Source organism: Falco rusticolus, chromosome 1 (genome assembly GCF_015220075.1).
Source record: "Falco rusticolus isolate bFalRus1 chromosome 1, bFalRus1.pri, whole genome shotgun sequence".
NCBI classification, from domain to species: Eukaryota; Metazoa; Chordata; class Aves; order Falconiformes; family Falconidae; genus Falco; species Falco rusticolus.
In genome coordinates, this window is record NC_051187.1 from 6,993,890 (window position 1) to 7,255,106 (window position 261,217).

General features: G+C 52.2%; 7 protein-coding genes and 2 long non-coding RNA genes across 39 annotated transcripts; 3 read left to right on the forward strand and 6 right to left on the reverse strand.

The window, feature by feature from the left end:
* Positions 1-5,974: 5,974 nt before the first annotated feature.
* CACNA1G (calcium voltage-gated channel subunit alpha1 G) lies at positions 5,975-159,453 on the reverse strand. Of its 18 annotated transcripts, XR_005107302.1 has the most exons (40): positions 158,760-159,453; positions 111,666-111,777; positions 111,037-111,170; positions 101,283-101,380; positions 99,059-99,218; positions 96,893-97,184; positions 96,300-96,392; positions 93,880-94,690; positions 93,747-93,791; positions 91,990-92,354; positions 77,451-77,602; positions 76,717-76,902; positions 75,457-75,571; positions 74,593-74,748; positions 67,417-67,510; positions 66,683-66,867; positions 66,088-66,534; positions 60,354-60,454; positions 59,060-59,183; positions 56,091-56,159; positions 55,038-55,222; positions 48,232-48,358; positions 44,831-44,956; positions 44,131-44,220; positions 43,324-43,537; positions 40,827-40,877; positions 34,846-34,997; positions 32,351-32,460; positions 31,162-31,295; positions 29,901-29,971; positions 29,544-29,622; positions 29,343-29,464; positions 28,057-28,401; positions 23,626-23,766; positions 20,329-20,463; positions 17,060-17,249; positions 14,287-14,456; positions 12,002-12,507; positions 10,550-10,600; positions 10,363-10,393 (listed from the first exon to the last, which is right to left on the reverse strand). XR_005107302.1 is itself a non-coding variant. In XM_037407216.1 (39 exons), exons 1-39 carry the CDS (start codon positions 158,999-159,001, stop codon positions 9,746-9,748), a joined length of 7,122 nt encoding a protein of 2,373 aa, XP_037263113.1. In that variant the 5' UTR covers positions 159,002-159,453; the 3' UTR covers positions 5,975-9,745. The 18 variants fall into 18 exon arrangements, 15 of the variants coding, with proteins under 15 accessions (XP_037263113.1, XP_037263105.1, XP_037263174.1 ...); XM_037407216.1 differs by lacking the exon at positions 12,002-12,507 and having other exon boundaries at positions 5,975-10,393; XM_037407208.1 differs by lacking the exon at positions 12,002-12,507 and having other exon boundaries at positions 5,975-10,396.
* Positions 159,454-176,305: 16,852 nt separating this feature from the next.
* On the reverse strand, positions 176,306-190,994 carry SPATA20 (spermatogenesis associated 20). Of its 2 annotated transcripts, none has more exons than XM_037407303.1 (16): positions 190,916-190,994; positions 189,208-189,345; positions 188,892-188,956; positions 188,376-188,530; positions 188,004-188,147; positions 187,532-187,733; positions 187,304-187,434; positions 187,119-187,223; positions 186,596-186,670; positions 186,212-186,424; positions 185,867-186,059; positions 184,937-185,105; positions 184,287-184,495; positions 183,936-184,130; positions 183,726-183,806; positions 176,306-179,687 (listed from the first exon to the last, which is right to left on the reverse strand). In XM_037407303.1, exons 1-16 carry the CDS (start codon positions 190,945-190,947, stop codon positions 179,188-179,190), a joined length of 2,607 nt encoding a protein of 868 aa, XP_037263200.1. In that variant the 5' UTR covers positions 190,948-190,994; the 3' UTR covers positions 176,306-179,187. The 2 variants fall into 2 exon arrangements, with proteins under 2 accessions (XP_037263200.1, XP_037263208.1); XM_037407311.1 differs by having other exon boundaries at positions 179,407-179,687; positions 183,936-184,135.
* A 60-nt stretch (positions 190,995-191,054) lies between these two features.
* Positions 191,055-200,720, reverse strand: EPN3 (epsin 3). Of its 7 annotated transcripts, none has more exons than XM_037407396.1 (10): positions 200,408-200,720; positions 197,078-197,668; positions 196,569-196,687; positions 194,839-194,922; positions 194,444-194,551; positions 194,250-194,334; positions 193,705-194,013; positions 192,742-192,852; positions 192,140-192,361; positions 191,055-192,001 (listed from the first exon to the last, which is right to left on the reverse strand). In XM_037407396.1, the coding sequence occupies exons 2-10, from the start codon at positions 197,646-197,648 to the stop codon at positions 191,682-191,684; spliced, it is 1,929 nt and encodes a 642-aa protein (XP_037263293.1). In that variant the 5' UTR covers positions 197,649-197,668; positions 200,408-200,720; the 3' UTR covers positions 191,055-191,681. The 7 variants fall into 7 exon arrangements, with proteins under 7 accessions (XP_037263293.1, XP_037263251.1, XP_037263279.1 ...); XM_037407354.1 differs by having other exon boundaries at positions 197,078-197,733; positions 200,408-200,719; XM_037407382.1 differs by lacking the exon at positions 200,408-200,720 and adding an exon at positions 199,127-199,233 and having other exon boundaries at positions 197,078-197,733.
* On the forward strand, positions 199,796-204,131 carry LOC119156952. 2 transcript variants are annotated; one of them, XR_005107325.1, is made up of 3 exons: positions 199,796-199,884; positions 202,496-202,722; positions 203,443-204,131. It is a non-coding gene; the product is annotated as an uncharacterized LOC119156952 (long non-coding RNA). The 2 variants fall into 2 exon arrangements; XR_005107324.1 differs by having other exon boundaries at positions 202,496-204,131.
* Positions 204,132-204,371: 240 nt separating this feature from the next.
* LOC119156904 (MYCBP associated protein) lies at positions 204,372-214,166 on the reverse strand. 3 transcript variants are annotated; one of them, XM_037407330.1, is made up of 16 exons: positions 214,064-214,166; positions 213,405-213,580; positions 212,984-213,099; positions 212,120-212,270; positions 211,752-211,867; positions 210,942-211,042; positions 210,182-210,290; positions 209,641-209,830; positions 208,938-209,125; positions 208,225-208,371; positions 207,759-208,043; positions 206,908-207,029; positions 206,043-206,158; positions 205,410-205,543; positions 205,025-205,210; positions 204,372-204,527 (listed from the first exon to the last, which is right to left on the reverse strand). In XM_037407330.1, exons 2-16 carry the CDS (start codon positions 213,487-213,489, stop codon positions 204,423-204,425), a joined length of 2,151 nt encoding a protein of 716 aa, XP_037263227.1. In that variant the 5' UTR covers positions 213,490-213,580; positions 214,064-214,166; the 3' UTR covers positions 204,372-204,422. The 3 variants fall into 3 exon arrangements, with proteins under 3 accessions (XP_037263227.1, XP_037263218.1, XP_037263237.1); XM_037407321.1 differs by having other exon boundaries at positions 210,182-210,293; XM_037407340.1 differs by lacking the exon at positions 213,405-213,580 and having other exon boundaries at positions 210,182-210,293; positions 214,064-214,157.
* A 1,174-nt stretch (positions 214,167-215,340) lies between these two features.
* Positions 215,341-218,736, reverse strand: RSAD1 (radical S-adenosyl methionine domain containing 1). The gene is given in 14 exon segments (XM_037407416.1): positions 215,341-215,580; positions 216,239-216,438; positions 216,511-216,614; positions 216,689-216,743; positions 216,818-216,965; positions 217,053-217,116; positions 217,209-217,328; positions 217,330-217,575; positions 217,650-217,736; positions 217,738-217,764; positions 217,766-217,789; positions 217,791-217,857; positions 217,933-218,066; positions 218,611-218,736. Coding segments are annotated over 13 exon segments (1,401 nt in total). The 3' UTR covers positions 215,341-215,580; position 216,239.
* Positions 218,737-219,184: 448 nt separating this feature from the next.
* LOC119153491 lies at positions 219,185-220,733 on the forward strand. 2 transcript variants are annotated; one of them, XR_005106157.1, is made up of 3 exons: positions 219,185-219,521; positions 219,765-219,833; positions 220,262-220,733. It is a non-coding gene; the product is annotated as an uncharacterized LOC119153491 (long non-coding RNA). The 2 variants fall into 2 exon arrangements; XR_005106158.1 differs by having other exon boundaries at positions 219,768-219,833.
* Positions 220,734-221,119: 386 nt separating this feature from the next.
* Positions 221,120-258,662, reverse strand: ACSF2 (acyl-CoA synthetase family member 2). 2 transcript variants are annotated; one of them, XM_037407436.1, is made up of 16 exons: positions 258,536-258,662; positions 252,709-252,904; positions 251,174-251,302; positions 250,000-250,053; positions 246,848-246,966; positions 246,472-246,634; positions 245,939-246,034; positions 244,848-244,996; positions 244,170-244,261; positions 242,971-243,047; positions 223,899-224,006; positions 223,615-223,766; positions 223,069-223,210; positions 221,670-221,780; positions 221,426-221,494; positions 221,120-221,330 (listed from the first exon to the last, which is right to left on the reverse strand). In XM_037407436.1, the coding sequence occupies exons 1-16, from the start codon at positions 258,622-258,624 to the stop codon at positions 221,280-221,282; spliced, it is 1,797 nt and encodes a 598-aa protein (XP_037263333.1). In that variant the 5' UTR covers positions 258,625-258,662; the 3' UTR covers positions 221,120-221,279. The 2 variants fall into 2 exon arrangements, with proteins under 2 accessions (XP_037263333.1, XP_037263343.1); XM_037407446.1 differs by lacking the exon at positions 251,174-251,302.
* CHAD (chondroadherin) lies at positions 232,145-241,680 on the forward strand. Of its 2 annotated transcripts, none has more exons than XM_037407462.1 (4): positions 232,145-234,497; positions 238,124-238,287; positions 238,495-238,640; positions 240,693-241,680. In XM_037407462.1, exons 1-3 carry the CDS (start codon positions 233,619-233,621, stop codon positions 238,634-238,636), a joined length of 1,185 nt encoding a protein of 394 aa, XP_037263359.1. In that variant the 5' UTR covers positions 232,145-233,618; the 3' UTR covers positions 238,637-238,640; positions 240,693-241,680. The 2 variants fall into 2 exon arrangements, with proteins under 2 accessions (XP_037263359.1, XP_037263354.1); XM_037407457.1 differs by having other exon boundaries at positions 232,146-234,497; positions 240,696-241,680.
* Positions 258,663-261,217: the final 2,555 nt, after the last annotated feature.

The window sequence follows — 261,217 nt, forward strand, 5'->3', positions numbered from 1 at the left end:
ACAATCACATTACAGCCCTCCCAGGGAAATACTAGAGAAGCCCTAGCCAACTGGGTGAACACCTTCTAAGGGCATCGTGGGTTGTCTTTGCAAGTCTTAGATTGAAACTTCTGTTCGGCAGAATTGCACCACAATAAAAGTTTAAAGAAAAGTCAGTAATAGCTGGGAGTTACTCCTTCATGGCTCTTTAAATCTCCTCTCCTGCAACAACCTGTAAGAGCAGTTGCTCCAAGAGAAGTGCTGAGTGTCTCTTGACACACGAACGTACCGCTCTGTCCTTCTTGCGCCAAGGAGCAGAACTTGGTGCAGTTTGAAAGCACGCCCAAAACTAACACCGGCTTTGACATTATAAGATGTCACACGTACAGAGGCACCTCACAAACAGCTATTGTAGGCTGTGCATATGGGAGGGGAGAGGTTAATTTTGCCAGCATACCGCAGAGTTCCACTGACACGTGCAATATGAATTAATCCCCGATTAAATTATTGACTTCAGTAGGCTTGTTCCACTGTATCTGTAGGGGAAGGTTCTGTATTAGGGTATTTCCCTGCATCTCACAGGACCCTGAAGCAGGGGGCCTTAAATGATTCTGCCTCTTGCTTCATGTTCCTAATTCATGGTGGGCAGCTTCTGCCTTCAGTAGCAGTTCATGCCATTATACTCATCATGCTGATGCAGCGGGTACCAACTGGGGTGCCAGCTCCCCCCATGTGCCCTCCCCCATGAGCTCAAGGAAAGCCACAGCCAGCCAGCCTGGACCTCAGCAGACCCTGCCGGCTTGCACTGACTTTGCAGTGTAATTACTGGCTAGCTGAGAGGGAAAAATCAAAGGCAGGAATTAAGGAAATATTAAAGTCTCAGACAGATGAGATGGGGAGAGAAGCTTAAAAGCTCCTGGGAAGGGCCATGGTAAAGGATTCTGCTGAACTTGGTGCAAAGCGGAGCCTGAAGCACTATCTCAGGCAGCTCACTTGTTTCCTTTTGATGATGGGAGGGAAGACAGAGGTACCTAGGACGTGTCATTACTCCTGTGATGTTCCCCCAAATGCAGGCTGGCTACGCAGGAAAACAAAACGGCACCTCTGGTGTGAACGCCAGCGAGTTCAGGAACTCACCTTTTCTCAATGAACATTTATTTCAGGGAGTGGCAACACCTGATCTGGGTTCATTCAGCAATGTATTTAAATGCTCTTTTCCACGCCAGCTGCACAGTAAAGGACTTTTCACCTGCTAACACATAGATGCAGGTCAAGTCAGTGCAGTCATGAAGCACCTCCAAGGCACACCCAGGGCCAGCAGCGGAAGGCAAGCTATCAGCCAGAGCAATTGGCTGGGGCAGGACGGGAGGCAACGCCAGAGAGAAGCTGTTTGTGTAAGCACCGTGCCAGGTGTGAGGCAGGCTGCTCTCCCTATCACACCTCACGCTGATTTGCAAAGCACTAAAAGCAAAATGAAGTGTGGCCGACTCCTGCAGCAATCCATATAAAGAAGGACATTTAGAGCTGAGGGTTGGGGAGCGTTTGAGCATGTGCAGCTCTGGAAGTCACAGTTTTATGGTTAGTTGACTATAAATATCACCTTCTTTCTCTGCTTGGAACAGCAGAGGCTCAGCTTTCTTTCCAAGACCCACAGAGGCGTCACATTTTACAGATGGTAAGAAAAAGAGACTGCCAAAGAAGCATTTACAGCAAGGCCCTATACATTTACTCTATAAGAAAGGGGACAACGCCTTGTTTTAACACATACAAGATGTGGACTTGTAACAAACTCTGCTTAAAGTCAACACCGCATGAGTAGCAGCAGACTTCAGGTTTCTTCTTCCCGAACGGTCAATGGTGTTGAATTTAGTGTGCATCCCTCCTCTTGCAGGAAAGGATTTGACTTTAATTTCCTCATTTCTGGAAAATGCAATAAGGAGTTTAGAACTCCCATGATAAAACAGATGAAGGAGTGGGCTGGGAATTTGCAGCCCTGGTTTTTACTCACAGGTCTGCTTTTGGGCATATATCGGCTACGTGACTTTGTAAGCAAGGAATGGAAGGCAAGATTCCCTTGGTTGGAAGAACAGAGGCAGCAGCTCCCTGGAAAGCTGGCACAGGGAGGTTGAGAGCACACTGCATCTGGCCTGAAGCTGCACAGTAAAGTCATTCTGTTTGCTGTGGGGCGAGGTGGGTTATACCTGCTGCATCAGGGCTCCCTAAAAGGAGAAAATGGTGTGTGTATGACTCCTCCAGGATGCTGTGTGTAATACCATCTTCCCCTGTTACATGAGTGCTCCTACATTTCAACGTGCTGAGAACTGCCTAGATCACCCCAAAGTGATCCTGGAGCTGCTCCAGCAGTGAGCAGCCAAACTCCAAATGCACTGGGCGTCTCTCTCACTTGCTAGATAATTCCACAAACATGCTCTCGTGTGCCTGCAGAGGTTGATGGAAGTCACGGCAGGTGTAACACACCCAGCTCATGGGTGGTTTAGCTGCAGAAGGAGCTTAGAGCGATGGACAAACAGCCACAGACAAGCAGCACATGGCACTTGGGCCTTCTGGAGCCAAGACCCAAACTATCCTACTTCAGCTCCTGACAATTGCCATAGTTTATCCTCTCCCTGTGCCAACTCAGCCACCCCACAAACCTTTCCTAGTTTTAATGGGCTGAAGCCGTTCAGGATTTCACTGCAGAATTCACGGTGGTTGCAGGAATCCAAACACCGGATCCTGCTTTGTTTGAATGAACATGGAGTTGTCACCAGCCCTTGGCCACGCTGAGCTGGTGACACCCATCAGAGCAGTTCTGCACTGCCTTCACAAGTGTCAGCACAGCACATGCTGTCCACCACAGTACGTTTTTTGTTGAATTACATCAATATTAACTTCTTGATTTCCCCTGGAACAGCTGGATTTTGCTTTCTGTTTCTGTAAAATAATTGTTAGCACAGTAAGTAATTAAGTGGTTTAACCATCCTCTTCATTTCCCAGCTGGAGCTGCAGGGGTCTTTTGTTGCATTATTTAGAGTATTAAATAGATATGGAAAGATAATCTACCCAGGACCTTTGAAATCTTGCCAATTATAGCATTCAGTGACTCAGGCATAGTAGAAAATGCCAGAGGATGTTGCAGGATTATATAGCATGTTGTAAACATATCCAAAGCATTGAATACAACATGTGAAAACCACCTTAAGTCCAATCACCCTCAAAAGCAAAAATGCCAGCAAGGCAATGCCTTTCACTGGTGATGCTGAAGACCACGCCAAACCAAACAGAAACAGGTTACTGGGGACCTCAGGTGCACCAGTGTACCAGCTAAACCACTTCATGGCATTGCCATCTAGTGACAAGTGCTCAGCCTTCACCCAAGCAAACAGACCTGGAGCACCTCACCCCAAGCCAGGTGAGATGGCACAAGGCCTGCTGGCTTCTCCTCCTCCCATGCTGGGCCAAGCAGAGCTCCAACACCCCGTCTGGGCTCACAGGTTGTGGCTGTATGGTGGGTCTGCGTGCCAGCGCAGCCGGGACAAGGCTGGCACGCACAGGGCATGCTGGGCGCTGTGCTCTACATGTGCTTCAAACAAGGGATAAGCATGTGCAGGGACAAAGCTGGGCTGCTGCCACAGCCTCCAAGATGCTGGGCACCCAAGGGCTGTCCCTGGACCAGCCATTGTACCCCAGGGCTTTGCACAAGCCAGAGCCACTTGTATGTGCAGCAGCCTGGCTTTGAGCATCTCCCCTCGCCCCAAGCAGTGGGGGGTTTCACCGGCTGCCACGGGGCTCCTCAACCTGGGAGCAACCCTTCCGGCTCCCACCCGCTTCCCACGAAGGGATTGTCATACATTCAGTGGTTGAACACCCCCTCCCCCGCCGCAGAAGCAGACACACACCCCCCCCCCCCACCCCCCCCCCGACCCCGCGCGGTACCACGCCGTTTCTGCAACGCGGAGCTGGCCCGGAACCTGCCTCCCGGGCGGCGGAGCGGCCCCGCGGCCCGCCCCCCGGCCCCTTTTCCCGGTAGCTGGAGCTTCCCGGCGCCGGGAAGGCGGAGAGCCCCGCTGCCCATCCCGCTCCCCGGCCCGCTAGATGGTAGCAAAACGCTGCGCGCCGGCCCCGCCGCTCCGCACGCCCCTCGCCCGCTCGGCTCGGCCTCTGCCCCCCGCAGCGTCCCTGGCCTGATCCCTCCCGTCTGCGGGATCCTCCCCCCCCCGGCAGCGGGTCACCGCTCGGCCTTCAGGAGGTGCTGGTGGCAATAAAGGCAGCCAGGCACGTTCCCTTACATGGCTTTTTCCTGCCTTATGTGGGGAGATTCCAGTGCAGGTCACCCCCGAGACGTGCCGGCACGTCTCAATTTGTAGCTCTGGAGCACCTGAAGCACAGAAGGCACAAATGGCCTTTCCCGTTTCTCACGAAGCATCTCGCAGGGTTTTGCAGAGCTCCAGCTGAGGGATGAGCCGTGCGCGCAGCTCTTCTGACCAGACACTGCTCTCCAGCAGCAGGACAGTTAACCAAGTTCACCTAACTGTCTCGACTAAGCCAGAAACAAATTAAATTTGAAGTGCTGCTTCCCTAGACGCAGCTACCACTACATAGAAAACGACCTAGTTTCACATGGCATCCAAATTACTCACCAAAGGGAATAACAAAGTGCCGGACCCAGGCTCTGGCAAGTTGGGAGCACATATCCACGAGCAGCCAGTCTGGGTGGGAGCCTTCTAAAAACCACAAGCAAAACTTGGCAAAAGAGCCTCGTATGGGAATACACGCAAAACAGAGCAGAAAACCAAACCCCTTCCCAAGCTCCTCTGAAAGCCGACGCTGGAAATGGAGGGATCTGACATCCCCTGCAAGGAACCACCCTGGGGCTCAATTCAGCTGTGTGCAGAGAGGTGCAAAGTGCTTGAACCCGTGAGCCCTGCTTACCTTGGTGCCATGTGGATCCTGCAGCCTTGGAGGGGTGGGAAGGCACTTCAATGGTTCCAGCCTGGTGGGGCTGGCCCCATGGCCCGGATAACGCAGACGCGTTACAGAACTCGCCTCTGGAGTCCTGCTCTGTGTGGATTTGCATGGGATTTTACACAGATCCACACTTTCCCTCTGTTTAAGGGCTAACCTCCTTCCTGCTGTTTTCTGCTCAGAGGTGACTGTGAGGGGGCCTTTATCAAAACGCTCTCTAGATAACATAAGCATTGTGGGTGTCAGTTTGGGGTCCCTCCTGCTGCAGAGCCATCGTAAGGCATGCAAGCCAAAGCGAAACAGCTCAGTGCTCAGGCCAGGTTCCCCTCTCTAGTGGCTGCTCCCCAGAGCAGAGGAGACTTCACATTAGAAGCTACATCACTCATCCACTAAAGACCCCTGAAGAGTTTCAGTTCGGATGTTTCTAGTGGTACCTGAGCAGCATCTGGGGTGCGAGCCCCCGCTGCTCCACAGCAGGCAGGCTGCAGCTCCAGCAGTGGTACCACCCCCGCCAGCTCCTGCTTTGCGAGGAGCTAAATGACTGCAGAAGTGATGGGCAAGAGGCTGCCGCGCTTCAGGCTGGAAATCCTGAACGCATGAAAAAGCCCGGTACCTTCCCTCTTCACAGCGACATGTTCCCACGGTCAGATCAAATCCTGACTCTGTTCCCTCTTTGGCTGCAGCTCTCCCTTGCAGTCCTGGCCGCCTGCGCATCGCTCAGCAGCTGGCCAAGCTGTCCTCTGCCACCGCAGCGCGATGTGCAGAAACAGCTGATGGTCTCACTGGTGAAACAGCACACCCTGGGCGATGCGCTGGGCCACGTTCACTTGCGGTGTCAAACCGAATTGCTTCACGAAGGGCTGATATTTCACAACATTTCTTCCCCATCCGCTCCTGCTATACAGTACCTATTCCAACTGTTCGCAATTAAAACATGACCAAAGATTTGACCTCTCTGAATGATACCAATTATCATCAGCAACAACAAAAAAAGGGAAGTGCACAGTTGTTTTCTTTTCAAAAGGCTTTAATAGGACACATTTGTTTTTGTCATTTGTAAAGATTTACACTCATTTTTTGTCTTTTTTCTTTTTTTTTTAAAAAGGAACATTTTAACCCAATTTTGCCCATGAATACCACCTTTTGTTGCCCTGACCAAAAGACCTTGTTTTGGCCTATATACCTGATACAGTATAACAATATATTAGCTATTAAATACAAAGTTCTATAATATATACTAGGTTGTTACGGACATTGCAATGGTACTGTGCCTACTCTAGTCACCTTGTGTAATAGTGTACAGGGGTTATTATAGTCAAAGGGGCAGAAAAGGGGAGACTGGGGCATAGCCTAATTTACAATGGTAATGCTTTTGTTTTCTTTTTTTTCTTCTTTTTTTCTCCTTGAATACACCTTGTGCTGAGCGAAATCCACAGAAGTCAAAAACAGCATTTTCTTTGCCCTTCTCCAAAATATCTACAGTATAAACGGCCTGTAACCAAGCTATGAAGAATCAGTTCTATGTGCGAGGGGCTGCAAGAATGGAATTTACATCTTTCCAGACACATCTGCAATCTCTTTTACCCCATGTGTCAGCCTGGCAAGAGCAGAATATCCTCCTCCCACCTGTATACAGTAAATCCACAGTAGTAAAGTGCTGGTGTGCTTGAATGAACCGGATAGTCACGCGACTACTTTACCTTCGCTAGGGGCTGAGTTTTGGGAGTAGATGTTTTCTACGGGTACGGTTCTTGAACAGTAATAGCACTGCAATATCGTAGAACTTGAGCTTAGCTGCTTACTTCTAAATGCGACCTGGATGCAGGCTCTGAAACTAGGCTATACATGTTGTAATACAGTAGGTCTGGCTCCAGGTTTATGAAAAAAACCTTGTAGGTAAAAGCTGCTTCTGTTCCCAAGATGCTACGCAGACTTTTAACAATTTCTCTATAGATTTCTACAAAAATATAAAAAATTCTATCAACATAACCATTCTACAGAATTCCTGTGGATTTTGTACATTTGGTTTAAAAAAAGTCAAATTCTATAAAACCCCCCCAAAGGTATTTAAAATTATGTTAAGATTATTGCACACGCTGCAGTACATTTTTATTTGTCTTTCAAAAGGGCATCTAGAAAAAACTTATCCGGTTTAGAAAACAAACTATTTTACATGGATTTCTTTTCCTGAATGCATCATCATATGGTATTTTTTATTGACTAGTCTTTACTGAATATTCACGTATGATGTAAACTTTTTCTTACTTCCACAAATCTTGTCAGTGGGCAAAACCCCAAGCCATGAAAATAGAGGAGCCTTTAGGCTTTCTGTTACAGCTGGAGTCGAGTGTTTGGATTAACATCACATCACCGTTTTGTGCCACGATTTCAAGCTAAAATGTTCCATGGTTCTTTTGTAAGGAAGGAGCTGTACCAGTAATATCATTCCAGCTATGCAAACACAATCCTAATCATTAAGGAACAAGGGTCGGCAATTGCAGTGGCCTAGCTATTTTCCCAAATTATTTAGTACATGTGAAAGGAAAAGCTAAGGCTCATTATAAGTGTAAAACCAAAAAGGGATTAAGAATATTTCTCAGGCTTAATACACTGTAATTTTATTATTTCCTTAACTGCGATCTGGGGGAAGAACTGATGAAAGGTTTGTTTGAAATCATTGCTTTAAACGGGCTTAACTCTGGATTTGGACTGGCATATCAAAGGGAGCGGTCTCCGTATGGGCCCGTGTGGAAGAGGGGGAAAAAGTCCCAGCCAAGAATTAATCTAACGGCAGTAAATAGTACAGAATGTTAATCCTCCTACTTCAAATACACTGATTGCCTGACTTCCTGCTGAAAGCCCTTACATTTCTCCAGGACGTGTAAATCAATAGGGATTGTTTATGGAGTGAACGTCCTCCAGTGAAAATAAAGGAGCTTAAGACCTCACGTAGGCTGTTAGGTACGAACAGCATCTTCTTCTTTGCATGTATACTTGAAGCTAATGCAGATACACGTAGTCGGAACAGCCTAATCTCTGAATGGATAAAAGGCTGTACATCAACATGTTGTAGTGATTTGAAAAGATCAGTAGTTCTCAAAAAGTTACAAACTCCCGACTGACAGAAATAGCACAAATCCTCCTCTTGCCTGTGCTGGTTTAAGGACACGATCCAGCAAAGCCTTATCCATGTACGCCATTTGAAACCTGTGACTATTCCCACACTTCAAAGCATGCCTGCAGTCTTATTTAGCCTACATCTTAATGTGATTTCATGGAAGTTGAGTGAAGTTGACATCTGGTTTCCATCAGCCTTGTGAGGAGCGGGAGGTGTCGAACCGGACCAGTCTTGCATGGTTTTCAGGCTGTGCTGCCCAGTTTTACAGATTGCTTTTTGCAGAGGGCATTAGCACAGAAGTAAACAGTGAATTTCGGAGATGACTGACATTAAGGATGTGTTCTAAAGTAAGGACATGAATTCTGGTTTTATCTACTTTGTACCACGATGTTGCTGCTTAAGGCTTTAGATAGGTTGGAAATAAAATTGCAGTCAGGGTCATGTAAATTAATTCTAGCAGTGCCAGCAAAAAACCTGACTTTTTTACTGAAAATCAACAGTCATTTCAGTACCTACAGACTTTCTTACATGTAATCTGTAAAATAACTTGCAGTAGACCTCGATTCCGTTGAACACATAAGCATATGATTTTCATTTTCAAGAACTTCTTCAATACAATCAACCTCAAGGCGGCTTAAGCAAGAGCTTAACTTTAAACATGCGCTTAAGCCCGCTGCAGTGACGTGTCTGCACCGAATTCACCCACTGCAAATCTGCACCACGGTCTTATTCTCCCTTCCACGGGGGTGTGGAAAAGAGGGGCTCCCCCACGAACAGGGGGCTCACAGAGGTGTAAAACTCCGCAGAAGAAACAGTCTGCCTTGGAGATACTGGAAAAACATCTCAGGAGCAACCACAGGCTTTTGCTGCCTCAGTTTCCTGGGCACGTATGAAAATAGCCATTGCCATGGTTTTGTGGGTCACCACGGATGATCTATACTGTCCTTTCGTAACTCAGCATTTGTACAGCTAAATGGCTCTGCATTCACCATCTCCAGACATCTATCAGCACATTGCACTTTCCTGCGTTCGTGCACTTGCTTTCACTCTGGATGTTGATTTTATGCAATATGGGGATATTATTTTGCGAAAAAATTGCCACTGCGTTTCTACACTACCCAAACAATCCTTTTCCCAGAATATCATTGAAGTCCAAAGGGAAAAATAAATTACATTAAATAATCCTTATTTACTGCTGAGTGTGGGGTACATTTCCTCTGTAATGCACTAATTGGCTACATTTTGTGCTTTGCAAAACAAAATGAAACCCGAACAAAACAAAACAAAAAAAGAGAAGGGATTAAATATATATTTTTTAGGTTAAAATATTCATAAAAACCAACTTTATCTCAGAAATATTCTGAGATACATAAAATAGAAGAAAATTAAATGAGTCTTTAGTCACAAAATGTACTACATCCCGCAATACTAGATTCAATTAATTTAATAAAATATAATATACATATAGATTCTGCACATTGTATTGCTTTTACCTAAGCAGAACATATGCTTAAGTAAGCGTGATATAGGTTAACCACTCTTTTAACCAGCTGGTTCTTTAATCTTTCTTTGGAAATTTTTTACCCAGTGCCGTTTTGGAATACAGTCTTTTAATTTTTTTTTTTTTTTTTTTTTTCTATTACATGAAAGGAAGAAAACATTTGGCACCAACAGAAAAGTAACTCAGGGGTCCATTTCCGTTTGATCAAAGGAAAAGCTAGGAAGTGTCAACAAGTCTTTCTTTGGGGTAGGAGATGTTGACATACTGTCTGGAAGCAACGCATCCCCTATATCCATGGAATCCTTGGACTCACAAGATGGAGCACGCCGCCTCAAGCAAATGTCTCCACCAGCAGGTGAGATGCTGTGAGGTCCTCTAGGTAGCAAACTCTGTCCATCGGGTGGATCTATAGATATACATGGAGGGCTTAGTTTTTTCTTCTGCCGTGTTCCTTGCAAGCCTTCCATTTCACTTACCACCTGACTTATGAAGCCAGAAGAGCTAGATGTGGAATGATGCTGAGGGCTGTTTTCCATTGAACAAATTTCTATTGAATGTCTCCTTTGATCATCTAACCAAGAGGGCGGTTTTTTTAGAAGACCCTGGGTGTCTACACTGTGGTATTTCTTCAGGTCCTTCAGGGTAACGTTGCCGGTATTGCCTATGTTCCTCTTAGGAGTGAGAGGCTGAACCTCTGAACAGGCACTCGAGGCTGTACAAGTTTCTGAAGTGAAAGGCTCTGAGGAGCTGTTTATTTCAGATACTTCTCGGTCCATTGAATCTCCAGGTGTCTCCTGATACGAGTCTGCACAAGCACACGATGCTGGTGCCTGCTTTGAAATATTATATTGATTGTGGGAATGCTGCTGCGTATGGACGCTGGCCCGGCTCCACGCAGCCAACTCATTTGCTTCTGAGGGTGTCAGAGCCACTGATGACTCCTCCTTGGGCACAGCGGGGACATTTGGGTCAGAGAGTTCACTCACCTCGGTGTGGAGATTCTCCTTGCTATCCGAAGAGTCGTTCCTTATGGCCATCTGTATCGGAGCGCAAAGGGATCGGGGAGGAGGGGAGTTGCCAGATGAGAGAGACAGACCAAACACAGGTTAGTATGAGAAAGGCACCGCGTTTACAGGGGGCTCAGCTCTGCTGAGGTACCTCAGCACAGACCCACAGACTCCTCCTGCGGGTTCTAGCAGTTCCCACACTTCAGAGATCTATGGGTTTGTCCCTGTGTAAGTGACACCAGAATCGGGCCCTTCATTTTTTATAAATGGTTGACCTTTAACTTTCTCTTCTAAGGATGGAGGGCTGCAAAACCAGAATGCCTTCGCCCAAACTTAGACATATTCTTGTTATGCAAAGGATAAGGATCTACAGCAAAGCCCTTCATAATTTTAGCAGCCCCGTCACGAGTGGGAGAGAGAGGATGTGCAAGTGTATTCCCTCCTCCAGCTCAGGTGATGCTGAGAGCATGGGGTGGGAACCCCAGAGCCAGTGACACCGGAGCAGCCACGCTCTGTGCCAGCATCAGGGCAACAGCCTGTCCCTGGCTTTGGTCCCATGCTGGAGCCATGACTCTGCACCACCTCAGGGCAAGGGAGCTGGAAAAGCTGGAGTCCAAAGCCGGACTAATAATAATAAACTGTAATTATTTCAGCTTGCTCAGATGCTTAAATTCAGGCTTCCTAAGGCACATTTTGCCTTGGCTGTCTTGAGCCATATGCAGCATCAGTGCCTGCTGGCAGAGAGAACCTATGGCGTGTTTTGAAGGCTTTGTCTTTTCACTGCACCACATCCCTTGTCAAAAGGGTTTATAAATCAGCCACATTAACTGGCCCTTAAAGGCAGAGTCTCAGTTTGAGAAGACTCCTAAATGATCCGAAAGATTAAAAACTTCACAGAGAAATTTGGAGGAAATGTGTACAGCTTGTCTCAGTCCTTTAGAAAAGTGCAAGGACATGAAATTCCTCATACTAAGGAATGCTTTTGTGACAAATCGCCCCAAAATGATCTTAGAATTTATATAAAAATTGTCCCACAAGGACCGTTTGAGCCAAATGATCTCTATTCAGGCAAAGTTCTCATCAGCTGCAGTACACACATGTGCACGCACAGAAACACAAGAGTCTATTGCTCCATCTGCACACTGGGCTCCCTTTGTCATCTGTGAGAGTTGAGAGAATATTTAATACAGAACAGAAAATGATCTTCTCCAATGCTGGTGAATTCTTTCTAGTTAAAATTTTACAGCATAATACTGGCAACTAACCACAGCCAAGAGCGGAGCTAATTCTGGTCTCCTCAGTGCCAATAGTTTTAGTGAGTGAGTGGGAGAAGAAATCATGTTCATATCCTGAGAAGAGATACAGACTACAAAAAAGTAGAATACAGAAGCAAAAAGTAATTATTGTCATTACTTTTGCTTGTACACCAACCTGTGTTGCATACAACGACAGTATTAGTCACCACCAGCTCTTTCTCTCCCTATGATACAGGCATCTTTGGTAGTTGTTAGTAGTAACTGTTTGTACAATGTTTTACTGCTTTGTTTCAAAATGAAAGGACCCTCTGCCATCCCATTGGGGTGTACACCTGTAGTAGCCACAGCTTGGTGTGGGCTACACCTTGGATACACAGTCCTGGAACCAGAAAATCAATAGAGTTTTAATTTCAGGTACAATTGCCCTGGACAAAAGCTTTTGTGCAATGCGCTGCCAAGGAGCGTATTCCTCAGCAGGGAACGTTCTCCCAAAGCATCCGATCCACTCATCTTCATCTGCGAGTGCATCGCTAATTGTCAAACTTTCCCGAGTCTAAACGGCACGTTACTGTGGGGGCTGTGTTCGCTCTCCAGCAGTCTGGAGGGAAAGGAAGGTTAAACACACAGGTTTTAATGATGGAGGAGAGTGCATGGACCAGGTATGTGGTGGACAAGATTTATCTATACATAAATTCAGGAAAGGAGCAGGGATGAGGGCAAAGGGAAAGGAAAGAAAGAAAAGAAAGAAAAGGAGAAATCAAATCAGAATTACATGCAATATACGTAACAATAAGGAAAAAATGGGTACTGCAACCCAAAATGCTTTGTTAGTTCGGGCTATTGTGGTGTGCTAGTACCAGATTAGTGGTGGCAATAAAAGGAGCCAAGCAGAGAGCACTTGAGCGAGCAGAAGTGCCTGGGGTGTAAAGGGAATTTTGCCTCTTTAAGGACCAAGTTTCCCAGCGGCTGGCCATCCAGATTGCAATTAACAGTAACAGCAATGATGCCCCGCTGCCAGGAACAGCCTCTCCGCTCCCCTCCCGCAGGCTCGGGAGCAGCACATCTCTCCAACCTTCCAAAGGATTTGGCCAGCCGTGGACCATATTTTCTCACTGTCCCAAAGCTTTTTTCTCCCTGAAATGTCACTCCAAAAGCATGATCATGTCACTGCATGAGCAGAGAGAAGAGGGAGGGGAATAAATTAAACTTAAATGTATGAAAAGGTTTAGAAAAAGAAGCCTTCAAAGATAGGAACAAAATTAGGTTGAGGAAGATGGCTAACGTGGTAATTTATTCTAGATAGATCAGTTCAAAAGGATGCGTCTGTTATTCATTAGAAAGCAAGAGAGAGTGGTTATGAACTGGAATCATGACATCAATTAGTTTCCCCATTAGCAGTGATTGAGGTAGCTGGCCAGCCCTGTGCAAACGAATACAGGCTAGGAATTTCTTATGTCAATTTAGTATTACAGACTAATGTAATTGTTAACCTTGGTACTTCACATTAATTTTTAGAGCTTAATGAATCAACTGTCTAATTTGTCAATGTTGATTAAAAGATGAAAGAAATGGGAATATTTTCATGCAGGAAAGAAATTGCTTTGGAAAAAATAGAACTGATCTATTTTATGTATATAAAATCAGGCATGAAACTACTGAAGAAAGCAGAATTTGGGAATCAGACATGCCTCTGGTCCTGGTCCAACTGCACAATGAAATACGCTTAAAAATGTGAGAGTGAAGCAAAAGTTTAAGTATTTTACCAAAAAAAGATGCATTTAAACTTATCCTTCCAATTATCCAGACTGATTAGATCTCTTAGATCTTGGGTTGAATCAGGATTTTAATCAATGCCAGGCAAAAACCAGACATAAAACCAGTTGCAAAATAAAACGTGTTCTGCTTTGCATGTACTCAAACCTTTCAAAAGCACACAGGAGATTGAAAAGGATCTTAATTTTCAATTCTCACTGTAAAAACAGTACGCTCCCCATGATGGTTTTGCATACGAGACATCCAGCTTCCTTTAAACAGTTTTCCCTTTTCGAGAAACCAGAGGAACCAGAGGAAGGGTGGCCTGGGATGGAGTCTGCAGCCCCTGTGTCCTTTCAAGCACTGAGAAAATCACAGCAGTTAAGAATTAGTTCCTTACCCCAACAAGCCCCTGGGGAGCATTTGGCTGCATTTATGAAGAGGTCTGAAAAAAATAAAGTGCTAACAATGTGGAGAAACATTTAGGCACATTGCCAAAGGAGATGATACTCGTCACGCACATTCTTTGGAGACTCCTGAATGGCCTTCAGATCAAAATCCATCAACCTTTTTGTTATTTCTGTAGGAGAATTACAGTTCTCCGGAGGCTTCTCTGTGAATCCCTCCTTGAACTTAAAGCACGGTTAACCTGGAAACACAACGATATAAAACTTCAGCAGGTTCATGATCACGCACAGGTCTGCCTACCTGTCTGCGGAGCAGCCTTTCAGCAGAAGGAGAGTGCACTTGCTGGGGAACCGGGGGTTTGCTCCTCCTCACCAAATGGTCGTGAGCTCTTACGTGGTGAAAATGGTCTTTTGGAATTTGCAGGAGAGAACTGGTGTCCGCTGGCTGTGACTGCACTGATGCCTTTGAACCTTGCAAGAGGGAGAAGAGACAGAGATGTGACATGTCCATCTGGGGGCCACATCCCAACCTCAACGGCCTTTCAAAGAAAACGGCTCTGTCACACCTTGGAGCAGACAGGCATGGCAAAACTACTGAATTCAGCAACTGCCTCTCCATGATGGGGAAAAATCTGCCACCTACTAATAAATTATTCCAAAAATCTCTGTTATTTCATTTTTCTTGGCATTTCCCCCCCAGTACAACTGGGACTAGCTCCTGTTAAGAACAGAAGATTATGAACTAGAAGTTCATCTGGGCTGGCAATTTCTAGATCCCTGCTTTAGGGACGATAACTTTGCAGGCAATGACACACCTCAGCACCGCAAGGATCTGACTTTGAAAGCCTAGGAAAGGATGTCTCCATACCTGAGGGTACGTGGAGACCAACTGCTGAAATCTCAAAACCAGCACGCACACTGGAAGCGAAGCGAAAGGGAATGGCACCAGGTGGCTTTCAAGGCTAGTCTTACAAAGCATCCCAGGAGAAGCAAACACATACTCCCCAGCCTTTTTCTGACCCTTTGTGGTTTCTGGCTACTTCTTGTAAAAGGTTTGAAACTCTGCATGCTCCACCCTCCCCCCCCCCCGGCTCGACATTTTTCAAAACAATTCATTTAACCTGGACCGCATCCCAGAGAATCTCATTTGTCCTGGAATCTTTCCCAGAACAACAGCCCCATTACGAAGGAATATTCAAACAAATCCCTCCTGCAAGTGCCAGTGTTTCTGACAACAAAACCTTTCTCAGCTTGAAATATTATGGCTTAGTTGTGGTGATTTATTAGATGCGCCTGGCACCTTTTGCTGTCTTCAGAGCACTTTATAATATTACAAACTGTAAACAGGTAGGGGTGACTTCCCCCACCCTGAAAAGCACTGACATTGTGGGTGGAACAGGACAACGAAGCACACGCCAAGGTTTGGGCACCTTACCCACCTCCGAGCACTTTGGCCCCCTTAATACGACTGGAATTTCACCAGCCGGAGAAAAACACAAAAGGTTTAATTGCTTAGTGTGGTTATGCAGAAGACATCAGTTCTACCTTTCCAAAACACTTCTCCTATATCTCAGTGGAACAGTTTTTCCTGTGGATTTACAAGGATGCAATGTGCGCCCCTGCCAAGCCAGGGCTGTCAGATGGGGCTGTTCAGTTCTCCAAGCTGGGAACTGGGAAATGATATCTCGAAGAAAGAAGGGACTCAGAAATTACCCACATTTTAGTCAAGCTGACGTAGTTTTTGTTTAAGACAGGACAAATGCATACAGATTAAGGATCAAAAACGAAGCTCTGGAAACTCCCTCCGTAGCAAGTGGGATTCTTTTCTATGGTCAGGTATTATAACTCCAAGGAATTTCTTGGCTATTACAGAAAATGATAAATTCTGACCCCACTGGAGGTAACAGGAGTTTTGCTGTTGACTTCAGTGGGATTTGACCAGGATTTTAGCTGTACATTTTGCATTATGTGCAAACAGGTTCTTCAAAGGACAGCTCTTGACCTTGAAATTTTTGCATTATGGCAGTGATTTCTCCCAACTCTAGATTCATCTTTCTCCGTTGTGTCTGCATTTTTTTCTGCTGTTCAACAGTTGCTATTCATCCAAATTCTTATTACTATGCAAATTTCGACATCTTATTTCTAATCTGTTCAAATCTCCTACCATTCTGAACAGTGCTGAAATTATGTTCTGCTTAGAGGCTTTCAAATGACAGTGCTTGTAAAAATTTCTCTGTCTTATCTGTGACAAATGTCTAAAATGATGGCATGTACAGCAGAATTAGAGACAGCTACATTCTCTTACCAGCAGAAGGTAACCCCTAGCAGACAGAGTAAATGAAAGCACTTTTTTTTTTTTTTTTTTTTTGATAAGCACCGGGAGGCAGCTGCGAGTACAGGTGCAGAGGTGCAGGTAGAGAGAGAGTCCTTGGTATCTGCAATACGCTGTATCTAAGAATATCTGAATTTAATTCCAAGGCGTATATCCCGACCACGCACACTGGGAAAGACAATTCTACACTCTCTCGTTTTTCCATTCATCTCACGCTGAGATCTCTCTCAATTCAGCACATTTATGTTCATTTTACAGGCGTTTAGGGACACCATTTTCCCATCTTTCACAGATGTTCCCACACAGAGCTTCCCAAACCTGCCAGAATAGGTACTGCTGCAAAAAAAACCCAACCCAGACGTGAGGAAATATCCTTCTGCTGGGATTTTTGCTTTGGGGCTGTAGCTAGCTCAGGTGAGATGTATGGAGCCCAGGCTGTATGGACTGTAACCTTCAGGGAGCCAGGCAGAGGGACAGTCAGTGGTGAGCCAGGCCAGCTGCTTGCTGTCACATTGCCAAAAAGCTCAGGGAAAGGAGTTATCCTTGACAACCTGGTCTTCTTAAGTTGTGGAGGGTCTTTGCAAGTCGTGGAGCATCTTTGCAAAGCCACGCCACAGGTCTGGACACAACCACCTCGCTGGAAACCAATGACAATTTGCTGCCTCCTACTGAACAGCTTGGAAAATCCCAGGTATTGCTACACTGGAAAATCCTGCTCTTGTCCCAGCTGACAGGTGTGTACCTGACTGGGACTTGTGATGTGCCGGATTCCTCTCACCCAGGGAGGCAGGGCAGGGGCTGGAGTACGGCGGCTGGAACATGTAGCTGTCATTCGGCAACGAGTGTGTGCGCCCCACCGAAGGCTTCCTCACGCTCAGCAAGTCTTTGCTGGGAGACAAGGTCAGTGTGTCGTCTTTGGAGCGGAGATCAGCCTATGGGGAAAAAAACAGTGAGGAAGGAAGACAGGATGGGGTGGGAAGAGGAGAAGTGCCCAGAAACGCTAGCGACAGCCATTGCAATCAGTATGGCACGATGGGCATGCACATCGTCAGTATGTACAAGTTGCACGAATGGATCTACCAGGAAGCTATACCCCTCCTTTTGTATTGTCAATAAATTGTCACACGGAATGAACCACAGAAACAGAGGAAGCAACACTGTAGTAATAAACCATGACTATTTCAGGGATATGCAAAGAAGGCATCATGCCTCAAGGCCAGCAAATGTCACATGCTTTGCATAACTTTGATCCTCTGCAATAACAGGAAAGCTCTCTCTATGTGCCCTCACCAGCAAGTCAGACTTTTGCAAAGGTGAGTAAAAGAAAAGAAAAAAAACCCAAACCCAAACCCCAAAACAAATACAAAAGCTAGTTTATGGAAAATATTCTCTATTCTGGCTCCCAGCACAATTTTACTGGTTTTTCTTCTCATATAATGAATAACTAAACTCATTTTATTGAAAGGAATATCTAAACCTACTGCTTCAGGGTTAAAGCCATTCTCTAATTAGAGGGGATGTGATGCAAGTGAGGGAGTTTTTACAGCCAAAGAGTCTCTTGGAATGGGCAGCACCAGAGGCAACATCCAACGAAGTGGATTCACGTATGATTTCATAAGGAAATATCTCCATCCCAGAAATGTTCTTGGGTGTTATTGTGCTGGACAATATTAACAAAAATGGAAGCAAAGTCAACTTTCCTGGATATTTCTAATGAAACAACTCTTTCATCTTTAAAAGGTCTCCACTGAAACCCACAGAAATAAGATGTGACACTGCAGTCTGGTACAGTATATTGCTGATCATTTTTGGAAAACTTTACATCTTATTTTCTGACAAATCTTCCCTTCACTCAGTGCATTACAGGTTTTCTGAAATCAACACTGAATTGGTTTTTTTTCCCAATTTTATCCTTCAGTCATAAACCCAAAATTTCACTATGGCATTTCGTTTGCATAAGAAACATGATGAGATTAAAAGGAATTTACAAAAAGAAAAAAAAAATGAGGAAAAAAGAAGAAAATGAAAAAAAAAAGAAGGAAGACCACTGTTGTAAATTTAATGAGGGAAACGGATCTGCACTGTCATGCAGCATTAGTTTCAGTCCTTGGGAACCTGCCGATTTGGATACAGCCTGGATACAGCCAAGATAAGAGACTGCAGGCTCCCGATATAGCTCAGGGAAGGAGAGAGAGACCTGTGCTGGTAAAGCTCAGACCTGGGTTTTGGGAACCTTTCTGTTCCTCCCTGCCTTCCCCTTCCGAGCAGTATGTTGATGCTATTTAGCTTTCACATTATTTCACTTAAATCAGTAAAGATGGCCTGAAATCTGAGATTTCAAATTCAAAACCAGTTGGATCCAAACATTTGGATTCGAGACTCTCTCCAAACCCAACCTTGAATGAACCTTTGGGTTCATTGACAGGATCCAACACCACAGCGGGCTCATTTCCACTCTCGGATTATCCCGGGGGAAATCTCGTGAGTGAACTTCATGAAACCCATGTGAAATGGCTGCAAAACCATCTTCCCAGTCCAGCTCACAAACAGAGCAGTGGGAGCACATGACGTTTCGGTTCACTGGTAGTTTTGAAAAACATGTTGTTTTGGCTTGACTGAAAATCAAATCTGCGTTTTCCATGAACCAATAATAATAATAATAATGATAATAATAATAATAATAATAAAATAATCCCAACCCAAATCTATTTTGAGTCAAACAAAACATTTCAAAGCTGTGCCTAAACAAAGTGTAAAAATATTGCATTTAGAAAAGATTTCAATGAATGCTTGCAGTTTTTCAAAAGTTTTGAAAACCTTTTTGACCAAAACACTCTGTTGGTGTTGACACAAATTCACAAACCACTTTGTTCAACCTGGCTTGTTTTTTGGGTTTGTTTTTTTTTGTTTTTTTTTTGTTTGTTTGGAGAAAAAAAACATCTCTCTTGGCTATACCCTTGAGACTTTGCTGCACTGTCAAATGGGTTTGTCTAATCTGATTCAAAACTGTAAGGGCTCTCTCCTCAGCCCAGCTCTTCAGACTAACTAATTTTGAAAAAAAAAGTCCCACAGAAAATGTTAAATGTAGTTTACAAAATCTTTTGCACGTGATGCCATGAAGCATGATGGGAAATATTGTCACGGTTTAAGAGATGTTTCCCAAATAAGTGCTAATTAGGATGGCAGTCGACTAGAATGGCAGAAAATTTATCAACAACACAAACATCCAAAGGCAGGTACATGAACAACAACAAAGAAAACAAGAATGATCCAAAAATGTTGGAAAAGGAGTTATGTCTGTTGTACAGCAGAAAAAAAGCACTTGACCGCTACACAGCTAAAAATGTCTAATGTTTCAAAGAGTAGATGGTTAAGGCAGGGTTCAAAATACTGGTTATTTAATTCAAAAAGACACAAAATAGTCCTTTTTTTTTTTTTTTTTTTTTCCCAGCAGCATGACTGCTAGTAAGAATTCACAAAACAAGCAGCATCTCGGAGTCATCCCCATCTGATATTTGTAAAATAAACAGTCTGGCACCAATCATGCAAAAAGCCTTGTGGTGCCTGTGTTCATCAAGACAAAAATCCATTACAAACCAAAGGGTTGTAGATGACCCCTCAGCAGAGGACACGAGTCATTAGCTCATGGGTGTCTCTTCCACGCAGCATCACTGATTTGTTTCAGATGGGGAGGAAATTTTGACCTTGACACTTTCCAAAGCATTTTTTTTTACTCTTTATTTCACTTGCAGCAAACACGATGTTTTTACATAAGGCACCAAAGGAAAAATAGAAATAACTACTTGTTCCTCGCAAGGAGCCAAGTTTGTGGACAACAGCGATAACAACCCAGGACCTAATGGCATTAAGGACAACGTCCTGTTCAGGGGAAAGGTTGGTGCTATTTGGAAATGGGCTTGAACTGAAAATGCCATTAGGCAGGTGTAGAGAGGTGGAAGCAGTATTTCGAACCCTGTAAACATCAGACTATACAGCGACCAGTGTATGTACATTGCTTTCCAGAGCATTAAGTAAGTGTGTGTTAGTATCATCAGGAAAAGAGTCATCCGTCAGAGCTAAGGACCAGGACTTTTCAGAGAGAATATCTGACGTCAGAGACAGAGCCTCCATCTCAGCTAGAGGGATCTAAAGGGAGAGATGATTAAACATAAGAAACCAGGACACAAATCTTTTGGAAAAGAGAAAAAAAAAAAAAAAGTATCATCATCTAAATACTTCTAGACACTAAAGCAATATCCCTGCAGTGGGAGACGCTACATCATGCACATTGTTACCAGGGACAGAACGTTACAAGAAATGAAATATAACAAAGAAATGAAAAAAAAGAGTGGGACATCCATACTTAAATGTTTACCAGTGACCTGGGAGGGAGTTTAAAACTATGCCCTAATGCTAGCCTTGCATTTTGCTGTTCTCCTGTCTAGATGAAGACGCAAAAGTAACATTACTTTCATACCAGAGATATTTATCCTCTTGGCTATGATCAAATACAAGAGGCTTCAAGACCTTCTGACTTGTCTGGAGTTGCTCCTACCCAACAGCCATGCTGGTCTCTTGGTCTATAAGCTAATCTGGTTGAGTCTGCAAAGATTCCCCAACACCAAAACCATTTTGCAGGTGGGGTATGGTGCGTGCCTTTCCCTGTGCTCTGGGGAGGGCACAGGGACGTGTGTGTCGTCATCGTCGTCGTCGTCCCCCTCTGAGAGCCAGCTGGGGCTATAGTTAGCTTCCTAATGGCTAACCGGGGACAGGGAGAAACTTAAGGCTTGATTTCCATCAGGAAATGCCTTCTTGGTGCCTTCAGTGCGTTTTGGACTGCTAAAGAGCCTCCAGTGCCTGGGTAAACACCAAAAATCGTCCTACTTAAAAGAACTGCCTATGTCCTTCAGCCCCCAAATGCCCCCCCAGCCCCAACAGCCGCCTCTGGCTCTGAGCAAAGTCAGCTGGGAGTAGGTGCTGCACTGCTGCACCGATGCCATACCCACGCGTCTTACACAAACACATCCCTGCTGAAGGCATTCAAGTAATTGATAAAAATCTTTATCAAAATATTGATGAAGCTCTCTCCCTAGACACAGAGGACTTTTTATCAGAAATGTGAAATGTTGCTTCAGGTTTTGGAGAAAAAGGCAGGAAAAGGGGACTGTAGCATCTCCCCCAGAGCAGCATCCCTGCTGCCAGCCGCTGCAGGGAGGGATGTTTGCCCTGAAGTACAGGCTCAGACGTCCCCAAATCCCCACCCTGGGTCTAAGGCTGCTGCCCACGGCACTGGGGACAGCATTTCAGCAGGTAACCTACAGACTGGGCTCAGGCTTGCAGGGGCTGCCTGGTCTGCATGAGTCCCAGGTGCTTCCTTTTTATTTCTCACCATGCAGTTTTTTTCCTATCCTCTATGCCTGAAAAGTCTTTCAACAGCAATATATCATCCAAGAGAAACCACAGAGGCCCAGATCTGCTGCATTTAAGATGTCAAAGGGCTGGATTTTCTCACTCTTAGAAATGGCATCAGTAGGTTGAAATAAACCCAGTGATGAGTGAACCATGAGAGGCTGAAAACTTCAGCTGAGATAAGTAAGAGGGTTGGGCTCTTCTCATCTAACCTTGGGTTTGATATCTCCTCTAACACAGCAATCTGTTGGCAATGGATGAAAGAGACGCTTTGGAGCCGCTCCTGATTTCATAGGAGGCTCCCTGAAAAGGATAGCTGCAAAGGCTGCCAGCACCGGACAGTGATCCCTAACCGGGATCCACGGACGGGAGCCCAAGGGAAAGGCTGTGCGGGAGCTGCTGGTGTCCAGCAGCCTGATGGAGCTGCTCCGCCGGGAGCTGCTGCTCATCAGGTTGCTTTCAGCAAGTCCCAGCGCTGCTCGAAATTCCTGACTCGCCTAAGAACATGACGAATAGTGTGAACAGAAAAGCCAAAATGTAAACAAAACAACACCCCCTGCCCCCTCCTTCGGCCTCCCCTCTCCCAAAATGGAGTTTGAAGCTGTCAAAATGTTTTGTTGGAAAGATTCAATGGATTTATATGGGTTTCAATTAGGGGGAGGAGAGGAACTTAAAAGAAAAAGCCATTGCAACTGGAATGCTATATTTTTTCATTACAAAAATGTCAAAACAACGGGGTTTTTTTCTGCCGCAGCAGCACTTTCTGGTGAAAAATGTAGTGACAAAAAATTTCCAACCAGCTCTCGCTGAGTTTCGCACTGACCCTCTGCCTTCCCCGCCAAAGCTACCGTCTCTATTCCACCGGCAATTCTTAGAGGCAACCGCTTCCTATAGCTTAATAGACCTCAATCTGGAAAGCGATACGCAGCAATCAGAGGGAGACATGTTATCCTGCTATATAAAGATCTGCAGTAGGATTTCATTTTACCTAAGCTTTTTCCTTTCCTCTAATGAACCACTGAGTTGGATAATTTAGAGTGTCAGTGAGCTCATAAATAAGCACACTGATTTAACAAGAAAACTTCTGCTATTTTTAGCCAGAAAAGGAAAAAGAGTAGATCAAGAAATATGGAATTTGCTCAATTCCAACTGCAGGAAAAAAGTAGGTAGGCTTGAGTTATTATTATGGTCACTGCTATGTTTTAGGGAAAATATTTGCTCTAAAGAATTGCACGCTTGAGAAAGTAGGTATTTCATTCTAAGAAGTAAATGAACTAATTTCAAACAAGTATTACAGCCCCTGTTCGAGAAAGCACTGGAGCACACAATTACTTAAGTACATCATTAAGAGCTGTCTTGCCTTCCAAATTCAGTTTGGATCAGAGATGAGGATCTAGTTTACAATGACCCACTTGCAAGAAGCCTCTTTACGAAAATAATTTGAAACTGGATTTTCATGCAGTGTAAGTAGGCACAAATATAGAGATCATTTTATGATCCCCACCGGCTCAGGCTCTGCTCTGGGAAAACCTCCAGGCTCTGCAGATGCATCCTGACATTGCCATGGAGCCCTGGTTAGGAGCAAGAAGCCAAACACTAGAACCCCACTGAAGGATGGAGACAGGATTTTGTACATTTTCCCTACAAGACTCATGAACAGTAAATCCCAATGAAAAAATTCTGTGTTGAAGAGGGAAACTCAGAGCCTGTGCTCTTCCTCTTGCATTGATATACAACATCATAAACCAAGATATTATCTCAGCGCCCACAGAAAAAGCCCAAATGACTTATGCTTCAAAATCCCTGTGATACATTACATAAAGAACTTTAACTCTCAATTAAAGGTCTCAGTCAAACTGAGTTTGGATGGAGACTGTGCAGGAAATTAGGAATATTAACCTGGTTCTCAGAGTTGTAATATTCGGGAGCTGGGAGGGCATAATGATGGCACACAGAGCCTGAAAGGTTGTCCATCAGCTTCAGCTCTCCTTCCAGAGATTCCTGGATCAGCAGTGATATGGTATCAAACAAGTGCCTTTCCTAGGAGGGGTGGTGTGTAGCATGCAGAAGGAGAGAGCAAGCCAAAAAGAGAGAGAAAAAGGCGAGGGACAGAGACAGAGAGAGAAGAAGGGACAAAAAAAAAAAAAAAAAAAGAGGATGGTGCATAAAACCCAAAGAACAAAAGGGGGAAAGAACAGATTGGGGGGGGGGGTGTCAGGGGGAGACAGAAACGTTAAGGGAGAATAGCAGTAACAGAAACAACGGGACAGGAGAGGTGAGGCAGGAGAGGAGAGAGAACAGTGCAGTAATATCACGGTGAGCAGTGACAGCTTTCTCAGACATTAATAATGTATGGGGCTGTCCCCGGCTGTCCCAGCACCGCGGCTGCCCCCACTCCGGGGACAATTCACCCTCAGCAAACATGGCCAGTCGCTCCTGGCACCTGAGGTGTATCACGGGGCCGCTATAGCAGCATCTTGGTACTTGGTGCTGTGAACTTCTGTAGGATGCTACTGCTGTCAGGTTTCTATACCCATTGTTCACATTTTTGAGCAAGTGGACCTAATACTTGACACCTAAATCCACATCCAGAGGGCACATCAATTACAAGAACCTGACTTGAAGAGAAGCTGAGCATCCTGTGCATGAAAGCTGCAGGTGACCAGGACGGACACACATCAGGTCACTAATTCATGTGCCAGACATGGGTTGAGGTGCCCCAGTTGTCCTGGCCAACTTCAAACCAGCTGGCCAGAGCACAGACAACTGGAAGTTATACAGAGCAGGGTCTGGCTTTTGCAGGCAGCGTGGGAGCAATTTAAGGCTTGCACCTTTCATGTAGGGAATGCCTGCTACGTACGATGAAATGAGGACCATCATTACAGTCAAACAGCACACAGTGCAAAAATCCTGGGGAACAGGCAAGCAGAAGAGCATGCTGACCACATGTCCTGGCGGGGTCATGTCCTGGGAATTGTATTCCTCTGCTATCCTGCTCAAATATCAGATTGGTCCTGAAGATTTTGGCTGGGAGAAAAAATAGAAGAAAATCTCCTGGAGGTTTTTGAGGCTTCTGTTTGAGTGAAAGAGCAAGAAACACGCTCTGGAGGTTGTGACTAGAATAAGCCCTTTCAAGGCCACCTTCGGAGAGGGCAGGTTTGACAGACTGAAGAGCTGAGGGTTTCCCTCCCTGATGTGCCTGGCAGTTTTGCAGTTTCTCTTTTTGCCAGTGTGAGTATTGATGCAGGGCGATAGCGCTGAGGACGGTTTGCCAGTGCTCTGTGTAACATGTACAACAGTTGGGACGTGGTGTTTCTTCTTAGAGGACGTAGTAGATCTGGATTTCCCCATATTGCCCTGAACTCCTTTTTCCTGTGCCAAGGAGCAGCTTTGGACTCCATCTGAGACATCAGTGATTCCTAATGGCACCAGAAATTTCCAGTAGCTTAGGAACTGAAACAAAGCTTGAGCAGGGATTTACTCTTTTTCACCCTTGGACTAAAGATCATAAATGAGTTTTTCATGCATTAGAATACTCATTAGTCCACCTCAGGCAGAGGCCAAGATATGCTGTTGTGAAATCATGATGTAATAAAAGCTAATGAGGTCTGTGTAGAGTTTAACCCAATTTGCAATCAGCTAAGACTAAAAAAAGACCGGACCATTTTTCTTGTATAATTCCAGTTCAGTTCCCTCCCAAAGGACCTGTCTGGATCTTGACCTTACCTCTCATTCCTCAAACTGAGTCTTCATCCAGAAACTGTGCTTTAGAGAGACTTACTGCAACCCATAGCAGCTACCACGTTGCAGCCCTGCTCCTGCTGGTGGGAGTTCTGCCACCAGTGCTGGTGGGCTCAGGTTTGAGCCCCCTCTGGATTATTCCACTGTTAAATTAATCTTTTCTCACAAGCTTGGCTGTGGGGATGGAGTTTAAATTGAGGTTACATAAACCGAATTTAATACTTAAGCAAAGATTAGCCAAGTTTTATTTCTCTTTTAATGTTGTGGTTCATGGTCTGCTTGCTATGCTGGTTTTGGCTGGGATAGAGTTAATTTTCTTCACACTAGCTGGTATGGGGCTACGTTTCGGATTTGTGCTGAAAACAGTTTTGATAACACAGGGATGTTTTCATCGCTGCTGAGCAGCGCTTACACAGAGCCAAGGCCCCTTCTGCTCCCCACACCACCCACCAGTGAGCAGGCTGGGGGGCACCAGGAGCTGGGAGGGGACATGGCTGGGACAGCTGACCCCAGCTGAGCCAAGGGATATCCCAGCCAACACGGCATCATGCTCAGCATATAAAGCTGGGGGAAGGAGAAGGAAAGGGGGGGACATTTGTCTTCCCAAGTCCCCGCTGGGCGTGATGGAGCCCTGCTGTCCTGGGGGTGGCTGAGCCCCTGCCTGCCCGTGGGATGTGGTGAAGGAATTCCTTGCTTTGCTTTGCTTTCCATGTGTGGCTTTTTCTTTACCTATTAAACTATCTTTATCTCAACCCATGAGTTTTCTCACTTTTACCCTTCTGATTCTCTACCCCGTCCCACTGGGGGGGGAGTGAGTGAGTGGCTGCGTGGGGCTGAGCTGCCAGCTGGGGTTAGACCACCACAGTCCCTTTTGGTGCCCAGCGTGGGGCTCGAAGGGTTCGAGATAACAGATTCAATTGGAATGTGCCAGATTGAATTTATAGCTGTTATTGCTGTTTAGCTTTTAATTGACAGGCTTCTGTGCTTGCCATGGGGCTCGCTTGCCTCACTGTATATTAGAGTCTAGTGCTCATTAGTGGCTGCTTTTTTGCTTTCGCTGCTTGCTGTACTGCTGCACTGCTTATCATCTCACTGCGCTCTGCCTGGGAACATTTTGATAACAGCAGCAGCGATGTGCCGGGGCTGGCAGCTGGCCAGGGCACGGCTGCTGCTTCTGTGCTGCTGTACAGGACAGGTTGGAACTCCAACATGAACTCCAGTCAAAGGGACCATGACCTGTGGCTGTGTCCACGTTGGGAGCAGGACACCCCAAAGCATCTCTGGCCATGGATAAGCCCACGGCAGAGCAGGTATCTATTGAAGCCTCTGTGGCCGTGGCTATGCTTGTGCCGCAGCAGGTATACCTCTGAAGGGATTGTGGCCCAAGGATAAGCCCCACGCTGGAGAAGGTACACCTCAAAGTATCTAAGGCTGTGGATAAGTCCACGCTGCAGCAGGTAGACCTTGAAGCATCAGTGGCTGTGCATGAGGCCATGCTGGAGCACTCAAAGCATGTGGCCATGGATGGGCCCAGGACAGCAAGTACAACCCTGGAGGTCCCTCGACTGCAGCCAGGGGTAAGGCCATGCTGGGACAGGTGCACCTCAAAGCAGCAGTGGCTGTGGATGAGTCTATGCCGCAGCAGGCATACCCCTGGAGAGACTGTAGCGCAGAGCTGAGGCTCCACTTGGAGCAGGTACAACCCTGAGGGACTGCAGCCTGGATAAATCCAAGCTGGAGCAGGGGCAAGGAGAGGAGTTCAGTGCAATGTTGCAATAAATTGCAAGGGGAGGAGTTCATTGCCAAAAAAACCCACAAAAAACGGGCTGGTCCAAAGGGACCAGGCGTGGAAATTGTAATGGAAATTCCTTTAAATTGTTGTAACCCATGATTTGGGATATATATGCTCAGCATATGAAGCTGGGGGAAGGAGAAGGAAGGGGAGGACACCCAGAGCGATGGCATTTGTCTTCCCAAGTCCCCGTTGGGCGTGATGGAGCCCTGCTGTGCTGGGGGGGGGCTGAGCCCCTGCCTGCCCGTGGGATGTGGTGAAGAAATTCCTTGCTTTGCTTTGCTTGCCTGTGTGGCTCTTGCTTTACCTATTAAACTGTCTGTATCTCAACCCACAAGTTTTCTCACTTTTACCCTTCCCATTCTCTACACCATCCCACTGGGGAAGAGCCAGCGAGCAGCTGTGTGGGGCTGAGCTGCCAACTGGGGTTAGACCACAACAATTAGAAAAGCAAACACATTACGCTCATGATTTTTCTATCACGAAGGACCTAGTGCAAACTCTGGATTAGAGCAAATTTAGAGCTAGGTCTGAACTTGGTGGCTTGGGCACATCTCCAGAACAAACTGCAAAGCTCTCTACGTCCAAACAGATGCATCAAGGTGGTCTGGAGACCTGCCCAGGGTCTCTTCCCTGGAGCACCGGCTCCCACACCATGCAACAGTCAGTCAGCAGACAGAGAGGAATACAAGCCCAGGACGTAAGGGACACCCACTCCTTCATTACCGACTCGTGCATGTCTTCCCCCAGCTAATATGCAGGTCAAGCCCTCTTCACCCTCCAACCCAGATTCTCACCATAGGGTAAACTAATGAGAGCTGAGAGTCCACCTTGATTTGCATGGGATTGGTACATCCTCGGGGGCTCTCAGGTCTCTCTCCACCGGTGCTGCCTGTCCACGCAAAGATGTCCGAGGGGCTGTGCTGGCCGGGCGTGATTGTCTTCATTTCCATCTCCAGTTCTGCCTCAAGCTCTGCCTCCTCCTTAGCCTCCTTGTTGCTCTCTTCCAAGTGCTTCATGAGCACGGCAATCACCACGTTCACCAGGACAAACTGGGCCGTCAGCACGAAGGAGACAAAGTAGATGGGTGAAATGACGGTGTTATAACAGGTGGACTCCTGGTCACAGTCTCGCAGCGTGTCCTAGAAACAGGAGGGAAATGATGGAGGAATGTGAAGAGGTTCCAGCATGGACCTTGGTCTGCCATCTGGGCATCTGGCTGCAATGGCTTCTCCTTTTGTGAAGAAAACTGAGAGGATTAGGCAAATTTATTGTCTAGAATAGCAAAATATTTGCCAGTGAAACCTCACGTTTCTGTGTTAGTCACCACAAGCAGGCTCAGAGGAAATTGTCCTTGGGGGTGTGCAACACCAGACATTGACACCCTGCTGCTCCTCAAGGAAAGGCTGTTTCACTAGGTTAGAGACCAAACATGCAGGAGTGTGGCAGACACATCCAGGGCAAAGCAGGATGCAGCTATAACCCATCAGCCATCCCAGAGCAGCTGAGCTTGCAAATGTTCTTTCCTCAAGTTCACACCCCGTCATTAAGAGTTTGGCCCCCTAACACTCACCAGGCTACAAATGGATGGAGAAGTGATTCCTTCAGACTAGCGAGCACACTGTGTATTCATAGACCAGATTTCTTCACAATAGCATGCCTTTATGGCTGTCCCCTGAGAGACACTCTTATCTCAGAAACTTGGGTTTTCCCAGAAAAAAAACCCCAACAAAGTAATGCCAAAAGACTTTTAAAGAAAAAAGTAAAACCAATGCACGTTACTGAGCTGAGCTTGTGCTATCTGAGAGATGAGTCCCTTTATTTTTCCCCTTCTTTTTAAGTTGCTCACTCAGAGTAAAAAAATGGAATATATGGAGTACGCCAGGAAGCTGCAGCCATAGACATCACAACGCCAGGAGGAGGCAACAAAAACGTTAGAGGCTTTGCCCCGTGCACAAATGAAGAGACCAGCTCACTGCAGGATGCGAGTGTCCTGGCTGGGCATCGTTACCAGCCTGGAGCAGAGCGAACAGCTTCTAATTAGGCAATTACAGGCAATACTCATTTTCCATGGCTCTCTTACCTTCATGATCCCATTCCAGTTGTCTCCAGTGGATACCCGGAAAAGAGTCAGAAAGGCCATCCCAAAGTTCCTGAACGTGGCGTGCCGTCCCAGCCCCTCGCAGGGGTGTGTGTCGTCGCACTCTGTGGGACCAAGCGCAGCCGTGAGACTCCGGCTCCCATCCCGCTCCCATCCCGCTCCCACCGGCACGGGAAGACTCACCAAGGTCTCCAAACAGCTCCACTCCAAGAGCTGCAAATATGAAAAACAACAACATGAAGAGAAGACCCAGATTCCCCACCTGGAAAGAGAAAAAGAAATGGGGGGAAAAAAACACAGAAAAAGAACATTCATTGATTTTTTTGTTCCAGACCTGTTTCTTGCTGTATTCTTTAATCCAAAACTTAAATTGCTTCAGGGGAAAAATGACCTCAATGTGAGGACTGTATCTCAGACTGCGCTTCGGAAGGGAAATTGTGATTCTCTAATGACAGTAAAGATAAAATGATTAGCATTCCTCTGCAATAGGAAATTAGCTTTGGGCCAGAGGAGATCTGGTTCGATATGGCAGTGGGTTACCTGTGGCAGCGCTTGCATCACGGTGTCCAACAGGGCTCTCATCCCTACAGCCATCTTCAGCAACTTCAACACTGCGGAAAACACGTTCATAATATGGTAACGGCAGCGCTAGCACACAGGCACAAACTCAGTCCCTCTCCCAGGAGCCACAGATTATGGGAAGAGAAATGTGAAATCATGTCAAGTGTTCTCCATTAGCTGCTATAGTCCCTGGCCTTTTTACATCGTGCCTGGTTGCTTGGATACTATCAAAATCCTGTGAATAGCAGCATCACCTACCCTGAGACTTGTAGAAAGCGTTATCGCTCTGCCTGGCTTTTCCTTTCCCCACTTTTATCTGTGTTGGACCCATCTCCTTCTTCCTCCGGTTATCTCGAGCAGTTACTTTCCCAACCCTGGGGCTACTCTCCCACTTCCATAGGCTACCCACTTTCATACATGATTCACCGAGGAACTGATTTACACATCTCTTCCAGAAGGTTGCATTTCCAATTGGAAACTGCATGTATTTTTAATTCTGAAAGGGATCCAATGCACAGGAAAAACACTTTTTTTTTCTCCCCCTGGAGACACAGCAGCATTTCATTTCTCCTCTGGCTCCTTGTTTGCTTAGATGAGGGCTGCAATCAGAGCAATTATGCCTCCGAGCACAACACTGCCCTTCAGGAGGGCCTGGGAGTACTTTCTTAAGCGCTCCCATTTTACGTCTTCATCACTTGGCCCTGAGACCTCCCTGTTCTGAAAAATCGGGCCCTGAAGAAGCTGGCTTCCCAGCTTGGGTATGTGTCGTTACAAGTCTGAGGGGACAGATGGATGCAGAGTGACGAGGCATGCTTTGTCACCGAGTGGTGAAATGTAAAGTCCCACGGGAAATTAAATTTATTAGATGCTTGTCTTTTTAAAGCAAACATACTCCAGCTTGTATTCTCTAATCCCCATCAGGGATGACTTTTGATTTGACTGGCATATTTTTTTCCAGGTATATCTCTGGAAGATACAGCCACAGCTCTTTCTCTTTCATTTCTAACCTCTCAGCCTTCAAGCCCTCTTAAGATAGAAACACATGGTCAGTTGGCTCAGCTTTTTGGCTCCTCGCAAGTATTTTCCCCCATTGTTATTTTATTTGTTTACAGCCTGTTGATGCCAGAGCTCTGCACATCGTGATGGGGATGTGCCCCGGAACCGTTCCCCGACACTTAACTCCCTCCTGGAGGAGACCCTGCACCTCAAACCCAAGTCAATTCTGCTTTCTTCATCTCACCTCGAGCAATCCTGAGAACCCTCATGATTCGGATAATAGTGGGGTTAATCGGTAGCGAAGCATTCACCTCGATCTCTTCCAAAGTGATGCCCATGATAGACAGCAGCACAATTGCCAGATCTAATTGGTTCCATCTGGAGACAACACAAAGTGAAGTTTAACATCTACTAAGAAGCTGGCAAGGGGCGGTAGCTTGTTTCACACGAATTCCAGTCATTTCAATGGTTCTAGCACTGAAATGAATCTACAGCATTTTTCTGAGGGTATTATACAAAAGCAGTTATGTTATAAAATCATTGTAACTAATGCATCTCATTAGAAAATCAGCCAATTCCAAAGATAATTCTTGACTGAAGGGAAACAGAAACAAAAGCTGGGCACTTTTCTACCCGGAGGCTGCAGACCTCAGGGGAGATGCTGTGGTATCTGTCCGGCTGCTTTGAGACATGGCACTCGTGGACCTCAGTGTGAGATCTACCCTAGGAAGAACCAGATCCTGTGTCCAGTCCTTGCAACAAAAATCAGGGTGGGTGAAGGAAAGACCCCAAGGATCCATGCCAGGTTGGAGAGAGGCGTGATCCTAGCACAGACACCTGGAACGTTGGGGGTGGAACCATCCTCCCGGCTGCTGAAGGGCTTGTGTTCAAGTCTTGCCCAGTGCCAGCGCTTTTGGTATTAACACTGAAGGAGGCAAAAATGGGAGGAGAAAGATTCACCGAGGACATAAAATCTGTATTTGTGAGGTAAGAGAGTGAAAAGCTACAAAAAAAGCAGCAATTTCATCTGCTGCTCCACATCTGCATAAAAAGAAGCCCCTTTCCTCTTTCATTTCCACTCACAACCAGGTTCTCTTGGCATAAATTTTGTCCCCTCACCAGATCATCTGGATGACATGGAGATGCAACTGGTGTGAGACAAGAACCAGCTGCTCAGTGTGAGACTCACTCCTATTTTGTCCTCTCCCAAGGGCCAAAGCGGTGCAATCACATCCCGGGGCACACACAAGCCTTACCCCAGCTCACATCCCCAAACCTCCACCTACCCAGGTTTCAATCAGTCACACCAGAAAGTGCTCCCACGTGTCCGACTGCCATCACTGGAAAGAGCATCGGGGTCCAGGACACCGCGTTTGGGCACTGTCTCCAGAAACCTGCTGCTGGCCCTGCCGTCACAGCGGGGCTTTTGTTACCTGTCTTGGAAGAAGCGACGAAACCCAAAGGCGATAAGCTTGAAAACAGACTCCAGGACAAAGATAACGGTGAAGATGTAATTGCAGATCTTCAGGGCTTCATCAAGAACCTGGGGTGTGGACACAGGACCATGGTTAGATGCCAGCTCTGCAGCCTGCAGATCTGCCCTCCTCTCCTTTCACCAGTCACTCACTTCCAAACTACAACAAAAGGCTCCAGTCGTGGGCTCTCTCTGATGACAAATGTCCCAGGGAAAAGTCCCAGTGCTTCAGGGAGAGCGCAAGCTGCATTTCCCTGGCCCCAACCCAGCAGACACAATTCAGCGGAGGGGCTGACACAAACCCAAGGCACAACTCAAACCCTGGGGCAGCCACACAGCCCAGCGCAATCCCTTGGGTGAGCGGTAAGAGCTGCTGCCTTCGCAGGTGTCGGCAGCGCGCAGACCCTCGTGCTTTCAGCCGAAAGCTGAATTTCCCCCCACTCGCTCATTTGTGCACTGCTGCAAGAGCCATGGGCTGGCCAGGTCTGTGCAAGCACCGGCCAAATGGCTTCTTTGTGATAGCCTGTCTTTTACTCCTCACCTTGAGCTTTTGGCAAGGAGCAGGAGAGAGGGATCGCATGCCAGCAGCAGCGAGTGCCTCGGGTTATCGTCTGCCCACCCTTCCCTCTGCAGAAGTCACAGCCTGGCCATTAACTTACAGGTGCCTCCTGGCTGGGACAACTCTTGCACAGTCACGTCAGAGGCAATTTCATCCCAAAAGTCCTGCTCGTGAAGGAGCACTGCGGTAGCAGCACCCTGCGTGGCCACTTCAGTAACGCGCACTGAATTTGTCACTGCTGGCAAATGGGATGACAATAACCATGTCCGGGGCACTCTTAGGGAATGGGGGAGATGGCAACATTGTGCTCTCAGACCAAAACCAAGACTTACTGGAGCAGCAGAAGTCATTACAGAAGGGGTTTCAGACACACACTCTGCCTTCATGCTGCAGTTTACCTTCAAGCATCCATGGATGAAAACACCTCAATTGCCCGAGAGGTACCAGCCCAGCTGCTAAAGGAAGCTGTGGCTCTGAACGAGGTTCCCTGTCATCCTGCAGGGGACCAGGGCCCTGCCACCAAATGACCACATTTATCCGGCAAAAGCCAGATTTTGCCCTGTAGCTCCTTCTCTGCACGCTGCAGTCCCTCCTCTCTACGTGCAGCCACAGCATCTCCAGCTGGGATCTTGTCCACAGGGCATCCTGGGGTATCCCACCAGCAGCCCCTTTCAGCACCAACACACCAAGGAACTGGGTTTGGATATAAAGCTTTCTGGTACATTCAGCCTTTTAAGCATCCGCGGGATCCCAGCCGTCAGTCACCCCGACCAGAGTGATATCGGGGTCCCGATTCAGCAAGACCCTCCAGCATGTGCACGGCTCTAACCATGCTGTCATCTCAGCACAGCCCAAGCTTGGAGTTATTACCCAGATGCTGCATACCAGAGGCTTAGAGACAAAACGTTATTTTCCTAAAGAAAATTAAAAACAAAAGCCTGCCCAACATTTTTATAATACAAGAGAAAATGTAGCTGCAAAACGACTGCAGTAAGACTGCACGCCCTAGAGCGATTCATTCCAGTACCGGTTCCTTAGCCAACAACCTTTTTCATCACCAAATGACTGAATCATGCAATGAGCCTTCCAGGGTATTTAAAGGTGACCTGAACAGAAAAAATAAATTGGGCTTCTGCCCTTTCACTTTTTGGCTTCTTTATGATAGGCTGGAGGATATTTTTCCCCTCGTTTGCATGTCTTAGTTGTTTGGGGGTTTTATATTAAGTATTCAAGTCCTGTCTAGTCTTAAAGAATATTTCCTCCTATTGTGTGCTATATTTATTCATTCTGAAAGTGTCTAATAAAAATAAGTACAAGTTATATGGCAGAGGCAGCTATTTCCATTTCATTCTTATGCACAAGAGACTTGACATCCCAGGACAGGCTGTTTTTATTTTCAGAGTATCACAAAGACCCAGGAATGTAGCATACTAATATATTAAAATGTATTTTAAAGACCAGCACGGAATCCAGTGCCTGTGAAAATTGGGCCCTATGGGACTCCAGGGATTTAGCAGAAACTTTGCAAAAAGAAACATCTCACAAATTCTTCTATTATTTTTCCTTTTTCTCCTTTTTTTTGTGGAAAACCTAAGTCAAATGGAAGATGATCTTACCTAGCAAACCAAACCAACCTGCTCCCACCCTCATTTCCAAAGCAGCTCGTTCACACGTGACTAGGAGGGAGAGGTGCAATGGGACCCAGGTGCCCAAAGCCATGGTTTGATGGGTACAGTCCATGGGGCAAAGGGACAAGTCAGGCATGGTGGACAAGGGCCTCAAACAAGGTCCCAGAAAGGGTCTAACAGCAAAACCAGCCTTAACTCTGCCCATAAGCCCATACCCCCACGGCTGAGCACCCTCCCCCCTGCTTTCCCCCCTCTCTTCCCTGGTACCTTTGGCTGCTGGTAGTGCTCCATGGCCATGGTGATCACGTTGAGGCCAATCACTCCAGTGATGAACAAATCCAGGTAGTGGCTGGTGCACATCTGGTGGATCAGGAGGCGGAAACGGGAGTAATCCGAATAGTAGGGCTTACACTGTGCTTCTGCAGCGGGGAGGAGGAGAGCGAAGAGGCACATCAAGTCATTTCTCTGCGTCTTTCTGAAGTCAATGCACCCTCATTTTCCAACTCCAAAGATGAAAAATTCTAGACCGATTACAGCAACATGCTGTCTTTTTTATTTCCTTTTTTCTTGCTGGCATGTCATCATTTTTAATACACAGCAGGGCTCCCCTCATCTTACAACCATTAAACATCTTCAGTGGGACATGCACCATACTCAGCCTTATGGCATCAGGGATGAGGTGAGCTGGGACTATTGTGCTGCTAAAGAATGTTTTCCCTGTAGGAATATTTGAATTAAATTTAAATTAAATCAACAATTTTTGTTTCTGCTGATCTTAAAAAGTCCCCAAAGTATCTGCAAACCCAATTAATGGTCAGATGTTTGGGACAGATTTTCATAACGATGTCTTAAAAATACAGGCCATTGAGTTAGCGGTGGTCTTTGAAAGAGAATTAATTCAGACGTATTATGTTCTTTGCAATAAACTGTAGAGAGAACAAAATTCAACACTTTGGCTGCCAGAGCCCTGAGAAATGGTCCATAAAAATACCAAGGAAAACTGATCAGTCAGCCTTAGCGATTAGAAAATAATGATCCTCCATTTAGACAAGATTATCAAAGTACAGATTTCACTGTTCAACTCATTCCCGTGTTCAGCTGCCTCAGGGATGACACATGCTCTTTAGACCCCAAATGTTCCTAGAGATAAACTCATTTACTCACCTAATCTCTAATGAGGAAATGCCAAGACTGAGTATATAATTCAGTACAATTTTCAAGGAGGCATTATAATGCAGATTGAAGTGGAAAGGACTGTCTTGAATATGTCAGAGTATAATATTACTCTCATAATTAGATGATCATCTGGTTATGAAAATTATTGAGCTGTAAGAATTACATGGCTTGATATTTAGTGCTGCTGAGAAAATGTACAGTTTGATACATTATTCTGAGCAAAAAGTTGGGCAGAACGAAGCCACAAAGCACAGGTTTGGGTTGCCCTCAGGGAAAACTAATTTTAGAAGATCAAATTTTGCCTGGAAATAGAATTCACTTTGTCAATAGCCAATGACATCGCAATCAAACCCAGAGATTCGACCGTTTTATGTGCTCGCCGCTGCATTACAGGATCCTGAAAAAACCAGAGAAGTTTTGTTTTTTCCATAGGGACAGACCTTTCCCTTAGAGCCCAGGGACCAGACAAATCACTCAGCAGTTTTATTCCGTAGGAGTTTGGAATGCCCAAAATTCTGCTTCGGTGTCATCACATGAAAGGCAGTATTAATATTCACTTTCTGATCTGCAGTGTGCTTTAGGTGCTCTGTACCTGAGTGCTAAAGCACGATATTGATGAAAAGGTCTATAAAATTAATTTTCATGCGAATCTATTGAGTGCTTACAAAAAAGCAGACTGGTAGCTGCTGATTCACTCGTAAGACTTTGTCAGATATCTCAGAATCTGCATAAATCTCCATAAAGTCAAGATATCTCGATCACATTATGCTAAATTATGAGTAGCAAATTAACTAAAATGTTTGAATACAATTAGGTTAGGAATAGGACCTATTTTTATGAACCAACTTATCATCTCCGAAAGAAACACCATCATAATTGGATCACTTCTTCTACATTTATGTATAATTCACATTCAAAAAGAAAAATGTCAATGTTTCTGCCTTTTTTCTTGCGATGGATTTACTTATGAATAATTACACTGGAATTCACATTTTTTCTTAGCTTTGATTGACGGGTAATTCCAAATCCTACAGAATAGCACCGATGCCGTTAGAACAGAAAGGATTTAGAGAGAGGTTGTAAAATGTCTCCTGTGCAGGGCTCCTGCACCTGGATTAGCCTGTGCATGACCTTATAAGCAGGGCTGCTAATTGTTCATATATCTGCAAAGGCTTCTCCCCTTTCGCACCCCCCCTTCTCCCAAACCCCAAAGCTCCTTTGCATCTTTCCCAGCAAACAGCTCCATGCTTCCACGTCTCTGGACGCTGCTCTCGCAGCTGCCCTTGCAGCCGTAGAAAATCGCCATTCATGAACATTTCATCCTTCCCCATTAACTTTGTTAAGAGGGGATTTGTCAGCCCTGCTTATGACTCATGCCACCGCTCGCTTCACCGGTCTCCGCATGCCGGCCGTGCATATTAGTGCCGTACGGATATTACCGCGAGGTGAACCAGGCACAAGCCAGCATGCTGTCCGAGGACGGCAGATAAATACCTACTGTGCCTAGGTGGGCAGGGAACTCACTGAACAGACAAACCATTTCCTTGCTATCGGATAAATACTATTTCTTTCAGCAGACCTGCGCAGTTCCGCAGCAAATTTGGGGATCGCTCACGCATCATTATCCAGCTGCAAAGCCCATGCCCCCTATCACACAGTATCATTTCTAATTATTGCAGTAAAGAGCTAAACAATACCAACATCTTGGGAAATACAGACATCTGTTAAACTCCAGGTGGTGAACTTCACAACTAACACAACACCACATTACTGTACTGTTACAATACACTGTGTCAAGAACAACAAGAGCTCTGGGTTAGTCTCGGTTATTACTGGAAAGGTTAACTTGGCTTCCCGGCACACATGGTGTTAAAGAAAAGAGGAAGAGAGCAAACAAAGAAAGAAGAATTGGCAGGATGAGAATGCAAGAAGATGACGAAATACAGCAAAAGCCCCACTACGAGACATATCAGGCTGGTACACAGGGTGTAAATCGAGCTGCTTCACCATGGCTGGAGGCCAGGAGAGAGGGAGAAAAGGCTCAGATTTAGATATTGTTACATTGGAGACAATCAGCTCGGACAGTGGATCCCCAGCGATCTCCTAACCCTGTTGGGAAGGAGACTGTGCAGCTGGCTGGGAGCTGGCTTGGGAGCATCCCACCTGCCCCTTGGTCCTGGGCAATGGTGGCCTGAGGGGATGGTGCCCGCTGGGGGAGCGGGTGCCGGGCAGGGGGGCACGTGGCTTTAGCTTATCGCCCTGATGGGCTCTGAGCTCACTTGTTTCCCAAGCAGACACTGCGTACTCCTCTTGGGACCATAACCAATCCCCTCGACCGGGTGGGAGGCAGAGCACAGCACCCCCAGCCCATGCCCTGGGGTACCCAAACTCATCACCGCCCCCTCCTGCCCATTTGAAAAGGCTGTGGCCACCGCTGTGGCAGGATAAACATCTCCCATTCCTAATCCCACTCTCAGTTCTCCCAGGCCAGGCACCCTTCGTGCTCAGCGGTCATAGTCTAGGATCGGGGCATTACGCTGCCGTGTGCCCGGCAGCCCTGGGACGTGACCCCCACATGGCACCAGCGACCAGGAGTCAGTGGCGGGGCAGCCCTGTCCCCTGCAGGCAGTGCCACTGCCAGCTCCCCGAGGGTCCCGGTGGGACCTGGGGCCAGGGCCGCTCTCCCCTCTTTAACCACATGTCCTTGGGGGGGATGGGGCTGGGAGAGATCCCCGAATAACGGCTGCCTCCGCATATCGCCCTGTCAAGAGAGAAATTGCCACTTTCCCCGAGGCAGCTTTCGAGCTGGAGGCGCGTGGGCACGGGAAATTGGAATTCACGAGAGTGGGACAATTCCATTACTGTCTCCTCTGGCTTCTTCCTTCTCCTATAATAAGGGAATTAACTACTTTGCAGGTCTAAGTATATCTGGAGGACAGCGGCAAACCAGTGAGCAATGAGCCCGTGACGCAGCTGGATTTACAAACTGTATCAAGGATATTATTAGGTTAAAAAGTAGTTTGCACTGAAGGAACATTTTTTTGTTTAAACACAGCATTTTACTTGGCTTTTATTGTACTGAATGGATTTTTTTTAAAAAAAAAAAAAGGCAAAATGGAAAATGATAAATTATTTCCACTGAGAAGATTCCAGTTGTGATAGAATGTAGACTCAAAAAAAAAAAAAAAAAAAAAAGGGGGAAAAATAAAATTATAATATCTCACCAGGCAGCCATGCACACACACACACACACACACACTCTATTCCATCTTATCTTCACAGAAAGAGAAGCGACGCCCTCTAAGTGCAGAGATGTGTGGAAGCTTTGGGGTCACAGCTCCAGATTTCTCATTGAACCACAGAAGGTTCATCTGCAGCACCAGGGAGCGATTCCCTAATATCCCCACCAGGCAGGTTCACAAATCAAACCTTTCTATTCCCTCGTGCCGGTGCCTGAAGAGCAGCGTGACACAATCACTGCCACTGGATCCAAAGAAAAGGCAACAAAAGGAAACACAAAGCACAGACCTGACAATTGCACACGTGTTAAAGACAAACTCTGAGAGCCCTTCTGAGCCTGCGCAGGGTAACAGAGGGGTTTGGAATGAGTTCAGTGCCTTTATAAAATAAAACAAGACGGCCTTGATGTAGCTCTGGAGGACCAGGAGAGGAGTTGCAATCAAATAAAAAGAAGAAAAAGTAAACAGCCCCCCCAAACCCAGTGACAACCCACCCCCCTCCATGCTGCCCCCATTTTGTAGGAGAAGACAGGAGGCTACCAAGAAGAGCAAGAATGAAGGCAAAGAAGTAAAAATATTGGGATGGCAACGGGAAGGAGATTCAGGGGTTATTAAAGCATGTTGTGATAACTTCCAACAAGGCCTGAGAAATGTAAGGTAGGAACCTCTGTCTCCCTGAGTTATCCTCTGCAGTGAAAGCTGATAGTCCCCACCTTGAAATTTTTATTTAATCAAAACTCCCCACAATACGTGAGAGACGGATGAAGCCCTGCTCCCATCTCAAGCAGTGGGAGCTCGTTCACAGGTGAGAATTTTAATGGCACAATTTTCCTAGCATATTATTTTTGTCGAAAATTACAGCTATATTTGTTTCTATGTTGGCACCTCTTTAATTATTCAGGCTAATATTCTTAAGTTATGAATTAAACAAAACGCTTGCCAGATCAAAGCTTCTCCTAAAAATAAAAAGAGCAAGGGACAGATCTGCAGCTCTGAGCATCATCCCAGTGAGATGAGGGGGTGCATGAGCAGTCGGGGGTGGGGTGGGGTGGCCAAGTCAAACCCCCAGCAGCGTTCAGCCCTGCTGGTCCATCCCCACCAGGACCTGCAAAGGCTTAGAGGTGGCATCTTTTTTTCATTTCATTCACTAGATGCAACTCTCAATCAATACGAAGAATTTACAAGCTGGGCAGTACAACAGCCAACCTCCCCGTCCACGCCGGGGGTTGCTGTGGGGCTGATGTCTCCACTGAAGCTCCAAGGCTCTGCACCACGCTGAATTTTACCCTGCTGAAAAACTACTGTGCCTCCCCGAAGCACAGCTTTTGCAGAGCCATGAGCAAGGGCTGGAGAAATAATGAAATAACTTCCCTAAGCGAAACTGCCTGCCTTCCAGAGACACTCCCGCAAATTGTTCAGATACTTCTAAGTTGGTGATTGGAAAGCTAGAGTAAGCAATAAAGGACCCATTTCACAGTCCAGACATTATTCTTGAATAATAAAAAAAAAAAAACCAAAAAAAAAAATTTAAAAAAAAGGAGAGGGAAAAAAAAAAGCCATGAAAAGTCTGACAGTGTCTTAATGAAAACCAGAAAAAAAATAATACTGAAGAACATAACATGATCAAGGGGTAAATTAAGGGCTTGCAAGTGTCAGTCCTGAGCTAGGTCTGCAGACCTGCAGCTCAGAATGATATGCGTGTGCCATGAAGTAAGCAAACGAGCTTTGCACCACACACACGGTTTAGTGGGATGCCTCACAGCAGCGGTGGCCAGCCGTTAGTGACACAGCACTGCCATTCAAGTGGGACGAGACGTGCCGACTTCCCAGTACCTTGCACTGCACTGGCTGAGCTCTCCATTAATACATCATCCAGCATTAGATCTAAAAGAACGAAATGGCATTAATCACCCGGCAGCACATGCGGCAAGACTTCCCTTCCCCTTCAGAGGTCCCTAAGGCTCTCAGGCTCTCCATTGCCTCTACAAGGAAGGTTTCCTTGTGGGATCCTCTCCTTGTGCCTCAGGGAGGGTGGGCTCAGGTACATGGGCTCATCGTGAAAAAGGAAGGGCTCTTGTGCTTCTCCCACATACACAGGTGGAAGCCCAAGAGATCCCTGAGGACCCCCTTGCTAGATGATGATGATGGAGAAGACACTTCTGAAGGACGGACTTTGTACGTACCCTGCTGGGCCAGCGCACCCTACAGCGGCCACTCCTGCACCTGCCTCCATCTCACCATGCTTTTCTGGGTTTCAGATGCCTGATTAGGTAAATGCATTTGAAGATCAAAAAGGACCGTGCAATCAGCCTACGGCTGCCTGGGTCTGACATCCCTAGGTTGGTGTGGGCACCTGGGGACCCTCCGGAAGGCCAGCTGAAAGGAACCCCCATGCAGTTGCTGGTATAATCAAATCCTTAACTCTTGGTATCATCTGCAAGTTCCCACCATGCAGAATGAAGCTAAGCACTGACATCTGTTGCCTCCGAGGGCAAAGCTGGACACGGTCAATTAAAACCAATGTTTCACTGTACGCAAATGGGGAAACTGTTCTAAAGTGATTTGGAGGGCTTCGTACTTTGCTCTTGAAAGGTTTTTATGGCAATTGAATACTCAGCAATATTTGATCCTCAGTAAAATAGCTGTTTATTGCCTCTTTAATTAGGCATTTCATAGGACCGAATGAATAACTACATCTCCGAGGATGGTTTGTGATTCCTTCCCGCTGGGAAATTGCCCAGACTTATGTCTTTTCCTTATCTAGTTCCTCTAGCATTCTAAATACGGTCATTAATAATAACTAAACATCTATTTTTCTTCTACAGGAACGTCTGCTTTCCAAAACTGCAACTTTAAATAGGGATCTTTCTATCCAGCCTTTAAAAGCATTATCTAACTCACCAGCCTGAAACTGTTTGGGAACTTGGACTGACCGAAAGAGCTTTCTAGGCATTTCCTTCATGTGAAAAACATAAACAAATTCTTTCCATCTGTATCCCACTTAACTGAGAACAGTCTAACGTGTCCTCCACCGCTCTTGAGGGCAGCCTCCATCTTTCCACTGACCATCGAGGAAGCCAGGCTCTCGGCATAAACCAAAGTTTGATGTCCAGAGGCTGGTGTGATACAACCTATTGGTTACAAAACCTGTGAAGCTCATGGGACTTAAAGATGTGACCAAAGGAAAGCGCTGGGTAAGTGCTAAACTGAGAGAGGCTGAGACACCATTGTGGTACGTGGTTGCATGATTAAGCCTGTCACAGCTATTAAACACCTCTTAGACTATTAAAAAAAAATAAAACGGACTTAATATTACCAGCTTTCGAAACAAGCGCCTGATCAGACAGCCTCTTAAACAGTACTGAAGTCTGTCAAAGATAGAGAAGAGACGTGAAAGGGGACACGGAGAGAGCAGCAGGCAGACTGAGACCAGGGAGGGAAAGCGTGAGGCCATGGACACGAAGGGCAATGGAGAAAGTTCAGTCAGAAGAGAGAGCATGCAAGAAGAAGAGCACCTCTGACCTGTGGCCTCTGGCTGACGTGTCTTACTCAACTAAATCAAAAGAAAAAAAGACTAAGAGACAGGACGGGAGACTTTGGGCAGAGCTGAGGTCCAGCCTCCCTTCACCCGTCAAGGCTTCTCTAGGCAGGGCTGCAAGCTTGCACATCCAGTTTGGAGTTTGGTTCGATTTCTATCAGCGCTATTTTGTCTAGTTAGTTACTCCCCTCAACTGCTTTTTTTTTTTTTTTTTTTCTCTCTAATCTGTATTTCTCAAGCAAATGCATTGATATGTTTCTCTAAGGAGTTTTTAAGCATTACTAGAATGAGATGGCTCCATTATTTTATTACACTCTTGAATAGCAGTGGTGCTACTGTGCCAATAAATAAACCCGCTTGATAAATGGGACAGGTAACATCACTGTGGCATTACAAGGCTGTAATAAACCAAATAGTGAATCCAGTTATCAGTAACAGTGCTCATGACTCAGAATATTTATGGTGCCATCCGGCACTGATGATCTTTGCAGTTGTCACTATTTGTGTAACACTGAGCTCTGCTATCCAAGAAGCTCCAGGTCTGACTATTATTATATTTTACTTTAAATAACCTCCAATGGAAAGGTCATTGCAAATCATGCAGCCATTAAAAAGGCTTCCATGGCTCCTTGCTCAGCCTAAAATGACACTATTTCCTTCATGCAAATTTTATAGCTGGACATGCTTTTGGGAGAAGAATGATCACCAGACAAGAGGCAGGGAGGGGAGGGAGGAGGGGGATTTGTGTGGAAGGTCAAGCAGGACTCAGAAAGATGTGGAAAGACTACCGACCAGCCATCTGTTTCTCCTTACTCCTTCTCTTTTTCTCCAGCCGGCGAAGCCTCTTCTCCTCCCGCCTCTTGGCTTCTTCCTCCTCCTGGTGCTGTCGACATTTGTGGAAATTCTCCACCACCACCCCCACGAACATGTTGAGGACAAAGAAGGCCACGATCAGAAGGAAGGAGATGAAGTAGAGGAGCATCCATGGGTTGTAATTCATGACTGGCTGCAAAGTGGAGGAAGGCAAATGTCAACTGAGCCTCAAAAAAAAAAAAAAGAAAAAGCCCGGGGGGAGCAAATTGATATGGCTGCCCCATACACAAAACCCATGGGTGCCCCTTTCAGGCAGCTCAGCATGCTCTGCCCTTCCTGAAAATCGGGGCCCTCTGAAACACCTTACCTGAATGCTCCCCAAACACAAAATACGTTAAGGACAGAACAACCACCTCTGTTCTGCCAACGGCAGGGTAGCAGAATCCTCTGCAGCTCTTGCAAGTCCCTCACAGAAAACCTGTACCTACACAAAGCACTCCTTTCCTCCTGAAATGTCTAAACTGCTTAAAAAGTCAAACCACTCTTCAATAGTTGCAGTTCTCCCTAGTGGTAGTTAGACCAGTTGTGTTGCCAGATCTGTAGGGAAAAGGCTAGGTCCAAATCCAGACTTTTCACCGGACTCCTTGTCACGCCCCAGGACTTGGGTTACACGCCTCCCTTGACCCTCCCCGGAACCCCACTTGGCTGTGGAAGCCAACAGTACTTTGGAAAATGTGCAAATGTGCTCTGACAACTCATTTCTTACAGCTCCGCTGGAGCACGTACCTGCTGGTCAACTCCCACAGCATCTAAGCCATCGTACATGATATCCACCCACCCGTCCTTGGAGGCCAGGACAAAGAGAGACATCAGGGCCTAGAAATACATGGAATAAAAGTTAGATGTGGTTGCACTAAAGCTCTTTTGCTTGTAACATCTCACTCCTCTCTGCCCTTTCCTGGCTAAGGATTATCATTACCTGTCTGCTAATGGGACACTGATGCCCAAGGTTTCTCCAGGCAGAAAAAAACTATCAATGCCAGTGCCTGGTCTTGCAATGAGCACTAATTCGAAATCCACAAAGCTGAAGACAAAAGCAACTTCATTTCCACCCTCCAGGTCTCTACTGCTCCCAACTAATTAGTCCTTACCATGCAGCTAAAATAAGGTTGTGTTGCAGAGACGGTTGAAAGTGTCCGGCTCTATTAGACAAGCCCTTCTGCAAGATATATTTGGTTTGTTATGTAGCAGCGAAGCAATTAAGTACTCCACGAAGCCACATGTGCTTGTTCTGTTCCAAAAAGAAGTGTATGCCTGCTTGGAAACACTACCTTTGGGATTTACAGAGACAGAATGCTGTGTATGTGAACTGAATATTTACTGCGACTGGTAGTGCCCTGTAAGAAAATCCCACGGGATAATAATGCACAGGTTTTAAGTCAAGGAGGTAAAGGAGCAAAGAAGCAGATTACCATTCTAGTAATACCTGGCCGAGATTATCAAAATTATACTTGTGCCGGACCCATTTGTAGCTTGCTTCGGTACAATCCGATTTATTTGTGATGTTTCTGGTGTCCTCTCCCTGGCAGACAAAAAACTTGCCTTTGAAAAGCTGCAAAACACGCAAAGAAGAGAGGAACTGTGAGGGTTCAGCCTGCAGGATATCTCTGCAGACAATGGGCATTCCTCCTGGGGCACTCTGCCCACACCGACCACAGAAGGGAAGGGAAATGACCTATTTGTGCAGGTTATTAAGTGCGAGCAGCCGGTATAATATGCACCTAATGAGAAAACGCATGATTTCCCATCGTTTAGGACACCCACCTCATGCATTAAGTTGTCTGGTTCAGTGAGCTGAGACTGGCCAAAAGGCCTTTGCTTCTGGGTCGCCGGCTCAAGCGTAGCCCCAGCTAATAACCCAGACGAGCTAATGGCTTCTTACCACCCGTGGAATGACTCTGGCGACTCTCAGCCCCGTTAACGATGCTGCTTTCAAGAGTCGCTGACAAATTAAGTGTAACGGGGCCCCTCTGTCAGCCGAGGAAAGGTGGCACTGAAGAGGACTAAGCTCTGCTCTTACGGGTCGCAAGGGGACATGTCAGAGAGGAGCCGAGCTGCTGCGTTGGGCTCTTGGTGAACCAAGCCTCCTGCCCGTTCTGCTCGCGTCTCTGAGCCTGAGTGCTCTCCGGCCACCGCTAGGCTCTGCGGTCCGGGCAGGGGGGTCTGAAAATGTTCCTTGTGCTTAAGAAGCCAAGCCCAGCTGGTGCTGGGTACCTGATCCCCAGCTTATTTTCTCCATAAGCCAGGAGAGGCACAGCTCCTGGTTTCTGCCCACACGAGGAACATGAGCCTCCGCACCTTTAGCTCTGGACCTGATGCTTCCCACGCACAGAACAGAGAAGGGCAGGGGATAATTACTGCTTCAGACAGGGTGAGGGATGCTAGCAGGATGGATGGTATCAAAGCCCAGGAGGCAGCCAACAAATCAGGTTTTATTTGCTGATAGAAGCTATTGACATTACCGTTTTGGGGGGGAAATGGCAGCCTGCTCTCCAGGCTCCTTAAAACACCACCTGGGTATATAAAGAAAAGATGCTGAAGGGTTTTGATCTGTTGTTCTAGACAAGTATCAGTAGAAATTACAGCGAACAAGATAAACCCACGCATTACTCCATGGGTTTCCTTCGGAAATCAACAGCAGAAGGATGTTCTCTAGGCGTGCAAAATTAACCACCACTCAACGCAGTCATAATACTTCTGGATACAAGAAGAGAAGCATTCCCTGATCTTTCCGTGGAGAAACACTATCCATGGGTAAGGCAGACTGGGGAGATATAGCCTTCTCAGAGAAAAGTTTTAATTAAGCAGGAAGGTAAACAACTGGTTTTAATATATAGTCTATAAATATAACTTCTCCAGGAGCTGGACTGTAATGCCACTCAGATGGGAGCAGTAACACAGCTACTAACGGGGCTTGGAAACACAAAGCCCAATTTGCAAAATTGCTGATCCCTCTCAGCGCTTCAGATTTTAGCATTTCTGAAAATGAAAGGCCCAGTGGTTCCTACTGTATTTGTTTTATCCAGCTATTTCTTGTGTCTTATTAATGGCTATTCACATGTGGGTGAGCTTTACAACAAAACCGGTCTGGCAAAGAGGAGGCACGCTTAGAAACATGGACATCCAGAATTTAATAGCATTAAAAACCTCTAGTTTGAACCCCAGTTTATATTTACATGGGAAAGCAAACTGTAACTTTGAGAGATCATCTTTTTATAGAAAATAGCTATGGCCCTCATCTTACACCTAATTAGACATAAATATTAACTGACAATTTTGCATCCTGAATACAGGATCAGTCTTGCTTGTATCTACCCCTTAAGCATCTCAATAGTCATTGACAATTTAACGTAAGACTGCAAGTTGCTAGGGAAAGCCATCACAATTAGAAGCGGGGAAATTTAAAGAGCATACTGCAAGTTTTGTTGTTTGGCATAAATTTTCCTGTGTCTATGTTTTATATTGTTTTACAGGATATGCTTAGTTTTAGGAATCTGTTAAGGATAATGGATGGATGTTGTACTGTAATGCTAAGCCAATCTAGCTGCCAAGGTGGTTATGGAAGGGATGATTTTCTTCTCTGTTTATTTTCAATGCTGTATTTATTACTCACAGAGTACATTACTATAAAATATTATATAAGACACCTTTTCAAAACAAAGCCAAACAGAGCTACTTTCCAAAGCAGGCTGTGACAGATCAGATAAACTTCAGAAGTAAAGAAATGTTATGTCAAAATATTTACATGAAACAATCTCTTCCTTCCCAGGTAATAAGAATCCAATTGCATTGAAAATTCTGCCACTTTTCCCGCAGGTTCCTGAACTCCTGGGACTGAAGATATTGCCAGCAGAGCTGGCAGGGAGCAGATGCAAAAATCTCTATTTCTGCAAGCTTTCAGTTACATAAACTGTCAGAATCAGAATGAATCTCCAGGTCAAGGTCTCTCTGGAGTTTACAAACCAACAATTTCAGCTTTGAGAGTTTCTGTCTCCCTGCTGGTTCATACCTAGAGGAAAGGTGGAGGGGAGATGTCCCCACGTTATCTCCCAGAGAGAACAGGAATGGGATTTAACAGCTTCCCTGAGCAGTTTTTCTGGTGGCACATGTCATGCCTCAGGCCTGACCCTTCTGTGGTGTGGCCAGGTGAAGAAAGCACAGAAATATTATGATTCATGTCCTGCCGCAGGCAGAGCAGAAGTCCTCGTGGTGGGGAAAGGATGAAGAAAGCCCACTCTGTGTCTTTGAGGGGATCATCATGTTGGCTCTTGTATCACTGTATGCAACAGGGGAGCTTCAAGAAAGTTCAACACATCAAGTGACAGAGCCAAGACTTGGAAATCAGGAAAAAACATGTCTTGAGAGGGCTAGAAAGGCCACACTGTGCTTCTGGGGTGGGGACCAAGAACCATGTAAGCTCTTGGGTCTGAGGCATTCCAGGCTGTTAACTATGGCAAAGTTACGGATTCAAAACCAACACACGTTTCTAGAGCTGGGCAGAGGACCTCCAAGGAACCAGAGGGAGGCAGAACCAGCCCCACTAACTGGTTTTAACCATTGCTTATTTGGCTACAGCTAGGGATGCGTGTTGCTGGGCCACTGTTGTTAGACTATAATGATTAATGAGGCTTTAATGGCTGACCAATAATGGGAAATGTGATTCCTCCTCCCTAGAAGCAAGGCGCGTTCCCCAAAAAGGCCAAACAGTCCATTGATTCAGTTTCAGAAAGACTTACAGTATGCCCACGGGTACAGGTACCCAGATGTGAGGCCATCTGGGGCTCGTGACGGTTTTGCGTGAGGTGCTGAGGCTTACAGGGGACTCACCTGAACTCCCAGGATCCCAAAGATTATGAAAAAGGCACAGCAGATGACCACGATGTTCCCAATGGGCTTCAGGGATGACATGAGAGTCTCCACCACCAGCTTCAGCCCCTGGGCTCGACTAATGACTCTGTGGGGCAAGTAAGCACAAAAGCTACGTTAGTCCTGTTCTTGCCCAGTTCTGCCTCCTATTAAGATAGAAGAAGTAGAGAACACAATATTAGGGAATTTTTTAGAATGGCAAATAACTCAAAAATCATGATGGAAGAAGTAGTTCTAGAAGATTGACCTGTGAGATTATAGAGGTGTTTGAGGGAAAAGGGTCTTTCCCTCAAAGTAGAGGAGAAGGAGACCACATATGAGGAAGCCAGGCCAGAAAAGTCACTGGAGAAGGACGTAGAAGAATATACAGGCTAGCCCCAATGCCTTCAAATTTGGAACGATGGTTTTAATCTAACCCACTGCCTAGGCTTGATCTGTTTGCTGATCAGCATCTTCTAGTTACCGTTCACTATAATATATTCAAACCTCTGTGTTTCCCTTTTCCTTTTCCTATCATTTGGCCCAAAGAGCTGTCTAATTTCCCAGCCTTGATCACACCTTCCCAGGGATCCAGTCTCTTAGCATGGGCCATCCACAAACACACACCTTTATGCCTGCAGCCTGTCCAGGGCTGCAAAAAGAGGGTTTCCCTGTGTCCATTCCTGCGCAGATTTTGGCAAAGTTCTTGACTCCCCTGTCTCAGTCCATGAAATGGAGCAGGCGCTCTTACACAGCTGCCTGCACATCTGCAGCGATTACAGTGTCATAGAATGGTTTGAGTTGGAAGGGACCTTTACAGGCCATCTAGTCCAACCCCCCTGCAATGAGCAAGGACATCTCCAACTAGATCAGGTTTCTCAGAGCCCCGGCCAGCCTTACCTTGAATATTTCCAGAGATGACGCATCTACCACGTCTTTGGGCAGCCTGCTCCAGTGTTTCACCACCCTCATCGTAAAAAAATATCTCTACGTGTCCTTACAGTGCTGCCGTGTACAGAGACCTGAGCTACCCCTCAGTACCGTCACAGCCTCTGCTTTACACCCACTGTACAACCTCAGCTCCTGAGCCAGTGGCATCCTCCAGGTGAAACTTCACCAGCAGGACCACGGGCATCTAAACTTGTTTCTGTAGTTCCTCTCTGTCTGGTACTGCACAGAATTTCATAATAGACGATAAGATCATATGGGCAGGTTGAGGAAGAATAATGTGGACATCACGAGTGAAGCAGGTTAAAAAAAAAAAAAAGGAGAAGCTGTACTGTACTCTCAAGGACAACACTACAACGGGAGGATAAGGCTTGTGTGATTTAGAGAAGCATCTCACCATGCTGGGCGAGACGAACGAGGCATTCAGGCTCAGAGACCTGAAGGTGGAGAGCTGAGGGACCAAAAAAGGCACCTGAAGAGGTTGCATGCCTCCCTCCTCTCGATGCCAAATGGCATTAAGCATTTCACTGGCGCTGTAAATCATTTTGTACTGATGCCATAGAAACTGTGCTTTCCCAAGGCAGAAATAGCTGCCTGCCGTGCAAGCCAGAGGGAGGGAAGTGCCTGTGTGCTTCTGGGTACTGGCTGGTGAGTCCTTTGAACACTTGGCACTCAAAAGCACCACAAACTTCCCCACCTCCTTGTTTCTGCCTGGTTCTCTCCTCTGCTATGGGAGTCTTCTCCCTGCCTCTCCTGTTTCGCCTCAAGTCTGGGCACACCACCTGGAGCACAGTTGGAGTTTCGCTGCCTGGAGAGGATCCAAGCTCTCCTCCTCTCTCCCCTCCCAGTGTGGTGCTCCCAGAAGAGGTCCCCATGGACACATCCACATGCCCGACAGGCATGGCCTTAGCTGGGACCACAGCCAAGCCTGTGCCAACCCTCTCCTGCCCCAGAGCCGGCGGGTTTAACCAACTGCAGTGCTCAGCGCACAGGCACCAGGTGTTACAAAACCTGTTGGCTTTAAACAGTACCCTGAAAAGCTAAAAATGATTTCCCTTTTTTCTGGTTAAATATTTATTCAAAGTGCCAAGGGTAACTCATCAATTATCATTTTTAAAAAGAAACAGATGGTGGTATTTTTATCCACTCCCTTACAGTGAAACACAAAATGCAGATGCTGCTACTCCTCGTGCTGGGTGTCTCTTCCCGGTAGCTGCTGTGGCTCCCTATTTCGGACACCTCGGCTTTCCTGATGCTCAAATCGGGGCTACTTTAGAGAACGAGCTGGGGGGTGGGATGTCAGGGAGCAGAAGGCTGCGATGCCCAGGGGACGGCATGGTCCCCGTGCAGCCTCGGCATCGCGGAGCCTGGTCAGTGTGAGCCAGCCCAGGCTGTGGTCCTCGTTGGGGCAGCTCCGCTCCTGCTGCCACATTGTACCTGCACAGAGGCCGAGAGCCGAGCCGAGGGCAGCTAGCAGAGGAGGCTGGGCAGCAGGTTAGCATGCCTGACTCAATAAACCCGTTAATCCAGCCTAACGGCCAGTGTCCGTAGAGCAAGGGCTCTTCCCACTCCAACTGAGCGCACAAAGCAGCGTTGGGCTGGACAACCTGAGGCTGAATCTCTCTTATGGATCCTCGGATAGTCTAAAGACCTCACCGTCCCTCACACATCACCCTCACACAGCCCTGGGTGAAACACTACAGCTGCCAAAATACAGATGGGAAACTGAGGCAAGGGAGGACCGCAAGCCTTGTCCTCAGGGGTATGCAGGCAACTCATTTCCAATGATTTCAATGGAAATCAGGTACTTTGGTGCCTTTATGTGTCCTGAGTTAGGTATTCTGTCCACTGTCACACAGGATGGAACCAAAGTCAGGTCTCCTCAATTGAAGGCCTGTGGTCTGAACTACTGGAGCATCCTTAAATTTTGGGGAACAAGGAAGAAATTTAGCCCCTAGAGTCTAAAGTTGATAATTTTCTCCAACACTTATTAAGAAAGCCTCTTCTAGAAATAATAAAGTGATTTCCCTTGTGAGATACTATTTGGTATCCAGCGGAGAGAGAAAATAGGAGGTTACTTGACTGACTTTGCAAAGTCATGTGCGTGGAGAAAAAAAGGGCTGAGAAACTGCAGCATTTGGCTGCTTTCTGTGTTTTGATCAACCAGGGAATTCCTCAAATGAGAATGCATGAGGGTAAAAGCTGCCACCAGTTTAGCTCCATGCCAGTGCTGTTTCCAGCTCTACAGGGAGAGAAGACTTTGAAAAGATTTTGAAAAATAATAGTTTGACTAATGAAAACCTGCAGACCTTGGAGCTGCCTCAGACTAAGGGCCTGATCCAATGTCGAGGCAAGTCTGTACAGACTCCTGCTGCTCTCCTGAGAGTCTGAGACCTCTCTAAGAAGTGCCAATGAAATCCTCAGCATTTCCAGATTATTAGTACCACCTCCAATATGTCATCCATGTCCAATACATCCCCGCACCTCATCACTATTGTCCAGGGTCCTGCTGATATCAGGCTTGTAAACGCCTATTATCCAACCCACCACTCCTGCAATTTATCACTGAAGGATGCAGCTGATTTGGAGCCCACCAGGCACGCCAGAGCCATAGACCTGCCGAGGTTGCCTTCAGGACAATTCCAGTTTGTATTAGGCCTGTGACAAATGGGGCAATGGAAATGAGACCATTTGGCTTTTTTTTTTTTTTTCTTAGTGGGGAGAAATGTTAATCCCTCGAGTTCCTCCTGGTTCTGCTGGTCTCAGCATTCCGAATGCTGTTAAACCCCTGGTGTGAGACACTCCAAACCCACTGCCAGCCTCAATCCAGCTGGATCACATTTACCAACATTAAGCCTGCTAGCCTGATCAGAGCTCTCAGAAGAAGTAGCACTTAGATGAAGTAGCAGATCAACGTTAATAAAGACCTTTCTCCACAGATTAAAAAAAAATAGCAAAGGTGATAACATGATAGATAGAAAAGAGTCTATCAAATTACTTTTTTATACTGCAATGGTATGAAAAGTGAATAATTTATCCATCTGCTTTGGAAGTCAAAGCCCAGGCTCTGCAGAGAGTAAAAGAGCACTGAAGTCCATCCACATTAAATCTGAATACATTTTCAATTTTGATTTCTCTTGTATCTTAAGCTACAACACTTGATCCCAACAACAGCAGGTTGAACGCATTAGGTAGGAATGTTATTGTATAAACAATCCCTCTACTGGCTGAAACATCAGAGGGTCATGGAAACATCTTTAAATGTCGCTCCTTTGTGAATATATTTTTGGAATTCGGGTCATAAAGCTGGGCTCATATCCTCATGGATTCAATTTGGAGGCTGATAATCAATCATGCAATCAAACCCCCATGATTGGTACACAGATCAGGTTTTTTTTAACGCCTGGGCAAAAGGCACAAGCATGTGTGGTTTTGTGTGCTGTGTAAAGCAACGGGGTTGTTTTCACAGGAGAAAATGAAAGACAGAACGAGGGAGGTCTTTTGCAAGAACCCCTTCAGACAATCCACCAGGAACACCAATGCAGAGGCGACAAGGGCTGTCCCTGCTTTCGAGCTGAGTGTGACATGCACAGCCTTGGCTTGGCTTCTCACTGAGGGCATCCTCCCTGCATCCCTGTCCCTGAGTGCCCATGGAAAGGGAGGACAGAAGGAGCCAGGTTAGCTCCTTTTTTGGGGGGATGGAGATTTTCCTTTGGTCTCTGCCCTACACCTCCCTGAAAAGGAAGGACTTTGACTCGGTCTCCACAGGGAACGTCACCGAGACAAGGGGACTGGAGCCACGGTGTGCGGAGACCTCAGGGCACCTGTCCCAGCTGTCATCCCATGTTGATCCAGCTGAACATCCCAGGCAGTGACGCTGTGATCCCCGAGCCAGGTGGTGCAGCCCACGGCAAAGGCAGCGCGGGCAGCTGCGGGCAGAGGCGTGCTCAGGGCAGCCCAGATGTGCATCGCGGAGGCAGATGGGTTTCCACATGCGGAGATTTATGACTTACTGAAAAGCCCCCAGTTTGATGGCTGCTTTTTCATTTCCTACAAATCTAATTACAGGGGAATAGAACTGATTGTGAACATATTTAGGGAATGGGCTTGTTGCTGCCTTTTTACATTTCCTTTGTAGTAGAAAGCAGCATGTTGGCTGAAAACATTCACACACTCTCCTGAGAAAACATCAAATGCCAACAGGAACGGAATAGCAATGGAAGAGCCTAATCCTGCACATGCTCCAGATTGCAGGTCTTCCTCCAGCCCGTAGTTACTCAGTGGATTATTCCCCATAACTGCAGATGATTCATGCACATAGGTGACTACAGAGAAAGTCTCTAGTAAAAAAAAGACTCAGGTCCTAGCCAGGAAGACCTATAGCTCTACAAAGAAGCACACGTGACTTTTACTAGGTCAGACAGGTGACTAGCAGGGCTCGGCACAACCCAAGCCTCTTCCTCTAGGTCCAATTTAACCACACGACCTCAAAGGAGAAACTTGCATTCCACAGTTTAGAGATGAGAAATCGATCCTTCTTTTACTCAGAGCTATCCAGATTATTTTGTAGGTTTTCTTAACATGAGTCAAAAATTAGCTAAAACAGAAGAGCAGAGCAGATCTACCAAACCAGCAGTTTTGCAAAAACTACCCCCAGAAACTGCAGCTGACATGGAGATGCCAGGGGACACATGAAGAAAGTCTGAATTGGAGTCACACAGGAAGGCAGTCTAGTCACATGGCCAGGGAGCTGAACCACACCAATGGCACTATCTATCCAGATGAAAATTATTAAAATCAGCTTACACCCTAAAACTCACCAGGTACCACATACACATCCCCCAACGTAACAGAATGTCTTTCATAGCTGTTGAGAATATTTGAAAGATAGATTTATAGGCACAGCCATTGTTATTTAGACTTATTATTCACACAGGGGTAGTAAAACAACATTTTCTGTCAGAGGCAGGGTCCTATTTTTCTGTCCTGAAAGAGAAAATCCTGACTCAAAGCAAACCTTTCATGAAGGAAGCAGCAGTAAGATATGACAGGCACACAAAGATGCTTTGAGCAGGAAGGTTTATTAGCTGCCGCATAACAAGAGCAGCAACAATAGTATTAAAGAGGGACTGCATTTAGCATGGAGAGAAACCTTCATGCCTTGGGGTACAGGACAAAACAGATGCCTGTTTGGAAAAGGCTGATGCTTGGGCAGGTTCTTGTCAGAGGGGTGCCTGCCCCTGGAGCATGGGATACTGCCTGCTGTCAGACATGGGGGACTGAGTTAGCAGGACAATGGCTTTCATCTTGTCTGGGCAATTTTCAAAATAAACGTATCTGTAAAATTAATGGGTAACTGAGGGAAAAAAAGCTTCTTTGCATTTTAGGTTAAGCAACAGTTGAGCCTCTGCTTCCTTAAAAATGATCTGCCACCTGCTACTAATTTCCTTCTTTGTTACGAAAGCCATTGACTGCCTGAAGGAAAGGGGGAGAAGAAGCTGTTAAGCTGCACTTTACACAGAGCAAATGAGAACACAAATAGCAGGGGAAGTGTGTTTTAACGAGCAAAAGAGGCATTGATCAGTTTACTACTGCACTTGGGGCTGGTCCCAAAAACACAGCGAGTGCCTAGGGCTCCTTGTGGCTCTGCAGGACCCTTGGGCACTCACTGTCTGCAGAGCAGCAGGAGGCTGGGCACAACACTGGTGATGGGTGCCATGCCCTTGCCTCACCTGCCCCTTGCCTTGGACAAATGCTGCTGCTGCTTGCAGGATGGGCTCAGCTCCCCCTTTGGCACACGCACCCTACACACTTTTAGGTCTTGCCCATCCTCTCCTTACCTTAAAGGCCGCAGCGTCCTCAGCAGTCTCAAAACCCGCAGCATCCCCAGGATTTTCGTGCCGCTGTCTGACACCATCGAGACCAGGATGTCAATGACGGAGATGAGAACCAGCACCCCATCTAGCACGTTCCAGCTGCTTTTCAAGTAGGCCTTCTCCCCAAAACACAAGCCTAGTGCCACCACCTGCCCGGACACCAAGTTGCAACAAATCATGACTATTGCATCCAATACATTTCTTCCAGTTAGCAACCTGCTGAGAATGCATCATTTACAGATACAAGTCTGAGAGTCCATTTTCTTTGCAGTACAGAAGCCTAATTAGACAAATCAGCAAAGTGTTATATTGCAAGAATTGTAAAAATACCTCTGCAGAAGCATCCCAGATTGTCCCTTACAGCTGATGTATTTTTAATGCAGCTAAACGTAGCCGCACAAAACTGTTACTAACATGTTTAGCATAAAACATTAGATCGTATTTTATTCCTATAGACTGCTAGCATAAAGGTTCAGAGTAGCTGACCCTAAGCAGTCATTTACAAGCTTTGCAAATAAAGAAACTAGAGAAACTTCCCGAAGAGAGAGCAATTGTTCTGTGAGATGATTATGAATTACACAAGAGAGATTTACAGCAATGGGTTCCTGAGTCTCCTGCCTCAAATCCAGCAAAGTGTTTTGACGTGCTTAAGTCTCTCCCTCCCCAGGAAAGCACATAGCTGCTTAGGTTGTTGAGGACAACTGGTTGTTGAAGACAATGAGGCTTGCATGCATGGCTGAAGTTAAGCTTGTGCTCAAGAGCTTTGGTGAATGAGGGAGGATTGCTGAATTGAAGCATCCCTTGCTCATATAATGGTGTAAATCAACAGCAACTTCAGTGAAACTGTTCTGCTGTAAAACGTGCTCAGAATAAGCATGTGGTGGGTATTTAAATATGATTCAGAAGAGGACAACATACACCTTGCTGGTAGCTGGTAGAACTAGGGGGTTTTGAAGTCCATCATAATAAAATATCTCTGATATAATACAGGCACACTCATCCTCCAGCTTCATTTACCTTAACTGTCATCTCAGTCAAGAAGATAACTGTAAAGATGTAGTTGGAGAGCGTTAGGAAAATCCGTTCCTATGAAAAAGAAAACGAGAGACAAGGTTTTATAGCCTGCTCTCCGCAGCTATACATCTCACTGCGCGCATTTGGGCGGTCGCTAACTGTTCTCCAGCTTCTGTGCTGAACCAAGTCTCGGCCCGTTTGTTTGCAAAGAGGGAAAATCCAAATATTCGGGCAATAACGCCCCGCCCGGCTCAGCACCGCCAGCGCCGGCGTCAGCACCATGGACAGGGGCAGAGGCCGGTCCCCAAACCCACCCCCTACCCCCCCCACCCCGCCCCAAACCCACCCACCCCCCAGGAGAATGCCTGGCAAATCTCCCCCTGCCCCTCACCTGCAGACATCTCTGCACAGTGCAAATATCACTGAGCTCCCAATTCTCCTAGAAATTAAGTCAATATTAGAGTGGCTGCGCCGTGGTGCGAGCAGGACCCGCGGGATGCGGAAGCACAGCTGGCAGGAGTTGTCACAGCTCCACCAAAGCCCAGAGAAGCTCGGGGGGCTTATGGCAGCTGAGACTTACCCCCAAAAGGTTGATTCGCTTGCCCAAAGCCACAGGCTAGACCTGGCATGAAGCCAAATAGTCTCATCTCCCAGTCCCCTGCGCTACCCACCAGACCATGCAGTCCTCACTGCCCCCACTCTGCAACAGCGGCTAGTGATTACAGATGAGACTATGGACTGGTTCCCTATCTGTAGTTAGCAGAAACCTTTCGGTTTAATGATGATCATTAAATAAATTACACTTTCCCCCCTAATCCCCGAGCAATCTCTGATTGCCTGTACTGAGAAATGGACAGCAGAAGGTGAAGGCTGGAGGAAAGATGATGTGTGTGCATGTATACATGTGCGCATACAATTGAACTGGCCCCAGTTCTGTTAATAACAATTTTGGATTTATTTCTGCTGCTCCCTACAGAGCAGTCCTGTAAGAGATGCAGATCTCTCGCTCAAAATGAGATGCAATTTAAACAAGACAAAACACCTTGGCAACTCTCTCACTTGCCAGATCATGATTTACTGAAAGTGACTCAGGAACCACAGAGTAGCTTGTTTCCATACTGGGTCCATAATTAATTAGGTCCTAGACCTGCACTGTGATTGCCTGAGCTGTGATAGGAAACATCTCTGGCCGTTAGCTGACGGCCACACAAAAGACTGCTGCAGAGGTGTAGGCAGCATGCAGGAGAAAGAGGGTAGGGACCTGCTTGTGGAGCTGGAGATAAAAAAGCAATAGTATGGAGGAAAGACTGAGGATATTACATTCCTCTCTGGCAAGCACATGGCTATTTTGAAGGATAATCTCTCTGGCCCATGTCGCACACTGCAACAGGGAGTGCATGTTGGCTAGCAACAACATCCCCTGTTCTGATAAGCCAGCCGAAACTGGGACAGGGAAAGACAACTCGCTTGAAGCAGCTAGAAAATCCACAGCTTGGGGAAGCAAAGTACAATTATTTTAAACAACTCAAGCTAAACTAACTCTCTCGGTTTCCAGATGAGAGCTCCATCAGTGCAAGCAGGGCCCACGCATGCCTCCTGGCTCCCCTCCTCCCCGCCCCACCACTCAGCATCCCCCTTCTCTGCTCTCTGCTGCTCCCAGATCACGGTCCAGCTCAGCACCAGCCCTGGATGACCCATTTCAGTTCCTTTGGTTATAGCCTGATGCTGATGAGCCTCACACCAGACCCTGACTCCTTCCTTCTCTGCACTCTTCTAACACCCAAACCACCACAGCTCAAGCTCCTCCTGTCCCGTATGAAGTACTGGTTCTACAGCTCTTTGCTGTGGACTCCTCTGACTTCTGCATGTAACCCCATTCCTTCCACCTCTGTAACTACAGTTCCTTTTGGAGCCAGCCTTGGTGAACGCTGATTCTCAGAGGACACAGCAAGGGGCTCCAAGGAAGCATTTGGGATTTCAAGGGACATGCTCAGGGTGCCCCATTTAAGGGAACAGCAGGGTGATTTCATCCAGTTAGACTGGCTGGCGGGGAGTCCTGCTCTCCTCTTGCAGCTGTGAGTTGGTACACCACAACGGCATGATAACCAAAAGAAAAAATAAAAGGATTTTGGGGAGGGACTGCTGGGCAAACTATTACGGTAAGGAGGACTACTAGAGAACGCTTAAAATAGGCACAGAGCAGCCAAGATTCCAGTTTTAAGGTCTTACATTGAAGATCCACAAAAATGAACAGCCTGACACGCCTACATCAACAAACCAGGATTCTATAGGATTGCGATATGAGCAGTCGTTTGCAACACATCAGCGAGAGCCCAGCGTATCTCTCAACCACAATCTATGCTAAAATGAAAGAGCTATAGGATGATTCTGCCCCTCTGATTGATGGCTGTTGGTGCCATGAGGGTCTGGTTTGAGAAATCCTTATGTAGTCTTTTAAAACAAAAAGGTTTTGGGAAATGGCACTACAGTGCATGTATCGATTCAGTTTTTTCTTGTGTCACAACAAATCTGATACACAAAGGGGAGAGAAAAGTATGAAATGAACAGTTTCCCCCATTGCCTTCGCACCACACATAAGTGCCCGTGGAGAACAGATGGAGGAAACGAACATTGTGTTGAGAGAGGAAAAGTGTTTGAAGGTTTCTCAGAGAAGGAAACCGAGACAGATGTCACGCTTATGTCATGTGTTAAAACCTTCATCGTACTTGCAGAAATGGGATATTCGATATATTGCAGGACATAAGCTCTGCTCTTGTACTTTAATAGGACTCTGGGTAAGGACCGGGAGAGTTGCTGTACCTAATTCAAAGGATACGCAGGGGGTGTTGTTGGCAGCTTCCAATTTCAAAAATAGAGAAAAAAAGTGAGACCAAACGCACAGCAGTGGGGTCCAAGCCATGGGTGTTGGGCTCCACAAAGAGCAGAAGAAAACGTTAACCTCAGAAACTCACAGCGCTGTGAGGCTCAATTTTGGGTCGTTCCATGGCAATGGTAATGCAGTTCAGGAAAATGATCACCAAGACGATATGATCAAACATCTTGTGTGTGATGATTTTATTGCACATCAGACGGAATCTGCCGAGAAAGAAGAAAAAAAAAAAAAAAAAAAAAAGAGGACACACAGACTAGCTATTAATGCTCGACTGACTGGGGAGAAATGCAGCAGCTCGAGGCATGGCAGGGGAATCGAGCCCTCTGCTCACAAAGCAGATGAGCTACAATCTCCCAATCCCCTCCCTGTCGGAGCTGCAGGCAGAGCAGGGTACGAATAGAAAAGGAGCTGAGCTACAGAATTGGTCCACAAATTTCAAGCCCATAGGGGCTTTGGGTCACTTGAAACAGCATCTGCTTCAACAACTCGGACATGCGGCCAGGTTTGGATCCGACCACCTACCTGGTCTGCAGTGCTCAGGTTTAGCTTAAATAAAGGAAGAAATACTCCCAGCAAGCCCATAAGGGTTGAGCGCACATGGAACAAAGGAACAGAAGCTATTTATTGTGACAGATGGCTGTATACTGACCCAGGATTTATAATACCGTATTACATTTCCCAAAGTCTGTTTCTGAAAATCTCTCTAATCTTTGTATGAATGAACTCGAATGCTGTCCAGGGCCCACCCCCTCAACCATGGAAAACCCTCGTCGCATGTGGGTGCATGGCCAGAGGAACGTGTAGGAAAGCGTGGAGCCCGGACGGCTCCAGCGTGGCTGGGCTGCGGGAAGGGCAGAGCCGGGGGTCTGCAGGCAAGGAGAGGTGTTCCCTGGGGGCTGTTGGGAGAGGGAAGAAGGGAAGGGGGAGGGCAAATAAGTCCAGGCTGAGGGTTAGGATGAGGAGGTCAATGAGTGTCCTTTGCTGTAAGTGTGCAGCAGGGGTAAACTCAGATCACTCTGCTTAATGCAGCACCTCTCCCCCTTGCTTCAAACTTCCCACGCTCCATCAAGTGAAAACCTTGCAGAGCGCTGGCATCACTGACAAAGCAAGTGATGAACTTGATAAAGCTGCAGCCATGCCCAGGACTACAGGTCTCTACTGGATGCTCCTACTCCAGGGCCATGCCCACCCCGCTCCCTGCCGCTGGTGGCCATTTGCTGTGTAACCCTGATGTAGCGCCAGAGCAGGGGAAGGGCTGGGAGTTTTGAGAACTGACGTACAGAGACCCAGCTGGGATAGATGGGCAGAGTGAGCCATTGTAACGAGGACATCCATGCCTGGCACGCCGCTGCTGCTCCAGCACGATGCCTTACCTTGAGTGAGGGGCGAAGATGTAGATGGACCAGGAGTCCCTCTCTTTGCAGCAGGCGGGGAGACGTGCCCGTATCCACGCCTTCATGCGGTCCCTTTTGCTCTAGGAGGAAAACGTACAGCAGATTGGGAAGAAAACAGAACTCTTAAAACAATAAACCCCCAAAACTTCCAAGCAAAGGACTCAGGGCAATTTTTCACTGAACATATATCTCCAAGCGCTCAGCAATGCTGAAATAAAATTATCTCCCCCAAAAAAGACCCTGCGGGGCAGGGGAAGGAGCTCTGGCAGCCAGGCAAGGGCTATGCCATCCCTGTAAGCTCATAGGGTTTGGTCTTGCTTCTTTCTCCACAAATAACTGCATCTGGCACACAGTTAGCCAAGAGAATAAACATGATAAAGAAAATGCTTGCCCAGAGGACTGATGACCATCTCTGACCAGCCTCAGGCCCTCCAGATACTCATCAGATGCTTGCCTGAATCTTCTAAGGGTTTGGGGGGCATTTTGTTGTTTTGCTTTTTTTTAAAGAATATAAAATGCTCATGTCAGAGGTTATAAGGGGAGTGGAGGGAGGGATCCCTGCTGCTGGCTGGGCCAAGCCCTATGCCCATGCACCACTGGAAAGCTGAAGAAATCATTTGGAACCTGGGTTTTGGTCCCAGCAGAACGCAATGGCAAGCATCTGCCTCTCATTCAGCATGAACAGATTAGATGGGAGATTACAAAGCCAGAAGGGAACATCATGGCCAGTCTGACCTTCTGCATGAACATGGGCCATCCAGCTCTGCAAATTAATTCCTACTTGAAACCACAGCGCATCCTCAGCCACACATACTTATGTTTCAGACTGTCTGCAAGGTCCTTTAAGGCCAGGAGGGCAGATTCTAAAAGCCTTAGCCAACAGGTCAACAGATGATATGAAAAACTGGATGCTGAGGGGAAGCCTCATCCCAGCTGCAGCAGCCTCGGGATTAGGTTTGTCGCATTCTCATCCACAGGTCTCCAAGGGGAGGCCACGATCTTTAATCCAATTGACACTGCAGCGCCAGGGCCTTGCGCACGGACAACCAGTGTGTGCCATGGCACCGTGGTGCTTTGCATTTACAGATACATAAAACAGAATCCTTGTTCTTACATGACCCTTATTTCTCTGCTTAGAGAATTTCTCTGCTTATTTCTCACCTGGGCTTAGGCAGGAGGGGAACGTGGCAGCACGGGCTCTTTGAAACTTTCTCCTGCAGATGCTCAGAGCTGCGAGCACACCGAGAGGTGTGAAGCGCAGTGCCAGAATCGCTGCTTGCACCCCAGGAGTACCCAGACCCCAGGGCTGAGGCACTTTTAAATTATTTTGTCCTGGAAACAGGGAGGGGGGGGATTTGTTCGGAGCCAAACTGCTAGCAGTTGGAGGTACTCCGGACTGTAAAAATGGGATTTGTTAGGGTAATTGAGTGGAATGGAGGAAGTGCTTTCTTTTCCTATACGCACTCAGCCAGGGGTCTCATTAGCGATGGGTAATAGCTAGTGTAGTGTCCATTTTAATGAAAGCATGCGGTGACAACCTCAGCTCTTCAGAAAATGAAAACCACCTTGTAAAACTAACAAGAAAAGTTTGAAGAACCAAAAAAAAAAAAAAAAAGGTCGATCTTACCACCCCTCTCCTTCAGCCGGCCGTCCTTTCCTCCCTTTTCTACACAAACACAGACCACGCCATGGCACACCAGTAGGTTTTCCCCATGTCCTGGCTGTTCTGGCTGTTTTTACATCCCTTTTCCAACTCCAGGCAAGGAGTCAGAACTGCTCCCTTTTCTCTAAAATGTATTTAATAGAGCATGCATCCTTGGGGTTGTGTTATCCCTTCAAGCAGCCTAGTTAGTTTAATGACCCCTAGATCTAACAAAGGTAAATAAATGGATAAAAATCAGGTGTCTGCTCAAAGCTGCGGTGAGAACGACGATTGCTGCCCCAGTCGCTGGACACGGAGTAACAGCTGTGACTCGGTCCAGTTCATTTTGCGAGCTGAAGGTTTCCAGAAGTATCTATTATTCAAAGCAGTTCTGGTATTTATCATGGGGATTTGTAGTGAATGGTAATGCGTCAGCAGCACAGAATGCTTCTTTATATTCCTTTTGTCCAATTTTAATGCCAAAGATATTTTGGGGTTTGGCTAATTGTTGCAGCTTGCAGTTCATGGGCTAAATCAGATAACAAAGGCGAACAGTGAACCTCCATCATGCCTCTCTATTCAGCGTTAGAGTCTGGACGAGGACCAGGGCTCAGCGGGGCCGCTCAGCCAGGGCTGCAGCCCGGCTGCTCTGTCCGGGGTCAAGTACATCCACAGAAATCTAAAGTTTAAGGAATTACTTCAGCTTTCCACCAGTGGAACAGTGCAGTTCAGTTAATTTGAGCCAAATGGAAGATATTTGTGAAATAAAACCCGAGCATTTCCAGCCTAAAGTCCCATCATATGCTTTCTCCGCGAGGTCCAGACACGCATCAAGTGCTTACAATCAGGCTGATTGCTTGATTGCTGCTTAGGGCTGCATTATCTTCAAAGCTATATGTCAATTATGTGGTTTAAATCATATCTATTTGTTTATAAACCACACCTGGACAGGATGAATAAAGATGGGGTGGGGAGAAGAAAACTCCTCTTTAATTCAGTTGCCAGTGACTTCAACAAAATGTCCCTGGCTGAGACCCCCGCAGCCTGCCCACTGGTGTGCAGGCAGGGGCCAGGACAGGGGGTGATGCTGAGCGCCAACAGGCAGTGGTGCTGCCTTCACCTGGCAGCGTGCTAACAGGGCCCTCCCAGCCCACTGCAAGGAAAGCTACTGATAAATAGCTAGGGGTTTTTTTTGGACTTTCAGATATTAATGTACTTCTGAGGGCAGGATGAAAGGCAGTTGGCATTAAAAGATGACTGACGCACTCCTTGGAGTAAGGGAGAGGCTTAGATTTATAAAAGATTTATTATAAGGATGGGGGAACTGCTGAAAAATGCTCTACGAGCAGCCACGGACCTCCAGGCAAGCTGGAAGCTGCACAGAGGCACTTGGGACCTGATTATTTAATTCTAACCGTGCAGCAGGGGCAGGCTGAGAGGGTTGGGGAGCAGCTGGCCTGCCCGTTGCAGAAAAAAAGTGCAACAGGCAAAGGGGAAAGGAGCTGCAATTGCCCGTTGCAGAAAAAAAGTGCAATAAGCAAAGGGGAAAGGAGCTGCAATTGCAACATGCAACGAGGTTTTTGGGAGGAGGGGACACGTTTGGTTGCAGATTCAATATTTCCCTCACTTTCTGCTCTAAGCACTCAGCAGTTTCGGTAGGGAAGAACCCAAGAGCAGCCAAAAGCCAGCAGATGTGAACAACAAAGACCTCGCAGCAGATCCCCCATCCCGGTCACAGCCACCCGAACCCAACCAGGCAGCAGATCGCTCTCTCCGCAAAGCTCCTCCTCGTCTGCATTCACGCAATGAAGAACAGACTTCTGTCCCCTGGTTTTATACTGCTGGGGAGAATAGCTATCAGGGGCCTGATTCTGGCCCCTCGGAGGGATATAAATTAAGAATAAACTCATTGAAGGCAGCAGAGCGGCACCAATATAATGGGAGCCTGGGAGATCCAAACGAAGCCTTTGCGCTTCCTTTTATTTCTGCGCAGAGGCAATCAAAACCAGCCAGCAAGGAGAGATGTGAAGCTTTGCTGCAGAAGGGCATATTTAGGATTACTTTGATCTGACTAGCAGTTGAGTTCTGTTCTTCTTTTGTTGGTGGGGGAGTTCTGAATTATTTTTTTTTTTCATTTTAAAAATAATTAATTTTTTTCCTGACTTTGTCAAGGCTAATTTAGGGGCAAAACATCCCCCCAGATGTCGGGGCGCGGGTGGGGGGGAGGGAATCACAAGCTCTGCAACCTGGGGGCTCATTTCGCTAATCTAAGCAATATTTTCCCATCCATCTGGTTTACTGATTTGAAGTGAAGACATATTTTGGAGCATGAGGAAAGGCACCAGCCAGCTGTGGCTATAATGGGCTGGGGCACAATTTATTTATCCTATTTTGCTTATTGTTTCCCTAGGCATTTGCTTTTGACCACTCCACGGGAAAGGATTGAAGGACCTTTGGTCTAACCCTATGTGGCCAGACCTCAGTACACAGAAGACTACATTTGGTTTACACTCAAAGCAGCTGCCATAATAAAAATTAAAAACATGCATTTTATTCAGCAACCTATCACCAGCACTGTCTGGGGCTGTGGGCCTGGATGGGACAGGAGAGGAGGGACATGTCCCATTACACAATGCCCAGTACAAGGGGTGCTACTGGCTTCTAATCTTGCAGAGGGAAAGGAAGGGATCTGCGGGATGTTTGGACCAGGTGAGCTGGAAAAAGCAGCAGATATTGGAGCATGAAAAAAAATCCCTAGCTAGCAATAAAGAGCATGGTCGCTTGATCACTTTTAATAGTGCTTTTCCCCAAAATAATTACTGCTTCTTTTCTTAAAAATTCAATTTATTTTATGGAGGTTAAAAAACAGGTTAAAACAATCAGTAAAAATCCCAGGCTGAGGATCCATGCTGGAGATGTAATGGGATAATGGCTTTTTTTAAAGGCAATTCACGGCTGAGTGACTCCATTCTTCCAGCACTAACTCCTTCTCCTCCTGTTCCTTCTCTGGAGTCACCACTGCCTTTCGCATCCCTTCACATGCTCCAAATTCCATTTTCATTCAACAAACTCAGTGAAATACAGTAAAATCATGTCCTGATCATCTCCTGTTCTCAGCACCACCCTGGTTAATGGCACATGGTTCTACCCAAAACCCATCCGCTTCACCAACAGAAACAGAGTCACCCCCTGGGGATGACATATCAGACCGTCACATTTTTAAGCCCGAGAACAAGTTAAAGTGGAAAAAAAAGAGGTAACCTGGGAAGAGCAGGAGACACCCCAGAACTGTCCTGGAGACATCCCAACGCACACATGACAGCCAGGGCTGTGCGCATCCTGCTGCCCAGCTCAAGCCCCTCTCTGCCAGCCAAGCAAAAAACCATGGAAAAGCAGCCAGATTCCTTTTATTCCCTTAGGATACAAACATCCAAGTCGAAACCTTGTGCTTGCAGCCCTTTTAGCTAATATTTCCTAAATGGCACTTTTAAGGCCCATGAAAGAGAGATGCTTATTGGTCTAATGCCTCTTCATATGGAAATTAATGCAAAGCCTTTGAATTGCCACCGTCCCTAGGGACTAAGGCTGCCGTGGGAATGAGGGGCCAGACCCTGCCCTTGTGATGCCTGTTGATGTCAACAGAAATTGTCTGTTGCTGTGCAAGGGGGCAGAAAGCTGAATAATGGTTGGACAGCGGGGAAAGTTACTTACGGTGTTTCTTTTTTTAAAGAAAAAAAAGAGAAAAAGAAAACAACTTATTTCCAAGAGATAGCCTTCGCTCTGCACCTTCTAGTGAAACCTGGGGAGTTTTGCCTTGCTGCCTCCATCACAAGCCATCTGCTGCTGCACTGAAATACTGAATATGACGCCAACCCCATTTCTGGTGGCATCCACAGCCCAGAGACCTCCTGGGGCCCTTCTGGATGACTCTCATTTGGGTCTGGTGGTGACGGCAAGACCCAGTTCCTGCAACAGGCCGTTGCTTTGCACCTGCTTGTGGGCTCCTGAGACAGTATAAGCATCACCTTGACAAGGAAAAAAGCCCAAAATGAGTGCTTGGCATTTCCTTACCATGTTGCCTTCATCATCGCAGTCATCACAGTCCTGTCGGGGTTCATCCAGGTGGAGCTGGTGCAGCAGCAGACCCGGAGAGGTCTTCCCGTTGCAGTCCTGGTGCTCGGAGGTGGAGGTTCGGCTGCTGTGTATGCTGCTGGTCCGGTACAGGGAAGGCACCTGCAGAGTATCCTGGAGGTCAAAGGAACCTTTTGTTTCCAGCGACTCCATGCGATGAGGCAAAGAGCCATTGAAGCTGCCAGCCCGACTGGAGCGCTCCTCATCTGAGCTCTCCCCTTCCTCTGAGCTCTCCTTCCCCTCCCCGGAGAGAAGGGACCTGCGCTCGCCGCTCTGCCCCCGCCGCTTGAGGCTGGGGGCCCGGCCAATGCTGTTCCAGCTGGAGCGGCGGCTGTTCCAGCTGCTGCTGGCACGCCAGGGGCTGTGCGGGGAGCTGCGGGCGCTGGGCTGCAGGAAGGACAAGGAGAGCATCAGCCCCGTGCCACCCACCCCGCGCTGGGCTGCTGCTGCACCAGCGGGGGCGGCTGGCTGGCTGTACAGCCCCGCAAGCCCAAGGGACGTGCTGAGCATCCGCAGGAGGAGGTGACGTGAGTACCGGGGACTTGAGCTCGTAGGCGGTGGGGTCCATGGAGATGCCGCTGGCCCGGCGGGACTCATAGCCCTGTGCCACGTCTCCAAACATGGCACTCTTGGGCATGGGCATCGGCGTGGCTGCGGTGTGTATGATGAGCGGCGGAGTCAGGCTCTTCTTCAGCTCCGGGTGGTCACTCAGGGCCATCACTGGAAGACACAAGTAGGTTTTAGGTGTCATACCTCTCGGGGCACATCTACAACCTGCTCTCGGGCAGGCAAAGCAGCTGTGCAGGGACAGCTCTCCTCCAAGCATCAGGAGGATGGGGGCAAATAGCCCTTCTGGAGAGCTGAGTGCCTGTCCTTCAGCCTGGCAGTGGAGCATGGGGATGTAAATCTGGAACGGGATCGGGTGCCAATGGGAGAGGAGAGAAGATGCAGACTGTCACCCACTTGCCCTCAACCAACACCTGCCAGCTCCAGCCCTGGCACCCTCTCTGCCCATGCCTGCTCCCCCCATCCTCCTTCCCCATGGCTCCTCTACTTGTGCCCCTGCAGAGATACCCTGAAAGCACAGCCTGGGCTTTCAGCCAGGTCTGCATCCCAGATCCCACCCCACAAGCCTGCTGCAATGTCAAGCATTCCACTGTTTGGACTACACCATTCTCCCAGGGAGGACTCTGCCCTTTGGGACACACTGTTGTCACAGCAAGGTGAGGTTTCTGCGGAAGGACCCCTACTCCTGGCTTTGTTACTCACAGGCTGGATTCGACAAGGTTTTCTTAAGTCCTCCTTCCTCTTCCAGGCAGCGGGGGAAGAGATCCCCCTCGGAATCAGACTTGGAAGCATCACCCTGGAGCAAAACAGAGGGCTTCAGCAAGGAGGGCGATGGGCCACGGTGCACGGATACCCCTCTGAAAAAACGGATTCCCGTCTCCAACACCACACCTATGGATCCACCGAATTTTGTACCACAATGCAACATCACCTTTCACAAAATGACGCATGCACATATTTATACCACAGACTAATTAACCTCCTACCAGGAAGACAGACTGCCTCTGGCTCCAAACATGGTCCCAGAAAAGGATCGGAAAAAAACCCCAAACCATTGCTTAATTTTTGCTGCTGGAATTGCATACTGGGCAGATATTAAGGAAGGACAGATGTCTGATGAGCAATTTTGGGACTACTCATCTCTCAATTTATACACCATGGCTTAAAACTCCCTGTGTGGCTCTCTCTAGCGATGCTTCGATGAAGCAATCCAGGGTTCAGAAGGGGCACAAGGGACCCTGAATTTCCAATGCAACTAATGGGCACGTGTCGATGGACACCCCACCAGCGCAGAGAGGATCCAGGTGGCAGAACCTGGCGACATCTGCCCTGGGTGGCCGTTCCCCTCCCAGCTGCAATGCAACAGAAGCAGAACCTTTGCAGATTTATGCTGTATCGTTTGGGGGGTTAAATTCCACCATATCATTTCGAAGGGCAGGGGTTAAGCAAGAGCTGCCCACTCTGACACGTGCCCATCCTTGGGAGGGGAGAGAAGAGGTTTACCATTGCTCGCAGCGTGGTGCCCAGGCTCTGGCTCGGTCTTGCGGCACGGACCCAGTTAGGGACATCCCTGGGCGCCCCACTGATTCTGTCCATTGGCACTGCAGAAAGGCGCTTAGGGTGTGGTATAGTCAGGGTACACCCGACAGGCAGTGGTGCTCGCCAGAACAATACCCATCCAAAAGAGGAGGATTCACGGCTGAAACCACTGCTCTGGCAAAGGGCACCAAGCCCAGTCACGATGAAGGAGAGAGGTGGGAAGGGAGGGAGGGTGCTGGGATGAGGGAAGCCAAGCAGACACTCACTTCAGCTGGGAGACACCAGGAGCCCCAGAAAACCCCACCGAGGCTAAGCTGCACCCCCAGGAGCCCTGGCCAGCCGTGCGGAGGTTTGGTGCTTGGGTACCTGTTGGTTGTAAAAGCCCAGAGGTGCCCCAGTGTGGGACAGGAAGAAAAGATGGCATCCAACACGAAGTCCTGTGCCCTGTGCCTCTCTATTAAGCAAAACCCCAGAGGGACAAGCCCCAATACTCCCCTGTGCGGTCACTAAATAGTTAAAGGGACTTTTTTCTAGGCAGACAGGACACTCTCAGACAAATGTTTTTAAGGCAAAAGAGAGTGTGATGTGAAGTGTTGGCTCAAAACTTCCCCTCCTGAGGATCCAGGACTTCTGTGCTATTCAGGGAAGCTCATCCTGCAAGACGCAGACTGGGAAGGTCAGGAATGCACCTTGCAAGGGGGAGCAGTAAAATCAGGCTGGCCTGAACTTTGCTGGAGTCAAAACTGTGTCTCTGTACAAAGAGGGGCTCCAGCTGGCTCCAGGTATGCTCCCCACAGAGGCTCCCGGCTCAGCCCATCCTGCCAGGAATTACTCATTCTCCCTAATGCGTTATTAAAAAGGAATAAGTAACAGGAAGAATTTTATGTGATTTGTATTCCTGGAGTGCTCTTTAACAGACCAAAGGAAAGTTTTAGGGTGCACGATGAGACGTGGGCCAAGATGGACAAGCAGAGCTACACGGGGACTTCCCACCCCCTTCCCCAGCACCAAACCCCACGTCTGGAGGGCAGAAAGCATCCCCTCCGAAACACCACGTGCCAGACTCAGTATGATGCAGACAAGCATCTCGCAGCCAGGGCTGCTGCCCATTACCTGTTCTTGCACTCCCAGTTTGCCTTTCTGGATGGAAAAGGGGTTATGAGAGAAGAGGGAGTTAAAATCCTTTCGGGAAATGAGGGTATGTCAAGATGGACCAGGTGGTACGACAGCTAAACCAGCCTGTACCAAAGGGGACTGACACACTGGGATACAATGGGAAAGGGCTTTTGTGCTGAGGGAAAAAACAGACTTCTTGGAAAGGAGAGAAAGGGAAGGGAGTGGTAAAGAGAAAGATGAGGTTGGCAGAAGAGTAAGGTTTGGGGTGTGCTGCACTTCGGAGATCCACGGCTTCCTCAGACCCGAACGGGACCATTTCACATCCTGTCCCACGCTGTAATGCAGCATCTCGCCAGCAATCCCAGCATCCCGGCCAGCCTTTCTGGGACACGCCACAGCGCAGCTGCCACTGTCCTACCCTGTCCTGCTGAGCACAGGGCTCCCACACACACGTGTCCACAAACAGGCTTGATTCCAGGTCCCTTCACTCGCGAGCACCCTCCTCTGCCTGCATGATGGAGGGAGTGCTTGACAGGCACATTCAGCACTCAGCATCACCGTCCACATCCCTAGGGATGTGTCTGGGATGTGACTGTGCTGTGGAGGAGCTGTGACAGCCCCACAGGAAGCCTTCCCTGGGGCAGGCATCCAGAAAGAGGTCAACAAGAGCTGGGGCTGAAGCCACATCAGCTGCCCTGAAGCACCCACCTTAATTTACCTGGCTCCCCCAGAGAAGGAAGGGACTTAAAATCAGGGCTGACTTGACAACGAGGACAACAAAAAGGAAAAAAAAAAAAAAACCATAAACTAAAACCACCCCCAGAACACCCAAACAACCCCCAAAAGAATGACAGTTACTACAATGAGAACAGCACCATGGCGTGTGACCAGGCACCACGAGAGAGACAACCACGGCGGGCGGTGGGATGTGCTGTGTACGTACCCCCGACGAGTCGACAGGCAGCTGAATACAGCTTAACTGCCCACTCGCATCTTCTCGCTTGGAGATCTCCTGAAGGAGAAACGGGGGGAGGGAGGGGGGAGGAAGGGGAAGGGGGGGTTCAATTGTCACAGTTTCAACAGCAGGTTGGAACGGGGAATCAAAAAACAACACGAGAAAAAGGCAGGGAAGGAAGGGGAAGGGGGAGAAGGGCAGCACACGGCCGCGATGGAGAGCTGGGCTGGGGCACCGTCCCCGCTCAGCACAGGGAAGGGCTGGAAGAGCTCAGATGGAGCAAAGCCCTGCGAAGGGACCAGCCTTACCTTTAAGTGTTTCGAACAGAGCTTGCTTCAGCTCCTAAGTGGTAATTGTGCTAATGAAACACCAGCTAATTATCGAAAACATGACTTTTTTTTTTTTTTTTTTGCAGCTGCATAATAGGATCTTTATTTATTATGCCTTCATTAAGCAGCAATGGAGGCTTTTAATGAATGTTTGATTAACACAATATCAGTCCTCTTACAGCCAGGTAAAATACCTAATTTAAGAAAAGCCACCAGAATGTGCCGTGAGTTCAGATCCCTCCTCATCCCTGTTAGCAGAGACACCCGTTTAAGTCAACGGGATGCCCAAACACAGCAGGGCTCTGGGCAAGGGGCACAGCACATGCCCCAGCATCTCTGCACAGCACGAGAAGCCAGTCTCCCCCTACCCACTTGGAAAGCACACATCATTTTTCACCTCCTTGTGCTTCCCCTTCCTCAAGGGTGGCTCTCCCAACACTCCTTTGCATGTTTTGGCAGCGCGGCTGAGCCGGGTCCCATCCCATGGGGCTGTGGGAAGTTACGTGCTGCGGCAGGAGGGCACACGTTATCCCACCAGCTCAATTTCTTGCCTACAGGGCAATGGCTCTTTCCACCAGTTGCCATGTGCGATGCAAAACTCATCCCACTCCAGGCTCAGATGAAGAGTTTAGGGAAGACCCATCAGCTTTAGGATGTCTGGACAACAGTACCTTGCTAGTGATGTGATGGACACAAAGTCTTCAGTTGTAACAAAGACTGACAAGGAAAAGCTCTCAAAAGAGAAAACATGGAAACCCTTTTCCTTCACAAGGAAAATCCCATTGAAACCAGGAATGCAAAAGCTAAGGGAGGCAAGAAAAACACCATCCAAGATCCCTGCTGTAGGAGAAGGGAGGGTTCCCTCTGGCTGAAGCCTTGAAGAAATCAAAGCTGTATTTCTCCAGAGATGCTACATCCAGAGAGCAGGTAATGTCCCACAGAGGAAAGGATGGAGGGGCTGAAGGGCCTGGCGTGCCAGGGAGGGAGGGACAGGGATACAAAGGAGGGGAAGGAACAAATCCATGAGCAAGGACAGCCAGGGACAAGGGTACATGAAACCAGGAGGATTACCAATGGAAGAATACACTTTGGAGATAATATTATTAGGAAGTGCCTCGGGAGAGGAGCTTTATGCCTGACAAAGAGGAGTCATTGCTTGCTTCAGAGAGAAGTCCCCAGGGCAGGGACCTCAGAGGTCAGGCAGCAATTTTAAATTAGCAGCTCGATCAAACGGAGTCCCCTGCTCACCTTCCCCGCACCAGCTCCAGGCTCGAGTTAAACCAGAGAACACGCGGTCAAAAATAACCATGTTGCATAAAGTCATGCATGCGCCTCTTGCAAGAGAAGCGGGTTACCAAATAAAAAGAAAGAAGAGAAAAGGAAAAAAAAAAAAAGCTCAACCCTGCAAAATATATTGCTCCATATTTAAAGTTTGGAACAGGTCCTTTTTGTTTCTCAACTGCTTATATACATCTGCTGCCTAGCAACTGGGGCTGCAAAGCCATGCACTAAAATTAACGAGGTGCTTGCAGATTGAGGAAAGGCACTCAAGGACCAGGGAGATAAAGGCTGCAGCCCCAGGATTGTGTTTCAGCCCAGAAATCTGAAGGAGAATGGAAAAAATAATAATAAGAATTAAAAAAAAAAACAAACTCAGAAGAGGGGTCAAGTGCAATCACAGGAGGGAGACTCTGGGGTTTGTTTACAGCGAGAGATGATCTCTCTATTAATTCTGCTTAGGAGAGGATCCTTCTCGTGCTGGCTAGCAAAAACCAGATCTGTTTGCAGAGCTATACACCAGCAAAGCTGAATAAACATTAACCAGCAACGCTAGACCTGGCTCCCAACCTCCAGCAGACATTTGCTCCCTGTCTGCTGCAAGAAACTTGGGTTGAGCTGCGGGATCTCTCGATCCTGTTGTAATCTACTGGAAGACCATGGACAACTCAGAGTAACAAGGACGTGGAAGGAAGATGCCATCATCAGAGCCTGAGATATAAAACAGCACTGTAATCAGAGTCACAAATTACAGAAATGTGATGCAAATTCAGTGGGATTGCCGTGGCTGGGCAGAACTGGCCCAGGAGGGTCGGATCTTTGGAGGCGGCGCTGGATCCTGGTCCCTGGCCTCACCTCTCAAAGCATCACTGGCTTCAGGCTATCTCAGTGCTTTCCTGAATCAGAAGTTACTCCCTGATTTACACCGCACTTAAAGCACGTTTGCAGCTTACACCGAAGTCCTGGAGCTGGCTTGGACCAGCCCGGCGCTGCCCCAGCAGAAGAGAAGCAAGGACAGGCAATGGGACAGCCCTGCTACAAAACCAACCAAAAGCAAACCTGGGGGGTGCTGCAGGGGCTTCCCCTGACTCCAGGGAAGATGCACCCTCAAGGACGTGATGATGGAATAAGATCGCAGCGCATTAAGCCAGGGCAGGAATTTACAGGGAGTTACACCAAGGTACCAGCTGGCCGCAAAGCGAGCGCAGATAAATCGCTGCCCAGGGAAAGAGGCGTGCAGCAGCTGGGTGTGCGGGAGCATGCCAGCAGGCATGCACGGGGATGCTCTAGCATGAAAATCCAGGCTGAGCCAAGGACCAGAGGTGTCAGCCTCCCTCAAGGACCAGGAGTTGGAGAAGGGGCTGCACGGAAAGGCTGCATCCTTTTCTCTAGGTAGTGGGTACAGCAGGTGAGCGCTCACTTCCATCAGCTTTCAGAGAACCGACTTGCTAAACTGGACAGAAAAAGGGTTGGGTTTGAAGCTGTCATCACAAGGAGCTTTTTGCCTCTTCTCGCTCAGGCAAAGGAACATTGTACTATTTGGGACAACCTGGCAGTGACCTTCCCTTCGGCTGAATGGGGCAGGAGGGGGGTAGGATTTACAGACAGAAACAGCTACAATAGCAATTAAAAAAGAAAAGCACCAACATGGAGAGAGACGATACATAAAAATAGAAAAAAAAAAATTCTTTTTGCTATCTCTTGGTACAACTCCACTAATTTAACTCTAAACTGTGCTTCAAAAAGAATAATAAAACCAGTTTTGTGCACAGCTGTTCATAGGGTGGTAGGATATTATGATACCCAAGCAACAAATTGTAACTAATACTTAGTCACCCCAGACTGCTTATAAAAATCAGAGACAGTGTGTAAAAGCACAGCCTATACAAGCAGATCCCAGCGAGCAGTTTCAGGTTATATTTACCTCTCCAAGCCCCTGGGCAGGGTGTAAAGGTCCCCTCCCCTTACTGATGTTCTTGGACAGTCAGACAATTTTTGCAGAGAGCGGGTGAGCATCGCGGGTCCCCCACTCTGGGGGCTGGGTGACACGTTCACTTGCTCCAAGTTGGACAGTTGGGAAGGCAGTAGGATGAAAATAAAGATTGAGTTCAAACCCAAGTGCCCCCCTGCCCTTCCATGAAAGCCTCCAGCAATCCAGGATGTCTCATGGAAGTTCCCAGGCCAAGGAAACAGATGGCAGACACCAGAAATCATGTACGTTAAAGAGTGCAGAACATTGCAGGGCTGGAACGGGAAGAGCTCCGTGAACACATACCATCAAAAAAGATAATCGTGTCACTAATCTTTTACCAGCCTGCCTAAGTTTCCTGGCTGACAAACGCAGTGAGAATTGTTTCAAAGACACTGTCATAACAGCGATCCCATCCGCAGTGCCTGACTCACTGCTGAATTCCCACTCCTGCATTAACACTAACAATGCTTTTTATTTAAGCCCTTCGTTTAGAGGGCTTACTGTGTTAAACCGCACTGTGGCTAAGGAGAAAAAAAAAAAAAAAAAAGACGACCTACTATTTTCCCCCACTTTTTTCATGTGCCACTCTTGTGAATGTATTGCTGTCTGTCTCAGAAATCACATTCCAGGATCTGGAAGCCCTGAAACTTTAGAAGAAAGCAAAGGCACGATGAGCGTGAGGACATTACCTCTGTCTGGAAACCCTCCACCAGGATGGCCACCAGCAGGTTGAAGAGAACGTAATTCCCAAACGTCATGAGAGCGATGAAGTACAGAGCAGCCCAGGAGGAGGTCGATGCCATGCCATTGTAAAGGACCTTATTCCAGTCTTCCTGGGTTAAAATCTGCAGAGAAAAGATATCAGGAAAATGGAGATACTGGAGGATAGTGTGCTGTTTTCCCTGAGCCTGGCTGGGTATCTGTGCTCCAGACGGGCCAGACAAGCACCCCACTTTTGCAGTATCCACCGTAGCCATAACCACAGGAATATAAATCTGGCCCAAGCCATCTTCTGAGCCAGAGAAGAGACAGGACCAAAGTGACAGTGACCCTCACGCGACCTATAAGGGCCCTGCCCAAACTGCCCTGACCCCCATCTGCACAAAGGGACACGTTCAGCTGCCAGTGTCAGCCAGACCTTGCCTCAGCCAGAACGGCTGAAAGTCCTCCTTAAATCCCACAGCTACAGAGCTCAGAGCTGCTAGAAGAAACAACTGCACACATCAATTATGGGCTTAAACCAAATTCTGTTCTTTGCCAAAATACCACTGCGAATGGTCCTGATGTCGTCCTCCTCTCCATCTCCACCCTCTGCATTTACTGTCACCCACCCAGCCCATACCCTGCAAACACAAGAGCCCCCTGCCTCGGCAGCCCCTCCTCATTAGCTTTCTGATTTATTCTGGAAAACAGTCTGAAACCCCCTGTGTTCCTGCACTTGTGGGTTTGGGTCCTCTCCCTTCCATGGCAAGGAGCTTTGCTACGCTTGGTCAGAAAACAACACTGAAACAATCCCAGCATGCACATGAGTTGTGGCATTTTCCATTTGGTACCTGGAAAACAGTGACGATGGCCCAGAGCAAGGAGTCGAAGTTCTTCCTGTCGGGCAGCGTGTCTCCATCGCGCTCTGAAGCAAACTTACAGCCAAAGAGGTGCATCCCCAGGATGCTGCACGGGAGGGAAAGCAGGGGCTCACAGGAGGACCACAGTACCAACCAGCAATCATACAGCAGGGCTGACTGCCTCCTCATTTCACCTGGGCAGGCTTTTTTTAATTTATTTTTTTAAATCTTTAATTTTTTTAATTTTAAATTTTTTATTTTTAAAAAGAGGAATCATTTGTTCACTGAAAACACACCTTGAGATCGTGCAGGCCAGTTGTGAATTTGGGTCAAACCTGTCAAAGAGTTTCAACCAAAAAGTATGCCCGCTCCTTCTTTTTCTTCTGCTTTGGTTTTTTAAGTCAAAGCATTGTCTTTCAACATTTTCTAAACAAAATGTTTTGACTTTCTGTTTTGCAATGACACATTTTCAGCAAAATATGCTGAAATCAAATTAGGAAGACAAAAAGGGTTTCTGTGACATGCCTGAATGAGACATATCAGGGGACCTGAAACAGCTTTTTCAATTTTGGCAAGGAAACAGAATACCTTTCATTTCAGATTGATACTAAAAGAATAATCTGTTTACCCCTGCTCTCTGCCAGTAACCTGAATAATTGAATTATTTGCAGCTCTATTGAGCACCGCAGCTACAAATGGTGGTCTTGGAGTGAAACATCTCACTGGGAGAAGGGACATTATTCCATGGAGGAAACTAGCTTTCTTCAGCTTTCCCAGTGCCTGCATTGCTGGAACACCAGAGTCAGCTGTTACAAGGAGACACCTCAAAAATTAGAATGAAATCCAACAATCTGGGGCTACATGAAGCCAATTTCTAACATTTCCACTTCTTGAAAGAAAAGGCCATGCAAGAGCACGAGCACCACCACAGATTACTTTATTTTAGGAACATCACCCTCTCCTTGGCAACATTTTTAGCACCAGGCTTTCTGCTAGTCAGTAATGGGACCGCTGTCTTGGGGTGATGTCAAGGAATCATCCAGCTGAAAGATTTTCCTTGCAAATCATCTTGCAAAGACAGATGTTTCATTTGGCCAGAGCTAAGAGAATTTAGTCAGGGCAGCAAGCCACCGCCAGCACTGGCCAGTGATGCCATTCCTGGGACCATGTCCTGGTAAGAGTCATACCCCACCATGGGATCCCACCTAAAAACCCAGAGCAATGTCTGGATGGGGAATCTGAAGCACTCACCTAAAGATGAAGATGAAGAGCATCAGCAACATGCAGAAGGTGGCCACGTTGTCCATGGTCTTCATGAGGACTACGAGCTGGCGCTGGAGGGCTGGCATGAAGCGGACCAGCTTCAAAACTCGCATGAGCCGAAAGGTTCGCAAGACCGAGAGCCCCCCACCTTGCTGGCCCACTATCTCCCACACGCTGAGGAAGAAAAAAAGGTCATTGCAGGATGAGACAACCAAGTCTAACACAAAAGCACAGAGAGGATACAAAGAGAGGCTGAAATTCAGAGAGAAGAGGGATGGAAAGTGGGCAGAGACACACCGCCAATGCCCCCAGCGAGCTGGACTCCATCCAGGCTTGCAAAGAGCAGAGCCAGAGCCCCTAGACTAGACACCAGAGTGTCAAAAACATGCCTGCAAATCAGTGCCTGCAGCTGCAGGGGCAATTATAGCCTTTGCACATGCCAAAAAAACCCAGAGCTACTTAATCAGGCACTGGTCGTACCATTTGGATCCTAGACTTTCCCAGGACATTGGGACTGATCGCTTTCTGCTTGGGCCTCTCTCTGAAATGATTGTAAAATAACCCCCAGATATGTATTAGCAATCATGCCTAAGTGCATTAATTTACAGCAGAGAAGTATAAAGTGTCACAGGAAGGTATTTATGCCCAATCTCCATTACTTTCTGTTTAATTAAACAGCCCAATGAGGAGAAACACACATAAAGAAAGCTCTAGGTTTGTACCTAATCACCACGATGATCCCATCAAAGATGTTGTATGGATTCTTAATGTAGCCAAAAGGACCATAAACGAGGACTTTCAACAGCATCTCCAGGGCAAAGAGGCTTGTGAAGACTATGTTGCTGATCTCCAGGGCGTTGGTAAGCTCCTCCGGCTGGGGAAAGAGGAGGAAAGGGAGGCAGTAAGCAGCACAGCTCCGTATCCGAGATCACACCTGGAAATACAAGCCCCAGTACTGCAAGCATAGGAATTCCAATGCTGATGGTGTAGCAAGAAAATGGCAATAGCTCATTCAAAGCCCAGGAGAGAGAAGAAAAATACTATCAGAGTATTTAAGGTTTATACACCCGTTGTAAATTGAGCAGGTAAATCCAGACATGGACTTCACGTTAATCGCAGCTTTAGTACCACCTCAGGAGGTTTATGGAGAAGTGGCATGTACTGAGCCTTAACGCTTTCACATCCTCCAAACCAATTTGCCTTGAGCAGAAAGGAAAGCTGGACCGTTTTGTCACATAAATATTCTTTTAGGGCCTGTCTTTTTATTTAGCATCTCATCAAAAGGTTTAAGCTAAGGTTTTTCAAAAGCAGAGACTTGAGGTGATATAAGTGGAATGGCTCAAAAACCTCATTATCAGGAGGCCCCAAATACTGCTAATGGGGAAGGGACCAATCCTGGCACTCCAGACCGGCAATCTAAAAATAGAGGTATGAAAAAACCGTAACAAACAGACTTCCACTAATCTTAGACATAAATTAATACCTTTCATGTTTTTTTAGCATATTTCACAGAGGGTTCCCAACAATGCCTGCAGACACCCAGTGCTGTGCTTTCCCCGACGGGTGGGCGGGCATTATTGGAAAACATATGGCAGAAGACAAAAACCGGTGGTGTAGTCTGTTTAGGATCAGTCAGTGGCAAAGGCAGGAGCAGAATCTGCAGTACCAGATCCCCTCTCCCCATTTAACCCCAACACAGAGCCACAACTGCGTGTTTCTACTTAAAGGCTTTGTTAAAATCAGAAGCTGATGTCCTGCTGGCAGACGGCCACGGGGTCGTGTCGGCAACGCTGAGGTGCCCCGCAGGGCAGTGGGCTGGCACAGTTGGTAAAACACCTTACACACAGCGGGTGCTGGTCTCCTCTTAGGGGTAGTTTGGCGCTTAACTCGCTCAGATACTTGTCTAAATCCCCTTAGCTTCAGATGCCTCAACACCGCGGTGGGTCATGGCCAGATGTACAAGCCCACAGCAGCTATGCCATGAGCAGAAGCCAACGCACAACGTGTGCTCTTGACTGCTCCCACAGCTGACATGAAACACCTTCATGGCTGGCCAAAAACTTCCTACAACCGACCAGGAGCTGCAACGCCATGGCACACGCTGCTTCACAAGCTGTAGGGTTTGACATGAGATGACCCAGCCCCAACGCAACACCATGGGAGCCAGGACAGGGGGTGGCTCAGGGTCAACACTTGCTCAACTGTGTTTCAAAGTCCCAAGAAACTACAGTGACCAAAAGCTCACAGATAAACTTGGCAAAAAAAACAGATAAATCCATGTGGGTGTTCACAGAATCATCCAACTCTTTCTCAGGGTTGAAGGCTCCAGGCACAGCTGGGCAAGCCCTTGGAGAACAGGTTCCTCCAACCCAGTGCAAGGGTAGATGGTGACCTAAATTGGCCTGATGCTGTCTCAGCATGGTTGTATAATCCCTGGGGACTTACACTGATGCTGGTGGGAGCTTGTGATGACACAGCAATGGTCATTGGATAGCAAAGGGGGACACAGCAGCATTAAAAAGTAATAAAAAAATTAAATAAGGGGGTGTTGAACGCTTCCTATACATCAAACATCCTCACCCAGGAATGGATGCTTCGGCTAGAGTTTGCCAAACACACTGGACCTACAGCCTAAATCGCCTCCTCACTGATCTGGAGCTGAAATACAAATGCTCCAGCTCCTGATATTAAATGCAGCCCTGGTTTAAAATCATATACCTATGGGAACACTCAGACACAAAGTAATAAATAGGCCAAGAACTTATATGTCAAGCTGCACCTCAGGACAATTTCAAATAGCTGAAAGTCTACATTAGTCACAAAAAAAATGCCAACTCATTCACGAGCGCCCCAGCACCGAAGCAGGCTGTGCCGTTATCATTACCGCAGCGATACTGCTGGAAAGGAAACATGTTCCTGGAAGCTTTCCTTCTCATCCATCAGCACCACTAACCTGGGCCCCGAAGGCTGACTTCCACCCTCTGCTCCCCCTCTGCAGCCGCGCTGCCACATCCAACCGTCCCTGCAGGCGCGACCTGGTTAAGTCCCTCGGTGAGTGAGCAGCGCCCAGCAGCAACCACAGCGGCCGCATCCCTTCCCCGCGGGGGCTGACACGGAAAACCCAATCAGCCCTGGCAGGGATGTTGTGTTAATAGCATGGATTAATGAAACTTTGCACCTTGTGAGCACCTTCTGGCTGTAGATGTTGTTGGGATTGTAAATCTGGCTGGGAGGACACAGCTTCATGATGTGGGGAGCAGAGCTTAGACTGCAACTCTCCCAGGACCCCCAGCACCCACTGGGTGGGCCATGAGACCCCAGCCCACGGAGCACCCCTCCCAGCTCACCTGGCTCACAAGAGCCCCAAATATCCCTGGCAATGGCCCAGAAAGGCCCGTGCAGCGTGGTGATGCTCAGCACCCGCAGCAGCGCTGGATCCATCCATCTCCCATTGCTTCCCTCCAAAAAAGCCACCTGGCCCTGGGCTGCTCCTCCTCCCTACACTCTTCCACTTCCTTCACAGGGAACAGTTTTAATATCTGAGACTTTGGGCGTCTATAATACAAAATGAAGAGCGGGACCTCCTGAACCAGAGGTGAGAAGTAATATCAAAAAAATCCCAGATTAATGGCCAAAATAGGTCAAAAGAGGAAGGGAAAGCTTCCCTTTCACTCTGCTGGGAGAAGAGGAGGGTCTCCAGGGCAGCCTGGGGCTCTGCCAGGGGAGGGGGAGAGAAGCATCTGCTGGAAGCACAGGACAACCAGACCCAGCTGAAATCAAGGAGTTATTTTGCTTCAGGAAACAACACATCCCTAAACAGATGAGAAGGGGCAATGCAAAGTACTCGGAGGATTTTTGAAGGACTCTCTCCCCAAGCCCCTCACTTCCACTCAGGGGGTCCCCAGGGGGGCTCAGGAGTGCCCTGAAAGGCATACGTTGCTGCAGCCAGCCCATAGGGCACCTGCCCAGACCCCTGCCACAAGCACCACCGGGAATTATTTGTAAATATTTATAAAACAGACATTGGCTAAGATCATGACCCTGCCCAAGGGGAACATAGCCAGGCAGCAGGGAGTCAAACACTTCTGAGAATGCCAGGATTTCCATGCAGCCAGAGATGCGCACGGATAACGGGACTGTTTATGAAATGCTTCTGCTCTACAGAAATCGTAACTATGTCTGAGACATCTCTCTTAGACATCATTACAACACAGCAGAAAAGGGGCTTTTCTCTCCTGTGGGAACTGAAATTGTCATCCCATCCCAAACAGGAATACAGAGGTTCAGAACAGGCAAACTGAAACACTTTGTACCCAAAATTTTGAAAGCTTTCCCCTCCATTTCAGTCCCTATTCCCTTAACCATTTACTCTGTACTGTAAATCAAGTGAAATTAAAACACATAAATAAAAGTCAGCTTGAAGAAGAACACGGAACTTTTTGTTCCCCAACTGTTCAAATGAACATTTCAGATCTCTCAGACAATGTGTTTCAATAAATTATTTTTGTAAAACTAGTTCACTGAAACCACTCCCCTCCCATAAGCAGCTTCAAGTTTGATAAACTGCTATTTTCTGACAACAGCCATCTAATCAAAACGATATTGATCAGCTCTAGACTTAATGTACCTCGAAGAGTCACCAACTCATGACATACAACCAGCTCCACAGGTCCTCACCAGGCGCGGAGGAAAAGACCCAGTAAAATCAAGCAGCTTTACCCTCCAAGGGCCACAACACGGTAGGCAGGGGAGGTAGCATCCTGCAACTAAATGATATATCTGGAAAACAAACCCCTCCAGGAAAGGGCATTTTGCAGGGAAGTAGAGCCTGAAGTGCACATCCTGGGGGTTCTTTACAGCAGAAAGCCTCCTGCCCACCACCCCAATTACAGCACACCTGCCACAGCATCAGCTTCTCCATTAAAAGTGGAGTCTGCTAATTCTCTCATCAGTAGCAGCAGTGACTAATTAAAAGGAAAGCATCCTATGATTAAATGAGCAACACCCAGAAAGATTGAGATACAAGCATGATTTAGCTGTGGCACGAAACACCGGCTCTTTTGATGAGTCTCTGGCAAATACTGAATTTTGTTTCCAGGACACCTCGCCTTGCTGGACACACAGAAATGGTGTCCTGGATAAATCATTCCTTGTTAGCTCTCTGTTTGTGTAGTGTCGATTTGTTGATGTACCAAACAGCACATTGACGAGCTCTGGCAGCACATAAAATAGGAGCAGACAGCACAGCATCTCTCATAAACACCACACAGCAAACGAAGGCGGCGGGGAGGAGGCGAGCCACGGGCGCCTGCCCAGCTGTAACCCTGCCTGGCAGGGTGCAGAGCCTGGCGGCGGGCAGGGGATGCTCCCTGCACCCTGCCTGGCACTCAGCAGGAGGAGGCAAGAGAAGATGTCCCCAGGTACTAAAAGTCACCTGGAGGGGTGTCTCAGAGCTGGACCAGCACCTTGCCCTTTTTCAGCATTCAGGAATAGGCTGTAATGCATTTCTTATTTTTTCATTTATTTATATTTTTTTAAACTGAATAGAAGCTCGCAAGCCGGGTTTCCGATGACAGAAAGGTACGTGCTCCATTTCCATCTGGGCACGAGACAGTGGCACACACACCTCCTTCCTGTGCACGGGGCTCCAAGGGGTCTGCTGAGCCAGCAAGGCTAAAGGCAACGTGGGGAAAAAGGTGAGGACAGGGCCTGGGGTCATTAAAAGCACAAGCCCCGGGGGGGCTGCGTTCTCCGATTCCTGAAAGACAAGCCCTGCTGTGTGATGAAGTGCAACCAAGTGCCCTGGCAGATGGTGCACGGAGCTTACAAGGCTTCTACTCCCGTCTTCCTCCAGCCGTGACCCATATAAGGCACAGGCATGGCACAGGTCTTCATCATCGTCAGACCTGCACCCGGCACGGATCCGTCCATCCCCGTTTCCCCTCTGCCCAGGCTGCGGCCAAGCCTGGTCTTGCCCAGCCCCTGCCCCTGGGGATGTCAGCTCAAAAGAGCAGAAGCATCCCAGGGTCTTTCCTCTCTATCTTGCTAATAATACAATAAAATAGGAAAAATACTCTGTCTTGCCACAGCACAGATGGGGTGACTGGCCAGGAAGCAGATCCCTCCTGATCCCGAGGGCTCTGCTTCTGCGAGCGGATCCAGAAAACCATGAAAACTTCTAACCCATTCAAACGGCTGCAGAATAAAACCCTTCTGAAATCATTACCATGGCAACTAAGGAAAAATAACACAGAAAGAAAATACCGACCTCAGCTATTTCACAGGAAACACCAACAACATTTTACTGACTCATCACTTGCAGATTTTTAATATATATACATAAGAAAAAAATCAACTGGGTCACACAAAGACGTGATGTTCAACCTGACACCACTCCATTACGATCCTTTCCACCCTCCGCCTGGGAGCAGACACGCACTGGGTTTGCCTCAAAACAGGAGCCAGACCACAAGTCCTGGGGCAAAACGCAAGAAATCCTGATGAACAGAAGCAGTTATTAATTAACAAAACGAGGTGCCCTTTTTGTGCCCTCTCCCACACCCAATTCCCCATCATTTATAGCTCATGGCTGTGTCCTCAGTCAACCGATGACCCTTTTCTGTGCCCTGCTCTCATCGCACCCACGTTATTCCCCCTCCATCGATGCACCTGCTAAGCCATGGCCATCCGAAAAAACACTTTGGTTCCCTTTGGGAAATACAGCTCCTCTTAACTCCAGAGCCACTTGCTAGTTTATAAATAGAAACTCAATCCACGCATATTTTCAGTGATGACATCAATTGTCTTTGGGGCTCCATAAAAGGCATCAGGCTTTAGCTATTGTCCTGAGTCCAGCAGCGGGAACCTGAGCCGCGCTTAAATCAGAGCCCGATAGACCAAGAGGCTTTCTCTGATCATCCTTTGCCAAACTGGTTAAAGAAAACAATTCCGAAGGGAGCAGATTTGGTTTTGCTCTGCTCCTCCTGGGGCTGCAGACACAGAGAAGGCAGCGTGCTTGGTGGGCTGGAGGAGGACTGCTGGGAAGTTCGGATTTATAGGCATTTATTAAAAGGAAAATACTTTGACAGACAGGAGAACAAGTCCAGTTTCATCCCATCACCACATGGGAAAGGAGGATTTTGTTATGGGCTGAATATTTCATGCCACGGCAAGTAACGCTCTTAAGAAAGGGAAGAAAGCAGCTTTCATTTTGCAGGAATCAGAGCTGTCTGCACTGGAGGGACTCCTTGTCCACCACTGCTGCTAATCTCCTCACCCCCACCCGTTCTTCCCCGTGCCAGGTAACAATGTCCCTTCTCATCCCACACCTGCAGAAGGAAGGAGCTGAGGCCCATGGACACAGCACCTTCTGGTGCAAAACCTTCCTCTCCACCACATCCTTGTTGACCATCCATGGCCAACAACAGAATTCCCTGGCCCCGACTGCCCATACAGGGCTGTGTCCCCATGCACCTCCGCCTCCCAAACACCCTGAACCTGGGGCACAAATGAGGGGATGAGCCCCGAGCACGATGGAGAACCTCATCAATCAGCCGTGAAGGGACCTGCCATGAACTATCCCTGCCCAGGACCCCAAACAGGACATACAGACCATGCTCTCCTACCCCAAGCCCTGGGAGTGGGATCTTTCAATTGCTCTCAGGAGGCAACAGCAGATATACTTGCCTGAACTCCTTATCTATTTTAGCTTGAGATTTCTGGATGAATATTATCCCAGAAAATGCAAGAAAAACATGCACTGGCTCATCCCTCTGCCCAGGTTTCCAAGGAGCTTAAGCTGAACAAAAGCTGCATTTCCACTTGGTCACACCTTGTAAGTACTTGAGATTTAAAGCCCTCTATTTCTAGTTAATCTAAACCAATTTTGAAATTTATCTCCCCATTAGTACTTGAGAAGGTACCAGGGGGAGGGAGGAAATAAAAAAAAAAAAAGGAGAAAGAAAAAGGCTAACTCAGTACGGCTCCTGCACAGTTCTGCTGAACCTGGGTTTCTGATGCTGGTAACACTATCTCTAATGCTGACAGACATCCATGGGGGAAAAGCTGGTCGTTTCCTAACATCAGCAAAAAAACAATTATAACAAACAGCTTAAATCCAGCAGAGATGAGGGAAAAAGTGCACAGCTCTTGTCCCTGTTCCTGCTGGGGGCTGAGCGCGGTGGGAAGGGGCTCCGCGAGGACACGGATAGCAGCAGGGCAGAATTGTGGGCACCAACAGCATTGGGACCAACCCCAACCAGGAGAATCAGGGAAAAAATGGACTGATCCCTGGGAAATCACCAATAATCAGCAATCAGGAGTGTTTAAAGACAATAGGATTTGCCAGTGCAAGCTGAGGATGCTCCAGAAGCTCTAGCTGAGTTTGTTGGCTCTTACCCAAGGGGAACAACCACAATAATCAAAGAAGGAGCAGAGAGAAATGCCCAGCTATCTGCAGAGAGCAGCGATTTTTCATCTGCACAGGGATGAAGAGAGTTTCAAAAGCACACATCATTTTCCCATTTCACTGAGCCGGAGTCTCTTCTCAACACTGCCTGAGCAGAGATAACACGAGGGTAGGGATGGCAGCTGAAACAACAGCTGTAACGATAGGATCTAAGGCAGCCCAAGTATTTCCAGCCTCTGAACTAAATTAACAGGAAAGGATTGACACTTACAGCTCCCCATCCAGGGAGCTGAAGAAAACTTTTAGTACATGTCAAAGAATCCACACAGACTCATCTCTAAAGTAGAGAACTGAATTATCTGATAAAAACCCCATACACTTTGCAGCTGCATGAAATATCATTTAATTTTCAAATCGTTCAGTCTCCGGAACCAGGATAAAGTCTGCTTTATAGGCACAGCCCATTTTTTTAATGACTGTGAGGTCCATGGTACCCCTGTATTGTGCATGGCAGCCTGGAAGAGCTACGTGAGCAAGTCAATTAAAACATGTGAGTTCCTACAAGACCTCAAAAACCCTTCAAATCACTGAGGAGTGGAAGAACCCCGGAGGTCCATAAAAAGAATTACCCCCAACAGCAAACAGAGAGCTGGTTTTGAAGTCAGTGATCCTAGCGATTAACAGCTCTGATGACTTCCATTAGCGTTGACTTGACTCCTCCAGTCTCCAACAACAAATCATTAATAAGAGTAATTTCTGCTTAAGCAGGAGCTAATTGAATACGGCACAGGTAAATCTATAAGGCACCTCATTTTCCTACCATGGGAGCGTCCTGTGCAGCTGTAGTACTGAGAAATGAAGTTGATGCTAGCAACAAGCCCCGTGTTGGGCAGAGCCAGCAGACGCCGAGGGAGGGAAAGCCTTGCCACGCTGCCAAAGGTTTGATCGCTTGGCTAAGAGTAGCTGGCACAGGGCTGGAGAGATGTGTAATGGAGTTAAATAGAGACATGGGATATGCACTGAAGTGGAAGTGGAGATACCTCTAGGAAGAGAAGATGGTGTGTGAATGCGGGACCTTGTGAGCTCCCAGGAAAGCTCCCGGGGCAATGGGAGGTTGGTCAGGGAAAGGCTATTGCATTGACTTAAGGGATGCACACACATGTGTAAGTGGCTTCCCGAATCGAAGCCTAATCAGAAACATACAGGGAAGCACCACATTAGAAATTTCACCACAGAGAAAAGTTGGGCTATGCTTTTAAAGGCCACAGTTGGAGTAAAGCAGCCAAGAAATAGCGTTAAGGGGGTACGATACCGGTTTGCATCAGTGTGGGATGCAGAGAGCCCCTGGTGCAGCACCAGCTGCTGCCTGGATGTAGGATGGATCTTTGAGTCCCTGCACTTGCAGGAAACAATTCAGATGAGCTGCAAGTGACACCAAAAATATTTTACAGAAATAGGATTCCCTTCCTTCCTGACCTGGAGGCTTGACAACAAATCCACATGCATGAAAGAAGCCAAAATTCAGATGTCCTGGATCGACCTGACATGGAGCTGTAGAGATTGGAGGGGACACAGTGTTGCCCCTGACTGTCCTAAGCTGCCAGACAAGGGCAAGCTGGGCAGCACACACCCTGCGAGCTGCAGCTCATCCCTGGATCCTACACAGCCGCCTCAGGAGGTGAATGAGCACTTGCCAAGATCTCGTTTTGGCACGTAGGGATGTCAAAGAAGCAGCCTCCATATGCCTGACAAATCCACAGCTGCCCTCCACCACTCCTGCGGCCAGCAGCAACATGTTCAACTTGGCTTAAACTGATGGAGATTAGGATGCTCTTGACTACTGAGTCCTGGGAGCAAAGCGCTTTTGATCACGCAGATGCCCTTATTGCTTGAGGCAGTGCTCACAAATGGATTCAGACCTGCTGCCCTCCAGCCTGCCCAGGACTTTAGACACTAGCACAGACTTCCCAAGACCTGGGGCACCAGCCTGCCAAATCCCACTGCCCAGCTCCATTACACCACTTCTCCATGGAGCAATGAAAATTTCCTCCCACATGGAGAAATCAATCAGTGGGCATCACGACAGCTAATAATTTTCAGTTACCTTCTTCCCTGCACATTGAATTCAGGCAGTACATAAATACTGTTTGGGTGACTATCATTAATGCTTGAACCTGGAGCCTAATGGTTCCTCCATGCTGGCAGGTTTTCTAACCCTTCACCTCTCCTCTCGATCATCCTGGATACCTGAAAATTTCACGTCCTCTGACACTGATTAAGATGACTCCCACGTTCTCCAGCCTCAACTGTTTACATAAATAGACATTTTAATGCATTTTGCCAGCAAGCTTTCCTTTGACACTTTGGCACAGATGGTTGATATTTCCATGCCGCAGCAGCTATTAGATCTTAATGTTACCAGTGACAACTTTACATCATCTGTGCCGCGTACACTCCAGGCTCCTGCAGTGAGATGCACTAGGAAATCAGCTTGAGATACTACCACAGGCTTTGGCTGCTCCTTCCATCTGCAGATGGAGGTTGCACACCTTGGTTCAGGGCACTGCTGCTTTGTGGATTCCTACAGCACCTTGCTGTAGCTGGAGGGGGGCTCCACCGGTTATCCTCCTGACAGGGTGATGTCAGGCATCGCCTCTTCCCACTTCCTTGAAGAACTGTCTCCCACAGCTGATGAGCTTTTCTCCTTGGGTGCTGTCCTAGAGAGTCATTCACCCCTGTCATCTCTCCAATTTGCTTTTAAAAATTAACAAAAAGTTCTCTACAGGTCTGCACCAATTTCCTCTTCCTTCCTTCAGAGACACCAGAGGTTTGGATCTATCTAGATCCAAGTCCCCACAAGCTCCAGCCATGGATTTGAACCAACTGCAGCTTTGGGGAGGCCAGTGCAGGACCCTCCAGTCTCTTTCTTGTTATGTTAACAATGGCAAAACACCGCAGAGACGGCGGCTGAAATTCAAGCACTATTTAAACAAATGAATATGTAGGGTATAGTTCATACAATGCGAGTTCAGACAAGGAAAATCGGAACAGCCAGGCAGCTCAATGCAAACCAGATTTTAAAAACAAAAACAAAACCCCAAAGCCCTTCCTCAAGGAAGCCCTTGCCGAATTCTTTCCCCTGCTGAGGAGTCCAACATCACGCCTTGTACTAAAGCCTTTGCATTTCACTCCAAAGAAGGACTTTGGGGGGGGTGGGGTGGTAAAGAAGAAGAAAAAAAAAAGGCAGCACATTATGGAACACAGTCTGGCTTAAAGCCAGGGCTGGGGGGAAAAGCAGCACAGAAACCCTCTGGTTTAGCAGCGCATTTTACTCCTGCTCTATGGCAGAACAAGCTTTTGCAAAGCCCTAGCCGTTTGAACCCGCAGCGCTGCAGACTCTCAGCTTCCCTAAGGCGAATCAGTCAATTGGTTCAACAGTGTATTTAAAATCCCCCAGAGTCTACCTCTAAATCACCTTTATACTCCTCTACCCAAAGCTAATAGTTTCTACCTGCATTTTGCTTCATCTCCATAGAAAAACAAGCTATTTAGCAGTCACATTAATAATCTGCGGCAATCTGGTTGTCATTTCCCTGATGGAAAATTTCACACTGCTGCCCAGCAGCCGCGACGTGGTGAGTGCTATGTGCACCTCAAACCACTCTGCTTTCCTCCCACGGAACCCAGCAGTCATGAGAAAGGCAAGAGTCAGAGCTGGGAGGGTGGAGAGGATGGGCAGAAACAGAGTTAAGCCCGGTCAGGTGCAGCTACGGCTCCCGCACGTGGAAGGACCATGTGGAAGCAACCTGATGCTGAGTGAGAAAGTCAGCAAGTTCGTGTCTGAAGGAGCTTAAAGGAAACCCAGCTCCTGAACCCCCAGTCATACGATGGTAAAACATTTGTTGACAATGACTTTACCGGGGAAGGTGGTCTGTGGAGAGGAGCTTTGGGCAGGAAATGAGCTGCTGGGGACCCAAACTGCTGTTGGTATGTGCATCCAGCACCCCTGGCCATGGCTGCCCAGTCTGGCCAGCTTGATCGATGGGTGAGTGCAAATAGCGAGAGGTGAGGGCCACTGTTCTCAACACACTCCCAATTTCTACTCATTGTGACACGCCTCCAAAGAACCACTTTTATCCTAAATATCCCAGCCTGGCCTTCTCTGGCTGATGACTCTACTAAACAAGTGACTGAAAGACTGTTTCAGTCTTCCAGGCATCCTCCATGGAGAAAAGCAGGTCCCTACAGGATGCTTGTCCCGAGGTGAAATGCAGAGCCTCCAGAGGAGCACACTTTTCTTCCCTGGCTATAATGAGGACCTCAGCAGACCAGCTCCTGCCTTGAAGTCCCTGATGCTCTGGTGGTCCCGGCGCTGCTGAATCCCACCCAACATTGCTGGGGACAGGTGGGAAGGCAGAAGCCTTCTCCCTCATTGAGGAACCACCAGCCTATCCTTCCTCTCACAGAGTAGCTGCTAGTGCATCCTCTCCCCTCTGGTAAGATGCTAGTAAACAACACAAGGCTTTTTGCATGGCACCTTAAAGCATGTCCTGAAAGTATTTATCCTAATATAGCCCAGGGTGCCCAGGGTGGCCTTGAAAAACCCAAGAGGTAAATATTCATTAAATAAGCAGAAAGCTTAATATAGAAAGTCATGGAGTCAAGTACTCTTCAAGCCCCCTCATGTCTTTGCAAACATCAGCCAACAAAGATAAATTTGGCGTGGTTGGTCACTTGCACTTTTAGGAGAGGCTCTTTGAAACAAAAAAATCATATTTCAATGTTTATAATATCTGCAGAAAGGCCCAGTCCAGCATTTCTCCCCTCTAACTCCTGCTTTTATAACTGCCAGATTATGAAACTGCAGACTAAAAGCTTCCCGGGTTTACAGAAAAACACCTCTCTGCTCTCTGCCGCCGCTTCGAGCAGATGAACTAATAAAACCAAACTCCACTATTCACTCCAAATGCCTGGGAGAAAGGAATCTGGAACAGTAGTAGCTGCAAAACACCATCAAAGAAAGCAACCACCCACAGCGTCTGGAGTCCCCCTACGCTTATCAGCTCCCTTCACCCTGTTACCCAAAAACCACAAAAATCTGCTTCTTCCCATCCAGCTGCCTGCTGGGACTCACCGCTGGCCAGGGCAGAGGCCAGCACCCCGCTGCCCTATTTCCCCTGAGCCCAAGAATGAAGGAGCTGTGTTGCCTTTACGGTGTTTGAGGATGGGAGTTTGCTCAGCCACCACCCCCCCCACCTCCCCATGGGATGGTCCCCCTGGTACACACACGGTGGCAGCCTACGCCAGCCTCTCCCAAAGGTGCTCCTGAAAAAGGGCAACAACCTTGGACAACCTGCCCCTTGGGCAGTCACAGCACAGACAGATCTGCTTTCACCTTGCAGCCAAAGGAGGACTATAACTGTTGTTTGGTTTCTGTGAGCCACCTCCTCCCAGGTTCTTAGGAGATGATCTTCCCGCTATTATTCAATAAAGGTGGAATTGCTCGAGCTTCCCCGCAGAGCTCCCACCAAGGGCAGCACAGGAAGGTGAAACCTGCAGGACTTCAGAGCGCATCGCTGGTTAATGTGTACTGAAAACAACGGTCAGCCAGCCAGCCTGTATTAGGACATCAGGGAGAAGGTGCTGGCTGGAAGGGACACATTTAGCACAGCCACGTCTCCCCGGCGTTTGGTCGTTGAGGCATTAATGCCAGGGGAGGACACAGGACTGGGGAGCTGATCTGCAGCCACCACCACTGCCACTGGGAGCTGTGGGAGAAACGCCTCTGCGTGCAACTGGAGCGACTCTGCAAACGTGAAACGTGCCAGGAAGGGGAAAAAGTGAACAGCCACGACTCGAGATGCAATGGAGCTCCCAGCAAAGGCTGGCACTGGGACAGGGGTGCCTGTGTCTGTTGGGGAGGGGAGAGGTCTGGCAGCCCAGGAGAAGCTGGCCATTGGGGGTCCTCAAGCATTGGCGGCGTATTTAACAAGGTTTTGCAGCATCTCAGCATCCCTGCTACTAAACTCTTCACCCCAAACCCAAACGAAGCGTGCACCTGCAGCACCAAGCCATCCCATGCCTGCGGCAGGACCAAGGGCACCGTGCCAGGTGTGCCACCAGCAGCAGCCACAAAACCTACGTGAGACCAGCCCATGCAAACACTTCTCCAAAACAGAGCTCTCGCCATCCTGATGGAGACATTTCAAGAGAAACGTGGCAGCTCCTTGTCTTAATGACTGTATCTAGGGAAAAGCTCCTGGGGAACAAGCGTGTGAGAGGCTGGAGCAGAGGCAGCCTCTTGCCTGCAAGGACTCAGATAATCAAGTGGAGGAATAGCCAGCGATGAGTCTATTTTGGACTCAGCATACTGTTGCTGGAGCGTTCACCGGGGAGGCAAAGCCATTTGTTACCTCCTCTCCAGGGATTGCAAATTCAGTAGACTTCCCTGCCTGCAGCTGCACCGGGTGCGGAGCCCGCAGCCACCGGCAGCACCGCCAGCACTGCCAGGCTGGCACTAATCCAGCGGCAAACGGCTGCTTCCTCCCCTTGACCCCACACCGCAGAATCCAGCAACCCGTGGTGCTGCCCACATGACGGTGGCCTCGGCACGGTGCTGAGCATCCCCAGCCGGGCCGGGATGTGCGAGCTCACGCAGCTGGGTACCAGCCAGAGTGACTGTTGCCTGCAAGCTCCAAGCAGACTAGAGACAAAGGCAGCCCTGCTTTGTCCTGGGACCCTTCCCACAGCACCCCAATGCCTCTTGCCCCAAACCATCCTGCCAGCAGTCCGATTTGGACCCATAACGCCGCCTGCCTCCCCGCTGCACTGGGAGCCACCGAGACAGCACTCACCTGCTCGTGGTACTCGATCCCCATGCTGAGCGTGTTGATGAGAATGGCCACCATGATCCCGCGGCCAAAATATTTGCTGTCCACAATCTTCCGGAAGGTCTCGCACACCACGTGCCAGAAGGCCAGCACCCGGCTTGCTCTCCGAGCACGGGCTCTGCCCCGCTGCGGGTCCCGCTGGTCGCTGTAGTGGGCATCCTGCGTGAACTCGTAGACCCCCTCGCTGTCCGAGTCGGCCGTCTCATTGTCCGTCAGCTCAGCCTCGCTCGCCAGCGCCTTGAGGCAGTAAGGGCAGCTCTCGGGGTGGCAGGAGCCGCTGTCCAGCTTGGTGCAGGGGCTGGAGATCGTGCAGGAGCTTTGGCAGGGCCCTGAAATGCCAGCGGGGCAGGGGCAGGGCAGCCCGTCAGCCAGGATGGAGGGGGCTGTGGGCAGCCATGGGAGCAACCCCCAGCCCCCGTTAGCACCAAGCTGTCGCCCTTGACACGATATTTCCTAAGGGGAGAAGGGCTCCTGCTGGGTTGAAGAGCCCTAGGTGAAACCTAGGCTCCCTGAGCACCCTCTCCCCAGTCACAAGGCCCCCTTAGCTGCCCGCAGGCAGAGCTCCTGCCAGCCCAGGACCCCTAGCCCACCTCATTATACCTCTGGCCATGGCAGCTAGGAGAAAGCAATGAGCTCCTGGCCCTGGCAGGCTCTGGGCTGTAATTATAAGGAGTGCCACCACCAGCAGCCACCTTTCCTGCTCCCGCTGGTTGATGATGCTCCAAAATCACCAGCTTCCCCCTCCACACACTGCCCTCAACGGCAGCTGCCAGGTGGCTCCCGGGTGAAAATACCAGCAGGATATTCCCCCAAAATCCCGCCAGCTGGCTGCAAGGGGAGAGGCTATCTGCAACACACACTCCTGACTCATGCACAGCAGCATGTATAAAAACCCAGTGCTAAACCAGCTCGGAGCCCAGCTCTGTGTATTTAGTCTCTGGGCAGCTCCGGGCTGGGGGCAGGATTTGGTCTCTTCCCTGCACAGCTCCTGGCTGGAAAGGTCAATGCCACTGCAGTGGGGTGGAAAAGGCATTGACCACCTGGGAAAGCCTGGCCAGAACCCTTCTTGGAGGTTGAGAGGGTTTGGACTAGACTGGCCCGAGCTCCCAAACCTCAGGAGCATCTTGCAGTGAAGGTATGAAACCCCTGATCCAAGAAAGCTGCCCTGGGTGCCCGGCTCTGTTACGGGCTTCCTGAGCAAATTACAGATTTTTAATATTTGGCATCTGTGATTGCCATTGAGCACTCGTGCACAGCAGACACTCAATCTCCCTGAGCCTCGTTTCCCACAGGGAGCAGAGCTACACAGCACTCAGGGATGTGCTGGGACTCAGATCTGGAAGATGTCCATCCCCAAGTTCTGCAGCACGTGGTGGGCAACACAGCCACCTCCCATGCCACACAGCCACCTCCAACATCTGGGTTTCAGCAAGGAAGGGATGTGGCCATTTGGAAGTGGCCAGGCTGGGCTCCAGCTCTGCTCAGTGCCACTGAGCCCCGTTCTAGCTGATTTGGGGAGCACAGGGACTTGGGGAGAGTCCCTGTAATTGCAGAATAAGCTGGTTTCACAGGAAGATGGGGATGGGCAAGAAAATGGGTTCATTGACAGCATTAATTTCCCTTGGATTCTTGCAAGTATGAAGTGTGGGAGGTTGAAACCTCTCCCCTGCTTTTGGCTATAAAACGCATCAGGTCGATCAGAAGATTCATGTTGGCCTCACCTGGAAAACCATCGCCTTTCTCTGTAACGTGGACTGAAAAGAATCCTGAAAAGATTCAGAAAAAGAAAGAAATTAGGTCATAGCTTTTATTTCTGCAAAGCAACCTCAGACTGACGTCCAACCCCGGGCTCACCCGTGCTCTGCGTCTCCAGCAGCTTGTGCATGGTGCTGTACGGCCCGGGCGGGATGTTGAGGCTTGTCAAGGTGCTGCTCCCAGCACCGACCGCCGCCTCCCCCAGGTTCTTCTCTTTCGGCATCTCGTGGGAGGTACTGGGGTGCACTGTGGGGTACACCTTGCTGCCCACGATGTTCTTGGGGATCCCCTCTGGGCTCGGCAAGCCGAGGCCTGGCTGCGGGAAGGATGACCGGCAGCGCACCGGCTCGAAGTGGCAGTCAGCATGGTAGATGCTGTGGACGGACTCGGTGTTGCTGGGAGCGGCGCTGGGGGTCCCGTGGGGGTTTGGTGCTGAGGGGGGGAGCATCAGCCGGTTGGTCCCGTTGTGGAGTGAGCTGGTCTCCACATCGCTGATCTCCGGGCTGGCGCGGGGTGCCCGCAGGTTCCCATTGCCTAAGTGATAGTGGTGGTGATGGTGGTGATGGTGGTGGATGAGGTGGTGCACGGAGGACCTCTTCCTGCTCCGGCGCTTCCTGGCATGCTGGTCGGTCCCTGCCTTGCTTGTGGGGCTGGTGAGGAAGCCCATCCTCACACCCGCCACCCGGTAGACCTCCACAAGCTGCTTGCTGCCTTTACGGGCAATATAAACCAGGTACTTGAGGAGTTCATCATAGCAGCTGCCCGGCTCCGAAAAGCTGGCGAGGGTGCTGGCGTTGGACAGGTAGCGTACCCGCTGCTCCTTCATCAGCTGGCTCTCACGCTGCTTTGTCTCAGAGAACTGTGTTGCTATCACCACCAGGCAGAGGTTGATCATGAAGAAGGAGCCCACCTAAGGGGACAGGAGCCATCAGCCACCTTGGCGTGGCCATGCCCACCCCATAGCCCTGCTTTACCCCACCGCCTGGCACAAGGACCGAGGGGCAAACCCCAAGCCAGCCCCTGCATCACCCAGCGGGGACCACCAGCCAGAAGCACAGAGGGGCTGACTCACCCCCCCAGCCCCCACCCCAGGGGCTCCCACGCCAGCACTCTGTGGAGGACGTCAGAGATCAAAGACAAGAGAAGATTATTTTGACAAAAAGCTTTTGCTCTTTTAAGATGGTGTTTTTCTCTCTCCACAGACAGCGGTTGTAATTATCACAATTAGTGGCATTACGATGAATGCACTGAGCCTTCCTGATAGCAGCATTTTTTCTGGCAGTGTGTGGGCAGCTTGTGAGCAGATCCCTTTCCCCTGCTAACGGGATTTACGGGTGATTGTTACGCAAGGGCATCAGCAGTCTGTACCCACAGCTTGGAGATTTTATTTCCAACGAGGGTTTCATGAGGTTCTGCCTTCTGTGGAGTCCAGCCTGGATCACAGAGAATTACTGACGTGCTAACGGGCTATCACACACTGCTAACGTTACTCGCACGGCATCTGGAAAAATACTGCCTGCCCTTCCTCTTCGTCATTTTGGGGATGATGAGAGCAAGGGATTGCTTCTTTTGGGGGGAAGCTAATAGATGAATTAGAAAGAGCATCATGGATTAAACAACCTCCTACCTTCTCATCAGGGTTTGAGTCCTGGTTTGATGAGGAGCAGAAATCCCCACAATGGCCTAACAGACAACGTGCAGCTAATTTGCTGGATATAGTCCAATTAGACAGCAAGAAAGAGACTCATCTCACTTATCTCAGCTACATCTGAGTGAGGCACCTAATGATCCTTTAGAGTCAAGAGAGAAATAGGCACATCAAGTCTGCAAAGCATCTAATTTATTTTGGATGTCTACCTTTGCAGGAGATGAATCACCCCCTTAAAGCACCTATTTTTCACCCTTGACGATAAAGGGAGTCTAGACAACGAGCTCAGCCAGTCATGGTAGACAATTCTGCTTACATAGATGGAGCCCACCTCACAGAAACTCTGTTGGCTCCTTTGTGGGTGGTCTCAGATGATGCTGTGAAGCATGGGTGGGCTGTGGACAGTAATCTCTTCCCTCGTTAATATGCTCTCTGAAGTTCGGGCTGTTTTCCTTGAAATGTCCCCACTGCACCAAGGATCCAGCCACCTGGGTTCTTCGGTACGGGGGAATTTCTGGGCAGCCTCTTCCCCTCCAGAGCTCAAAACCTGAGTGGGGGAAATTTGCCTACTTTTAAACTTAATTTCAAGGTGGCAACTAGGAGAGACAGCCTTGGAGCACAAGAAGTAGTAGAAGCAGCAACAACAGCAGTGTATCTACTATAGCTTAAGTGCATCTTTCCTTCCTTCCTTCATGTTTGCAGCTAAATGCAGCTGTGGTACAACACCGTATTGAAGCTGCATGTCTTCCAGCAGGCTGGTTGCTACCTCAACTTTTATATTGACTGTTTTATCTGCCCTGTTCCTCTGGGTCATTCCGCTCTGCTCTCTCCAAATGTCAGGATCACCCCATGATCCCCTAAGGCCACTCACAATGATCAGGAGGATGAAGTAGATGAAGTTGTAGAAGGAGTGTGCATCCATGACAAAGTACATGATGTCCACCCAGCCTTCCAGTGTAATGACCTGGTGGAGACAGGAAGGGAAAATGAACCCATCGAGGCTCGGTTAGAACTCTAAGTCCACAAGCAACGTTTCTCCCGGCTGGGTCATTTCTGACACCCCATAGCTGGTCTTGGTGCAGCTGAGCAGCCAAATCCTGCTCCTACCAATGCCAATAGCCAGCCCAGGCTGAATCCAGCCCTTCTTTTCCAGCTGGAGCCAAGGCCCACTACTGCATTTTGCAGAGGGAAAAGGCGTCCCTAGGCTTTGCTCCACATCAGGATGGTCTCACTGTGCACATACATGATTTGGAAACTGGGATTTTGTCCACACATGTGAGATGGAGGCAGCCTCAAAGCAGGCATCAAATTGTATCCCAAACAACCTGAGCACCCATGCACTACTATCTAAGTGCTTCCTAGTGCAAAATAGCCCTCGGGAGTGCGATTACACAGCCCCTGGGAACATACTCGGGGGGCACAACCAGTTCCCCCACCTTGTGACAGTTTGCAGACAGGACTCACCTGAAATATTGCGATCCAGGCGTAGCCAATGTTATCAAAGTTGATGGCTCCCTTGAAGGGGTTGTGCTCCCCAGCAGAGCAGTTGGTGTAATACTGGTTCCAATTGACGCAGGATGTGTTGGTGGTGTCATTGTAGGAATAATAATCCAGCGTGCACTCGAGACCCTCTTCTCTCCGTGTTGGGATACTCCGGCAGTAGCGCATCCCGTTCTCCCGGGGCTGGGAGCAAATGAAAGGGTTCTCATCTTCGTTCTCTGTCTGGTAGTATCGCTCCAAGTCCACCGTGTAGGGGCTGAAAGAGTCCAGACAGGGCTGAGGTTTGCACACCGATTGCAGGCAATCTGGCAAGGTAACAACTGTAACAGCAAAGTCTGATGTCTGTTATTCTGGACCTCAAAGCTTTTTTTTTTTTTTTTTTTTTTTTTTTAAGGGATCCCCTTGGACCTTCTGCAGCCCCACGGGGTGAGATGATGTCCCTAACTGGGTTTTGGGAAACTGAGGGAGTGCACTCGGCCACTCAGCAACCCCTCTGATGACATTATTAAGAGTCACTCCATCTGGAAGTGCTCTGGCTCTGACCTCAGGGGACTAAGAGGAGGATTCAGCCCAGCGGGGCTTCTCTGCAATGTCTTTGCTGCAGTAAGATGGAAATCAGTCCGTTTAAGCTCCTGTACCTCCTGTCCTCGTGGAGATGCTGCGTGGGGAGACTATGTACAAGGACCTCCCAAGCTTCCTAAAAACCAGAGACAGGGCCTTCATCTGCATTTCACAGTGCCTGTTCACCCCCTAGATAAGCTCTAAATTCCCTCTGAGGGTGGTCTTACCACAGAAAACCAGGCAAAAACACTCTTCAGGGAGATGAAACAACCCATGGCCAGCCAGCAACTGGCTTCTTGCTCTGCACACAGCTATCTCCTTAATGCTGCCAGCACTCCCACTAAAGCTTGCAAAGATATTTTTAAGCCTAGTTCAGCCCGGTTAATTCCTGCAGAATTGCCTTTAATACCCTTCAAAGCTTATCTAAACCCCTGGAACTCCAGCTCAATTAAACAGCACCCAAACCTGGGGCTCTATTGGATTTACTCAGTGGCAAAGCAGCTCCCCTGCTCTGCTGCCATTTACTTAACAACAACGTGCCCTGGTAATGACTCTTCCAAGCGTCCTTTGAGGGCACAACCTACAAGAGGGGTGGTACTTGATCGGAAGATGCGTGGGAGAGGATAAAGATGCGTTGTGCCAGCTCCAGACCCGACAGCCAGCCTAGCCACAGCAGCATTGTCGTGGTCCTGCTGTGCGCAAGCAAGAGGCTTTGGGCTTGCAGGGCTTTGCTGTCCAGGTGTGGATCTAGCTAGAACAACTCTGGAGGTCATCATCTGAAAGCGATCCAGTGAAAGGTGACGGGGTGCAAGAGCTCGACAGAGCAGCCATCAAGGGCTTGCAGTCACCTGCCCTTCTCCCAGCATTTGAAGGGAGGGAGGTGGTGGAAAAGCAGGTAGGTAGGACAACAGGTATAGAAATGCTGGTCTGGAAAAGGCTGACAGCTACCCCATCTTTCAACCGCTGTTCAAACATTCCTACATCTGGCAAACTGGCTGGCCAGGAAAACTGGGAGCTACAAAACCCTATTTGATCACAATAATCCTCTTGGCCTTCAAATCCAGGGATCTCTGAAAATTAACACTTTGGGACAGAGACTATGTCTTGCTCTGAGGCTGAAAAGGATCTAGCATCACCAAATGTGAGGTAGCTCCATCGGCTTTCCCTGGGGTTTAGGTGGGAATGCAAACCCACACCAATAAACGCTACCAGCTGCCGAACGGGATTCAGACCTCAGTGTCTTGACAAATGCAGAAAAGGTCACACATTAATGATATGCTAAATTCAAACAGCCTGAACGCTTCTTCTCAGGGTTTTTTTGGAGGCTCTTATCAATCAGAGAGGTTCCCAAGTGCTGGCTGAGGGTTAAGGACAGCTCTGCAGGACCCGAATGGCAAATTGTCACAGCTCACTCTGTTCCCTGTGTGCCTGAGCTCGAGCTGGGGTGGCACTTAGGAGCAGGGAGCATTTACAGAACTCCAGGGCTTTTTAATGGAGGATATCCTTGTCTCCTGCAGGGATAGACTTGTCCAAACTGGACAGACACTTCTGCTGCCCGGGCAGACTCACATGCTGAAGTTCTCAGGGAGGAAGCAGCGGTTCCTGAGCAAACCTGCCCACAGCTGGACTCCCACGATGCCAAAGATGAAGAAGACGAAGAAGCAGAGAAGGAGGACGTTCCCCAGCATGGGCAGCGTGTCCAAAAGCAGTGTCACCAGGATGCGCATACCTGAGGCAGAGAGGAAAAGTCCATGCTGAATTTCTTTATTCCAGCTATGTCCTCCTGACCTTTTCCTTTCTATCCATACTTTTCCTTCCACTGACAGCCACTGCCTTCCCAGCCACCATCCTTCCCAGCCACACATGGCTTGCAAGGACCCACAGCTCCTCATTCCCCTCTGGTTTCCCCCCAAAGCCTCAGGCAGATACCCCCCCTCAGCCATGCCCTGCTCCTGGGGCACACGGCCTGCCTTCCCTGCGATGCTCCCTTCACTCCCCATCTCAAGTCCTCTTCTCCACCTGAAGTTTTCTAACAGTGGTATGTCCCCTTTCTTCCCTGAGACCAAACTCGGATGTTCTCCCTTGCTCAGCTGTATTTCTTTCCACCCTCAGTATATATTAAAATTCCCTTCCCTGTCTAATTCCCCTCATCTACCCTAAATCCCCTCTCTTCCTTAAAATACAGGACTCTCTCTGGCAGTTAATTCTCACAAGTTCAGGAACAGACAGTTCTGTAACAAAGACAAATTGATGGTGACTTCAACTTGACATTTACACACACAAAAAATTGATTTCATCTGACGTCTCTGTAATATTCCGCTCGTCTTTTGCTCTCCTTCTTTCCCTATCTTTTGCATTCTCTCTCTTGCTGATACTGATTTTCATTTGAAGAAAGCTTTACTGTTGCACCCTTTACTTTGATACTTCAAGAAGACTTTTTCCTCTCTTCCTGATGCTGTCACTTCGATCAAGGTTTTTCTTCTACTCCTCTGCTGGGGAACAACCACCTTGTGTCAACTCCTAATTGACTGAAATGCCTTTCTGTAGTTACTGCATTCATCATCACACAAAACTCTTTTTTTCTTTTCCCACCTCACATTTCTATCCCATTGTAACTACATTGCAGAGACGCCAAGATAAATTACCCGGGATTTCAAAATACATTAAGTGAATTACATCCCCAGTTAGACAGTGGTGGATAAATTCAGCCATCCATCAGTTCAGCAGTCGGGAAAAAAAAAGATTGCAAACAGGATTCTGAAGCTACCGTAATGACTGAAACACCAGCAGCAGCAAAGCCAGATTAAGTTCAGGAATCAGGACCAGAACGATAAATAAAGCCGAGGCACCTCCAGCACGGGCAGACAGAACTGAAGCTGATTAGCTCTCATCAAGGCATTGGGCTAGTTCAGACAGGGGAGTTCAGGCTTGGATTTAATTCGGTTAAAACAATGCTGGATCCAATACTCGGGATTGTAGAACCAGGAAAGTGATGTTTCGGATGCAGTTGTACTTACACTTACCACACCCGATCTGTACAGCATCCCAGAAGGATGGAGCTCAGTGCCTCTCGCAGCGCCCCAGGCACAGACCCCTGGGCAGTTTGGTTGGATTTGTGATGGGCAGAGCCTCTCCAAGCACAGGGCTGGGTTGCCACCACCTGCTGCCATGCAGGAGCTGGTGATGCTGTTCAAGGAGGGGCTGAAATCCTCATGCATGACCTGATAAACCAGGACTGAAGAGCCACCCCCCATCCCACCCAGGCTTGCTTTGTTGGTTTTGGCTGTACAGACCAGCTCCGGGGAGCAGAGCAAGAGATGCTCCAAGAGGAGGGTCCTCAGCACCCCCCAAGGGGCTGTCTCCAGGCACAACAAGATTTCCTCACCCCAGTTTCTCCAGGGTGAGGAAGCACAGGTCGGGTGGGAACAGCATGGTTCAGACCCTTTGCCCACGCTGCCTGGCAAAGGCTGTTGGCTCCATCAGCCCTACCACCTGCATTCCATCACCTTAGCAGCCTCCTAAGACCCTCTTCCGATGAGAAAGAAAGGTGTCTGAAGAAATCCTGGATATCTTATTGACTACAGGCTCACCTCTGACGCCACAGGGGTCAAAAGGAATATTATTTAAAGTCAAAGGGTGACAGGCAGTAGTAACCAGAGAGTGGTGGTAGGACCTAGCACCACCAGGCTTGGGTGAACGTTTAAGATAGGCAGCATCTGTGTTTAGTTTTCCATCTTTGGGGCACAGATCCAGAGAACTTGCATCAACTGGGAGGAATAAGGATCTGACTTACTGGGGACCCTGTTAATGGCCCTGAGTGGCCGCAGGACACGGACAGTGCGGACCGCTGAGAAGCTGACGTTCTGCAGGTCCAGGGAATACTCCAGCATCCTGTGAAAGACACAAATGTGGAGAAGCGTCAAGGATCTTCTGGAGAAATGTTAGATTATCAAACATTATAAATCAAACATTATATGCCAACCGCTCACAGAGGGACTTGTTACTGCATCTCTCCCATCAGGAAAGTTTGCCAGAGGAATTAATTAAGGGCTGTTTGCATGTCAGAATAAAGTCAATGAGTGATAAATGTGATACACCAGCTCACACAGCCACGGATCTTCTCTCTCTCTCTGTCTCATCTGCTTTGGTTACTGGTTTTGCATAGATGCAGGGCAGAAGCCCCTGAAAGTCCATGCACATTCCAAGGGAGCAATTCCCAGGCACAGCTCTGTTTTTAGGAATTGTACGGATACTCTAACAAATCTGGGTTTGCTGTGCTGAGCACCACCACAACCCTCAGAAGAAGAGAGAAGCATCCCCTGGTGCAGACCCTGGGGCACCAGAGATGTGCAGCACGGGACACTGAGCTATGCCAGCTCTACCCAGAAGGGATCATTGGCAGGTGGGACTCGGGTGGATGGGCAAGCACACAAATCAAACCTGCTGTTGGTTTTGGGGTGGGGTTTTTTTGTATTTGTAGATAACAAATGGGGCAAATGTGGACCAAGGAACCTCCTGGTGCCCATACGCTGTGCCTGATGGGGTTATTTTGCAGCTCAGGACACTGAGATGCAACATCCACATGACCTGGTGTGAGGATGCACCTGGACTGCTGCAGGTCCCTGAGGTCTCACTCTGCTCATGGCACCTTTGCTCAAGCACAGTGGGGCTGTCAGGCACATCACCACCACGACTTTGCTCCCCAGCCATAGGAGAACACCAGAGATCTGCCCAAAAGCATTCTTGAAGAGGCAGAGCTGGGCAAAGGCAAGGAAGAGGACCAAGAGGCTCCCCACACCGCTGTGTCCCACTGCCACAGGCAACCACAGGATATTAACATCTTCCAAAAATTAGCAAGTTCCATCTCAGAGCTAATTGCGTTTGATGGTTAGAAGGCTAACTTCCAGCCTGAATTTATTCAGGACAAGCTTATATTCATTTGTTCTTATGACAGCACTGCCTTTTAAGTAGCTTCTATAGCTGTTCTTTGTCCCTGGTGTTTACCTGCCCGATTTATTTACAGAGGACAAATCACATCTCCTCTCAGCCTTGATTTTGCAAAGCCAAACAAAGCAGGTTCTTCCAGCCCCATCTCGCAGGCAGGCTCTCTGCTTTAGTCACAACCTTTCTCTACACCTGCTCTGGCCTGAATTAATCTTACCTGATTAGACATCAAGCTTCTGGAGGAGGCTTTGCTGGCACCTTGCACAAAGGCATCAGTACTGTCCCCGCCCTCCCTGCTGGAAATCCCGCAGGATTCATCAGTGCCATGCTAGCTTGGCCACGGCTGCACTTGCTGCGATCAGCCAAACCCACCCTCCTCCCTCCCGGCCATCGGTAGGTAAGGAGCACCTGGGGTGGAGAAGGCTTTCTCTTTCTAGCCCCCAAATACATGACTCCACATTTGATGCAGTGACACTTCATCTGATTTCTCTTGATAGGCTTTAATGAGGATGATGATGATCAAACCATATCTAAGATGAAAATAATCTCAACATACTCCTCTGTATTTAGCTGGCACCCACAGCTGTCGGACAGCCCCAGAAGATGAACGTTGGGCAGACACACGTGGATACCAGGGGTTTGTTCTCATCCTCTGACCAGAAAGGAAGGAAGCGTGTCCATGAAAGCCCACCTGGCCCCAGTGACAAAACCAGCCCCTCCTTGGTGTGCAGGACTCACCACATTGTGTGAGCTTTGGCTGCCGTAAGGAGAGGGGCAATAATTTCCCTGGGCTTTAACAGTTCTCTAATTTTGCTCGCTGTTTGAAAAGATTTTTGTATGGTTTGCAGGATTCAGTTAAAAAGCCCATGTCAAACATAGAGCTTTTCTTTCATCCATTATTAAAACAGAAGCTACCAGCAAAATTCAGAGCAGCATATGGTTATGTGCACCAAGACAAATCATTTTCTGATTAATGACAGCTCTAGACTCACGTCCAGAGATGTACGTTTGGAAGCTGCAAAGGGCATGTTTGTAAAATTCATTTTGATTTAACGTATTAAACAACAATGACAACGCCAAATTAAAAAAAAAAACAAACCAAAACAACAACCAAAACAAACACAACCAAACATCCACCCAGTAGCTTGAGCAAACACATGAACATCAAGCCTGAGTAGGTGCTCTTCTACCTCTGCTGCCGGACACTGCTGGTGTTACAGCGCCACAGCCTCAGCCCCAGCCCCGACTACACATGCTGATAACTAACAGCTCAAAAGCCTTGAGAGAGCCCAGTATTGGAGAAAAAAATGTGGGTAAGAGTCAGTCAATAACAAGCCAGTCCAACGAGAATCCCACCACTTCCCAGCTCTAAGGTCACTTCCCAGGACAAGAGGATGCACAGGAGGAAGCGGTTCATATCCCTGACAAGGAAAGAGACCCAGGGAGAGCGAATGTCAGGATGTCACCAACGGGCGAGGTGACAGGTGCATATAGCAGCGTATATAACATTTACGCATTGAAAATCTGCAGTGTAAAAAGCCCTTGATGAAGCTTCAACTCAAATGTCATTTCTGTTCAAACAGGAAAGCATGACGCCTGTCAGCGCCTCTGCCGCAGACCCAGGTGCCCAGCCAAGTTAAAAGGCTGAGAAAAATACTCAGCATTAAATCAGGTGGATTCCTAGCAAACGCTGAGGCTCATCAGAGTGATCAGCAACCTCTGATAGCTGGAGTTATTCAGAAGGAAAGCGGAAATATTTAGGACTTTCTAAGAATAAAAGCGGAGCATCTGCAAAGCCAGACGTACAATGGGCTGGCGGTGGGATGCAGCGGGAGAGCTGATGTAAACCTTTGGCAAACACTCCTCTGAGAAGGAAAACTCCCGGGACTCAGCAGACAGACACAAGGGATGGCTCAGGATGGAATGGGCAGCTGAAATTCATTCCTTCTGCCTGGAGACAGCGAGGCATGGAGCTCGCTGGGGTTTCTTTTATATAAAACCCAAAGCATCGGGAAGAATCTCCTACGTGCAGTGCCAGGCAGCACCCCTGCCTGTGGTGAAGGGCTCGCAGAAGCGATGCTCAAGAGCATCACAGGAGGGGCTGAAGGAGCTCTTCTCACCCAGCGAGTCTCTAACAGAGCACAGAAATGCCAGCAAAGCCCTTCCCACACCTACCCAGCACCACCTCTCCAACCCACCTTGCTCTCAGTCCTGGCTCCTCTCCCATTCTGCCCAGGAAGCAGAAGATGGTGTGAAGACCCATCAGAGTCACAGCGTTGTCTGAGGGTGCTTTCCCAGGCAAACCTGAACTCTCCCCTTTCACAGCTGGGTGCCGGGGAAGCTGTACAGCCAGGGGACGTGACCAAGGCCACACAGGGAACCCGTAGCAAAGCAGCAATGCCTGCAGGCAGAGCAGCCTGCAGAGACACCGAGCCGCTGCTCACTGCCGGCAAGAGATAGGCTCAAATCTATTCAGCATTAAAAGGTTTCCCAAACTGGGCATATAGGCACCCTTTATCTACAAAGCACAGTAATCAGTAGGTGATATTAAGCCGTCAGTGTTGGAAAAGGCAGGGGGAAATTATTTAGGCACTGTTGTATCTTCAGAAAGCTGGAATGAAATTCCCTCCCAGCCCTCGCCGCCTTTGCTGCGCTTTTGCTCAGGAGCTGCCTGCTAAGCCTCGCAAGACTTACCACATTCGTGGGTGTTGCTTAATTTTAAAAATACTAATTTCCATCAAGCTGAAGAGAATACAAAGAGTAGCACTGGAGGGAGCATGAACCCTGCAGCCTGCTGGAGCTGGCTCGTCATGTGTCCCAGCCAGGACAGCTGGCTAAGGAGGCTTCTGAGGCGGCAGCAAGTTCAGCTGAAGAACTGAAACAAGAAATCTCTGTAAAAAAGTCCTAAAATTTAAAAACCTCAATGCTTTCCACAGGTGGGTTTGAGTCAGCTTGGCTGTGAGGGAGGCTGCTGAGGGTTTTCTTTTAGCCAGCAGGTTTCTGTGAGTCAGGGATGTGGCTTGCTCGGGATGCTCTGCTTCGAAGGCTGCAGCAAGATGGCACAGGGCAGAGAACATCACACTGGGCAGGCTTCACCAGTCCCTGGGACCTGGTTGCTCTTCATCTTCCCAAAAGGCACTTAAACATCAGATTGCAAAGCTCAACCCCAGAGTTTGCACCCCCAGAGGTTTGTGATCATGAGTACCAGCTTGATGCTCTGAGCCACTTCTGCTCTGAGCAAAGAGCACCTAATTCAGGATTAGCCAGGATGCAGCAGGACCTGGGGTGGAGGCTCCCGGACACTCGCATCCATCCCAGGAAGCCCAGGAGAGGCGCAGGCTCCTGGGAGAGGGTTTGGTGCAGCTTTCACTGCAGCTCAAAGGGGCTGCAGCTGTGATTGCACATTGGGTAATTGCGTGTGCAAATCGGCCACTTACACGGGCAATTACCCCCCGGCGCTCACAGTGCCCAGGCAGCGCAGAGGGCACTGAGCATCCACGTCCCTAAGGTGCTGCTCCTCAGCGCAAGGGGGATCGATACGGGCAGACAGAGGGGATGAAAAAGCAACATTCATCCCTGCCTCTCTGTTATTTGATTTTGGTATTTTTAAGAGATAAAAGGACTAATACATGGGGAAAGAAGAGCTTTTGCCCACAGTCACAGCAGGGACCACATAGGCAGCCCCATGTCAGTGCTTTCTTCCCCATGTCTGAACCGGGGAGTTGAAACAGCCCCTTGATCAGCCTCGTACAGCTGGAGCACCCTTTAGAAGAGCCCTGCCTGCTCATGAAGCAAACGGGTGCTGTGAGGTGAAAGCCACGTGCTGGAAGCTTCACCCCGAGCACACAGCAGGATCCTCGCTCTGGCTGCTGCAGCCACAGCATCCCCGCTCCCCGCGGGGACCAGTCTGGCAGCATCGCACTTATCCCTGCTCCTGAGCTACAGAGCTTTTCAGAAACCATCCAGGTTTAGATGGAGCAGGGATGGAGTGGGGGACTGCGGCATCCCTTTCTCTCCTGTTACCTATGAACACAGCAAGGCTTCCTGCAGCGTATTTCATCCCTGAAATTCAGCACTCAGAACCAGGAGGGAGCAAGACATCTTTAAGGGTTGTTTATGAAGACTTCAGTGGAGCTAACTCTTTCATAAAGCCTTCAACAGAGGGAGAAAAAGTGATAACAAACATTAGAAGAAGTGTTCAGGAAGCAAAGAGGAAAAGAAACGGTGTCTCTGTTTCTGAAGAAAGCAGCCTGCCAACCACCTCCAGCCCAGCTCATCTCAAATTGTAAGCAAAATATTCCAGAAGTGTTTAACTTTCCTACAAAGTCTTTTAAGAGGCCCATTACCGTTCCAGTGAGCAAAGAACAAACAGGACACCGCAGAGTCGGCCAGATAACTGACTGAGCCCAGAGTAACAACAGAGCCACGCAACTCAGGCACGGGGTGATGCACAGCCCTGCTCGGGGAGAGCAGAAACACGGCCACAGATCCAGAGCCCTGCTCCACCCCGTGTCTAGAGAAGGAACCCTGCAAGCTCTTACAGCACCAACCTACCCCGTGATTTAAAGCCCCTCTCCTGGGAAAACAACCAACCATTAAGGTTTGCTGTTGTTTTGGGGATTTTTTTGGATGAGGATGTTTTAAAGCACGGTTCAGTCCACAGGGATGCAGAGGTTCAGGGAAGCCCTTATCTGACCATAGTCAAAACAAGCTGATATCCTGCAAGCTGGTGGGACTGCAGCAAAGTGTCAGGGGATGGCTCCAGCTGAAGAGCAGGCAGATCTCAGTTTATTTTTTGAGGCTACTCTCTTCCTACAAACTGGTCAGAGATGAGGTCCCTGCACCCTGCCCGGAGGAGGGGGAGGCAGAGCAGGTGCTGGGTCCTGGAGTGGCCAGGGAGACGGTAAGCCAGGGCACGTCTCCATCCCACAGCTCCGGTTACCAGCCCAAGCCTCGGTCAGCACAAAACTGTAAACACTTCTGCATATTTTTGGATATAAACAAGCATTCATCCTCAATACATCTGCGTCTTACACTGGGAGAGGTCGAAATTGTATTGAATTGTCATTAGAGGGCAAGAGCTGGCACGCAATGCCTGTTAACCTTCAAGTGTTCTCTTAAAAGCGAACTCCCCAAATCCTCTCCTTTAAAACAACGCCACATAATTATGCCATTCATCACTTTTTCTCTTCTCTTTTCCCCATGCAACTCCGTAACCTACAGCCAAAGCCATGTCTCACCAAGCTGAGTTTTGATAATACAGCGCTACTCTCATCTCCAGCAAGTTTTACTGTAATTACAGAGATGTGTTGCAGACATTACACACTCTACAATTAGCGCTAATTGCATTACATTGTCACAAAGAAGTCATTTACTCTCCATGAGCTCATGAGATTGGTCTGGACAGTTTAACAGAGCTGAGAAGTACTTAATGGCATGCCACAGCAGTGGCCAGCAGCGCGGCTGGAGCGAGCACGGCACCCAAGCGGCTCTCCCAGCCCTCTGCAAGTGGCAGATTTTGGGGCAAACACCCACAAAATGTTAACATGCTCTGCAACGTTACCCTCTGTTGTGTTCAGAAACTTCTCAGGGAATGGGGAGGATGAAATACTACAAGTTCAGGGTGTTTTTTTGGAAGCCTTTCCTAGACTGGTGGTGGTTGGGAAGGGTTTCTATGGATGGTGTGCCCATGGGAGCATGCAGCACATCCCACGTGCCCCCCGGCATGACATGCCTTCCCCACCCGATGCCCCACAGATGCTGTTTGCTGCTTCTCCTCTCTCCCTGCCATCACTTTCTGCAGTCCATGGGAAGGGGAGCAGCAGGGAAAGCAGCAGAGCAGAAGCCCAGGGACCTGTCGGGCAACGAGGCGCCCATGCTGCCCTACTGCTTCCCTCCTCCCACATTTTGCACAAAAAGGGGAGGAAAAAAATGGGAAGGCAGAAGCAGAGCTGCTTCTTCCAGTGCTGACAGTGGGAAAATGTCAGTTTGGGAGTCTCTGCCCCTGTCATTTCACTGGGGAACCTAACTGAAGCCCTTACATGAGACCTACATAAAAATGCGACACACACTGTCGGGTATCTAGCAAGTACAGCAGGGATTTACAGATCGCCCTGGCACACGCTCTCCTCCAGGACCACAGAGCAGCTCTGGCCCCATTCCCAACATCACGCACCTGCTCAGATGTAAGATACCTTCATGTTGAGCTCAGCTCACCCCTTGCTCCCACGCTCTGCTGCCAGCACCATGGTCTGGATGTTCATCGAGGTAATTTGCCCCATGTGGGAACACAGAGCTGCACTCAGGGAATACCGGAGGAGTTGCCCTCTGCTGAGACTGGACACTGCAGTGCTTTTTTCGCTAATCATTACAGTGCTTTATATTACACCTTGAGTCTAGTAAAAGGCTTGGATACCTGATTTTTTTCCTCTGCTACAGCAGTGGCTGGCTCCTGCAGCCCCTTCAGCTTTCCCTGGCAGTCGGTGCTGCTGGGGATGGCTGAGGGACCCTCCAGGATGGCAGCGATGCTGTCAGCAGGATGCAGCGCTCCGGGATGGGTGGGTGAGGGCTGGAGGAGAGTGCAAGGGCATAAAAGGCAGCAGGAAAAGTGGGCGCTGGGGGAGAAGAGGCTCCGCTTTGTATTTAAATTCAGTTCGATCCTTTGTCAGCTGAATTGGTTTTGATGGGGCCCAGATGGGAACACTTGATGCAGATGAAGGAAAGACTCATCATTTAACGAGAGGCAAAGGCGACCTGGCAGGAGTCATGGGAGCAGTCAGGCTGCAAGGCTGCGGAACCCCTGCCACGAACTAATGCCTCGGTGCATCGGGGGTGTGGGAAGGCAGCTGATCCCGAGGGGAGGTCGGTGCTGCTGCCTGCGCTCTGCTGGATCCAAGGAGGCAGCTCTCACACACCCAAACGCCCACCCAGGTGCAGTAGGGGGCAGGAGATTGGACACTTGCTTAAGCAAAGTGCCGCTATACTTTGGCATAGGAATTAGGACAGCCTCTGCTGATGTCCCTCTACACGGGGGTCCCATCATGGTGGGGTCTCCATAGAGGCACATCAAGGATAACTCCAGCTCCAAAGACCTTGCAAGCTCAACAGGGAAGGTCAGGACTGGTCTGGGAGGAGAATGCAGCAGCACCCCGGGGTGGCAGAGCTGGAAGCAGCCCAGCACCCAACACAACATCCCCCCAAGCCTCCCCAGGTGGCATGTCTTGCCTCGCTTGGGTCTGGTTCTTCACCACACTTAATTCCAGCATAAGAAATAAAGAAGAAGCAGAAATAAAGAATACACAGGGTGGCTTTAGCAGGCTCCAGTCCTTGGCTGTACTGCTGATGTTTGCAACCCTACCAGAGCCGATCGTGCCCACAGTCCCACCTTGTCCAATATCCCATCACTGCAGCCCCTAATGTTGCTCAGACACTTCAGAAGGAAACTTTGAGCCCTCTCCTAACCCAAGGAGCCAGAGCCTGGTGCAGCTGGGAAGCAAGAGGTTGTAACCTCCTGCAAAAGATGGATTTATGGGGACAGTTACAGCTCTTGGCCTTTCTGCCCTCCATCTCTGCCTCCAGTCTGGGTCTTGAGCCTCACTACATCTTTTGGCCTCTGCAGCACGCTGTGGCAATGAGTTTCCTAGACCAAATATGCACTAGGAGACCTGGAATCTCGTTACTGGTTTTACTGGCCACTGTTTTGGCTCTCCCAGCTGCCTGGCAGAGGTGTGTGCCATGAATGACCCCATGGGGCCAGTGACAGACCATAAGCAAAGCCCACCAAGGTGTTGCCCCTTCTTGGGGCACACCAAACCCATGCCAGGTACAGCCCAGCCAAGCTGGGAGGGTCCCCTGCTCCTTTCCAGGAAAAACCAGAAAATTTGATCTCTAGCTCTGTCAAAAGAAGAAAAAAACAGTTTTCTCAAACGTCTTTGGGCTCTTGGAGCGGGGAGGGGAGGCGAGGGCCGGTGAGCGATTTGTGTGTCAAAGAAATTCAGCTCACTGGCCAGGGGCCAGGGACTTTTCATGTGGATTTCCAGCCTCCGCCAGGAGACTCTCGGGTGCTGGAAGAGCCTTTAATTCAAACCAGGTGCCTCTGAAACGAAAACACTCAAAAAAGCGAACTTGGTCGCTTTCCCTCAAAAGAAAAAAAAAAGTAAAATAATGAGGGCAATCATGCACATTTCAGTGAACTATCGTGCCTGGCACGCCACTCCATGCTCTCAGCCGCCCGCTCCACCGCCACCTTGCCCGATGGAAACCGAAACCGCCAGCAGGGCTGGAGGGAGAAGAGCCGAGCCCAGTGCTCAGTGAGGTTCCCCCAGAGCACAGGCTGGCCAAAATCCACTGCAAACAGCTTTTGTCGCCCTGCCCTGCTCTCTCCATGAGTTGACTGTCAGCTTTCCCACAAGCTTTAGGGAGGACTGGAAGGACTGCTGCAGTCCGGGTGGTGATCGCCACTGCGGAGCCACGATGGATAATGCCGACCGCAGCGATGCCCAGCAAGCCCCCAGCTGCTCCCCTGAATCCACTGCTTGCCAGGTGGTGCCACAAATAACAACAGACAGACACGGGAAGAGGGGGACCCGCCATGCCAGGCTTACCCTGCGATGACGATGAAGAAGTCCAGGCGGTTCCACGTGTCTCCCAGATAGCATTTCTTCCCAAAAATCCCCAGTGCAATCATCTTGATGATCATTTCCACAGCAAAGAAGGCAAAGATGAAATCGTCAAAGCTCTGCAAAAGAAAGGAAGGGAGGAGGGATGCTCCTGCATCTCTGCACGCTCACACCGGCGGAGGGAATTAGAGACCGGGGTCCAGCAAGGTCTCCTCTTGTGCCAGTTATAACACCTGGGCAGAAGCAGTGTTGTGTCTTCCCCCAACCCAGACTGGCCAGGAGCACCCACTGTGCTAGGATAAAGGGACCAGGACATTCTGGGCTCTGCCTTCGCTATAGACTAGATGGCTAGCTCTCCCTGAGCGCCCAAAGCCAGCCTTGGCTATGCTGGGGTGGCACAGCCTGGCAGCAGCTTTGCCTGATGACACTGTGTGTTCACATCCGAGCACCAAACCCAGCACCCGTTACGTGCCGGTGGGACAGCAGGACCTAGCCATCCCTGGGCATGAAGCCACCCCTGCCACAGCTGGAGCCAGCTGTGCCACAGCTTGGTCCTTCCCACCCCACCTCATCCCGGGGCCACCATAAGGCTAAAAGCAGTGGCCAGGCCATACCTGGAGGATCCTGCAGCGCGGCGAGTCACAGGCGATGTCCTCACAGGGGTGGAACATGCCCAGCGTCACGCAGTTGAGCAGGATGACCAGCATGCTCACCCTCTCGAACCACCTGCACAGCACCCTGTCAAGGAAGCAATGGACCCCGGCAAGCATCCGCGAGCAGCCACCACTGAATCAGAGAGGTTGTGCGGGTCTTCGAGGAAAGACGCGCGCACGCCAGCTTCTCTAGGTTAGGCTTTATCTGGTTTTGCACGGAAAGCCTGCCCGCTGTTTAGATACCTGCACGGCACACCGACAGCGTGTTCTCCCCACGCTGACATCAGTGGCTATAGCTAATGGGAAAACCGCTATAAAATGGAAGTTGCATGGCAAGAGTGCTGAGTGCTGGTGTGATGGATTAAAAAATTAGATTAAGAGAACGATATCAGGTTTTAGGATGGGGGGGGGCGGAATCACACCGTTAATTTCCTCTCCTGGCATTTTACGGAAAAGCACTTTAACAACATTACAATTTTCTATTAACCATGTCACAGCTTATCCCAGGGGCGTTTCCCTTAAGTCATTGCTTGAATTTTTCATTCCCAGTCCAAATTAAGACTGTCAAAGCCATTAACCAACTGCCTAAAAACCTTTAAGAGTGTGAAGGCCAGCAGAGCCCATACCCTACCCTGACTGCTGCCTCTTGGAGTGATTTTAAAGACCTGAGTTGCCGGGACAGATAGGATGTTGTTACTTTTGGGGCAGAATAAAGCGTGCTACTGCAGCAAATCCTCGTAGGGATGGTTCAAACCTGGTACCCAATTCCTGCATCCTTCTAGGAGGCATTTCTAGCCAGCTCCTGACTGCCTGGGGCACAGAGATGTGAAACAGAGAAGCCAGTGCAATGTGGCACCGGGGTTATCCTCCAGCCTAGCACAGAAAACACCCCATCGACTGCCACAACCAGCAGGCAGCCGGGGCCACGCTCCTGCCTGGGCGCAGGCAGCAGCTTCCAGGCTCTAGGAAAATAAGCGTGGCCCTTGCCAGACAAGAGCTTTCGCTGCAACGCGGTAGCGGGTGGTGTTTGGGAGCCCGTGCTGTAGCGTTATCTGGCTGGGGAAGAAGAAGGTGAGGATGAATCAGCAGGTGCCTCCCCGCCGGGCACGCGGGGCTGGAGCTGGCAGCTCCTGCCACCCATCCTGGGTGAATTCCTGGGAAATCACATGGGGCTGAGTCACGGTTTGGTCGTCAGCAATCTGGATCTTTTAATCGGAAGAAATGTTTACAAGGTATCGGGATAGACATTCCAACTGTCAGGTTGGGGCTGTGGACTAGAATATTTATCCCAAATATAGTCCTGTGGGGGCAGGCGTGGAGGGCAGCTGGAGGAGGGGGCAGCCACTGCGGGGGATCTGCCAGCATTCCCTGCCTTGGGGGGCTGGGAAGCATCCCTCTGCAGAGTCAGCCATGCCCACAGCTCTGCCAGCAAGGAACTGCAAAGCCCTTGAGAACATAAAGAATTACAAAAAAAAAAAAAACCTGTAAGATCCCAAATGAGTAACAGAAGAAGCGTGTGCTTGCGAGGGCTGTGTGAGATACCCAGCAGTGAAGCAAGGAGGCTCGGGAATAGCCTGCTTGGTTGGGTCAAAAACTGCAGAGACAGATGGATGCTTCCCCAGATAGGCAAAGCCTTATGCAGATACTTTTGTGGTGGTGGAGAAAACCCTGCACTGGGCCTGGCTCTCCTCCCTGGGCTCCGTCTCAGCCGGGCAAGGGACCTGGGTGATGCTGTTGCCACAGCGGGCAGCTGCTTGGTGCTGGCTGGAGACCGCAAGCTCCTGAGCAAGCTGAGACGGGCATGCAACAATGATGTTCATCTGCTTGGAACCACCCTGATCTCTGCTCCTCCCTCTCCAAGACCCCAAGCAGCCCTAACGCCCACCCAGGGCAGCTGAGCAAGATCCAAGCTCACCACAACCCCGTGTCCAGCGCATGTGGCTGAGGGGTGGCTGAAAGGGGAGGAACAGCACAGGATGGCACCAAGGGCCCCCTCCCCATCCTCCTCCAGCATGCCACAGACAGCAAAGCCGTGAGTGCCCCTCCATGCTCATTAGCGTGCGGACACTGGCATCAGTGACTAATTGCAAGCAGAGGGCAGCCAGGTGAGCGCAGCCCCCTGAGACGCCACGTGCTGCACATGGGGTGCGAGGTGCAGCGGGAGGGAGATGTGGGGACCAGTGCCAGATCCGCATCCACCGGTGAGTCCCCCCACTGCAGGCGGGCAGCAGCCCCAGCTTGCCCAAACCCCCTGCTGCAAAAAGCCCCAGTACCCCCCAGCCTGGCACAGGTGCTGGCACAGGCACGGCCCCCCCGCTGCCCTCCCCAGCGAGGTGATGCCGAACACCCCCCACCCCATCCCCCTCAGCTCTGTCCATGCCCCTGGCCCAGGTCTGGTCCCTGCCATCCCCACACCCCAACTCCCCTTGCAGGAGCAAACATCTTGCAGGCAGGAGAACAGCCTGGCAAAGAGGGGAACCTGGAGAGCTGGAGGGGATTTTATTTGCTGATGGCAGTTTCTTTTCCCCAGCTTTAACAGCAGACCCACTTATCAGCATATCACTCCCTCCAGCAAATACATTTCAGTCCAATATAACACATCACCCTGATTAAATATTCCCAGGACAGGGACCCCCACAGTGCTGAGGGCCATATGTTAATGTGCAGCTGATAGATCAGAAGGTTGGGGGGTGGCATTTTATTTTTTTGCCTACTTTTTTTTTCCAGCTGAATGAAACTTCAAGCTCTTTCTTCTGCTAATGGGATTTTCAGAGGCACACAAAGTGCTGATGGCTATGGCTTTGTACCAACCCTCCTTTGAGCTGAGAGGCTGACAAAGGGAAACTCTTCAATTAGCAAAAGCAGAAGGTGCTTTATTGAATGCCGCTCGCTACTGCTGCGTGGGCAGTGAAGGGGCAAAGGGGCTTTGGGAAGCACCAGAGACAACAGTGCTGGTCCTCAGCCAGCAGCTGAAGCAAGGGCGAGGAGCCAAACGCTCAGGGCTAGAGGCAGTGGCAGTGCCACCTCCCCACTCCACATTGCACGAGATAAATATTTGCTGCCAGCAGAGCCGGTCCTGGGGGTCCTGCCCTCTCCTCGTGCCAAGCAGGTGGGATGCATAGGGCTGATGTTTAAAAGAAATTATCAATGGGGCTCGTCCTCACACAGCAGGTAATCACCCCATCTGTTCCACCCACAGGTGTCAGAGTCCCCACTTTTCAGGGTCACCTGCTTGCCCCAGCTCATTCTTAAAAATCCACATTTTTACCATCATCTTGCTCAAGACAGCCAGCCAAATGCTCACAGATTCTTTTCAATTAAAAAAAAATCTCTTTCTGACACACAGAAATAGCCAGCAACGCTTTTGTTGTAACCTGACCCTTAAAATTCGTAGGATGAAGAGCACAAAAAATAAAGGACGATATCCAGAAGCCACTCACTTGTTATGAACAGGAGCCTTTGCATAGAGCGAGAGCCCTCAGCCCCTTCCCACGAGTGATCCCCGTGTTACCTGCCTGTGCCCAGCAGAGCCTGACCTTTCCTAATTAAGAGGCAAGAGCCCCAGATTCAATTAGCCAGCACTACCCCGCTTAATATAATTAAAAGAGAAAGATATTGCATTATGCTTGCTATGATTTGGTTGCAGAAGTTTGGATCAAATACACCAGCAAGTGAATTAAATGGGAAGATGCTTCTCGAAGGCAGCAGCAACCAAGAGGGTGGCAGGTGTGATGCTCAGTCCATCAGCAGCCCGGGCTCTCTCTGCTGAGCCAGAGCACACACCCCGCTCCTAGTGCGCTCTGCAGCTTGGAACTGGGGAGGCTGGGCACCACTGTGCCGCAGCATCGCCTGTCCCCAGAGATGGTGGACCAGTCCCTGGGAGTTTGGGCACCCACGCTGACAGCCAAGCCAGGTGTGGAAGAGGGACACGCACTCTTCCATGGGATTACAATTTATTTCTTCCCTTGGTGCTCTGCTACTCCCACGCGGCTTCTGCTGTTCCCCCTCTCCTTCCCTGCATCCCCCCCTCTCCTCTGCTCCTTCCCTGACCCCCTCCAGCTCTCCCTAAGCAGCAGCGGTGCTCCAGCAAAGCAGCAGCTCCAAGGCATCATGCTGCCATCCTGCCATCGCTGGGAGATGGGGCAGGACCCCCTGAAAGCACAGCCAGCATGATGGGGAGTAGGGCTCTGCAAGCAATGTGGGGACCAGGGTGCAGCCCTGCAGCACTGGGGGCTGCAAGCTTGTATCCTGCAACAAAACCCAGCCACAGAAATGCATCAAGCTGCCTGGATCCAGCCCGGTGACACCTCAGCTCTGCTCTCCTGCCTGTTTTCTAGGGCAAGGAGAGGTCATTCGGACCCACAGGCCATGGCCACGGCCACGATCGGGTCCCCCATCACCACCCGCAGCCAGTTCTTTCGCACCGGGCAAAGCTTTTGCTCGCCGGGACAGCGGCTGGTATTTGACAAATGTGCCGAAAGCGCTGGCGAGGCCTGGAAATTTTTGTGCAAATGTGATGTGAAAATTGGGTTGAAATGACAGCCTTCCCCTGCAGTGTCACTGAGTCCCACCAGCTTAGGAGTGACACTGGGATAAGCTGCAGACGTTAATGAGAGCAGAGTTTTAGGCTTCATTCATATCATCAATTCCAGAAATAGCCCCTTTGACAGGAGCATAATGGGACTTCCAGGGTCTGGCCTTTGAGGGGGTGGGAGGAGGCAGGGACTAAAATCCTAAAACATTAATTCAGGCTGTTTGCAAGTGAAGTTAAAAGTCTTCAGAATTAATCTGCCTCATGGATGGAAATAATAACCCCTTCCCGGCTTTACCTCTGACTGCACCAGGCCAACAGGAAAAGGTTCTTCATGTCATGCCCAGTTGAAAGGTTATAGGATTCCCACCACAATCCTAGACACTCAACTGGACTTTTTCCTACCACATTCCTTTGAAAGCAAAGCCAGCACCCATGTTCTGCTTTTAGCATTTGCAGGAAACAGTTGCATCCCCTTGGATGCCGCATGCCAGAGGTGCTCTCAGAGCATCTTTACCCAGTGAATCCACTTCCCCAGCTTGCAGCCAAGTGCTGGCAGAGATCTGCCCCCAGTGTGATCCTGACACAGTCTCTACCCCACGGGTTTGCCCTCCCAGGTGATTTTCCAGGTGTGGTACCTCCCCTCCCTCTGGAGAACACAAGAGCGGGATGAAGCAGGGGAGACGCCGCAGGTTTACAGCCCTTCCCGCAGCACCGCACCGGCAGCAAAACTGCTTTTTCCTGGCAGGGTGGATAACCCACTGCGGGCACGGCAGCCCCCGGCACGCTCACGTGTGATGGAGCGTGTGCCTCCTGCCCTGCCGTCCGCAGGGATTCATGCCAGGCGAGTCCAATCGCCAGGGCATTCCTGGAAAGCAAAACCAAGAGACGTTCCTCCAGTGGGGCTGCAGAAAAGGGGTTTAAAAATCCAAACACTGCTCCGAGAGCATTTCCATGGCATGCCCAGTGCCTGCCCCGTCCCAGGTCACCACACCTGGCAGCCCGAGGACACGCTGCTGGGAGCCAGTGTGACCCCACTGAGCCTGGTATATCCCTGGCTGCAGACTCTGAGCCGGGAAAAAGCCAGGCAGGGAGCATCCCTGCCTCGTCACTGCTCTGCAGCTCTTTGCAACTGCTTCTCACAGTGCAGACAGACCCAGGAGGTAATTTTAATTCATGCAGCTTCACAATTAAACCTGGGAAACCAAAACAGGGCAATTATTCATGCCAGTGTTTTTTGGAAGTTTCACCTCTAATTCATTCTCTCTCACAGATGTTCAGGGGGATGCACCAGCAGCTGCTTCCCTCTGCCGTGAAACACCACACTCTGCTCCCATCCCCATGGGATCACGGGGCCACGGCCGCACAACAGTCCCCAAAGGACCCGTACCACACAACGGCGACTGTAAAGCCCCAAAGTAGAGGAAAATGGGGATTTTGGGGAGTAATCACTTTAATCATCGTTTTTCTCCCAAAGATGTAAAAACCGCACTGTTGGCTGCAGGCAATAGATGCTCTCCTCTGCCTCACAACACAGCCACCTCTTAAGGGGGATGGAGGATTTGCTCAGCAGTGCGGAGGAACCCTGCTCAGCCGCACAGGTGATGAAGCAAAGAACGATGCTGTATTTAGAGGAGATGAAGCTTCATGAAAAAAAATGTTTTGTGAAAAAAAAAAATCCTGATGAGGTTCTTATTTGTCTTACTGTTTTGGAATTGTTTCCCCATAACCTTTTAGATTTGTACTTTACGGGTTTTTTTCCACAACCAAAAGGGTTTAAAAACTTATTACTTAAAGAGAGGAAAAAAAAGAAGCTAAAAAAAAAAATCCTGCAAGCTGAGTGAGTGTCTTGCATAATCTCCAAACTTCAGGAGCTGGAGCTTTTAAGAAAAGCCCCGCATATCACTTGCAATTAACTCCTGAGCTGGGAGGGCTCAGCTGCTGGCAGCCTGGCCTTGGGACCAGCATCTGTGAGGATGGGTGCTTTAATAAAACAAAACACACACACAAAAAAAACCCCAAGCAAGAACACTTTAGGCTGATTTTAGTTTGGCTTCTCATCCCAGTCCTTCCTTCTTCCTCATGCCTGTCTTGACATCATAGAGCAGAGACCAAAAAAACCAGCCCAAAAATGGACCTGTGCGAAGGGCAGGGCCAGTGTGTGGCCCCCAGCCCCTGGGCGAGTAGGATGGGTCGGGATGAAAGCCCCACAGGGCTGGAGCTCGCCAGCTACTTCACCAGCTGATGCTAGAACAGAGGGACCCCCCCCAACTTCCCTCTCCTACTGGTTTAGCACCTTCTGCTGCCATTTGGGCAGCTCAGGGACAGGCTCTCCTCCCAGTCGCCCCATCGAGGTGGGCTGCAGAGGTGGGAGCGTGCCCTGGCACACACGTGCCTGTCCCATCCTCCTCCTGGACCCATCACTCGCAGCTTCCAGCTCAGCCTCCGCACCAGCCATCGCCTCCCATGGCAGGACCTGCTCCCTCCCAGCAGCTCACACGTGGCATTAACAAAAATGTTGTTGTGAGCACTAAAATCCTTCCTAATGGACTCCTCCTCTGCAGGAGGGACCCGAGGTTACCAGTTAAAATGCACTGAATATACCAAAGCCATTGCTGGTGCTCAATAATGTATTTAAGACATTTTCTCCCATCACACCTTATGAAGCGCATAGTGGATAGACACTTAGCCCCCAAATATATATATATTTAAACTCATTCACTGTAAACTGTCCCTTAATAGGACCTGACCATAAAGCTCAGCGGAGCAAAAGAGTGGCGGTGCTGGCTGCTCACCAGGATGGCTCCACATCACCCAGTGGTGCAACCCCCTCATGATGCTCAGCCCCAGCCGTAGTCCAGGATGGAGGAAAACCCACAGAAACCCAGGTAAATGCTGCAGCATGGGCAGATACATCTTCCCTTCATGCTCACACAGAGCGGCACCTCGTGCAGAGCTGCCAGAGACTCCTCTCTCTCACTAAGGCACTCAAGGTATTTGGGATACTATTAAGTTTCTACCATCCCTGTCTCAGCTTCCTGCATTACTCAAGACCAAAACCGTTATGCAAGGCTTCCTAAACAAGTTGCAGTTAAATCTTTGTAACACCCTACACCGACACATTGTTGGGATATGTCATGTATTTGTCTTATTTTGTTCCTTCTTTGTCCTTTTTTTAGTCTCCTTCTACTTTTTCCCCCTTGGAAGTACGCTGGTTCCCATGGAAACAGTGATGTTACGGGTATGGACAGAGCTTCAGTGACGTCCACAAGTTCAGTATAAAAGCGGATTTATGTAACAGTTGGTGAAATGAAGGAATGGAAGAGATGGCTCTGCATGGCCACACATGTGGCAGCGGTGCTGCTGTGCCAGGGATGCTGCGCTGCTCAGGCAGGTTCACACCAAACTGGGAAAGAATGACAGGGCAGGGCAGAGAGGAGGAGATCCCAGATACATGGGAAGGTGGACCAGGATAAAACTTGCCCTAAACTTATATATATACATATATAAATGAAAATTTTGCATCTATGTTTATTTATTTGTATTTTTATATTCAACTGTTTCCTTGGAGGGCATCTCTCATACTTTACTGCTGAAGCCGAGGGCAGGTGAGGGACCAGGCTACCCACGCCGGGCACAGAAACCTCCTCCCTGCGCTCACCTGGGAGCTGCAGGAGGGCAGCCGGGTCCTCACAGCCACCCAAGCCCCAGAAGCCACCCAGGACGGAGGCCACAGAGCAGCGAGCCCGCTCCAGCGCTGGCAGACAGCACTTGCCCCCATGGCCAGGGCAGGAGATCTCCGAGCCATACCTCCCTGAACGGGGAAAGGGTGCATCTCCGGGAGGCTCCTGCAGGCTTCAAAGCCTGAGCAAAACAGGCACATTTCCTCTTTTTCACGAGCCTGTGATTTAAATCCCTTCCTAGGGCAGCGCACAGATGGAGGGGATGTCTCTCCTCCTCCTCCTCCATCGGTCCCCAAGGAAGAAGCCCAAACAGCTTCCAAAATGAGACATTGCCATGCCCAGAGACACACCACCTCGAACCCCCTCTCTCTCTGCAGAGGCTTGGCTGGCAGGCACCGTACCGCGCGGAGCCAAAACCCCCAAAAAATCAATGTATTAATAAAGCTGGGGAAGCGGCAGGCTGATTATAGCCTGCTGCAACCCAGGGACGGGCTGGTGAGAACAAGCCTGTGCTAATTGTCTTGGCAGCTCCTCCACTTTGCCTTACGATCCCTGACATGCTCCAGGAAGCCTCAACGGGCTCTCTGCTCCCACCACTGCTGAGTTAATCCCCCTTGGCCAGGAATATCCTGCTCCCATCCCTGCCGAGTCAAAATATTCACTGCAAACATCAGCACCCTGCCCGGCACAGGTGATCTGGGCTCCCTGCTTCCCTCCGCGCCCCTCTCTCCTGGGGATCACTCCCTCCCCCCCAGCCCCATCCCACTTGGGGATGCAGCCCCCTCATCCCCCCGAGCCCCCAGCACAAGCTCGAACCCAATCCCAGCCTACTAATTATACACAAGGTGAGTGCATGAAAGATTCATCTGGGGCAGGGGCTGTCAGCAGCTGCAGTGGGGAGCACGAGAGATGGGACAGCTCTGCAGGGTCAACAGCAGCCACTGATTAATTCAGTGCTTTCCTAATTGTCCGAACAAGCAGGTGGCAGGATGGCACTGAGACATGGTAACCAAGCGAGGACCACAAAACCCAGCGAGCCCCCGGACAGGCGGCAATTACAGCCCATCCTGGCGTTTGCCGCAGCGATCCCAGCTGCAGCTGGAGCTTGGGCAGAGGAGAGGGAATTCCCTCTGCTGACAGAGGGCCAGGGGAAACCTCGGAGGGAAGAGCTGCTAGTGAGGAGCTGGGATGCGAGCGAGCTAAACAAATCAGCTCCATCTCCATCCGAGATGCACGACCGGTTTCTACCCCCGCGCCTCTCCCACAGCCCATTCCCGTCCATCTGCAGACACCCGGGCGAGGGATGCTCACGGGCGGGAGTTGAGAGACAGGGAAAGTGGGGCAGGAGGGATGTGCCGGAGTGAACCCTCCCGCAGCGGCGCAGCATCCCACCCTGCGGCACGGCACAGTCCTCGCCCAGCAGACCCCGCAGCTGCCAGACCCACAAAGTCATTACCAAGGTCTCCAAGAAAGCGCACAGGCATGGGGACACCTCAAACCAGCCCCAGTCTGCCCTCTCCCACCAAGCAGGGGAGCATGTCCACTGTGCCGAGGCAAACACATTCCAAGGCTTTAGAGAAGCTCAGACTCAGTGTTTTGTCCGTTTGCACTCTACAAATGGGCAGCTTGGGGCTCAGCAGAGGAAAAGGGGAGAGAAGGGGCAGACACAGCGTGATTCCTGGCTGCACCAGCTCCAGGATGAGCCGAAAGCACCCAGTTCCCAGCCACATCTGCTGCAGCTGGGCCCTTCTTGTCCCCAGCCCCGGATTTGAATTGCAGAAGGGTACGAGCTCAAAGCCCCTGAGGAAACCTGGCCAAGCCTCACAAAAAGCTCAGAGGACAAATCCAAGGACAAACCCAGCATCACTTTAACCCTACAGACTAAGACAGGGCAGAAGGGCCAGTACCGCTGCTTCTGAAGGCTGCAAGCAGCTTAACACCAGTTAAAGCAGTTGGGGGGGCACAGACCCTATGCCCCCACACCTCCTCCCTTCCCCTCCACTGGCACCAGTCTCCTGCCCTGACCTGGGGACACCAGCCAGAGGTTTCCCAGGAGCTTCTCAGGGCAATGCCCGAGTTGCTGTGATAAAAAGGATGACCACCAAGACGACAGCCTCTTCTGGGCAAGCCCTTCCCCGGGTGCCAGCAGGAGCTGTGCCCTACCACCACAGAACCAGGCCCCTTCCACTTGATGGTTTGCATTCCCCAACGCTGGGTGTAACTTTCCATGCAAAGCTTTGTTAAAGACATACAGCTTTGGGGTGACTCAAACTACCCATAAATTTTTGTGTATGTTTACTTACCTGGCTTCAAGTTGAGGGGAAAAAATATTAAAGAAATCATGTTTACAAAATCTGAATATAATAATGATTTTCCAACTGGCCTGATTCAGTGTTTCACTCAGAAACAGAGCCAACATTTCCTTTCTAAAAAAAACCCACCAATGTAAAGCACAATATTTTGGTGCAGGTTAAGTACTTAATTAGACAGGCACCATCTTACATGCTTCAGATTTTGAGGTCTATGATTGAAAAAAAAAAAAGTTTTTTTCTGTGTAAGTAACACAGAGCTTTCACAAGAGGGATGAGTGTTAAGAAAGTCATTTTGCAGGTGGGGAAGTGGAGGTCAAGGCCACTGTCACCCCCAACCCACTGCCTCTTCCCCTGCATGGAAGATGTTGCTCCTGCCCATGGCACGCAGGGAGAGAGCAGCCAGCTCACGACTGCGCCGGGAGATGCTCGACACGAGCTGCACCCGTGCTGGTGTGCCTGACTCAGCTCGCGAGGTGCCTACAAGTAACGTTCGTCCGCCTGAACTGAAACATCTTGACACCACGTCCAAATCCCGCGGCGACTAAAAGCTGCCACGGGCGCAGGGTTTCTGTGGAACAACTGGGCGCAGCAAGCTGCTCTCTCCAGGGATGAGCCATTGTGGGGAGAGGGAGCTGGAGCAGGCGGGGGGCTCCGGCAAGGCTTGCTCCCTGGTGCCTGCCCATGCGCTTGGGCTAATTGCTCCCTGCGTGCAAACCCATGGCTAGGAACTCATGAATTAGCATTTTGCTGGCAGAGGAGGAAGAGGAGGGAGGCAGCGGAGGGAAGAAGAGGCAGGAAGACAGGGTCGGGACAGTGCTCAGCACACGCTGCTGTGGCGCTTGCATTGACACAGTAGGAGAGGCCACCCCAAAATGCCTCCCAGCCTCGCATGTCCACCCAGCTGCAGCCCAGCTCAAAACAGGGCAAGACCAGCTTATAAGCAGGACCCACTTCACACACACCAGCCCGAATCTTGGGCTGAGCTCAGATGTGATGTCCTGCACATGCTACATCCCACTGCCTGCTGCTACCACCCAAAAAAACACAGGTAGACATGGAGGGAAGATGTACAACCCCAAGAAGCAGGCAGGGGCTCCACAGTGGGGCTTGCATGATGGAAATTAGAAATAAGTCCTAGGAAAGACCACACAAAAAAACCCCAAAAATAGCTTTTTCATAAGAGTTAAATGCATCCTGTGGAATCTGCTCACAGGGACGGCACAGGGATGGTTGCTGCTGGAGGTAGCCCAGGTCTGTGCTCTTCACAATCCCAACATTCACGGGGGAAACAGGCCAGGTCAGCCTCCCCTCCAGGAGAGGAAAACCAAGGAGGAGAGGGAGGCATGCCTGGCAGCAAGGCGAGCTGCCCACCTTCCCAACAGGCAGAGCACAGGCAGCGCTCCTGAGCTTTCTGGGCATTTGGAGCATCGCACATCACACCAGTTTGGTGCTTTCAGCTTCAGTGACAGCATGTTGACATCTACTTGCAGAGAAGGAAGGGAGAGCAGAGCTGGGGGGGGGGGGGGGGTGTGCGGTGGCAGGGAAGGGGACAGGAGAGGGCACAGCACTGCTGCACCCAGCAGACATTGGCTGAGGATTCTCACCCTGCTCCCAGCATTTGCAGATCCCTCCAGGGATCCCAAAGCGCAGCTAACCCAGCGAGGGAGTTTTTCTTCCTGAGGATCTGGTAGACAAACTCACCAGGGTGCAGAGGTCTGCAAGCACACGGTTAGCACCCACGGGGCTGGGGGGTGCAGAAGACCCATGGGTGGAACCACCCCACAGTACCACCAGCAGGGATCTGACCAGTGCCCTCCACCTGGCAGGACTCAAGTGGGAGCCTATTAAACACAAAACACCCCATTCAATTAGTGTCAGGCTTCATTAGCAGCTGACAAAAGCCAGAAAGCTCAGAGAGGGATGGCACGTCATCCGTGATGCTCAGGCACAGCAGCAAGGGCCTGACCGACCTGTGCAGCTTCCCCTGTGCTGGCAGCACTGACAGCCCGATGCCATCAGAGCCAAACCTCAACAAAGGGAGAGTGAGGACCAAGCCACTGCTGCCTTCCAGTACCAGTCACTGGTGTCATAACCTGGCATTTAAAATAGATTTATTCCATTCATTTATTCCTGCAGAATAAGCCCCGGAGGGCACTGGGCCCCTGCTGCCCTGGGAGCTGCTCAGTGTCGGAGAGAAACAGGGGAGAGGGACTCCAGCAGCTGCAGCAGCTCCATTGTCCCATCCCTTCCAAATCTCAGCTTTGCTGAGACAGCTGGGAACGAGCTTGGTTTGAACCCATTTGGGTAAAAATTGTCACTTTGAGGGTCTGTGTCCTGCTGCAAGCCCTGCCAAAGGACTGAGCACTTTTGGTGCTGGTGACCATCAGTGACTGTGGGACTGGGACAGAGGCAGGAGATGCTCTGGTGCTCAGACCCCAACAAGCAGTTCTCCATCCTTTCCTCTCCAAAACTTTTATTAGACCAAATCTGGACCTGGCAGCAAGGTGAGCCCTGCTCCTGCGGCCGGATCTGGCTGCACACACGGCTGTGTCCTGGCACAGCCCCAGGCTGCTCTGGAAAAGCCCCAGCCAGAGCATTTGGCCACTTCAAGAGCCTTAAACCAAATGATTTTTAACACTTCTTATCTCCCCAAAAGCTTCATGAAAAATGCACCAAAACCCCCAAGTTCCCCATCTCCTGCACATCACTCAAGCCTTGCTCACTTTGGAAAAGAAACAAGGACAACCTTTGGCAACACAAATGCCCTCGGAGTTGGTCGGTCCCGGCCCATTCGATCAGTCCTCACTGGGAACCCATGGCAAGCACCGCTTGCTGCAGAGCTTCCAGTGGGGACCAAGCCACAACCAGTTTAAAAGTCACAGAGTCTCCCGATATTCAGCCACCCCCCATCACAGCATGCAACCAGCATGGGTTCAAAGTGCAAAATTCAGCTCCAACCACTTGCAAGGCTTACCAGGCAGGAGAGAGGACACGGTACAAAGCTAGCCTTTTGGTTTGGCACACCAGAAACACGATGGTCATTCCTAAGACCCAGGTCTGGCCTCAAATCTCAGATTTTTTAAATATTTTTTTTTCCTCTTTCCCCCGTCTTTGGATGTGACTCATCCTTAGGCGGCATCTCCAGCCAGCGCGCTGCTCCTGATGAACTGCTATTGATTTACTCCATGTGCGGACAAGCTTATTGGGGAATAAGGGTGCCTTGTTCCTGTTCCAGGATCCGCATGTCTCCACACATGGAGTTAATTAAGAAAGTGCTCCATGTGTAGGCAAGCGCTCATCAAGCCCCAGCACCTAACGAAGGCACACAGCCCACTGCAGCCCAGCCCCAGCACCTTCCATGTCCCCCACTCCAGGGCCTGGGTGATGCTCAGCATATGCAACAGGAGCGCTGGGGTTGGGATGCCAGCCCCGGGGAAGCACCTTGGAGCCCTGCACTGCTCCCCCAGCCCGGACACAAACATGCCCCCCCCCCCAAAGCCTTTCAAAGGGCAGCTCCTCCCAGCCAGCACCGTGCTCCGGCAGGAGGCTGTAATGGGAGCAAAGCGCGCTTTAAAAATTAATGTGGAACAAAAGAATTTCCACAAAATAAAAATTGCAGTTTCTTTTCCATTAATAACATATTACAAGCCTCGCTAAAGAGGCTGCAGGCTCCAGCTCTTGCCCTTCGCTGTCCTGTCTCCCTCTCCATCACAGCCTCACCGTCCCCTGCTCCCCCTGCACTTTTCACTTCTGTTATCCGCGGCAAAAGCTCTCTGAAATGGTCGAGAAAGCTCCAACTTCCCCATCTCAACCCATCGCTGGTAACTCTCTCTGATCCCGTGTGATTTCATCATCTGCCCTCTAATGCAAAATGGATGTTGTAATTCTAACTAATAAAGTGAAAAGCAAGAAAGAAGCCGAAAATAAAGCCATCAGGCACAGGACTGATCTGTGTTTGTCTTCTTCTTAATTCCATTATTGCTTTAAAACGAGCTCTAGATATTACTGCTCCCTTATTAACAGCTGCTCCAGTTTCCCTCCGAACCCCGGAGACTGGACCCTAATAAATCTTGCAGCTAGAAGAAGGGGATTTTAACCACAATAGCAGCAACACAGACAGAAACTCAGATTAGAGCATCTCACGGTGCTAATATTTATCTTTTCTCTCAGCCTGCAAGGAGACAAGATACTTTGGTTGAGGAGAGGAGGTGCAGAAGCACGCGCGTGCACAGAGCTGAGCGGGACATGGATGCTTTCAGGCACTCACAATCCATTTACACCTCATAAAATTCTCATTGCTTTTGCCTAGAACAAGTGCAGTGACCGCACCAACCCTTATTAAAAATACCAGAATGTTCTGCAGCAGCCGGCGGGAGTGCCGCTGCCCCAGTGCAGCACGGGCAGCGCAGGTCCAGCACGCTATGGGAGTGTTTGATGCTCAGGAGGGAAGCGCTTGCTTGCAACCAGGGGTGTCAACTGCTTCGGTTTATGGCGTAGGAGATTTGGGGGTGATTTTGGTCTCCTCTGCAACACTGCAAAGCGCAACCAAATCGAGTTCCTCTCCTTCCTTGGGTCCCTGTACAGGACAGTGCTCTCAGATAGCCCCACTCTTCTGAGTGCTGAGCTAAAGAAAAAGAGCCCAGGGGCCTCTCTGTGAATATTTCTAAGCAGGACAGCCCAGGGGAACCCCAGGCACTGAGCCCCTTCCCTGAGCCCGGTCCTATGGGCAGAAACACCTGTGGGTGCTGCCCACAGCACGGAACCCGGGGCATCGCTGCGGGCAGCGGCTGCGAGGTTTCCCCCCGCCGGCAGCTCTGCCAGCCAAGGAGGGGACGGGGAAGAGCTCAGCACTTCATTTCCCCATGTGCAGTTGGTGCTGAGGGGCTGGGGGCTCCCGTTGCCCCCCCCAGCCATTCCCAGCCCTGTGCCTGCTCCAACACTCCTGCCTTTGGCTGTGAACAGTTGCTCCGACCGCGCTCAAATGCTCCGGGGACAGCGAGCACTGCCAGCAAATACATTAGCGAGAGCAAAGCAGCTGGGGGGAAGGAGATCGGCTTTGTGCATCTTGCCAGGCTGCTTTTCTCCTGCCTTCCCTCTCGGCAACTGTAAATAAGGAGAACTGAGCCGGATTAGAGGTTACTGTCCCGATCAAGGGTACTTCTGCATGTCCTAATTCATTTTCCCCTGATCTGGCCTTTCCCATCCCATCTGTGCCACAGCCATGATTCCCCCTGCCCTGAGTGCCAGCAGGCCAGAAGGTGCATGGTGGACACCCTGGGAAGGCAACATCCCTACGTGACAAGACAGCAAAAGCAGGTGGGTCTCCCACAAAAGCAGCCACCTGCGAGGGGAACTGCTCCCCACCCAGCACCGGGACGGCCAGGCAGCCCAGCCGCACACCTCCGCAGGGATGGCCCCTGCTTCCCAGCAATGCCCATGGTACCGTGGCACAGGGATCGCGCCACAGACCGACTCAAATGGGGAGGGAGCGAAAAAAAAAAAAGCACGAGGCCACCAGGCAGCAAGTGGAAAGCAAAATGCAAAAGCCTGGGGTGCCTTTCCCTGCCAGCACTGCCGGGTGCTCAGCACCCTGCTCCCACTGAGGGCAAATAGTGACCCAGCGCACTGCCTGCACCGCGGGTCCCCAGGGCTCTGCTGGCACTGGGCGGTCAGGCAAGGCAAGGTGTGTTGCCCGCACCGGCAGCGATTACAGGAGCTGGATTTGTGCTTCACCCCATGAGCTCCATCCCAAAGCAACGTGGATTTGGGATGGAGGAGTCTTGGGGGGCATCTTCCAGCCCTGGACATGCTCAGCCCAGCTATCCCTTTTCAGAGGGAGGGGGGTTTGTAGGAGGACAAGCCAGGCACAAAACCGAAATTCTGCAAGCTCTGGTACGCAAAGGAGAAGACGAAGGTGCTGGAGCTAGGACCAGCCCTTGGTCCCAGGAAACATTTATTGCAATTCTTGCTCATCTCAATTCACAGACAAACCCTGATCACAAAGGAGGGGTTGGTGTCATATCCACATAATTAAAATTATAATTTATTCTTGCCCAGAGAGAGGAGCATGGGTGAGTTCAGGCCTGTTCAAGGAGGCTAAAGATGAAAACAGGTATTTTGCTCAGTCCTCACGTCGCCACCCTGCCACAGGTCTGCTGGCACCTCCCTGGGGCCAGGCTGTCACAGCATCGCCCCAGGTGTCCCCGCTGCCCCTGCGCTGCTGGCTGCAGGGTTTGGGGAAGCAGCTTCCCAGCCTGGGCAGGCATTTGGGAAGCAGCTCCTGGGGTGACCCCCCAGCCCCTGTCTGTCCCCATGTCCAACTCGTTCAGCTTGAGGATCCCAGCTAAGCCCATCTAATTCAAAGCTTGACTTCAGCAAGGGTTTCACCACTTATTCCTAGCGAGCTCGACCCTGGAGACCTGGCAGACTGCTCAGCTGGGCGAGCGAGATAGCATTTTCCTTTCAAGGGATTTTGTGTTACAATTTGGGCAGCAGGAGCAGGCTGGGGCAGCAGCAGGACGGGGAGCAGAGAGCAGCGCTTCAGCCTTGCCGCCTGCTGCGGAGGAAGATGGCCCATGCACTGCCGAAAGCCAACTCTCCATCTGAGGAGATGCATGCAGATATCTTTTCCTTCACCATCTGCACTATTTATTACTAAATAAATTTCAGAGGTCAGGCTGCGATAACGCAGCTGGAAAGTCTGGATCTGCTTTTGCTTTCCAGACCCGGAGGGATCCAGCCCCATCTCCCAGCGCTTCCGAGGGCGCTGAACTCACCTGGCTAACACAAGGCTGCCCCAAACAGAAACTCTTGATTTTTTTTTTTCTTAAGTTCAAAGAAATTCAGATAAATTCCCTCTCATTAGCTTCATCATCTGCTCCCAGACCTTAGCAAGGCTCACAGCAGCAGTGTCGAATTAAGGGAGGGAGGCTCCTTCCCCAGACCCAGGCCACCTTTGCAGATCTACAGAACCAGACTTGTTCCAGGTTTTACCCCGGAGACTTGACCAGCAGTCTATTAAAATCAGGTCATTTATTTAGGTGCTTAGATCTGGACTTCAAATGGCTAAAATTAGCCAGGAAAGTTGCACTTTTCTGGCTTTCTCATCCCATGCCTCAGTTTCTAAAACCAGGGAAGAGAAGAACAATTATTTCTCTCCAACCCTTTCGAAAGCACTTGGAGATCTTCAGATGACAGCGCGATTTGGTACAGACTTATTCATTATTCTTCCCCTCCATAGAGCAGTGTTAAATCTTTCTCCATATAAAGTAATTTTCTAAATTAGGTAAAGACGGTGAGTTTTGCACTGAGCACATGTGGATATTTTTATAAAATGTTTAAAACTTCTTGTCTGACTTTTCCTTCCCTTGAAGGACAACGTACTGAATTAAACCCTTCTGTGACCCTGTTTCATTTCACCCTCGAGGACTTCTCAGAAAGACTTTGCCAAAAAGTAACATTACTGAGTTTGCTTCATCACAGATAATAAATGGCAAAGTTTGGGTTTGCATGCTACTTGAGCTTAGTCAGAAAAGAGGGGCTGGGGATGCTCTGGGACAGCCCCCACAGGGTTTAACGCATCACTTTTGCTACCCAGAACCAGACAGGCGAGTCCACACAAATCCCGCCGGATCTGCTGCCACAGACGGAGCCTCCAGCTCATCTCCAGTTTCCATCCCTGCCTCGCTGCGCTCAGTTAGAAATGCTGCCAAAGCAGCCATGCAGCCACCGGCTTCACTCCCCAAAATGTGTACCAGGGTGGAACAACCAGCAGTGGGTCCCAGGCTGCCCCCAGGCAGGTGGGAGGATGCTTTACCCAGGGGGACAGCACCGGATACCCCACACCCCCCCAGGTCCAGTGCTGGGGCCAGGCACCCTCCGGCACAGGATGCAACCATGAGGTTAACCCTTGAAGATCCCTCCTAAGAAAGGGATTTTTTTCCTGGGAGAAGAGGGTTATATTGCCAGTAGCTATGTGGAGATGGGATAGATCAGCCCTTTCCCTCCAGCTCTCCCCCAGGAAAGGTACCCCCTGCGGGGAGCCTGGGCTGCGGCCACACTCCCCTCCTGCCCCAGAGCCCAGGGGCAGACAAAGGGAGAGCCCAGCCCCCAGCACAGCTCTGCACCAAGGAAACAAGGTGCAGTCAGGTCTGAGGAGAGGGGCCAAAAGCCAGGAGGGCAGAAATGAGAAGGGGGAGGTGGTACCAGACCCCCCGGCTGCCAGCTGTGAGCGGGGAAGTATTTCTGCCAGGTGCTCGCCATCGCCTGCCGGCTTCACTGGGGCTGCGGAGCCGCAGCCTGAGGCACGGATGGATCCTGAGGCCAGACAGCAAACACGGGAAAGGTCACCCCTGCTCAGGCCCGGCAAGCTCAAGCAAAGCCGCCGCTGTGTCAACAGGGAAAAGGTTTGAGCCAAACCAAAATAAGACATCGACGCCGAGAAACGTGCCTGCGCGGGGGTTTGTGAAGGTTTGGTGTCAGCTGTAGCAGGCTGGGAGGTCACTGGGGATGCTGTGTCACCGAACAGCTTTGCGCTTCTGGATAGCAAAGCAGCCCCCTTGGCTCTCCACGCACAAAGCTGCTGTGCCAGGAACACACTCAGCAGAGCCCAGCCCAGCTCCCAAGAGCTACTCCCTCCCTACTCCCACCCTACAACCCGCCTGCCCCATGGAACGAGGGGAGCCGGGTGCACTGCAGAAGTGCCTGGGAGGCTTTGAAGCGGCTCTGGGTGCCGGGAGCAGCGCAGCCATCAGCTCCAGATGTGCCCGCTGGTGGCAGAGATGCCGGGAGCAGGGGTGGGAACCCCTGTGACCCCTGGCAGGGGAACAAACAGCTGCAGCGACTATAAAAGCAACTGGGTGGGATGCACAGGAGCCATGACTGCACGCTCCTCCCTGCCTGCAGCTGCTGAGACCCCAGAGCAGAGCCCTGCTCTGCCTCCCTCTGCTCACCCACCCGGCACCACACAGTTTTTGGGGCTTCCCATGGTGCCCCCACTCCCTCCAGGAACAGGGACAATCCCCACGACCACAAAACGGGACCCAGCACACCGGGAGGAAGGGACCTGTGGGGCCCCAAGGGACACAGCACAGGGACATCAGGGATGGAGGATGGCCAGCACTAGCCCTGGCTTCTGAACGCCAAAGTAAAAGTTTCTTACCCTCCGAAACAACTTCCTGAGCTTAAATTTCTGTTATTTTTAACCTCGCTGCTGCATTATAAATATCCATCGGGTCTGGCACTCGCCTTCCAAGCCAGCCACTGCGAGTTCGTGCTCCAGCTAGGGCAAACTTTATGGCTTTACTTTTCCAAGAGCTGGTCTGAAACCTTGGAGGGGAGCCAGAGAAAGGCCTGACCCGCAGGGAGAGGCCAAGGGAACCAGAGCTGCCCCGTGGGGCTGTGGGCTCGGGAGGCACTGGGACCATTCCCAGCCAGAGGGAAAGGGGTCACTGGGAATGGGCCACGCGTGGGTGGGAGAGTGGGTCCAATGGGTGGATATTTCCCAGGAAAGCCAGGCTTCTCCCATGGAGAGCATCCTGAAAACATCCCAGTGTGCACATCTTGGTCTTCCTCACCCAAGTTTACCACCATTTCAGGCTGCCAGCACCCATCCAGCACTCTGGGGGTGGAGCCAACACACAGCAGCTTGGGTGCAGACGGGGCAGATGGGCTCCAAGTGTTTGTGGGGCTCTGTGCTACTGTCACAGCCCCCAGATTGCTCCTTGGGGTCAGCATGCCATGGGGAAAAACCCAGGGGCCAGGCACCAGACCGGCGAGCAGGGATGATGGGGTAAGCGCGAGAGATGCTCACACCTTAGACAGGCACACCCATGCTAGGGACACGCAAAGGGGTCAGCATCTTCCCCAGCACCTACAGCACATGCGTGGCAGCTCCTGCCAGCCTGCAGGGAGGGATGGGCAAGGGCTGCTCAGCCCTTTGCCACAGCCTCTTCCCCCCTCCATCACCCATCACTGAGGGTGAGCGGAGCCCCCCGGGGCAGGATGCAGCAGGGTGCTGGCTCCCACTGCCATTTTCCTATCCCCTATCAGTGCAGCAAAGGTCGCTCCAGCATCCTGGGCAATTGTTCTTACAGTCTGCAAGAAAGAGATTAAAACCTCACTGTTTGGCGGACGTGAGCAGCAGAGGAATTAAAAAAAAAAAAAAAAAAAAAAAAACCACACACACACCACCACCAAAAAAAAAAAAAAACCAAAAAAAAAAACAACCCCCGAAAAGAGGTTTTATTCCAGCTGCTCCAAGGCGTCAAGCCAGCCTGGCTCCGCAGGGCTCCCAGCACGGTCCCCCGGTCCCCACAGCACTGTGGCCACATCACTCCCAGTCCAGGGGGTCCCCACACAGGCAGGCTAGGGGAGAAGTAGACTTTTCATTACCAGCTTGGAAACTTTTCCTAGTGGAAGGTTCCCCAAAGTGCCGGGAATTTCGGCCCCGAGCTGTTTACTTTCCGTATTTCTGCAGATTTCACTTGTGGTTCAGAGGAATTCAGGCACAATTAGAGCCACTGCCACTCACCCGCCGTAGCCCAGCACGGCAGCACTGGGACCTGCTGCATGGCCAGCCGGAGAAACCACCTGCCCTAAAACCTGCACCCCCTCCTCGCACAGGAGTGATGGCCAAGGCCAAGAGCTGCCTGAGAAATGCTTGAGGGAGACAGGCTGTCACCGCCAAGCCAGGAGAGACGTGTCTCCCACAACCATCCTGGCAGAGGGAACAATCTCCACTCCCTCTGGACCCTTCCTTGCAGTGGGAAGGTTTGGCTCAGGAAAGATGCTGTTGAACAACTGCCCCATGCCATCCCTCCACCAGCACAGGCCCCCACAGCTCCGAACACCTCTGTCCAATTAATTGGCTATAAAGGATAAGTGAGAACAAACTGGGAGGAGGATGTGGCCAAACCTTGACAGTTAATTAGCTGGTCCTGGGACGAGGCTGCATGCATGGTGAGAGTTTCCCACACCAGGGCTTGGCTGCTTTGCTCCCAGCTTGTGGGGGGGTTTCCCTTCCTCTAGCAGCTTCTACTTCTACACTCCCTGGCCCAGGGATCCCTCTGGAGGGGACAGGACAGCTCGTGCTTCCTGCAGGATGACGGAGGCCGCTCTTCTTAAGAGACACCTGAGTTTTCAGCGCATGAGTTTAAGGATGGACCCCAGCCTGAGGATTATGATGCAGCATCCTCCTGGGATATGGCTTCTGCTGGAGCCCTGTCAGTCTGCAGCACACCACACCTAGACCTGCAATGGAGACTCTGCCCTGCAATACAGCCCAAAATACCTTAGGGGATGGGTCAAGAGCCCCCGCACTGCCCAGACTTTGCACCCAAGCAGGGCTGAGCAGAATGGGGCTGCAGCTGGCCTTGGTCTTGCTCTGGGAAGGGTCAAATCAATTCCCCAGGCACTAGAAAGGATGGACCCGAACCCAAGTCCTGGAAAAGGCATCGAGCATGGGGACCCAGGGTCAGTTTGCACCCCAATACAGCAGAGCTGGACCGAGCAGTGGGTTTACAGAGCACTCGCTCCAGAGGAGAGCAGCTCTGGTCATGCCACCACCTGCCCCATTCCACAGCTCTGGGAACAGGACAGCAGCAACGGCCACCAAAACCAGCCAGGGAGAGACAAACAGCCCAGCATGCACCACCCAGTTCATCCCATCCTCACCGCCTGCTCCCCCCTCGCTTCCCACGGGATCCTCTCGACTGCGGGAATGGCAGCGGTGAGAAAAATCAGGGATCGGTTGCAGAAAACAAATTCTAAATTAAAAAAAAAAAAAAAAACAACAACAAAAAACCCACAACAACCTGCAGCTGCTCACAGCAAAGCCCTGGTTCTCAGAGCCACATCTCACCCCGTTGGGGGTCAGCAACCCCCAGAGCGAGCTACGTGCCCAAATCAAAGGCAGGCGCAATCAGAGTGATCCAAATAACGCACGCAAACGGGCTATTTGCAAATAAACAGAGCGAGCCAGAGCTCATCAGCGGAAACGGAGGGGGAAGGAATGCTCTCCGGTTTAGGAAGGTTGGGATCTGTTGGTGGGCAGTCCGAGAAAGGAATTCAGTGACGTTCATCCAGCTAATAAATTAGTGAGATGAATTATTCAGGATGAATTATTCGCCCGGCTCTCCATCCCCGTGAGGAGCTGAGTGTGCAGCCCGGCACGGCAGGGACCCCGGCGCGAGCCAGAAACCCCGGTGAAGCATTTGCTGCCGACGGGCTCAGCTCAGTGCAGCAGCAATGGGTTGGGACAGTCTCACCCCAGCGATGTGGCGAGTGGAGGAACAATGGAGGCTGGGGATGTCGTGCCGGGAGATGTGCTGAGTGCCGGGGGCCACACACGTGTTCCTATGATGGGTGACAGCTAAGGGCATGGCTCGTTTGGGTCACCAGTGATGCAGCATCAGAGTGGGGAATGGTCAGGGTGGGCAGGCCACCTTACCTCTGTGCTGCCACCTCGGTGTGTCCCCCAGGGCCATACCTGCTGTCCCACTGCCTGGCTCTGCTCCCCCAAAAGTGCAGTCATCCCTGCCAGGAGCACCCAGGCACCTCCATAGGCACCGTGTGCCCTCCAAGGCACCCTGTGGACCCTAAACCCCAGCCTCACTTGCCTGTTTTGGGGGAGAGGGGGAATCAGGGTCTCACATACCCCATCACCCCACAGACTGTCCTCTCCCACCCACTCCTCCCCCTGGAATCCCCAGGATTTCGGCCTGTCCAGCCTTGCCTGCCCCGTACCAACCAGCCAGCAGCCCCCTCGTGGGGCTGCCATCGCCCCCCCACACACACACCTCAGCCTAATGACTCCTTTATTAGCAAGGGCACAAGCTGTGAAATTATGGACCAGCATGATGCGTCTGGGACACGATCAGGCACTGCTCAAACACAGTTAAATACAAATAGCAAATGAGTGGCTGCACCCGCTCACCCCCCAGCTCATCGCTTTTCAGGCTCCATCAAACCAGATTCCCCCACACACACGTGGGAGCAAACAACAAAGCCCAAGACTCTGCAGCCACACGAGTGGGATCGCTGTGCTCGACGTGCAACAGCATCCCCCCCCCCCCCCGGCCCAAAACACCCCGGTCCCATGTCTGAATTGTGTAAGGGAAACCTCGAGCGTGTGCTGAGCGATGCCGGGAGCACGCGGGAGCGCGCCCGCTGCCAGCACGCCTTCTCACGCCCCCGCTCCCAGCCCAGCCCCGTCGGTTTCTTTCCCTTTTTAACTAGCTGTCGCTCCCAGGGTGCGGTTTCCTGGGCAGTGATGTGACCCTGCTCCCCCCGAGAGGGCTGGCGCTGGGATTCATTCTCAGGGTTATAAAACCCGGCAGCCGTCCCCAAGCTGGGTTTTCTCTCCACGGGACCACACTGGGAACCTGGTGGCAGGTGGCAAAGGGCAGGAGCTGCCCCTGCTGGGGTCCAGGGTCCCCATGAGCCTTTCACCCCAGAGGTGATGGAGAGGAAGAGGAGGGAGATGGCAATGCCCCATGCCTCCACCACAGCAGCAAAGGCGACCAGCACAGAGGCTGCCCCAGCATCGTGGGTGCTGGCAGGAGGAGAAGGAGGGTCCCAAAGCCACGACAGAAGGCAGAGCAGGGATGGTGTGGGGACAAGCTGCAAAGCCCCCAGCGAGTGTGCAAAGCCCACACAACATCTCTGCCCCACCATCACCTAAAAGTGACAGCAGGGGAGCCCGGCTGGCTGCGGCACGGCCGGCTGGGGAGGGGGGCGAGAGTGGGGGGCAGGCGGGCATGCTGCCACGCCGTGCCGTACACAACACCCGGGTTTACGAGGCCCCAGGGACTGGGAGGCTGTTACATTACCAAACCCCCCTGCACCAGGGGAAATAGCAGGTGCTGAGGAACAGCGGCTGCCAAGATACAGTATTTATATACGCATACACGTATTTTAAGAAGTAAAACACAAAAATCGTCTGCGCGAGCAAGAGAAAGGTCACGAGTGGTACGAAAGAAGCCAGAGAGCTGCAAGTTCCCAATATTCATTTCACATCATCGATCGGGGATGACGCTCTCCCCTGCAATTCCCACAGTCCTGATGGGGAAACTGAGGCAGGACAGACTTTGGGATTTCCTGAGCCCCCTGTGACCCCAAACCCCCAGGAGCTGTCAGTCATGGATCCCTTGAGATGCCCACCCCAAACGTTGCTCACATGCAGGGAGGCATTCCAGTGGGACTGCCTGAGGGACACGAGACAGAGCAACACACCAGCAGAGCCAGCCCCCCCCCAGATCTCCTATCATGGGGCTCCCCCAGCTCAGCTGTGGGGTCTTCGGGGAGGCCACAGCAGCAGGGTGGGGGATACAGGAGTGTGATCACAGAGCTGATTCAGCCCCAGAAGAGCCACCCCAGGGATGATCCCCCCCCTCCCTGCCACCACCCCCAGGCAGGAGCGAGCACCCCATGGGGCCCAGCACTACCCCTTGGTGCCCCCCCGGAGACCCACACAGAGGCAAAGCAGCACCACCAGCCCCCCGGTCAGGGGTTTCCATTGCACATCTTCCCCTCCCCGGGTGGGAAAGGGACTCGTGGGGCACGTCCTCCCCAGGGCCAGCATGCAGGACCGGCTTCCAGTGCCGGCTGCTCCCCCAGGGAGGAAGAGGGGAGCTGGGGCCAGGGAAGAAGGGCGTGCATGGAGGGAACAGCATGAGAAAGCCAACCCGCCGCCAGTTGTGCAATGTTCAAAATGTCACCACGGGCTCCTCTTTTGTTCCCCCAGCCCCGAGCAGGGAAGTGGGGCTGGACCCCCTCTGCCAAGAGGGCCTCCCACCCTCTTCTCATTTCTTTTCTAGCAAAGCCAAAGCCTCTCGGGTTTCCCTGCAGCATGCCCAGCTCAGCCGGCCGGTGCCAACGATGCATGTTAGTGAGAGAGCTCAGGCCAAAGGGAACATGCCCTGCCTTCGGGGTCACCACAGAAAGGAGCCATCACCTCCAGCTGCCGCCAAGCACTGGCACGCTGCAGTCTCTCCCTGCCCTCCCTTCCTAGCTCCCCCCTCTCCAAGATAAATATTTCAGTTTTTTCATCCTTCCAGGCAGCAGCGCTCAGCGACTCCGTGTGTTTTCAGCAGGTGAGCAGCAGCCTGGGCACCCACAGCCAGCAACGCCAGAGCAGCACTAGCCTCATCCCGCACCCACCCCAGGCAGTGACGATGCTCCTGATGCCCCAGCGCATCCCCAACCGCACAGGCATTGCCCTGTCCCCATCCCAACCCTACCACTGACCCAGAATTTAAAAAACCCTCAAAACTGGGGCAGGCGAGGCAGTGCGCAGCAGCCTCAGCCCCACTACCTGCACAGCAGCCCTCCTTGGAAAGCAAACCCAGGGGAACTGCGCACCAGCTTAATTAGAGGGGAGAGAGGCAAGTGGCTGTAAACCAGAGAGGAGCCTCGTTACAGGTTACACAACAATTTCTTAATCAACTGATGCTGCTCCACAGAGCGCAGCCGCCGCAGCCACTTAGGGTTTGGCCAGCACCTGCTCTTGGCGGCAGGGGCTCAGGTTGCAGGCAGGATGGGTGCAGGCAGCAGTTGCCAGCGCCCATCCGACGGCAAGTGGGGACATAACTGAAATGACAGCGTTTGCTCTCCACTCTCCGCAAACATGCACGCTTCGGGTCCCCCCAGCCCACCCAGTGCCAGTCGCCCCGACCCATCGCCGGTGCCCCTCCATCCGTGGAGGGTTCTGAGCCAAAAGCCATGGAGATGTCGGGGAAGCAGGGCGCACAGCACCCAGCTCGGCTGTGGCATTGCAGAAGCGATTCCCCAGGCAGTGAACCAGCCTCGGTAATTTTAGAAAATGCCAGTTTGCTAAACCACCCGCCACACCTCCAGCACCAGCCTGCAAGCTCCGTGTTCTCCCCAGCTTTTATTTGGGCAGGCGTGGGCCAACCAGGAGGAGCGAGGAGCGCCCGGCGCTGCCAGCTCGCCCAGCCAGCTGCTCCCCCGGCTGTCCCGGCAGCTGGAGTCGTGGGAACACACCAGAAATCGCTAGAAAAGCATGAAAACATAAATCATGCTCCCCATCCACAGCTCGGGATGGGCTGGAGGCAAGGGGAAGCTGCCGTTTGGTGCTGTTTCTAAACTTGCTGGGTCGGTGCTGGGTTCGCAGAGTCTCTCTACCAGCTCAAAGGGAAACAACAGCCAAGGACAGGCTGAAACACCGAGACCATGGGCACCTCCAAGGGCTGTGCTTGGCTCCCAGGGAGGCAGCTGGAGCACAGCTAAACCAGCACTCAAGCCTTGACATCCCTCCAGCACCAGCTGCCTGCCTGTGCTGCTGCATCCGCAGTCATACAGGGGGACACATCCTGCACCCAGTCCACCACCCTGATACCCAACAGCCTCTCCACCTGCAGCATCCTCACCCTCGTGCTGGTCGCAGGGCACTGCTGGTGGTGAGGGAGAAGGAAGCTCCTACTGACACTCCTGGCCAGCAAACAGGCTTCTTTTCTACTTTTTTTTTTTTATAAACAAAATAAAATCCACATATTTAACAGTGATGAGGTATTTCAAGCCACACTCGTTAGCACCTGCTGCGAGCATCTCCAGAAGCACCACTCATTCATCCTGTCTGCCCACGCACCCTCAGCAGCAACAGCGGGAGGGGCAGGGGGTCCCCAGGATCTGTGTCACCCCGCAGGGAGCTGGCACAGGGACACTGACACCAACCTCCTGTCCCCTGCACTGCTCCGGCCAGGCAAGGTGAGATGCAATGGGAAGGGCACCTGCCCTGCTGGGCAGCGTAGGTCTCTGCAGAGACCTGACACGCTCCTCTCCCCCCACAGCCTGAGCAGGGCAGGATCAGGCCCCTCAAGAGCTGCCAACGGCTTTTTCCCCTTCCCCCTCCTCCAGCCCAGCTGCAGCACAGGGCCGTGGGAGGTGGGAACGAGGCAGCGAAAGGTATCAAACGTGTCACCAAACCCGGCCATAAATAACCTCCTGAGCACAGCCAGGTTTTATCAGCCTTTCCCCCACCTTCCTCCAGCAAACCTGGGAGCGTCCTGGATTCCTAACCTGGAAACGGAGCGAGATGGTGGAAATAGCAGCGACTTTCTCCCCTTTTCTAAAGGGATGGGGATGAAAAGCAGCAATAGTGGGGCAGGCTGCAGCCTCATCCAGCTCCACAAGCAGCACCAGCCACAGTGCAGGGACAGTGTGACCCACACAAACCACGGCCCCTCCATCCCTTTCCCACCCCAGGAAAATTTCATCTCACGATTAAGACACAGCATTGCCAAAAAGATCTTGCCTCGCATCGCTTTTCCTGTATGCCTGCAGGCAAATCATCTCATCTGCCATATGCATCAGTTCAGCGTATAAAATTCGTGGAACAACAACGAGTTGTTGTTTTTTTCCTCCTGCCCACCGTGCTCTCTCATGTCTTTTGGGAGTGCAGACTCCCCAGGATGGCATCGGCTGCTGCACGCTGTGGTGCCCGGTGCAGCTGCACCCATGGGTGCCACATTACACAAGCACACGCCGCTGCTCGCACCGGCTGTCCAGGGAAGATAGATCAGGCAAAAATAACATAACTGGCCCTCCCCACCTTCCCCCGGGGTATTTAACACTAACGCGATAATCTCCTCTCCCCACACACGCACGCATTTTCTTGGAAAAGACATAAAGGAGAAGAAAAATGTGAGTCTGGGAACGCTGGACATTTGCTAAGCCACCTCCCCGGCAAGGCTTGGACAGCCAAAAGGCAAGCAGAGGGATGCCCACGGCTCCGGATCCTGGCAGGTGAAGCACAGCTGCTCAGCACCTCAGCTGCACCCCATGCCGGCACTGCCAGCACACTCCAGCTGGGAAGCCCACCGCAATTTAATCCACTTTGGCTTGAAAAATCGGATGGTGGAAACGTAGCGAGTAGGGACCACAGTCTGGGGGGATAAGTGGATTTTCAGAGGTTCCTGCAAGGCTGGAGACAGAAGGAGCTGCCCACCAGTCCCCAACTGACCCCCAGCTTCAGCCCACAGCATCCCTGAGGGCTGCAAGCACCAAAATCTCTGCCAACACTGAAACCTCCGCCGCGGCAGCGGCTCACCCCAGGCAGGCTCCCAGCGACAGCATCCTGGGTGCTGCGTGCACACAAATCCTCGGTGGGGATGTGTTAGTTCAGTCACACAGACCTATTGATTCAGGAGCATTAATTGGTCTTCACTGTTCAAATACTGACCTCAATTAGAGCCACTTTTCCTTTTTTCGCACACACACACACCCCACCCTTTGCTGGATCCTTCCCTTTGACTCTCCTAGTTTAAATACCAAAATACCTACACTGGCCTTGGGGAGACTCAGTGTTAACTGTACATTTGTATCTCATTTATAGTCTATACATATATATATATATTTTAAGGCTTTTTGCAGCCTTAATCAGCAGGCCTCTAAAGAAAAGAGGGGGGGACTTGGGAGGGGGGGAAGACACCTACTGCAGGGGATGCTTGCTGTCAGGCTCGGAGCCGCTCAGTCATTAAGGGGGATTTGGAGATGGCACTGCCAGCTCCAAGCTCTGGGTTTGAACAAATCCCAGATTCAGATGATGCTCAGCCGTAGTGATGGCACAGCCTGTCCCCAGGAGTTATCCCGTCTATGCCGTGCACATCCCAAAGGAGGAGCGCAGCTCTTCCCCCACGTAGCCCGCCCGGTCCTCAGTCCCCCGCTAGCCCAGAACGCAACGGCCCTTGAAGTTGCTCTAATTCTCATTATTTCCTTGCAGTGATTTCCTACCCGTGGCATCCCAAGCCAAAGCCCAGGAGAAAACAGCCGGGATTTCAGATTTAATTAAACCTCGCTGAGCTGGCTGCAGCCCTCCGAGGCCGGCACTGATGCTGCTGTGCTGAACCTCCCGTGCCGACACCGGGGAGATGGAGGGGGCAACTCCTGCCCGATCCTGCCACGGGAGTCCCTGCCACAGTCCATGGCCTGGGGCTAATTCCCACCACAGAAGCACCACACACTTGTCAGGGTAAGAAGCCAAATAGCTGGAGATTTTTCCCCAATTCCCTCTATTTTTTTACCACCCTGCTGCTAGCTGAATGAGCCCTGGGATCTTCAGCCAGTGCCAAAACCGTGTTGGAAACCAAAAGCTGACTTCATTAGGTCAGAGAAGGAGAGGCAGGCTGCACTCCCCAGTTCTGCCTGAGGATTAAAACTCAAAGAAAGTTTTTTGCAGGTCTCTGATGCTAAAGGAGGACAGCAGGGTGCTGCGGGCACCCATGGGGACCCCCAGCTCCGGCAGCGGCTTCATGCAGGGGAAACAAGCTCCCTGGCAGAGGCAGGAGCACCCAGGGAAGCCACCCAAAATCGCAGGTTAATTCTCTGCCTAGGGACAACTGGTGCTGGGGGTGGACAGGGGGGAGGTGGCTATTACAAGGACCTCCCCAGGTCAGGCTTTCCTCTTTGCCTGGGGTGCAGCAGGTTGTCTACAGAAGGTTTCCAGGGTGTAAAGCCAGTGGGGAAGCAGGGACACACAAACCTGGGTGTTTTGCCCTCCCTTGTGCCAGTCACCCTGACCAGCTCCAGCAAAATCTGAAAAAAAAAGAGTACAAGACACCTCACAGATAAACTCACTCCCCCGATTTGCACCCAAAAACTGCCCGCCAGGTAGAGGAGGAGTGGGGAAAGCATCCCCCATCCCCAGGGAGAGGCAGAGCACTGGCATGCCCCAGGCTCGGTGCCCAGCCTCTTGGCACGCTGGTGAACCAGCTGGCACAGCCTCCCTTTCTCCATGAAAGTCCTTCTTTAGTTTCCAGTCCTGCTTTAAAAGACGAGCTGGAAATTGCTGTCTTGAGAGCCACCACCAGCAGTCCTGCTGGCCACAGCACGTGTGTTACCAGGACACCAAATCGCTCCTTCTTTTTGCCATTTATTGTGGGGATCATTATTTTTTTCCCCCTGAACTCTAAACCAACACAAGCAGCAGAGGAGAGGCAGCACAGCACTCTGGACTGATGGCACTGCAAACCACCTTTCACAGGGCACAGGGCGAGATGTGCAGTGAGATTTTGGGGCAAAGGGAGGGATTTCCCATCAGGATGGAGTCGGGAAGGCAGCAGAGCTCCAGTACCTCAAAGGGCAGGCAAAAATAGGTCTATCGCAACCACCACAGAGATGGCTCTTTGCTGCCAGCCCCAACAGACAGAATAGCTTTGGCACGGATATTTTCCATGGTTTTAATGGCCATCCACCACTCTACTGACCTCTTGCCTGGCCAGGACAGACCTACAACCCCAAGGTGTCCAGCAGGAACACCTCTCCCGCAGCACCAGCTCTGCTCATGGCCAGCATTTCCCTTCCCACAACAGATAAACCACGGGTAAAACTCCAGAAAGCCTTGACTGTTTCAAAGTCCCCCAGTCCCACCTGACAAAGCACTTGAGCAAAGTCAGAGCTCAAGTCCTCCAGAAAGCCAGCAGGACCTGGGCACTGCTGAACATGTTATCTAACCGCATCTCCCAGCTCCCTGCAGACCGAGTGCCAGCCAGGAGGAGAAAAAGAAATAAGAAAGAAAAGGTTGGCCTGACAGTTCACCAAAAAAAATATTAACAAGCTGCATTCACATCCTTTAAAAAAAACAAAACAAAAAAACCCAATCATGGACCTTCCCAAAGCAATCACATTTGCAGCAGTGTTTACAGAAACCAGAGATACTCCTCAGTGTCTGTGCAATGTGTTTTTAATGGTAGGTCTGCAACAATGGGGGAAGAAGGGCTGAAATACATTTGCAAGAAATGCTCCCCATAAACGAATTCCTAGATTTTTCAGCCTGTTAGTGGATAAATTTAGGAAATAGCTGCGTACACTGAAGCAACTCAGCGCAAATGCTGCACCCAGCCTGTGCGTGCAACTTGACATCCACAGTGTTTCACAAGAGCCCAGGCTGCTCTGAGCCCGCACAGCCCCACCACAGCTCAACCCTGGCAGATCCCTTGCACCCAACAGCTACAAATGCTAATTAACCTGTAACAGCTAGGGCTCTTTAATGAGGTGCTGAGCAAGCCTTGGCAGAGGGCTGCGTGGAGAGCCGGTGCACATCCTGCTGCCTCCCCCTTGCTGGACACTGCCCATCGAGAAGCGACATTCCCAGCCTCTACACCCCATCCTGGCAGCTTGAAAAACCCCAGCGTGTGAGACAGGATGACGTGACCCCAGGCGCAGCAAGGAAACCCAGCGCCAGCAGATACCCTACTGTGAAACCATCTTGCCTGCAGCGAGGTAGTTTCCAGCCCTCCAGCCCTAAGCACCTCTTATTTTCCTCCCCCTTCAGCATCCCAAAGCCCGTCAGATATTTGACTATTAATTCAAATATTTTTTCCTCCTTAGACTTGCTGTTCTCATAAGAAAAAAAACCCACAACCTGGGCAGCGTGTGCTTTCCCCACCTTCATCAGCCTGAGAACACCCCACCAGGCTGCACTCCACACGTTACAAACCTGATTCCCGCAAAGCCCCAGGGGTCCAGCAGCCCCCGAGCCCCCCCTCCCCACAGCAGTGGGTTCACCTCAGGACAAACCCCACCGCCACCCCCCAGAACAGAGATTTAACGCAAGGATGCTAAAAAACTACCCGGCCCGTTTCCATGGGTACGTGAGGCACATGTTGCTATGTGATGTTCGGTCCGTTACCATGGAGACGGCAGGGATGTCACCACACAGGGTTTATTAGTTGCCATGGCTATTAAAAGGCACTTGTCCTCTGGGGACCTCCAAGGACCAGGGCCACCAGCTTCCCCTGCACCTCTGGGATGGCACCAGCTCCCTGGGAGCCCAGTGGGGACCTGGCCATGCAGGTGTCCAGCACCACCCAGGTCCCTGAGGCCACAGTGATGAGCACCTCCAAGCTAAGACAAAGAGGGAGCCCAGCCCCACGTTTTCCCATGGAAAGCATCACCACCCCACAGGCTACCGTGTGCCCCAGCCCGTGGGGTGCCTTATCCATACACCAGCAGAGCGTTCCAGCAATGGGGATTTCTTGGTGGGGTCACAGCTGACAGACCCTAACCCTGGCACGCAAGGCGAGCACACGGGAGGGCCCAGCTGCCATCTGCCCACTGAACGTTGTCATCCCTCCCATTAGTGCAGCACAGAGGGTGCATCTTTGCCCCACTTTGGAGATGACTGTGATCAAAAGCACGTTATTACCAAGCAAAAACACAACGGGACTCAGCCCTTACAGACAAGGTAGTACTGCAAAATAAATAGAAGAGCTTCATCCACTCCAGGGTCCTGCGGATAGCCCTAACTTGGACTTCCACGTGGGGAACTGAAGCTAAAGAAAGATAATATAAAAAATAATTTAAAAAAATCCTGATTTTTGCTGGGCTTTATCTAGGATTAGACACCCCACTTCGCTGCGGGCAACAGCTTTCTGGTTCACCCCTGTACATGCTTTGCATGGCTGCAGCCGTCAGGGCACCGCGAGAGAGTCCGACCCTGAACAAGGTGCAGAGCAAAGCTCCCGTGGGACCATCGGAGACCACAGAGCTGCTCTCTCAGCTCTCACAGACCAGCACAGCACCAGCCTGTAGATTCATTCAACACCTCCGTGGCCAGATTTTCAGCCCTTCCCTCCCTCCTCCTGCCTTCCTCAGCCTGCTGCGAACAGCCACACAGCGCGGCACACCCCCTGCCTGCTATTTCCGAAGCCCATTTCTGCAAGCATAAAGAGATCCTTACTCCCTTCCCCAGCCCCTGCAGACACCTGGGCTACCAGCCCCCAGAGCAGGATCTGGCCCCCAGCAGCTCCCAGGTATTTGTTTCACACCTCAGCTCAGATAACAACCCCGTCTTCTCACCAACTGCATTCCAGGAAGGGAAAGACAGATGCAAGAAAGCCCTGGTGTGTGTTTATTTTTTCCCCGCTTTAGACAGGCCCAGGCCCCTGCTGCAGAGCCCCTGCACTGCCTGTCCAGGACCACATCTGAATCCATCCCTATCGGATCGCAAACTGCTTCCCCAACAAGCTCAAAGCGGGTCTTTATGTGGCCATATAAACCTCCATGGAAAATACAAGCTTTATTAAATAAATTAAAGGTATTATTTTCTCATCATTTTGTTGGATTTTCTAGGAAGGATATAATTTTTCATTTAACTCCATTGGACAAAAAAAACCCACAACTGAAAACCTATAGAAAGGTATATTACCCTGTAGCAGAAAGTTAGATTCCTCCTACATAATACTATAGGATGATTTAAATAGAGCATATAGGAATATAACATGTTATTAAATTGTATAGTATCTTTCTAGAAAGACCTACAGTATAGGATTCTAAAAATTACTCCCCAAACCTATTATGTTTCAATCTAGCCCAGCTGGTTTCCTTTCTATTACATGCTGCAAGACTTTTCCTGAAAGGTTAGGATTTTAATTGCGTCGTGAAATGCTGCCGTAATCATGCCCCAAGAACAGCTCCAAACTCCTCCGGACATGACAAGCATGACCAGGAAATGCCTGACCTCAGGGCGGGATGGATGCAGGGATGGATGCAGGGATGGATGCAGGGATGGATGCAGGGATGGATGCAGGGATGGATGCGACCCCACCCTCCCCCACAGTCAAAAAATACCCTTATTGACAAAGGGGAGAGGGGCCCAGCTGGGGCAGAGCTTGTCCCAGCCCCTTGTTTCATAGGTACAAAGCAATTCTGTATTTCAGTTTAACAGTTCCCAGCCCTCTCCCAGCACTCACTACCCCAAACATTCAGGGGGTTCAAACAGGTGCCCCAGTATCATGCATCCATCCTCTTCCCCCTCTGCAAGAAAAAGAGTTAGGGATAGAAGTTGCCTTTAGCTGTTGCCATAGAGACTCTCCAGCTCCACAAAGAAACCCCAAATCTTGTCAAAAACGGAAGAATTTAAGATTTTAATCAGTGAGAACGCACGGGAGGCCAGGAGCATCAATGCACATCCTTGCCTTAACAGTCTCTGGCTTCAGATGTGTTTGCCCCTCGTTTAGTAGCATCCTCAGAGTCAGCCAGCAGTGGAGACGGAATGAGAAGAACGAAAGCAATGAAAACCTTGTCCGCTTTCGAGTTTTTTCTCTCTCCACCAAAGCAGCCACTCGCTGGCCAAGCTGATTTCTGGACCAATAACCCACTGGCCAAGCTGTTTGTGTTCCCGTTTCCTTCATCCACCGCCAGAAAAAGAAAATAAAATTCAACAATACAAGCTAGGCAAAATACTTCCCGGAACTATGGCTATTTCTCCCATAAACTTCACCTCACAGTCGGCGTGGCCAGCAGCGGGGGGAGGAAGAATAAAAATAAAATCCCAACTCCTAGCACCACGAGATGTTTTTGTGACTGTCTTGAAATTGCTCTTTTCTGCCACATCCTCCACATCTACTCCTGACCCGACTTCCACCGTGACCACAAATCAAACACCGTGGGATAAACTCACTGCTCTGGCATTTTCGCTGCTTGGCAGAGCCCCGGCTCCGGCCGTGGCCCCTGGCTAAGACAAACACTGCTGGGAGCACGCTTCGGTGGCTGCCTTTCGCCTGCCAGCCCCGGTGGCATGCTGCGGCATGCCGAGGCGGCCAGAGGTTCCTATTTTACCACCGTTTAAGACTTGCGGTGAGTTTGGGAGAGTATGGCATCTGTCAGCGGCTTGGGGATGGGGCAGTGGTATCACCAGGCAGTGGGATGCTGGGGATAACCAAAGCCGCAGCATTGGGGAAAAGCCTCCAGTGCCAAGGGGTGTTGTGTTTCATGCCTGAGGATATGAAGTTTGAGGAATACCAAAACAAGGAACTTCAAAAAGGAGCAGTATTGGCCGGGGGAATATTGTTGTATGAGCTCAGCCTCTTCGGAGTGATGGAAAAAATCACGCGCTGGCCCCGAAGGGATGGCGGTAGGACTCAGTGTGCGGGGGCAGAGCCGAGAGACATGCCACCAGCATCCACCCAAGGGGCCCAGAGGGGAGCTGGGGGGGATGCAGGCACCCATGCCAGCAATCTGCAGGTGGGGGTGCTCCCACACACACCCCAGCATCCCGAGCTGCTCCACAGCCCCAAAGCTGGGGAAGGACCCAGACCTGGGGGCTCAGGCAGGTGGCCCCACAAGGCCCCTGGCATGCTGCCATAGAGGCAAGCTTGCTGTTGGCTTGTAGCCCGGGCAGGCTGAGGTGTCTCTCCAAAACCTTCCACCACCACTACCGAGTCCCCATCTGCTCAGCTTCTCAGCCAGCTCCTTGCATTTACCTGCGGCTGCACGCCCAGATGCCCACCAGGATGAAGGTTTGTTTGCTTTCTGCTAACCCCATCCCTCCCAGCGCTGGGGGATGCAGGATGCATCCACACCACCATCAGCTCCTCCAGAAACCAAGAGATGGGTCAGGACCTGGCTGGCAAGGAAGGTGCTGGAGGGATATGGTGCAGATGGGGAGTCACATGCTAAAAGAGCCACTCCAGCACCAGCTCATCTTTGGAAACAAGATTACTTTGGCTTGAAGGTCACTGGGAGAGGAATTCTGTGACTCCTTGCTGTGCCTTTCCTCTTCTTCCATCACAAAAGCAGGTTTCGCCACCACGCTGCCATACCCCAGGCTCTGCTCAGCCCACAGCAGCTATGTGTGTACATACACACCCACAGTGTGCCACCCTACCCTAAAACTGTCCCCAAGTCCCCCAGCTGCCCTCAAGGCTGCTGCCAAGCTCAGGGCAAGGGCTCAGGGACCCTTGCTCCTCCCAGCTGCTCCCATTTTGCTCTGGGCTACAGCAGCCAGGCACCCACAGGTGCAGCCAAGCACCTGCATGGCCTTGAGATCCAGGGTTGAGGCAGAGGGTACCATCTCCTGTCCTCAGATAAAGGCTACGGGTCACTCCGGCTCAGATTCACCAAACGTAGGGAAAGGCTCCCAAGCACCCGGCGCTGCCCGGCCCCCAGCCCTCTCCTGCGCCGCCCCATCCCCCTTGAGCAGCTCCCTCGCCTGCTTTCTCTCTTGCTGTGCCTGTGTGTGGGTGTATTTGGAAACGAGATCTTTCCAGCTGAACTGCAAAATGAAATGCAGAGATCACAACTCCTCGAATAGCTCCATCGCGCGCACGCGCACACACACACACCCCCCAACCTCCATTCTGCCCCCAATCCAAAACCCTGGCAATAGTAAAAAAAAAAAAAAAAAAAAAAAAAGTGGAAAATCAAGGTATTCAGCAGCTGAAAGGAGGGGATTTGGGGGAAAGGAGGAGGAGGCACAGCAAAGTGCTTTTGGTGCATCCCTTTTTCCCCCCAGTTCACCACCAGCTCTGCAGCTTGACCATCACTTGCCCACCCCTGCGCGCTCCTGGAGCCAAGACAACCCAGTTCCATGGGGCTATGAGAAGAGAGGAAACAAAACCCAGCAACAAGCCAAGCCCAAAACCCAGCTGCGATACTTGAACATCTGCTGCTGGAAAAGCCAGAGTCCATTTACCGAGATGAAGGCAAAAGCGTTTCCACGCTCACTGTGGATACCCTGCGCTGGCCTTGGGCTCCTCCGCTGTTTTCCAGCCAGGTAAAAGGCAGGATTTCCTTGTGCTGCTGCCTCGGGTGGTTTCTGAAGAAGAAGGGGTTTCGATTTGCCCACATCGAGGGCAATTGCTGCCGCAGGAGTTGTGTGTCAGTGGCTGGAGGGGAGAGGAAGGGGCTGCAGGAGGGAACAGGATGTGCTTCATCCCAAGGGATGGACTGGCAGGGTGAAATAGCAGCATCCTAAGAAATACCCTCACCACAGCAATGCCTAATGCAGGCAAAGAGGTGCACCAGAACCTGGAGCAATAGGCAAGGGGGTGGGAGCACTGCTCACCTGCCCTAGGGACTTCTCTGCTAACACGGGCTGTGACAGCAAACAGGATCAACGTGCGCTGCCATAAGGAGAGTCACACAGGCAGCGAGTTATCCCCCGTGTGAAACAGAGCCCAAGAGGTGGGAAGGAAACACCCGCCTTAGCTGGAGGAAGGACAGACCGCCACAGCGCAGCCACCCAGGGATGCTCCAGCACCAGCTCCAGCCTCACGAGGGAACCATGACAGGTCAGCCCGGCCCATGCCATCACCAAACCATGAGTTTCCCAGGCTGAGACCCCACGTGCACCCAGAACACATGTGGGTACAACAGGCCCAGGACACCAAGAAGCCCACCTGCCCGGGCACGGGGCATGCTGAGCTGCAAAATGCCCCATCCCAGCCCACAGCCAGCACTGCTGGGGTGCCTGGGGTCAGCATCACATCCAGACTGGAGCACCTGCATGGCATCAAGGGCTGAAAGAGAAGGTCTCAATCCCTGCCCCAGGCTCATGGATACCCAAACCCCTTGGCCATGGCTATTGAGGGGCACACTGAGACCCCCCAGCTCATCTCACCGAGCCATTCTCAACCCCCAAACAACTGCCTAGGGGAGAAAAAATCCCTGGCATAGAGAAAACGGGAGCAGATGAGAGTAAGAGGCTTCATCTGCGATCCATCTCAACTCCAGAGCTGAGGAGCATCACCTGCGCCTCTTCTCCAGGTCAAATCGGGCTCCGCACCCTCCAGCACCCAGCCAGCCGGGGGATTACAAACAATAAAAGGATTTATGCAAGGCAGAGGCCCTCAAGATTTATGCCATATGCTCACAGTAAAGTGCAAACACATTCCCCTCCACACGTTGCCGAGTCCTTTGTCAGAGGAATTTGGATTTTTTGACCCCAGAAGTCAGGATGAGTCTCCAAAGGAGCATCAGAGACAGACGTGCACTGTGACCCCCAAGCAAATTATGGTCTCAGGGGTATATCCTGAGACGTATTTATAGTCCTCCAAAGCAAGATAAGTCAATAACCACATACAGTAGCCGTTACAAGTCAGATACTAATTTAATTCCTCTCCTCCCTGTCTGCCCAAATAAGCATTAATTCAATGGAGCATCAGGGCCCCGTTATTTATCACTCTTACTGGGGTTTCTCTTTTCTCCCAGTTCTACAATTGCTACAGCCAGGCTACCTAGACACAGTGCTTCCCAAATTAAAGATACTCTGCATCCAACACAGGCAGAGGACCACCAGCCTGGACCTGGGTCTCATGCTATTAGCAGCTAACGCAGATGCGGAGGAGGCTGGTTAAAGTGCAGCCCATCAAATGCACTTGAAAGCCTTATTCAATCCACAGCAGAAGGAACATTTTATTCCTACGGACCCGGGGGCTGAGCAGGAGCAAAGACATTTGCTCCCTCCTGCAGGATCCGGCCAACCCAGCCCCGGGGGGCTGCGCCCCCACCAAGACAGCGCTCCCCATCATCCCCCCTGCTCTGCCCCCCCCCGAAGCTGAGTTCCTCCCTAGTCTAGTCTCAACCCAGAGCTAAAAATGAACCTTATTCATGATTAACATCTATATTTGCATAGCGTGGCTGGCAGCTTAACACCAAATAAATGTTTTGGCAGAGGGAGTCACAGGCATGGGGGCGAGCTCTGCCCTCCAGAAGGGAGCTTCAGCCTTGCCATGGGCTAACGAGCACTTTCTAATTGAATTAACAAATCATTAACAAGTCCTGTTGGCCATGTGGGCAGGGGAGGGCCCTGCCTTGGGCTTCTCTGGCCACCAGCATCTCTGGAGTGCGGAGGCAGTCAATAACACCGTAGGAGGAGTGAGTGCTAAGCCTGGCCTGATTAAGTTATGAATCACAGGAAATCCTGAAGGCATAAACCCCCCAGGGCGGTCGGGCTGCCAAGGTGGGTGAATCCCTGTGAATCCCCTCAGCCAGATCCACCGCCACCAGCTGTGGGTTTGCCTTCAGCCCTGGGGTTAGAGAACATCTCGAGGCTGGTTCGGTGGATGCACTGGGGGAAATCTCTTGGAAAAGATCCAAATTAGAGATAAATATCAGGATGCTTTGCATCAGGAACCCTATAAATGTGGGGCTAGCATCTGGATTACAGTGAATAAATCCCCTTTTCTTTATAAGCTTGCCTGTGCCAAGCTCCCGGCTCTCACCCATCACCTGCCTTAGCATTTTGTTCCCATTTTCAGCCCTCTCCTGCTCTCACCCCTGGGTTTTTTATCCCAGCAGAGCGAGCGAGAAAGCCAGGAGGACATGAATGACTAAAAAAATAACCAAACACCCACCAAAACACAAAAAAAAAAAAACCAAAACAAACAAAAAAAAAAAAAACCACACCAAACAACAGCCAGTCCAGTCTGCCTAGGAAGCACATTAAATATCCCGACCAAAACCACGTTTCAGGCACAGGAGCCAAACCAATAGACAATTTCCATCCACTTGTGACTAACCGGTGAACTTCTGAGGGTTGAGTCACGGGCACGTCCCAATCCCACACACGTGTGTGTGGCCCCAGCCTGGGGCTCACACTGGGACCTGCCCGGCCGTGCTGCACCTCGGGCACGTGATGCTGTTCCTGGCACCCCGACAGCCCCCTTCCCGTAAGGCAGTAACCAGCGCCATGGCAGTCATCACTGAGATCAAGCCTGAAAATATCTCACAGCAAATATTGAGGCTGAAAAATGTGCTTTTTTTCCATCTGCTCGAAGCCTCTTTGCTGGGGCTTTGGTAGGAAGCAGATGTGAGAGCATCCCAAAGCACGATCGGTCGTTACTCACCATTATATAAAACCATGAGAATTTCCTCCTTTGTTTTCTTCCCCCCCACCCCCCCTCCCTCCATTTCTTAGCACCAGGCCAGATTCCTGGGTGAGAGGCCAAGGCTGGCAAAGGCCAAAGCCAAACGAACCCAGGTTGGGGGAAACCTCCACACGCATCACCAACCAAAGGGAATATTTCACATCTAGGTCGTTCAGCAGAGAGCCAAGGTTGCCGGGGAAGGGAAAGCCATGATCTGGCCTCATAACAAACCCAGAAACACTCAGGCCTCCTAATTAACTAGGAAATTAAACTCCCTCCAAACCACAGCGAAGCTTCAAAGCCCTCCCAACCTGACTCCGGATGCTCCTTCCCCGGTTCCCTGTGGACGGCCCCGCTCCCCCTGACCCTCCTCCCCATCCACAGCAGCCAGCAAAGCCGCCAGGGGCAAAGGCTCCCCGGGGCTCCTCTTCCAAGGGAAAATGATTTCATGATCCAAATGAAAAAGCCATCAGGGAGGTTCATTTTGGCCAAAGGTTTTGCTCCCTCCCAGTGAAACGGTAGAATGAAAAGGAGAGCCGAGCAAGACCTGGGCAGGGAACTTGGGGCAATCAAAAACCTGGTCTTTTCTGTACGGAAAAAGAAGTGAAACAGAGTTTAAAGTAAAAATAGGAAAGAATCATTTTTCAGCACGACGCCAAAATATCTGCAGGGGGTGTGGGGGGAGAAGAAAGCAGAAAATTTTCTATGCATCATAAAATCTTGGGTATTTCCAGACTGGCTCCAACACCCAGTGCTACTGAATGGGGGAGAGAGCACAAAAGCCGATCAAGTTGAGAGCAGCGAGCCTGCATGGATCAGCCAGGAGACATGTCGGCCCCATGGATGAGCAGCAGCTGGGGTGGTCCAGCCCCATCCTGAATTGCCGCCCGCCTGCCTAAGCCCCCCAGCCCCAAGCACAAGGGGCTGGGAAGAGGCTGCGATCCCCTCCCAGCCACCCTGCCTCGGCTCCTGGCCCCAAATGAAAAGCAGGTCGCCGGAGATGGCCCCCCACCCCGCATGGGAGCCCTTGTTCCGGATTTCCTACAAGGAGCCAAAGCAGAGCTGTCCCTGAGGAGAGCAGGGTCCCCAGGCAGGATGGGGCCACCCCTCCCGGCCGGGGCTCCCCGCGCCGGGATGACATAACCATGAACTGCATGAGGCCGAGCCTTTTGTCTGCGCGCCGGGAGAGAGGGAGGGAAAGCAAGAAAGGAAGAAAGAAAGAAAACTTCTGGAAGTCATTACGATTCCTCTGCTCCAGTCTCCTTTTTGGCAGACAGCTTCCCTCTCCCCTTCCCTCCCCCCCAGCCCGCTTCAAAATGCCAGCCTATGATTTTTAAATGAGAAAAAGCTGTGCTATACTCCAGCACTTGGATAAACTCCTACACAAACTTCCAGATGTGACACAACAGCCTGGAAGAGGGAATTCACAGAAGAATCTCCTTAAAAAACACACACACACGCAGGGAGCAAAGGAAGTGCCTGGCTGCCGGCAGAGCCAGGGGATGGATGGGTCCAGAGATCCCGGGTGAGATGCGGTGCATTACACAGATGAGGACCAAGCAGCTCCTGGCTCTACTGGGGAGGCAGCAGTGAGAGGGATGCTGACCACTGCGCCCAGCTCTGGGAGGTGAATACTGCCCACCACTCCTGCCGAGCTCCCAAAGGGTTTGCGAACAGCAGGGAAGAGCTTCTGCAGATATTTGCCCCCCTGGGAGGAGGGAAAAAACCACCACACGCTTGTGTAGCCCTTGCTAAAAGGTGATGGGTCCTGTTTCTCTCTGAGACCCTCACTCAGGAGCTGACAGCAGCCCAGGGACGCACCAGCACCTGCCCTGAGGAGCAGCAGGATGCTCCATCCCAGCCAGGGGTCCAAGGGGCTGCAGGAGCCCCCCAGATGGTATCAGCTGGGCAAGTTGTGTTTCTTATTTACCCCCTAGGAGCCAGCAGAGGCTCAGTCGCTGCAGGAGCATTTCCATCTGCCTAGGGAGGGGTGGGAGGCACCGGCCCGTGAACCAGGTCATGGGAGAGAAACAAGTTCAGGTGCCCTGGGATGGATCAGACACAGGTGAAGCAAACAGATTCCAGGGGCTTTAAATCAAAACAAGATCCATTTTAGGTGCAACCTCTCAAATCAAAGCTTTTTGCTTTGTTAAACTCAAAAAGTGAGGTTGGAACAAATGTACCAAAGTTGAAAGGACACGACGTGCACTCTCTCCTCAAAACACATTCTTTTGTTATCAAAAGAATTATATTTTTAACCCTGTGCTACAGTCAAACCCTTTAAGCAGCAGCATGCGCAGTGGCTGGCTCTCCCCATGTGCTGGCACAGCTGAGGAGGGGGTGAGGACCCCAAGCACCCACCGAGGTGATGAGGGCTCTGCTCGCCCACTGCCCGCACTGCAGCATCCCCATGGGATGCAGTGCTTTGGGAGGCACCGCCGGGCTGGGGAGCCCAAACGGCAGCACAGCTCGGTGGGTTCAGCCCTCGTCCCCACCATGCAGGAGGCTCCTTGCTCCGGTGCAGTCGGACACACGGACATGCCCCTGCAGGACAGCTGGATCCGGCTAAGCTGATGTGGAGTGGCACCAGCACACAGACCCCCAGGGCTCAGTGCGAGCTCAGCGGGTGAGGGCTGACCACCCCCCTTGCCATGGTCAGCGCTGCCCTCCACAGTGCACGGAGCCCCAGCTCGGCAGCTCCAGCAATCCCGTGAGCCAGCCTGGCGCATGCCTCAGCTATGCCTTGGCACGAGGCCCCCAGGGCTCCAGGCCCGCTCCTGGAGGCTGCTGGCCATCTGCAGCTCTGCCGGCTTCCAGGGAGAGCTGGGGGCACTCAGCAGCTCCCCGGGACGGAGCCTTTGATCATCCACCTCTTGCTAATGGAAAGTGAGCGGAGCCATGCGAGGCGACTGCTGAAAAGCCCTCTGGGTTCTATTGCAGACCAAAGGCAGAAGGCAGGGCTGCTTGCTGTGACCGGATCGAGATGCGTTTCTTTCCTAAAGCCATTTTCAAAACCCAAATCCCAGCAACCCTGCAGTGGAGCAGGCAGCCGAGACAGGCGTGCTGCTCCCAGCATCGCCCAGACCTCTCCTCCCCAGCCAGGGTATTCGTGGAGTTGCCCTTTGCCCTTTGAACCAGGAGGAAAAGACGGGATTTCAACCAGCTTGGGGGCACCTTCCAGCAGCTTTTCGCAGCCCCCATGGCCAGCATGCTGCTCTCCAGGCAGCAGCGCTCTGCAGGCAGACACCACGTGGGGGAAGAGGCAGATTTCAGTACTACAATAGAGATCACAGGCCCTTTCAGTTACACTGTTATTTTCCTATTCAGAGCTCTTAATACCAAGCAGTAGCATCCTCCCCACTTTCTCCATCCCCGCTCTTCAATCACTCGGCAACCCGCAAGAAATAGCCTCGTTTCTTGCCTCTGATCAGAGGAGCAGCCTGGCACAGACCCTGCTACAGCCTTTCATCCTCCCAGCCTTCGCAGTGCTTTTATTTTACAAGTGAAAGTCAAGTAACCAGCTTGCCTCCTCTTTACTCCGCGTCCCCCCCCCCCGCAGAGATGCCTGCTCCTCCTCGCACTGCCTTGCCAGCACGCACACCGGGACACCCTGCCTGTCACCGCAGCCCTTCCCAGCCCCGAGCCTGTAGGTCCAGTACTGTGACCATTATATACATCCCACCCGTGTCCCTGCTCCTTCCCTTTTGACCCAGGTTGTCCTCACCCAGGGCAGAGCCTTTCATTCCAGAGCCACTGGGAACATGTGGGTGGGAAACCAGGCTCGTCCACCCCAGGTCCCCGCAGCACTCAGAGAGGTTTTTGCTCAAAGACCATGATGGAGTGGAAGGGCAGGACACCTTGGCAGGGCTGATACAGTTTTAGAGTTCAAACCCCAAGATTTCAGGCTCTGGAGTATTTCTGGATCAGGACAAACTTTATGACCTCTTTCTTCTAGCCCTGAGGGAGATGAGGAGCAGGAGAGCAGCACAGGTCCTCCCATCTGTGTTCCAGACAGCAAGGGAGAAACCTCCCTGGCCCAGGCAGAGGATGCTCTGAACGGAAACACAGTACAAAAGCCTGACAAACCACCTCAACAGGACTTTGCACCCGTGCTGGACGCTCAGCGCATCAGCCATCACACTCCCTCTAACGCCGCATCCCAGCCTCAGCTACCAGTGTCACACAAGCTGCCTGCACAGGGATGGAGAGCAGCATCCCAGGAGCTCCAGCTGCACCCTGGGGGCACGAGCTGCCCTTCCCAGGGCAAGCGAGGCAGCTGCGGGTACAGGAGCAGCTCCAGCATCTCCTCCCAACACCCCATTGACCGCAAAGTTTATCAGCCAGATCAGAGCACAGCAAAGACCCCTTGCCAAGCCAGCAAGCTGTACATCTCCAGAGGCACAGCTCAAACCGGGCAGCCAGCCTCACCCAGGGAAAGGTAAAAGCCACCTGAGATATTGGCAGAAGCCAGCAAGAGCCTCAAACCCCCCAGGGCCTGATTCACCAGCCACGTGAGCCCAAGCGCTGTCACTCCTCTCCAGGGCAGCTGGTGGCAACAAAGACTTTCCAGCAACATGATTATATGGTTTTAGCACCGGGACACAATTCCTAGAAGATTACAGCCTGAGAAGGGCCACTTTACTGGCCCAGCACACTAAAGGAAAAAAAAATAAAAATAATACATATAAATAAGCAATGGGCTTAGCTCCAGCACTCAGGCTGCAGAGAGCCGAAGGGACAAACGAGATGCTGCTGTGCTGAGCAGCCCAGCGAGTGATGGGACACAGTGTGGGTGCCAAGCTGGCTACTGCCTTCCTCTCATCTGTAGGCTGGATCACCCTTTTTTGTGTTGTTTTTAAACGACCTCCCCCCAATTCTGGGTCAGTGACCCTGAAAACAAACAGCTGCACACAGACACATGCCTCAGAGACCCGCAGCATCGTCCCCCGTGGCGCCGGCAAGCGCCTTTCTCTGTCAGTAAGGAGTGAAAAATTAGCAGCAAGGAAAATCCCTGCTTGTGGAGCTGCACCTAATGCTCATCCCCTGCTCACAGTGGTGCTTGCAGGTGCCCACAATACATCTAATTTTCCAAGGACAAAAGTTAATCTGCTTGTATTTGCAGCCACAGAGAAGACGCTTTTCAAGCCATTATTGAGGTGGAGGATTTTACTGAAAACAGCTAAAAACATGCAGGTGTTAACACCTGCTTCAAAACAACATCATTACAATTGGGGGGGGGGGGGGAAAGGAGAGACTTGAGAACATTTAAATCAGCAATCATAACTAATATTAGTCATAGTAGGCAGTAAGAACACACTGACTTTCAGCCTGTCGTTAACAGTTCTTCCCAAAACAGAAGGCTTCACAAAGTTGCAAGATTTCCTAAGATGCTTAAATAAATGCAGCTTTGAACCACTTAACTAGTATGAAAAAGATTTGGGGGGAAACTGCTGGGAGTATTCATGACTGGGAAGAGAAATCTTGTTTTTCCCCTCCTGGGGGACATTTTAAAAAAGAAGGCAGCCTGTTTATCAGATAAATCATTACTGAAGCTCCAGTAAAACAATATTCAAAACTCCAGCAGACCCTCACCACTATTCCCGGGCACACCAGCCGCAGCCAAGATGTAATTCCTAACAATTCCCACACACCAGGAACAGAGGACTCGCAGAGGATATTCTGGCCCTCTATACCATGTAACATGTCCTCCCTGCTACCGCACAGCTCTCCCACTCCAGATGTGGGTTTGCTGCCCATATGCGCTCGCCTGCGTTTTGCACAGGCAGAGCAGCACAGACCCGTAACTTCCCATCCAGCCGGGCAGCAACTGCCTCTCCCGCACCAGCCCCTGCTGGAAGCCACATAGCTTCACTTTATTTCATTTTGGTTTTTTTTTTGTTTCTGCAAATAATAAATGGAACTGGAGTTTGGGGATGGTAAAACACTTGCGATGCTACAAACCATGTGCTGGTTGCAACTCAACTTCAAGGGAGGCTTTAAAGGCACCAAGACCGTGGCAAGAAGCATTTTTTCTATTGTCTTTGCAATTTCTCTCTTTTTTTTTTTTTTAATCCCCCTTCTTTTAAGAGCTCAAACTTGACTGAAGCGGCTCGGACGCACAGCCTGTGCCAAAGCAGACAGGGAGTTTGGATGGAGACCAGACACCTTTGCAGGGTCACAGCTCACCCCAGGACCCGGTGAGCAGCAGCCCTTGGCCAATGTGCACCCAGGGGACCATGGTCCCCACCTTGCCCAGACCCCTCCAAGCAAGGAGCATCCCCCAGGGGACCGCAGAGAGCAGGCCCTTCGGCTAGCCTTGCACACTGTGAATTATTTAGGGACCCGGCAGCAAAGCAGCCCCCTCAGCACCACCACCTCCCTCCAGCTTGCACCCCCCTTAAAACCCTCGGGGAAGGAACTGGGGAGCCTAAAACGGGCGAGAAACAGCGTCAGATAGGAAGAACGGTTCTGCAAACCGGGGAGGCTGGGTTTAGGGTCCCCCGGTGTGGCAGGGGGCGCAGGGACACCGCAGGCCGGCCGATCCCGGGGGAGGAAGGGCCACCCAGGGCTCTAGCCCCGAGTCCCGGTGGAGCGGTGGTGGAGCCCGAGGGAGTCAGGGCATCAGCGCGGCGGGGCGGCCGGGGTAGGGGAGCCCCCGCAACCCACCCCCCCTCAGCCCCTCACCCCGGCGGGGAGCGCTGAGCCCCTTGCAACGGCCCAGAAAACTTCCCGGCCGAACACGGGGGAGGGGGCGAGCCCTCCCCAGCCGCGGGGACGGACGGACGGGTCCCCCCAGACCCCGGCTTCTTCCTCGTCACCCGGCGGGCTCCAGCCGGGAGGTGCCCACCGCCCCGCCCGCCGCTGCGGGGGTCGGGGGGGGCCCCGCGGGGCTTACCTCGCCGCCGAGCACCTGCAAAGGATACGGGTTACAGACCAGCCGCAGGCACCAGCTCCGCGGCCGGCTCTCCTGGCTCAGGTAGAAGAAGACGACGGGGGCCAGCGCCGGGTAGGGCAGCGCCTCCGCCTCCGAGTCGCCGCTGCCCGTCTCCCTATCCCCCGGCCCCGGGCGGCCCCCGGCCCCGGACAGGTCATTAAGGCGGATGAAAGTCTTGGCTCTGCCCGGCTCCGGCTCTTCCTCGGCCGGTCGCGGTCCATCCTCGTCCATCCTCCGGCCGGCGGCCCCGGGGGAGCCGGGGCGACGCGGGGCGAGCCGGTGGGGCGCCTAGAGGGGCGCAGCCATGGCGGGGCCGGGGGGCTGGGGGCTGCGGCGGGGCGGCTTCAGCGCCGGGGTGGCATGGCCGGGCGAGCCGCTGCCTTGCCCCCCGCCGGGGCCGGGCCGCCCCCCTCGCCCTGCCCTGCCGTCTGCGGGCTCCGTAGCTCCTCCTCGCCGTGCCTCCGGGGGCCCGAGCCGGGCGAGCCGCGGGCAGGGAGGCGGCGGCGGGGCGGCCCCCGCTGCCGGTGCTGGCCCCCACCCGCGGGGCGGGCCGCCTTAGCGGCTCTGCCTGCCCCCTCCGCGCCCCAACATCTGCCCGGGGCGGGGGGTGCTGCCCGGCGCCCCGGGGACGGGCGGCGGAGGATGCTCCCGCGGGCGGCCGCGCCGAGCCGAGCGCTCCGCACAGCTGGATCCCTCACTCCAACTTCAAGTCCCGGCTCCTCCTCCCCCCGCCGCCAATGGGGACTCGCCCCCGGCCCCTGCGCGCCTCCCCATTGGCTGCCGCGGGTGTCCGTCCGGGCGGCACAGCTGGACGGGCAGGCACGCTCCCCCGGCGCGGCGGCGGGGCTGGACGGGGCGCACCCGCCCGGTGCGGGGTCGGGCCCGGTCACCGGGGCTGCGGGGCGGGGAGGGGCTGCAGCGCCGAGCTCTGGAGGCGGGGGGGGGGGGGGGGGGGGGGGGGAGGGAAAGCCCTGCGCTGCGTTAGACGGAGGCAGACCCCGGTGGGACACGCTGCAGCAGCGGGAGGGGGAAGCCGGTGAGAGGCAAGGGCGCAGGGGGATGAAGGGCGGGACCCCCAGGCGAGGGAAGCCCGCCGGGGCCAAGGTGTCGAGGGCAGGAGAAGCCGGTACCGGGAGCGAGGCGTATGGCCGGTAGCCCGGGGTCCAGCGCCCTCCCGAGTGCCGCGGTTCCGCTCCTCGCTGCTGCACCGGCGAGCCCTGCCCGCGATGGTCGCCCTGCTGCCGGGCGCCAGGAGGCTTCCACCCGCCACGGCCCCCACCGCTTCCGAGCGGGGGCAGCGCTGCCGGGCTCGGCGCATGTGGGTCACCGCCCGATACCGCCCCCGCCCCCCCCCAGCCCCCCGCTCCTCACGAGGGGCCACCCCGTCCAGAGCAGGTCGCCCCTGGGCTAGGCGGGGCCAGGGTCGCGGCCAGCAGCTCCTAGAGGGGTCGGGCCTCGATTCTGGGGGGGGGACGACACCCGCAACCCCCCCATCGGCGAGAGCAGCGGGTACCCCCGGTCCCCCCTGCGCGGAGGACGCGGCCGGAGCTCCCTCTGCCGGTGCGAGTCCCGGCCGCGACCAGCACCGGCCCCGACGGCGGGGACCGCGCTGCCAGCATCGCCCGTTGGGGGGGCGGTGGGCACGGCCCCGAGGGGCGCACCACGCCGAGCGCTCCTGGTCAGGGGCCACCATTCAGCAAGTCCAGGTAAAGGGTTTTCTGCAGGCACCGCTCATTGGGAGGGCAGACACCCCCTCAGGCCTAGCCATGGCCCCGTTTCAAAACGCTTATGATTTCTTGCCACTTTAGGAATAGCTTTATCACCTTTCCCCAGTAGCCTCCCACATCATATATACACATCTATAAGCACCTCCTTCCCAAGAGCTCCAGCTAGCCCAAACCACCTGCAAGAGTGATAAGATGCTCTTTTCCAACCCAAAACGCCTTCTCTGGGCTGCATTCTGCTGGCCTGGGAGCACACTTGATCTTGGATTCACAGCCTGTGCTGTCCAACCCGAGACAAATCACATGGCTGCTGGCAAAACTTCAAGGCAGCCGGGCTGTGCTGCAGAACCGCGAGAGACAGTGTCCGGGTGAAGGAGGAGACGCAAACCCCACAGCCCCACCATGCGTGGCCAGGAGACACCCCTGCAAGCCCAGGGCAACGCCAGCGTGACAGCACATGGCACGTGTGACACCGGGCGAGTGGAAAGCCCGTGACATGGGCGCTAAGGACAAGGACTCGCATTCCTTTCTTGGGTTTCTGAGCGATTCCCTTCTCTAGATGCAGCATGTGCACCCATGGAGAGGGCAAAGCTCAGCTGGTCTCCAGCCTCTCTCCACACCTGCTGAAGGAAGCGGAGATACCGACACACCAGGAGCTCCCTCACTGCCCCAGCACAGGCTCCCACAGCGGGGGGGGGGTGGGGGTGGGTGGAACACCAGCCTTTGCCCCCCCTCTCCCCCCCAGCACAGCACAGTCCATCCAGTAGCCCGACAGCTCAGCTGTTGTACAAATGCAATTCACGGCAAGGTCCACAAACGCATTTGCATGTGCAAGGTGCAGTCTTAGATCAAGCAATTTCCTCGCTACATATGTACAGCCTGGCCACAGCTGCTTTTGATCCGATTCTCTTTGTATCCTGATAATGTACAGAGAGCCTTTGTGTGTCGGTCTGTTTATTTAAATGGATTTGGAGCAAACATTTTTTCAAAAGCTGAAGCTTTGAGCCTCTAAGTGGGTTACCAGATTATATGCTGTCTCCATTTTAATTACATTTGGCTCGTTTTGTTTATTGCATACATTTTCGAGAATTATGCTTGTCGTGAGAATTGAAAACATTTTGGTTTAGAAGATACCTGCCCTATAAAGGGATCCAACATCACACAGGAGAAATGATGCAAACCTTCCCATCTCAAAGAGCGCTCTCCCTCCAACAAGGACAGGAAAAGAAGAAAGGCTCCACAGGACCATATCTCCTCTAAATTTAAAATAAAGCATCCAAACGTCAGGAGGATCAAGCCAGCACCACCAATCTAGCAGTATTTTGGCATCAGCAAACATGGATAAGAGGATGCTCCTGCTAAGGAAAAGCACTTGGTTGTGGATCTCAGAGGGATGAGAGCATGGAGCACAGAGCCTGGCCGGGGTGTTTGTCACCCAGTCTCAGCCAGCAGCAGAGCAGAGGGAGCACCCAGGGCTTTGCTGTCTCACCTCAGGTGGGCAGCGGAGTTAAACCAGAAGCCCCCCAGGCACTGCCCAAGCCTAGCGCCTGTCCATGGGGAGCCCTTCTCACCCACCCAGGGTAAACCAGGGATCTGTCTTACCCAAAGGCACAGGGGGGTTCAGCCTTGGGACAGAAGTGAAGTGATCAACTCAAGGAGAGGGAGCAGCTCCAGCCCGAGCCTGGTGAGAGGGAGCGAAAGCAGCAGAAAGTGACCATGGAGACCAGAGCTACACATTTAGGGACTGGGGATGTAAATGAGAAGAAAATTCAAAACAGCATAAGAAACTAACGAGGTCACATTAACTTCACGCACCCAGTCCTGGACTCCTAATTATACCAAAGATAACACAGGAGAAAGGGATGGGGGTGAGGCAGGGACAGCTTAGGTGACGGCAGGAATACGAGGGCTGTGGTGGTTTAGGAGGGGCAGGAGGAAAGGGGCTCGCCCACTGCAGCATCAGTTCTGCCCCCAACAGCAGATGCGATGCACCCCAAATTACTCAGCAGACCACCAGCAGGGCCAGGAGCTGTGCCACCTGAGGAAGATGAGAAGGAAGAAGAGGCAGCAGCCCTGCTGTCACCCCAGCACAGCTCTCTTGCTTCCCCCCTCTCCCCTTCCAGCAGAGCTGCCCCCACCATTTCAGGGCTTTTCTGGGGGAGCGCAGCCCTGCGCTCTCTCTCTTAGCAGGACTTCTAGGAAAAGCATCATGAGTAACGTCTCACGTCAGCGGAGGAGCTTTAGCCGAGCCGATGCTCACCAAAGGCGGCTCCGGCGTGGTAATGGGATTTGGAGTTGGCTGTACAGGAGCTGCAATGGGAAAAGCCTACATCTGTAACCATTTTAGCGGGAGGCGGATTGAAGACAGCCTCAACGGAGAGGCTCCAATCCGATGGGAACGAGTCACTATTTGTTTTGCTGTTGACATACAGCTGCAGTAGCTGTGGGTGATTTTAATAAGACGGGATAATATTTCTATCAGTTCTGGGAGCTATAGATTGAACCCATATAGGCATCTGGCTCGGGGCTGAGTGATAAATCGCAACAAGATCCAAAGCTCTTCTCATGCCTTGGAACCAGAGAAAAAACACACATTTCATTTCGGATGTCACAGTTTGGGGGTAGAGGCAGGCCTCCCACAACCAATTTACAGGCTCGAGTGTTGTTGAAGAGCACACTGACAGCAGCGAGCCCACTCTGTCCCTGCCCCCGCCCCACCAGTGACAGTGAGTGCTGTGGGATCGGAGCCCTTGCTGTGCGTGGGGGCTCCTGGCTGCCCCCATTAGCGAATCAACCCCCTGAGAAACGCCGTTCACCGTATTTCAGCTGACACAGCTAAAGCAGAGAGACACCCACCAAGCCCAGCCCCACACAGCCCTCGCTCCCTCCCCAGTGTCCCCCCCTGCTCCTCCCAGCCTTGCCCCAGTGCTCCCATCCCTCAGTGCCCACAGCTGGAAGAGCACATTCCCTTCACAGGACAGCAGCTAAGGACCTGGGAGGAGGAGGACACCAGCCCCACATGCAACACAGCACAAGGTAATGGCTTAACCCTGCCTAACCCCATCCAAACAGCTGCTTTTCCCCAAGAGCTCATTTTGCTAATTCCCTTTTTCATCACCCAGACAGTTTCTTGGCCTCCTTGGTTATCCCATTGGTGCCACGGCTTTCAACCCAAGCATCCTGGGGCTTCCCAGTCGGGTACTGCATACCCAGACCCTGGGGCTGGGTACCAGCACCGGGAGCCACCATGGAGGGTCTGGGAAAAGCAATTGCTTAATGAAGCCAATTGCTAGAGGCTACAAGCAGGGCTTCATATTTTTTTTTCCTCCTCTTTAATGAATGTTTTTATTGTCTCTCTCAATCTTTATTAAGTGAAGAGCCAGACAAGTAGTTGGAGGAAGAATATACTACGGCATGAAGCACAACCACTGTGCAGAGGGGACGCACGCAACCAGTGCAATCCATTTGGTGCGCATAAAAGAATTAATAATTTAGTCTGGGGAATGCTTATTTTTGGCTGATGACCAGCACTTCCCCACATGATCAATGTTTGCACCTTAACTTTTTGGTGCACAATCAATCCGTGCCTGAATATGGCCCGAGTTTTGGGAACTGCTACGTCTGCAAGGGCTGAGTCGCTTGGGGCTGTAGCACCAGCGCAGCCGATCCTCCTGACTTGGCAAGAGTTGAGCCCAGTTTCCAGCTCTGGGGCTCAGAATATAATTTATAGCAGAAGTCCAATTTATAACAAAAACCTGTCTGCCCTCACCCCCCTGAAAAAAATAGCATTTTCCCTAACAACTCCCATTACATCCAGAAAACATTGAGAAGGGAGAGAAACATCCTTTCAAGACTACCCTGACTGGGCAGGTTGGGTGTTTCAGTGGCCAGATCCTGGCTCTGACCCTCAGAAGGCACAAAGGTCTGTCATCCCCACAAAGACAGCTCCCCTGGACAGGCCATAAGGACCCAGCACTGCACTGGATGTTGACCTTTATTCAATACCCTCTTGCATTTACCACGGCTCCAACCGGAGCCTGTCCTTGTGCCCAGACCCGCGCCCAGCCCAGCAGCATTTCGACAAACAGCTCAGATGGTCTCTACATCTCTCTGAAGCATCAGTGCAAAACGAAGCACAGCTTTCACGGGAGAGGCACCCATCAGAAAGGGGAAAAGAAAATCCCAACTGAAATCTAGCTTTCTGCCACTTGGTCAAGGCAGCTCCCCATCCACCGTGCTCAAGAGGCTTTGCCTTGCTCTGCCCTTGGGTGCCGAGACCCAGCCCTGCTCCTGGCTTACTCTTGCTGCCGTTCTGGAGACCCAGCTCTGCAGGACAAGGGAGCCCTGCTCCAACACCCAGCCTCACCCCGCCAAGCACACACAGGGGGGTTCAGAGCAGGTCTCCCCCACCCCAGCCCAGTGCTGCCCTGGGATCCCTCTCCCAAGCAGGCACCACTCTGCAGCTCCAGGGACTGGAGCACATCCCTGAGCCTCCAACCATCCCTCAGCTCCCCCCATATCTGCATTTCTTGCCTTTTTCTCCCAGGCTCTTTGCCAGCAGAAGAGCTTCCCTTTCCAATACCCTCCTCTCCCCACCCCCCTTGCATCGCTTTCCGCTTTCATCTGGTTCCCATGCAGCACGAGCACAGGGCACAAGCAGCACGCCAGCACCGCTGCTATCAGCGGCTCCCACTCTAATTGAATCTTCAAATCTTGTCTGACAGGAAGAGACAAGAGGGAAATGAGACGCTTGTTGCTGGGCCCCAGATCCCCAAGCACTGCTGCCGTGAGCTCTGCCGAGGATCGGGATGCTGGTGAGCATTGCTAGGTGCTCCTGAGCATGCCCACCTTGGCCTCCAGCACTGCTAGAAGCACTTCCAGCATCCCAGGGAGAGAGCTCAGGATGACCCCATGAAGGAAGGGTACAAGGTGCCAAAAAGCCAACAGAGCTGAGGGATCAGGCCAAGGGAAGGGCAGAGCACATGGATGCCCAGCTCACACCGTGGCAGGGATCAGGACACCGAGGTGTTACTGAACTCATGCAGGTTTGCAAGGAAAGAGAAACCTTCCAAACAACAGCAATACACCCACAAGTCACCCCACCACCCTCCCAAGCATCTCCAGGCTCAAAAAAAGCAACCCCCTTGTCTCCATCCTGCAACCAGTAGCACTCAAGGGCATCACCAGCTCCACCGCCCTGGCACAAGGCGCACAACACCGACAAGAGGTCTCACCACAACAATTCTGGCCAGACTCTTACCTGAGCACTCAGGAACTCCAGCCGGTGAACACCATCACCTCAGAGCTGCAACAGCAACCCCAGACAAGCTCCTGCCCCAGGTGCTGGCAGGGAGGGGAAGGCAGGACCTGGAGCAATGATTAGCACCTGCTGAGCAAGGACTGATTAAGAAAAGGTGGACATGGGAGGAGGAGAAGGCATGGAGACAATGGCAGCTCCAGGTGCTGCTGGTGGCCAAGAATGAGCAAACCAGGTCCTGGCCCATATAAAAACAGATTAACCAAAATTTGCCCTAATAAAGGTTTTTCCAGTTAATTGTCCCAGCACCCAGGCTGCGACAGCCCCAGCTGAGCCCCATGTCGTGGAGGTCAAACTCATTAAACCCCCTCACAAGGGCTGTGCTGCCATGGGGAAGGGGGTCACCAACCCACTCCAAAAGGGGCCAATACTGTCCCCCAGTGCCAGGGAGCAGGTCAGGGAGGGCACTGCACCCTCTGCACCCCTTCCCCTGTCCCTAAACAGCAGCTGCTCCTCCAGCTAGGGAGAAAATTACCCAAGTGTTTTTAAAATAAATGAGTATTAAACAAACACGCGACACTGATGGCAAGGACCAACTGATGTGGCGTGACTGTCTCCTGCTCTCTGAGGAGCAGTGAACAGCAACGAGGGTAGGGGGATGGAGAAATGCATCCCTCAGGGGAACTGGGAGGAGAGGGGTCAGGACAGGAGCGAGAGCAGGGCTTTAACCTGGGGTCTGCAGGGGGAGGGGAGATGCTGCCAAGCCAGTGGGGTGCTGGGTCGCAAGCCAGAGCTCGTGCCCCCCATCCCACTGAGTGCGGCAGGACTCGGGCAGGAGCTCAGTGGTGAGCACTGCCCTGAGCTGGTGGCTGGGACGGCTGGATGGCTGCCCTTCCTCTGCGGAGGGGGTTATGCACCCATAGGCAAGCTTGGCCATGAGCTGGGGGCATCCCTGGTTGCCACTGGGCCTTCTGCACCCCAAACTTTGATCCTTCACTGCTTAACCCCTCTCAATCATCATTCATCTTCCAGCTCACCCATAACAACCCTTGATGTGGAAACAACATTTTTTTCTACCCCTTTCCTTCCTCGGTTTTTTTTTTTTTTTGGTAAGGTCTCTGCTGGGAAATCTTTGCAATTAATGGCCTTTTAAAGTAAAATATAATTAAAGTAACATGGAGGACGCTGAAGCCTGCTGGCAGCTTGCAATGTGGGTGGTTGATGGGGAGCAGGGCAGCTGGGCGGCTGCGGGTGCTGCAGATCTGCCACGGCACTGCCCGAGCTAGGGTGTGCGGGTACCCACTGTGAGATGCTAGGGTGGGCTCATCCTGGCCTCGTTTAGCCCTAAAGCAATTTCTAAACCACCAAGAGCACCCGGCTTCTCTGTCACACCAGTGGGGACGCTGGGATGTGATTCATCCTCTCAGTCCCGTGGGAGATGAGGTGCAGGTGGCTCTGCTGGAAGGAGATGCTGAGCACGAAGTACTGGGACAGGGGGAGACTCGGTCCCACCCGACTGTGGCTGGTCAGTTAGCACCCAGGAGAATCTTCTGGGATAGAAAAGTCTGATTTCCACATTTTTAGAAAGCCAGGGAGGGAGAAATGGCTTGCTGAGCCCTCGCCGAAGCCTGTGCTCCCCAGTCACCCTCTTGCAGGAGCCGGAGCACTGCAGAAGCGTGCAAATGAGGACTGGCTCATTTAAATTTAATGCTGATGAGGAGATCTTCCTCCTCTTTCCAGCAGAGAGCAGATGTTCTCGTCTCACATAGGCAAGGCATCTCTAAATCACTTCCCCAGCAGCGAGATGGACGGTGATGTCATTGTTTATAGGTTATTAGTTATTAGTTCATAGACAAACCTGTCATTTTTCCCTTCTAAAGATACAATGGGATGGAATCTGGGTTTCTGCCACTGAAAATATCCTGGCAGCCCCATCGTTAGCCTCCTTCCAAGATTCAGGCTGCTTTGCCTCATAGCACATAATTAAAACAGCACTTTGAATTTTCAGCAGCTTGCAACATCTTCATGATATACGGGAACGCAGGCAACTGCTCGCTGGCAAGCCCAGCCCCGTGCCAGTGAGCCCGCGCGCATGGGTGTGCAAGATACGAGCGAGGGACGTGGCTCGAGAGGTGGCAGAGCAGCGTGGCCACCCAGGCTGTGAGCCACGTGCCAGCCACCTGGCATGGTCCCTTCCTCTTCTCTGGCCACAGCCACCCCTCACTGTGCCGGCAGGGAGGTGCCGTTGGCACCCAAGGGTGCTCTTGGGCAATTCCACACCTTTTAGCTGAATCCCGCAGCCTGAGCATGGCCTTTCTCCAGCATGAACCATAATTACCCTAACGAATCCCTGAGCAACACGAGCAGCTTGCCACTGGGGTTTTAACCTGGATGGTGGCACAGCAGGCTGTGAGGGGCACTGCTAGAACAGGGTGAAGAGCAGGTGTCTGGGGCTGCCCAACCCTCTTGAGCCACACAGGGCTGGAATGAAGTTCACAGGTGCCAGAGGTGCTGGATCCAGCAGGTCAGGCCTGCCGCTACGGGAGAAGGGCAGAGCCACAGGGATCTGGCTGCCCTGTGGGGTTCAGGGAGCCCAGGGGATGCGTGTGGGGCTGGAGAGGGGAGCACAATGCTGCGAAGCCCTGTGACACCAGGTGAGCCCGGTGCCAGCCCCATGCCACCGCTCATGCTCTGCACACTGGTACCACCCCGGTGTCCCCCCCATCCTCCTTTTTCTCAGGGTACTGAGTGCGCTTGTTGGTTGCACAGCAGCTTTTGAGCATCTCACAGCTCCTGCTGTTCCCATGGGAGCTCTCCAAGGAGCAACCCAAGTCCCCAGACCACATGAGGATGGGGGCAAGGGGCTGGCAGCTGCCCCACACCGACATCCTGGCAGCCCCACGGCAAAGTGCAGGGCACCGGCAGGTGCCAAGCCTGTTCCCTGCCTCTGCTTTGCCACTGCTCCCACCACACCAGAGCTGATGTGCTCAAGAAGCCTTGCTCTGCCTCAAAACATTCATAAAGGTACAAAAGGCGGTTTTGGGAGTTGTTCAGGTGGGAAACCCAGAACAAGCTGTGGCCCAAATGGCTTAGTCTCCCCTGGCACAGGCCTGGGCAAGCCCTAGCACACTAAACCTGGCCATGGCACTCAGTCACCCCCAGTGTGACAAGTCCTGAGACCTGCCCCAAGAGTCACTCTCCCACAGCGTCCAGGTCCTGCTAGCTCAGGGCAGATCCAGCTCATCCTCATGCGTAGCAGCCACCACCCAGAAATCACCCAGGGCTTCCTCCCACCACAGCCCTGGCCTGTTTCAGCATTCAAGTGCCCGGCTGTGACAGCGCTGACCCAGCCCCAGCACGGACCAGGGATGCTTCAGTTCGTGTCCAAACTCACGTGCATCCCTACTGGAGCAGCAGCACAGCAGGGACACGATCCCAGCTTTATTTCAGCCCAAACTGGGCTCCTTGCCCTTCTCCTGCCCCACTTCTCACCTTCACTGGTGTAACTGGGGCAGCTCCTACCCACAGCACTGCCGAAGCAGGCGCACGGCACTTACATGCACAGAGGAGCCAGCAATGAAAGGGAACATATTAGTGCTCCCCTAACCAAAGGAGGGGAGTTAATGACATCAAACTGGTTTGTTGTAGTTGGTTTTGATTATTTTTTTAAGATCTGGCTTCTATCTGTCATTACCACTATATTGCATAACTGGGGAGAAATCTGAATGAAGTTAATACCCGCAGAGTGTGGTGCGGAATATTCATGTACTGGGAACCAGAACGAGGCAAATGTGAATCTTTATTACCAATGGAGGTTGTTAAATATTTATATTTTCTGTTTGAGACACGCTGTGACACGTGAAACTCAATTAGAATATAACTAAAAACCATGCTAAATTATAGATAAACAGCAACAACCGAAGGGGAGCAGCCTGAGCTCCCCTGTGCACAGCCTGGGGTGACAAGGGTGACAACTCCAGGAGAAGAGGGCAGCCCCACCAAAGGCACCGCTGTCCCACAGCCACCAGCCAGCGAGCACCAGCACAGCGCTGCGGTTCCTCTGCAGGGCTGATTTTTGCCCTGAGACATGCCAAAGGCGACCCAGGGGATCCGTCCTGCTTCCCTGCAAAATCACCCCACACCTGCATGTGAAGCAGCCCCAGACATCTCACCTCCTCACTGGTCCCGATGCCTCATGAGGACCCCCCCCAGAGCCCCCCGCTCCTGGGCTGTGTTTATTTAATACAGATCACCTAGTAATAAAAACCACAGTGAAAAGGAAAGACAGATGTTAAAGAGAAATATACATTCAGGGCCAAACTCTGCGCTGGTGCCGTGCTGTGGAAACGGCTGGAGATTTCTATTCCTCGGCTTACAGAAGCCAAGCTAAGGACACAATCAGGGCTGGAAAATTAGGGGCTGAAAGGACTGTGGGGTTAATTGTGTAATTGTTTGCTCTGGGAGAAGCTCATCATTGCCAGGGAGGCTAGGAGCGGGGGAGGCCGCAGACATGGGCCTTAAGTGGCTGCTGCCGGAGCAGAGATCAGGCAGCGCCTCTGCACAATATCCCAATATCCGCAGGGATATTGCCGTGGGCGGACAGACAGACGGACAGGCAGACAGCTGTGCTTCCAGCGCAGACAGGCATTTTCTCCCTGACCCTGTGAGGTGCTGAAGCCCCCAGGCTGCTGGGATTCCCCTCGGGTGGCCTTGCAAGAGCATCCCACAGGAGCATCTTTCAGCGTTGCCATGGAGATGTGGCTTAGGAGAAGCCCAGATGCTGTACCCCTCCAGGGGGGCTACAGGATCCCCCACCCCACCACAGCCCTTCCCCTTGGCTGTCCTGTGAGATAAAAGTGATTTGGGGACTTCAATAGTGCCACAAGGACCTCGGCCAGAGGAGAGCGCAGGATCTGTCCTGACAATCAGAGCTGGGGCCCTTGGTTAGCGGCAACAGCCAGGGCTATCATGAGTGTGTGACGGGGAGACCAGAGCAGAAGAGTGGACAGACAGACGGGGAGGTGGCATGGAGAGAGAACAGCACCTCCTCGGGGGGGGGGGGGGGTTCTTTTCTCTTGCACCTCTCAGCCTTGCAAGCCTCAGAGAACCTCAAGCCGCCGCAGCCCCCTCCATCCTGCTCCTTTCTGGAGGAGCTGGGCTCTGCCACAGCAGGGTGGGGGTGGGGACACAGACCCTCTGCCCCACCAGCCTGGGCTACCCCCACCACGCCACATCCATGCACAGAGCTTTTCCCTCTCCAGAGCACGTTTCCAGCCCGATTACATCCTAATTTTGTCCCCTACCTCTTTTTGCTCTGCCCTTACCTGCCTGCCCCCGGTGCAGGGTAACCGCCCCCACACACACACCGTGTGTGTCCCCCAGCTGTCCCCTCACAGAGCACTCCACCAGTGCTGATCAGCCCAGACACTGCGTACAGAAAGATTCTCATTTTGCCAACAGATGAAAAACATGCCATTTAGTGAGGAAAACAGCAATACAGAAGGGAAAAAAATAGGAATTTAAATTAAATTTAAATGATGGCTTTGCCAAGGCTCACGAGCAGAATCCCTTCCTCCAGCTTTCGACTCCTCCTGCGGAGTGATCAGCCACATCCAGCCCCATGGGGCAGGCATCCTCAGTGCTGGCAGGGATCCCGGATCTCCAGGAATCCCACACATGCAGGGAGAAGATCCATGGGACCCTCAGACCTGCAGGGATGCCCACCTATGGGAAAATCACATTTTCCATGGATAGAGGACAGAAACATTCCCCCAGCCTGTCCCATCCCTACAAACCTGCCAACAGGAAGCCCCCAACCCAACAAAACCTCCCATGGGACTGAGCCCCTTCATGCTGGGGGTGTCTGGGGTGGGCAGCCAGCACCCCGCAGCCCACAGACCCTACTGGTGCAGGCTCTGACCCCCAGCATCTGACCATCCCTGCCAGGGTTCAACCTCAGCAACTGAGGTTTTAATTCCTTGGAGCGAGGATGGCTGCTGGCAGAGCGTGCTTGGAGCAGGACTGATCTCTCAGCCACACCACCAGCACCCCCACTATAAGCAGGTTTATTATTATTAATAATATCAGCATTTCCCAGCACGGTGTCTGCTACTGGAGGCTGATTACCTGGCTCTGGCAATCCGCTCCAGGCAAAAGAAGTCTCTGATGGGAGCACACGGATCCCTGGCCAGGGCTGGGATGGAGAGAGGTCAGAGAAATGGGGAAAGCAAAGCCAGAAACCTTCCCCTGCCAGAGCTTAGCCCCCCGGTCCAGCATCCCCATGAGCTGAAGGGTCCCCAAACATGGTGGGGAGACCCATTCTTGCCCCTGCCTTGGGACAAGCTGCCGGGACACATCCAACCGCAGTGGGCTTGCAGTGCAACCCTCCAGCGATGCTCAGGCTGAGGCTTCATGCTGCAACCAGGACTTCCTCCAGCACTTTTGGGTTTGTGTACTCTTTCTAAATTAGATTTTGCTCTTTTCTCTGTTATTCCTGCCAGCCCCTTAGGAGCTGGGAAATAGCTTTGTCCCTTTTTGTCCCCCTTGAATTTCCAGTTGTTCATCAGAACACTGATTCCCTTTCTTGCCTGCTTTTCTGGGATGTAATCTGTGCTGGTCACGCTTTGGACACCCCAGGAGCAGCCAGCATCCCTGGCACACGGTGGGGGTAGCAGCCCACACACCCCTCAGCAACCGATGGGGAAATTGGTCCCAGCCACAGAAGCCCAAGATTTAAAACACGAGATGGTGAAGAAGAGGTGCAGAAAGCCTGGTGCTGCCAGCATCCTGAGTAGGCGCAAGGGAGTCACAACTGGGAGCAGGGTCTGGCCCAAAGGCAGGACCTCGGAGTTGCGCATGCAGACCCAAAGGGACAGGGACCCCCCCGCTCCATCACACCCTGGCTGCAGGGCCACACAACCACCATCTGTCCGCAGAACGGGGGGTGACATCAGTACCACCGTACCCAGCACCCTGGCTCTATCCAGGGCCCTATGACTAATTTGGGATGCAGTGGACGTTTTTAATATGCTGCTATAAATATTCATGGGCTGTCAGCTATGAAAAAGGGCCCTGCCTCCCGCCACACTGCCCTGCCAGAAGGCAGCACAAGGGAGACAGACTAAGCCCTTGCTGGTGGCCACAGGGGCTCAGAAACCCTGGGGGCCACTGGGACATCCCCAGTTTGCACCAGTGAGCATCCTGTTGTGAGGATGCCCGGCTGATGCACACCTTGCAGATGCCCAAACCAGCTTCTGCCCCAATACTGGTTGAACCTCAAACCAGTTTCCTCACGGCTGTGACATCCCCGGGAAGCGCTGGGGCGAGCACACTGGCACAGGTCGGGGCCGGCTGTCAAACCCGTGCCTCGAATCCCACAGAGGCAAAGCTCATGCCTGTCACGGCAGCCTCCAGTCTGCTGAGCTGCAAAAACCCAATGAAAGCCTTGTGCTGAGTTGCAGTTCTGCTGGCATGCATCGCCCGGGGGATCACCTGCCACTAGTTCCCCTGTCTGCACCTCTCCCTCCCAGCCCCACACCACTCAGGCATCACCACTGCCCCAGCCCCAAAAGCATCACCCCATAGTGCTATATGGCCCGTTTGCTGCATTTCTGAATACCTATCGATTCCCCTTGTATGTGCTTCACCCCAACGTATCGATCCAATTAGCCTCCCTAACTCAAACTAAATTAGCTGCCTTTAATCCGTGGATAATTGCAACGAGCCCAGCTCTGCCTGTCCCAGATTCATGAGTGTCGGGGATGAGGAGGAGAGTGCTGGGTCAGGCAGGGACATTCAGGTTCTTGTCTGTGGGTAAAGCCCCCAAACAAGCCAGCAGGCATCAGCCCCAAGGCACTGGGGGAAGCACCCTCAGGACACCCATGCTGTGGCCAGAAACTTGGCTCCTATGGCTGGGGACCCTTCCTGCTATTCCAGAAGGAGATTTGGCCCCAAAGCCTGGGAATCACCACCCAGCCCCTGCTTTCCCCAAGCCCCGGGGTCCCTGATGTGGGTTTCAGCCTTAGCTGATACCATGAAGCGTTGCTACGTGCTCCTGCCAGGCTGCAGCACACAAGGGGTTAACCCCAAAATCCAGCCGGCCATGGGGAAGGAGCAGCCTCAGCCCTCCTGGAGCCTTAGATAAAGGCCCAGATGAAAAGTCAAGCCTGTTCCCCTCTGATTAGCAGCCCTGGCTCCCTGGGGGGGCCTCAGCATCTCTGCTTCTAATTTAGCAACTTAAAAAGCCCCAAAGGCACCGGAGATGCCACCAGCACCTCACTGGACTGCCAGCCTGGCACAGCACCTGGGGGACATCCCCACACTGGTGATGAGGCCATCTGGGACCCACTGCAGTCCCAGTCCCTCAGTGCACCCCCAAAACCTCCCTCCCACCCAGGCACCCGCAAATCTGCCCCCTCCTCCCCGGTCATCCTCCTCTGCCCTTCTGTAAAGCCTCCAAAATACACATTTAATTTTGATTTAATGCAATAGTTACCGTGGTCAGTAGATACAGAAACCACATTAAAGGAGGATTAATAGCCGTGTAATGGCCAAGCATCTATTGCATAACCCTTAGTAAGTGCGGATGGCCTCCCGCTGCGCCGTGGGTGCCGCAGGACCTCCAGCCATCCCTTCCCATCCTTCCCGCTGCTGGCCGAGGCTGACATTCCCGTTCCCATGAGGAATGGATGAGATCGCTGCAGCACTGCCAGGCAGGAGGGGGAGATACCCAAATGTTAAAACTGGTTAAAAGCATCAACCTGCGGCTGCAGCGCCCGTTTGGAACAGCTGAGCATCACATGGGGATGATGGTCCCCAGAACACTTTAGCACATGCACCTGATGGCAGCCAGCCTGGGGACAGATCTGAATTCCCCTGCATGGCCCCTGGAGCGCATCTGCCCCTCTCTGCCCAGTAAAAACTGGGCATTAAGTGGCTTGGCTGCACCCTGTTTGTGTTTTCTCCCCCTGCAGGCGAGGCAGGCAGCACCCCCAGCCCATCTCCCTGTCGCACTGACTGCTCGCTGCACCCAGCAGCGGTCCCACACCAACCCACTTGCAAGGGCAAAGCCATTCGCCCATCTTTGGGGTTCCCCCACTTTGGGGAATTGCCTTGAAAAGCAGCATTTTGGGTCCCCAGTTTGTCGTGGCAAATGAGAGGCTGGAGTACATGGTGGCTCTGGGAGAGGCCAAGCAGGGTGCACGCAGGATGGTTTGGGGAGGAACAGCCAGGACACACTTTCGTGCAAGGGGAAACTGAGGCAGCACTGAGCCAAGCAGGGCCCCTCCACAGAGCCCCCACACCATGGTCTGGCACTGCTCCCTCAGCCCCTGGCACCAATCTGCATGGAAATTCAGTTTAAAGAGAAGGGGGGGGGGGGGGGGGGGAAGAAAAAAAAAAAAAGCACATTTTGAGCAAGCGTTGGCTGGCTTCAGCTGCAAATTCACTTGTCAGGAATATTGGAATTACTGGAGCTGGATGGCGTGAACACCTGTGCAACACCAGTGCCAGGGCAGGCGGGGGGAGCCGAGCCACCTTGCCTGCCAGCCCCCGCCTGCGAACACTGGTGGGATGCTGGAGGAGGGGGGCTGTGACACAACGTGTGCCACCCACCCGCCTCCCAGCACAAGGGGACCCCAGCAATCCCCCCAAAACACCCCAGAGAGGAGGCTGTGACTCAGGGCACTCGCCACACCAGCTTGCCAGCTGCACGTTCCCTTTGGGGGAACATTGGGGTGACTGGTCTCATTGGCACAGGATGGGCATGGAGGGACCCCTTGCACCAGCCCCCCCCCCCCCTCCCCCACACACCCTGCCCTTCCCTGTACCTACCTGCCACAGGCTGCCCTAACATTTTGGGGTGCAATAGGGCTTTTCCATCACTTTCAGAGCAGCCACAACCAGCACCTCCTGACCTCCTCTCACATCAGCCCCCCTGCAGCCCCCAGCTACCCAAACCTGCCTGTTTACACCCAAAATAAGCCTCAGGCAGGAGCTAATCGGCCACTCAGGCATGAGCAGATTGGGTGCTCAGGTGTGGAGTAATTGGCCACCCAAGCATGGAGCAATGAGGTGCTCACACGTGAATTAGTTACATGCTCAGGTGTGAACCGTGCATCCATGCCCAGGCACCCATGCAGGAAGCAGCTGGGTGCAGAAACCTCATTATTTTGCCCAGCGCACCTTCTCGGAGGGGCTGGAAACAAGGATGCCCAAATTGCACCCCCAGTGTGTCTTGTGGGGGGAGAGGCAGCAGAGCAGGGTTGGACCAGAGCTTGGGGACGCCCCTTTCCATCCTCCCTCTCCCGCAGATGCGACATCACAAATAACAAACAGCTTTCAAAGCCCCGTCTCCCATTGATGTCACATCAATGCCAATGGAGATAAAAGCCGAGACACTCAGAACGAGCGTTGGCTTTGCCAGGGAATATTAATTAGAGGGAAAGCCTCATTAGAGCAGCAAGGGTGGCCGCCGGCACTGCCTCCCCCTCCCTGTGTGCCCTGGACCCCCTGAAGGGCACGATGAGCATCAACCCTGCCTTGGTGGGTTGAGCGATGGGGTGCACTGCAGATACCCCAATGTAAGCAATAAAAATTAAAACATTGAAAGGAGGGGGGTTTATTATTAAAAAGAAGAAAGGGGAAAACCTGCTTCTCCCTATCTGCGGCTGCTGGGGCTTCCAGGCAAGCCCAGAGCCTGGTGTCCAGGCTGGCCCAGAAACCAAAACCCAAGTGTTAGTGGGGAAAAAGCAGCACATCCGTTATTTGATGCATTTTTATTTTTTTTTTACAAATCTGCAGCTGGAGAGGAGCAGGGGAGCGCGGGCTGCTGCCTCCTGCCACCCTGAGCCTCCCCACCAGTGGGACATGGGGACTCGGTGCTGCCCCGGGGGGAGTCCCCGGCAGTCCTCACATCTGCCACCACAGGGAATGTGGGAAGGGGTCAGGGAAATGGATATTGTGAGGTGGCATGGGATCTCCAAGCACCAAGACCCTGCACCAGCACCCTCCTGAGAGCCGGGGCCAGCTGAGCAGCACCCTGCCAGCCCCATCTCCTGTTAATCACCCCAGAAAACATCACTTGCAGCAAATCAACAGCATTTGCAGTGAAATCCATGGGTGAGTGACAGGAAAATAATAAGGAAGGAAGCATTGCCAGGAGGCTTAAATCACCGTGGCTGTGCTGGCTCCTGCAGCCAGGCCCTCCTTTGGCACCACTGGCCAACAAGGAGCAGCACCCATGGGTGCCCCAGCACCCAGCCTGGCCGGGAGACACAGAGGGGACCAGCGAGGGGCAAGCTGCAGCTGAACTCGAGCAAAATGCCCCTTGTCAAGGCCATAAAGCTGAAGGGCTGAAGCAGCCGGGTGGCTCCGGGGATGGGGCAGAGAGCATGGGGCTTCACAGGATGGGGCCACCAGCTCCCGGGCAGCAGCGAGGCGGAGGCGCCCGGAGGACCAAGGTGCCACAGCATCCATTAGTTATTACAGAAAACTTTTCTTCCTTTTTTGTTTTGGTTTAATTTTTTTTTTCTGAGAGGTGAGCTCAATTCATCCTGACAGAGGTTCACAGCGCATTTTTGCCTAGCGGCTGCTTACAGAGACATGCCAACAAGCAAGACAGCACGGGAGAAAGGCACCCTGTGCCTGTGCCACGGGCGGCTGGTGGGCACTGAAACAGGCTTGGCACGTCGTCCCCAGCCCCATGGCGTCTCGGGGACAGCTGTTGCAATGGACCTGGCTGGCCACAGGTCCTGAGATGTCTGGGCTTCCCCACAGGTGCTCAGCACTGGCCCTGCTCTCTGAGGATGCTCTCCCAGCATGGACACAGCACCAACTAACTCGCTCCGAGCAGTCATGAGGATGGGTGTCAAATCAATTCCCACAGTAGAGATGCCAAGTTAAAAAAACAACAAAAAAAACCCCCAAACAAACAACAACAACAAAAACCCAAACAGAAACCCCAAAACCACTAGGGGAAAGCAGCCAGTCATCTGCCAAAACAGCAATTTTCAGCTGAATTTCCAGAAACACTTCAGCTTTTAAAACCAAGAGAGGAGAGAAAATAAAAATCCCTCCTCTTCCACAAGCATAGAAAGCATTCATGAGATGAGGTGCAAAATTCCTCTTTGACTTCAAAGGCATTTCTCCTGGCTGGTTACCCCCAAATTCTGGCACAACCTACTGGAAAGCCGGTGGGCAGTGCGGCTCAGCATCGCTTTGCTGCCAGATGACGGCACGCTGCCAGCCGGGGTGTGGGCTGCTGTGGGGGGAGCCCCAGGGTGTCAGAGGGATGCTGAAAACGTGGTACTTGAGAAGGAGGAGGAGGAGGGATGATGGGAAAGAAAGGGAGAATAAAGTTCATGCAGCAGCAAAGGGAACTTGTGTGGTTGGCAAGTGTTCCACTTCTGCTGGGTGGGTTATGTCCCTCTGCTTGGCATTTAGAGATGCCAAGGCCTGGCAGCACCGTCCCCGTGGCTGGCATCAGCAGGATGCGGCCGAGCCCCCAGTGAGGCTGGGTGAGCCCCTCAGCCCAGCCTAGGCTTTGTTGGGAAAGTTCAGAGCAAACACCTCTCTCCTCAAACACTGGCCCCAAAAGATGATTTTAGGGGTTATTTCTTGTGTTGTTACTGGAACATTCTGCAAGCAAAGGCAGGGGCCAGGCTGGCACAGCCGCAGCCCTGAGCACCCCATCCGGCAGCCCCAGCCAAGCTGCCTTGCCAGCTGTGCCCCCAGCATGGAGCAGCTGCCAGCCACTCTCCTGCCAGCCCTGCTGCCTGCGGGCTCGGGGGTCCCCAGCCCCTCGGCTCCTGCCCAGCAGGGTGGGCTGATGGCCCCAGACGAGGCGCAGGTTGAACACCTCTCCCTGCTTGCCATCCCTGCTGAGGACCCCCAGCCGGGTGGTGCTGGGCAGGGGCACAGTGATGGGACCCTGGGGCGGCTGTGGGGGAATGCTAGCCCCCCCATCTCCCCCATCTCCCGGTGTCCTCAGCCCTGCCATCCTCAGCCCCGGTGTCCCCAGCCACAGCAAGCCTGGCCCCTCCAGCAACCCCCTCCCCAGGGAAGCTCCCCACCTGGCTGCAGGTCCCAGGGGAACCAGCACAGCCCCATCCTAGCACGGACACAGATACCAGCCTTTTTACAAAGAAAACAAGACTTTGAAAAGTGTTTTCTGGAACTGTAACAGGTCTCTGCGCCCTTGGCAAAGCCAGAACTAGCTGTTTGGAAGTGCTTAGGCTGGGTCTTGCGGCATGTTTTCATCAGCTGTGGTAATCAGCAGCTTTTTTGCATGCACTATATATTAACTTAATGTATGTTACAACCTACCCTGTAATGGAAAAATAGTGTGCCTGCCGTAACCAGTCACACTTTCAAAAGCACTTGACTCCCAAGTCATCCAGGTGCTTTTGACGATGTTACCCTGGGTTGCTATAGGAACCCTAACAGTTTTCCCATCTGACTTCTCCATTAACACTGGGATTTATATTTAATTTGTTTTCCTTTTCCTCAGCGAGAAGAGGTGAGGAACAACGCGTGCGCAGGGGGAGGAGATGCTCTTTGGTGAGTGTTCCCTGGCCATGCTGAAAGCAGCACCAGTCTGAGATGCCGCCCGAGCAGCGGCAGGGCACGGCCCCGCCACGCTGCCAGGAGCCACCCAGGAGGCAGCTGATGCCCAGGGTGGCTTTATCACACGTCTCTCCCGTGTTCCCAGGCTGGCCTGACAGTCTGTCTCCCCCACACCTTCCTGCAGGCAGAGGGGCCGCGGGGCTCACGGGCCGAGCATCCCACGCAGCTCCTGGAGGGAGGTGACGGGCAGGGAGCAGGCGAAGTTGCTGCAGAGATAGGCGGTGGCTTTCCCGTCCTTCCTCTCCAGAGATGCAAGGAAAGGCAACTGGCGGTAGAGGAACCCAGTGCTGTCTCCATCTGCTAGCATCAGCACCTGCCGGAGAAGGAGCCGTGAGAGCTGGAGAGCACAGCCAGATGCTCCTTGCCCCCCACCCCAGACACGCCAAGTGCTGGCAGCATCCGCCCACACGCTCGCCCAAAGCAGGGAGGGCACAGGGAGCTGAGGGGACCCATGCCAGCCCTCTGCCAGGGTCCCAGCCTGTGCCGGAGGGGGCACATGGTCCCCAGCAGCTTTGCTTCCCTTTTCCATTCCGGACCCCTGGCAGCCAGGGATGAAGCTCAGGGACTGGCACACAGCAGCCCAGAGGGGGGCTGCCCAAGCCAGCTGGCTCCCTGGGGACACCCCCCTCAGCCCAGGGGCAGCACCAGCATCAGCATCACCCCATCACAGGCCGCAGCCCAGCTCCTCCTGACCACCAGGCGCTTCCCAAAAAACTCAAGACCCGCTCTCACAGCTGATACGGCAGTACCAGCTAGGGGTGATGACAGGGCTGCTGTGATAATTAGCTTTTCTGAAAGGGAAAATGTTTGTTAAAGCCTCAGGGCTTCCGGGCTAATCAGGGGAAAGGCCAAGAGCTGGCAGGGAGCCTGGTGCTGACACAGATGCAAGGGGTGAGCAAAACGCAGGCCCTTCCCAAGGCATGGCACCAGCATCCTGCTGCTGGAGCAGGTGGCTTTCCCTTGCCCACCCTGGCCCCAGCCCTGCATGTGCACCCACCGAGGTGACCACTGAGCACTGACACACTCATCACATGTTCATGCCGCTCACCACACTGCTGCCAAGGGATACCACCACCAAATGCTGCTGCCTACAGCACACACATCTCCCACCGTGGTACCACTTGCCCAGTGTGCAGCACCCTCTGCCACCAGCCCGGGGGCCAGGAGCAAACTCAGCGTGACACCTGGCACGGATGCCCGTGCAGCCTGGCCCGCTCTGTCCCCAGGTGGTCACTGTGTCCCCATGCCCTTGCTCAGGATAACAGCTGCTGCAGTCCCCTCCTGTCCCCCATCAGCCCACATCTCCCGCTCAGCCCCTGCCTTGACCCAGCTCTGGCTCAGCCTGTTTCCCTGCCTGCCTCCTGCTCCCCCCCTTCAACCTCCTCCCCCCTTGCCTTTGTCTGGAATTAATTCCAGGAGTGATTAATTACCAATTCATGTCCAATCTGAAATTCATTATTCATTTTTCTCACAAGCTCCCCAAGGTCCTCTCGCAGGGCCAGGATGAAGGCGAGCAGCAGGCTAGCGCTCTGCAGCCAAGGAGATAATGGGATCCTTCATAATTACCCTAAAGACCATTAACAGGGCAGGGATCTATACCAGCAGCCAGGATCCAGCCCCAGAGCAGGGATCCAACCCTCTCCACTCCCCGCACCGGGACACCCAGGGGAGCAGCTGCCGGCACCACCCCCGGAGCACCTGCATCCCTGTGACAGTTGCCTGTGGCAGAGGCTCTTCCAGGCACAGGGTCCATTTAAACCTGCGGCCTTGATGCCATTTTATCATCGGCATCTTGTTACAGCAAGGAATTCAATGTGAGGTTTGTAAGGAATTAATTACTGGAACGACCTAATTAATTGTGTTCCTGCAGACGAGCCTAGCCCCCAGTGCCCTGCTGGCATTGAGGGACCAGGGGCGGCAGGGGACATGGCAGTGACATTGCCCCAACTCCTTGGCAAAGCTGATTCCCAAAGCTGCTGCATCCCTGGAGAGGGCAACCCAGCGCTGCTCTGCCTTGGGCAGCTTCTGGGGCTGGGGAAGGAGAGCTGGGGAGCAGCTGGAGGGGGTGAAGGCGGGTGGGAAAGGAGCATCCACATCTCCATGCGATGCAGCACGGAAAGAGGGATGGCTGTTGTGAGGTGGCAGGCTGCTCCCCAGGGCAGTGCTACCCTCTGAGCAGTGGGATTTCCTCCCTTCTCTCCATCACCTCTGCAAAGTGAGGAGCCATCACTACTGCCAGAGATCAGCCTGTCCATGAGGAATCAGCGATGCACCGGGGAAGCCTGGGCAGGACGGCTCAGGGGAAGCTCTGCCCCCTCTGTCACCCTCCCTTCCACCCAGATGATGCTGAAGAGACCCAACCGCCCACCCCTGGCCTTGGTGACAGCAAGGAGAAGCAGCTGTTGCCACGACGGGACACACTGTCTGCTGGAGCCAGGCTCAGCAGCGCAGGCAGGAACAAGCAGGAGGGAAATGGGCTGCTGAAGCTCAAGGAGGAGCTCAGCTCCTACCACTCCTGCTTGGGAAAGCGGAGACACATGCCTGGGGGGCTGTGCTCCTCTGGGGAGGCAGCTTTCCCCTCCTGCCATGTTCCTTCTTCCAAGGAAACAAACCCAGGCTGCCAAACAGGACAGCCTCTGATCCATCCCACCACCACAACAGAGGGAACACACAACAGCCCCCCCTCACCTGCTGCCAGCATCCAGCTGCAGCCCCCCTGCATGGCTCTCCGAGTGCAGCCCCCCTACACCCAGCCTGGGCAGGCATCACTGTCCTTGGGCAGCTCCCGAGCACCTCACAGCTTCACTCTCCCATGGAAATATCCATCCAGAGCACCCAGCCCTCCTCTTCCTCCCTACCCTGAGGAAGGCAACAGCCTGGGGGTGATGGACCTGCCCCTGGTGAGTGAGCATCCCCACCAGCCAGGTTTGTTACCAGCTTAGCAGAAGGGAACCAAACCACATGGGAGGAGAGGCGATGGCTGCACTATTTGCTGTGCTCAGGACCCCGAAGCTGCCGGCTGCATCCCCCACCACCCGTGCGGCCGCAGGGCGCTGACAGTTGAGCCAGCGCAGGGAGAGGGAGCGGGTTCCTAGCAGCGGTGCTGGGCTCCCCTGCTGCCACCACGGCGCTTCCCATCCCTGCAAACTGGGTCACCCGCTGTAATCCTTCCAAGGGAGAGGGGGAAGTGTGGGAGCAGAGGCCTCACATGCAGCACAGGGACCGGCATGGCTGGGTGCTGCTGGAGAGGAGATAGCGGAGGAAGGATGGAGAGCTGCATCCCCCACCCGTGCTGCTGGGCAGAAGTCGTGACCATCCTCCAACACTGGCATTAAAACACCGCTGGGCACGCAGGCAGAGGGTCAGGGATGAAAGCCTCTGGGCTGAGCTAACGTGAGGACAGAGCAGGGGATCCCATGCTGATGGCTCAGCCCTCCCCACTTCACCCCAGCTGGGGTTACGGAGGGAAACTGGTGCTTTGGCCTCAGTGCCAGCTCCCCACGTGCTGCAGCTCAGCGTGCCAGTCCCTGGCACCAGGACCCCACCAGGCAGGGATGAATCCGGCCCAGAGGCTGAAATGCTGAGCCGCCACGCCACAGCCCAGCCCTGCTTCCCTCCGCTGGGCAGCCTTGCCAAGGTGCCAGCCATCCGTCCCCAGGGCAGAGACGCTGCCCACCAAATGTGACAGGCGCCAGCTGCCACACTGTCCTTCCCTGCCAGCTCCACGGGCAGCAAACAGCTCCGTCCCCAAGGCAGCACGGCCCCTCCGTGGGATGCACGGAGTGACGCATCTCTGAGCCGGGATGCAGACAAGCAGAGCAAGGCAGTAACCCCAGTGCACAGCGACAGCACAGCTAGGGGCAAAGCTTTCGGAAAAAGCCAGCCCCTCCCAGGTGGGGGTACCCCCAGCCGGAGACTTCCCAAGGATGCAAGGGTGGCTCCAGGCACAAGGTGACCCAGACACTGGCTGGATCTGCACTGGGCATGACATATCCACACCGGGCACGACACGTCCGCACCAGAATGAAAGGCTTCCCCTTGGGAAAGCAGCGCTGGGGATGCTGCGCTTAGGCTGAGAGCAGTGTAAACAGCCAGCAGCAACATCAGCCATCACTGCAGCCGCTCTCTGGGCTGGGCTGCCAGTGCACTGTGCCAGGGGGAGGCGTGCAGGGGCTCAGCCGTGGCCCTGCTGGCTGCGCTTATGGATATGAAAAGGATAGGACGCTTCCCAGAAGGGAGGCAGGACAGAGGAGGAAGAGGATGGACGCTATAGCTGCACTGGTAGAAAGGATGAGGGCAGGTGGCAGCAGGGAGTGTGACAGCAGCGGTGCTGGCAGGGCTGGCACCTCACCTGGTTTGGGCTGAAGACAGAGCGGACGCAGCACAGCATCTCTTTCGTGTCTTCTCCTTGGGGGTCCCCACAGATAATGACCTGCCCGGGGAGAGCGAGGGTAGCAGGAGGGAGGGAGGTAACAGAAAGCTGTGACTGTACCCACACCACCATCGGACACCCCTCCCACAACCAGCAGGTCCCGTAGGCCACACAAGCCCCAGCCCGTACCTGTTTGAGGGTGTGATGGAAGACAGCAGTGGCCCGGGCCATCTCCGGCAGGGTTATCGGGATCTTCTGCAGCCTCTCGGAGAAGGCAGCCAAGATCTGACCGGCTTTTTCCACCCAGTCTGTACGGCCAGAGTAAGAAGCTGCTCGCAGCAGGTTTGTGACAGTGACAGAGTTGGCGGTGGGCTCTGCTCCGTCCTGGTCTGCAGGGGACAATAGCCCCTCCATCAGCCCAATGCCTCACCACCCCAATGCCTCACCACCCCACTGCTTGGTCCTCCAGCTGGGCATCACCTCCCCTGCTCTAAGCCACCCCACACCATAACCCATGCGTGGCCATCTCCCCAAGCTCACCATCCTTTAGGCGCAGGAGCAGAGAGGGATCGCCAGCCTCACTGGAGAAATACGCAAAGCCTTTGGGGTCCCAAAAGAGCTTGTCTTGCATGTGCTGGAGATGCAGGGCCCACTCCAGCCAGCCCTGCTCCAGCGAGGCTTCATACAGGTCAAAGAGAGCCTGGATGACGAAGACGTAATCCTCCAGGAAGCCCTGGATGGGCACGGTGCTGCAGTGGCAGACAGGGAAGGAGCATCAGGGTCTCTACACTGGCCCGGTGGGAAATGTTCTCCCAGCCAGCACAGCCCTACTGGTCGCTGCTACCCAAGGAGATGCCACCTCAGAGCTCAGCACAAGAGAAGCAGGGGCTGTGCCAAGCCACCACATGGCTCAGCCCTGGGTTTCTGTACGGCAGGGACGGGCAGGGGCAGGCTCCTGCCAACTTGGAAGATTAGGAATGGGAAAGGATGTGACCTCAAGTCCTCCTCACTGGGTGGGGGGCACTAATCGATCCAAAACCGCACCAGAGGCAGTTCTGCGAAAGGCGAACAGCCTCCCTCACTCCAAGTTCAGTCCTGCCTGGAAGAGAGGAGGATGGGGACCATCGGGGGCCTGGGCAGCACTTGCAGCATGTCCAGTCGGTCTGTAGCCACTCTGGACCACTGCTCACCTCTGCTCCACCGTGCCGTCTTTGCCTCCGTAGCAGCTCCGCAGCAACCTCCCGCTGGCGGGGTCGAAGAGGTGTCTCTTCAGGAAGGCAGCTGCCTGCGCAGCCCAGCTCACATACTCCTGCTTGGCCAGGGCTGCCCCAGCCTGGGCAAAGCCCGAGATCATCAGCCCTGCATAGCACAGACACGGGGACAGGCTCGGGGGGGCACAAGGAATGGGCAGGGTACCAGCCTTTCCTTTGAAGAATGCTCAGCCCGAAGCTCATCCTCCCTGATGGTTAAGGCAGGTCAGGGCTCAGCCATCAGCTCTTCCACTCAGTTCAAACCACTGAGAACATCACTTGCTGTCACCCAAGGGAAGGGCAGAGCGCTGCAAGGCCAGCAGGAGCTAAGCCTTCACTTGCAGGCAGAAATAGGGCTTAAAAGAATCTTCTCGTCTGCAGGACATGGCATAGCTGCAGTGCACACCAGCTCCAGACCCAGATATACAGGCGTTTACTGCTGGGAACAGTGCCTGGGGTGCTGCATTTATCACGTGCCGCAGGACACCCAGACAGACGGCCACAGAGCTGGGGTCCCCTTGCTACCGCAGCACTGGAGATGGGCTCTGCCTGGGTCCTGAACCCCCAGCTCAGCCCCCTTCCCCAGAGCCCAAGCAGGCTGAGCGAGGGGAAGGGTTTTGCTGCTCTCTGCTGGTAACCGGGGAGGAAAATAAAGCCAGAGCAACGTCCTGATGCTCAGCAGCCCCGCGGCTTGCAGGTGGGGGGGCTGTGCCCCGCATCCCAGCCCACCCACCGCCTCCATTGCAGACTGCCCAGTCCCAGCAGGACTCATTGCCACAAGCCCCCCAAAACCATAAACCATGCTGGCCCCGGGCAGCGGCGGAGGGGTGCAGCCAAGGCACCCATCCCCGGAGCTGAACCCCTCCTCACCGTTCCATGCCGCCAGCATCTTGGTGTCCAAGTGTGGCCGCGGCCGCTGCGCCCGGGCTGCTGACAGCCTCCGCCGGCCCTCCTGCAGCAGGACAGCCAGCCGCCCCGGCTCCAGCCCAAACCGGGCCGCCGTCAGCTCCGGGGAGCACTGGACAATAAGAACATTCTTGCCTTTCAGCTCCTGATGGGGGTCCTGAAAGGAGAGCCCTGCTCTGTGAACACCACTGGGCTGAGGAGGGGTTAGATCCCAGGTGCTTTGGGACTGCTCTGCCACCCCCCCATGCCCAGGGGTGCAGGTCCCCCACCAATGCTCCTGGTACCAGGCAGGTCTTTGCTCTCCCTCACCTTCAAGGGGTTCACATTGCCAGCCTCCTTCACTCCGTAGTGGTGCATGAAGATATCTCCCAGGGTCGTCCCCTCCATAGCCCCCTCGACAGGGTCAGGAAGGAGAGCCCGGATTTCCTCGGCTGCCCACACACAGAAAGCTCCTTCTCGCTTCTCTCCAGATGCTGTGGTGGGGTAGGAATCTGCATCTTCTGCGCTGTAGAAACCTCCTGCCTGGGAAAAGAGCAACAGAGAGACCCTCCAGCTGCTGGGACAGCACCTTCAGCCAGCTCACCATCACTGGGCTGAGCTCTGCTGGGAAGGGAGGGAGGGAAAAGCGTCCCAGTGCCACATCCCAGGGCAGGGTAAGCGGCTCCTTTTGGCCCAGCTCAGGGAACAACCTACCTGGTCTCTTAGGTCCCGTGAGACATAGAGTAGAATGTCCTGGGCAACATCAGCAAAGAATTCATCGCCAGAGATCTGCGGAAGGCAAGGGGTGGACGTCAGCATTACAAGGGTGAGGTAAGAAACACAGCAAGATATAATAACAGATCCAGATTTAAAGAGCTGGCAAAGGAGGGGAAACACGTTTGAAAGTCCAGGGATTTTAAATGCCAGATGGATTCAGAGTAAAATCTTTGATAGAAATCTGTGGGCACTGGAGGGTCACCCTGGAGTTACACCAACATCAGAGGCAGCAGCAGGTGTTCGCTGATGTGCACAGACCAGCCAGAAGGCTCTTTCCTCCCCTGTTATGCTCAAAACCCTGTGGCTACACTGTCACGCATTTGTGCGGTGTTTCTGGATGAACACCAGTAGATGAAGGGGAGTATGGGACCACTCGATGCCCACGGAATGGGCAACATCTTGGGGAACAGGCTCTGAAGCTGCTCCCCAAGCCCTGCCAGCCCTCCCCAGCTCCCTGTACCTGAAACGCTTTGCTATACGCAGCTGCCAGCTGCCCCTGGTCGTACAGCATCTTCTCAAAGTGCGGGACGTGCCAGTGCTGGTCGGTGGAGTAGCGGTGAAACCCCTGCAAAGACCAAGCGGACACGTCTCCACCCCACACCTCATGGGCATGCCCGGGGTTTACCCCCGAGGCTTTCCTCCTACCTGCCCAATGTGGTCATGGATGCCCCCATGGGCCATCATCTTGAGGGTGTGCAGAGCCATCTGCAGTGCCTGGGCACCCTCTGGAGTTGTTCGGTGGAAGGCCCAGTACGTGAAGAGGAAATTCAAATTCACTGGAAACAAGGAGAAAGTGAGAGGCTGTGGGGCAGCCTCTGCCCCCCCGGTGCTGCCTGCCCCCCGGCAGGGCTCAGCAGCAGAGGCCAGACTGACCTGGGGTGGGGAACTTGGGGGATTTGGAAAAGCCGCCATAGTCCTCATCATAGGACCTGGAGAGCTGCTGGAAACAGGTGGCCATCACCTCTTTGGACGGTGGGGGTGATGCCTGGCCCTGCACACGGATCTCAGATCTGTATAGCAATGCTTCCAGGATCTTCTGGCTGCTCTCTAACAGGACATCTTTGTTCTCCTTCCACTGAGATGCAGAGTGAGAAAGTCAGTTCTTCTGGGTTTTGTCCCTCTTTCTGCTTCCAGCACTGCACCAGTGCAAACTGCACCTTCAGTTCTCGGTTGTCCTCCCCAGATCAGTTCAATTCTACCCCTAACCCAGTCAAGCTCTGACATGCTCCCTGGGCTATTGTTTCTCAGGGCTGTATCTCCCAACTCAGCCACCCCCAAGCCCAGACCAATTTCCTTATGGCCCCTTCGGCGGAGCACTGCCTGCTCCACCACTCCTGCTCCATACCTGCTCTGCGATCCGGAGCAGCACGGTCCGAAAGCCAATGCGATGAACTCCATCTTCAGGAGGGAAGTACGTTCCCCCTGCAAAGGGCTTGAGGTCTGGAGTCAGCCAGACGCTCATTGGCCAGCCACCTCCACCGCTGGTTGCCTGAAAGCCAAATCACGAGTGCAGCACGGTCACACCAGGGGCACCCTCGGCTCTGTACCCCCCCGGCACATCCAACTGAGGACAGACGCGTGCCTCCCTCCATCCTCATGATCATACATGGCCCCATGCAGACCACCCCACGCACTGGTTCTTCTTGCCTGAGGAACACAACCATGAAGCTCACCTTGAGAGAGCCAGCCAAAGCCCCCCAAGCCCTGCCTCCCTCACCTGCACGAAGGTCATGTACACTTTGTCCACATCTGGCCGCTCCTCACGATCCACTTTGATGCACACAAAGTTCTTGTTCAGAATCTCCCCGATCTCCTTGTTCTTGAAGGACTCCTCCTCCATCACATGGCACCAGTGGCAGGTGGAGTAGCCAACTGAAAACAAGCTCAGGCGAGTGAGGAACAGCCCTTTGCAGGGAGCAGGACACGCGTTATGGGGAGATGGCTCAGAGGTGGGGAGCCCCGCTACGGCCAGCAGCTAGAGAGGCAACGGAGGAGAAAGGCAGGGCCTTCTGGGCTCTCCAGCTCTTGCTCCTAACATCTAGCCAAGGACTCTGGTCCTTCATGCAGCCCATCTTCTGAGGCACCTGTGAAAGCACTGGTCCTCCCCTTGCAGCAGAGAACTAGAGCTTGGTGTGTGCCCTTACCTACGTGGCTGCCCACACACCAGCCCCACTTATCTGGTCATCTACCGACCACCAGGTGGGAAAATGAACTATGCCTTCTTTCTGGTTACCTGATAGGAATATCAGCTTGTTTTCTTTCTTTGCTTTATCAAAGGCTTCCTGCCCCCAAGGGTACCTGTGGAGGGAAGACAAGAAAGGAGCTTCAGGGGTCACCACTGCCAGGACTGGGGCTCCTCTAAAGCTGCCCAAGAAGCTGCGGCCTGGTGGGGAGCACTCAGGACAGCTGGGGAGTCCAGCTAGCTCAGGAGTGTGGACCCCGAGCCTGTGGGGAGCTGCACAGGAGCCAGGCTGCTTCACCTGCAGTGAGTTCCTCAGCCCCACGGATGCCAGGAGAGCAGTGGGGAGGAAGATACCCATCACTCTTACCAGTCCACAGGGTTGTGGGCGTGCTGCAGGAGGTAGGGGGACTTCTCGTTGATCAGGCGGTTGGTGTGATGAGGGGTGCTGGGGGGCCTGGTTGTCCCCCCTGTGGCCATGGTCACACTTTTCGTCAGAAACACGCACCTGTGATGCCAAACAGGCTCGTCACTTCCTCACTTGCCACAGCAAAGCCCAGCAGTCCCAGACCAGCACCACCTTCACCCGGCTCCTGCAGGCACCCAGCACAGCCCCGGGATGGGGTGGTGCTCCCCGAGCCAGGGGAACTGCTCTCTGACCCAAGGCCAGTGGCTCTGCTGGGGCTCAGTCCACCTCGGTGCCCCCAGGACCCTACAAAGCCCTCCCCACTTGCTGGAGGCTCAGGAGAGGTTGTTCTCCTCCAGCTCGGCGCAGGCATGGCTGGGGGACTGCCATGGCCAGGGCTGCCTGCCCCCCAGCCCCCAGCCCCCCACCAGCACCCTTCGGGGGCACAGCCGGCAGCCATGAGGAAGGGGGCAGCATCTGAGGGGTTCAACCCGTGTGGTCTCTGAGAGGAAAATCCCTCTGGTGGGTGCAGGGGTAGGTGGGGGGTCAGGGTGTGGGGTCAGGGTGCGGGCAGGGCGGCCAGGGGAGCGAGGGACAGGAGGGGACAGGAGACATCATCCTGCTGCCGGGCAGGGCAGAGGGGTGCAGGGCTGGGGGGCTGGGGCGCAGGGCTGGGGTGCAGGGCTGAGGTGCAGGGATGCCAGGGTGCAGAGATGGGGTACAGGGATGCAGGGGTGCAGGGGCGCAGGGACGCAGGGATGCAGGGGTGCAGGGGTGCAGGGGTGCAGGGGTGCAGGGGCCTAGGGCACAGTGCTGGGGTGCAGGGATGCCAGGGTGCAGGGATGGGGCGCAGGGATGCAGGGGTGCAGAGATGCAGGGCTGGAAGGCTGGGGCACAGGGCTAGGGTGCATGGGCGCAGGGATGCAGGGATGCAGGGCTGTGGCACAAGGATGCAGAGGCGCAGGGATGCAGGGGCGCAGGACAGGGATACAGGGGCACAGGGATGCAGGGGAGCAGGGGCGCAGGGATGCAGGGATGCAGGGATGCAGGGGCGCAGGGATGCAGGGGCGCAGGGATGCAGGGGAGCAGGGATGCAGGGGAGCAGGGATGCAGGGATACAGGGGAGCAGGGATGCAGGGGCGCAGGGATGCAGGGCTGGGGAGCAGAGATGCGGGGATGCAGGGCTGGGGCACAGTGCTGGGAGGCAGAGGTACAGCGCTGGGGCCCAGGGGTGCAGGAGGGGGGTGCAGGGGGCGTGTGAAGCCAGGCAGGGGGTGCAGGGACGCAGGGAGGATTTAGGGGAATGCGGGAGATGCAGGGAGGACTTCGGGAGGATCCGGGGGGATGCAGGGAGTGCTGGGGCACACAGGAGGGGTGTAAGGGTGCAGGAAGGCTCCAGGAAGGAGTCAGGGGTGTCACGGGGAGGGGCAGGAGGGGCGCGGGGCGGTGAAGCACAACTGGGGGGCGTGCGGGAGGTGCAGGGCGGGCGCGGGGGGTTCGGGCAGGGTCTGGGGGGCAGGGGGGGAAGCAGCGAGGATACAGCGGGGCTGCGCGTGCCGCGGCGATCGCTGCCCCCCGCCCGCAGGGGCCCAGCCGGGACCCGCAGCCCGCCCCGCCCCCCGCGCCCCCAGCCCGCCCCGCCCCCCGCGCCCCCCGCCCGCCCCGCCTGTACCTGCAGGCCCGGCGCAGCGGCGCCGTGAACATGGCGGCGGGGGGCGGGGCTGACACTGACCCCACCCCCGGGGCGGTGCTGCCAGCCCGGACCGCCCCCCCCGCCCGCACGCCCGGCCCCCCCGGAGCCGCACACCGGGTCCGTCAGAGCATTTTATTGTCTCACAGGCAGCCCGGAGCCGCCGCTCGCCAGCAGCCCCGAAGACATCCCCCCCGCCGCCCCCCCCGGCCCGGAGCGGGGCCCCGCAGCGGCTGCCCCGGGCCGCCCTGCCCGCAGCTCCTGCGGGGGGGGGCAGCGAGCGGGAAGGGGGCGAGGGGCGGCGGGAGCGGGGCGGGGGGGTAACAGCCAGGGGATCCCGGCGAGGGGGGGCGCGGGGGGAGCCCAGCTTGGCCGGCCCCAGCGCCCCGCAGGCGCCGGGGCAAAGCCCCCTACCCCGGGGGGGCGTCCGGCAGCGAGAGCCCATGCACCAACCAGTCCAGCCCGCTGCGCAGCCCCCAGCCCTTACGGTGGGTCCCGCCACGGCTCCCTCCCGCCCCCCCCCCCCCCCCGGGCAGGGGGTCCCCTCCCGCCTGCCAAGCACAGGGGCTCATGCTGGCTCCCCCCAGCCTGTGGGCACGGGGAGGGGTCTGGCCTGGGGGGCACCTTCCCTTGCAGCTAGTGAAACGCGGCCCCCCCCCCCCCCCCATTCTTGGCAGGAGGAAAGGCTGACGGGGGGATGTGTAACAGCCAGGGATGGGGTCAGAGTCTGTCTACACGTCCAGAGGGCTCAGAGGAAGGGGTTGAGCCCCCCCGGAGCGGCTGGGGGGGCCGGGGGGCCGCTCAGCGGCAGTAAAGGCTGCGGCAGGTTGCTGGGGAGTTCGGGGAAGGTGCCAGCCTGGGGGAAGGCACTGGCCGAGGCAGGCAGGGCGGCAGCGGCGGCGGGGACGCTGCTGAGGGGCAGCGGCAGGGATGCGCTGTAGGTCATGGAGTTGGCGGGGAGGCCGGCGGGCAGGCCGGGCACCGGCGAGCTGGTCCGCATCTGGTTCAGCGTCGGCTTGGGCTGCTCGGCGAGGCTGAAGGGGTTGGTGGGGGACGGCGTGCTCAGACCTAGCGAGGAAAGGATGGCAGATGTTAGGGCAGCCACACCATCCCCAGCCCTCTTCATCCTCCTCCTCTTCAACCCCCAAACTCCACCATGCCCAGCCCGGGGAAGCCCCCAGCAGCAGCCCACACCATGGCACCTACTCGAGAGAAAGGGGTTCCGTGTCTTGGAGGCTGGAGCAGGTGCAACCAGGGAGTCCAGGTTGACCAGGGAGGAGGCGGCAGGGCCGAGGAAGGCCTCGGGGGTTTTACAGTCCTTCCGCTCCTTGCCGGATTCGGGCAGGGAGTCGGCCAGGTTGGTGAGGTCGAAGCTCTTTGCTGCATCCTGCCTGCTGCTGGGGAACAGGTCACCAAAGGGGTCTAGCTCTGGAGCAGGGGGGGGAGAAAAGCCACATGAGCCAGCTGGAAGACACCAAGGGTGACGGCATCCCTGTCACCGCGCAGCGTGGCTGATGGCACATCTGGCCCCAGGTCACAGCTCGATGCGGTGGAGCTCAGGCTCCAGCTACCCCGAGCCACTGCAGGGTTGGGGACATGGGCATGCAGGGGGACTGGAGCCACCCCCTCAGCTACGGGGCATCCCAAGCCCACGGCACACACGGTTGCAGGTGGGAACAAGCTTTGGCCACACCAGCAAACAGCCACACACAGCCTGGCCAGCCCTGGAGCTGCCTCCCTGCGATGGGCAGGGACAGGTCACTGTCTCCACCTACCCAGTGGCCCCTGCCCGCTCCCCTGGCTCTTACCGACGGGGCTGGTGGACTTGGCAGAGGAAGGCAGCTGTGGGGGCTCCTGCTCCGGCGGCTCGGCTGACTCGGCTGGCTTTGCAAACAGGTCGAAAGCATCCCCCCCTGGAGCTGGGGGGAAGAGGTGAGACTCAAGGAGGGGAGCAAGCGGGGAGGTGAGAGGCGGGAGATGTACGGGCAGGAGAGAGGCAGGGGCGGCTGCCTGCAAGGAGACAGAGAAGAGGGCGTGCGGTGGGGGGGCGCGGGGCTGGGGGTTGAGAACGTGCACTGGCCTGAGCAGGGGAGGGTAAGGTGGGCCAGACCACTGGGGCTCATTGCAGACCAAGACAGCCCCCACACTGCTCGCAGCCATCCCCCACAGCAGGCAGGTCCCTCTCCCAGCCCCAGAGGGAACAGGAACGCTGTAACACCCAGCCCTGGCCCCCAGACCGGGTTCTGCTCTCCTCCCCAGGGACCAAAAATGAGGGCAGCTCACGCGGGACCTCGGAAGCACCAAGGAGGAACCGAGAGCAGCTTTGAGCTCTGAAACACTGGCTGCTCCTACAACCGCTTCCTCATCTGCAAGGCGGCACCTGCGAGCAGCAACGTCCCATCCCGGCAGGGCACGTAGGGCTGGTTTGGGGTGAGCAAACACACAGGTGCCACCGGGGAGGACACCCTGTCACAGCGAGCGGTGTGGCAGCTGCTACCCGCTCCCATGGGAGGGTTCCGTTAATTATGCCGTGTTAATTAAAGCAGCCTATTCTGTGCAGAGAGAAACCCTAAAAGTTCTTTGAAGTCTTCAAGTGGGGGAAGCAGAGGTCCCGCTGTGGGGCAGGAGAGTGGGTGGGGGGTGTTTGCCGAGCTGGCTGTGGGAGGAAGGGGGAGCAGCACCCTGGGATGCCCACTCACAGGAGGGCAGCGACGGCCAGCGCTGCCCGCAGTCCTCAGCACAGCCAAAATGCCCATCAAGGAGCCTCTTACCAGGGTTAGGAGGTTGCTCGGCCACGGCAGCCCAAGGGTCAGCAGCTGGTGTGGAACCAGAGACCTGGGCCGGGGGGGACGCTGTCACCCAGGGGTCCGCCGGAGGGAAGCCAGAAGACATGGGCGCCTTCCCCCAGGGGTCGGAGGCTGCAGTGGTGCCGGGTGGGAAATCCCAGGGCCCGGCAGAGCTTTGCTGGGATGAGGTGCTTGCCTGGGAGAGGGGCTCCCCGCCAGCAGCCGGGACCGGCACCCAGGGGTCAGCCGCACCAGCCCAGGCGGAGGCTGCCGGCTCCGCTTTGGGTTTCACATCTGAAAGAAGAAGGGAAGCTGTAGAAGACGGGAACGGTGCAGGGCACGGAGGGATGCTGAGTGGCAGGGATGTGCCTGGGGACCATGGCTTCCAGCAGCACCGCCCGGGGCGTGCAGCAGAGGGAGGAGAAGCAAGAGGTCCCTCCTGTGGAGCTCCTGGGACCGGGGAGGGACAGAGGCAAGGGAGAGGTTTGTGCCACTGTCCCGAGCTTTGCCAGCCTGTGAGTTGCCCCCACCTGGCATATCCCACGGGTCAGCAGACGTGTGGCTGGAGGGGGCTGGCGCCGGCCCAAATATATCTGCCAGCTCCAGGATAGAGGACTGCAAACAGAAAGGGAATAAAGAGGTGAGGGAAGCCCAGGGCAGACCTGCAGGATCACCCTGGAGCTCAAGGCTGGTTTTGTGGCTGTCCAGGCCCCCAGTGCTGTACCTGGCTTTTCTTCATCTTATCTTCTTCCTCCTCTTCCTCCCTGCCCTGGGCAGTCTCCTCCGTGGCTCTCTGCAGCAGGGAGTTCTCCCCTTGCCAGGCTCTCACCTCCTGCAGGGACAAGGGATGGGGCCCATGAGCTCAGCGACCCTGCAGCCAGCACCTTCTCTGGGAGACTGACCCAGCACAGGAGCTGCCACCACATCCCCGAAAAGTCCCAGCATCCGAACAGACGGCTCCTCTGGGGCTGAGCCCAGGGGGAGAGCACTCAGCAGACAGCCCGGAGCAGCGAAAGCAAAGTGGGCACTGGAGCGAGGCAGCGTTTCAGGCTCTGGCACCCCAGAGAGAAGCCCAAGTGCAAGGAGAGAGGAGCGCCCAGGGCTATGGGGCACAGGTACCTTCTCGTGCTCCTCTTTGCTCAGCGCGAGCGCTAGCTGCAATTGCCTTTCTTCGTCTGTACTGGAAATTGGAGGAAGTGGCTTCTGCCAACAGAGGAAATTGGGTGACATTTCAGCTTGCCCACAGCTCGCGGGACTGCTCGGAGGTCCCTGTCCTCACCACTGCTTCTCCTGCAGCCCCTCACCTGCCTGCACAGCACCTCTGTGCCTATCCAGTCAGCTTTGCCTGCAGACCCCCAGCCTGATGTCCCTTAAACCAGCTCCTGTTCAGGCTTCCCTGTGGCCACCACCCTACCTCCTTCCCCTACCCCACCACCTGCCTCTGCATCTAGGCTGGGATGACCCTAAATCAGGCAGCCAGATCCCCCCTGGGAGGTTTTCAGGGACTCCAACGCAATCGGCAGAGGAGAGGGGACAGGTTAGGCACCCCATCACCCCCGCAGCCTGCTGGGGAGGAAGGTTTGCGAAGCTATCTGACATCGGTTTGGGGATCCTGCCCAGCCCTGCTCTGCTGGGGTAAAAGCACCCAGACCTGAGACAGATTTTGGGGAGTAGCTGTCCCTGTACCACCATGTCAACCCTGTCACCACCCCATGATGCTTGTCCAGCAGCGTGGGACCGGCTGAGAATGGGCACCCCAGTGGGGGTGTGCGTGTGTGCACGCCTGTACAAGCATGCACACATGTGCACAGCCCAGACGGATTCCAACAGGCGACGCTTGCAAGAGCATATTCCTACAGTGCTCATCGCAGCAGCATGTGGAAGCTATAAATACTCCAATTCCAGGACAAAAATAGGGATATATGCTCTGCTCTGTCTCCAAAAGAGTCTCCATTGGGCAGGGAAGATGGGCTGCAGCAAATGCCGTCTCTGAAGTGTGTCCCCTGCCCCAGCAGGACTGAGCTCGTGGGGCTTGGTGCCAGCCCTGGGGGGCCACCCACCAGCCCGGGCACACAGCCCCTTGGTCACCATGTCCCTCTGACTTTGTGTGCCCAGCCGTCCCCACAAACTCCACACGGGCCGTGCCAGCCGGCGGCAATCTCAGCTGTGCACAAATAAGCCGTCCCCAGTGGAAAAAGGGCTGTGGCCAGCAGATAGGAGAGGGGACAGCCCTAGGAAAGGTTTCACAGTTGGGGACAGCAGCTTGCTTGCTGCCTCCATCCCAGCTCAGCTCCTCCTGGTGCTGTTTTCCACTGCTCCTTCCAGCCTGGTTTGAAAGGACCAGCCAGTGGGAGGGAGCGCCCGGCCCCCAGCCTGGTGACAGCCCTGAGGATGCTGCTGGTCCCCCACCCACCACGCAAACCGCAGCGCTGGGCAAGGCGCTCCTCCTAAAACCTCCACAGGAAGGCAAGAGAAATGGGGGAGCTTAGATCAGAAGCCCTTGGCAGAAGAGGGCAGCCAGGTTTGGGGGGGTGCGTGGTGAAACCAGAAGACACCCCTCCGAGTTCACCCTGGGGTCTGGAAGGCTGGACTGGTCTCAGACTGGTGCAGGCACTGCCAATATGAGGATGGGGAGCAGGGACAGCCCATGCCTCCATCTGTCTGCTGGTGATTTTGGACGCTGGGCACAGTGCAAGCAGCCTGGGGCGGTTGTAGGTGCGTGCACTGGCCTCAGGCAGCCCCCAGAATCCTCCCTCCTCCCAGGGAAAGGCCCCCCGTGCCCACAGACAAGGCAAGGTGTAGGGAGATGCCCAGCCTCGCACAGCCCAGGGCAGGTAGAGCCACCCTACCTTCTCCGCCTCCTCCCGACTCATGGCCAGCGCAAGCTGCAGCTGCAGCTCCTCCTCACCCGTCGTCTGGGGCCTCGCTTGCTCCAGGTCGGAGGCGAACCGTGGGGATGAGGATGATGCTGGGACATAAAAGAGGAAAAGGGGAAGGAGTGGCATCAGGACTGGGGTGTTTTGGGGAGCACATCAGTAGCATTCTCCAGACCCCCATCCAACGCCTGCAGCTCCACCACATGGCTTCCCCAGGGGACGTAGCCCCACATCAGAACTCCCTACCACGAACAAGCCATGGCTTTAAGGCTCAGGTCACCGCCAGCTGCCACCACTGTTGGGGCTTCACCACAGGCCCAGCCAAACCTCTGCCCATGGCTCAGGATGGAGACAGGCTTCACCACCACTCCAAAACATGGAAGGGAGCAATGGGCACCAGGCAGGCACAAACCAAACGCAACGCCTGCCTGCACCCCGCAGCGAGCCCCAGGGAGCCCAAGCAAGCCGCTAGCAACACTCACAGTTGAAGGAGGAGGGTGAGCCCCGTGCCCGGCCGTAGTCATCACCGTAGGGTGACGCACGGCGGCCATAGGTGACCTGATGGCTGCCGCTGCCCATGCCCTCAAGGGCCATGCGCTCCTTGGTCTGCAGCGCGTGCGCACGCTCCTGCTTCAGCCGCTCCTCATCCTTCAGCAGCGCCATCACCTGCTTCACCTTCTCTCGGATGTTGATGCCCTGGTCCTTGCCATCACGGTCCACGTACTGGAAGTCCTTCAGCGTCTGGATGGTGTAGAGGTTCTCCCGGCACTGGTGGGTCACCTTCTCGGAGCCAGTTTTGATGAGGTAGTCCAGGAGGGTGAGGGCTTTGTAGACGTGACGCCAGTTCTTGCCGCTGTCATTCAGCCGCCGCCAGATCATGCCCATGACCTCAGCGAAGGCCACCGTGTTGAAGGTGAGGTCAGCAATCTCTGACATCAGAGAGCTGGGGGGTCCCCAGGGATCATTGGAGGTGGCCTCTCGCACCTTGATCTCTGCCTCTGAGTAGTTGTGCACGATGTTTTTCACCTGCCGGCGCAGCGCCGAGGTTGTCATGGCTGTGCGGTGCCGGAGACCTGCGGGCGGTGGGCAGGAACGGTGGAGAAGGGATGAGTGCTCACAGCCGCAGCTTCACCGGCGCCTGCAGCGGGGAATGGGGACACAGAGACCTCAGCATCGCCTCAGCCACCAAGACCCATCCCCAGAGCCCTCAGCTGGCACCTGGAACACTTCTCAAGGTGGAAGCACCCATCGTCAGGGCATCAGGTGCACCCTGCCAGGCTGTCACTGCTCACTAACCCAAAGACACGCAGGATGCAGGATGCTCGAGGGGAAAAAAAAAAATCTCTTAGCAAGCTGATACCCAGCACCGCAGAGCCGCCAAGAGATTTGGCTCCAGATTCAGGAACATTTGGACTTCTGCTTCTAAAAGTAACCACCTGAAAATGGCAGCTCCCTCCCCCAGATCCCGGCTGCCTCAGCACCACCATCCTGGCAAAGCTGGTTTCAGGCCCTCAGCCCTCGTGCCAGCCAGGGGGCTTCCCTGTATCCCCAGATGTGCTATGTGCAGCTGCACGTGGCCCTGCTCACCCCAGCCGTCACCCCAAGCCTCTCGGTGCCGCCAAGGATGGGGCATGCAAAACCAAAACCCTGCTGTGAACCAGAGCCTGCCACGACTTACCAGCGCCGGCAGCCACTCGGGTGGGCTTTCCCGGCAAACTTGATAATTTTGGTTCTGCAAAAGGCTGTGGGTACAGAAGTGCGCGCTGCTGTTGGGTGGCAAATTTGGGGTGCTGATCTCCAGCACCAGGTCGGCGAGCAGGATGGATAACTCGAGCCCCCTCTCCTAAAACCCTGCGCTGCCTGAGCCTTCTCTGCATCCAGACCCAGGGCCAGGGGCAGCAGGAGCTGGCATGGGCGGGAGCTGCGCTGGTACCTCCCCAGCAGGCAATGCCCGTCCTTGGAATGCACTGATGTACCCGGCACGGAGGCAAAATGACGTGGGTCAGTCTGGACCCATCTTCACGTGAGCCCATCACAACTCTGCCCGCTGCTCTGTGCTAGTCCTAATCCTCACCTTCTCCCTCCACAGTCAGAAGACACCATTTACCCTCATTTCGTCAGAGGGCCAAGCAAAGCCGGGAGGCAGAGGCTGCCCGGAGCTGCCTTGCCCTCAGCAGAGCTGCATCGCAGGGCTAGGGAGCCAGGCTGCTCCCAGAGCTCCCGCTGCAGCTGCAACAAAACTCACCAGCAATTTTTTCCCTCTCGGAGATAACACTTGCGGGCAGAGGACTATCTCACCCGCGCAGCAGTGCCTGCAGACAGAGATTACCGGTGTCCATCCCACCCCCCACCTCGGGTGCCGGTACCTCCCTGGACCACCACTGCTGCACCATGTCGAGCTCCAGCCCTCTCCCGGCTCAGGACACTTTTCCCTCCCACTGGAGCTGGGCCGGGGATGTGCCGACTGTACCCATGAGCCACGCATGGCCCCCACCACGCTCCCCGCACAACCCGTGCGACCGGTCCAGCACCTTCTGCTCCCCTGGGCCCTCGGCCAGGCGCCCCACGGCTCCGCCAGCAACGTCCCCGTGAGTCAGAGGAGCCTGGCACCGCCACACTCACGGGCGGCCGAAGTTTCTCTTGAGTGGCTTCCCTGTATTGATTCCCTTTCGCAATGCAGCCTGTCGGCACGGCCTTTGGATCCCACCGGGTGAGCCCCTGGTGCGGATGGCCACGCCGTTGCCTGCCTGATGCAGAAACGCCTTCGGGACAAGGGCAGCGACTCAGCAAAGTCCGACAGGACTTGGCCCCACGCTCTGCTTTCCACCAACACCCAGGCGGGAGATAAAGTCGTGTTTTCCAAAGGTGCCACTGGCCCGGCAAACACCCGCAAATGCCGGGACTCTTCCTCCGGGGCAGGACAGTCCCTCCTGCCTCCAGCTGGTCTCCTGGCAGGACAACCCCCAGGTCCAGCCTGACAGGCTCCAGCACTGCTCATCCTGGCTGGAGACCCCATCCCAGCTGGACTTCGCCCGCCATGAGATGGCCCTGGAAGTCTGCGTGGGAAGAAATGGGAAGCAGGGGCTGGGGCAGGGGTGAGAGGAGCGTGGCCCTGGCTGGAGCGCTGCCAGCAGGCAGTTAGGAGTAGTGGGGTTTATCAAACACGATACCCCCCCCCCCTCCTCTGGAATATAAAGAGAGTGAAACTGAAGCCGTGCGGGAGATAAGGCGGCAGCACCGGGCAGCTCATATGGAATTACCGCAGTGACCTTGAGCGGGAGGCGGCCAGGTGGAAGAAGGACACCCGGGTGCGGGGACAGGTCCCCATCGCCCCGCGGCCCGGCGCAGGGACTGCGGGGGCGGAGCGGGGGGCGGCGGGGGGGCGCGGGGGAGCGGCCCGGGGGGGGCGCAGGAGGGGTCGGGGAAAGGAGGAGGGGGCGGAGGGGCCAGACGAACGGCGGGGGGAGGCGGGGGGGGCGCGGATTAGAGCCTCGCTCCATCCCTCCTCAGGCGCAGGGCAGCGAGAAGCGCCCGCCATGGAGGGAGCGGCGGCGAAAGGCTCCGGCAGAGCCCTCGGCCGCGCCGCCGCCTCCCGCAGCCCCCCGGGGGCCGTCCCCGCCGCGGGGGCCCGGGGCCCCCAGCCCGGCCCGGGGGGCAGCGACCTGCGCGCGCCTGGCATCCTCGGGCCCGGCATCCCCCGGCCCGCCGCAGCCCGCGATGCTCCGGCGTCCAGAACCTTCCTCCTCCCCCCTCCTTCCCCTCCCCGCCCCCCCCCCGCAGCCTGGCAGCCGAGGGGCGCGCAGCCCCCTTACCTGCGCGGAGCGGAGCGCGGCCCCGCCGTGCCGGTGCCGGTGCCGGTGGGAGCGGGCTGGAGGCGGCCGCAGCCCGTCCGCTGCGCGCCGCCGAGTTGCCGGGCTGGCTGGGCAGGTCCCGGCGGCAGGTCCCGCTTTAACCTCTTCGGGGCCGCCCGAGCCCCGGCCCGGCTCCCGCCCGGGTGCTGGCAGCGGTGCTCAGCACCCCCGAAGCGGTGCAGCGCGGTGCGGTACCGGCCGCGGGGGATGCGGCGCCGAGCCCCTGCCCCGCCGCATGCGGGAGGCGGGGATGCTGTAAATGCTCAGTCACTGCCCCTCGCTGGCAGCCAGCCAGGCGCTGCTTGCTGCTGCTTGCTTTGCTTTTATTTTTTTTTTCTTCCTCCCCCCCCCCCCCCCCCCCCCCTATTATTTTTAGACAGAAATCATCGTCCCCGGGCTTGGAAGTGCCTCGGAGGGATGCCGACCCTCCCCATAACGCAGCTCCCTCTCTGGTACCCAAGGCCACGGCTGCAATTTGGATTAATCAAATTTTTTTTTTTTTTGGCTGGGATCTAAATTTGGAGCAGATTCTTCCCCTGCTCCGAAGAGCTCCGAGAGCATGGCTGGGGGGAGAGGGAGGCATCAGATGACATGACAAAATAAGTCATGTCTCTCGATCATTTCAATGCCACCCCCTCTCTCCCGGCCTCTGCCTTCCATTTTAATCGCTGACAGGCCTTTAAGTATTATGGATATATATAATCTTTTCAATATCACTGACATTTTCCATAATGGAAAGCATCTCCTGTACACTGAGACGTTCTGGAGGGGGATCACGCCTTCCTGCTGATGCTCTTGCACAGAGCTGAGATTCATCTTGCCCCAGGCCCGGGCGCTGAAGGTTTAAGGTCCAGCCTTGCGTGGTGGGAGAAGACAGCAAGGAGGCCACGTGCCTCCAGGGGCTTTGCAGATGTCATCAGCCTGGCTGTCCCTACAGGCCGGGCCGTGCAGGCTGAATGTGCATCTAATCCCACTCACAGCTGCAGCCTGTGAGATGAGCATCTCCAGCATCCAAACCCTCCTCCAGGTCAACCTGGAGAACAACCCAGCTGGGGCAGCAGGAGACATTCTTTGTGGTTGGCCAAGATCCACACCTTCCTCTTCCTCTGTTGCAAGTGCTCCCAGTTCACCTGTGTCAGGCGGCCGAGACAGCCAGCTCACCGCCCTTCAGACATTGGTATTTTATAAGCAAGGTGAACCTCCCCTGGGGACAACACCCTACGAGCCACTGCGGAGCTGTACAAATGTGGAGTTTGCTTTGCAAGGTGACCCACAACCCTGCGGTAGGACATAAGACCCGGCAAGGCTCTAAAGCTGATTTCCCTCAGCCCTAGCACAAGCTGGCTGCTCACCCACACCCCCTCTGCCATTGAGAAACCTCTGGAATTGTGTTGTCACCTTCCACTTGCAGCTTTTTCCTGGAATCCCCCTTCCCGACCTCTCTAATAGGGGTCTTCAGGCCCCGATGCACGTGATGGGTTTGGTATGTAAGTCCCAAGGCCAGGAAGATCGCTCACCTCAGTTATTTAGCAAACACAACACAAATTATTAACTCCAATATAAATAATCCCCATGTTTGGGAGAGGAGAAGGAATACTCTTCTTGTCTGGCTGCGAGGACTTGCTATTACAGGGACTGGAGCATCCTCACACCCTTCAGAGCACAGGGCTGACCAGCCCCGACGGTCTCTGCTCTAACCACAGCGCCCACATCTCACCCCAGGCCTGTAAAAATGAGGACTACATGTTTCTAAAGGTGTTCTGTGGAGCCAGCTCTAATTCCACTGCAGTTCCAGTCCCAGAACTTTCACAAATCAATGCAAAAGGAAAAGGAAAAAAAAAAGGGGCGGGGGGAAGGCAGCTGGCTCAGAGAAAGCTGCAGCAGCCAGGCAGCAGAGTATTGCACTTGATGGCCCAGCACATCCCTTCCCGTGTGCTGCTTGTACCTTGTCTCTTGAGGACACTCTTGTCCAGGGCTGAAAGAGGCACTGGCAATATTTATGACAAAAATTAGACTGTTCACAGCATTCAGGTTTGTTCTCCTTTGCAGAAGTTCTTACACCACCCGCTTGCCCTGTGCCACCAGGCTCCTGCCTTGGAAGGGAAGGAGACGCCAGCATGGGACATTCTTCCGGGGTACGTGACTGACGTGAAACTCCCATCTACCTGGTTTTGTATCAACAAATCTTCCTGTGAGCAGAGATATACATGGAGCCTAGTTTCTATAGGCTGAACTGGAGGCACGGATCTTGTGAATGGGCTTTGTGATCTTTTAAGGTAAAGCTATGAAATACAAGTATTCCTGCCTTTGAGACAATCACGTTGCCTCTATAACATGCAGTCTCCCTCTTGTCTAGAAACAGATGGCTTGAGCTGTTTGAGTTGGGCATATTCACAAGCTGATAATCATCTCCAGGGAGGCAGGAGCTATTGTCAGAGCCTGTGAGACACACCCCAACTTCAGGCCTTTTTCCTCCTAATTCTCAAAATGTTGCTGAAATTCTCACTACAGGAATGCTGAGCAGAGACATTCCCTTTGTGGGTCTGTGCCCACTGAGCCAGAGGAGGCTCCTGGCTTCCACAAAAGCCAAAACGCTTCCCCACACCCTGCTAAGAGAAAGCATCTGGAAACATGAAGGGCCTCACCTGGCCAGCAAAGAAAAAAATAAGCTGCACTTTGCCATGGTACTGCTGGGAGCCAAGGGGAACATATCCTTTCCCCAGAGACAGCACATGAGTTAAAATGAGAAAACAAAATAAAACAATTCTGCAGGAGGAACAGTTATGTTACACTCCATGCAGCTCCAAGACGCGTGTCAGTGTGGCTGCCAAGGTAAAGGAGCACGTGCCTGAGGCACACACGCCTGGTGCAACTGCGCAGCCACGTACAGGATTTGTAACAGCGATGCTCAGCATGGATACACATCTGCTGCGTAAGAACCCCAAAGGTATCACAAACCTCAATTAATAATCTGCACTGATGTCATTTCTCCACAGGGCCAAAGCCTTTTTTGGGAATGCTGTCCAGCTGCTTTAGCAGGAAGACAGCTCTTTAATGACACATGCCAGGTCTCCCTTGATGCCAGGTCTAAAAGAGCCCCTGCACCCAGCTCGTTCTGCCTTGGAAAGCTGCTCCGACCCAAGCCCGGCTGCAGAGCACACGACACTCAGACCTGGGATGCCTCCACAGAAAGCTCCATTCCAGCTGCAATGCACAAAGAAACCCAGACAGAAAGCAGTGATAAGCCCAGACACACATGCTGGCAGAGACAGGAGGGGTGGCTCTAACAAGGCCTTACCATGCTCACAATATTTACGGCATGAATTTCACTCATTTGAATTCAAGAGCAGTTAGTCTTGGAAGGCAGCAAGAAACAGTTGGATCAGAATGGGGCAGAACTGGATGGAAAGAGATGGCAAGATGAGCACAAGAAATAAAGTCATGGGTGCAAAACCAAGCAGGGTGGCACACCCCTTGGGATAGTGTGTTTTCACTGGGATCCAGAATCCCCCAGAGAAGCCTGCTGTTGGCAAGTCCCAAGAGGAGACTGGACAAGCTGTCAAGAATAGGATCAAAAACAGGATGGATTTTTCAAAATTACTGTCCTGGTACTTGGGCTCACGAGTACAAGAGCACTCTGCTCACTCACCTGCTAGCCAAGTAAAAATTGAGAAATGAAGAACAAGACATATCTCATGCTGACTGGCACTTTTAAATTCTTCTTCCCTAGCAGAAATGCCAGTATTTTCTAGTCTTAACGGTTTCTGAGGCTGTGATACTTTGTGCCTTATCTCTTCCTGGCAAGCATTCCTCTGTAGAAGTAACAGATGATCTAGCAATAGTCTCGCATCACAGCATGTCAGGAAAGAGGCAGCTCAGTATTTATAATCACTGCATCACTACAGAAAGAATCACCTCCACTTGATCTATGTAATTATGGTTATTTATTTATTTATTTTTGAAAGTAAGTCTAATTCTAGTTACAAAGGGCTTCACTCTCCCACTTTAGAGCACCTTTTTTCTCTAGTTCCTCAAATAAAGAAACCATTTTGCTCACCATTGAATCCAGCAGCCCGTAAACCTGCAGCAGAAATTAACAGAAGATAGTTGCAGTGAAAATACATGAAGAAATAATAATGACAAGACTGACAGGCAGAGAGATGGTTTCTCACACTGGAGCACATTAATGTGTCTGGGCACACACACAACCACATAAAGTGCTTGCCTGCTAACACAGCTTAGCTCTAGTAATAACTTTTCTGGCTATGAAGTGTGTTTAACATTATCAGAGATACAATTAATTCTGCTGATCCCTCAAGAGTCTGCAAGCATGCCAAAGACATCCCAGATAGAAATCCCGCATGTGGCTATGTGATGGCTGGATTTATGTTAACAGATTCCAGGCCAGAATAAAGGACATCTTACTTTGTATTCCACACTTAACCTTGCTATAGAGTCATGGACCTATGTTTGTCAGGTTTGTGAGTATGACAAAATTCTTACCACTCCACCTAAGCTTCAATGTAAGCTTACAAGCAAAGACCAAGAAACAAAGATAGAAGCTTTGGTCAGACTCACTTCAACATAAAGTTTTTCCTGGTATGTCCCAAACGAAAGAGGATCCACCTGCTCCTGAGGAGTTTCTACTCTATCTGTAGTTACAGCTTCCACGGGCTGTGCTCCCTCTTTCACCTCCTGCCATGAAGTGGGAGATTTCAGCTTTTTCTCATCTTCTACTTTTAACTTTCTGCTGCTTGGACGTTCCTATTCAGGGACAGACACACACACACACACAAAAAAAGCAACGTAGGTCAGAACACCCTTCAGACTGTTGCAAGATGTAACACCAGATCCCAGAAGCAGCACCTCTTTCACTGGATTGGCTCAAACTCAGGATACAGAGCCTCAGAATGGATCCCACTGTCCCCAGTACTTAGGTTTCAAAAGGCATCCCAACACATACCTCTCTCTCTTTCCCTGCTGTCTTTGTAGTTCTTTTTTTGCCTTCTTTTTCCTTAACACCAAATGATCTTCTCTCTTCTTTCCTAGTGGTTATTCTGTCTTCCTTTCCTCCTTTTATAGACTGTTTTACTTCCACTACAAAAGAAAGAATTTCAATTACTCAAAAGCAGCATTTTCACATCCAGAAAGACAAGCCCAGTGCACTCACGCAGTGGTAGTATATTACCTTTGCAAAGTATTTTCCTCTTTTTGTTAATCTGAGCTGTACTGCACTGAAAAACAATACCTTGAAGCGTACTTTGTTTAAATAAGGAATGAACACATCTCAGACACCTATCAGAACAAGCCTGTAAAACAGCTAATAGTGAGATAGGGTTTTCTGGGTTAGTCTGTGTGAAAATCATGGCTACATCTAGCTAAATTAAAAGGCTTATTTGTATGCTGGCTTTTTTAATGACACCAAACCACAGATCACAATCAGTGTCACACAATCAGCCATTTTTTCCTGATGCATTTTCTTATAAATGCTTTGAGAGGGAACTGCTGAAATTGCCATTTCAGTTGAAATTCAGCATGTTTTCTGGATTTCAAACAGTCCACAGAAACCAGCTGCTGCACTAAAACTACCATTTACCTGTTTCCCCTGGAACAACATCTACATAGGCATCCTTCTCAGGCAAGCCAAGCAGGGATCTCAGCCTCAGGGAATGACTCACCAGACCATCAACTGTTTCACGCCACAGCTGGAGACTGAGAAAAGTATCAGAGTCAGAAGGGAGAGAGTACAGCGATTGCCATCTTGTTTTACCCTGTGCCCAGGAGTGAAGGACCTCACAGCTGAGAGCTGCTCTGTCCAACTAAACCAGTAACAGCACCCACCGTCTAAATACCTGTGCAGAGGGATGCTACGTTACTTTCCTCGTGTTAGAACCCTCTGAAGTCTCAATGGTTTGCAAATAAATGAGCTCACACGGACCCATAAATATTACTGTGAAGCTAGATCTACACTTCAACATGAGGTATGTTGGTAAATCAGCATCAGTCTGCTCTCTGTGTTTACCAACAGGAACCTGCATCCTTCTAATTTAGAAGCAACTAGAAACTGTTGATATGTTTACAGTCTGAAAGCCTGAGCAAAGAACAGAGAGACTGTATGAGGGAGGATACAGTTATGAGTAACAGGGTACAGAAAATCATCCAAAGGCTTCATAAATACAGACTAGAATAATCTTGCCAGAAATAATCTTGTATACTCCCCAAAATTACATGAATTTCACATTCTAAACTTATCTCGAGGAAAAAAAAAGGCCAAAAAAAAAAGGCATTTGGGTCCCAGACAGCTGCTACAATTAAGCTATAAAAAAAAACCAGAGCGTAAACACAACTTCTAGACCTCATATAATTATCTGCACTCTGAATCACAACACTTGCAACAGAGCTTGCTAAGGCTGTTGATCACACGATGCATTTACAAGCTTCAGTTTGCAAAAGCAACACACCAGGTTTGATGTAAAATGTTGGATTGAGTTGGCCTCTGTTCAACACACAGCTCCAGCGCTGCCTTATTGAGCTGGGTTAGTGCTTCTTCTCGCTGCTCCTCCTCAGGGATTGACTTTATAGCCTGATGTGAGAGAAAACACAGGGTCACTGGGCACATACAGACCCAGATGTGGCTTCCTATACTGCTGGGATTTGGCCAAGGTGCACACGCACGACCCAAGATCTGGGGAGTAATCCCAGACCTCCCCAACTAGACTGACAGTAAGTCCCTTTGCAACTTCACAGGTGTGCTGGAAGTAAGCTAGAAGGCCCCAAAGTATGGATTAGTTGTAAAAGCAGCACAGAGATTTCCAAGAGAGCACTACAGAAAAACTGCTGACAGAATCCAAACCACTCTTGCTTTAATCTAGGGAGGTCTGTACTTCATCCACAGCCTGTTACGAGTGCCCTCTTAGTGCTCTAATGAATAGGAAGGACTCTCCAAGCAGAGGAGCCCTTGGGGAAGCCACAGGAGGCTGCAGGATTAGCCTGCCCCCCGCATTCAGTGCTGGGATGACAGAAAGCTAATGGGGAAAGAGCTTAAAATATCTATTACGTTGTCTGGTTCTCTTTTCTTCTTCACACAACAGCCCTCAAAGTCTCTCTTGGGAATCTCTTTACAAGAGCACTGAGGGTGTGGGCAGCAGAGCTGAAGTGCTTTTCTGCAACACGCATCATAAATCATCACTAACTCACAGCACGTTGGAAGCAGACCTTTGGGTGGGCTCACACTGGGGTAGGCCAGGCTATTTGTAGGGAAACAAAACCGCCATCAACTCATCATAGCGCTAGCGGGAACAGGGGTGACCACCTGCTTGAAGTCCCCAAAGGAAAGGTTCCACTCCAAGGGGCCTGGTTCCTCCTCCTCCATGCTCGGCATTTGACTCTGAGCCTGCTCTCCCGTTTTCTTCCAACCTGGGACCTTTGCGGTGCTGCGGTGAGCAGGGAGAGCCTCGGAGGTACTCTCCTGGTACTGCACGTCCTCTGCAGTGCTCCTCCGGCCCAAGGGCACTTTCTCCTCAAAGGCTGAGGGAACAGTCACGTGCTGTCTCCATAGTTCGTGCAGCTGCTTTACCACTCGATGCTGATAATGCAACTGTGATAACAGGGAAAAGGTAAACAGTGAAATCAACTACGCCTTTCCTCTCTAAACCTAACTGCTGAAGCCACCATGGCAGAATGTGCCAGACCCCAGAAAAACCCTGGGATGCACCAGCCCCGTGCACCTTCCCTCCCTGCTCTTTCAGTTGTGTAGCCCATCAAATAGCAAAACTCACCTCAGGATTCTTCCAGTGGAACAACTCTTCCTCTGTGACACAGGCACCCACAGGAGATGGAGTGCGCTCTGGGGTCCGAACGTGGGCAAGAAGTTCCTTCAGACTCTCTTCTACTATAGCAGCACCTTCTCGAGCAGCCAGGTCGCTCTGGGGCACCACGACAAGAACAACACGAGTGAGTCCCCATTCCATATACAGACACACAAACACAGTCACAGCCACACTAGTAACCCCATGCATACGTTATATAGGGTTAAAAGGACAAGAATAACTGCAAACCCCAGTAAGTAGAGCAATACTTAAAACAGCTTTTCAAATAAACCCTACAAATCTTCTTCCAAATGACACTCTTCAAAGCACAGTGTAATTTTCAATTTATAATTGTATAGTGTACGCCACATAATCCCATCCCCACTAACTAACTAATGAAATTTATTACCAACTGCAAATTCATTCTTTAAAAGGACCAGCGTGAACAGTTTAGGAGACACAATCATGTCTTTATTAACAACATTACAATAGACTGCAGAGTTCTTACATTTTATTAAGCAAACCTGCTCAAGGATGTACAGATCTTCTGTAAATAAATAATCATCTCGCTCTCAGCCCTAACTGTATAGCAATAAAACTACCACGTCATCCACTCCTACCCTTATCCTCTGTTTGCATATTAAGTTCAAAGCTCACAGTTACTCAGTTACATGCTTGGTTACCTCCAGTTTCTCTCGGAGGTCAGCCAATTTATCCTCATACACAGCAATTCCCCAAAGGGTCACCTGCAGCAGAGCTCCTCCTAATAATAGAGGATGTGTCCTAAATTCCCAGGACTCACTGAAAATGCCTGCTACCTCTGACTTGAAAAGAAAGAAAAACTTCCTAGTTTCTCCAGGCAAAATCACACCTGAAATAAGACAGAAAAATGCATTGGTCTGCAGGAAGCCACCTGGTTAACTTGACCCTTTTCCAACCCCACCCTGAATGTCCTTATCTCTGTACGAGACTCTCCCCACAGCTTAGCTGGCTGCCAGACTTCATCCATTTTTATCCTTCCAGATTTACTCCCAGTCGCCATGTTACTGAATGGGTGCTAGTTCCACTGCACTCTCCTTTTATAGCGAGCTCAGTACCCTCTCTGGCAGATTATGCCTAGTTGGCCATCAGAAAGCGATTAACTTCTCAATATTCCACCCATTTAACAGAGTAGGAGCAACCTCCGTTCCTTTGAGTCCCATGAGAGGGATCTGCCTCACACATCTCTTTTAGTGTGAGTCAGCTCTGACACCCAGGGTGGCTTCCTAAGGAGAATCACCCAACAGGCTCGCTCTGCTATTAGTCAGACTCCACATCTCAGATAACTCTGGAATACGTGCTCTCTGCTGTCTGCACAAAGGCCCTGGAGATCAGCAGCGCTCATACCTGGTCTGGTATCAAAGTAAAAGCACTGCATCCTCTTCCCCTTGGTTTCTCTGGAAGGAATCTGCTGGGGAAGCCTCATCCAGTTATACCAGATGGCAGCTGTGCCATCATTGCTCACTGTCAGGGAGCTTTCAGCTTTCTCACCAGCCAGGGTCTCAAAGGTGAGCCGGGCAGCAATGCCAATTTCATCCTACAAGGAAGAGGAAAAAGACAAAAGGTAACAACTTCTACTCTGTCTGGCAGGGTTTATTTTGCCTGAAGTCATGCCACAGATAAGGGGCTGAGCCTTGGTAGGAGAACTTGTAAGGCAGGTCCAATAAAGTGGCCATTATACAGAGAGCGCCTGGGAATCCGAGCTTCACACCACAGACAGAGCAACCCCTTCTGTTTCTAGATCTCTCTGGAGCAAACACAGGGATGCTCTATTATGCTCCGAATAAATCCACCATTCTCTGGCCTGGGAGTGACAGTCATTGTACAGCTGCGACTTGGGAACTCGAGTACGCTTAGCTTGACTAAACAATAAAAAAAGCACAGCTACCCTGCAAGAAGCGGTGCAGTTGATCCAACGAGCAGGCTGGCCGCAGAACTCTAAAGATGGACCCCGTACTGCTTCTGGAACCACGTCGGGGTAGTCCCTCAAGGGATCACTGCTAAAGAAAACAAAAGCCAGCATTTTTGTGGAGTGATACCCACATTCAGAGAGGGGAGAACCAAGGGGGATTGACAAGACGTCATAATAAATAATCCCAGCTAATGCTTTTCCACATAGCCATCTCTCCAGGGACACAGCCCAGCAGATGTGGTAAATTCCAGCTAGCTACTTGTCACCATCATGGAGGACTGGACAGCCAGAATATTAAGGAACCATACATGCCTAAAGAAGGCTGAGGGTACCTGACTGAATAAGGAGGACAGGCCCTCAGGTCATGCCCATTACAGATGGACAGGACAAAAAGGCAAATTAATGATGGAAGTGGAAGGCTGGAAAGAGACGACCAGATGAAGGTAATTTAGAGCAGAACTCCCACCCTGCCTGATGTAAGCTCTGGAGCCACCCAGAGGGAAGACTGGAGGAAGGTCCCCAAAAAAAACCCCTTCTGATTCTTGCTCCTTAGGCACAAGGCCTTAAGGCACAAAGGAACTGCTTCATTCCTAGATCTGGGGAATATTAGAATATGCCTTTTATTGTGCCCCAGTGGAGACTCCTCTCCATTCTGGAGGAGAATGACTAAGGATACCCTTATAGACTGGTGGTGCACACCCAAAATTCTTTATTTCTGCCATGAAGTAAAACTTACAGGGTCTCAGACTCTTCAGAAGTGGTGGAACATGGGAAAGGCTCTGTTGAGACAGATGTGAAAGGCTGCCCTTTACCGATCACCTCCAGTCCATCCAAATCCTGGACACAAAGAAAAATGACCAACACAGTTTCTCTTTTTGTATAGAAAAGTAGTTAAAATACCAGGCAAATGTACTGAGTCAAGTACAGTGAAGCTGAAATATCTTGCTCCTACAAAGGTTTTTAGAGGTATCCCATGAATGTTCAAGAGACACAGGAAGGAATCAGTTCTGGGTTTCCCAAGAATCCTAGATGACTGCATTCCCCACTACAAATGATGCATAGATGGAAAAGTCTCTTTCACACACATTTCTCACCCCCAGAGCCAGCCTTCAGAAAGAAAGGTGAGGTTTGTTCAGTTTCTAGAGGAGGGGCTACCTGCACCTGCCTTCAGGAGATTATTTCAGATGCATGTCATCTACATGGGTAAAGGTGTCTTCTTTCTACCCTGAGGCACTAAAGCAAAGTCCTACACCAGTATTTGGCAGAGGTTTTTTATTGCCTAGGTTTGGCAACTGCATGCTGCTGGTTTGGGGTCCTGTTCTGAGGTTACTAGACCACTCCACGAACACTTACGGAGGCCAGACAACAATTTCATGGGTGTGATCCTTTGGAAATGTGGTAACTTGCAAGAAAAGTACTGTGGGGCAAAGTTTTAAATTCCTAATGCTTTTTCAGATCTGGTTCTTGGCAATTTTATGTTACTCTACATAAAGTTACTGACAAGAGATGAGAGATGCAAAGAATGTCCTTACTCCTCTGGTCTTACCGGCTTATAAACATCTAGCTCCTCTAGGACAGATTTTAGCTCCTGCCGTCGATGTTTCAGGAAAAGACTCTTATCCCAGGTTAAACGGAAAGGGATCGTCTTTGGAGGCTTCAGACCTGTGGAAATACCCACACAAGTGCTCACTGACTACACACCCACAGGCCTATTAATTTCATTCTCTGCCAGACTTTGGCCTGTTTTAAAGTGGAGACCCAACAGATTAACTGGGAAGTAGCTTGCACTGCACTGATCAGAAGGGACAACTATAATGTGAGATTCTGTACTCGCAGGAGTCACAGTTTCATTCTGCTGCTCCCTCCACACTCGTACCCCATTTCTGTGGGATCACCTCTGCACCGTTCCCTTACTCGTTTCCATCCGGACAGTGTGGGGTTTCCCCACACGAGTGACTGGCTCTGGGTGGCCACGTTCTGTCTGAGTCAGTGTCATTGTCACACCAGTAAATTCATCTCCAATACGCTCAGGCTGGCTCCAGAACTCGCTTCCTCTTCGATAGCCCTAGGGCAGAAAACAAGGCTTCCACTGACACTTTCTGAGGCACACGACTGCCTGCTATTTTCACAGGGACCAGAAGCTCAAAAGAAGGAGTCTAACTCTGCTTATACAAACATTTTGAAAGTCTATAAATTATCACTTTCTGCAGAGCAAGCCAAGATTTCTATCAAGCTGCTGCCAGAGACAAAAAAACTTTCTTATGTCTAGCACTACATGAAGGTTGAACAATATTAAAATAACACCTCACACAAATGAAAATTCTTTTATAGTGCTATAAATGTAAAAAAATAATTTTAACATAGGATATTCTCATATTCCTCCTAACTTACTCATACCCCTTTCCGCGTGGTAATCACGAAAATTCAAGCCTGAAGCTATCGGATCTTTCTGTCCCTGGAACAGCAAGTGCAGCATGTCCCCATGCCACTCCCCAGTGCATGACAGCTTTTGATGAGAATCAAGAAATGGCACTTGCCCATGTACAGCAGTTCGTTAGCAATTAGCCAAAGCACACCACCACTTCCATCTGACTCGTACAGATAGCACAGTTCAAGTTTTTTAAGTCACTGAAAGCTCTGCTTGCACACTAGGCTGAAGGACGCAGAGTGGCTTTGATAAATAATTATAGGTCTTCAGAGACGTTACTCATAATACCAGTGTCTTAGCTCTTTCACAAGAACAGAGCAATCGGGATGCAAAGGAAGTTGGGCGCTCACCTTTCCAGGAAACAGGGCAGGGAGACTCCGGTCAATGAGGTCACGTTCTTCCTGGATTTGCCTGTAATCCTCTGAGACGCTCATCAGCAATTCATTCTCTGGCCTCTGAAGAATTTCTGTAGAGAAGCATCAAATCATTGGTGCTGCACTTCTTCTGGCACACCCTTTACCACTACTATTGTTCACGAGTAACCCCCTTTCACTGTCCCTCACCAAATCCCACTGTCCTTTCCCCAATCAGAACCTCCCCACAGCACCCATGGCCAACTAGCCACCAGAGCAGAGGAGCTCTGAGAACCAGGAATTAGACTGCAATGGCAACAGGATTAACCCCTGTCAGCTAGGATCATTACAGTTTGTTGTGGTGCCATCAAACTCCCCCATCTGTACACAAAATTTCACAGGCCTCAGCTTCTCTCACCTCCTAGGTATCGCTCCTGCTTTTTCCTGATTGCCATATTATGGTGCCAGTTCTGGAGAGCTTTGTGCTTTGCTAGTGGGTTCATGATGAACCTTTTTCTTCTTCACTCCTCCATGTTCCTCTTTTAAAGCTGCCGCAGTAACAGCTGGACAAGAAACCTCAATAAAATCTGCTATCTGAAGAGAAAGGAAAAATGAATTTAACCTCTTCATGCACACATGGCTACTACAATGAGGAAACAGAGAAGGGAGGAGAAAGAATTCATCAGATTGACAGTACTTTATCACTCAAACAAAAAAAACAGGTCACTAGGACCACACTCAGAAACAATGGAAGGATTTATCTGAATAGACTCCAGCAACCATGTGCTGCACACCAGCTCTTCCCTTGCAAGCCTGACGCAATCAGCAGAAGCACATCTGGAAGAGGAAGCCTCCTGTAATTGTTCCCTCCATGACCTCGTCCTGCACACAGAACTTCAAAACCTGCTGGTGCAGTTCGTCTGGAGGCAAGCCCTCCCCACAGAGTATGACAGGCTGGGAAGACCACACCTCAGGCCTGACCTGTTCCTGACAGGTGCCAAAAAGCACTGAAAGGCACTGCACTCCATCTCATAGAAAGTGCTGCACAGCAGCATTTTATTAACTTTACAAACCAACCTGAGTGTTTCCCCTGGCCAAGGCTTCCATCCTGAACTCCTGGAGACTTCCCAAAATGTGATGGGGGAGAATCTCTTTGCAGCCATCACCAAACAGTCCCTGGTCCTACAACACAAAAAAACAACCCCGAGCCACGTCACCGAAGCTAGCCTTTGCAAACCAAACCCCAAGACAGGATGTGAAGTTGAACCCTACCAGAAAAGGTCAGTGGTTCCCTGGGTGCCTTTGGGAAAGCAGGATATGCCTACGAGAAAATGTGCCACCTTCTTTGTTTCCTGGGTCGGTATTTTCGAATGAGGTATTCTTCCTAACTGGCGTTCTTCCAGCATCATGGGGAAGGTGTGGAGCATGGAGCTTTAAAGATAAACAGTCACAATGCAATTAGGTACATACTGATTCACCTTCATTCCTTCTCATCCTTCTAGGATACACAGAGAAGTCGTATCAGTACAGGCTGTTCCTCCCCTAAGAGTCATGTTACACGACCACAGAGATACCAGCTTAGTTACTGTCTGACTCTTCTGGACTCTGCTTTATAACTGGGGCAGGGAAAATAAGAGGTTTAAATCATTTTCCCAATAGTTTTCTGCTGTCACTTGGTGTCAAATGCCTCCGCTCACATAGTTCGACCTGAGTTTTGGAAGGGACACCGCTATAGTTACTAAACAACTTACGTGTCTTATTAGAACAGAAAGTTGGAAACATAATTTTGAAGAGGCAGACGACTTATTCTTCCATTTGAAAAGACTGTGTAAGGATCAATAATCCTTTACTTTTAGCAACTGAACCTGATGATCTGACAAGTCATAAAAAGCAGGACAGACAAAACAGAATGAGAGCTGAACTCCAAGAGCGGGTTTTGGTTTGAGTAAATGGACAGCAACCCTCCATTAAACACACAACATGAAAGGAGGGTGTCAGTTAAGGTAGCTGCTACTGTCAGTAAAAATACATACTTTCTCCAGGTCCTCCATCTTAATTGCAAGCGCCTGGATGTCATCTCCTTGCAGAACACACGAAACAGGCTCAGGCTCTTCTGCAATTGTTGAGGAGGACAGCTCACATGCCTTTTCCTTCTTGTCTGAAAAAAGAGATGAAGAGACCTCCTCTTCAGTCTCCCAAGGAAACCCCATCTTCCTCTTTCAGCCTGGTTATTAATTTCCAGCTGAACTATGTTTTGGGTGGTTTTTTTAAGGTTGCACAGAGCAATTAAATTCAGCATCTCTTGTTATTGGAAAATGAAACTCTCAGAAGCTACGAGGACCAAAGTAGGTCACTAGGATTCAACTGTCTCACGCTTTATTCTCAATGAGAGAGAACGGATGAGATAAATACAGCCCCTGCTTCCCGCAGGTAGAGCAAATTCCTGAAAGTTTCTACTCCGGCTGCAAGTGCAAGCACACAGCTCCCCGGCAGAGCTGCACGACGTTCACGAAGCACAACCCGGACAGCAATCCATCGGGATTCCAGAGGCTCCTACAGCCATTTTCCCAAATAGCTGTTAAAACAGCAAACCCCTGCAGAGCGGGGGACAGGCCGCAGTGGGGCACAGGCCGCAGTGGGGCAAGGCCGCAGCTGGGGCAGCCCCACCGCGGGGGTCTTTCTCCCCTTAACCTGCAAGCCCCTCCAGCTGAGGACTGGCTCCTTGACACGCGTGGACCCCTTCCAGGTTAATAAAATAATAAAATAACAAAAGGGGGGGGCGCTGCGCCGGGAAAGGGCTGTCGGTGGCGGCGCCGATGGCCGGCTCGGGAGCGGCGGGATCCCCAGGCCGTGAGAGCGAGGCCCCGTCTAAGCTGAGGGGACAAGCCAGGCCCGGGGCCCCGCCGCCGCCGCGCCGGCGAGGGGGCCGTACCGGGGGGGAGCCGGGCCGGGGGTCCCGCCGGGCCCCAGCACCGCCGCTGCATCCCGCCGGCCGGCTCCGCGCCCGGGCGCCATGGCAACCCCGTCCGCGCACCACCGAGAAGCCGCCCGCGCCGCCTAGAGCGGCGCAGCCCGCCGCCGCCCTGCGGCACCACTTCCGGAGAGAGGAGAGGCACCCCGGCCGCCCGCCCCGCTACGGCCGAGCCCCGCGCATGCGCAGGGCGGCAGCGGCCTGGACCGGGCGGCTGCGGCCGTGAGGGGCCGCCCGCCGGTGCCCACCCCACGCCCCCCGCCAGCACCCAGCTCTCGCACTTTATTCTCCACCGCCGCCGCTGACAACCTCCGCGACCCCGCTGGGCCCCGCGGCGCCGTCCCCCGTCGGGCTCCTCCTCGGGGCCCCGCTGCCGCCGCCGGGCGCGGCTCCCGGGGCCCAGCGGTGCTGCAGCTGGCAGAGCAGGTCGGGCAGCAGCGAGTCCAGCAGGGCCAGGCCCTCCCACGTGCACCGCAGGCCGCTGGGGACAAAGCGGCGGCTGAGCCCCGGTGCTGGACGGGACCCCCAGCCGCCACGGCACCCCGGGGCTCACCCGCCATCCAGGACCAGCCAGCCCTGCTCCTGCAGCGTCCTCGCCTCCCCCGGCGCCCCGAACACGGCCTGCAGGCTGAGGTGGGGGGAGAACTGCCCCCAGCGCTGTGGGCACAGGGTGAAGTGTGACCTCAGCGATGGCTGTTAGGGTGCCGGGTGTCCCCAGGCTGGCTCCTCACCTCGTGCGTGATGCCCTCGTCTGTGCGCAGTCCCAGGGCGAGCACCTCCTCCAGCCTGCGGGCACACGGAGAGCTGCAGGGCAGCACGCAGGGGAGGTGGCAGGGGGAGGGGGGCACCCCGATACTCACTGCTCCAGGGGGCTCAGCACCACCCGCCTCCTGGTGCCATGCCCCTGGCTCTGCACCTCCCGCATCCAGGCGCCAGGCTCCAGTGTCTGGACACGGGCCTCCCGGCTGCAGCCACCCTCACCCCACGGCACAAACCGCCCGTGTGCCCCTGCAACAGCAGCGGGGCACAACAGAGTTCAGGGGGCACACAGGGCCATGCATGCCCCCCCACCAGCCCCCTGTCACCCCAGCTTACCCGGCCCCACGCCGATGTACTGCTCAGCCCGCCAGTACGAGAGGTTGTGGGTGCTGAGGGCGCCCTGGGGGGGAGCATTGCATGGGGTGAGGGGGGGCTGAGCCTGCTGTGGGGGGTGGCATGGCACAGTGGGGCATGGTATGGGGGGACACCCACCTTCCTTGCAAAATTGGAGACCTCATAGTGCCGGAAGCCAGCGGCCACCAGCATGGCACGGGCTGTCAGGTACATGTCAGCCAGGAGGTCCTGGGGGGGCATGGGCAGGGTTCCCCCCCCAGACTTGTGCTGCCAGTGCTGTGCCCTGCTCCAGCGTCAGCTGGTATAGGGAGATGTGGTCGTCGCAGAGCCCCAGCGCTGCCTCCAGCCCCTGGGCCCAGGCATCCCGGCTCTGCCCCGGCAGCCCAAAGAGGAGGTCAAGGGAGGTTCGGCCAGGGAAGAGTCCCCACGCTGCCTCCACAGCCCCCCGCGCCTCCGCCGCCGTGTGCTCCCGGCCCAGCAGCTGCAGCTCAGCATCATCCAGCGACTGTGGAGGGAGTACAGTGGCAGCAGGGGACATGGGGGGGTGTGGGGGACGGAATGAGGGAGAGCCCCTCTCACCTGGACGCCAACGGAGAGGCGGTTGACACCGGCTGCCCTGAAGCCAGCCAGGCGCTGTATGCTGGTGGAGCTGGGGTTGGCCTCCAAGCGTGACCTCGGCACCAGCAGGGAGGTGGGGCAGCCCCCGCCACAGCCTCCAGCCACCGCCGCAATAGTGCTGGGGCTGGCCAATGCTGGGGGTGCCCCACCAAAGAAGACGGAGGTGACACTGTAGGGTGACAGCAGGGAAGATGTGGGTGGGCACCAAAGGGCCCCACACCCCCGGAGCCCCCCATGCACCCACCTCTGCACCTGGCTGAGGCGGAGCAAGGTGCGCGCCTCCCGCACCAGGCAGGCACGCACGGCCGCCTCATCCACAGCCGGCACCACGTACTTGTTGAAGTTGCAGTAGGAGCAGCGCTTGCGGCAGTAGGGCCACTGCGGGCATGGGGTGCTGTGGCGGTGGCTGTGACCCCACCCCTGGGCACCACCCGACTCGGGGGACAGCCCCAGGCCCCCTGGTGGGCCCCAGCACTCCCCACCTGTCCACTCGCACAAGGGGCGCGACTCACGGGTGCTGCCCCCTCATGTGCATGGCTTGGGAACCCCCTCAGCGCCCGACACGCGCGTGGCAGGGAGCCCTATGTGTGCCCCATGCGCGTGCAAGGCTGGCACACCCACCCCCGAAGCACGCAAAGCCCCAGGGTCCTGCATGCCCCCTACGTGTGCAAGCCCCAAGGTCCCACATTCACCCCCCACAGCGTGTGCAAGCCCCCGAGCCCCATGTGCACCCACATGTGTGCAAACCCCGCCCCCCACACGTGTACAAGCCCCGCCATCCCACGTGCACCTTCCCACGTGTGCAAGCCCCAGACCGGGCACGTGTCCCATGAGTGCAAGCGCCGGGGTCCCTCCTCCCATGTGTCCAAGGCCGGGGTCCCCGTGCACCCCCACGTGTGCAAGCCCGCGGTCCCCCGCTCACGTGCACGTAGAGCGCGGCCGCGGTGGGGGCGGCCGGTGCCGGTGCCGGTGCAGCCCCAGGGCCGCCCCCGCCGGGACGTGCCGCAGCGATCGCCGCCGCCAACGGCCGCCACCCGCGCGCCGCCATGTCCCCGCCACCCGCGTCCCGCCCCGGGGCGGGCCCGGGACTCGTCCCGCCCCCCGGGGTCGGGCCGTGCTGGGCGGGGGGGGGGCACAGAGCGCTGCGCTCCCGCCGGGGCTGTGCGAGGGTCCCGGCCCAGTGTGCACCCGCCGTGCCCGCCTGGCACACGGGACCTGTCCCCGCAGCACTGGCCCTGCACCCGTGTCGTCACAGCTGTGGCCCCGCAGCCCCTGTCCCCGCAGCCCCTGTCCCCACAGCTGTGCCCCTGCAGCCCCTGTCCCCACACATGTGCCCCCACAGCCCCTGTCCCCAGAGTCCCTGTCCCCGCAGCCCCTGTCCCCAGAGCCCCTGTCCCCACAGCTGTGCCCCTGCAGCCTCGCGGGGCCAAGGGGGTTTCCTTGTGGGAGCTGCTCAGTGTTTCCGCGGAGGAAGCTGTGGTGTAACTTCACGCAGGATTGTGCAAACCCAGTGCGGATGCTCCCAGGAGTTATTTTTTCCTTAATTTGCTCTATTAATAGCCACGGAGAAGTTGGAAATGCCTATGACAAAGGCCATGGCTGCAGATTCCTGTTTCCAGGCCAGGAGTGGGTAGTTCGGGGTAACCCACTCCTGACGTAACCCACCCCTGACGTAAGGCTCCCAGGAAGAGCCCCCGGCCGCCGGGAGTTCCCGAGCTGGCACCCAGCGCTGATAAGAGCAGGACCCAGGTCCAGCAAAGGACAGAAGCCCTGGCGCCTGCCGACAGCCTCAGACCCTTGCTGCCAGCCATGAGGGTCAGCCCTTCCCCTCCTGTGAGTATTTACAGCCAGGGCTGCATCATCCCAGGGGGGTGGGATGGCCATGGGACACCGCCAGAGGTGACCTGGCCGGCAAGGGCTGGATGCGCCCCGGGAAGGGGATGGGGTGGCAGGGAGAGCCTCCCAGGCTCTGATGGTGTGGCATTGCTGCTGGGACAGGAGCTGGGTTTTGGGGAGCAGGGAGGGGGTGGCAGGGGCCATGTGCCACCCGTGACCAGCGCTGGCTGTGTTCCTCAGCAGTGTGGCCACCCACGCAAGCCAGGGCTCGCTTCACCTTCATTCCTCACCAGTGAAACCTCAACGATGGTGAGTACACGGGGTGCTTCTGGGCAGCTTCTGGGCAGCACGGGGGTTGTGCAAACGGGGGAGCTGTCGGAGAGGAACGGGAGAAGCTCCCCTCGCTGCAGGTCTGCCCTGCACCTGGGTTACTGCTGGGGGAAGCGAAGGCGGGTAAAAATCCTTCCCTGGACATCAGACCTAGAGGTCCACTGCATCCCCCAGGTCATGGGCTGCAGCTGATGCACTGCAGGTAACAGCTCCTCCTCCGGGAAGGAAGGGTTACAAGGGTCCTAAAAGAAGGGCAGGGAGGAGACCCTGCTCCAGGGTGGGCAGAGATGGAGTGAAACATGCTGACACCAGCCCCCAAGCCATTTGGGAATGGTGGGGGAACTCGCTGGAGACACCGTACAGACCGAGTCTGACACGAACCGTCCCGTACGGGTTTTTTCTTTCAGAAAGCAGGCACGAACAGTGGGCTTGTTGTCCACCTTGTCTGCTTCCATGGGTAGAGACCACAGTCCAGCTGGGAGATCCAGGATCGAGACCTCGCTGACGCTTCCCCTTTCTCCATTACACCATTTCCCCCACCCACCAGAGGAAGCCCCCGCGGCGAGGTGGGAGCCCAGCCACCCGTCCTGCTCGGGAAGGAAGCAGGAGGGAGACAGCCGGCAGGTTGGCGAGAGTCGGCAGCAACCTTATCTGCTTCCCAGCTGGGGTGGGACACTTCTGCCGGCAAGGAAGAGGAGCTCTGCTCTTCCACTTCTCGGAGTAGTGTTTCATGGTTGGGAGGTACCAAATAACTCCCGTAAAATACTGTCCCGGCCATGCTCTGCTTCACACTGCTGACGGGACAGGAACTTTGGTATTTCTGCAAAATCCTTACTGTCTGTCTTGTCCAAAACAATGAAATAAACAATGCCAAGTCCACCTTGGAGAAGTTTCTTTGGGGGTCAGAAGGCTGAGGGGAGGTGTGGGAACAGGGTGAGCTTTTCCAGCCGGCTTTAGGGAGCCCCTTCCCAGAAAAAGTCTCTCTAAAGCCCCTGCCCCTTGCCTCAAGTTCATCAGCAACATCCAATCGGAGAAGGTGTTCACCTATGTTGGGAAGCCAGGCTAGCCTGTTTTGACTTAAAAATATCAGTAAAATACCTACCAGCATCTGTCCAAGTCCTCTAAAATGTCTGTAGTCAAATTGCTCAAAGACATGCAAGATTTTAAAACCTTCCTAAGGTCTTCCAGTAACCAGACAGAATTCTAGAAATAAGCATCCCTTCCTCGCACCCCAGTATTTCTGTTGGCAAAGAAACAAACCCAACTGGGAAAAAAGGCGCTCTGTTTTATTAACGAAAAGTGCCATCAGCCTGACGTCAGGGGGAGAAGGTCCCCGCGGCATGGCCCAAGGCACAGGTGAAAGGCAGAGCAAAGCTGGCTGGAGTGGGGCTGATTTCCTCGTTTTTTTCTTCTGCCTTCCTGAGCTCAGAGCTGAAGATGCTTCTCCATCTGCTCCCTCAACCTGTATTTCTGAATCTGGAATAAAGTGCAGCGAGGAGGTGGAAGAGAGACTCAGACAGGAGATGGGACAGAGGACCAGGGCTCCTGTCCTGCCCCAGCCCCCCTCTTACCTTGCCTGAGACGGTGAGCGGGTACTGACCCACAAACACAACGTACCGCGGGATCTTGAAATGGGAGATCTGGGAAGAGAAAACCAACTGCTATGCAACCTGCCAGCAATGGCAGAGCCAGCCCAGCTGGTATCACCCGAGCTGGGATCCCCAGTTGCTCTAAATCCCCGGGCTTTCACCTGCCAGTCCCCAGCAGGTGCTGGGTGTACTGGTCTGGCAGGGAACTGAGGACTGGGAGACCCACCTTCCCTTTGCAGAAAGCTTTAATCTCTTCCTCGGTGCAGTCCTGCCCAGCCTTCACTCGGATGCAGGCGCAGATCTCTTCTCCCATCCGCGAATCCTTCACACCAACCACCTGGTTGGGACAGATGGACAGCGTGAACCCTGGGGACATCCCTCTCCTCCCGCTGGGTACATGCGCTGGTGCACAGCGTGAGCCCTGACCGTTATCATGGGATGCTGGGGTTGTGTAAGGCAGTTTTTGTTGCTTGCCCATCCCACCGGTGTTTTCTACATGACATCAAGCCCTCCTGGAAGGACTTCCTAACTGTTTGCCAGAGGAAAGGTGGCAGAGCAGGCTGTATGCCCAGACGTCAGCACCTTCCTTTGGTTTTGCAAAGTCACTGGAGCCAAGGCTGAGTCAGACCAGCCAGGCAGCAGCTCGTCGTGGGTGCAGCATGGACCTGTCATCTTCCTGCGTGCCTCTGCTTCCCCCAAAAATGGGGCAACAGGGTTCACGACCAACAGGGAGACCTTTGTGCTTTGGGATCTCCAGATGGAATGGCAGGAGAGGGATGGAGTCAAATTATGGAATTATTTGAAACCCTTATAATCACAGATCTTAGCGGACCACTGCCTATGACACCAGGGGATGGGCTTCCCAAGCCTGATGTCTCTGTAAAGTTTGCTCATGCTATTTCACAAGAGTCCTGCTGTGATTCCCCGCCTTGAACAAGGATCTCAAAATCCTAGAGACACGTCGATCCTTTTGAGTCCAGAGCAGTGACATAAAGCCCTAGAAACTACATAAACAAGGCTGGTTTGCAACCCATCTGCACTGGGACTGTTCCAAGGAGAGATGCTAGCCTGGCACAGGCACAACACTGACTAAATAACTGGTTTATTTATGGGGAAACTTGTCTGGCACAAAACCTGGAGGAGAACAATCCCAGCAGATTGGGAGCAGCTGCTCAGTGCTGCAAATCATCGCTGTCTTGTGAAGGGGTGAAACTAAGTCTCACTCCTCATCTCCAGGGACTCGTTGAAGGAGTCTTTTTGGATTTAGGAGTTTAGTAATTAATTATCGGTAAAAGCTGTCCTTCCAGACTGCTTTCCAGGTCAGAATTTCAGAGGGAGCTATGGAAGTGGACAGGCAGTTTAAAAACTGAAGAATGACAGTCACCACTTTGCAGACGTGAAGCTGGTGCATGAGGGGACTGCCCGAACCCATGCACCCCATGGCAGGAGCTCTGCCTGCCCCTTCAGCCTCTCCCTCCTGCTTATCAAATAACATTACACAAAAGTTGATGCTGAAAACAGGGGAAGACAACCGGGTCCCAAGCAGCAGTGCCAGCAGCTTTGTGTCCAGGCTTCCCACCACAGGAAGCATCACTGCTCACCCACCCCACCTCCTGCTTGCTCACCTGGATCTCCTCAACCTTGGGATGGGTGTGGAGAAACTGCTCAAGTTCTGCTGGGTAGATGTTCTCTCCTCCCCGAATAATCATGTCCTTGCAACGGCCTATAATTTTGCAGTAACCATGCTCATCCAGGCTCCCGAGGTCCCTGCAATGACACCACACTCCTAGTCCCATCCCAGCTGGCTGGTGGGACGGCTGATGCTCCCACCCAGCCTGGTCCGAGCTCTGGCTACAGCCAGACAACGCCATGGGCAGCATCCACACAAACACCAGGGCTCAGGGGGAGGCAATTCCTGCCCCTGCGGGGTACCCCCACAGCCCCTCCATCACACCGGTAGCCAAGTGACTCTCCCCACCTCCAGGGGCACTTGGCACCGAGGGCTCTGTGCTAAGAGCTGTTCTGAAGTGTCACGGGCAAATCAGGGGGCTAACTTGGGTCAGTTTTCCCTACTTTGGAAACGACAGCCAAGGCTCTCCTGCACACAGCCGTCCCCACCCAGCATCACTCCGCAGCATAGCCGGGAGGAGCAGGGCTGTTGCCCGACTCACCCTGTCTTGTACCACCCCTCAGCAGTGACCACCTCATTGGTCTTGTCAGGGTCATCCCAGTAGCCCAGCATGACGCAGTAGCCACGGATCTGAATCTCCCCGGCAGTGTTCAGAGGCACACGCTGCCCTGTTTCTGGATCCTCAATTTTTGCCTGCAATGAAAGAGAAAAAGGGCTTAGCAGGGGATGGCTGAGCCAAGCGTGACAGCACGCCCCAATGCCAGCGCCAGGCAGGGAGGATGGACTGAGGTCTGACGTGGAGCAGGTGGGGAGGGTCACGGTCACCTCTGTGTGGGGAAGGATGCACCCCACCGTCTGAGTTCTTCTGGTGATGCTATCATTGGGGAATCCCATGAAGGTGACGGGGCTGTTTTCTGTGGTCCCGTAGGCAACCTGCAAACACAAGAGCAGAAACATGCCTCAAGGGGAAAGGGAACCACACAGCTCCAGGCACAGGAAAGATGAAGCTACTGATGACCACAGGGGAGAGTGGGCTGGGAGGAGGATGCTCACACGAGTCACTCAGGTCACAGGCAAGCACTGCTCTCCTGGCCTGCGTACGGGGCTCTCCAGACACTCCTGCCAGAGTCCTGGAGAGACAGGAGCTAAAGCAGCACTGCACCTTCCTGCCTGCCACAGCTTTCCTCAGCTCCATCGCCGTGCTCCTGACCCCCACCCCCCCTGACACTTCAGGTGGCATGTAGTTTTGACACCCCAGCTACTTTTCTTGGAGGACCCCAGGGTTCGCCCTCCTCTTTTTTAACCTATGTCTGTCCAAGCCCTGTCCTGTTGACTCCCTACCATCTCTGCCAGACACCGATTTTGCCTTGGTGCCCTTGCAGCCATCTGCTCCCGGTACTGATTCACCTTGCACCTTCTACAGCTCAGGCCACATTGGACATCGCTTCGGAAAAACCTTGGAGCCAGCAGTGGGCTCCTGCGGGAGATGGCGTGTCCCGCGGCACGGCTGCTTGCTCCAGACCCTTTTGTGCAGACATCAGCTCCTGTAACCCTCACAAAGGGATCACGAGGCTGCAAATGCTCGGCACAGCTGCACTTACAAACCCAAAGCCTCACAGCAGGACAAAAGCTTCTTGCTGCTAAACCTCCCTCAGCGCTAATCCCAACGGCAGGCTCTGAGTCACCTCAGCTGAAGGTCAGTTCTCCTCGGAGGAAAATTCCAGCTCTTTATGCCCAACTCAGTGGCCTGCTGAGACAGCAGGAGCCGGGCAGGAGGTGCTCTGGGCAGCTCTGAGCTGCACCAATGGCACCATCGCTGGGATTTCTTCTCCTCCAGCGCTTGGGAGCTGCATTTCAGTGGTGGGACATGCTGGAGCACCGCTCTGGTCTCTCTAACCCACTCAGCATGTCGTGTGTCATCGGGGTTTCTCTCCCTCCCACTAATGCATTGGTGGTGGCTGCTTTGCTGGGAGAGCACAGCTGGGAAAGGGCCAATGTGGGAAGCATTTGGTCCTTTCTCCTCCGCATCTTCAGACTGACACATGAGCAGCTCTGACCCTCCAAACTGCAACAGGGCCCGACTGCCTTCCTACAGCCTTGGCACCCAGATCTGGATCATGTCTTTAGAGCAAATGCCCAAGCTCCGCTGCTGGCTGCAAGGGCAGGTCTGCACGGTCAGGGCTTCTGCACGGTGCTTGCCAAACTCCAGGCACTGCGTCCAGAGTTAACGGGGGGCTTTGCAAAGGACCACGATGAGGCATCCTGAGCAAGCATGCAGATATCCTGAATGAGCTCTGCATAGCACTGGTGGGAGTGCTTGGTGCTTTCTGCCGCTCAGGGCTGCTGAAGAACCTCATGTTGGGCACAGTCTGTTGTAACGGCCGATGCTCTTGTTTGACTGCACCAGGGTCAGGGTGAATCTGAGCTGGAGATTTGCAGGAGCTTGCTCTTAGCTGGGAATGTGCAGGAGACTGTCCTCAGGATGCTGCAAGGACCATCTGGTGCAAACTGCTCTGCTAGGAGCCTGGCAGCCCACAGGGAGCGACTGTAAATAGGCTTTTCCTACCAGACGCAATGATAGCTTCCCAGCCGGGGTGGAAACCTACAGCGTCTAATGCTCAGACAGGATTTCTCTCCCACCCACTAATAGGAGTCCTGTGGCTGGATCAAATGACTGACAAGACACAAATCCAAGATCTTAAACACTTATTAAAAATCCCAGCGCCTTTGTTTTTTTATTTTACTCTGCTGGATGAATTGCAGTGTTGGTCCCAGGATCCCAGCCAAGCCCTGAGTCAACCCTTTCTGCCTCTCCGGGTCGCTCCAGCAGTTTAATTGGACACAGCAGCAGGCAGCTCCCTGGCAGGACGATGCTGCGGGTGCTGCGGTTCACCAGGCTCCTCCAGATGCCTGGCAGTGTGCCACCTACCCCAGGCACCAGCCGGCCGTGCTTTGGCCTGTGGCTTGTCCCCATAAACACCCTCACACTCCCAGTGACGGGCTTCCCGACCCGGCCCAGAGAGCAACGTGGGTCTGAACCTCCAGCATCCAGCACGCTGCCCGATGGCCGCCTTCCCCTGCCAGCCTGCCTGCACTGGCACCGCACTCTGCCGCCAGACACCAGGGTGTCGCTCCTGACCTTTCCAAGGTAGTATTTCTTTTCTGGAATAGTGTTTTCCCCAGCTGCATTCCCAGGAGTGAGGCAGGGGCTGAAGCAAGCCCTCACACCAGTGCTGCTGCCCTTCCTGACCTTCGTTTGACGTGTGGAGCATCCTCCAATGGCTCCGTCGTCAGCAGGAGATGAAACTGCTTCCACAAAACCCCATACACCAATTTAAGCTTGGAGATATCCACAAAGATTCATAGCTTTCAAGACCCAAAGGGACACTTAGCATCTTCTAGCCTTGTCATCTGGTATAATTCAGTCCAGAAAACCTCACCCAATAATTTCTGCATCAGCTCCATAATTTCCACTGGAGCTGTATCTAGTGTCAAAGCAAAGATTTTCAGAGTCAAGGAGTCCAGCTCGGACCCTTGGCTTTGAGAAGAGCTACGAGAGCACAGAATATAATTAACTGTAAAGCCTGTTTTTTTACTGCGAGGACCACATATGAACCCCCCCAACACCCAGCACACAGATCTGTCCTGCCTTCAGCAATGACAAGGACAGCTCCAAAACAAACCGCTGCTTAACTTACTCCTACTGACAAGAGATTCATTCTTTGTGAATCCTAAGCCTCTGTCTAAACCGGGAATAAAAAGAACATCTTAGCAGAACTGTGTTTTTCACAGCATATTTCAAAAACATTTCCTGCTAGAGCTGTTTAAACACTGGCCACTGTGGAATAGGCAAAACAGCCTGAAGAAGGAAGCGTCTAAAAATTAAACATAAAATAAAAACAATCAGACTCCAGTCTCTTTAGTAAACATTTGGGAGGCGGACCGATCTGGCGGGGAGAACAGGGACTCTGAAGACCCTGGGTTTTTCCCAGCCATGCTTGTTATTTACTGCATAACTTGGAACGGCTCACATCAGCTCTCTGCTTCTCGGTTCTCCCCAGCATTCAACAGCAATAAAAACACCCACTGCCCTCCATGTTCGACTGCTGCTGAAAGGCTGAGATGAAAAAGCTGATTTCACTACCACCAGTAACCCCAACGGGGCTATACTGGGTGGGACTGGAGCAGAAGGAGGGCATGAGGTCCTTGGAGGGAACCCCCTTGGACCTGGACGATGCTCAGGGAGGATCTTCACGCCCCTCGTCACCACCCTCTGGTTATGCCACGCTGGAGGATGATGGCAGGGCTGGAACCACCAAACGAAAACCTACAGAAATGGAGCTTTGCTGAAGACAATATTGGCCTCAGAAAAAAGCAGCAAATTGACCATGAAATAATAGGGATTTTCAGACTTCAAAGAGGGTGTAACGAACAACAGAAAGCAGACTGGCAATCCAAGGGATGTGCTAAGGGACCTCTAAGGGGCCCTTTGAACCCCTCGCAGTGTAACATGCCGGATGGATCTAATTATCCCTAAATCCATGCTGAGCGTGTTGTCTGTCTCAGATATCTCCACCAAAAGTCAACCCCAGCCATCCTCTTCACAGCCAGCTCCAAATCGTTCTCAACTGAGCAAAAATCTTCCCGCCCTGAGCTGCTCACTATCCAGATCACCCGAGTTTTGCTGTGCTTGGGGGACATGCATCTCCTTGCCTTGGGGATGTCCCGCTATCCCAAATTGTATTGGAATATTCCTGAACCTTCAGGTCAACTCTGCTGCTGCAAAAAACAACCTCTGATCACGTCCAGCCTATGTCACACTGAGATTACATTTCCCATCCCAGCAACAGTACCATCTTTGTGTCAAAAACGACGGGACACAAACAAGCAGGTCTTGTAGGACAAACCTCCAAGGGTGGCCACCCTGCTGGCATTTCTCCCCACCCGGAGAGGTGCCAGGCAGTCCCAGTTTGGATGGGGCTTAGAAAGTTCCCAAAAATATCAGGTGCCCAAAGCACTGTCTTTGTGTTGGAGCACGCAATGGCTTTGCCTCTGGAGGAGACCACTGCAAAAATGGCAACCCAGCTCGCCAGGAGACTGCCACCGAAAATTAACCTCCTGTTATTGTACAGTCAGGACAAGCTGTCCTCGTGGTCTGGAGTTAAAGCTACCTCTCTTCTTCCTGGGCTGAGCAGAAGTCTTGAGGCTTGCAAGTATTTCCCCAGTCCTGCCAGCATTTCAGAAGCACTGCTCAGCGGCAACCAGTGAAGGCATGTGCAGTTACTTACTGGTTTATCCACAGCTTGATAAAAGGTCTTCGCTATGTAATTAACTCCATCCTTCCTGGCACTGGGTGCCAATGCACTTAGGAAAAGTGGAATTAAAAGGAAGAGTGAGAGGAAACGTGCAGAGGCAAAATGTCTTGCAAAGGTAGAAAACCACTGGTTTGGAGGTACCTGAATGCTCAAAGCTGCTGGAGAAGGAAACTCAGCAAAATTCCAACCCAACGGATTTGGAGAGCTCAGCTCCCACTGAAGACATGGCTGGAAATCCAGGATTGTGCTGCTTCCATGCTGCATTTTAGATGTTTTCACAGCACATTCCCATAGCTTCTGCAGCTACTGAAACCATCTACTCGTCAGGTCCTCCTCAAAAATGAGGTGGGATGGGGAGGTCTCACTTTGGCCAAGGACAAGCAGGGAAGTTCACAGAGTGATAGAACACTTTGGGTTGGAAGGGATCTTAAAGATCACCCAGTTGCACCCCCCACCACGGGCAGGGCCCCCTCCCACCAGCCCAGGGTGCCCCCAGCCCCGTCCAGCCTGGCCTTGAGCCCTGCCAGGGACGGGGCACCCACAGCTGCTCCGGGCAGCCCGTGCCAGCGCCTCAGCACCCTCACAGGGAAGGGTTTCTTCCCAATATCTAATCTAAATCTCCCCTCTTTCAGTTTAAAGCCATCCCCCCTTGTCTTATCGCTAAGGGCCCTATTAAAAAACCTGTCCCTAGATTTCTTGTAAACCTCTTTCAGTATTGAACGGCTGCTATAAGTTGTCACCATGCGGAGCCGATTTTCCATGGTGAGAACAGGAGACTCACGGCGGTGAGCATTTGGGAAAGTCAGAAGCCTTGCATGGATCAGTCGTGTCCCACAAGAAAAGAAAGCTCCACACTTCTCCAGAGCCCACAGGAGCTGCAGAGCGGCCAGCAGCCCTGGGCAGGCAGCAGGGGGATGCCCGGTGCCTTATAGGGTGGACATGGCAGGGCTGGGGAGGCAGTAAAGGCTGAGTGAGCTTCACAGGAGGGGCCAGCAGCTGCTGGGATCAGGCAGAAGGGAAGGGTGGGTGGACATCAACAGGGAGCCAAAATGGCAAGATATCAATGGGCGGAGGCCATGCTACAGTGGAAGAAAACCATCAGAAGGAAGGAGGTGCACCCACCACCATCTCCTCCAGCTCGAGCTCATCGAGCAGCCCAAGCCTCCCACCACGGTGAAGGGTACCCTTTGAGCACCTCAAATAGAAGCAGTAGCTCAGGTCTGAACTCAGAGCCCCAGGTGCTGCTGTTTCTGATGGGATACTTGCATATCACCAAAAGCCAGGGATTTTTCAGGTACTGCCTGGAAGAGAGGGGGGACCAAGGAGACCTTTTGGGGCTCCCTATCACCCATCCACCCAGGCTTCTCATACACCACCCTGGAGGGTGCTCCGTGCCTGGGACAGCCCCCTGGGACCCTGCACAGCTTGCACCTTCTCCCACCCTGCTCCCTCCCCAGCACCCAGGGCCAGGCAGGGGCTCAGCTTCCCAAGGGCTGGTGCTGTGTGGGCTGCACACCAGGGCAGCACGTACACCCCCTGGGGTACCCCCCCAAGCTGCCAAACCCCCAACCAAAAAAAAGGAGTCCTGCACCCCGAGGCCAGGTACACTGCTGCCGCTTCAAGAAGGCGACTGCTGGTGTGCACTGACACACAAAACCATATCTGGAGCCCCTTAAAAGCTACAGAATCTGACTTAAGTGGGCAATGGAATATTTTGATATGGAGCTGTCTTGATATGCCAGAATGGTTAATACTGACAAAAATAAAGATTAAGCATGGAAAAGACCATCTCCAATGTTGTATCAAAGCAGGTCTGACCTTCAGCACCAAAGAAACACCCCAGATCTATATTTATACTGTTTCAAAAACTGTATTTATTTGCTCAGCCCACAGCGCCTCCAAGAAGGGGGGAAGGGGAGTCCAGCATCTGTAAATTACCAGGCACCAGGAATGTTTCCAGAACTGTTAATCAATTAAGAAAGAGAGGATGGCAGGATAATCCTGCCTCTTCTGTGATGGTCCCTGGTCCCTGGGGACCTGCAAGGTAGGGGGCTGGATGGGACCCAGCTCCCTGCGGTATCCCACCACAGCAGAGGGAACACCGACACTGCTGCCATTGTCACCGCCAGCCTGCGAGCCACCCACGAGCGGGACCCAGGAGAGCTTTTGAGGATTGCTGGACGTTTGCTGGCCGGTCGAGGGCTGTGAAACCCGGTGTGGGAAGACCAGACCCCGCCAGCGAGCAGCTCAAAACACAAACAGCCGGGAGCCCAGAGGCAAGGTGCCAGCTGCGGCAGATGCCAGCCAGCTCCCACCACAGGAATGTGCTCACCGAGGCATAGAAATCAAAAAACATTAGGGGAAAGAACTTCCTTTTATTCAACATTTGTGCCTGGAGAAATGGAGCCGAGAAGCAGACACCTTTCCCCCAGTAGCACTGCCCTGCTGTCACCCCACCAGGGACCAAAAATAACCCAGCATCCACCTAACCTCTGCTGCAGGCACTGGGCTGGCAGGGAGCCCACGGGGTAGGGACAGCTTCCCACCTTGCACCAGCATCGTGGCAGCGACATCATGGCACCTTCACAAGGAAGCTACGGGACCTATGGCCACAGCCATGGCACACACATCCCTGCAGGGAGAGAGTGTCCCTGTTCCCCAGCATCCGCAGTCTGAACCAGCAAAGCGATAAAGGGTGGAAGAAAGGGAAATGTATCCTCAAAGGAAGAAAGAAAAGAAGATGGTTTGAGGTCTGGGCAATTTAACCTCTGAAAAGGGTCTTGTTCCAGAAATACACGTGGGTGGGATGTATTTATGGATGGAGTTTGCAAGGCCCTCACCAGCTTTGTGCTCCAATCTGACCCACGCTGGCAGAAATCTTTGCAGAAGGGGTTCGCTGTTAGCTGGTATTTTTTGCAAAGAGGTGGGAAAACCAAGAATCAGGCACCAGCTGTGCTCGGGGATGGAGCACAGATACGCTGCCTGTGGCCAGCAGAAACAGGCTGGATTTTCAGTCTCACCCATCAGTTGCTCTTGCACATTATAACTGGTACGTAACTGTAGGAATTGTTCATCAAATGATTACAAATAAGACTGAAGTGGTTGAATCTTCTCTAAGAAAAATAAATAAAAATCAATCCACAGATACAAGATGATGCTTTTTTTACTTTTCCAGTCATTCACCCAGCTCCCCATCTGAGCTTTACAAGCAGCACACACTTAAGGGTCACTCAGTCCTGATCAAACTGGAGGAGGAAAACACGGAGGGTTCTTCCATCTTCCTCCTTTTTTGCTGTCTCAAAGGTCCTCACCGAGATACCCAAAGAGCTCCTCTAGAGATCAAAGCATGTGCATGACCATTGTGGTGCCTACTGTATCAGGCAAAAGCAAAAATACCATTGTTTTGATCATTAAATCCTACAGTAATGACAGTAATGAGTGCTGCAGGAGGTCCCTCCAGCAGAAGCCTGGAGCTCCTATGGTGAGAGCATCTCTCTGGAGATGAGGCAGGAGAAACCCTTCGTGCTGAGGCGATTGGCGAGGCCCCAGCTGCTCGACAGCAGGGCGTTGCACCTCTAGGCTGACAAACATTGGAAGGCTGACATGGCCCAGTTTGCAATCAGGTCCCACATTACATCACCGTTCGGCCAACCCCATCTGCCCCACCAGGCTCACCAGAACCTACGTTCACACCCCAGAAGCCCCTTTTCTCCCCCAGGTTAGTCATGCAATGAAAACCCCATTCAGAGTGACAGCTGCTGGCCAGGGCGCGGGCTGCCAGGCGGTTTGCATAACGCCTGCTGGAGCATGCTCAGCGGCGCTGGCTAATTCCTCATTGCAACAATGGAAAAACCCAGAAATCTCGGTGAATAAGCCAGTCTGTGTCCTAAGTCAGCCCTTGGATTTCCTCCCTTTCTTGAGCCTGTCTCGCCTCTGCAAAAGCTCCGCTGGGGCTCTGCAGCCAGCCTCAGGAGCAGAAAGCTCAACAAGCTCACAGTTATGTGCTGGGCTCTCAGCTGTTCGCTGCAGCCAGGAACTGGCTGGAAATCAGTTCAAAATGTTCCAACTCCAAACTCCACCCCACAACCCCTGGATCTCTCCCTCCACACTCACAGAAGCATGCGCTGGGGCTTTTAACCGCTTTGCTTTAACCTTCTCTATTGGGAGAGCAAGGAACATCCCCTGCATTAATTCATCTCTGCCACCGCTACCCCAAGAGAGGAGCCAGGGAAGACCCTAGTCCCAGCTCAGCAGCGATTTCCTTGCTCTGATACCTCACCATCCCTTTATCCACACCTTTCCCCATCCACAGCTTCATCTCAGGAGCACAGGCATTCCTATCCACTTCATCTGAGCCAGGCACGCAGCAGGGCATCGCTGTCCGGCACTTCATACCCACCAGCCCATGCCCCATCACTTCCCCACAGGCTCCGCCACTGCTCCATCCCTTGTCGGAAGGCAACAGCCATTGCTCCACAGTGCCATGTGCTGGGAAAAAAGAGCCCCTCACACAGGTCTCCTGAGCATGACCATGGATGTGCCACACTTGACTGCCCACAGAGGAAGATGCAGCAGGAATTAAGATGGTCTTTGCTCTCCCTTTCTTGGCCAACTCCTAGGTGCAGTCTAGATCTGGAAGTCTTCAAATAAAATTTTGCATCACAAGAGCGAGTGCAGCACTGTTGGCCTTTGGCATGACCCCGTATCGCTCCCACCTTCTCCCACCCCTGCTTAGGCAAACTCTTTTGAAATCAGCAAGACCCCCCCCCCTCCCCAAACCTTCCTCTGTGATAGCAGGACAAGATTCTCCCCAGACCAGCTGAGGATACACACAGCCCAGGAGCCTGCCGAGACCTTTGGCACGAGGTGGCTGCAGAGCACAGCGGAGCTCCCCGCCATGCCATTCGACCAAACCAGGTTGTTTTCCCCCCCACCACTGATGAATCAGGGCCCCTCTCAGCTCAGCAGGGACCAGAGAGGTCCCCTACAGAGCAGCTCAGCATTTGTTCTTCCTAACCATTTGCCTCCCTGTTGCAGAGAGGAAAACTACCTCTGCACAGCCGCTGCAGCAGCGAAGCCAGGCAGGACCGCGGACACTCCGCTGCCTGGTGCCAAGGGGTTAAGCTCACAGTAAGTTCCCAAAGCCAGTTGCTTCCAACTGGCTGCTGCCTGTGGTTTGTGGGAAGGGATTTTGCTTTTTAATAACATTATAAATAGGGCTGTGTTCAGCATGCTGCAAACCCAGTTACTCTCTCTCTCTCCCACCCATCTCCCTCCTCCTCCTCCTCCTCCTGCTTCTCTTCCCACCACACTAATTCCAGATCTGACCATGAATCGGTCAGGCTTCTTCCTCAGTGTCCTCAGCCTACTGGCATGTCTTGCCTCCATCGTGCAGGCATGTCCCCCGAGCTGCCACTGCCACGGCGGCGACCTGCAGCATGTCATCTGCGACAATGCTGGGTTGAAGAAGATCCCCAAGGTGCCTGAGCAAACACGGCTTCTCAACCTGCAGAAGAACAACTTCCCCGTCCTGCCCACCAATGGCTTCCGTGACCTGAAAAAGCTGGTGTCCCTGCACCTCCAGAGCTCACAGATCAAGGAGATCTCAACTGGAGCCTTCCGGGGGCTCAAAAGCCTGGTCTACCTCTATCTCACTGACAACCAGATCAGTGTCATAAAGCCAGGAGCCTTCGATGACCTCTCTGAGCTCACCTACCTGTACCTGGATCAGAACAAGATCCCAGACCTACCCAAAGGGCTCCTCTCCCCTCTTGTCAACCTCTTCATCCTGCACTTAGGCAGCAATAAAATCCGGGAGCTGAAACCAGGGGTCTTCAACGGGGCTAAAGACCTGCGCTGGCTCTTCCTCTCCGACAACTCCCTCACCAACCTCCTCCCTGGGGCCCTGGAGGATGTAGAAAACCTTGCTGTCCTCCACCTGGACAAGAACCAGCTGAGCAGCTATCCTGTGAGCGCAATGAGTAAGCTGAGAGTGCTGGAGGAACTGAAGCTCTCTCATAACCCAGTTGAGGTCATCCCTGACAATGCCTTCCAGTCCTTCGGGCGATACCTGCAGACACTCAACCTGGACAACATGAAACTGAAGAAGGTGAGTCCTTTCCCTTTCCATTTGCTCTGGATAAGAAAGACGGGGCTTGGTTTTCTTCTCCTTTACAAAGCCCACGGTTTGCTGTCCCTCCCTTGCAGAGGAGAGGGGAGATGCAGGTCTGCAGCCTCCGGAGATAGCGAGGCACTGGCCAGCTGACAACGACTCAAGCCAGGGATGAGAGTACTCCACCCTTCTGTTACTTTATGCAACACCAAATTATCTGGAGCAGATCAAACTCCCTGGAAAGGCAGATCATTCCCTCCCAAGCTGGAGGTGACAGCAGACATTGAGAAAGGTATTTGGGATGCTCCAGGACAATTAGCAACCTTCCATCATCCCAGACACAAGGCATGGGATGGGAGGCGAGTGTCTGCCTCATACTCGAGGGACAAAAGGGCACCATCACCTCGCAGAGCTGAACTGCTCTGCTTCCCTCGTACCTGGGTACCTGCTGGGGGCTGGGAGGGGGAGACTTCTTGGGAGGGGCCACGAATAGCAGAGTTTCTTACTCATGCCTTGCAGGCAGGTAGGCATACGGGCCTTCACCCCTCGCTGCGCTTCCCAACTTTACACGTTATAAAGAAAGGTTTGTTTATTGATGCTCTCTCAAAAGGAAGCCTCGCAGCATCTTACAAAGGGGCCCTGTTCCCACTGGAGAGGAGGAGGGACGTTCAGGTATCCCACACAGCAAAACAACCTCCTCCTTTTTCTGTGAGAAAGCATGATCCATAGGCAGGAGCATCACACTCAGCCAATCACTTGCAATAGGACCTCTGAAATGCCAGGCAGCGCAAGCAACAGGAACAAGCACAGGGCAAGAGCAGCAGCACCTGTGGCAGCCTGATGTCCCAGGCGCACCCCATGGGCTGGAAAGGGAGGGTGCTGCAGGTGGAGCAGACAGTTCCCCCTGAGATGATGCTCTGCCAGGAAGCCCAAGGACAAAGGGCATCCAGGTAAGGCAGGCTAGGACTTCACGGCAAAGCAACATCCACCACATGCAGGGAGATGCGATGAAAACAAGAATTTCTTAGCAACAGAGAGCAGCTCAGAGGGCCTCGCAGGGATGAGCAGATCATTTGGAAGCTACCAGGAATAGAGCATACCAGAGTTTTCAAGGGGATACAGCATCCCAAAATGCTCAAAAACTGGAATTACATCTTGCTCAGGTGGAGAACACTACCTAAACCAACTCAGTAGCCACTCAGACAGCATTTAAGCCCTTGTCCGCTCTCAGACCAGTCTCTCCAGCATGGGAGTAAGCAAACCCAACACCTGAACACAATCTTATGACCTCTCCAGGCAAGACTTTAGACATGCTGCCACAGCACTTTTGCAGGCTCAGTTTTAAGGCGCTTCCATCACATGCAAGTTAAAAATTACAGCTCAAATGTTGTACCAGCTGCAGAGACATCAGAGTCTCAAGTCACATGCTGGAGGAATGACTAACCCATGATGCCAGGGTGTTCCAGCAAATTAGGCATCCTTGGATTTGCCACAGGGTAAGGGTTAACAATTCTAGCCAGCAAAAAAGGCTTTCTACTTTTCAGTGCCCACCTGTGGACAGGAACTTTAAAGGCTCTTCTGCAGCCAGACACCTCCTTTCCTCCCCAACAGCCCAAGACGACAGCAGTTTAGGGGGATCAGCCACAGGGGGGGCTTCTGCAGCTTGAGGGTTTGTGTTCTTTTTCAGGAAAACAACACTCCCACTCAAGCGCAGAGTTTTCTCTTCAAATTCTCAAAGGCCTCCTATCCAAACAGCCCACTCGTGAACTTTGCACTGCTAGGAGACATCTAATCACGGAGGCCTCCTGACCTAGGAAATCACTAGCAAATACTTTAAATGCCGCTGGCATCTTGACTGCGGTGCTTTCTCCTTCACAAAACCACTGTCCTTAGCTGTTCCCTGAGCGGCTGTAAGATTTTCAAGCTGAGCAAGTGCAAAAGCCTTCCACATGAAGCTATCCCAGCCTGTATTGCACTCAAGGAGAACCAGGAGAGCCCTCAGGCTGCCCTGCAGCTCCAGCACCGAGCTCTCCTTCCCCACCAGCACCACAGACCCGCACGCAGGGCAGGACCCAGCCACGTACATCCACATGAAACCAGGAATGCAGATCCTGGAAGCTTTACGTATCCCCCTCTCCGTCTACATAGCAAAATAAATTCCAGCAGCAATCCTCCATCTAAACAAAGGGAAAACCACCCGTTTCTTTAGAAATGGATGCTCTGGCAGGCAGCGCAGCAGCTGTTACCAGCAGATGCAAAGTCTTCTCATGGGGCTGGGGGAGGAATGAGCAGCTGAGACAGTACAGCACTGTCCAAGCCAGAAGATGGCCAGGCTACCGCCCCACTGCACAGCATGCCAGCACCTCTCCAGCAGTGCTGCTATCAGCACAGCAAAACCTACCAAGGTCAGCTCAGTTTTGGACCGCAGAGGCCAGCACCGCTGGCTGTCCAACAGCTACAGGACGCTGGGAGTCTTTGCTAAGCTCTAATCCTCTCCAACATTGCTTAATTTGGAAGATGACAAAAGTTCACAGCTTAAAATAGCGCGTTTGCTCTGTCAAGCTTTTCAGCTTAGAGAGCTTGAACAGACCCTGATAGTCCCGTCCAAAGTGCAAGCTTCTGGTCCAAAATGGAAGCACAGGTCCTTGACTGGGGGGTGGGGGGGTGGGGAGTGGGTAGTAGACCTAGAAAGTCTCCTCTCCACCCTTGAGAGAGCTTTGAGAGGCTCTCAAAGCCACCCACGGCTTTGAGAAGGGGGAGAACTGGTTAGTCACAGCCAAGAGGAGCTTTGTGCTTTGTCAACGAATCGCTCCCCAGTTCACCACCGCCAAGGAAGTTTGTATTGAGGGGTTTGCTTTCAAGAAGAAACTTTCCAACCCAAGTAACCATGGGCTGAAAAAAGCCAGGGGTGAGGCCCCAGGGAGGAGAGCAGAAGCTGCAGAGCCAGGTCTACAGCCTCTCTCCCCTCCTTTGGCAGCTTTTTTAAGGGAGGCTTTCCCTGAAAGCCTGTCTGTTAATTGAGAAAAGACAAATCTTGCAGCATCCCTTGCAAACAACCCGTTGGAAATGAGAAAAAACAGAGGCTGAGGTGCTGGAAACCTGCCTCTATTTCTGTACTGCTCAGATGCCAAGTGTAACTTTCCACTTGGAGACCCCGGGCACTGCCAAAGCCTACAGCCCCTTCAGACGCCGCAAACACTCCCTCCTTCAGCCATTCCAGGACAGGCAAGGCAACAGGCCCTGGGAGGATTTCCAGCTTTGGAAAGGAATACACCCAGAAAACATCTTCATTTAGAACAGAGAAGTATGGCTCAAAAAATAAAGCAGCCTTCCAGGCTTCACTTTATTTTGGGATGTGGCTGCAAAGGCAACCCCACATGGATCTGGGATGTAGCTCTCTTCAGGCAGGAGATTCCAGGACCCCTGAGCCCACCAGCTTGATGCACCTCTTAGGTGCCCAGAGCTTCCAGTGAGCCAGTACCCCCCTCACAGCCCCTTCTCTTGCTCTTCCCATGCTTATGCCACTAAAAGTCTTGAACAGAGGCACGCAGGAACAGCGGCACTCAGGTTCGAAGTCCCCTCCCCTAACTCAGCATCCCTCACCAGCAACCTTTGTGCTTCAGTTTGCAGACAACGCGTTCGCCGGCGTGACCGCCCTGAAGACTGCTCACCTGGAGAACAACCGGCTCACCCAGCTGCCCCGCAACTTCCCCTTCGACAAACTGGAGACGCTGACGCTCTCCCGAAATGCCTGGCACTGCAACTGCCAGCTAGCACATCTGCGCAAGTACGGCACCACGGGCCCTTTCCCATCCCGCATCCCCTGGGGTCTCCTTGGGGATCCCCCCCCTGCTCCGCCAGGCGGCTGTGGAAGGCTGCATGCATGCTCAGCAGCTCTCCCCGCAGCCTGCCCCTTCCGCTCGTGGTGTGGGTGATTTCCACGGTGCTTTGTGCCTCTCGTAAGCTCCCCGTCTTCTTCCTCCCCGTATCCCAGGTGGCTGAAGGGCAATCGCACCCGCACCGAGGACACCTGCTCTACGCCCGTGCAGTACCGGGGGCAGTCCATCAGAGACACCCCGGCCCTCCGCACCTGCAAGCTCCCCACCAAGAGGTCCAAGAAGGGAAGCCGCCATTAAACATGTAAGATGGTTCACTTTTAGCCAGACCTACAACAAACCCTGATGCCACCAAAGGTGCGGGGACTTATATCGCTGGCTTCGGTGACACTAGGGTTTGGCTCAAGACAGCTCATCCATTCACCCAGTGATGCCTCCGCTCAGAGCTGCTCCATCCCCCGGCCATACTGGGCTCCGTTGGCTCCCAGAGCAGAGAATCCGCCTGGAGCATCAGGGATGGAGTCAACCCTGTAAAATAAACATCAGGCTACAGACAGGTCTGGGGCAGCAAGTAAAGGTGAAACATGTAATTAAATGTCCAAACAAGGGCGGACTTAACCCACTCTTACCCTGAGCTGGGATCACACGTGCTTTATTTTTCTAACCAATTAGAGATGCTCAGCCTCTTGCCCTAGTAAAGGTCCTCTGGGCCTGGTTTGAAATCCAGGGCAGGACATTGCTGGGAAATCAGGCTCCAGGCTGCCCAGTCCATATGGAAATAGATGTCTTCCATAAGGAACAGCTCTTGGCCCAGCACCTGCCTTTCAGCAACTACAATTCCCATCCAAGACACTCAGGTATTTAAAAACAAGGGCTGATGCCTTCGAATAAGCGTCCCAGAAGAGGGAGGTTTGAGACAGAAAATTCTCTTTGAATAAAGTGTTCTGGGCCAGGAGGTGATTCAGAGACAGGGCTGACTTTCCCTTGAGCAGTGAGCTTGCTGACATCTACCAATCCAAACACCACCTGTGAAAACCTACCACACAACCACCTTCCACACCTGGGAACTACCAAGAGCCTTACGTTCAGCACACAGATCAGCTAAAAAAGCCACAACTGTCACTGCTCAATCCCAAGCATTTTACTTTTCCTTATCTCAGGAACAGGTTTGGAGCTTGTATGGATTCCAAAGGACTTTGGATGAGCCTGCAAGCTTGTAAGGTCTTGGGAAAGGGACCTTTGCTCATTTGTTAAGTGCCATGGACCCTGCACTGCATCGTATGAACAAGGGTTGTCACTGTGCCCTTTCATAACAGAAAGGACAAGGCAGAAACCCAAAGCCCAGCTATGGCCGTTTGGTCCTCGGTTCACTAAGGATATGCCCAAACAGGATGGAGAAAGTAAATTTGTGTCCAAAATGTCAGGGATGGTGCCAGCTGCTCTGCGCCTTCCTAAAGTGGTTATTTCTCTTGCAGTGCCAGAGGTTTTATGGATTAGAGATGGAAATACCAGTCGTTCCATATAGGGCGGGTAAAGTTCCGCTCTAAGGATGGAAAAACTTCAGCTTTCTAAACCACAATACTTAAATGTATTTTATTTACAGGTCTGGCCCTTCCTAACCTCCTTCTCTCCCTGCGTGAACTCCATTCCAGTTCACTCCTCTATGATGAGAATAAGAAAACCATGACAATAACAGCTGGGTTTTCTATAGCACCTTCCATCCAGCGCTTTCAAACAGGTTTACAAGCATTAATGAAATATAAAACTATTTATTCCTGTCTTGCAGAAGACAAAGCTCGGTATCTTCAGGTGTCAGTGCCAAAATGCAGGCACGCCAACCCATTCCAGTGTGGGCAGTGTGACTTTAAGGAGTATAAAGTACCTCTGACTTCACTGTTCACCCCTTGAGAGCCAGGCAGCTTTCTAAGATGTCAGCTATGGGGGTCTGTATTTTGGGGAACACTAATGATTTGGGTCACTGGCCGTGTTTCAAATGAAAAGTTGCTTGGCAGTTTCGAAAAGTCTGCCTGCCCTGGACTTTCAGAACCAGGGCACCAAAATAACTCCCTACTTTTGAAAATTGTGCTCTTGGGTTTCTTCCTTTACGAAGGGAGTGCTCAGTGACCATCAACGCTTTGGGTATGATGCTCAGGAGTCACACAGTGGGTTGGCAGAAGAGGGCAGAGACAGGACTAACCCATCTCTCCTGTGGGAGCTCCTTAACTCCTAACTCCTCACTTTCAAGTGTGGGCTGCGTTCACTCACTGTAAAAACAGACAAATGCTCATGGTTTACTGATCTGCTTGAAAAATCCCCTGAAACATGTAGCCTTCTCTCTTTTTTTTTTTTCCCCTAGCAGGCTTCGGTATGGCCTGTCCTGGTGACTGGTCACTTCAACCATCAGAAAACTACTGACTTCTGAGTCCTTCCTTATGCTTCTCCTACCTGTCAGGAAACATTTCTGATAGATCCCACCACCTCCAGCCTCCTCCGAATCCTCGCTTCTCTGCTGATCGCAGGATGGAATCCACCTTTTCAATCTTTCCCAACATCTATATATTTTAAAAGAGGCATTTTTAAAAACTAAACTATGCATGACCATACTAAGACAAGCTAACCTAGATCCTGCCGGTAAAACACAGTCATCTTTCCTAGAGGCAACATAACCCACGTCCCCGATCAACCGGTCACTGTCTCTCCCCTTCCAGTGGAGTGGAAGCAAGTGGGAAGGTAGGAGTATCCCTCCCCCAGCTGCTTGATCAGGAAAATTGGTTTCAACCGATGCAAAGAGACTCCTCTGCCTTCCCATGGAGGGGATCCCTGCAGGTCAGGGCTGAGGGGGATCGGTGGAGCAATGACCGAGAACCGGTGGTCCCGAGACAGCGCTGCTCTTTGACGCCAAAGGCAGCAATCTCTCTAGGTCAGCCAGAAATCCTGGAAGCGAAGCAGTACTGGGAACCTCCAAAACTGGAGCTGTCTGAAGACTGGATTCCCTCCCACTCTGTGGGGTCTGCCAAGATGCTCGTACATCCCAGAGGAGGCGGCGTGCACCACGCAGCCCGGCTGGGGCACCCCTCCTCTCCTCCCTGCCCATACTCCAGAGGATCCAGCAGGACACCAGGATGACTGTGGTTTATTGCCACGGCTATTACAATACCACAGTTGCAACTTAACTGTGTTTTTTAATCCTAAAGAGTTATATAAATATATGTATATTTATTCCTCTGTAACTGAGTGTAAATGACCTTTAAGAGGATGAAAACTCCTCTGTCTCCTTTATAGAAATCAAATTGTATATTTTCTTATGTACATCTTCTGTATAAAGCTCTTGCTGCAAAGATGAATTCAACAAGTCTCCCTGTGTCTGTCTGAGGGCCGGTGGATCAGAAGTGACACGAGACCAGTGATACAAATATAGACTTAATCCTCTTTATCCTATGGGCAGAGCAACTGCTTGGGAGGGTTTTATTATTTCTCTCTCTACAAAACAGGAACATGTGATACCTGATGAGTCCTGAGCACTTGCAGTAATGTCTGAAGGTATTTTGTGAGGTCAAACACAAGCCTATTATAAAAATAGGTAGCTGGCACCTGACAAAGTCCAGGCAACGGCACCAGGGCTGTGCCCAGTATTTTCAGCTTGGCATTAAGAGCATCATATGCAGGAAAAAACCCTGGCTGCCTCTGAAACAGCTCGCGGACAGATGCTTTAGACTCTCCTGGTCTGCAGCAAGGCACACAGTCATCCCTGTAAAACCCTGGTGCGGTCTGGGTTTGCCAGCAATAACACACCTAACCTGGCTCCCAGCCCCGCGGGTTGATCCATCACAGCAGCCTGCTCCCTCAGGACAGGCGAGCAGCGTGGCACCCAAGTTATTCCCTTTGAAGCAGAACAAAAGTGTCCTTTTCCAGCTCAGCCATTCACTCGCAGGCACACACACACGTGCAGATGGCACGACCTGCCCACAAAACACGTCATCCGGAATGCCACCGACCCCCGTCCCCCTCCCACATGCAGGACCATGCTGATGCTCTTGCACAGGCCAAGGGCGCGGGGACATGCAATGGAGCAGCAGCACGCGTGGTCCCACACGTGCTGCCCTTCTGGTGGCGCAATGCCTGGCACTGCACGTGTGGATGGCACCGTTCCCACGTCCAGACTCAAACGCGTAGCACGCTACAACGTTTTGTATCTGCATGCAGCCCAGGAGGGTGAAAGAAGCCTGACAGCTCCACAGCAAGATGAACACGTGCACCCGCCCACACTGATACAAACCAGCAACGCCTCTTCCATAATCATTCATCCTTGCAGCTTGTACAACAGAAGGGTTTATAAAAGCTTTGAAATGCACCAGCAGAAGCTCAGTTTATGACACTGAATGCAGTAGTGTCCTCTCTTCTTACAAAGCTTCCTCCCCCGACACCCCCCCCAGCAACCAGGGGGAATCCTCCTCCTTCCTCCCAGCCCCTCTACACCTCCACTCCTCAGCCTGGCCCGGCACCCCCGGTGCCATCACACCTGATCCCAGCAGCTCCAGCACTGCTGGGTACCACTGGGTGCAGAGATGCCCAGATTCAGGGTCTCCCCATAACAACCACCACTTGTAGCTCTACTCACAGCCACCGCAACTTACCACGAGCTCCGGCATGTGCATCCTGGTGATAACCATCTTCATGAGCTCAGGGGGAACAGGAGAACCTGCAATGACTCCTGGAAGAAAGAGGAAAAGATGAGCCTCTTGGAAACCAGCTATTTGTTCCCAGGGGCGATCCCCTCAGAAGGTTCTGCACTCCCAGATTTAAATGCTGGCAAGACCTTTGGGATATACTGGTTCCTGTCAAAATACTTTCTATTTTTATGGATACAGGTCCTGGTTATTCTAGAAGCAAAGGCTGCAGCAAGGCCAATTTGCCTGAATGAATTAAGGGTTGGCAAAATTCACTCGTTAGGAAAATAAACTCTATCGCATAAACCTAGTCCAAGCTGCAGTTCCCAAAAAGGAAAGAATCAGAGCAGAAAGAGGCACAGATTTTTAGCAGGACAAACACTCCCATCGATCATTACCACCATAAATCAAAAGTCTTTCCTCCTGTCTTGCACAGAGCAGCCCTTTTGGGAGAGGGCAGATGACATTTTCACCTGTTCCATCCTAGGGTGACAGAGCAAAAGAGTAAGAGGTAATATATAGGTTTTTCTGGGGAACAAGGTGCGACAGGATCATTTTTCACATAACAGAAGTGATTAGGTGATCTGATTAGACGTTTCTTGATGCTCCAGCACCATCTTCTCTCCATGCTGTGATTGCCTCTAAAGGGCCAGTGGTCTCCCTGTTCCAGCTCAGCTGTTCCCGAGGCTCTCCGTGACCAGAGAGGCAGCTCCAGCCCACGGTATCACACCCCCTCCAGTGTTTAGGTGAATGACTTCAAAAGCAGGCAGGAAACTTTAGGTGAGAGAAGTCACAGCAGAGCTCTGCTCCAGGGGCTGCACCAGCCAAAAGCACACAAAGCATCTGCTGCCACACGGTGGTGGCTGCTGAGACCAGAGCTGAGCAAAACCAGGCTATTCCTGGGACCTTCCCTTGCAGATGGAACAGAAAGGTCCTTCCTAGACTGCCTTAAGATGAAAGGAGAGTCCTAAAAATACATAATGCCTGAAGGAAACCCCAGGGAAAGGAAATACAGAAATACAGCATCAAATGAACAGTGGAACACAAGGCTTGTGCCTTCCTCCCTCCAGAAGAGACATTTGCTCGCAAAGCTTCATACAGCCTCTCAGCAGGGAACCAGTAACATCCAGTTTCTTGGGGCTTTTCCATCTGAGTCTGAGACTTACCTCCCCGGAGACTTGACAGGTCATAGGAGTCGAAGTCTGGCTGCGAGAGCATGTCTATAAACATGGTTGGCGTGCCGTGTAGAAAGGAGCACCTTGAGGAAGGGGAGAGGAAAGACAAAGCTGCAGAGCTGGAATGGGGGGCAGCCCAGCTCAGCACCCCACATCCCATCCCACCCCATCCCACCCCACGCAGGGACCCAGAGCAGGAGCATGGAGGCAGGCACAGCGGACATGCTGCTCATCAGTGCGTATATACATATGTATGTATAAAAATAAACATACATATATGTGCGTATCATGCAGACGCAACAATAGATCTTTTGTTTTACACACGAAAAACAAACTGGAAATGCAACTACCCCAGCAGCAGTGCTGGAGGGCACGTGGGCAGGTGTAAAACCACACCAGCCATAGCAAACCAAGACACCACTACGCTTCCCAGCCAAAGCCCTACCGTGACCTGGAGGATCCCTTATTTTGGGGAAGTGTGACAAATTCCCAGGCTGAAAAGGCAGGATTTAGGCTGCTGAAGTGCCTGTGCAAGTGTGCCCCTGCAAACCTGACTGTCCCGTCACAGGAAGGAAGAGTGTGAGCAGTAGCAGGCAAGCCAAGGGGAGAAAGCCCCGTTGGCCACAAGGCAATGAGCTCCACTGTAGCAAGACACAACCAGGCTCTCACTTCTCTCGAGACACTGCCTCCAGCGCAGCCTTCCCCTCGAAACTCGGCGATGAGAAGATGCAGGAGGACCCGTGCAGAGCCATCACCATGCAGCCTCCCACTGATGCCAGGCAATGGTAGAGGGGTGCGGGGAGGCCAACACGATAATCCTGGGATCAAGCCAAAGACAACGGTGAGGAGACGAGACCTGCCAGTCTGTGACTCGCCCGTCTCACTGCCGAAGAGCAAATATCTGAACAGAGAAGTCTTCCCTGATTCACTGAAAACTGGCTGGAAATCTGACATCCATCCGTGTTCCCGTTAGGTGGAAACGCATGTTCCCGTTAGGTGGAAATGCTTCCTGCCTTTACTAAGAACCACTTTGGGAAGTTTTTAATGTCAAAATTTCATTCTGTAATTTTACAATGTCTTTTGTTTGCTGGACTTTTTGGTCTGGTATTGCTTATACATTATTTTATGATATCCCAGAGGGGAGTGGTAATGCTATGTCAGGCGTGAAATACACAGGACTTGCCACATGCTGTTAATTTTATGATGTTTTTAAAAACACCAAAGGCTCTGAAAACTGACTGAAACAATGCATCTTTTTTCTGGATCAAAGCTGTTGTATTAGAAATAACTACCACAGAACTTTGAGAGAAAAAATTTGCTTTTAACAATTTTTAAAAGAAACTACAAATAGAAAGGTCATATCCTGATAGGAGTTACGAGACTGTATACATGACATGAAATAGTCACGCAAAACAAATTAAAACTTCATTCAACAGAATTCAAAGCTAACATCCAGAGTCTTGTAATTGTTTGAAATGAGTATTCACCAAAATGAAAAGTGATTAATTTCACAATTTTTACCCTACAAAAAGATTTGGTGGGTTCCCCCCTCCCCCCCCCGGCCTCGATAAAAACTTCACATGAAACTAAAATGAAACATCAATGAAACTCCACTGAAATGAAAGATGTTATGCATGAATCTCCCTCGCTGTCACTCATAGCAAACTTGCCCTTATGCTGAGCCAGCACCAACGCTGTCCCCACGCATGGTCTCTGTGGCATGGGAGAGCACCCCTAAGCATGTCCCCACCGCAACCCACCTGCTGTGTGATCCCCAGCCTCAGACCGATCAGATTGGCGTTATTCACGATGTTCCTGTGAGAGAGGGTGGCTCCTTTGGGGCTTCCTGTTGTCCCCTGAAAGACACGGGGTGTTACGAAGTGACCCCCCCCTTTTTCCAAAGATGAGTGATGTGTGCTCTGATTGCCCAGGCAGGCTCCGGGGTGATCCTGCACTTCATTCTCCATTCAGACATGGGAGACTTTTTTTTTTTTCTTACTTTAACAGCATCTGAAACCCAAGCCACACCAAAATAAAATGACTCGCCTTCAGCTGCACAGGGTTCACAGGCACCCTCTTATCTCCACCAGCCCTCAACCACGAGCTGAGCAGCAAGAATGGCAGCAGCGAGGGGAAATGCTGGAACACTTCCTCCATCCCTCAGCAGAAGATGGAACCAGGTCTCAGAGGGCAGAAGGTGAAGGAAATGGGATTCTCAGCATCACCCACATCTTTCCCTGCACCCCCAGCGAGGAACCCAACTGCGAGGCACGGAGTGGGCAGGAGCACCTACTGAAGTGAACTGGATGTTGATGGGCTCGTCGCAGGAGAGGGTCCGCTGCAGGGCTCTCAACTGCTTCACGTGGCTGCTGTCCCCAGCCTGCATCACCTCATCCATGTGGAAGGTGCCAGGCAGCTTCGAGTCCAGTGTGATGACAATGGATAAGTCAGGCAGCCTGGCGGAAAGAAAAATACCATCAACATTAATGGAGCAAGGAGAAAACTGCCTGGGTGGGTGTTCAGTGGTCTGGGCAAACCTCCAGGGCAGCCTGACTCCTTCTCTTCTGGTGAGACCCTGCGTGGGTCCTTCTTCCACCAGAGCCTGTGCTGTGCAGCACAAGGACACAGCTGTGAGGTCGGTGCACAGACACCAGTTGCTCCCAACTCACCTTTTGCTCTTTAATCCCCCTGGAGTGGATTTTTCCAGCTCGGGACACGACTGCTTTAGGATATCATAGTATTTCTGTGTTTTAAATTGAGTAGGAAACACCAGGGCCTTACAGCCAACCTGTGAAGGGAGACAGAAACTTATGAGAAGTTGGGCTGATGTTCAAGGACATGATAAAGAGCAGTCACCACCGACACAGGGGGACACAGCCCTGTGACCCCACACAGCAAGCGTCGGGCATTAACAGCGCACTGGGATTTTCTTCTATAAGCACATGACATGAGCTCTCTCCAGACTAAACCTGGAGATTTTTTAGCTTTTCCTAGGAAGAAAGTGGTTCAAAGATTTTCTGAAGAAGATAACCAAGGTCCCTGCACAGCGAGGGCACAGCAGCCATGCTCCCGGGGCTGGGGACATGTCTCCCGCAGGCATGTTCGCTGAGGGCAAATGCAAACCAAGCCCTTACAGCTGTGCACTCGCAAAACACGGTGAGCAGAGGGCAAGGTGCTGTTACTGCACGCCCAGCACGCCAAGCCCTGATCCCAGTGCTCAGCTGGTGCTTTGCTCCTCCCCAGTGATCGGTGCAGGATGGGCTGGGTGCTGCTCCCAAGAGCAGATCCTGGGGGAGAGCAGATCCTGGGGCTCCCACTTCTCCCAGGACTGACACTCATTGCCAGCGCAAGGCAAACAACCGATTTTTCAGATTAAGAGTCGCAACAAAGCACCCAGTCCCAAAATTCAAAGGAAAACAACAAAAAAATAATCATTTGAGTTGATCTGAAATGAGGTTTTTTGAGGAACTTTCGAAAAATCAAGGAGACCTGAAGATTGCCTCTCAGGTCAAGCCAAAGTTTTGTTGTGGTTTTTTTGTTAAGGTTTTCCATTCCCTAAGATTTTTCCACCTCTTTTTAAAGCATTAGCTATTTTGAAAATTAAAACATTTTTTTATTCAACCTTTACGTAATCCTGAAACAAAGCATTTTAATTACACCAAGAATTTCTTTCTTTTTCAGCAAAGATTTGCTGAATTTGACCCAGATTTGCAAACTGCTTTCATCTTCCAAAAAAAAATGCATTCTTGTCAAATAGATTATTTACATAAATTATTTACTCTGCTGTTTTCATTATTTTCCCAAGGTCTGTGAAATAAGGAGACCAAGGCTATGCCAATAAATTATTTGTAAATACCCTCTGGGGTTTGTCAGAAGGCAAAACAAACATTTATTCTATTTTCTGGAATAATCTGCTCAGAACCCAGGGGAATGAGCGTGCTCTGGGATGTTTTGAACCTCTCTAACTTTTTGCTATTAGTTCCCTCAAACTACTACTCTGGTTGAACTAGTTTTACAAGACAGATGCTATGCGAGGAGCGGAGCTTGCAGGGCAGATGCTACATGAGATAAGGGTCTCTCCTTGGGTGGGCATCTCCCACTTGGTCTCAATTTGAATGGCAGCAGAGCCATCTTCAAAGGACCAGCCATATGAAACCTGCCATCAGTTTGCTTTTGCAAAGCCCTGGAAACACAGCAGGAATTGGACGAATCGTTATTCAGCATGTATTTCTGTATATGCCAAAGGAAGGGAACCTGATGGAGCAAGGAAGGGACTGCACAGGACCCAACAGGGAGAGCCCTAAAGTCTTCAGGGGGTTTGTGGTGCAAATAAATACACCAGAGATCCCAGTGCCAAAGGTACATGGAAAAGCTAGGAACGCTAGCAAACCTGGGAGGGTGAGACAGGAGTAATCCCCAGTGGAGCTGCAAGCGCGTTTCTTCTTACCCCATCGATACTCCAGATTTACACTGGAGGAGAAAGTCAGAGCAGACTCTGACACAAGAGATGGAAAGGAAAACAAAAGCCAAGTCTCACTGGCGAAAAAGGCAAGTACCGACATGCACACTTCTACCTGGTGAGAGAAGCAGGACATCCACGCTGGAAAAGATGTGCTTCACTGCAGCTCTGTGCTCAATTCTAACACATAAAACCAGGAGTGACACCAGTGAGGGTAGGGTAAGAGGATTAAATGAAGGATGAAATGGGAACACAAACTGCAGCCCAGAAACTGAATTACAGAGTTTCTGATGCGAGAGAAAAGTCACCCTTCGTTGCTAGAAATAATCTGCTTTCCAGGTAAAGCAAGAACTTGGTGCTGGGAAGCCCCAGAAGTGGTTCTCTCTCTTCTAGTACCAGCCTTTGATTTAAAGCTGAACAAACCACAGATGAGCAGTTAGGTTCTTAATCCTAGGATTAATTTTTAGCCATCAAATGTTTAATAACCTGAATTCCCCATTACTGGAGCTAAGAAGCCAGAACATGTTAAACTGATTGATGCTCTGCACATTGCAAACTCAATCCCAGGCAGGTACGTGAGGGTAGCTGGGGCAGTGAGGCTCAGACAGCAGAAAGATGTCAAGCAGTGGCAATACTTAGGACTTAAACCAGGTTAAACCCAAAGCCAGCAAGGCCTAGGACAAATCTGGGAAGGAGAAATCAAGCTACTAAGTAGGCTGGTCCTTTCTGAGCCTTTCTCCTTTCAAGGTTAAAATCCCAGATGGTGATTTTTGCCCCAAGCAGAAGACAGGCAGGATGGCACCGAGCCGGGGAGGGCAGGCACAGGGTGCTCTCCATCCCAGGCAGGCTGGAGCATGAGTGTGGGGAAGCTAGAACCGATCTAAGGCAGATGTTGCCTCCAGAGACTGCAGCCACACTCTGTTATTACATAGTCTCTGCTTTCCTGGCTTCTCAGGTAGTGCCTGGGGCAGATATTTAGTCTTGCCTTGTTTTCCTCATTCCCTAGTAAACAATTGCTGGCAGGTATGGTTGTTATTGGTGTCATATGGGCAGGACTCTGTTGTTAGCAGGGAGAGAGAGGGATGAGGATGCAGAAGTCTCCATCAAACAGACAAGGTGGCAGCCACAGGGGACAGCAACAAATGTGCCCACTTAACTGCAGCTTCACCCCCTTGGTCGCTGCGTGGTGGTGTTCTGTCTACACGGCCACCACCAGCTCTGCTCTCCAGCTCTCCCTGACACGTGCAAACGTTAAGTAGAAGCTCATCCGTGCTGTGTCCCCACCATCCTCTTTAACAGACAGCTGCTCATCTGAGCTCTCACAACAAATCAATTAACATTTCCAGCAAGCGCCATACAAACCTTCCTGAGGACAAACTCCAGCTCAAGGGCCTGGTAGGCTGGATTCACGGATACCTGAAGAGGGAGAGACAAGAAGGTTGATCAGAGTTACCCTTGCCTTGAAACCCCTCTCCCCTAACACATATTCCAACAGAGAAGTTCTCCCAGGGACAAGCCACACTCAAAGCTTTTCCTCCAACTGGCAGAACTGAGAGCTCACCAGCACAGGGATTTCACATTCACCAGAAATCCTGTGTTTGCATGAAAGAAAACAACGAAAAAGAGAAGAGTTTATGAGAGGACACATAATCAAAACAGAGTCTCAGGAACAGAAACCCCAGCTCCTGTCTCACAGGCAGACATTCAGTTCATTAAACCAAAGACTCAAAACTCCAGTGCAAGTCAGGTTTCATGATGGAGAGCCATGAAAGCACCAGCTCTCTCCTACCCAGCTCTCCACAGAAGCAGCATCAGCTGCTGGAGCTGAGTTCACCATCAGGCTCATACTGAGCTGTGCTCATCCACCCTCACACTGTGTCTTAGAGCCTGGGATCAACCACAACGAAGAAAACAGACCAGCAGACAGGGTGCAGTCCTTACCACGGTGCACCGCCTAAATAAGAAGCATTTTGATGAACATGCGGGGTCATACTATCAAATGAAAATTGGCTTTTGAGGATATGCAGCTTGGACTAGACTCTTAAGTGGAGCATTTGCACCAAAGCAATACAGGCCCTATTTAGGAGGGATCTAAATAGCTGGTGACTGTTTAGGACAGCAGCATGCTACATAAAAATGGTCCTATTTATATTTATTAAATGTATATACATTTATATACCTTATATTTTACATATAATTTATATGTTATTTATATACAGTATATAAAATGTATTATATATTTCTAAATGGTCCTATTTATAAAAGTACATCTCCTTCCACCATCAGCCGCTGCAAGCAAGGTCACAGCAGTCCATTTCTTGCTGCTCCTTCCTCTGCAGTCTGCTTCCCTACACAGCAGAGGGCAAAGATGCACGGGGCTGCACAGATGTTGTTTAAATACTCAGTTCAGTTAAGCATGGGTAAGAGCATGGAAAAAAGAGACAACAAACTTTACTCCCCAGTACCTTCTGTTGCTTTTTTGCCTGTTTCCTTTCCCAACAGACTGCTAAAAACCCAGACACAGCAAACTCCTTACCAGGATGATTCCTGCCTGGACAGTTGCAAACTGCATGAGAACCCACTCATATTTATTGGGACCCCACATCCCCAGCCGGTCTCCCTTCTTCAGGCCAAGAGCCAGAAGCCCAGCCGACATGCGGTCCACCTGTAAAATACAAGTGCCTGAGGATCACACACAGGATGCAGTGGGGAGTATTTGTCTCCAGGCGCTGCCTTCTGGGCAAAAAGCATCGTCTTTGCAACTGGAATTGGACAGAATGTACCTCTTCTGCACAGCCTGCCTGCTACTGCCGCAGCAGCATCCTCCGAGCCAGTGCGTGGACCAGCCCCTGCTTAGCGGGTTGACTGAAAGCATAAAAATAACAAGTGTGGAACAATACAGCAAAGCAGGGGGGAAACCAAACCAGGAAATTATGTACAAACAGTTGCAAATTCTTGCCCAAAGTCTAGTTAACATCTAGCTCCTCATCAACTCAGCTTAGGGCTCAGCCTTACCCACACGCTGGGCCCATCTGCACTGCTGGATCTGCCTCTGTCCCAGCACATCGCTTGCTTCTAACAAGGCTCGGGTGAAGAAAACTGTATCGAGTGATTTTTGGCCAGTTTGGGGTTCCTATCCTCATTAAATTGAATTCAACCACTCTATTAACATGACTACTTTATTTTGCAAGATGGTAAGTAAGCATGCATCTGGTGTGCAGATGGATGTGTAAATATTCTGAGGTGTCCAGGAAAGTTGTTATAGGGTTTTTTTTATGTTCTCACATGAATTTATGAAATCTACCTTGTAGGAGATATAGCTGGAATTTTTATTGAGGAATTTAGTTCTGAATTACAGCCTACTTTTTAAAATTACGGTGAACACAGCTAATCTCGTTTATCTGAATGGATGTAACCAAAATGCTAGTAAATCTGAAAAAAAACCCCCAAACAATTCTTCCTATCCAAGACCATATCATACATTTCACAGAAACTTTCCAGGTAGTTAGCCTTGAAATATTGCCCTGCCATTCAGAAGACACATAAACATGTATTTGTATGCAATACACATGCATACACATGCATAGATACACCCACACACATTTTTGGAATTGTTATTAGGACCTGCTCCTTGACTTTGCTCACTTGCCTTTGTGCTTGGACTAGAAACCTCCACGTGCTCACAACCTCTGACAGTCAGACCGAGTGATTAATACAAGAGCTGCGGGCTGCTCCAGTGGAGAAAAACACTGTGGCTCAGCCCACAACACATCAGATAAGGGTAATAATTTTTAATTATGAAAGTTCATTCTGGGATATTCAGCAAGCATTTTACACGGGCTGCCTTCCCCCTTTGATCTCGAGACCCTCAGGAGGATGGAGGCAGTGCACGCCCAGCGGTGTGTGCTGGGGAGGTGCACTTGCCCCCTGCCCAGGGCCAGGATGAGGACCCATATATAACATGCCTTGCTCCTGAGCTGAGCAATGAAACCATTTCTCATTTCTCCATCACGCCTGCTGCTGCCCTCGTCCACCCGCCCGAACCCCCTGACGGATGAGCCAGGCACTCACCTCCTCCTTGAACTGAGCAAACGTCTTCCGAACTCCATCTCGGCAGAAGACCAAGGCGTCGCGATCAGGAAAGCGCTCAACGGTCTCATCCAGGCACTGGCCCACGGTTTTGGTGAGAAGGGGGATGTCTGTGGTCCCCTGGATATAGCTGTTGGTCACCCTGTGGGAGGCAGAGGGCCTCCCTGTGTGCAGGGCACTGTGAGGGAAAAAAAAAAAAAAAAAAAAAAAAAAGGTATTTTTTATTATAACCCATCAATACAATTCTCCCCATCTGGAAGGATTATCAACCTGCGGACAGTACCAGGAGTACCCGATGCACATCCCTGCCCCAGTGAGAACCACAGGCAGCTGCTTCAGTGGGTCAAGACGAGGAAGACCTTCCTCCAAAAGGACCTGTGTGCAGCAGCCCAGGGGCACTGGGCAGGTGGGTGGCCTCAGCAATCCCACTGCACCCACCCAGACCTGCCCACACCAGTGGGCAGCACAGGCAGAGCCCACATCCCTCCACTGAAAACCGGGGTCCTGCCAACTGATGGGGAAGGAGCCTGCAACAGCCCTGCGGGCCGGGCACAGCCTGGTCCTACAATCATTCACCTGGGGTGAAAACTACCTGGATATTTTGGGATGTATGGATAGAGTATGGGCTCTGCAGTTTACTGAGAGATGGCAACTGGGTTTGGCCTTACTGCGACATTAAAAAGTACAAATAACTTGGAAGGAACACAATCCAATCTGTAGTGCAATTCCTCCAACTGGCTTCTCTCTGCTGGAAAGAGCAGATGACTGAGAAAAAGGAAGTTCAAATTAGTCAGAGATCGGTCTCCAAACACGGTCTGTGGAGAAAAGCCTAATTCTGCAGAACAGAAACTGTTTAGAAGAGTTCAAAGAAGCTGAGCTGTAACCAAGAGGCATTTCAGAGCAATGATGTGTGCATGCAATGGTGAGCGGGCTGCACCCGCTTTGCTGTTTCTGCCAGCTAGACTGCAACGAGCTTACAGCATCGGTAAAGTGAGGGGCTACCAGTGAGAGGAGGGGGAAGAAGTGCGGAGGCAATAAGAGAGCAGACTCACAGGGTCGGGGAGCCTACACCCATTGCAAACGTGGGAGAGGAGGGGAGGGAGGTGTTTTGGCAGAGCAGCACCCGGGCAGGAATGGCACAACAGGGTCCTCGAGAGGAGCACAGAGACATTGTGCCAGAGGCCAAGCTGGAGATGAAACATTGTTAGGAGAGGCAGCAATGAGAGGATGTGGGCAAGGCAGTAGAGAAAATAATTTTTAAATCATTAAGGCTTTCACTGAGGTCTGATCATCAGTGGAAAAGCAGTGACCTCCCCTTAAAACACAGCTCCTGACCATCTGAGCGCTGCAGTTCTTGCCCTGATTTCTCTCTCCACCTCCTCCGAGCCTCACCCTGCCCCAGCAGCCATGCCCTGCCATGCTGTCCTCCTCCCCGGGCATCCCCCACTTTCTCTGTGCCTCCTCTTCTTCCCTGCCTCCCTCCATGCTCTTAGCTCTCCATTCCCACCTTAGGAGATGACCAGAAAGGCCAGGGTTAAGTGACACTTGTGGGGTGCAGAGCTCAGAGGCAATGCCCTGGGTTTGCAGGTTCAGTGTATAATGGAGGGATTCCTGCCCTAGAGAGGAAAACTAGACCAGCCCAAACTCAATTTCCCCCCATTTGTTACAGGATCAATATTCTGCAAAGATTCGGTGCTATTTACCATGACAGATTTGTTTTCCTGCCCATGAGAAACAAAACCCAGCATGAAATTACTTCCTCTGCAGGGCAGAGTTCAGTCTCAAGAGAAGCACAGAAGAAGATTTTCCCTCCTGGGAGGAGTTCTGCTCCGACAGCTGAGCAAATGACCTGACCCTCTTTCCCCGATGGCTTCTTGGCAGATGGAGCGTTGTGCAACTCCGGCTGATGCTGTGCGGCCATCCTCCTTGCAGAGCTCTTGGGCAACTCACATCAAGGCTGTAGGGCTGCTGGAGGAGGACTTGGCAGGGGTAAATGCTAAACCAAACTATCTTTTATCGTTTGAAAGCTCCTGGGCAAGGCACATAGATAAACTGGGAGATGAGAGATAGCACTGCGGAACAAAAGCCTTTGTAAATAGAGGTTATGTAAAATAAAGGTTGAAAAAAACTCTCTCTAACCTAAGGGAAGGATGAATGCTCTTGGGAAAGTGGTAAAAGCCACTGCAGCCACGGCCACTTGCTGTTTGAAACGGCAACTGGAGAAGCCACCGTCCCATCGCCGTAGGGTGATCTCAGACAAGCAGCTCCAGCCGCTCACACAGGCTGGTGAAGAAACCGCAGGCTGTTCGTGAAAACGCTTAATGGAGACAACCACACTTGCATCTCCCTAAAGCCAAGTCACCTCCCGTTTCAGCCGAGCCTGTCCCTAAACACGGATTTTCTGTTCCAGCTAAGGCACGGTCCAGCTCCCTGCTGGCTCCCGCAGCCTGGGAAGGGCTGGAGCAGCCAGAGAGCAGCTGCAGACCCAGTTGTGCAAGAGCACTTTCTCTGAGCACCACCTCAGGGCTTACTGGGAGCCCAGCAGGCTCGGCACTGGGCTGCAGTGGGAGCAAGTAAACACACAAGCATTTCATGGAATACATCAGTTCCTCTGGGGATATCACATAAGGAACTAATGGGCCAAAAATTGGGTCCAACACGTTCTTCTACCACGACTGAAAACGCAAAAGAACAAAACCTCATCACAAAGAGAGGCAAAGAGCCAAAGGGTTTTGCTGACCTCGAAGGAGCTGGACTTCCACACTAAATGCAAGGTGCAAAGCCAGAGCCTAAGCCAGTTCCACCTCCAGCCTTCATGGCTACGGCTTCCTCCCTGCCTCCACACAGGGGGATGAAAGAGCATCACAGAGCAGTACAACATGTCTATACAAAGCCCTTCACTCCAAAACATTGTGCAAATACAGTCAAAGGTCCCAAGCACTCACATCTTCAAATGAAAGCATCAGCAGCTCTGTAATTAGAGCCTAAGATATCTTATGCTCATAACCCAGAGTCGCTAACTCCTCTCAAAGCGCTTGCTCACGTGGTTTCTTTGGATATGTTGAGGAAAGCAAAATCACAGCTGTCATCTAGTTTCAGCTCCCAGAATACTGGTCCGATGTTTGCGTGTGCTTCAGCATTTCTGTATCACTAATCTCCTGGCCATGGCAGAAGTGAAAGATGTGACATAAAACAGAGCAGGCTGCTGGAAGCACTGGGAATCAGGAATGGAAGGAATGGGGCAGATACAAGATACATTTGTTATCAGTAGCATCATGCTGGAAATAATGTAGGGTTGGTCTCCCTCCTGCCTATAGCCAACAGCATGTGTACATATCTGATCTGAAAGAATGTATCAAAAAACCTCTACAAAGAAAGGGTCCAAACAATTTAGAAATAATCTCTTGGTTCAGAAAAGAAGTAATTCCCCCTCCATCTCTTCCTATGAAGCATCTGGTACTGCCAGAGCTAAACCAAGACCAATGGTCTGACAGTCTGGTATTACTGCAGCTCTCATTTCCCTGTGTGAGCTGGAGGAGAGCAAATAAAACTCTGCTTCCTCCTGGGTCCCAACATAAACAGTGAAACACTACTCTCGGAGAGCACGTGCCTTCTGTTGGCAATACATTCCAGCAGCAAGACAGCCTGCAGTGCCTGCAGATGAGCCAGGCTCATCGCCAGGCTGCTCCTGCAAACTCCTTAACCCTGGAGTTCAGCAGTGCAACGGAATAGAGAAACATCAGAGACCCAGGGAAAAGGCATCGCCTTCCCATCCCGGGTGAAAGGCAGGCAAGGAGCCGAGCCCTGGCAGCCCCAGCAAGCACTCCTGCCGGACGGTGGCCAGCAGAAACAATCAGACTGAAACAAGCACTCTGGACTAATCCTAGGAGCTCTTTGTGTTTATTGCTGAATAGCCCCAGCTAACATTTTATAGCTGTTGATAGAAGACAACCAGCTTCATTTTTCACCTTTAACTCTTCACCAGTCTCTACGGAAATTATCAGAAGGGAAAAGAGACGAATGCAAGATCAGCATAACCTGTCCTCCATGACGAGCACGCAAGCAAGCTCCTGCTTTGCCGCTGCAAAGGACATTGAGCTGAGCTGTGGTGCCATCTCCTCTGCACACAGGGGAACAGCCCTGCCCTCCCAGGGCTTGGGAACCATCCTGGCTGCACTTCACACCCGGAGAGGCTCACCAGCTCCTTTATCCATGGGCATCTACCAGGAGCTTCACCCCCAAAGTGAGAGGTTTTGGGTCTTTTATATACCACAACTACAATAAAAAGGTGGTGAGAGTTAACCCTGCCCTTACCTCTTCTTTACTCTTTAAAAGAACCCTGCTGACTAACGAGTTAACCAGGTTCTCATTGCTTTTGTTTGTTTTAGGTCAAGAAAGGATCAAGTCCCCACAGCTTCCAGCTTGCTGCTGCAGCAGACTTTTTGGTTACATTTCCCACCGCACCTCCCTCCCCTCCACACTTTTTCTGCCAGAAGGATAAATATTGTTTAACACGAGGAGCAGAATTTAATAAACTTATTTAAAACATTACTAGAAAGAGTTTACTCCTCTCAATACATGGTCTTTTTCTCAAAGCGCTTTGTCTCCCTGCCCCTCAGTTTAACTCCTGGGCTGGAGTCCAAGTTGCAGCAAACTCTCTGCCATGCGTCCCTCCTGATCCCGATTCCTAAGTAGAGATTGCAAAATGGCAGTCTTGGCCCCAGCCACACACGGGCTTCAGCCACCCCGCTCCTGATCTCAGCCCAGCCAAAAAGAAACAGCTAGACACCGAGTGTGGAAAAGCAAATGCTGCTCCCCACAGTTCTTGGGGACTCACTACCTAAGAAGTCATGCCTCCCAGTGAGCGTTAGGCTCCCAGTATCGGCTAATCCTCCAAAGCCCTTCCCAATGCCAGTTGATTTGCTATTGCTGTTCTTTGCCACAAACTTGCTCCAAGAGGAAGCGCTGAAAAAAAGCGAGGCAAAGACCTGGCTGGACCCCCCCCAGAACTCCTCGGTGCCCTGGACCTGCAGGCACCCCAGTGCCCCCCCACCACTCAGAGGTCCGCACGGCCACAGGGGGACAGGGACACTGCCCAACAAAGCCCATGAGTCAGAGCACTGAAGGAGGATGGAGAAGCTGTTTGATACATTTTTGTTACTGCTATCAGGATGCAGCTGCTGTACAAATAAAGTTCAGCCCCGGACACAGGCTCACATCCCTCTGCATGCTCCATGGGGCTTGTCACTGCCCCTGGTCCCCTCCCAGGCCAGGGGGGCAGAGCCAGGGGATAAAGCCTGGCTTCGGCCACTTTGGAAGGGTTTACGGAAGCCAAGGGACCACGATGCACACTGAGAGTGGCACCTCCAGCTGAACCTGCCCTCCCGGCGTGTGGCCACCCACCTGGCCAGACACCCACATCACTCTGTCGCTGCCCTATAGCTCCTGTCCTCCACCACACATGGCCCCTAGAGCCCCCATCCCTGTTTCTACAGCCTCCATACCCTACAGCCCCCTCATCTTCTGCTTCCACAGTCCTCCATCCCCTATAAGCTCCCCACCACCTCCCACCCACAGCCCCATCCCCTATAGCCCCTATCCTCTGCCCCCACAGCCCTCTATCCCCTGTAGACCCCATCCCCAGTCCCCACAGCCCTCTATCCCCTAAAGCCCCTATCCCCAGTCCCCACAGCCCCTCTAGCCCTTCTACCACCCATCCCCAGTCCCCACAGCCCCCTGTCCCCTATAGCCCCCTGACCCCTACAGCCGCCCATCCCTCCATCCCCACACAGCCCCCCCCGGGTCCTACCTGCGCGGCGGAGCCCCTCGCCGCCCCCCCAGCCGGCGCAGGAGGGGCAGCCCGCGGTGGGCCAGCGCTGCCAGCCGCACCGTGGCCATCCCTGCGGCCGCGGCGAGCACCGGGCGCCCGGCCCGGCCCGCCGGTCGATGGGCGGGGGCGGTGCCACGGGGCCCGCCCCGGCCCGCCCCGGGGGGCTGCGGTTCCCCTCGGCCCCGGCGCCGGGGGAGGTGCCCGGAGGGAGGGGCGGCGGGGGCTGAGCGGGGACCCCCCGGCTGGCAGCACCCAGCGGGTGCTCAGCTCGGGGCTCATATCCCTCCGCACGCTGCCTGGGGGTCGTCGCTGCCCCCGGTCCCCTCCCAGGCCGGAGGGGGGTGGGGGGTGTGCGGTGCGGAGCCAGGGGATGGAGCCTGGCTTCTGCCGCTTTGCAGGGGGTTTTGGGGGGCCAAGGGACCGCGATAACACTGAGAGTGGTACCTCCGGCTGCACCTGCCCGCTCCCTTCCCGAGCCCCTGCACCCCCACATCTCCCCCCTCCATCATCTCGTTTTTCCAGACTGCTCCATCTGCCTGATCCCAAGCGGCACAACGCCCCGACGCAGCCCCACGCCCTGGCTGAGAGGAGCTTTGGTACAAGGCAACCACCACCACTCGCCCCACTTCTCTCCACCGGCATCGCTGGGTGCCCAAGCCCCGTGAGTCACCAATGCATTTCCAGCCCTACCCATTCAACCAGTTATCAGTTACTGCCTCGCCAACAGCTCCGGGCACTCCCTGCCTGCTGTACCCTGCTGCTCCCGAGGAATTGCAGAGCTACTCCAGAGCCCTGAGATGCCCTCACCAAAGGGCGAAGGCATGGGCAGGTGCCCAGGCGAGGAGCGCTGCGGTGCTGAGCCCTGCTGAGCGCTCGGCCACGGGAGCAGCACTGCTCCGCTGCAGCTGATGCTGAGGAGGTGACACATGCACCACTCCCCACATAAAATGACTGATGGCTTTTCTGGGTATCGCCTGCAGCGATGGCTAAAAGCTCATTAATCCTTGGGAAAAAAGGCTGGGGTATAAATTTGAGCCTGGAAAATGGTCTGTGCCTTTGAAATACCATATAGGCAGTAAGATACAGTGCTATCAGTGCTGGCCTGAGACATGGCCAGTTTCTGGCTCAGCCGTGGACCTGCTGGGTGATGTCTGGGAGGCATTTTGCAGCTCTGCCCAGGAGGAAACTGGAGTTGAGTGTGTCTGGACACTGTGTCAGCACCACGACAAGCGCAAGGGCATCGATATCGGCCTCAGAGCGGTGAATCTCAGGCAGCAAAGCCATAAACGTGCTCGTAACACAGCTGCATAGTGAAGCACTGACTGCAACCAGACCTCCAGCGATAGCTACCTGATTTTAGAAGCAGCAAGGATTTTCCCCAACGTGCATCTTGTTCACAATGAGTTTCTTTGGTGGCAGTGGTGACAGTGTTTTCTTTGGTAGGCAAAGGGGCATTTTAGTCTTTGAAATATGAAAAACTGGCGGTGGCCAAAGAGGGGACACCGAGTGAGGCAGACCAAAAATCTTCAGAGGGTCTGGGGATGGTCTCCAGCCCCTGGCTGGCGTGCCCAGCTCACGCCCCCAGGGTCACAGCAAGGATCCTTAGGTCAGGATTCGATTGCCAGTATTCATCCTGCTTCCCTCGGCGGTTCCTCCTCCCTTCTCCTTGCTGGTGGTCTGGCAGCCTTCCTCTAGCAGACTGCGCAAATGTGCCCCGTGGTATGGTTTGTCTGTCTCGTGGAGGTTTGAAGTCTTTTTGGACGTGCACAGGTACCTCTATTTACATGTCAGTCCCACTAAAATGTGTAGCTAGGTGAGTTTATGCATTTCCACAGACGATGTAAGGCTGTGTGACATTTGTGGCCAGAATTTATCCTTTCACCAATTCAGCACGGCACAGAGCAATTATCTTTGTACTGCAGGAGCTTGGTGTTGTGTAACCACAGAGAAAAATCCCCAGTGCCTGGGATCCAAACCCCCTCACCTTTAATAAACAAAAATAAAGCAGTTTTTCAGTTTGATCTTCCCACATTCCAGTCATTATCCCACAGGGTGAATCCCGGTTAGGTATTAAACCAAGAATCATGCAGAAGTTAATGTGAGCTTCACACTTGGGTACATTTGTTCGAGATTGTCAAAGCAAAGGCAGCCTCAACCGTAACACTTCAGACGCCATCAAGTAAAGCATAATTTCTTTCTAATGAAAATTTTAAAATCTGCCTTTGAGTTAACCACAAATAAGCAGTTTTGTGACTGATCTACACCTTCGTTTCCTTCTCGCGTAAACCAGAAAGAACAGATTTCAGTCTCCGCAGAACTGCAGGGACAAAGGCCTTTTCCAGAGGTGCAGGGGATCTTACTTGGGTCCCCCCCAAACCCCTCTGGGTTTTGCCCTTGGCAGCAGGACAGTGCCTGGCGCCTCCCAGCTGGGGAAGGGGACTGGGACCAGCTCCCTGTGCCAGTCCCTTGCTGCCTCGGGGTGACACAGGGCTCGAGCAACCTTGGCACGTGTGCTGGGAGATCCAGCAAGGAGCGGCTTCCCCACACCTCCTGGGAACAGGGTTTTTTCCTGGCCCTTCCTTGGCCTCCGAATGTTGTGGTGACACGGTGACATGCTGAGGGACGGGCCCGATTCTTACATAAGCAGACCTTGCTTTTCCC

Coding starts and splice junctions, on each gene's coding strand:
- CACNA1G (XM_037407277.1), bottom strand. CDS start 159,001: ATGGACGAGGATGGACCGCGACCGGCCGAGGAAGAGCCGGAGCCGGGC. Junction 111,778..158,759: donor CTGCGGCTGGTCTGTAACCC/GTATCCTTTGCA, acceptor GGTGCTGTGCAG/GTGGTTCGAGAGGGTGAGCA. Junction 60,455..66,087: donor GCGATGATGAAGGCAACATG/GTAAGGAAATGC, acceptor TTTTCCTCCTAG/AGCAAAAGGGACCGCATGAA.
- SPATA20 (XM_037407303.1), bottom strand. CDS start 190,947: ATGTTCACGGCGCCGCTGCGCCGGGCCTGCAG. Junction 189,346..190,915: donor CCGCTGCGCCGGGCCTGCAG/GTACAGGCGGGG, acceptor TTGGCATCACAG/GTGCGTGTTTCTGACGAAAA. Junction 184,496..184,936: donor GACGGCACGGTGGAGCAGAG/GTGAGCAGTGGT, acceptor CTGCCACTGCAG/CACCGTGCCCATCCAGGGCT.
- EPN3 (XM_037407396.1), bottom strand. CDS start 197,648: ATGACAACCTCGGCGCTGCGCCGGCAGGTGAAAAACATCGTGCACAAC. Junction 194,923..196,568: donor GTCGGGAGGAGGCGGAGAAG/GTAGGGTGGCTC, acceptor CTCTGTTGGCAG/AAGCCACTTCCTCCAATTTC. Junction 194,335..194,443: donor ATAAGATGAAGAAAAGCCAG/GTACAGCACTGG, acceptor TTCTGTTTGCAG/TCCTCTATCCTGGAGCTGGC.
- LOC119156904 (XM_037407321.1), bottom strand. CDS start 213,489: ATGAACCCACTAGCAAAGCACAAAGCTCTCCAGAACTGGCACCATAAT. Junction 212,271..212,983: donor CTGCCCTGTTTCCTGGAAAG/GTGAGCGCCCAA, acceptor TTTCTGCCCTAG/GGCTATCGAAGAGGAAGCGA. Junction 211,043..211,751: donor AGCTAGATGTTTATAAGCCG/GTAAGACCAGAG, acceptor CTTTGTGTCCAG/GATTTGGATGGACTGGAGGT.
- CHAD (XM_037407462.1), top strand. CDS start 233,619: ATGCTGCAAACCCAGTTACTCTCTCTCTCTCCCACCCATCTCCCTCCT. Junction 234,498..238,123: donor ACAACATGAAACTGAAGAAG/GTGAGTCCTTTC, acceptor TTTGTGCTTCAG/TTTGCAGACAACGCGTTCGC. Junction 238,288..238,494: donor CAGCTAGCACATCTGCGCAA/GTACGGCACCAC, acceptor CCCGTATCCCAG/GTGGCTGAAGGGCAATCGCA.
- ACSF2 (XM_037407436.1), bottom strand. CDS start 258,624: ATGGCCACGGTGCGGCTGGCAGCGCTGGCCCACCGCGGGCTGCCCCTC. Junction 250,054..251,173: donor TCCAGGCAGGAATCATCCTG/GTAAGGAGTTTG, acceptor CTCCCTCTTCAG/GTATCCGTGAATCCAGCCTA. Junction 221,495..221,669: donor AAGCTTTCTGCAAAGGGAAG/GTGGGTCTCCCA, acceptor TTCTCTTCCCAG/ATCTCCCATTTCAAGATCCC.